Below are 288,358 nucleotides of genomic sequence, written 5' to 3'. Positions count from 1 at the left end.
GCATGGCTAATTTAACGAGATTAGACAAAAAATGGACACAAACACAAATAATAAAATTCAATAAGAAACGAAAAAAACAATAAATATTACATGCAAAAGAAAAATAAAATGAATAAATAAATACTTTCTTGAATATAGAGAGGAATGTTAGAAAAGTGAAAAGAGAGGACCGACGAAAATAGAAAAAATGGAAAGAGAGGACATGTGAAATGAGAGAAAAGATGGAAAAGCAAAAAGACAAAAACATGGAAAAGATGAGATAAGATAGAAAAGTGCCAAAAGCAAAAAAGCAAAAAGTCAAAAAAGAGGAAAAGATGGAAAAGAGGAAAGACGGAAAAGCAGGGACGCGAAAAGGAAAAAAGGCAAAAAAGTGAAAAGTCAGAAATGAGGAAATGTAGAAAAGCAAAAAGACAAAAAAGAGAAAAAGCGAAAAGACAGAAAAGAGGTTCAAATGTGGAAAAGTGTAAAAGCGGAGATGCAAAAAGCCAGAAGTCGAAAAGAGAAAAACAAGAGCAGAGATATGAAAAGAGAAAAAGACAAAGAATGAGAGAAAGAAATAAGAAGAGGAATAAGAGGAGAAAGAAGAGGAATCAGAAGAGAGTAGAAGATGAATAAGAAGAGGAGAGTGAGACAGAAAGAAAGACAGGAGAAAAGTGAAAGAAGAAGGAGAAGAGGAAAAGAGGAGACAAGAAGAAGAGAAGGAGGAGAAAGAAGAATGAAAGGAAGAAAGAAAAAATAAAAAGGAGATGAGAAAGAGAAGAGAAAGGAAAATAAGAGAGGAGTAAAACAAGGAGATTGAGAAAGAAATAAATAAAGAAAGAAAGAGAAAGAAAGAAGGGAGAAAAGGCATGAGAAAGCAGAAATAAGAGTAGATCAATAAGAAGATAAAAAAGAGGGAAAAGAGGAAAAGAGGAGAGAAAAAGAAAAGGGAAAGAAAGAGAGAAAGAGAGGAGAGAAAGAGAGCCAAAAGAGAGGAAAAGAGGAGAGGGAGAGAGCCAAAAGAGATAAAAAGAGGAGAGGAAGATAGCTGAAAGAAGAGGAGCGAAAGAAAGAAGGAGAAGAGAGTGGAAGAAGAAGAGGGAAAGAGAGGAAAAGAGTGGAGAGAGAGAGAGAGAGAGAGAGAGAGAGAGAAGAGAAATAAGAAGAGAGGAATAAGAAGAGAGAAATAAAGCAAGAAAGAATGATAAAAAGAGAGAAATAATGAGAAAAGAAAGATAGAAGAGGAATACAATGAGGAAAAGAGAATAAAGAGAGGAGAAGAGGAATAAGAAGAGAAATAAGAGAAATAAGAAGAGAGGAGAAGATGAATAAGAAGAGGAGAGTGAGAAAGAAGAAAGAAAGGAAAAAGTCAAAGAAGGAGAAGAGGGAAAGAGGAGAAAAGAAGAAGAGGAGCAGAAAGGAGGAAGATGTGTGTAGAGCTTCCGGACCATTTAGACCGACAGACTCTTGCAGCATCATGCCTTGGGGGTTTGTGGTGGTGGTGTGCTATGAAGTGGATGGTTGTGAAGTGGGTCCAGAGATGGTGGTATTTAGGAATTGGTGGGTAGAATTAAAAAAAATTTCATGCTGTGTTGGTGTCTTGTTGGTGTCTACTTCTTGGATATTAGTTGGGATAGCCAAATGCGAATCAAACTAGGTGAAGCTTTACAACCCTATTAAAAAGTACTATCATGCCGATAGGTTGTCCTCCCAAGACTTTCGATTAAGGAATGTGAATTGTAGGGTATGTTCGACAAGTTGTTGGGTTTGAAAAGTTCTAAGATAGGCCTACCAAGTGGGAAAAGAGAGGAATCTTGGAGGATCTGACACCAAGCCATAAAAGTGAAAATAATTGGATGAGTTTTCGGTGTGAGGGTGTCCAAGTCAACCTCCAAAACGACACCATCCAGGAAGTAGGCCATGGCTATAATAGGGTGGGTATAGGTAGAAGTACGGTGCAAGAGGAGTTGGAAGGTGATAGAGGGGAGGTTTTTGGAGAAGTTAATGTGGTGCTATATGATGGAGATGTGGAAGTAGTAGTTGTTGGTGTCTTCAACTCTGCGTGGTGCAAGTGCAAGTGTATTGGCATGTGTTAATGCTAGCTGGAGCTACTGGTGGAGCTCATCGAGGTCTTGTTCTTGAGGGGGTGATACCTCGGTGTCTTGTTTGCCCTAGAGCTAGCCCTAAACTTGAATATGTTGCTCATTCTTTTGATTGAGGAGGACATGAAGTTGGTAGATCTTGTGGGCCTAATGTACCAGTTGATTCTCTACAGCCAGGCTTCAAGCTTGGAGTGCCTCATATTGTCCAGATCCATGGCAGCCTGGCATTGAAGTGCCTCATATTGTGCCACCTCGGCCATGATTATTCTATAAGAAAGGGAAATCTCTATTTATTGAAGCTTTCCTTGATGCTTTTCCTAAAGTGTTTGGGCTCGTTCTAGTGCCTCTAGTCTTGTAGCCTCAACCATTTTGTGTTCCACCGATTCTTTGTCTAGTCTCTCTTGATTGTTGTTCCTTTGAGATGAGCTACATACACATTGAAGGCCTATTGCCTGACATACTCCTACTTCCTGGTGAGGATGGTTTGGGCCGTCTAGGTCATAAAGACCAGGGTGTCCACCACAAACATTTTATGTCTTAGGAGAGACCCACTGATGAGCCACCTAATTTTTCCTCTTCCAACCTTTTAGACAATTTAGGGGCTCTATTGAAGGTTTGATAGTTCGGATGGATCATATTTGTGCCCTTTCTGGTCTTGAGCCATTGCTCAAATTTCTCTTCACAATCCTGTATCAACTACTGTGCCTCAACAGGGCACTATTTTTGGTGATGGGATTTGGATATTCACCCTCACCCTTTGGGGCTAGGTGTTTCATATAACCTGCCACCTCCCTTGTATTGTCCCTTCCTCTAGGCCATTGGTTGGTTGGATTATGAATCAAGGAGATATGTCCCAAAGATATGGATGCAATGGTTGTGTCCTCAGTAGACCTATGCTGAATGATTACAATATCTAATCCTCTTTCTACCTTTACCACACCTATATGGTTTGTGTCCTTGGGTTGGGTTGTATGGCGTTTTATCCCTCTTAGCTTGCTTGTAGAATTCTTTGCTTAAGGCTCTGGACTGGTGGGCTAGAGATATTAGTTTAAAGATATTGAAAAAACTTGGGCCTTTTTAATACTCAGCAAATTTATGTTGGTCTTAGAATCTACGGCAATTCTAGGGATCCTACACATTGGAAAATCTATGTAAAAGATGGTCCACACCACAGCCGGAGCAAAACAATGCCATTGTATTGGTAGTAGTTGCTGCAGGCAAGGGTTGGTCATATTTAGAAGAGCAATTTCTTAAGAAGTCAGTTCCTTGGCAATTATAACAAGCCAATGGATAATTGGCTGGCATCTTATAATGACAATCACTAGCTCAATGGGGGCCTTGACATGTATAGCATTGTATAGGTGATTTTCGAGTTAGGGTGTTCATATCTCTAGACTTTTGATAGGCGAGAATAATTTGGTCAACCGAGATATAATATTCCTACTGCATAATATAATGACTTACATAGCTAGACTGGTGTGCCAAAAGAGCATGTTTGGTCCTCCCACTCACTGGGTGGCTCCTCAATTATCACCTGATTCAAAGGAGTAATCTAGGGTGGTGAGGGTTGAGGTCCCAGGGTTGGTGGAGGCAATGGAAGTTTTTGAGCTCTATACTTTTTTTGATTGGTAGGATTAGCTCCTTGAATGGTTAACTGGATGGATTTAATGGTGTAGGCAAGGTTAGAGGTGGCCTTTATTGGTACATTGGTTGGGGGATAACCTTCAGGTAGCAACACTAAGGGGTCTAATGGTTCCTCTATCAAGTGCAATGGGCACAGTAGAGTGATGCCCTAGCCCTACGACGAGGGCACTCCATTGGTAGGATGGTTACCCATGTAAATGCCACACTACATGTTGTCTCGTCTTGGAAACAAGTGCATATTTCTTAGACCTTTCTGTTAGATATCAATGCTCCACTTGTTGAGAGATATGGTGCCATGAGCACATAGATTAAAGGGCTAAGGTATGGTATAGGAAAGAATTAAAGTAGCCACCCTAGGATGTGGACTACATGATGTGGAGATGTGGATTGAGGATATCCACAAGGAGAGATGTGGATGAGAGGATCCCACATGGTTTGACTATTCTAAAGGCTCTCTCTATATAAGAAGCCTATCATGTATTGTTGAGTACAAGAGAAGAAATGCACATTCACTCAAGATTATGTTTATGAGTCCAAGCTAATCTATCTTGGAACCTAATTGACTTGAGGTACATCATCTCTTCATCATGTTTACACACAGGCTCCATCCACCTTAGAGCGCTCCATAGATCCTGAGGCACACATATTTTATCATGGTATCAGAGCTTAGGGCTAGCTCTCCTTGACTAGTTGTAGGCACACCTTAGTGCTTATGTTTTCTCATGCTTTGTCTTGAGTGACCTTCTTGAAATTTCTATTCACTCATATCTTGAGAGAGTAGAGAGATTTACATTCTTACAAACTTGTGTGAGAAAGCTATTTGTTCTTATATCTATTCATGAGAGTTTTGTGAGAGTTTGGAAAGACAAACATTTGAGTGCTTTCTTTAAGACAAAGGAGATTGGTTTGTCAATGAGCAGCTAGCTACTATGACATAGCCTAACGCTTTCATCTAAATCTCGAATGCTTCTAAGATGTGGCTGTGAGGAGCTAAACCTTGCACAAACAAGAAGCAGCGACTACAGCTGCCTCTAGCAGAAGTGGAAGCACCAGTCAAACAAAGGCAACGACGACATAGCAGCCATAGGTGATTCTCCACCAAGCTCAACCGATTTCTCCATCGGTCCAGCCATAGCTCCAAGCAACTCCAACACTCTGTCTCACCATCAAGCTCCTACCAAGGTCAATGAACCAAAGGACTCCAGTGCCAAACGAATAGACGAGACTCAGACCAACTGACCAAAACAATGCCAACAATAAGCTACATCCAAGCGGTGACTCCACACAACGCTCCCTGCAGTCAGCGCCTCCATAACAAAAGGCTTCTCCATCTCCATAACGAAAGGCTTCGATCGGGTGGCCATCATAGCCACGAACCACCATTTGCAACGGCCTTCACAAACGATGGCAACCCGCCACTCCTGCTCCACTTTGTGTAGCAAGGTCTTTCAAACTAGGGTCAAAACCTGAGGCCACTCTGTGAGGAGCTGGTCTGCATTAAACTGAGCAACGACTTAGCTAATAGCCAGCCTCACGGCTCCTCCGCCAACCACGACCCCCCAGCCAACGTGCACACAGCAATGACAACGGGCTCTCAGATCTAGAGCCATCTCTCCTGCATCGATCGACCTTCATGGAAGCTTCTCCAAGATGAGCCAGCGCTCTCGCTCCAACAACTACCTCCACGAGCAACGACTACCACCGACAAGCTCCCGTTTACCCACGACGATTCGACCACGCACTCCGAATATCATCGTAGTTAAGCGTCAGGGACAGCCTATGGCCGACAGAGGATTTTTCATCGCAATCAACATCCCTGATTTCCTCCTAATTGGGCTCGAAATCTATTAAATCGATATGATATTCTTTGTCGCAAAGAATCCACCTCACACCAACCGCCGCTCCGATGCCATCATGTGGAAGAAGCAGCAGGCTCAACCTTTCTTCTCTAAGGTTCACAAAAGTGACACGTGGCAGATAAGGTTTAACTGTGGTTAAGGTCAACCTTGCTTAAGTTTATGATTAGGTGCAGTTACTTAGACCATGGTTAAGTTTTCTTTAACTTGGGTTAACTCAATCTGGTTAGAAGATTGCCACATGGCATAGTGCCACCCATGCACAGTCCCTTTGTAAGCACAGTTTGAATTCTGCATGTAAATCCTTGTGCCACATCATCAAGGCCCCCTCTTCTTCACATAAACTTCGACAAGCCGTAACTTCCATCCAAGAAGAATTTGTACATGCTCCAAAAAGGAAAAGTGATCATCTTTTCAAGCTCTACACACGTCTGGCAAGTCAGAATCATTGTTAGCAATTAGACACTGCCATTGAAGCAAAATAAAGCTCATGGTAAGACCTTTGCAACAAATGACAAATCAAAGCATGAATGCATACATCATTGTCATAAGCACGGCGAAAGCACAAGTGCATGAGATGACCATAGCACGAAGCATGGCATCCACACATAAAGCATCAAGGCACATGGAAGGACACAACATTGTCATCAAGCCATGAGCCAAAAGGTGACATCAATGGAATGTATTGAGAAGCAAAAACCCTTGCCAACCTTGCCTATATGTTTGTAATCAACCTGACCACCTGAGAGTAGCTATGAAAGCACCCAGGGGAGGTATTGACATGTAAACCACACTTGACCACCTTAAGTAGCAATGCAAGCACTAAGGGGAGGTGATGGAATGTAACTCACATCTGACCACCTTGCAGTAGCCAAAGGATTATGGCACCAAGGGGAGGTGTTGAAAGATATGGTGCCATGAGCACATAGATTAAAGGGCTAAGGTATGGTATAGGAAATAATTAAAGTAGCCACCCTAAGATGTGGACTACATGATGTGGAGATGTGGATTAAGGATATCCACAAGGAGAGATGTGGATGAGAGGATCCCACATGGTTTGACTATTCTAAAGGCTCTCTCTATATAAGAAGCCTATCATGTATTGTTGAGTACAAGAGAAGAAATGCACATTCACACAAGATTCTGTTTATGAGTCCAAGCTAATCTATCTTGGAACCTAATTGACTTGAGGTACATCATCTCTTCATCATGTTTACACATAGGCTCCATCCACCTTAGAGCACTCCATAGATCCTAAGGCACACATATTTTATCACCACTCTCGTGTAACTACATGGGAACTAGCTAACTCTACTTGTAAGCCCCCCATATGAGGAGAAGGCATTTGAGTAGCTCGGTTATCCGGTAGGTCCTGGTTTGGACACCAAATGGGGGCCATGTGTGGCCTGATGGCTGGACGGCTTCAGATAGAGTTGGCACACCGCCAACTAGGCTACATGCAAGTGTGGGAAGGCATCCCTTGATTGACCGCACTGAGGGTAGATGGAGCATTTCTCAGGGCAGCCCACTCTCAGGTTGCGGGGCCCATTTGGAGCCTCAGATGATCCCGGATGGCTCTGGGCCACCGAACGGTGATCGTAGTACAGTTGCTCTGTTTTGCACACCGGTTCTATCATATGGTCGGTGGCCTATTTCGGGACCGACTCCCAGTCGACCGTTTTGGGAGGACTGGGTCGGTCACCCAATTGAGCCTAACTGACTATGACTGGTGGCTATATAAGAGCAAGCCCATGAAGCCCATTTCATGTAAAGCATGGCAAAGAGATGGTCATGGAGCATTGCATCTCCCAACCCTATAATAAAGCATGGTAGAACTTGTGCATTGCTCTGGATTGCACCATGAATTTAGGTGCTGAATCCAAGCAATGTAATCATGAAAATACTCTATCTCCATCTTCTTTTCAACTTTGTATATATTGGTTAATAGGGCTCCATCTGGGACTACTAGGGGAAAACCCCAATATGAATCATTTCCTTAGCGTATCACAATTGATCTTTTCCTCAAGGTTCAGTGTGCTATACCAATATCTTGCCTTGCCATCGAGTCTTAGTACAAATTTGTTGACCGTGTCCAAATCACCTATGTCCCCAAAGCTCTCGCATGTTTTCTCAAACTTTTCCACGTGGGACAGTGGATCTCCTTCTCCCAGGAATTTAGTACTTAGTTTGAAGATGGTGACTAGTTTACTCCTCGAGGAGTTGGTATCCCTTCTAGTGAAGGTTGGTGATATGGCTCCCCTTCCTAGTGCTTGCATTAGGATCCTCATTGCTTTATTAGTAATAAGCATCATTTGCGGTCTAGGAGGATTTACTAGTAGGGAGGGCAGTGTACCATAGGCAGCACTCGAGGTACATATAGAAAGTCATTGGCCATGCAAAGGTGGAATTGGTAGTTCCTAATCCACTAGGACCTAGGACTGGCATTCTAGGTGGTCTTGGCCTTACCAGCTTCACCGGTGATGGCCTAGACATAGGCACACTTATGTTGGGCATGAATCTATAGGGTGCATTTGTGGGCTAGGGAGTGCCTTTCATACCACCTCCCAAAGTTGGATATAGAGGGAGATGAGGAGCCATTAATTGTGGTAATGTCTAAAGACCATTTGTTCACTCATTGCCACAGGACTCAGTGTCTAATAGTAGCTAGTTGGCATCCTTGGCTCAAAAATGCCACTAAAGGATGGTTCTCCCTCATAGAATTGCATATGCGGTTCCGATCCAATGAATAAGGTCTCTTGCACTGGTGAGCTCCTCTACTAAGTGTATATGCAAGTGCACCGAAGTTGTCATAATGCTTGAAGGAAAGTCCTTCTCAAGCAAGCACATAGCTTCAATGGAATCCACCTAACCTTATTGATGCTCAATGAGGAGATATCTTTATGAGAGATCTTATTGCAAAATAGTATCGAGAGAGCTCAAGTTGAAGAACAAGAAGAGATAAGAGAAGAGGATGAGGAAGGAAAGACCACACAATAGAATCAAAGGATAAGCTTTGATTATCAACCATTTTACAAGATGGCTCTCTAGTAGCTTAATAGGAATCCACTTGAGATCTAGGCCTTGGTGGAATTCCCAAATCTCACTCAGTGTTAGGGCCCGATGTAGTGATCTCTCTAGTTCAAATGAGACCAAGAGCCTGAATGATGAAATGCAAGAACCAACTAGCTCGAGGGCCTCCGAAGTCCCCTACACCAGCATAGCTCTACCTCATTCTCTTGCTCCTTCCATAGCCTCTAGATTAAGAGGGACTATATCCAACATGTTTGGATGGTTAGGCTGAATAGATTCACCAGAAATGGAGAACCCTTTTGCCAATATTCCCACGAAAAGGGGAGGCTAGCGATAGCTAGTCCTTGAGCCACAAGCAGGGACTAAGGCTGTTTTTGTGGACTCATCAAGACCCACAGTCTTCACTAGGCACCCTGACCCAGAGTGCATGGAAGATGAAGACCACTGGATGAGGGACTTTGTAAGATGAAAATCTAGCCTTGGGAAATTTTGAGACTTCCATGGGGGAACCCCTTATGAGCCCCCAACTTTCCAGGTGTCCCCAACATTCTTTGTTAGGCCACAAGCCACTAGGTATGTGCCCTTGCAAGCTTGACCCTACAGACCAATGCAAGGAGCATTGATGCAGAGGCCAAGTAACCCGCTTTCTCTCCAAGGGAATTCGATAGTTTAGTCCTATAGTTACGACCTTGATGTTTGGGGGAGTGGGCTTCATAGCCCCAACATCGACATCGGCAAACCAATGGAACCCACTACTAAGGCAAGGCCTGAGGCCACCATTTCTACATCCTATTAGGCCTTGAATAGTGATGCCTCCTCAAGCTTCCCAAATAGTGCTATCGGATGAGGTGATGTGGATCTTGGTGGATGCACTAGGAAGGGGGGCCACTCCACCCCCGATTGTACCTGTATTTCCAATAGGGAACACCAATCCCTCTAGGAGTCGCGACCCATAGCCATCTCCAAGCTAATAAATAAATTTCTTAGGGAGGGAGATCCAGTATCCCAAGTGGATCGATTTGAGTAAATATGTGAATCATTCAGTGCTGCCGAAGATCTAAAAATGGTTAATGCATTCGGCCTCAGCCTGGATGGTGAGGCAGACCAATGGTATAGGTCCCTCAACCCTGAGGAGAAAGTCAACTAGGAGGAACCTCTGCTATGACACGATCATCTTCCTTGATGTTCTAAGCATGTGGCATATCAGGATCCATGGATGCAAGAAACTCTATACTAATGATTCTTTCACAAGCCATCCCTCCACCATGCTTGCCTTGGGTCTAGCTCTTTGCCTTACAAATCCCTTCAAGGTCTTCATAAGCTGTTCAAGGAAAAACATCCAATGACTATGAACGGGTTCCTGCAATGGCAACCTCATCAACTACACCTACAAGCAAGTTTACCTAAGTCGTCATAATGCTTGAGGGAAAGTGCTTCTCAAGTAGGCACACAGCTTCAATGGAGTCCACCTTAGCCTTCTCGATGCTCAATACAGAGATCTCTTTTTGTGAGATCCACCTATGCCACATGCACTCGTTAGATTCAATATTTTATATCCATCATTTAAAATTGTATGAAATATAACAAAGGTGGTATGATAGTAAGCATACCTGACAATGCCACTGATCGTATAGATAGTGGTTCTAACATCTTCTGATAAGCATCCTCTCACTGTAATTGGGAGGATAAACTAACCAAGCAACAAAGGAGGGCTAATAATGTGTCACAATCATATATGTTAATTACACGAAAGCATCAAAATCTTGGTTCTATATACTCTTCTTTCAAGCTAACAATCATGGGACTTGAGGCCACTAAGCTTATTGTCCCTTGTAAACACTCCCCTCAAGCAATGCATGTGTCCCGTGGGTGTCCAAAAAGATGCAATATCCACCTTGACCCTTGCCTTCTCTACCTTGGAAAGGATCCATGGTGCCTTTGGGAGAACAATTTGTGGAGGACGCACTTGGGTTTGTGAACCACCATCTTGAGGTATAGAACCACGCTCTTGAGTTCTATGCACACACTCTTAGGGCCACAATTGGGGCATCCTATGCATCTCGTGCAAGTCTTCTCGGACTCCCCTTGTGTCTTTGTCACCAACCAAGTGTGCCCAATATAAGCCCCCACATTCTTGAAGATATGCATGGGATCCAAGAGATGATTGACTCGTAACTCGCTCCAATGTGGAAGCTTGTGAAAGATAGACAGTCGGTCCATACTTGGAGAAGGCTCCTCACTGTTAGCTCTCCAATCCCGAATCCAGTCACTTGCCTTCCTACAGACCCGGTGGTGGATTAAGTTGACCTTCACGTGCAGGATAATCAAGCAGAAGATATTGAGCATGACCTTCATAAACCATTTTCCTCATATGTTTCGAGTGTCATGCATTCAAGCTAGGGCCACAAATAGGACAAGCATGGTAGCCTTGTGTTTTAAGTCCTACATATATGCATGGACACATAGGTCATTAGACATGCATAGATCACACCACAATAGAAACATAAGGTATCAATAGGCATGCAAAAGCCAATACCTGCGCACTCCCCAAATCTTGGATAGTCATGCATGGTCCACATCAAAATTCCCCTGATGCACATGTCTGCGGCTTCGCCTCTGGGCTCTAGAAATATCAAAGACACGTATGCCCCTCCATAGGGTCTACACCTCCTCGATCAAGGGTGCCATGTACACATCCATATTTTTTGCCTTGTACATCCCTGGCACAAGTAAGGAAAGCATGAGGTGTCCCTTCTTTATTGTTAGCCATGGGGGGATATTGTAGTTCACCAAGACTATGGGCCATGTCAACCAAGATGTGGAGTGTAACCCAAAAGGGTTCACACCATCCATTGTGATCCTGAGATGTAAATTGTGTGGCTCCCTTGTAAATTCCAGCCAAATTCCAGCCACATGTTGTCTATGTGCTTCCAAGCAGCACAATCTATGGGATCCTCAAAGTGTCATCAGTGGACCGATGTGTAGCATGCCACGTCATCAGTTGCACAATGGAGTTGCATCTAAACATGTGCTATATTCTGGGGATGATGGGAAAACTTCTTAGGACCTTCACTGGGATCGTCTCCCCCAACAAGTCCTATTTGTAGCACTGTGCTCCACACTCTCGATAATTAACCAAATCGCCATACTCGTGACGATGAAACAAAATACAATCATTAGGGCAAGTGTGGATGGTGTCATAATCCATTCTAACCATTGTCAACATCTTCTTTACTCTGTCTTTGGAATTGGGCATGGTATTTGGGACAAGCAACATCTTTTGGAGCAACCTATTACAATTTGTATATCCAAGAAATTTGTGAATGAGATACTAACTAATTAAAATAATTAGGAACGAGATACTAAGATCAAGTCTCCAAACCTCATCAAGGCTGAGACACTTGTGTCTGACCATCCATACTTTGCTTGCAAAATCAAGATCGAGAGGCAAGCTCATAGTTTTGACATCCTTACACCATCATACAATAGTGTTGATGCCCAATCTTGCATTATGGTCTCATGCTCAAACATCTCACCCCCATCTCCCATGGTGCCTCCAAAAAAATAATCCATCATGTTTGCCATACCCTCGTCCTCCTCTAGAGGATCATCCTCAAGATCATCTTGATCAAACTCTGGTGGTGGTGCACATGCTCCTTGCTGCTCTCCTCATCCTGTATTATATAATGATGCAAGGTTAGTGTGTGCAACAAGGACAAGCAATATTAATATCCATGAATCATTCAAATATCATTGGTTTACCAATGATTCACTAGCATTCTCAACATACATCCTCTTCCAGTGGCACCTTTCCATACATCTGCAAGTAGTGCAAGACAATAGGACACCGATGACGAACCCCTTGCCTACAATGTGTGCAAGGACAAAGGCAATCTCTCACGAAGCCACTCCAAACTCTCGGGAGGTGGGTCCCTATCCGATGAGGTGTCACTACTCATCCTCTCCACTTGCACACATCCACAACCATCCCTCCAAGTCAAGTCAAACACGCAAACACCCAAATCCCCCAAATTCCCTCAAACCCCCATATTCCCTCTCTTTCACCAAACACCTCGGGGCCTAAATCCCCCCTAAATCCCAACAAACACCCACTCACCCCCCAAAATTGCCCCCCACTCCCCATCCCTCCCAAAAACCCTAAACCCCCAAAAAACCCTTGTTTTGTCAGTATGGGCATCGGTATATACTAATTCCCATATCGACATCTATATCGATGCTCTGCTTTTATATACCCATAGTAATATCGACGCCCATATTGATGTTTTTTGGGAACCAAAAACTGTGTGCTATTCGTCCCGTGATGCCATTCATTTTTTTGTGTGTTCTCCTCCCTCGCTTTTGCTTTTAGCCCATGATTGCCCATAACCCTTGCCTCCTCACTCCCCATCCCACCTCTCCGTCCTCTCCTACATTGTCCCTCTGCACCTACAAGACTTGTTGCAGCTCCCTCTCCCACTCAAGGTAAGAATTTCTCTCTTCCCCTTCTATTTCAAGTTTGTTTGGTTTCTTTGTCTTTCTTTCTACCTCTCCTCTTATTTCCCTTCCTCTACTTTCACTTTCCCTTTCTTTCTCTAAAGTTTCTCTCCTCCTTTCCTTTCCTTTTCTTTCTCTACAGGAAGAAACAATACACTAAAATTAATCATGAAAGAGAAGAGTATGAAAGCTCTACCTATTGTTTTCGTGCTTTCTCCTTGTTTGTAGGCTTCTCTTTGTCTCCTCAATCCAATCCCTATGGAATGTTGCTTCTCCAAACTCCTCCTTTCACTAATTATTTTTCTTAAAATGGTATGTTTCCTCTCTTTTATAGGGCCCTCCTCTTCCGGAGCAGGATTACACGTCATTTCGAAGTAAGAACATGCTTCATCTCTTTTTCTATTTTTCTTTTCGTGATTGCATTGGCCTGTAGCTAGTGCCTTAAGTGCTAGTTGCAGTGATGGGTGTAGGAACTCTTATCCTCTCTTCTCCCCTCGTCTCCTCTCTTCTTTCCACCCTTATTTCCTCTGTTCTCTTTTTTCTCCTTCTCTTCTATTTTCCTTTTCCCCTCTCAATCTTCTCTTCTCTTCTCCTTTTCTCTCTGTCCCTCTCTTCTATTATTTCCTCTCTTCTCTTTTCTTCTATCTCTTCTCTTCTTCCCCTCTCTTCTCTCCTCTCTTTTCCTCTCTTCTCCTCTTCTCTTATTTCCTCTCTTTTCCCCTCTCTTTTCTTCTCTCTTTTCCTCTCTTTCCCCTCTTTTCCTCTCTTTTCCTTCCTCTTCTCTCCCCTCTCTTATTTCATCTCTTTTCTACTATCTCTTCTCTTATTTCCTCTCTTCCCCTCTCTTCTCTTCTCTCTTTTCCTCTCTTTTCCCCTCTCTTTTCTTCTCTTTTCCTCTCTTTTCCTCTCTTTTCCTTCTCTGTTTTCCTCTTTTTCCTTCTCTCTTTTTCTCTCTTTTCCTTCCTCTTCTCTCCCCTCTCCTATTTCCTCTTGTTTCTCCCATCTCTTCTCTTATTTCCTCTCTTCCCCTCGCTTCTCTCTTTTCCTCTTCTCTCTTTTCCTCTCTTTCCTCTCTTTCCCTTCTCTCTTTTCCTCTCTTTCCTTCTCTCTTTTCCTCTCTTTTCCTTCCTCTTCTCTCCCCTCTCTTAATTCCTCTCTTTTCCTCTCTTTTCCTTCTCTCTTTTCCTCTCTTCTCCTCTTATCTCTTTTCCTCTCTTTTGCCCTCTCTTTTCTTCTCTCTTCTCCTCTCTTTCCTTCTCTCTTTTCCTCTCTTTCCCTTCTTTCTTTCCTCCTCTCTTTTCCTTTCTTTTCCTCTCTTTTCCTTCTCTCTTTTCCTTCTATCTTTTCCTCTCTTTTTCCCTCTCTTTTCCTCTCTTCTCCCATGTGAAGCTTTAACAGCCTAACATTAAGCATATGCAGATGTGTCATTGCACCCCTCTTCAAATCATTCTTTGAATTTCTGAGAGTCTCAGTTGTCTCAAATGCATTTTGGACTTTTGTTTTCTGTGTCATGGCAACTAGAGGCTAAGATTCGAGACCCAAGAATTCAAAGAATAATCCGAGTCTTGCTAAATCCTAGGCTGCACTAGTGCGAGGAGCCTATCTTTTTCTCTCTCTTTCCAAACTTTTTCCCCTATCTTTTCTCTCTTTTAAAAAACATACAACATAATGAATAAGAAAGAGAGGGATACAACATAATCTCATCATAGATCATAACAGATATCTAAGAGGGTTTACAACAAATATCCAAGAGAGGGCTCCCTCTCATACACTAGAAATTGTAGCTAACATTCTCTAAATTGGAGTACTTTATAAACTATAAAGACATTCTTCATCGTTTCTTCGATGAAGTGTTTGTCATCTCTCTTCTTCTTATTATCCTTCACCTCTTTTTTCTTTTGCTTCTTAGCCCAAGGATCTTCCTTGGGCATATGGCCTTCCTCCTAGATCAAGCTCTGCATCTCCTCAATAGAATCCTCCAGGATCTCCCGATCGGTCTTGTACATGTCCTTTTCAAAATGATGCTCACCCTTGGCATGTGCATTTAGACACAGATGCGCACTAGGGAGTGATGGTATATCTACCTCCCCATCCTTTATATCGTAATATTTACTGTAAAGCTCCCCCAAGTATGCTACCATAGCTTTTTCACTAGGGGCCATGGGGAGTAGCAGAGAGAGAGAGAGAGCAAAGAGAAAGGAGCGATTATAAGGAAGCAATGAGAGAGTGACTAGAAGTAGCAGAGTGGAAGGAGGGGAACGATGAGACGGGAGTGGTGTGAGATAAAGAAGAGAGGAGGGGAGACTTTAAAGATCGAGGGAGGATGAAGCGGAGAATGGAAAGGCAAAGAATCAAACATTCAAAAGTTGAGGAGGATAAAGCAGATAGGGAGATAGGGGACGTGATTGGCACAGATTGTGGAATAAAGGAGAGTGGATGCAATAAAGTTTTCTAGAATTATCTTTTTGGAATATATTGGCTTGTGCGATATACATAATATGTTGAATAGAAGTGAATGTGAATGTAGCTTGTTTGTACCTTGAATTCTTTAACATATCTTGAATGAGTGCCCGGATATGATTTGTAATGTGTTTTATATGCCCGTATTTGGTTCTTTTTTTTCAAACAAATTAAAAATGGAACGCCCTCCTCCACAACAGTCTTTTTAAAACCCCAACCCGATTGCTTTTATTTGGGACATCCAAACTCTGCTATCACATGCAGCAAAAAATATTGTGCATGATGCGAATCGGGTAAAGTATAACGTCGAAGTGCATGTGCGTGGGTGGGGTCCTGACCAATTGTGCGTGGAGTGGCATGGACTGAGGGAGACACAAAACAACCTACGGGATCTCTGTAAGATTTGGAGAGATTGCTACGACCGACTACTTAGCAAGGATGACACTATAAAAGACATAATGGTTTGTGTAGACATCTTCTTGGACCGCAAATACATAGTCCAAGAAGAGTATAATTATATATTAGAAGAAGTGGAAGATGAGGTCTCGAGTGACCCATCTAGTGGTGAGGAGGAGGAAAGTACCTCGGATAGTAATGAAAAGCAGTAGACCTCCTCCTCTCTTTTGGCATTTTTGTAGAATGTCTCTTTTTTGGAGAAATTTTGTTTAACAATACTATTTTTGCAAGAATTCTTGTACACAAAAACTCTTTTGGATATAAATTTTGTACCTGAACACTCTTTTGGACCCAAATTTGGTATATAAATACTCTTTTGGATACATATGGTAATGTAACTTATAGAGATATATGATAATATATGATGAAGTATTAAGTCAATTTTCTTTTATAGTTTTAGTAAATTGAATTTGAGTTTCAAGTAATAAATTGTCTTTTAAGTAAAGTGTAAGTATTGTCTTTTAAGTAAATTTTCTTTTCGCTTCTTACCCGCTCTTGTGTTTGTGTTTGTGTCTATGTTTGTCCAATCCCCCCAAATTAGACATGTTAGCACATCGCACATTCAGAAATTATGGAGCCTCTCGTAGGAGGAGACGTCATGATCTGTACTCTCTAGAGGACTTTCTTTCCACTGAGCCGACTCGTAAGGGGCCCCTAGGCAAACTCTCCATGGGCCAACTCCTCTCGGGCCTACCCCTCAAGGAACTCCTTTGCTAGCAGCCCATGGCTCCGTTGGGAGTCCCAACGAGTTTGTCACATCCATGAGCAACGCGGAGGCAATGAGATTCTTCTCTCTGATGTCCCAGAGGACCTCAGCTATTCCCTCTCATATACCCCTTGGGGGTAGATCAAAACCATCAACGGCTTTACCTACTTGACAACCGTCCCCTGTAGCCCCTTTGACTAAGGTGTCATCACTTGGGCATACCCATCGTAGGTCTAGAAAGAGTAGTAAGGGTCGAGGATGCTTGCCACGGCCTGTGAGTGGAGAGGGAAAGAGACCACTCCCTCCCTTACTCTTCGCTCCTTAAGCGCTCGCACCACCCCTCATTCTAGCTCTACTACTCCATCCACAGCGAATCCTTCGGACTTTGTTTTGCTTGAGGACCTTTCCTACAGAGTGAACAGCGTTAGGGAGGTTATACAAGATGAGGATGGGAAGGCAGTCACCAGATACATGAGGAGGTTGGTGAGCACCCACTTCCCCAATCATATATTCAGACCTTGGAAGCAATAGGACAATAAAGCCAAGGAAGCCTGCATAGAAGCCCTCAAGAATTAGTGCATTACTTTGGCAGATTTGCCATTTTGTAGCATATTGCCATTACTTTGTAGACTTTCATTGCAAAATAGTAATGTACACCTTTGCATTTGTAACATTTAATCGTGATTTTAATGGAAAAAAATTTATGTGAGTAGGATGGGACTGAAACAAGCCCCATCCTACCCCACATAATTTTTTTTAACTTTTATAAAACGTCGACATATACCGATGCTTGTACCAACACTACAGTGTTGGTATATACCGATGCCTACACTGACACCCATACTGACACTATCGGGCATATTTTATCGACGGTGACACCAATGCCAGCACTGACGGTTTCTTTGCGACGTCCACACCGATGGATTTTCTGACACTTTCCACTTGTTTAAAAAATATTTCTTCATATTTAGCATTGGTATCAGTGTTGAAAAGAGGCTTGTGTCTTGTAGTGAGTGAAGGCCCTCTTTGCAACTTTAATTGTTGTTGGCATATAGCCCTAGAGATAAGGTGCAATTTATACCATCCTCAATAGCATCTTCATCCTTTGCAAGATCAATTGTGGAGTCCTATTCTTGTGTGTAAGCTCAACATGTGGCAACTGAGACCTTCTTAGGGGAGCATATGGATATGTTCAATTATTTTCATTTAAAAATATATTTTTAACATATATGATAACTTATAAGCATTTCTATTCTTTCATGGAAATGTTTAAAAGAAAGGGACCCATATCTTTTGGTGATATACACGTAAACTAATGGAGGTATTAGACACTTTTGTGTGCTCTTTGTTTGAAACCTTTTTTAATATTTCTCTTGAAACTAGCTAATGCTTCTTTTGTTTATTGGCAATTCCTTTTTTTAATATAAAAGAAGAATTGAAAGTCTCTAACTTGTTGCTTTTTAGAATTAAAATATTTTACAACCCGTCTCTTTTACACTATATATTTAGTGCATCAGGTGTGTATGAGCCTCACTACCCTATTGGATTTTGCCATGTGTTGGCAAAATGTGAGGCTCCAAGGCCAAAACTAAATCCTTAGCATGACAATGTGCTAAGAACATTTTAAGTCCTTATAATTGATGACCTTAGGTCACAATTGAATCCATGATTTGAACTTAGACCACTTCATGCATAAAGGAGGCATAAAGCTATGCTCTATCACTAGCGTAGGGATGTTGTTATGTCACAAAATGTGTCCATGATTCAAATCTAGACCACTTTATGTACAAAGCCATGCTCTACTAGTAGCCTACTCTTTAAAGACATCTCGAGGGCAAGTACTTGCATTGTTCTATAGAAGGACATGCATTTATATTGCTATGGAAAAGAGAAGCAAAAGGACATGTCTCTCTCCCTATGTCTACCACCTCACGCTAGCTTGTCTAGATCCCACAACTATACATATAGAACAATCGGAGGGTCACTACATATATCCCCTAAGACATTCTTTGCTTGCATGGTATGTGTAGAGGCAAGGGTCATATATATCCCCATCTAGCCTGATTGACCTCTTGGCAAATATGCTACAATGTAAAATAAGTTAAAGGATGTATATCATTCAAGATGCTTGCCTAACAGAAGCTGAAGAGGTCACTAGCTACAAACAAAGCTCGAGTAAGAAAGGTGAAGAAAGCCTAGCAGCAGCAAGAAGACATTTTTAATGGAAGGTTTACTACTAGTAGCCTGTGTGATGACCCAAACATTTTAAAGAATGGTTTCAGTTGGCTCTTAGAATGGGAACCTCCACATTGGCTTGCTAGAGGCACTTGGTTTAGTTAATAGGACTAATCCAAATTCATTTGATCAATTTAAAACAAATTGCCATGACATTATGCCAATAAATAAAATAGGATGAGGACAAATCAGGAGGAGAAACAATGTACATAGCAAAGAGCTCCATAGAGCCAAACAAAAACCACAAGAACGGACCCACGATGTAGCAAACAAGTAAAGTGGGCATGTAAGAGCAAGGCAAACACAGGGTGTGTGCAAGAGTGAGACAAATGCAAAGTGTGTGGCCACAAGAGGTATTTGTGGACAAATAGCTAGCAAGCAACAAGAGCCTAAAGGTGACGCCATGGAAAGGAAAGGTAGGAAGATTGTAAGGAAGAGGACGGCTTCATGGATGATGGAATAGAAGTGTACAGAGGATGAAGATAGGTATGCTCACTCTCATCAAATTCCATTTCTCTCTCAGCATTTGGGACTCATAGAGTCATTATGAAAGCTCCAAGTTTCCAACTCAACATGAGTAGGTTGAGAGGCAAGCAGGCATGAGTAGGTTGAGAGGCAAATAGGTGTAGTTTGGGCCATTTCTTATTCCTTGTTTGATCCCGAGTGTCCTAGAGTAGGCAACACAACCTCTAGAGCATCTTTGGGTCCTTGAGGGCCAGCTCGAGAACATGGCAAGAGAGAGTTCCATCCTGTTCTTAACATCTTATGTCTCCTAGCCATTCGTCATGCCCAAGAAGAGATGCATAGCCCAAGCCATATAGAAACCACAAGAAGTAGCAAGCAAAACATCCATGAAGAAGATTGGCTATGTATATAGAAGCAAGTTCTTAGGTAGCTATGGGAGCAAGTTGCAAATGGAGGAAAAAGAAAGTCGCATAGTTGAAATGGGGAACTCTTGGAAAAAGAGATCCTAGAATCTGTGCACAGATGTTAGATATGTGAATGGAAGGAGAGAGCTATGAAGAGTTTGCACTGAGCGAGGTTAGTTGGGTAGAATACTCACAAATGATAGCGGTGAAGGAGTGGTGATAGCTCGAGTGGAGTCATCTTATGGCGGGTGTTGAACTACCGACATGGCAACCCACTAATTTAACAAACGATGCATTAGAGCTATGCCAGAAGATCACCAAAATTTCATAACTACCCTATTAATTAGCACACGACACATGGACCAATTGGTTGTGACTCTTGCAAACACAAAATAACTCTCAATAATTATTTTACCTTTTGAAGCTCACGTATTACTTTTTCCAATGCAATAATTGCTTTTTTCCTATGCTTTTCTAGTCAAACCATCCAAGCAAATGTCAAGGACTGCTTTAAATTTTGGATCAATCTTTTGCCTATTAGGAGCTTTTCTCCACCATTTAGGATCCATGACATGGGTAGGAACCTTGTAGAGTAAAGGCATGAAGATTTTGAATTACCTCCTTTGCTTATGTTAAACATGCACTTGAGGGTCTTGAGGTCCCCTGACATATGCCAATCAACTTGGAAATCACCTTTGCCTTTGACATGAAGTTGCCCTCCTCGAACTTGATTTTTGATGACTATTGGTATTTATGTATGGTGGAACACCAAATCAAGAGTTTGGTGGTCCTCTGTCTTAACCTGCCATTTGAAAATGAAACCCTAATTAGTTATATGGTTTAAGAATTAGACATCAAGACGTTATATATATTGAAAACTATTTAAAGTCCAAGTTTGTGCTTACCTCCAAATGTGCTTCTCTGATTGTACACTGAAATGCTTTGAGTTTGCTTTTGTTATTGATGGATCGAGGGCCCTATTCATAAGCATGATGATCACTCTTTCAATATTTTTCTCCTTAACAATCTCACACTCATCCAGCTTAATAAAAAATATAAGACGCCCTTTGTACTCTTCAAACATGATGCCATAGAATTTAACCATTCTGCTTTGTAATTCTTGAAGATCAACAAATATATTGCTCCAAGGATCACACACAGTGCTACCCTTGCTACCTTCATATACCACCTCAATATGCAACCAGTTCCCAATAAAGTCATCAACTTGTTGGTTGAGTAAGCCTCTTAACTTCCATACTTCTATAGCCTTTGGTAGAAGCACACATTTGATCCTCTGATCTTTTAAAGTTGGTGATACTAATTTGAAAATAACCTTTCCTGCTAACTCCACTCTCATTGAGAGCCTCTTGTATTAAGTTTGAATCAACTTTGTTGCTTTCTACAAACTGTTGCACAACATCACACTCGATGGTTTTAAATTTCTTTTTTTTAATAATACCTTTCGCACTAGTAGTTGAAAATAAACCTTTCAAGTGTTTCATTGGAAGAGCATTGGGATTAACATTCTCCTTTTGAGGCTCCAAAATTTTTCTACAAAAAGAATGCATAAATAAGAGTTTTTCTCCATTTCCAATAACATAACAATATTGAACATAGCTGCATTCCAAATAGCAAAAGTCTTAAAAGAACTTATCATGCTTCTTGAACTCATTGCTTGCACTTTTCTCTTTCAATCCTACAAGGTTGTGAAGTTTTTTTTTTAGAATCCTAATTTTGTTCTTGGTTTCCGCAACTTCTCCTTTGTCTTTGTATGTTCTTCAATTTTGTTCTATAGCTACTCTTTCAATCTAGAGTTTTGACTATCTATTGCATTTTTTTTGGTTGCCTCTTTCTCATATAAACACTCAACTCCAGACTAGGCTCTGATATATCCATGCATTCTTTTATTTTCATCACCCTCAAATTTCAGCAATGTTGTCAGATTTGAAAATCTAGTAGTAGAGTTTCTGAGTAGACATTTTCGATAAATTATTCCATCACACCATAAGTCAATATGTTGTAAGTCTTCTCTCCTCATGTTCTCTCTTTAAATGGCATCAACGTACTATTGTTTTTGTGGAGTCGCATATTCTTTGCTAAATCAATATGACGATTGTGTTGTTATCTCTTGTTGGCTTGTTCTACAGTGTTGTACATGTGTGATGCCATTTTGTGCATACTTGTTCCATTGCTTTGCAATCTCATCACCTTTTCATAAAGCAAAGTGTGGATGATGGCGGTAAGCTTTGGAAAGTTTGAAAAACAAGGATATGGCGAGATCAATTATGGTGTCTTGGCAAAGAAGCTAAATGGATCAAGGAGGTGCCTACAAAATCATTGAGAGAAAGTAGATTGTGGAGCATTGAATGTACAAGCTTATGGGATATGAGTATTGAATATAGAACAATATCTTTATTCCTCAATCCTCAGACATGTTTACAATACTTAGGTTTATTTTATTGAGTATTTTATTATTTTTACATATTTCAGACGAAGAAAAGAAGAAGAAATCATGAATTTATCTTTGATCCCCAAAATGGGCTCCCTTTTTTCCTAATGAGGCTCTAACTCGAACTATTGGAACTCACAGCATATGCCATGTGTCCTCCATGGGGACCCAAACTACACCATAGCTATGCCTCCCTCTTCCACCTATGAAGGATCAACCAAGGGGCCGACCAGGGATAATAGGAGGTCTTACAAGGCCCCCTCGAGTGTGCATTATGATTATGGAATTAGTCCCTATCGCATACATGTCATGTACTGCACAAGTGCCCCAAATACCCTTTCATCAATTAAGCCTCACAAGGGGGTAACAAGTGTATTCATCCCATATTCAGTAAAAACCTCTTAATCATCAATTCCCTTTAGTGTAAGAGCTACCCATCTATAATTGATTGTATATTGGACTAAAGTATTCTTACCCATAATACAATTATCCCAAGCTTCCCATGCCCCTTCCAACTCATTTTAAAGGAAAATTTCTCTCGAAAAACTTATTTAAACTTAGCCTAATAGTTTGTAATTTTATCTAAGGCTCAATTTAATTAGTTTCTTTAAGGGTCAATTATCCCAAGCTCCCCATGCCCTCCAACTCATTTTCAAATAAAATTCCTTTCAAAAGCCTTTTTTAAAGTTAGCCTAATACTTTGGAATTTATAAGTTTATTTAAGGATCAATTGCCATTTATATGCTTTATTCCCAAAGGAAAAGGATGGCTTGCATCATTGGGTTTTCATAAGGGGCTCACATGCTGTGACTAGATCTATCAATTCGGTTCCCTTTTTCACTCCCATGGTTCTTCCAAATCAGCAGACAGACATCTTGAGTCAATGGAAATCTTACCATTTTTGCAAGAACATATTTATAGCATCCTTGTTCCTTTCATTTCCTTCCCCTCTATAAATTGGCGGCTTAAGATCCTTTTAAATATTTGAAGTTTCTCTAAGTCAAGAGGTAGATGCCTCAAATTGATTAGTAAAACCAAAAACTTTATTTAAGAAGGATAATGCAAAGTCCACCTCCCTATTATTTTTTCATGTTCTTGGGATGCAACCTTGAATTCAGCTTGCTCTCCTTTAGATGCATGATTTTGATTCTTTGATCTTGCAATGGCAAGTCAATCCATCAACTTTAGATCTTCTCCATTTCAATCTCCCACGAAATGGCTCTCTAATAATGCAACCAATATAAGCAAGCTAGAGGAGAAAGATAAAAATCAATCACAAATATTAGATCTAGGAGGATGACAATAATGGCCACAAAAGGTTGAAATGTCATATGCAAAGTGGTTTAACATCAATAAAATAGAATAGAAATATCAACAATGGTGCAATTGCAAAGGTGAAGGTTGAACCTCCTCATCTTAAATTCAATAAGAGGGTGATTTGTATATGATCACGATATTAATAATAAGGGAAGTGTGGAGGAACAATCTCAACATCATGTTGAATATCTTAATATGTACTACCACTCATAGAGTGGTAAAAAGGAAATAATATTTTCTTATAGTTAGAAACTTGCATGTGTATGCTTTTAGATGAGCGTTGGGAAAAATTCATTTACATGCGTGCGCACACACACACACACACACACACACACACCTATCTTTCCATGAGTGAGATGCACCATATCGAGGAAAGACAGATTCAGAGGATAGAGTATGGTATATTTTCATTGTGACATTGGAGGTGGTTGAATTTTAAGTACATGCACTCAATTTTTTTGGCTTTTTAATGGACCAAAGACAAACACCACTATTTTGTTACGAACTTTATGGATAGCGGAAGTAAGAGAGGGAGAGAGAGAGGAGTGCACACGATATAGCTACTTGTACACTATGTTGTATTGAACATAAACATGAATATATACATGTAAACCCCTTAGGGTTAGGATTAGGGTTAGGGGGTTAGGGTTTTCCCCTAAAGCCCTAGAGGTATGCTACAATTTTCACTATCCTCAACACCCCCTCTTAAATTGCACTGGGTAAGTAGAGGGTCCATGTACAAGACCTTTTTGGATTTCATTTCATACATACGATAGCATCCAAAACTGAAAAAGAGATCAAAGTAGTATGTGCGTATGTGAGCAAAGTGATTACATAGTGGAAGCATGATAGGCCGAAAGGGAGAGGAAGGAAATATGCAAAAAGTAAAGTCCCCCTGGATCAAAAACTAGTCGATCGAAAGATGACTACATGAATGACTACATGTATGGTTGCGTGCTGGACATGTCATAAGTCTCCATGGACTACGCAGCTGCTATAAAGAAGAGGCATCCGAATGTGAACTAGTCGATGTAGCCATGAAGATTCAACATGTCGATGTCAAGGCTCAACATGTCATAAGTCTACATGGACTGTGTAGCTGCTCTGAAGAAGAGGCATCTAGATGTGAAGCTAGTCAATGTAGCCATGAAGATGTGATCCGAGAGGTCTGACGAGAACAAGGGTGTCACCAACCCAAAAGAACTACCAGCAATGGCACAAGTATGTTGTAGTATAACTATAATCTCTGTCAAATGATGTGGGGTCAAAGAAGACCGCATAGTCAGTGTGGACAGAGTGATCCAAGGACTGAAAATCTGTGCCGAAGGTGCAAGTATGATACACTTCTCTACTGAAGAAGAGGCCAGTAAAACTCACAACGTACGGAAGCCTGTCAAACCTATATGTTCAACTTTCATGAGCTAAAGGTCATCTAATGTATGCATGGCTAAACATCCATTGGAATGGTGTGTAGCATCTGCCATAGGCTCATCAAGAGGAGCTAACAGTAAAAGGCCTAGAAGCCTGAAATACAACTAAAATGCATAAGATATCCATGAAGCATATGTGATGCCAAATGCTCGTGCCAGTGAGACTGATCTGAAGTCCTAAATGCAACCACTAATCTGCATCAAGTATGGACTGAATACGACAACCATAAGTGCATGCTGAAATAGTGAGGTTTTCCATGTTGCGCTATGGCTGAACCTGATGATTTCCACTGCACTTGGGCAGGACTACACTGATGCATAAATGTCCTCATGTTGAGGAATGATCTCCTGATCAAAAGAGGTGCCAATGTGTTCAAGGGTGGTGCAATGCAACATGACTCAGCAAATGCTTGAATGTCCTCAAGACTGATCTATTGATATGTACTACTCATAGAAACCATGATATGCTCCGCATCAGAGGTGAAAGCATCAGTGATGGATGCTGGGATGGAATCACCTGAGGAGCTATATTATGCACTGAGCATAAATCTTTGCATGTTGCTAGAGATGTGAGTGCCTCTTATTAAGGACTTACCTATTGAATAATTGGATGTGATCCCTAGTGAACTCCTGTTGTGTATCTTCATCTAGTAGGATAGTATATGGAGTAGGATCCATACATGAATGTGATGGTTGTACATCACTAAAATTAGATTGTGCTAATGTGCATGGGATTGCCTCATGTTGAGGGCTTACCATCAAATATGCCTCATGCTAAGGGCTTACTATCAAATGTGCATGCTCAGAAACTGCGGGCTGATCCGTGCTAATGTGTGGAACATATGTGTGAAATTTCTCAAGACCAATGAGGCTCGAGTCATCGTCGTAAACTAGTACATACCATGTCGCAATGAATGGTCAAAGTAGTTTCTCTTTCCACTCACGGATCTCGTTGGGAGTCATGACTGGTCCTAGAGGCTTACCCATGTACCAGCGAGAGTGTCTACCCATGAGAACACTATGTGTGAGCTAGCACTGGGGGCTTATGCTAAATTGTCAAACTATGAACCAAGTCATGTGATAGAGGAACCAATTCATGTGATGGAGGAACAATTGTGTGCCAAGGACGAAGCTTGTAAGAAAGCGATGACAACTAAGTGTCAGGCATAGCCAAGAGGCTATATAAGGTTGATGGGTATGTGTACAGGAACCAATGCCAGAAAATAATCAACAATGTGTGACTTTACATGGGTGGCATGTGTGTATGCAAATGTGCTACAATCTTGAATCCAAGAAAGATCAATGTCAAGTGTCATTGATGTATTGAACTACCAAATGCCGAGAGTACTAAACTAGTGTCTGATGTGTGAATGTGTAAACCGATGATAGATCTGATGGGACTGATGCTGCTTGAAACTAATCGGGTAATGTGGTAATGGCTTAGTTTGCTTGGTGGAGTTGGATCTCCTTGAGGTAGTCAATAGAGCGAGCGAGAAAAAGCGAGCGGGCCCAATGAAGCGAGCGAGTTTTTTTACAATTCCTCCGATGAGAACAAATTTGAAACCAAACTTACTATAGCAAGATGTTGTCATAATAAGCATACCAATAATCAGACTTACAATCCACCCTATCTTTCACTTGAAGAACATAAACTAATTACCAAACTCATAACATAGATGACTATTGAAATACCACTTCACCCGCAAAATGCACTAGACCAAAACTTTCCAAATGTGTCCATGGTTCACCACAACAATTATCAGTCTATGAACAAAATGGTGTTTTAAACCATGTTCTAATCCCCCTGACATTCATCATCAAGAAAGTAGTTGCGTGCATGTGGTTTATCTAATTGCCACTCATCATATCTCTTGTCGGCTGTCATGAATCTTGCCATTTTTTCTGCATAGCATGGCAACAAACTACAACAAAACATACATTTCAAAGGAAAGTAAGTCAAAGTGGAACAATGAAAATAATTTCCAATAAGAAGAACTTGCCATCCTTATGTGTTATACAAAAGACAATTCGCTACCAACAAAAAGCAAAAAAAATCAATTGCTAGATCAAGGCCTTACAAACACTATCCAAAGCATCAAAATTTGTACTTTCTTGATTCAAAGGCACCCGTAAATGTTCACTATCTACCATATTATAAAGATGCTAAATAACACTTTCAAAGTCCTCAATTTTAGCATTCAAAATATATAACAAAAAAACTCAGGGCCAGTAGCATATCAAAGGGGTTTGTGACAGGTTCCACTCTCTCTTCTTCCCCCTCTCCATCATGCTCTGACCTGATCCGTTTTCCAGAATGATCTGCCACAAGTGGCTCAACAATGCTAGCCACAATACCGTTGTCTGAATCAAATGAAAAACAAGGCCTGCCAATGGCCTGACAAGCACGCATAAGAGGGGCTGTACCACAACCCATCTCTAGAACCAGCCCTCCAGGAACACAGAGAAGAGACATAATGCAACCTACAAAAAAACTACTCCTCTCTAGTCCACCTCGTGCTAGCTGAGAAGACATCGGCACGATTGTCCTTGCAGAGGGAGGTATGTAATGAGTCCAGACATCTTCATGTGGATCAATCAAAAGCTGTTGGAAAAGTGGAAAGCTCTCCTCCCAAAAAAGTGTTGGATTCTTCTTTGCTCTACGTATTAGAGCTAATACTGAAGATTGCATCTGGAAACCACATGGAGAAAAACATGTATAGTATATTGACTTCAACTAGCAAGCATTATAGCATGAAAGATGGCAAACATAGCATGCATAGGACTTATCCTTCCAAACATAGCATGCATAGGACTAACGAGGAGACATTTGTCAAAGACACTTTTATCATGGAATGCAAACATAGAATGCATGGAATGGTAGCTTACCTTAACACTTTTATCATGTTCTCTACAAAATCCATATGGAAACTTGTCATGAATGATCACACGTCTGACAACCTCCAAGCCCTGGACATATGTAAACCATTCCATCCAACCAATACATTGTCCTGCAAGCAATTAATTTTATTTAAAACTAGTAGAGTGGAAATAAAAAATGTGAAATGTCAATTGTGGTATTGTGCCTTACCTTCCAAAGGACATATGCATGCCAACCAACCACTATCAGACAAAGAAGCTGATGCAACTGCAAGCCCATGCCGCACATGGTCCTCGAGCAAGACATTCCAAGTAGGAGTGGATCCTCTCTCATCAAGTGGATAGCCAAATGGAAAATCGAGCAATATAAAATCTAAAGCCCACTTCACCTTCTTACCCATCCTCTTGTAGTCCTGATCTCGACTAGCCACTGTAATAAAAGCCTCATGCAAAATAGCATACTTATCATTTCTTTTAGAGTCAGCAAAGTCTTTGCCCATTGCAATGTAATCTCCAACCGTACAAGCAAACAAAGGTGTGATGCCACGGGCCAAGGAAATGTCAGGTGACTGTGATCGATGGAACACGTATTGCTTCACAAGTCCCGAGATTGATTCTCCACCTATATGCAAAAGCAAATCAATTACAAGTAAAACTAGTGTTAAAGGAACAACTACATATGCAGAACACAACAACACCCTTACCTGCACTCTCTATGTGATCCATTTCATGCCGCATAGGACTAGATGGTCCCTCATTTAGAAAGAGAACAATCATAAACTTATTAATGCAATGTCAAAACAAATTGAAGACAACATCAACAAACAATCATATTGTATCTTCCTTACCTTTTTCTGTAGGATGTTCTTGTTTCTCTTTCTCTTTCTTATCTCTCCTTGAGCTTCCCTCCACTTTGTCCTTACTTGCTTCATTGGCTTTTTGTGAAGCATAAGTATTGTACAAGTCTCTTTCTCACACCAGTACTTGTCCTTTAGGAAAATCTATACCAGGGACAATGTGCTAATTCCCATTGAGAGAGACAGTGCATGCCAGGTGGATACATGCATGCAACATGACCAATCTCCACCCAACTCTTGCACAAATTTGGAATGTCAGAGATCCTTTTCTCTATTGCCAAGTGGGAGAGATATCTATCAACCAAGAAACACAAAAAAATTGGATGTCCCAAACCATCAAAAGGTCAAGAAATCAAGTGGAACAACCATCAATGATTGTGTAATTACATGAATCAACAACACAAACACAGACAAATGAAAAATGAACCTTCGAATGAATTGATAACATACCTATAAACCACCCTATGGGCAGCCATGTCCAACTCAGATAGTCCATCTCCTTTTTTTCCACCCTTGCTCTCCATCTTTGTTTCCTTTGATCTTAGCACCACAAACATATGTTTTCTCCCCTCCAGTTTTATATCCTCCATGTATTGCTGCAATGTGTAATCCTTAGGGGTATCCAAAGGCATGCCCATTGTTGTGATCACCCTCAAATCTTCAAGCACTTTCAATGATTGTCTCTCCACCTTCTCCAAAAATATCTCTCTACTAATCCACCTAAACAGTAAAAGTTGATGCAATTTTATAATAAAAAAATAAGAGTCATGTCATTGGCAAGAAACAAACAAACACCATGAAAGATGATTTGTATTGGTAGAAGAAACACACCCTCTATACTCAAGGTTGCCCACAGGCATGAAGTACATGTCTCGCATAGGTTTAGTGGCTTCTAACAAAAAAAGGAAAATATTTTTTTTTTCTAATCTCAAATCAAACTTTGCAATGAGTTGGAGCTTCTCCAATGTCACGCAAGAGTCCATACCATCAAAGCGTAAGGCAAACAACTTTTCCAACCAAGCCTCTCCAAGACCAGGATCTATGCAATTCAACACCTATCCAAAGATGACATGTCAGTCACTTAACTTCAAAATAAATGCAACAAAGTATAGAAAATTCAATTCACACCTTTCCCATCCTATCAGCAATTCTCTTTTGAATTATGGTACGCTGCTTTCCTTCTGCCTCTCCCCTTTGATCTAAAGGTAGCTTTGTAGATATTTTGTCCATTGCTTTTTTAAGCTCTGTATTGTACTCAACCTACATACATAAGTTCCAATTAGAGAAAGCAAAGGAGTGATAAAGATGTAAGCATCAATACAAATGCAACATTCTACCTGGAAGACAAACCTTGCTAGATAACCTCTTGCCAATGGAAACCATGGCTTCTTCCCTTTACTCTCTTGAGCCCTCCAATTCTCTATTGATTTGATCTCACTCAATGTTTTCATAAACACCATAGAGTCACATTCACAAATGTTGTGTGCATTTATGAGTATGTGCCTTAGACTGGGTTTGATAATGGCATGTTCATTCATGCTAGAAAACAAACAGCAAAGTACACAACCCAATCAATAAATGCAAAGTAGCATAAAACACAAATGTGGAGAAGATTCAAAGAGCCCCTGTACTTACGAATTCATTCGTTGTAGCCCTGCCAAGAGAGCAATCTCACTAATTTTCCTTGGGTCAATTATTGTGCATACCACTCGTACATGTCTTTTCTTGTTTGTAGGAAAGATTTCCTTGATAACACTCATCCATGCAGTGGTCCTATGATTGCCCTCCCAAACAAATAACATCTTTTGCGACATAAAATGAAAGTCAGTGTTAGACATCACATCTTTCTCAAACTCCTCATCCACCTCTCTCCAGGTGGGAGACCAACTCTTCCTCATATCATCTGTCACAACTATCTCCTCTCCATCACTCTTGCAGACAGATACAATGAAAGACCCTTTCTCTGGGAGATAGCCCTCCACTTGAAATGTACTTTTGAGTGAAGATACATCATCACGAAGTCCTCTCACTCTTGCACAAGGTATCAACCTACACAAGGGAATGCGAGGACACTGATTTGAATCAAGCATCTTACATTTGCCAATCACATCACCTCCTCCTTCCACCTGAACTTCACTATCATCCAGCTCATCCTCGTCCACTCTTGGACCTTCATCTCTTTGAGTTGATGATACTTCAACCTCTAGACCCACCACACTTTCTTGCTCTTCCATTCCACCTACTGATGATTCAACATTGTGATCTACTTTTGTTCCTCTTGTCACCTTTGTAGAATGTGCCACTTGAACTTTTCTGCCTTTTTTTCCTGTCATCCTGAAAAGACAAAAAACAAGGCATTTTTCCAATCATAGTTCTCAAAACCTTTTCAATAAAAACCAAAACTAAAAACAAGAAACAACATGTAACAACTGATAGAGTATAACCTATGGCAGGTTCAAAGGTCTTCTCAAATCTATCCATACGCTCAAAAAAACATGAGAGCTTTTTCACATATATATATGATAAAGGTTTTGTTTATGAAAACATATGCAATACATATCACGAGGGCAAAGCCCCAAACAGATAATGAAGTGTGTACACCTCATAAGGAAAAAGCTTCAAACAAATATCTCAAATTGCTGACATATATGAATGCAAAGGTGTGTAAACTCGCACTTATGAATAAATATCATTTTACATATCTAGACAAAAATACATGTATCTACCAATGCAATTGATTTCCAGTTTAGGGAACATTCACCCACTTGTGTCCTAAAAGAAAAAGGTTCATCTCCAATGCACATAGTATATCAACTTGCAGTGGTATCTATACACTTGGATATATGGAATTGCAGTGGTAAATATGCACTTCTATGCCTACCCCTTACCCTCATGAAAAGACACCTTGAGAAGCGAAAAAGGACAGCGTGTTAACGCGTTGTCCTTTTTGGCATCTCAAGCTGTCTTTCATGAAGGCTTTTCAGCAAGGCTTTTCTACTCAATCCTCCATGTATCAATACTTTCTTTCATACTCACAAGAGGTTGCTTCGACCATTTCATCTTTTGTCTACAAGTATGCTTTGGTATACAGGTCCTATGGTCTTTGGAATGCTATTGGACTCTTGGAGGGATAGGTCACATGGTCTTCTGAACGCTATGCAAGGAGGGGACTATTGGATTGCCTGAGGGACCAAAATAGGCAACGCATTAACGCACTGTCCCTTTTGGTCTCTCATGCAATTCTAGAGCGTAAATAGGACTGTCTTCGAAATGCTACCTAGATGCCGATGGTCTACAAGGTTTTCTAAAAATTTTCCTCTTATCTCTACGCTTGAACATTGGACTTGCACTCGCTCATTTGTTTTGTGAACTTCTTTCATCCGTTCAAGAGTTGAATATCACTTGAATGCCTCACATGGGAGAGGGTCTTGGACTGCCTGGGGCAACAAAACGCATTGCCTCTTTTACTGCCCTCCACAGTCCAAGTTCCCCTCCCTTGCATGACTCTGGGTAACTCTAGCAACCACATACATGCCTCGTATATATGGTTTGTAGAATATGGGCACAAATTTTTGACGGCAAGTCCTATGAAATGAAATGATACCTCGGGCTGCTACACAACCAAGAAAACAAAAAACCTGTGAACACCATCGAGTCCTAAGCAACTACCACCGAGCAACGCAAGCAAAATGGAGTGACGAAATAAAATGGAGCAAGCAAAAGTCGTGAAGAGCCCGAGGAGATAAAATCCGATGCCAAAATGCAGACTAATTAGACTATACAGAAAGGCGTACATCCCATAGCCTGGGGCAGCAAAAGAGGCAGCGCGTTAACCCTCTTTTGCTGCCCCAGGCAGTCCAACTACCACCACAGCATTTGAACTGTGGGAACATGAGAGGGCAGGAATGGAATCTCTAACACGATAAGGATTCCAACCTTCAATGAGGTCGACTTGTCAATGAGGATTGGCAGTGAGGAGGTGAGGATTGGAGGCAGTGAGGAGGTGAGGAGCCAAGGCAGTGAGGCGGTGAGGAGGAGGCGGTGAGGAGCCAAGGAACAATCAGCATACAGTCGATCTCTCTATCTCTCCTGCTCTTTTGCAAATGGAAATGGCATCGTGAGGTAAGCCTCAGCTCTATTGGCACGTGCTCCTGCGGACGAGGAAACCATTGCTACAATCGGTGAAACAGAAGCTATGCAGATTGTGTGGCCTTGCCTTGTAAGTTCCCATCCACTCCCATGGTCACACCGCCAACGGAGCTCGCGCCTTGAATGCCATTCAGAGAAGAAACTGTCGTTGAGGCTAGGAAGCAAAACAAGGGGAGGATGAAGCCACCCTACGTGGAGTAAAGCCACAAAAGAATAACCAGTGCACCTTGTTACGAAGGAGGTCCATCAACGTGAAAGAAAAGCTTTGGCACAAGAGCAACGAGAGATACTATGATATCATGGTGAGGAGAAGGGAGCGAAGGAAGAAGAGAAACAAGGTGGCAAAGAGGAAAGGTGGCGAAGCCTCGAAAAGGTCTTCAAGCCGGGATGTTCTGCTCACGTCCTCGAAATTCGATGGTTTTCTGATCATGTTTTTGATGTAATTTCTGACGGGATCCAAGGCAGCCGTGCAATTCGATAGCACATTTACTTGGAATACAAATGCCCGGCAATTGTGCAAGTCGAATTCTATCGAAAGGCATGTGAGAGTCCAAGCCGTTGTGCCACTTAGCCATATACTGAAGGATTTGCATCTAGGTGACTGTAGAGTGTGAACAATCCATAGCAAAATCCTAGAGTCATTGTACCTTGCCTGTAGTCCGTGGAGCTTCTCTTCCATTAACCTCTCAGATGTGGGGATAGCGGATTGTTGGACGTTGGAACTGAGAAGCCAAGGTCAGAAACATGAAGTCCTAAGGAAGAGTTTTTGTCATTATGGCACAGAAAGAGTGAGAGACTTAGAGTAGTCAGAGGAGATCAAGCGAGCGAGAGAGAGTGTTTTGCATAGCATGTGAGAAGTGAGGATCTAGCAAAGAACCATGAGCTTATATATTGTTATAGAACAATTGTATATTGCTTGAAAGTACCTTGTAGTAGCGAGGAACCATGGGCTATGTAAAAGAACAATTGATAATTGCTTGACAGTAACTTGCAGTAGAGATCAAGAATTGATTGCTCGAGAGTTTTTGTCGACTCCCCCTCTTCATCCTAATGTTCGGTGTCTAGGAGTAGTGCAAGAGCACACAGAGAGAGCGACAGAGGAACCAAAGAGCTAAGAACAGAAAGACAGAGGGAAGATGGACATCCTTCTTCATGGGTCTCATTGCCGTCCTCGTTGCAGCCCTTGCAGTTTACATCGCGCTCGATCCCCTTCGCATCAGCCCTCTCGCTGGCCTAATTTCACTACCAAGCCTGTTACCATTCCTCTGCCAGGAAGCCTCACATTTCCTAGAGATGGCGAGAACAAGCTCCAACGAGCCGAAATCAAGTTCTTGCATGATGTGATGGGCCCCGAAAGCCTGGCGTTTATCTGTCAACATTGTGTTTAGGATTGTTCGCTGAAGGAAAATATTGAAGGATTCGCATCGGTTTCCTAACAGCGCAGAAGAATATTGCTTCCGAAAGAATATTAAAGGATTCGCATCGGTTTCCCAATAATTCGCATCGGTTTCCTAACTATCACTTCGCTTCGCTTCAAAATATCGCATCACTTCGCGGTCAGATTAACACGTATGATCTTGTTCGTGATTGATCACGGATGGGCATCTTGAGGTCCAACTTCGCCGAAGAACGTGATGCCCCGAAAATGATCGTTGGATAGAAAGTTTAGCCTCTGTGAAAGAATCGTCGACTCCTTTTCGTGCCGTTCAGACAAGGAATGGCTCTCCTCAAAAAGGAGCAATTGAAAAAGCAATTGAGTGGAGTGGCCTTACGGGTCTGTGTTTCCATTATCAACCAGCTCTACCAACTAGACTCTGGAATCTGGATGTTGGAGCGTGCTTCTTGAGATCTTCCTCTTCTTTTACGAGCCAATGTTTTCCATTAGTTTCATCAGCATTTACTCCTCTCGAATTCCAATGGACCTGTCACCCTGCCCAATGCTCAGTCGATGGCAGGCCTAGCCTTTAGAGAAACGATTTTATCAGATTTTGCAGGCCTGGTCATTATTAGACGGTAGGAGAAGACATGGGTATGGGTAATGCCAGAAACCGCATAACCCTTGTAATAGTGAGGAGAACACCTTGTAATGACTCATGATGGAAATAGTAATATTGCTCGTTCATGCAAATGTGAAGTAAACTAACACATTTTGATAGTTTTCATTTTAGATATGGATTTGAAGATACTACTCATTCTAACTATTACTAGTAAAATATAGTCATTATAAATCTTTAATTTTTTTCTTGATATTTTAGTCTTTCAATTATATAAATTTGAAAGTTACTTCTCTTTTTATTCATTTATATTAAATGTACACCCTTACTGAATGAAATGCATGGAGGCATCATTCAAGTTACTATATGCATGAAGGCATCTTGTTCAAAGATTACCATTATTCTAAACAAATAAACACATCTTGTTCAATAAAGACTTGCAGTTAAACGACCACCTTGGATGCTAATAGTGACATCCATTTGCATTTGACACTTACAGAGACGAACTTGCTTCTTCTCTTCTCTCCCATAATCCCTCTCAGTGGCTCTTTCAACACTTCTCTTTGCTCCATTCTCTTCGGTCTCCAACACATCTATGCCATTTCTTTTTTTGCCTCCCTGCTTCCGGACCCTTTGTGTAGCTAGCTTTTCTCTTGTTCTTTGGTTGGTGTCGTCTGGTGCTACATCTTGGCTCTAGCATTTGAGTCATGCCTTTCTCAGTTTTCATCGCTTTGGAGAACATGAATCGTTGACCATTCGTTTTGACACTCCTTTCCTGGAGGTTTCATTGGTGGAGCTTAAGGAACACTTTCACATTGAGAACGAGGACATTGAGCTGCATCAAGAAATCAGAATAGATGAGCTTGCCATTGTACTTCTAGTGGTAAACTTAGAGGATGGTCAGAAAGGGTTCAAGATTAGTGGTAGCCAACAATCAACCTTAAGAGTTCACATGCCCTATAAAAGAGGTTCTCATGGTGACTTTATGAATCATGAACTAAATAGTGTGGTTTCACTGATAGAGAGGATGCCTTTGAATAGTTCTCTTCATGTTGCGCTCAAATCTGCAGTTTGAGTGGAGAAGGTTACTGAGCTTCCTCTAATTTACGATGGATATATTGTCTTCAAACTTCCACCTATGCCTAAGGGTTCACCAATGTCTGGAATGGAACAGAATGCTGATGGTCATGTTTGGACAAAATATTCCACATGTTCGCAAGACTGCTTCAATGGTGTTGTGAGAATGAGTAGATGTTCAGGTTATTTGAGATGTTGTAATTTGGATTGTCCTTTCCTTGAACGAATGGGAGTTTTAAATGATACACAATGGAAAGGAAAGCTTAGGAGACCTCCTCTACCTGGTCCCATTGATCCAGCCTTGGGGTCACTTGTGTGCAAGCATTGTGATGCAATACCAGAGTGTGTTTACATATGCAGTGCTATTATATATTATTGCTTTCCCCATGAACGAGTGAAGACAACGAGATGCGCAGTGCATGTGGGTTTCCATGACCATCCAGTTGAAAAAGGTAGAAGTCGAGCAAAGGAAATGCAAGTAGAGGATCTCATTTCAATGCGTGCTAGGTTGAATGGAAATTCCTCTTGCAAAAATATCGAGGTGTCTGTGGCACAAGACCTTGTGATGGAGATGATGCTAGCAAAGGATGGGGTTGTTGTGGAGCCGCTAGATGATCAAAAGTTCGAAGAAGTGCTTGAAACCATTACACCAATGACCCAGAGAAGGAGGCTTCAGAGAGTGGTGTAGAGCACAAGAAGTGAGGCTAGAGGAGGGGATGGTGGAATGGATTCAATACTTGATTTAAAGAGGAGATGCAAATATCCATACCTACAAAGTATCCTATTTCCTGAACAATTGCAAGATGAACAACAACCACATATCTTCAAAATGTCGACCATTGGTCCAGGATCAGGAGTTGATCTAGTGAATCGCATGCGGCCTGGTGGAAGCTTGGGATCACAATGGGTTCATTTTGACCATGTGCATCGAGTGAGGGGATGGTCAACAATGGGTGCTCATGTGTATGACCCATTCATAAGGGAACTATTAACTATAGCAATATGTGAATTCAAGGTGGAGGATAACCATGCTCAAGTTCCATTCTGGGAGCTACTGAACAATACAATGGAGAAGAATGGTTTTAAAAAACCTGAATTCCGTGGATTCATGGCAGATGGAGCAGGAGCAAATTGGCTGGCTGTCCGCACTGTTTACAATGGTGGACCTGAAAATGTGATGGATGGTAGAGAAAGAACTTGTGTTTTCCATTGGGAGATGAGCATGGTTGAGCACACCAGACGATGCATTAAGCCACAATTTCAGGAGGAGAATAAACTTCTATGTCGGAAGTGGAGAGAGGCAACAACTTCAACTTCTGCAGACCAATGCAAACAAACATTGAATTTGTATTGGTCCCCAATTCATGTGAAGAAGGGTGAGCTACCAACATTGCATACGTGGCTTGCTTAGTGGGATGTTAGAGTCAACCAGTGGGGGGGAATGTTCTTGCGGCAAGAAGAGCACTCTGGATTTGTTCCTACAGTGAACCTTTCAGAGACAAAACATTCTAGCATGAGAGCAGCACATGGATATGCAAAACACATAACATTGTATGATGCTTGTGCAGCAGATCTTGCAATGAGTGTCCTTCAGAGTGCCCACTACAATGCCTTTATGAATGGAAGACACTTGGGTACAGGACCAAATTTGGATGCTCTCCGACGAAGAATACTTGATGGTAGTGGGTCTGGTAAAGGGGACAGAAATAGGCTTGTGGATTTATCACACATAGTGATTGAACAGGGTGGGATACAATCTCCTGAGATGAATAGGCCAATAACAGAACCGGTGAGCATAAGAAGAAAGAGGGGTTCAAAATGTTCAACATCGGTCCATGCAAATGATAGTCATCGACCAGAATACATGACAGTGACAACAAGGAGAGTGATAGGAAAAAGAAGACAAATTGATTTTAAAAGTCCATCACAGGACGTGGTTTGTAGAGAGATAGATATTCATGAAGCCAATTGGGCGATCAGGAGAACCGAACCACATAGCGTTGTCACATGCTTTGGCTACTTGGCAGAGAGTCGGAGACGATGTGGGGCACTAATCAATGCACTTGGTAGAAGTGCAAGTTATGGTGTGCCAGCCCCTTGTTTTAAGGGAAGAAGGCAACATTCTCATGGAGTGACAGAGTAGTTTGTATGGTTTTGTAATACTTCTGTCACCCATACATGGAATGTGGATAAATCCATTCAAGGTGTTCCTGGGGTCTCTCCAGGTGTATGGAAGGTTGCAAGTGGGACATCAATGACTGTAGATGAGAGGGGTGCCCTTGTAAGGGCAGGGTTCGTATTTAATAGTGATGATTCTATTGGTGTGATGGGACCTCCTTATGCACAGCAGATCCATACACCTAGCCATGTGCGCCCTTCTCATCGTGATGGAAAGCTTGTTTCATGGAGAAGTAAGTTGAATAAAGATTTCAACGAAAGGATACACAAGGCAGTTACAGAAAATGGGGAGGTGGTGAGAGAGAACATCATTATTCCACATGAGGTGCATGTATTCCATGTTCGTACAACAGGATCAATGTCTAAGGGGCTAACATATAGTGTCTTGATTTCAGAGTTTCCACGTTGCACATGCCTTGATTTCACAGAAAGGGAAGCAAGAAAAAGTCCCTACATGCCTTGCAAGCACATATACTTCGTGTTTATTGTTGTCTTGGGCTTAACTGAAATGGTGCATCAGTTTATGCATCATGCTACATTGACAAAAGTTGAATTGTTTCAAGCTCTGGGTGGTAGAAGAAACCCATCAAGTATGTAGTGTATGGCTTGGATGCCCTTTTTTTGCAATTCCTTCAGAATCGGATAATATATGTAGGTGTGCTTCCTTGCATGATGCTGCACTAAGTTGTATTTTTTGAAGGTGGAAGAAACCCATGAAGCATTTAGTAGGCAACCTAGATGTCCCTTTTTTATATTTCCTTTGGAAGCGGATGATATACATAGGTGTGCTTCCATGTTTTGGCAATGCACAAAAAAACATTTTGTACAATCATTCCAAGGGTTGGAAGATATTTTGAAGCATCAAATTTTTCTATCAATTTTTTTTTGTATGACATATGCTTTTTGTGCTATGGAGTTAATAACTTTTAGAAAAAAGGTGACTTCTGACAACATGAAGAGCAGTTAATGTAATATGTTACTGTTCTCATTATTGAAAGCATTCAATGTTTTATTTTATCATTACTTTTTCACAGCAAAGGAAACATGATTTGAACATGTACTTCTGGAAACATGCTAGCCAAGATGCAGGCGAGTGGTTGAGCTTTCTTGGAGCATACATTGTGGTAATTGGCTATCCTGTGGATGAATATGATGTGGTTGTTATTAAACAGATAACACCTTGCATTGCTGTTTGTCCACGCTCGCTTATTTGGCCTCGCTCGCTTTTTGGTAATCCTCGATCTCCTTTATGGCAATGCTAGTCTACCGCTAGATTACACGTTGAATTGCAAAATGCAACAAATCAATTTTATCTGGATTCATTTAAGTGTTGGATATGCTGCAAAGGATCATGAGGTGGTTCCGATGATGAGGATTCAATTATTCTAACCTATGGATAAGTTAGATGGCATATTTTAGGTGCTCAACATGTAGACACAATCTAGCAATCATTTGTGCTTTTTGGATCACCGTGAAATTTCACCTGGATCAAAAGTTATGGCTCCGAGAAGGATGACCAAACTTTGATCCCAAGAGGGTGATTTAAAAAAATGATGTTGCATGGAGGGTGATGTGCAGTGGAGGTCACATGCCAAATGCACTGTGTGCATGTGGAGAGAAAAGAGGGCTTGTTGGGGCTATGCCACGTGGTCTGATGATGTGGCATTACAAATAAGCACAGGGTTGACCTGCTGACATGGCAAGCGACCAACAGAGCTGACATGGCAGATGATCCACATGGCAGCCTATGAACCAAGCCTCAAGATAAGATAGGCCAAAATCTTAATAAATTTTGATAGAATCTAAAAGATTCCATCATAACCAAACATTTCTATTGGCCATCTTCTCTGTCGACACTTGCGTGTTTTTTATCGTGCGGATTTGAGCACTTGGGCGTCGTTGGTGAGCCATTAACAAGTGTCGTTCACTAGCAATGGAGCGGCTTCTTTGGCCATCCATGTGGAGTGTTGCATTGAGGCAGTCGATGGTGCTGAAGGTTTGTCTGTGCAATGTGCATGGAGTGTTGAGGCAGAGGCATGTGAGGCCATTATGAAGCACTTGAGTGTCGTTGCTATCGCGGAGGGGCTACCTTGGAACCGGTTGACTGAGCCAACTACTTGTTACTGCTGTTTGATGGCAAAGCTGCTTAGTTGTGTGTGGAGGGCCTCTTGATGAGGCTTTGTGCATGGGTCACCAAAGATGTTGGACGTGAGCGTTGAACCTTTGGAGTATTTTGGGCTTAAGAGCCGATGATGAAGAAGCTTGTCATTTGGATTGGCTGAAGCACTTGACTGAGAATGTTGGCACTGTAGAGTCACTCGTTTGTGCTGAGTGTCACTCACCACATGTGTTGAAGCAGTGGGTCAAGGGCATGTGGAGGCATCTAGCAGAGTAATGGCTGGAGCTACATGTGTTGTAGTTGTGTAGGAGCTGATATAATGGTCGACAATGTTGGATGAGTCAATGCTACAGTTTGAACGTTGTCTTAGCTAGTTGTGGAAGGGCTAGGGAATCGCTTTTCTACAAGGTTGCTGGAGTATGGCATGGATAGTGAGGCATTGAGCAATTGCTGGTTCGCCTGTTTGCCCGTGTAGGTCTTGCTATCGATGGTTGGTGCTTAGATGTGGTCGTGGAGATGTTAGGCTTGCTCATGGAGCCTTTGTTGCAGTGTTGTCGTCTACTTGGAGTCGATTGTGGAAGTCATTTTTAGAACCAAGTAGGAGCCACGGTCTATGTAGGAGGCTTATAGGGTCGCAATTGTGAGAGTTTGTTGGTTGCTGGAGTTGCCCTTGAAGGTTGGTTGTGGCTATTGATGAAGGAGCCAGTGGGTTGACATAGCATTGTGCTCACCGCCTTAGAGGAGCTTGCCATGGAGCCTCGCTCTGAGCTTGTCTGCATGTAGGTCATCGTAGGAGTTGAGGCTCATTGTAACAATGGAGGTCGTGTTTGCTGCTACAGAGGCTTGAATTATGGAGGCTGTTGCAAACTTCGAAGGCATTAAGATCACTATTTACTTGTCTTAGAGCCACATGGGCCATTATTGGAGAACCTTTGGTGGAGAGCTATCTTCATGCATGGAGAGCCTTTGCTAGAGGGTCATTTAGTTGAAGGAGAAGATCCCATGGCGTGGAGTGCCGGTTGTAAGTTAAGCTTCCAAAGTAGGCTCCGTTCCAAAGCAATTATGCAATCGGGCCTCTCACCAAGTCTCCTAGAAGAGAGAATAGAATCTCTCTCAAAACCTTACAAATAATAAATTCAACAAAACTCAGATGAAGCAAGTGGGAGCACCATCGGCTATGATATGATGATAGCGTAAGTGAGAGAGAGAGAGAGAGAGAGAGAGAGAGAGAGAGAGAGAGAGGAGTGCACACGATATAGCTACCTGTACACTATGTATTGAACATAAACATGAATATATACATGTGAACCCCTTAGGGTTAGGGTAAGGGTTAGGGTTTTTTCCTAATGCCCTAGAGGTATGGTGCAATTTACACCATCCTCAACAGTATCTTCATCCTTCACAAGATCGACTGTGGAGTCCTATTCTTGTGTGTAAGCTCAACATGTGGCCCTTGAGACCTTATTAGGGGAGCATATCAATATGTACAGTTATTTTTATTTAAAAATATATTTTTGACATATGTAATAACTTAAACGCATTTCTAGGTTCTTGCATGGAAATGTTTAGAAGAAAGGGACCCATATCTTTTGGTGAAATACACATAAACTAATGGAGGTAGTAGAACTTTTGTATGCTTTTTGTTTGAAATGCTTTTTTATCTTTTTTCTCTAAACCATGAATACTAGCCAATGCTTCTTTTGTTTATTGCCAATTACTTTCTATTCTTGCATGGAAATATCTAGAAGAAAGGGACCCATATCTTTTGGTCATATACACATAAACTTATAAGCATTTTTATTCTTGCATGAAAATGTTTAGAAGAAAGGGACCCATATCTTTTGGTGATATACACATAAACAAATGGAGGTAGTAGACACTTTTGTGTGTTTTTTATTTGAAACCTTTTTTTATCTCTTTTCTCTAAAGCATGAATACTAGCCAATGCTTCTTTTGTTTGTTGCCAATTGCTTTTTTCAATATAAAAGAACAATTGAAAGTCTCTTACTCATTGCATTTAAAAATTAAAAGATTTTACAACCCATCTCTTTTAAACTATACTATTTAGTGCATCGCATGTGTATGAGCCTTGCTACCCTATTGGACTTTTGAGTTGGCAAAAATGTGAGGCTCCAAGGCCCCAAAAAAACTAAATCCTTAGCAAGACAATGTGTTAAGAACATTTGAAGTCCTTACAATTGATGTCCTTATGTCACAATTGAATCCATGATTTGAACTTAGACCACTTCATGCATAAAGGAGGCATAAAGCTATGCTCTATCATCACTAGCGTAGGGATGTTGTTACATCAAAAAATGTGTCCATGATTCAAATCTAGACCACTTTATGTACAAAGCCATGCTCTACTAGTAGCCTACTCTATAAAGACATCTCGAGGGCAAGTACTTGCATTGTTCTATAGAAGGACATGCATTTATATTGCTATGGAAAAGAGAAGCAAAAGGACATGTCTCTCTCCCTATGTCTGCCACCTCATGCCAGCTTGTCGAGATCCCACAACTATCCATATAGAACAATCATGAGGGTCACTAGATATATCCCCTAAGACATTCTTTGCTTGCCTGGTATGTGTAGAGGCAAGGGTCATATATATCCTCATCTGGCCTAATTGGCCTCTTTGCAAATATGCTACAATGTAAAACAAGTTAAAGGATGTATATCATTCAAGATGCTTGCTCGACAGAAGCTGAAGAGGTCAGTATAGCTACAAACAAAGCTCCAACAAGAAGGTGAAGAAAACCTAGCAGCAAGAAGACATTTTTTTATGGAAGGTTTACTAGCAGCCCATGTGATGACCCAAACATGTCAAAGAATGGTTTGAGTTGGCTCCTAGAACGGGGAACCTCCACATTGGTTTGTTGGAGGCACTTGGTTTAGTTAATAGGAATAATCCAAATTTATTTGATCGATTTAAAGCAAATTGCCATAACATTTTTCCCCTAAATAAAACAAGATGAGGATGAATCGGGAGGAGAAACATTGTACATAATAAAGAGCTCCATAGAGCCGAACAAAAACCACAAGAAAGGACCCACAGTGTAGCAAACAAGTAAAGCGGAATGGCAAGGAAGCGTGTAAGAGCAAGGCAAACACAGGGTGTGTGCAAGAGTGAGACAAACATAGGGTGTATGGCCACAAGAAGTATTTGTGGACAAATAGCTAGCAAGCAATAAGAGCCTAAAGGTGACGCAAAGGAAGAGGAGGGGGTAGTATAATGGCTTCATGGGTGATGAAATAGAAGTGTACTGAGGATGAGGATATGTCTGCTCACACATCAAATTTAATTTCTCTCTCAACATTTGGAACTCAGAGAGTCGTTATGAAAGCTCCAAGTTTCCGAGGTTGGAGAGGCAAGCAAGCATGAGTAGGTTGAGAAAAAAATGGGTGCAGTTTGGTCCATTTCTTGGTCCTTTGTTCCCGATCATCCTAGAGTAGGCAACACAAACTCTAGAGCATCATTTGGGCCTCGAGTGCTAGCTCAAGAATGTGGTAAGAGAGAGTTCCATCCTCTCCTTAGCATCTTCCGTCTCCTAGCCTGCATTTGTCATGCCCAGGAAGAGATGCATAGCCATATAGAAACCACAAGCCGTGAAGAAGACTGGCTATGTATGCAGCAGCAATTCTCAGGTAGTTACAATCAAGTTGTAGATGGAGGAAAAAGAAAGTCGCACAGTTAAAACAGCAAACTCTTGGAAACATAAGGCCTAGAAGCTTTGCGCAGATGTTAGTATGTGAAGGCAAGGAGAGAGCTATGAAGAGTTTGCGCTGAGCAAGGTCAATTGGGCAGAATACTCACAAACAATAGCGGTGAAGGAGTGGAGATAGCTTAGGCGGAGTCAGCTTATGCCGTGTGTTTAACCACCAGCATGGCAACCGACTAATTTAACAACGGGTGCGTTAAACCTATGCAAGAAGATCACCAAAATTGGCTCGAATTGCATAACTAATCTATTAATTAGCCCTCATCAAGAGGACACATCATACAGGTACCAATAACCAATTTTGTGACTCTTGCAAACACAAGTGAGTACAAGTACTAGTGAGCACTATCCTAAGTTCTGCCAGATGCAAACGATTGTCAAGATGAATGGAGGATGCAAGCCGCTTACAAATGCAAAGAGATTGCAAAGTGTGTGTGTGTGTGAGAGAGAGAGAGAAAGAGAGAGGGTGAGAGGGTGAGTGAGTGTGTGTGTGTGTGTGTGTGTGTGTGTGTGTGTGTGTGTGTGAGAGAGAGAGAGAGAGAGTTCTTAAAAAAAGAAAGTGTGTGTATGAGAGAGAGAGAACCAAAATAGAAGGGAGCCACTTGGCAACAAAGTGTGTGGGACACTTTTTAACAAAAGTGTAAGGGACCTTTTTAACGGACCTTTTGAAGCTGAGGGCAAAATAACTCTCAAATTATAATTATTTTACCTTTTATACCCTTCCCAGAGAGGAAGGCCAAAGGCCAAAAACCTCTCATTTCATCTCATCTCAAATGGATCCCGTCTCCTCGCAATTCCTCAAGACGTTCTTCGCTTGGACCTTCAATAAAAGCTTTGCTTTAGAAAGCAGGATGTTCTACTTGTCATGTCTGTTTGTAAGAATAGGTCTCTTTCCATCTGCCTACGAGCCTTACGAGTCTCCTTTCTACGGTTCTCTCAAGGCTTTACCGCCTTCTTACGATCGCACTTGTCTGCCACCTTGACAATTCTTCTTGCAACTTGTTCGTTCCTCGAGATATGTTTGTGTAACTAAACTGTTGTTCCGTATGCAGTTTTCTTGCTAACAAACGAAGGTTCACTGGTTATATATTGAGCTGAGCCTGGGACGCGGCACTTCCCACTTGCTAATTAAACAAGGGAGTAGGTTGAGAGGTTGACGTAATACGTCCTTTAAAAGTTTGAGCAGCAGCAATCAAACGATTGCGGAATTCATGGCGACACATTTGTTAATATGATGCTGATGGGAGCTACTTTTCTTTCAACCGACTTGCGTGTGTGTGGCCGACGTTTTGACTTACGTTGATAACGTACATTTGGCTTCGTCTTTTACTGAACACGAGAAAGAGAGAGAGTGACAGAGACACAGGCGCGCAGAGAGAGAGAGAGAGAGAGAGAGAGCGCGCAAAATTAGTAGGCCTGCTAAAATTGAATTTCTATCGATTATCAAACATAACAAAACTAAGAGTCTTTACAGCGACTATTCAGAATAGACACTAGATTTTTCCAAATTGTATACCTAAGCATGAGCAAGTAAAAGATCGATGTGAGACTAGAAATTAAAATCTACGGTTACATCTTGACGTCCTTATTGCGATTCACAATGATGAGATGCCTACAAAAACAATGTGGAAATATGTTAGCACATGCCTACAGGAGCTAAGTTTGAATGTGATTTCTATCCTTTAAAAGAATGTCTTCCGCTTTAAGAAACAAGATGAATGCTCATAAAGCATTCATAAGGCCTGCCTCATATGCGCAGCTTGGAAGAGAGAGAGAGAGAGAGAGAGGACTTGGATGTGCACAAGGAGAAGAGAAAAGAGAGAGAGGGGGGGGAGGGAGCCTTGCCTTGAAATAGAAAGAGGAACGTGGAAATTAGAGAAGGGCACAACAAAAAGAATAAGAAATGATTTTCGCTTTGCCAAGCTTGAAGGTACAAGAATGGAATGGAAAGACATAATGAAAATGCTAGAGCAAAGCAAAGATAACCAAAGTACTCACATGATGGAAAGCTTGATGTAGATGTTGACTCCTCTTATTTGACACAAGGAAGTACAACACTCTTATAGAGTGCACACACAAACTAAAGTACCTAGTGTATATGGGATAATTCCCAATATGACATGTGGCACTCTCACACAAATACTAGTTCCTAGTACACACTAGAACACTCAACTTGACTTCATGTTCTAACACCCCCCCATGAAGGAAAGGTGAGTGATAGCATGAGTCCATAAAAAAATGCAGTTCCTTGATATTCCCAACAAATCCCCCCTCAAGGAAATGCCTTATATTGCAAGGATAAATCATAGGCTTATGGTCTCTCATGCCAGGGTCTCTGGTCAAGGATAAATCCACGGCTCTAGTCTCTCATGCAAGTTGGACATCCTTGGGTAGGTACATAATATGGGATATACCAGGATAAACACACAAAACATAATAGATACCTCTAAGAGGTCAAATAGATTAAGACAAGATACCTTTGCATACTCATAGCGGTTGCAACAGGTTTACAAAATCCTTTTTGGAAAACATGATCCAGGCAAGGAACCCTAGAAACAAAAATCTTTATCATCTACCATATATGCTTTTTCATCACTTGTGTCCTCCACCATATTAGCTGAATTTTTCTTTGAGAAACAGTTACTATATCAAACCACATGTACTACTTGGAAAATATCCATGCGAGTGACGATTATGCTGAAACGTGGGTGGTATGTCTCGACCATGAAAACCCCATGGCTTGTCTTGCCACCCATGACTCAACGCAAGTAGCATCATGTCCAAGCAAGCGTGGTGGCGATCGTTTTGTACCCAACGAATGAAGTTCATGTCTTGCACTCATCCATGAAGAATGTCTTGCCCTCCTCCATGATCTATGCAACCTTGTGTGTCTTGTTGTATGCAAGGACTAGGTCCAAAAGATCATTTTGATGAGAATCTCCTTGAGATCTCCTTATTCTACTGGTGTAAATATGCCAAAAATGTGATCGAGAACTTTTGACAAGAATGGTGACTTGTCAAAAGGAAGGATGTTCTAAGCAAAAGTGTGGTTTGCAAATAAAATGCATGCAACTGAACTACGAAAATCAGCATGCAACTAAGCTATGGTGGGCAAAATTGTAGTTAGTCAAGAATTGAAGCTAAACAATTGTTACCTAAGCTCGAGTCTCTTGCTCCTTAGGCTTATCACCTTCAGCCTATGCCACTACTTTAGCTTCAACTCGTACAGCCTGCTAGTAGATTTAGTGTAATCTAGACTAGAATCCCCCTTGAACAAGATTTGAACTCCTCAAGTTTGCCGGTTTGTTGTGCAAAAACTAGTCATTGTCTTTTGTAGAGAGCCAAGATGCTTTCTATCTACTTTTTAGCTTTTTGGTTTATATGGAACATGGTTTCTTCTTTGCTTTTTATGTTTAAGCTTTATATAGAATTTTATTCGGCCATTCTCATGATGATAGATGGCTTCTTCTCCTTTCAAATTTCTCAATCTTGCTCTAGGCTGGTCATGAAATAGAAAGGCAAGTGTTCTTTAAGGCAAATTTCAATGAATACTTAAATGTACACTTGTTGAAATCCATAGTTATGAGGGCATTTAAACACATATTATGTATAGGTTGCATAGGTTGTGATGTTTTGGAATTTTAAGAGTATGCATGAAATAATCCTGAAAGAACAGATGCAAAGTAATCCACCAAAATCATGATATTTTTCTAGATTAATAGAGTGTCTTATGAAGCATAGACAACAGCTAAAAAAGAATATAACAACCTCAAATGAGTATGGTATTAAAATTTTCTTTTTGTAATCTTTTAGCATAATCATTTTTTAAAAAGAGAAACAAGAAAAAGTAAAACATATATATAAAAATAACCACTCAAACAAAAGAAGCTGAAACAGATTTCTAGTGAATAAGTTCAAGGGTTGATGAGAGGAAATATTGGTTTCACAATGTGAACTATTTATGGAAAAATATATAATTGCTATTTGTGATTTTTATTTTTTAAATCAAAACCAAAAGAAAAAGAAATATGACTAGTACATGCAATCTATCATAAAGCCAATGCTTGCTTTTGTCCACACATCTAAGAAGTGGCCTAGCATTGTAAAATATACTTCCATGCGTTTGCAAATCTTCAACTTTGGTGATCATAATATGGATTGAATATTATTGTATCTATAATAATATTGTTTGCACAAAAACTATATACCAAAGTATTCTTATATTTATGCACATACCTTCTACCACATCTCAAATACAAAGTATGTAAATTATAATGGCTACAGTTTAAGAGCGTAATCTAGTTTACTCCATACTTTTCTCAAAATGTGAAGCTGTACCTTATCAATCACTAGTAATGATAGATCATCATGGAAGATGCACATCATGAACAAATATGGAGAGGGAGAGGAGAAGAGTGGAGATGAGGAGAGAGGGCATAGATTAGGAATATATAGAAACCCTTAAGGGTTATGGTTAGGGTTTCCAACCCTTGTGCCTTTTAGCACTATTTTGTGTTAGTCCTATGTACAAGTAATCACATGATGTTGAGATAGATCCTCAACACCTTCGCTCAAGATCAACATCATGAAGTAGGCCTTCCCTCAAGATGATGATTATTGGGAATGGAAGAGGGACTGAACATTACATTCCATGATACCTCTTTAATGGGAATGTCCTTCCTCTAAGTCAAACCAAGACCTTGTTAGTGTTTCCCAAAAATCTATTTTCCAAGTGGTTTGGTAAAGATATAAGCAACATTCTCTTTGATGTCACAATATTGCAATGTGATGTCACCAAGTAATACTCTTTCTCTGATGAAGTGCTCTTTGACATCAATGTGCTTTGTCCTATAGTGATATACTAGATTTTTGGCTAATGCTTGAAATGATTGATTATCACAATATATTGTTGTTGGCTTTGACTCATCAAAGTAACCTGTTTCTAGCAATAGTCTTCTGATCCATATAGCTTGACATGCACCTATTGTGAATGCCCTATGTTTTGCTTTTGTTGAAGACAAAGAAATAGTTGGTTGCTTGTTTGATAACCAAGATACAGCACCTTGACCAAGGGAAAATGCATATCCTTATGTGGATCTTTTGGTCTCATGACATAGTCACATTGTCACAGTTATTAGGGAAATTCAGGACTCATTTTGGGGCCTTGTAAGAATTTTACTTAAGAATATTTTGTCAAAAAAGGGGACATGGAAAATTTTTTGCAAATTATCTCAAAGCTTGTTGGACTTGGCATATTTAGAACCTAATCTTTGAGAGGTTTCCAATGATATATACCATGATGGGGTTTGGGCATGGGAATGGAAACATATAGGAAAGATTGCAGCCACTCCCATGGAGCAAAGTTTAAAACTTATAAAAGGACCGAAAAAGCCTACAATCAATGATAAGTACTATCAGCAACTCATCGATCTCTTATATATCTGACTATCATGAGGCTAGATATTTATTATGCAGTAAGTTCACTTGCAGAATTTATGGCAAATCCAAAGCAGTCTCATTGGAATGCAGCCAAGAGAGCCTTAAGATACACCAGAGGTACGATACAATTTGGAATAGAATCTAGAGGAAGTCATTCAAGGTTGCATGGATCATTAGGGAGGGTTGGGGCTTATTTTGGGACCTATAGTAAGGGTATCAATTAATAATATTCACATAACATGAATATTCTCCTATAAGGAAGGAATGTTCCCAATCTTCCATATGAAATTTCTTTAGGAGACTATCCACATATTTTTGTTAGCTCATGAAGGTGTTGTTTGATCTCTCTAGATTTCAATAACAAGATAATAATCCATAAGTCTAAGATCTTTCATGTTGAACTCAGTAGCTAGATAAGTCATGTTTCAGCTTCTTGATGAAGCTATCTTTGCTTCCTGTCACAATCAGATCATCTACATACAAAAGTGCAATAGTGATATCTTCCCCTTGAACTTCGTAATAGAGAGTATGATCTCCACTAGAATTCATTTATCCTAGATTAGCAAAATACTTGTCAATTCTATATACCAACTTTTGGGTGCTTTCTTTAAGTTGTAGAAACTTTTCTTTAGATGGAAAACCTGAAGCTCTTTTCCTAGTTCAACAAACTCTACTGGCTATTGCATGTAGACTTCCTTATCTAGGTAACCATTTTGAAACATATTTTTGACTTCTAGCTGGTACACATTCCATATACTGAGTGTGGCTATTGATATAAAAAATCTTATGGAGTCCATCTTTGCTACTAGAGCATGTGTCTCATCATAATCTTGACCAAATTGCGAGTAGTATGGATTTGTATCTTTCAATGCTTCCATCTAGATTGTACTTTACTTTGTAACCCATTTGTTTGCAATGGCCTTATTTCCTGGTAAAAGGTCACAAACATCCAAAGTGTAGTTTTTGTATAAATCACCCATCTCTTCATTCATATCAGTTTGCCATGCTAGCTTGGCAACTGCATCTTCATAGTACACTGGCTCTTTTGTAGCCATGATGATAGTCATAAGAGCATAATTGGTGGTTTCAATTTAAATTGCTTTGCCTATTTGAGCATATGTCAATTTTTTTGGTGGCCCACTTTCTCTACTAGACCGTTAGAGTTGTTGCTTTGTTGGTGGATTCTCATTAACCTTTTTCCTAAAGGTGATTGAGTAATCGATGTGACCATCTCCTGTGTGTTTAATATTTCGATTCTAATTCTTCATCAAAGATTACATCTTTGGATATTATGACCTTGTGGTTGATGGGATCATACAACTTGTATGCTTTGCTCTCTTCATTATAGCCAACCATGATGGATTTACGTGACTTGACATCCATTTTTTTATGATGATCATCATATGCTATGCAACCAAATATACAGAGATGCTTGATTCATGGCTTATATCCAGTGAATGCCTCATAAAGTGTCATACCTTGAATTGGTTCAGTTGGAAGCCGATTAAGCAAGTAATTTGTAGTGTGTATTGCTTATGCCCAATACTAATTTGGAATATGCTTTTAACTCAGCATAGCTCTAGCATTGTTTGTTGTGCTAGAGCCCATTCTTCCTTTCAGCTATGACATTCTACTAAGGAGTATCTACACATGTGAATTGCCTTTGAATGCCATTACTTTTGCAAAAATTCATTAATGCTAAAAACATGTATTCGACTTTTGCAAAATTCATGAATGCTAAAGACACGTATTCAACTCCTTTATTTGATATGACAACCTTGATCTTTCTTCCTGTCTGGTTCTCTACCATGGCTTTGAATTCTTGAAATATATTAAAGACTTTAGATTTCTCTTTCAAAAAATAGACCCAAAAATGTTTGTTGTAGTGGTCAATGAAAGTAAAGAAGTACATCAACCATTAATGTTGCAGGTTTATGCATAGCCCCATACATCTATATGAATCAAACCAAGAATACCTCTTGCTTAAGAGGTGCTTCTCCCAAAATGGATTTTCTTTGGAATGCCAGGTGCCATATTTTGATTTCTTAATTGCACCAAACTTTTGATATTCACATGACCATATCTCTTGTGCCATATTACGAAAAGTGGCATCTGTTGTTATTGAGCTGACATGGCATGCAAGTTTGGTTCTGAATTTTGCATCTTGAACAAGTATCCTTTCTTGACTACTTTTTTCACTAGCTGATATCCTCTAGACTTATCCTTGATTATGCATTCTCCCCATCAAAAATGACATGATAGTTGTGTTTTATCATTTGTCCACCTAACAAAAGGTTATTGATGAGCTTTAGAACATAGAGTACATCTTTTACCAATCTTTTTGTACCAATAAAATTATTCATAGGGACAATGTCTTTCTCTTGAACTAGATTTGGTATGCTATCTACTATGTGGATAACATTCTTGGGTCCTTGTAATGGTTTTATCTCTATAAAGCCTTCCTAATGCTTTGTCATGTGAGATGATGCACCACTATTGATGTACCAAGGATCTTGATTAGTGTGATCCATTTAATAACTACATTCTCCCTTGGAACTACAATCAATGTCAATGTACACTATGTTAGTCTTTTGCATATCCTCACTTGCAAGATACATTGTGTGAGCCTCATTGGCATAATGATTGTGACTTGGATGTCCACCACTGTAATTTCCTCTTCCACAGAAATTCCCTCTATCACCTACTAGATTAACCTCCTTGGTCATACATCTTCTTGCAGCAATCTCTTTCTTCATAGTTTCCAAACTTATGATAGTAGTTGCTCTAAGTGTTCGACATGTTGGCAGATGCATTCCCTCTTCCTTGATATCTCCCTCTATTGGAATGATTTCCTCTTGGATGCTGCTGATGTTGATTTTAATGCTGATGATGACTACTTTGAGATGCTCTACCTCTGCCTCTATTTTTGTTTCTCTCTCTATCTGAGGCTATGAATGCTTCATCATTGGAATGACCTTTCTATGCTTGAATGGCATGAGTCCTTAGTTCTTTACCAAAAGAAACATTGATTGTAATCTTTCAATGTTGGAATTTAACTTTGAATGAAAATACTCTATACTAAATTTGTGTACCCCTCTCCTAGTCCATTCAGGATGATTTAAACCATCTTTGTGGGATTCATAGTCTCTCTTACCACTACAAGTTGATTGTTATAACCCTTGACCTGAGTACATAAGCATGACTAGTTTCATTGTTGCTATTGCAAAAACTCAGGTTGATTTTGTTTCTTAGTGTGAGAATCCTAGATGTGTTTTTAGACTCATAAAGAGATGTGAACATATCCCATGGTTCTTTGGATGACTTGACTCTATTGAGCTATCCAAGCATGACATCTTGCATGCTCTATTTGATCAAATCATATGCATGCTTATATTTCTTGTCCCAACCTTCCTATGCTTGGGCAATGGTAGGATCTACCATAGGTGTGGACATAGTTGATGAAGGGGTAGACCCTTCTGCTTGTGGCTCGGCAATGGTGGGAGTTGCTACTGGTTCACTATATGGTAGCTGTAGACCCATCTACATACTTAAACTTGTCTTAAAGTACAAGAATGGTCTCCATTGGATACTTCCATGGAGTTTTCTAAGTTAGTAGATGCCTCCAAATTGAGATTGCTAACGGTGGACATGATGCAAAAAAAGTAATCAAAATGCCTAGGAAAAACACTATCTTAATCAACTACAATCTGAACTACAGGTGAAGATAGAACTATAATATATATCAATTTTTTACAAGGATTATGTGGCAAATGATGTCGAGAATAGCTAAGAGGCTTTACAAGGATGAAATAACATTGCCCATAAGGCTTTATAATGAAGGTATGTGAGTGCAAAATGAAAGAATGTACAATCTAGCACGACCGACCAATGCCTCTGAAAACTTTAGAATCTATAAACTGCTCATTGAACTGGCAGAGATTGGGTTTTAGGACATGTGATGATATGAAACCGCATGTGATCATAGGGACTGACTCCAAGAAGGAACTAGTCAGGAATTTGGGCATGGCTTCAATTGGCTGCTTTGTAGTTGTCTCCTTTATGGATAACTAATCTATGCTAGACCAACCCTTGACCAACTATCAAGCAATGAAAAGCAAGAAATAGTTTCTTTTCCTTTTATTCCTTTTAGATGTGGGGTTAGATTCATCAATGTAGAGGCTTGAATGCGTGCAAGAAGTGGATTTGATGGTGAGACTAAAAAGTGTGTGATGTAAGTGTCAAAATCTACACATGATGTGTCAAGCACAGAGTATAAAAAATCGAGTGATTTTCCTTTTTAGAGCAGCCTCAAACTCTTCTTAGACCAAGATATTTAACTTGATCTAGGTGGAGGTGCAAAAAAGGGTCAAAATGATGATGTGGCACTATGATGTGGCAGGTGGGTGCACATGCACTGTGCAAACTATGCCTATGCACATATCTATGTGCCTGGATGGCACTCTATGCCACATAATAGTGTTAATGTGGATCGATGACATGGCTATTGACATGTCCTTGATGTTGTGTCATAAGTGATGTGGCATGCTGATGTGGTAGGTTGACTAGTCAATGATGACATGACACTTAAGCATGTGGATGTTAGCATGGCAGTGTGTTGATATGGCACAATAAGTTGGTGATGTAGACAAATGGGATGGCCACTACTAATGTGGCACGTATGTTATGTGGCAAGATAAGGTGAGGTTATTACATGGAAACATATATACCAAGCCAATCTATGTGGAAACCCAAGTGCGACATGGCAAAATTTAACCAACCTTGATGAGGTGAAAAGATTCTTTGGAATCTCAATATTTTGTCATTGTGTCCCCATCAATGTGTGTTGAAGTGGAACTACCAGTAGATCAATCTATGCAGCACTATTTTTGTTATTGGCACCTTGTTCATTGATTGTGTGGTGACATCTTGCATGTGTGTTGTTTGCATGGAGAGGGATGCTGCTCTTGTGGTGCTTCATTGATTATTTGGGTTGGTTGTTGTGCTATGAAGTCTTGTAGGCTACCTAACTCATTGAGACGCTATTGGTCAAGCATTGTGATAGCTTTAATGCGTGTGTAGACGAGTGTGGGCTGCTTGTGGCTTTCCTAATGCACCTGCTATGAAGGCGGCTATTGGTGCAATAGTTGCACCATTGTTGCTACCTTTCACTATTGTCATATGTTGCTTGCTTGTCATGAGTTCTAGCTGAGAATGTAGCGCTCATACGTTACTTTGCTCATGTCGTTGTGTTGTGGGCTACTACCTTGCATGTGCGCTTATGGAATGCTATGTAGTAGTTGAGTGATGGCATTGTTGTGTGCATGAGTTGTTGGATATTTGGACCTGGTTATAGGGAGATCTCTCAACTAGTATCATACTGTGGGTGTTCTAGCTGAGCCCAGGTGTGAGCGTGGAGCTCAAAGTCTACCTACTATAGCTCTATGGGAGGAAGGAGAAGCTATGTTGGGTGACTTTCTCGATATCTTGGTATGCAAAGACCTTACAAAAATATTTGGAAAGTTCCTTGAGTGGCTTTTTGCAAGCCTACAAGTGGTTTTGGACGAAAAATATGTTTTTTGATGATTCCCCCATTCCTTTTGACAAACTGAGAGTCTGGAATGACCTGTAGAGGCAAGCAATTCCTGATTTTGATGTCCATTGCACTTCGAGAGTTTGAAAACCCCTTCATTCTTAAATTTGGGATCATTTCATTGGATTTTTGACTCACTATCTCTGCTTAAACGTTTTTCTACCAGTGTGTTGGAACTCAAGTTTGAAGCAACCATTAGCAAATCTGTCAATTCCAATAGACTCGCGAGGTCCTAAAACTTATGTTTTACTCATCATTTGCACTCTACAGTGACGCCCATGTTTTGAGGCATTCCAATTTCTATTTTCACTAGCAGTCATTGTCGTGGGGCCATGTATTTTTGGATATACCTTATGCAGATCACTTTGTTTTGCAGTTTGAGCCTTGTGCGCTCATTCTGGTTTGCATTGGGTTGTAGTGGATGACTTACAAGCCTTTTGGATGCATTGCGATCCTTGTTGGATGCACTTATTGGCCCAAATTACCTTGTGGGATGCTTTATTAATGGACATTTAGCAAACAAAAGCTATTTTCTACTGCTCAGGGACAGCTTTGCTCTAGCTTTGACACATTATAGTTGATACATTGATAGTGCTAATGCTCTTTTAGATGAGACATTATTGATGCTTATGCCCATGGAAGGTGTTTATGCTTGAGGCATTTGGCTCTTATTGGCATTAGGTTTGCCATTATTTTGTCATTGCATGTTGGCATTTTCGTTTGGGCCAGATTGCTCATATGGGTGCATAGTATATGCACATGAGTCAAATGCATTTTTATCTTTTGAGCCTTTGAGATTTGGTAATATTACCTTCCATTTTGGCATACACCTTTGGGTCCACCTAGTATTTGGTGTGATTTCTCTCTTGCAAGTACTAGCATTTGGGATTTTACTTTATTTTCATCATGGCGTTTGGGATTTTACTTTATTTGCATCATAGCATTTCTTCCATGTCTGAAAAGAAGTTTTTCAACATTAAAAATTTTGATGGGACAAACTTTTCTTTGTGGAAAGAATAGATAAGGGATGTGCTTATTCAAAAGAAGCAAATTAAACCCTTGGTAGGGATTGAAGCTAAACTTGTAGATATGTCTAAGGATGATTGGAATGAATTGGATGCATTAGCAAATTCTACTATTAGACTTCATCTTGCAGAGTTTATTTATTTCACAATAGTAAATGAGTAGACTACGAAAGACTTGTGGAAGAAATTATGTGCCACTTATGATGAGAAGGAAACTGCCTCTAATAAAGTTTATCTCAAGAAGAGGTTGTTTGAGCTGTAGATGAAGGAAGGGGTCTCCATTGCTTCTCACTTGAATGAATTTAATATTATTTTCAACCAACTTCAGGCTCAAAAGATGAATTTTGATGGGGAGACTAAGGCAATATTCCTCTTGTGTTCATTGTCATACCTTCTGTACAGCTGTCAATAACTCTGCACCTGGCGGAGTACTAAAGTTTGATGATGTTGTGGGTAGCTTGTTGGCCTAGGAGATTAGATAGAAGTCTATGGATGGCAACAAGTAGGATTCAGCCCTAAATGTGCAAAGGGGCAGATCACAGTTTAGGGGGAAGTCCCAAGAAAGAGGAAGTCTCATAGCAAAGCCAAGGCACAGAACATTAAGTGTTACCACTGTGTGGCAAGATGGGCCACATGAAAAAGGATTGCTACAAGCTGAAAAGAGAGCAAATGGATAAGAAAAAGAATGCAAATTGGGGTGCAAATAAGAAGGAAGAGAGTCCCAAGGAGGACAAATGAAAAATGAACATCGAGGAGATCAATGCAGTCACATTGATAATAGTGACAATGACATTCTCTTCATGTCTAGTCTACCTGCGGACTTGCTTACCACTTCAGATGATGCATATTCCAAGGATTGGATTTTGGATTCTAGTGCTTCATTCCATGTTACTCCCCATAGGTAATGATTCTCCACTTATGACAGTGGAAAAGACAAGTTGTGTGCATCTTGGAAATAACTATGCATGTGACATAGTGGGAGTAAGGGACATAAAGTTTTTTTTTGCAAATGGTCTGCATTTGTTTTGAAAAATATGAGACATGTGCCTAAGCTGACCAAGAGTCTTATTTCAACGGGTCAACTAGATGATGCTAGTTTTCAGACCACTTTTGGCTTTCAGAGTTGAAAAATTCAAAAGGGCTCTATGGTTTTGGTGGCAAGGTGTGCCAAGTGTGGGACATTGTATCCCTTACATGTATCAGGGATGTCTGATCATGTTGTTGCAATGACCGAGCAGCTAAGTACTTCTTTGTGGCATTGCAGGTTGGGGCACATGAGCCAGAATGGAATGAAACTCTTATGTTGTTTGGGTTATGTACCGCATTTGAGTTTTTCTGATTTTGAATTTTGTGAGCAGTTGGGAAGCAAACTAAATCAGCCCATAAAAGAAGGGGAAAGAAAGAGCTTGAAAAGCTTGATCTAGTGCATTTAGGTGTATGCGGTCCCATGCCTACATGGTCATTAGGTGGGGCTAAATACTATGTGACATTCATTGATGATGCAACTAGGAAAGTATGGGCTTATGCTATAGACAAGTATTTCAGAAATGGCTGGCTTTTGGTTGAAAATTGATCATGTAGAATGCTTAAATGCCTACGGACTAATAATGGTGGAGAGTATATCTCTCATGACTTTCAACATTTTTGTGATACACATGGGATCAACAAGGAGCTCATGTCTCCTCATACTCTAGAGCAGAATCCAGTTGTGCAGAAAAGATGAATTACACCATTCGGGAAAGGTTGCAATGTATGCTTTCCAATGCAAGTCTTTCTTGTGGTTTTTGGGCTGAGGCAATGACGACTGCAGTGCATGTGATCAAAAGGTCACCTAGTAAGAGTTTGGATGGTGGTATTCCTGAAGAGGCATGAAGTGGCAAGAGGCCCTCTTACTCTCATTTGTGTATATTTGGGTGTGAGGCATATGCACATGTGCCAAAAGAGTTTTGGAAGAAGCTATATCCTAAGTCTAGGAAATGCATCTTTATGGGTGATGATGAAAGTGGAGAGATGGGCTATTGTCTTTGGGATCTAGAAGCAAAGAAGGTCATACGAAACCATGATGTGGTCTTCAATGAGAAGAAGATGCATAAGACACCCATGAGGGATGTGAAAATGAGGAGAATCACTTTCTTGGACGCGAATCCTCCCATATATGTTGATAGGCAGCAAGTTGTCCATGCACTGAATGTGCAAGAAATGGTGCCATCATGTACTCCCATAGGTACACAATCAATTTTAGATTGTGGATCATCTATTAGTGGAAATTATGAGCCAAATGTGGCTGATATGCAGGCAGGACAACAACTTGAAATACCGTTGAGAAGATCAACTAGAGTGTCTAGACTGCTGAAAGATTTGTTCCAGGGATAGACTATGTGATGCTTATTGATTGTGAGAAGCCTTCTTGCTACAGACAAGCTATGATGCACGATGATAAGCACAAGTGGAAGTATGCTATGCAATCAGAGATGAATTCACTCATTAAAAATAAAACTTGGGACTTGGTTTCTCTACCACGTGGAAAGAAAGCATTGCCATGTAAATGGATCTACAAGATGAAGGCCATAGGTGATGATGTGCCTAAGTACAAGGCCCATTTGGTTACTAAAGGGTTCAAGTAAGAGAAGGATGTGGACTTTGATGAGATCTTCTCTTTGGTGTGAAGATGACCATAGTTAGATGCGTACTTGGACTTGTGGCAAACAAAGGATATGGAGCTTATACAGATGGATGTCAAGACAGCTTTCTTAACAGGGATCTGCATGAGCAAATTTACATGGTACAGCCAGAAGGTTTTGAAGAAAAGGGCAAAGAGCATTTGGTTTGCAAGCTAAAAAAGAGTCTCTATGGCCTTAAGCACGTGCCTAGAATGGTATCAGAAGTTTGATGCTTTCATTCGGTCCTAGGGTTTCAGAAGAAGTGAGATTGATCACTACCTCTTCACTAAAAGGGCTAAGGATAATAGCCTAATACTCTTGGCACTTTATGTGGATGATATGTTATTGGATACCAAGAACACTTATGAGCTCGATGCATTGAAGGACAAGTTGCATGAGGCCTTTGACATCAAGGATTTGGGACTTGTAGGTCATATTCTTGGTATGCACATCCCGTGTGACCAAAGGAGGAAACTCTGTGGCTTTCACAAAAGGAGTATGTTACAAAAGTGTTGCAACGTTTCAATATGGAGGGGGGGAAGGCAGTAAGTACTCCATTGCCTCCATATGTGAAACTGAGTCAGGCAGATAGTCCCAAATTAGATGAGGAGAGGACCACAACGGCCAAGATCCCTTATGCATCAGCAGTTGGGAGTCTTATGTATGCTATGATAGTTGTTGCTAGACCAGGGAATGCGTTTACAGGGGGAGTTGTTAGCTGGTATATGGCTAATCCAAGAAAGTGGCATTGGGAGGTAGTTAAGTGCATCATGAGGTACATGAAGGTTACCAAGGAGATGTGCATCTGCTTTGGCAGAGGAGATATGCATATACTTGGGTACATAGATTCAAACTATGTAGGGTATGTGGATAATAGGAGGTCCACTTCTAGTTATGTGTTCACCTTTGCAGGGGTGCAGTCTTGGTGGAGTGTTGTGGATGTCTCGCGCACAGAAGTGCATTACTTTGTCTACCATAGAGGCCGAGTATGTTGTAGGCCACAAAGGGTTACAAGGAGGCTATATGGCTTGATTGGCTAGTGGGAGATTTGGGGATCCATACAATGGTACCGACATTGCATAGTGATTCCATGAGTGCTATTTAGCTAGCACGGAATCTGATCTTTCATGCCAAGACCAAACACATTGAAGTTAGGTGCCAGTTTATCAGGGAGGTACTTGAGGACAAGCACATAGATCTTGTTAAGGTTCATACAGATGATAACCTTGCAGATATGCTGACGAAGAGTCTACCTAGTTAGCATTTTGAGTATTGCCGTGTATTGATGGGCATTGGATAGTATGCTCACGCCTGTTCTCCCTTAAAGGCACATAGGCCTTTAAGTGGGACATCATGGGGGTTAAATGCCACTGTGCCTTAACCCCAGTTATGTACAATACTCAAACACATATATAAATGAATGACAAAGAAGATTAGGGTGTTTTGTGCGCACCAAAACTTATGTGGGTCTCTCTTCTAGCTCTCCCTCTCTCTCACCTTCTTCCATTCCTTTTCCGTTGTTGAGATCTAGGCATGATAGCTCTTCCTAACAGTAGAAGCAAAGTCTCTCTCTTTTGAGCCTAGGCATGATAGCTCTTCCTAATAATAGAAGCAAAGCCTCTCTTTGTGGCTTTCACAATCTCTCAAAACCTATCCGAATGGATTTTCTCTCTCAATGAACTATCTCACACTCAATGACACACCCAATGAACTATCTCACAAATTTCTCTCTTTTGGATCTCTCAAGGAATAGACCTATCTCTCACAAAGTAGCCCTATCTCTCTCATAATAGAAATTATTATGAAGAGCTCTTGATGAACTAAAAGAATGGATGGAAATTATCTCACTAATGGAATGAAAGAGCAAATCCTCTCAATCACAATCTCTCTCACACTCTCAACAAGGATGTTACCTTAGTAGAAGGCACAACCAAGCTCTAATACCATAAACAAATATGGAGAGGAAGAGGAGAAACGTGGAGATGAGGAGAGAGGACACAGCTAGAAAGCACACTAGAAATGACAAACTATACAATAGATTAGTTGAAAGGAATGGATATATACAAACCCCTTTACGATTAGGGTTTCCAACCCTTGTGTCTTTTAGCACTCTTTTGTTTTAGTGCTATGCAAGTATGATCACATGATGTTGAGATAAATCCTCAACATTGCATGCATGCAACACAAGGATCTTGGTATTGGGTGATCGTTGAGTATCGACTGACCTCTTATATTTATAAAATATCATATCATCTTCCCTTACGATTTCAAATTGTGCAACAATAGCATCAGAATGGGCATCACCTTATATGGCATATAATAGCTCTTATGGAAAGGCAAACTTTTGCTAGTGGGGGCCTCAAATGTCTAAAGTACGGCATATATGTAGAGAATCAAGATAACCTAGAGTTTCAAGAACATTATATGATCCTACCACAAGAAATTTGAGTGAGGTTTTTAGCTATACATTGGCATATACACATGTGGTGGAACAGAGGGGGGAGTTCACTCTTCATAAACCCCATATAGCATTTGCAAGAAAACATGTATTAAAATAATCCTATCCTTTCATGTTTTACATTTTTTCATGTAATTGATCAACCCCCACTTGCATGTATACTTTTTTCAATCTAAAATCATCCCTCCATAAGTCTTCACATATAAATTTACACTAAGTTTCTAATTCATAAACCCCCTCATATATGTAAATGGCATGTAAAAGACATTACCCCTTTGTGGATTAACATGCTATGTTACATTTTTATGAGTGATCCCCCCCCCCCCCGAGTGTGATGATGACAAGAATTACATGAATACTTATTAAATATTTGCATACCCATAAGTTGATATTATACAATGGATTGTAGAGATGGCTCGGTCTAAAGAATACACATCCCATGGTGGAGGAAACAACATGGTTGACTATATTTTATAGCCTCCTTTCATCACACAAATGACAACCCTTCAGAGCTCATTTCTTATGTAAGGTATCAACTACCATTTCCCTTGCACTACATGATAGCTGACATAGATCATTCATACCATTATTATAGCTTTTTGTTTGAGCACAAACTAGATACCATATATGGAAGCTACCTTCAACTCTCCTAGAAGATAGATAGTTTAACCTCCCTAGATGTATAAAAGACCAATTCCTCATGCAGTATTTGCATGCATCATGTAGTGGCATGACACTCATTTCCTTAAACCATAATCCCATAAGAAAGAAATACAAAAGATTATCCAAAAGTTTTATTCTTAGAATGGTTTGTACAATGACAAATGTTCAATGTTCTAATAGCACTAGCACTCCAAGTCCTAATATGGTTACTTGAGGGGTACTCAAAAAGTATTTACACCAAGAAACAAAATTTGTGGTATGCCATGTGCAACAATTGCTAAGAATAGTTTATAGTGATAACTTTAAAGAATCTCGATACTCTACCCTCTAATTCTTGCACTCTAAGAGATGCACCCCACCATCCTACACCTGACATCCCTTGTTTTACTTGAATAATCTTCATTGATTCTTAGGTTATACATGTCAATCAAAATGCAAAAAGATGTAAAATCCAAGGATCATGTGCACCCTAAGTAGAACTCCTACCCCACTATTGGAAAAAACTTGCATTAAATCTTGACCAAGAGCTTTAGTGAGGATTTTGGCCAAGTATTTCTTGTATCCTAGGTCATCGACATCATGATTCCAATTAACAAATCAGGAATGTATGTAGGTGGAGCATGGCCACAAGCAGCATTGATCATATATAAGGAAGGGTTTTTATGACATAGGGCATGCATGAGGAGCACCAGGTGAAGGAAGGAATTTGAGACTAAAATGCAAGTTCCTCCCCTAGTGCCCAAAAGTAAAAGACCAAAAGGTATGACCACAAAGTAGATTATGTGACTTTGCACAATCTCTAGCATCGAGCTTGTGTTACAAAATAAAAAGGATGCCATAGTTCCCCTAGTGACATGGATCAACAGCCTTTGGTGGTGACTACCTAGGCCTTAAATATTCTAGCTAACACTCCTTATTGGTGGGAGGAAGATGGTTGCAAAACCTTACCTGACTTGGACGTGAAAACAACACCCTCTTGTATAGAAGGTCTCCTTGAGTAGTGCAGAGGAGGGAAATCCATAGGGGAAAGAACCCCCACACCTGTGGAAGATGGCACCTTGTCAATAGGAAAACCAAGAGCCATGTCACCAAAGGTCAAGGGCACAAACTCTCCCTCTATAGAAGAGAAAGAGTTTGGTAGAACCAAGCGTGGTGCTGAAGTGTGTAAATCCCTACTTTTGCAAAAGAGCTAATAGAGGCGAGATCCACATCCTTCCCTCAATCAATGAAGGGAGACTGAAGAACTTAAGTGGAAGGTGGCTGCTTGAACAAAATAACACGGTTTGGAAGAGGTTCAACATCAGTGGCCTCATCCAAAGCTAGGTATGAGGCATCACTGACCATGACCTGAACATGGTTGTGGTGGGCACCACTAGTTGTTACCAAAATTGGGATATGGTCGTGACTTGAACATGGTCGTGGTGGGCACCACTAGCTGCCACCAAAATTGGGATATCATTAGCCCTGCCAACCAGAGCAAGGTCCGAAGCAAGAGAAGGGCACTCCTAATCTATAAGTGGTGTAGGAGTGGCAACTCTAACTACTACAACCCATGCAAGGCAGGCGCAAGATGTGCAACTGGTGCCGAATGAGTGGGGGGTGCCAAAAAAACACTCTATTGAGGACAAGGAGGGGCCACACTAGAAGATATCTTGGGCCTTTTCTTCTTCTCTAGGAAATCTTTAGCAAAATGCCCAAAGGTCCTACAAATTCGACACTAATCTTGCTTGCTTGTGATCTCAACTCTAATAACAAAAAAGAGAGCCATTAGAACAATGAGCATCATGTGGTCATTAGAAATGTTAGAATCTAATAGAATGGCCCTAACTCTAGGAATTCCATCCGATTTAATCTCCTTGGATGTGGAAGATGGTAGACCAAGGAGGGGGGAATCTATGCAGCCAGCCCACAGGTAGTCGATGGTATAGTTAAGGTAGACCTAGGAATTTGATGAAGAGTGAAGTCATTTGCCTCTCCTTCTCTATAGGATCAAATCCTAAAGAGAAGGTCTTGAAGAAGATCTTCCTAGAACCAAGCGCTATAGGACTGGCCTTGAGCACTTTGCTCACGGCTCGAGAAGAGTCAAAGGCCACTTGAAAGGAATCTCATCCTAATGCATTGGCCATACTCGTCAATGTATCCCCCATGACCGTTGGGTGCGAGAAGCAATGGAATGAGAATGAAGTGCAAAGGGAGCAAACAACAGACTAAAGTAAGAATGAAGTACTGCTCAAAAAGAATAAGAGGAAAATACAAAGGGTGGCCTGTATGGCCCCCAAGTCAACCATACAGTTGACTAAATAAGTCAACTCATAGAGTTGACTTGACCTACAAGGCTCATACCAGGACTAAGTGCTAACAAACCCCCCTCCATGGTATGGCTTAAGTATCCTAAAAATATCTCAGGAATACTTGGAACTACATCATGGTTGCACATATTTATCCCAAAGGGATATAGCAACCTTGTACAGAGTGATCGTTCACATAACAAAAGAGGGATATAGCAACCTTGTACAGAGTGATCCCTCACATAACAAAAGGAGCCAAGTGTAAAGCATGTCGAAATGCCTCAAACTTGGGTTGTGGTAAACTTTTCATGAAAAGGTTTGCCAAGTTGTCCTCGGTGGGAACATAGGACAACTAGATGTCTCGAGCAAACATTCGCTCTTAAACATAGTGATAGTGGACCTCAATATGCTTTGTGCACGCATGAAACACTGGGTTTCTAGCAATTGCCAAAGCACTCTAGCTATCAGTGTAGATCGTAGTAGAGTCGGTCTGAATGATATCAAGATCTACAAGTAACTTGCAAAGCCAAGCGCACTCTACTATAGCTGTGAAAGCTGCTCTATACGCAACCTCACAACTGGATGTGGCAACTATAGCCTGCTTCTTGCTGAACCAAGAGATCCATAAAGCTCCAAGCATAAAATATTGCCTACCCAGTCGTTGTCCATGCAAAATAAGTGGGGCCTCTGAACCATAGAGTAAACCCAAATGTTGTGTGGCCTATGCATGTACCTGGCTGGGAAATGGCATACTGAAGATCAAGCTGGGTATGACAAAGGTATATGAGGCAACCAACAGCCTATTGATAAAGGGATGCATCAAATGGCAGACTTCCATCCTCGGAGAAGAAACGAATGCCAGGCTCCAATGGAGTAGAAACTGGCTTGCAATCCTCGAACTGGAAGTTGTCTAATCTACTTGGACCGACTCATCATTATAGCCCCCTCAACATATGCAAACTGCATGCCCAAATAATAGTGCAACCGGCCCATATCTGTCATGGCAAAAGACTGCTATAAATCAACCTTGAAATCTGCAATTTGTTCCATATATGGCCTAGTGATAAGCATGTCATCCACATATAAAACTAGAATTAAAAATTTTGATGCACTCTTTTGGGAATAAAGAGTGGCCTCGGTTGGGCTATTCTGAAAGCCACAAGTTGTAAAAAAATGCATGTATCTTCACATACCATGCCCAGGGTGCCTACTTCAAGCATAGAGGGCTTTTCTCAGTCGACAAGCCATATTTTCATAACCTAATTGTTCAAAACCAAGTGGCTGAGTGACATAGACCACTTCCTGAAGATCACCATGAAGGAAGGCAATCTTGATGTCCAGTTGATGAACCTCCCAATGCAGATGAGATGCCATTGCAATAACACACCTGATAGTAGTAATGTGGGAGATTGGAGCAAAGGTCTCCTCAAAGTCAATGTCGTGTTGTTGTGCATATTCCTTTGCAACCAAGCAGCTTTGAGGCATTCAATACTGCCATGAGCTTTCCTTTTCACCTTGTAGACCCACTTTGTGCCTATGGCACACTTGCCTGCGAGCAAGTCACACAACTCCCAAGTGTTGTTTGCATGAATGGATTCAAGCTCAACCTTCATGGCATCCATCCATTCCTTGCTGTCAAAGGCATCCTTGTGACATAAAGGTTCCTCATTGCAAGTAGTAGCAACCAAAACTATAGCCAAATAGTCACCATGCATCTGTTTATGTGCACCTCTAGTGTGGCTGGCAAAGGCTCAGTTTGTTTGCTATCCCTGAGTGTGTCCAACATCAACTAAAGGCATATCAAGCTAAGTAAGAGCTATTGGTTAAGGATGTGCACTGCTAGAAGTGTATGGCACAACACTCTACACTGGCTGCTCTAGATTTGTGGGCGACTGAAAGAGAGGCAACAATGTATCAAAGACATATGAGGAACCAACAATAGGCTTTTTTCTTGCATTCCAGCCAAGATAAAGGCACATTTTTAGTGAATAAAACATCCCTACTAACAATGACCTTGCTCGTGCCAGGCTGATACAACCTGTATCCCTTGCTCTCTACGTTATAACCAATGAATATGCATTTTACAGCTTTGTCTTCAAGCTTGTACCTCAGCTAAGATGGCACATGAACATAAGCCAATGACCCGAATACCCGCATATGCCTTGTAAGGTGTGATGCTCTTCAATGCCTTTGTGGGTGCCCGATTGAGCACATAGTTGGAGCATATGATAGCATCCAACCATAACTTATTTGGAAAAGACTTCCCTTTGAGCATGCACCTACCCATTTCCATCTCTCTAACTGATTTTTCCACTCTGCCAGCCCGTTCTGCTATAGAGTATAAGGCATTGTACATTGATGAATAATACCCCAAGTTGCCAAAAAATCGGAGAATTCATGGGACACGTCCCCCCCTATCAGTGCATAGAGTAAGGAGCTTGCGCCTTGATTCATTTTCAGCCATGTCAAGCCAATATTTGAAGCATGGGAGCACATGAGATTTGGCCTTCATGCCATATATCCAAGCAAATCTAGTGTAGTCATCCACAAAGGTAGAAAAATAAAGGTAGCCCCCAAGAGATGTTATCTGCATTGAACCACACACATCAATATGAACAAGGTGAAGCTTCCTGAATGCACCAACTGTCCCATCATTTGGAAATGAGAAACGATGCATTTTACCCAACCAGCATGCCTCACAAACATGTTTAGCTAGTGCATGCATGGGTGGGAGAGCAAGCACCATGTCCTGTGAATGCATTTTAACCAAGCTTCCGTGTTGAGATGACCCAACCGTGCATGCCATAAGTGGGAATCTGAAATTACAAATTCAGCAACCAAATTTGCCTCTACATCTGGCTGTTTGTCATATTCATCAAGATGATATAGCCCAGAAGAAAGTGACCTAGTAAGTACTATACTGTCATCATACCAGTTGTCATAAACGGCACATCGATAACCATAAAAAAGACCTGAAAGCCATTCAAGGATATGGTTGCAATGGAGATGAGGTTCTTCTTGCTCCCTGAGCATGATCATATCACCTGAACTCGACTTGGCCACTCCCTTTCATGGGTATGATGCATTGTTGTTTTGGCACATGTCACTGTGCCACCATGTGAAGCAGTAGCCAATGTATGAAAGAGTGATCTACAAGAAGTGATGCACTTGGAAGCACCACCGTTGAAGCACCAATCTAACTTAGAATCTAATCTAGATAAGGCTGTAGCATGCTTCTCTGGATGATATTGGCATGTCACCGTGAAAGCCCACTCATGGTGAGCAATGCTTACTACCTCATGACCATGATCTGGGGCAACAGCAGAGCAGCAGTGACAGCAAGTCCCTTTGCTACTTTTTCTTTTTAAAAGCGATGCGCTTGTGACATTCAGAGATGTCATGTCCTAGCTTCCTATAATGATTACAATGTTTGTTGTTTTTCTTCTTTGCATCACATGAGACAAAAGTAGATGAGCCTCCAGAAGGCTTGGTTTGTTATAATTGTGCTTATTCTTTCCCTTAAGTTGTGCAAATCGTGCTGTCTCTCAAATTGTGTTCAGTGACAAAATTTGCAATTTGAGAGGCAACACAATTTGTGCGACTCTACTCCTCCTGCAGAAGAAGGGAACAAGCTAGTCGAAAGTATAAGCATTGGGATTGCCCATGGCAACCAACCTTAATGTAGTAGCAAACCCTTAGAAGGACTCCAAAAGTCCATTAATCATCGGGAACACTACCTGAGCATCTGGAATAATTTCATCCACATTGATGAGTTGCTCTTGAAAATACTTCATTTTTGTGATGTATGCATCCATGCTATCCCCCTCTTCCATTTTGACATTCTCCAATTGCCTGCATAAGAAAGCAACATGTGCCTCATTGCTAACTTGGTAAAGGTTAGCCAAGATGTCCCACATAGCCTTTGATGTTTTGCAAGATCGAATGTGAGAAATGATATGTCTCTTGACTGAAAAAGCAATGATAGAATGTGCTTGGGCATCTCTACCATCTCATCTGGCCTGTTTGGGTGTGGGAGGTGTGGCTGGAGTAGTAGTAGATTCAGAGTTGGTTGTAATAGTTGCATTGGTTGTAGCACTAGATACAAAAGTGGCTGTAATAGCTGCACCAACTGTAGCAATAGCAAAAGTGGATGCCACAGAGGAAGGTCAAAGGTCTAATCCTAAGACAATATCCCAAAAAAATTTGGCCACCAGCAAGTGTCTCACCATGTATGACCACATGGGATAGTTGGGACCATCGAGCTCCTCAGCTGAGAACATACCCATCCATTATAAAAATAAATCCCTGATGTAAGTGCATGCTCAAGAGTAGCCTCAAGGCTTTCACTACAAAATGAGTTGGCTACTCAAAAATGATAGCAAATGTCAATAGTAGTGATGACGATTGACTGCTCAAACAATGAGCTAAATGCACATGCTATTCCCAAAAAACAATATGTGTCTGGCCACGAGGACCCCCTGCCAAAGATAGCTGTCTTGCAAAAATATGAGCCCAAAACAAGGGGCAAATGTCTACAAATGTATCCAATGATCAATGGGACATAAATGCCCTAGAGGGAGGCTATGTGCCTCAAATCTGATAGTACAACAAGCCCAAATTAAGGCGCAAATGCAATTTAGCCCCAAATGCATAAATTTGGCAAAATCCCCAAATTCTAAGAGCAAATTGACTCAATGTGTTGCAATTCCAAGCCAATGTCAATGTTCTTGCATTCTGCCAAATGCCCAAAATTGACTATACCAAGTCAATGTCACTGCAAATTTCAACAAAATTGGCAAAAGCCCCAATTTCTAGGAATAAAAGGTCGGAATTGAGGTAAATGACCAAAAGCCATAAATTTTACTACAAATCTGTGAAAAGTGTGACACGATGAAGGTGACATAGGTTGTACAGGAAACTTGTATGGCAGTTTTGCAAATCATACGGATAGCGCAACAAAAGCATACAGCAAAGTGATGCAACCTGCTCTGTATGGTAGACGGCGATTGTACGATGTACGGTAGGTTCCATTAATGGCTTGTACGTATAGATGTAAATTAAATACGAACATTGATGCAAGAATTGTACGGCTGTCATGCAATTGTATGTACAATTGGTTCATGCTACAAATGTAGGTATGGACAATCTATATGAAATCCGTACATTGTACAACTGACGCAAGTACAGACAGTAGGTACGGTTGATGTGGGTGCGTTGTACAAACGATAAGTACGGATGACTCGAAGTTGTACGAACATCTAGTACAACAATAGTCTATACGAACGTACGGCACTTTACGGATGAGCTGACACAAGTGTTGCTCGAGATGTGTTTGCCCTATGTCTGCTGGAGCTGAAGCTAGAGCAAAGAGCAACAGATGTGCATGGGGGAGGGAGGCAGAAGCAAGAGCCTGCTCTGATACCACTGTTGGGTGCGGAAAGCAATGGAATGAGAATGAAGTGTAAAGGGAGCAAACAACAGATTGAAGCAAGAATGAAGTACCGCTCAAAAAGAATAAGAGGAAAATACAAAGGGTGGCCTATGTGGCCCCCAAGTCAACCATATGGTTAACCAAAGAAGTCAACTCATAGAGTTGACCTGACCTACAAGGCTCATACTAGGGCTAAGTGCTAACAATGACATCCCAAAATTGTCTGTAGAACTCGGTCGTGAATCCATCCAGGCCAGGAGCTCTATTGTCTTCTAAGGTCTCAAGAGCTTCTTCCAACTCCTTTCTTGAGAATGATCTGTCCGAACCGACTTGTGGTACTCCAAGACTCTATGCTTAATACCATCCAAAGCACTCTACACACTGGCACACCACATCGCGTCCTAAATCCCCTCCTCGCCGAATATAGCACCCAATTCTTTCAAGAACGTGTCAGCCACATGCCAATAACCTGAAACAATATTTGCATTGGCATCCATAACCCGATCAATCATTTCTCTATCATGTTTCTTTTTCAAAGATTGGAAAAAGAACTGGGACGACGGACAATCTCCCAATTTAAGCCAAGTTTGTCTCGACCTTAGTCTCGCTAGCTCGGTCTATTCCAGCTCGTGAGCTTGCAGAGCCTTATCGATTTCCACCATTAAGATGGAGAGGCACGGATCTAGTGGGGAAATCTCTAGCATCGCCCTTAGAGATCTCTTCATCTGAACTAGCATAGACATCGCCTCCCTTATTTCAATCCTGTAGATATGGTCCAGCTCCTTCACCCTGATGTGTATTCACCTAGTTGTCAAGTCCCGCTTTTGACATAAATCATCTACCTCTGAAGCCTCCGTCTTCCATAATGCCCTGACTTCGGAGTAGAAACTCTTTAATTGCAAGAGCTATTTATTAAACTCAAAAGGGACGTCTACTGGCATATGGATCACGACAGGGACGCATAATTTCCACTGAATGTGATAGTGGTCCGAAATGCTTGTGTTGATAATGCATTCGCCTTTGAGAGGGCGTCTCATCCACCAACCACCATCAGTACATAGATTCGGTCTAACCTACTGGCCCAAAAATGTTCAATGTTCTCACATCCTTGATAATTCTTAGACTTAAGGGGGCCCTACATCAAACATATTAATATTCATCAATGTTCATACATCCTTGAAAATTTTTAAGTGTAAGGGTGCATGCATGAGAGAGAGAGAGAGAGAGAGAGAGAGAGAGAGAGAGAGAGAGGATCTTTATGAAACATGGGTGTTGGTATGAGTGATAAGTGACAAAATTTGTTAGTTGATTATGAAACTTGATTTCCAAAAGGATACACCAAACATGTGCATTAATTATGTGGGGTGCTCTTTACTCTTGTTTGAATTTGATCTTCTCTTGGGAATATCTTCACATCCAAATGACCTAGTTGGTTATGATTGACAATACACTCTACCTCATGGTTTATTAGTAATAAGCTTCATAAGCTTGTTATGCTGGCACAAGGAAAAGGAATGACGTTGAGTCATACTTTGATATGGGACATTGTGTATACAATGATGAGGGTGGGGAGTGAATAGAAGCTAAGAGTTTCATGCTAGTTGCATAGTGCTAAAGGGACATTGGTGGAGTGAGATAGGGGAAGAGTGTGTCATTTTTGACTTCTCTAGATGTGACATTGTATTGAACATTTTAGAGAGAGAGTATGTCCCCCTTGCCAATAAAAGAGAGAGAGAGGTTTGTCTTGAAGTAAAAGACATTCACAAGACATAAAAGGGAACCATAAGATGTATGGGAAACAACACACACACACCAATGCTCATAGAAAACATTTTTCTCAACGAATCACAAAACTTGAGGTTTCTCTTGAGAATTTGAATTTTAAAAGCTAAACTATAACAAAATTGCCTAAAATTTTGCAGGTTTGCAAAATTGAGAAATATATTTTACAGGTGAAAATGTGAATGTTGTAGGTGTATTGTATATAGTTTGCAGTTTTTTGTGAACACACGCACACATGCACACATGCATGTGCACGTGCACGCGTGCACACACGCATACACACCCACGCCCATGCCCACTCTCACGTGCACACACGCAAATGCACTCGCGCAAGTGCATGCATGTGTGCTCATTTTTTTGGGGGTGAAGTGTGCATGTGTGTGTACACACTCACATTTTTTTCCAAGGTGAAGTTTGCACACAGATACAGACAAACGCGACCCATGTGTGTGTACCTAAACGCACATTTGTGTGGTTACACACACATCCCAAACAATGCTTTTATGACTTTGCTACCAGGCTAAAAATTTTGGGCTAGGGAAAGCTTGGCTAAAGGATGAGCAAATAGGGTGACAGGAAGCAGCAAAAGAACTTTGGAAGAATAGAAAGAAGAAGAAGAAGAAGAAGAAGAAGAAGAAGAAGAAGAGGAGGAAGAAAGCATAAGGAGGAGGAGGAGGAAGAAAGCGAGAGAGAGAGAGAGAGGGAGAGAGAGAGGGGGTTAAAATGCGAGATAGAAGGAAGGGCGTCCGTGAAGAAAAAATAAAAGGGGGGGGGGAGGGAGAGAGGAGCGATGACGTGGAGGGAAGGGAGAGGAGACACGTGGAGGAGGCGGGTTGGAAAGGGGTAAGGGTAACGAGGGACGGGGGTAAGGTTAATTCTCTCTCTAGGTTAGGAGGGGGGTCGTCGTCTCTGCCTGTGCGATGCTTGAACATTCTCTCTCTTTCTCTCCGGCTGTATTTTCTGCAAAGCTATGGTATTTTGAGAAGATCCAGCACCGTTTTGCAGCCGCTCGCCATAGCCCACTTCCTCTTCTTCCCTCCCTACCTTCTTCCCCTTCATGCTTCCCCTCTTCTCCCCCCCTACCCCCCTCCCCTCCCCCCCCCTTCCCCCCCAGATCCAACAGTTCCCCCCCCTCCCCCTCATCTCCTCCTCCTCCCCCTTCCCCCCCCCCTCCGTCGGCCCCGGCTCCCCCCCCCCCCCTCTGACCCTTCCCCTCCCCCGAGATCCCGCTCTCTCTCTCCCCTCCTGCACCTTCCCCTCCTTCCCCCTCGTAGACATGACGAAAACAACCTTAGCCGAAATGGGTTCCCCCCCCTCCGTCTCCCTTTGAGGTGATCTTAACCCGTTCTCTCGAAACACCCTTTTTTGCTTCGCTTTCTGCGTCTCCCCTTGAGGCCTGCAGCCGCTTTGTTTTTTTTAAATGTAACTGACTCGTAGGGTGCAACCGTCATTGCTTGCTTGCAGTTTTGTTTTCGTCTGCGGTGGTTCACACTTGGATGGAACAGATAATGGACGGATCAAGTGGGACAAGCGCTTATGTCGACAGTTCAGTAGGGACTCTAGTTTGGGTCAGGAGAAGAAACGGTTCGTGGTGGCCGGGACGGATTCTCGGACCGGAGGAACTACCGGGGTCTCACCTGTTGTCTCCGAGATCAGGAACTCCAGTGAAGCTTTTGGGCAGGGAGGATGCTAGCGTGTGAGTCAGACTACATTATACTTTCTGACTTCGTGAAAATTTTTCCGCTACCATGTATCTCCACTAGCTGGGCACGGATAGCTGTTGCCGTTTTGCCATGTTAAGCAAATTCTACCGCTCCGCAAGTAGCTTTTTTTTTTTGGGGGAAAAGACAAAAATGGGTCCAAAGTCAGACAAGCGTTCCTTAGTCTCTGACAATACCTGTCCCATTTTACAGTTCTGTGATGCATTTCTCTCCGATGGAATTTCATTTGATGAGGGATGCCAATATACTGTTTTAATTCATATACTTGTGCCAATTTCTGTCTGTTTCATGCTCTTCTTCTGTATAAAGAACTTGAGCAGGACACAATGCTACTTAGTAAAAACGGCCTGTATATCATTATTCGATGTTTTGTACGAATGTTGGACTACTGATATTTCGTTTGTGAACTTAGCAGAAGGGAAGATGGAGTTCTTTTTGTTTGGATGACACTTTTGGGTGTTATCAACATGGAGTTTTACTTTCTTATAATACATTTAGTTCAAACCTTGGTATCTTTGTACAGTTTTTGATGCATGCCCCATCAACGTGTCTAGAGGAACATGCAGAAGCAGCTCTTTGTTTTTTACTTTCTGGGGTCAAATGCTATTATTGAGAGAGAGAGAGAGAGAGAGAGAGAGAGAGAGAGAGAGAGAGAGGACTTTTGAAATAATTACCTAACACAACCCCCTGCCCAAGTTTTTAATTCATACGACAACTTTTGAAATAATTACCAATTACAACCCCCACCCCCCCTTCCCCCTCCTCCCTTTCTTTTACTCTCCCCCACTTCCTCTCAATTCTTAGAACATGCTTTTCACTCTTAATGTCATTTATAAGATTCCTCCTCATTTTGGAATTGGGCCTGGTCCTTTGTTTTGCTTCAAATAAGGCCAAATTGTATGCATTACGTGGCTTGGTCCGGTTTCTGTCATGCCTGCAGAGGTCGTCATCTTGTGATGATATTAGTGGGAACGGGAGCCTTGCAATGGCAGCAAGATAACAGTCAAAGAAATGACATGCTGTAAACTGTTCTGACGATTTGAAAATGTTAGGGTTATGACCACTAGGTTTCAACTGGTTGGTGTATGACATGTGGTCTGCTGATGAGCTACTGGCCTTTATGCTGTTGACCTGGTTGCGTCTGACTGCAGCCAGCTGGCATGGTCCCATAACAAAGTATTGGCCTGTGAGCTGTTTGTGCGTAGTTTTCACCTGTCAGCAATGAACAAAGAGACGCGGCACGATGGAAATCAGGCTGACAGCCACACGTGTAAATAAATAAATAAATATATATATATAGAGAGAGAGAGAGAGAGAGAGAGAGAGAACAAAAGGTAGAGGATGGGCAGCATTTTTCGAGAAAAATAAAAGGAAAAAGGAGTATGCTATATGCATAATATTGCTTTATTTGGGCATTGAGGTGTAAAGGAGAAAGAAGAGTACATTTGATGGATTAGTACTTTGCCTCCGCATACTTACCGGGCATCTTTGTGGGTATCTTCTGTAATATGGTGTTTCAAGCATAGTTACCAGGGAATGCCATTCCCCCCTTCCAGAACGGGGGGGAAACGTCGTTCCATGAAGCTAGGGGCAACCGGAATGGCTGGAACGCTCCCCAAGTTTTTTTTTTCCCCTGCAAAATTTTTCTCCTATTGGAAATTGTCTTCTGATGTATTAGGGCAGCATTTAGTTATCTCCACACATTGGAAGCATAGATTATGAAACGTTCCAAATCTGTGTTTTTCAAAGTTCTTTAGCTGAAATGGAAAGTTCAAAGATGGAAAATGCTAGTTTCTTCCATGTTCTAGTATAGTTTTATGTCATGTGATGACCTGTTGTATGATGTGGCATACCCGTTCTGGAAATGCTGCCGTTCCGGCAACCAACCTTCCTGAAAAGTTCTCGTTCCGGCAGCCGACATTCCCATTCCCCGGTAACTATTGTCTCAAAATACAGCATCCGTCTTTGTGGTGGCATGTGGAAGCATGTGTTGTTTGGTATGGTGTTGGAGCCCAATGGTGTTCAACTTTATCTTCAACCTGCAAGAGGTTCCATTTTCGATCTGCTTGGATTTGCCATTTTTATGGGAAAGAAGAATCCATAGGTGGTTTATGAACGAGCACTGCTAAATTGATCATTTTAAATTCTAGACTTCAGTCATGTGATTTTGAATGCATGACTGGTGGATGTGAAGAATAAGGTTGTTTTGATGCTCTGATTTAGATCTCTGAGTGTCACATGCAATGCCTAAATGCGGTGTGCACTGTGGATGCCACCTATACAGCTGTGTTTTTAAATGACATTGTAGACTAGACATACATGGTGGCCTATGTGGTATGCCTCTCATTCATGTGGGATGAACTCGGCAGGTAGCCTAGAGCATGTTAAGACACTGTACATTGAGCATTTCTAGCTCTAGGACAAGTTTCTGTTTGTGGATGGCTGTCCGAATTTTTTTCTTGTGACTAGAGGACTCACCAAACTCCATGTACATTTGCACATCATTATGCCATGTACATGCAGGGCAACAAGATTCAGGAATGACCATGTTCTTCATGTAACAGGTATTAAGCAGCCTTGCCCCCCCTCATTCCTCAGCATCTATGATGAGTGTGGAGACAGCCCCAGCCATCTGGAGTACTCAGTGAGGAGGCTTGGCCTTGCAGCCTTTGAGCCTATTTTGACTTCTTATTGGTGGCTTCATTCAGCTCGTATACTATCAGCTTTGTACTTCAAACAATGTAGATATACTCCTTGGAGGGGTGCTTCTGCAACCCTATACTGTCTCGGTGTGATATCTCTTTTGTCCTTTCCCTCCAGGTTCTTTCAGCATATGCTCCCACTGTTTATGCAGGCTAGCTAGGGGTAAGAAGGAGCTAGAAGCATAGTATCTTGAAGCTTTTTACATTGGTACGAGAGCTAATCTTGTGCAGCAAGGTAATTTTATTGTAATAGTGGACAGCAACATCCTGAAGGAGTGCTAGCAATGGATGGATATCAGCTTCTGCATCAATATCCTACTCTCCCGATTGATTTAAGCCTGGTGGAGTTTTTTCCTCCTATCTCCAGGATGCCAGCAGTTCTCTCTTTCTAGTTTCACCGCCTGAGACCCTGCCATATTTCCCCGCCCAAGACCTTGCACATGTAGCAAGAATTCTCTCTCTTCAGCCAAATTTTGGAGATTTGTTTGGAGCAATCCCGCCTTGGATCATCAAGTCACAGCATATCTGTCAATGATGTGTGTGGCCTGTTTGTCAGCAGTTCTCACATGGGCAAAGTCAGTTTGAGAGTTACTTTCCAGATTGTGTACAAGTAGCACAGCATAAAAAGTTTCTGCTAGCTGCCATACATCTCACCGGAAACGCCACTATTTGATAGGCCAAATGGTGGCTTGCACATGTTATCTGGATTTTGACGTATATGCGTGGAAGAATTTTTGCCAAGGTATGAAGTATTTCTCACATCTTGATATTTTGAGCCATTGAAAGACGAGCGTCTCAATTTTCACTTGGAATGTAAGGCTTAGCACAGCATAAAGTTTCTGCTAGCTGCCATACATCTCACCGTAAACGCCACTATTTGATAGGTCCAATGGTGGCTTGCACATGTTATCTGGATTTTGACGTATATGCGTGGAAGAATTTTTGCCAAGGTATGAAGTATTTCTCACATCTTGATATTTTGAGCCATTGAAAGACGAGCATCTCAATTTTCACTTGGAATGTAAGGCATTGTGCTCATCTGCTCATTTTTGCCAATTTTCACTTGGGCAAGCACGAGACCGTAAGCCAATGTGCTCATCTGCGCATCTGGATTGCCATGTAGTTACAAAGGTCTGAGGAGCAACTTACACATTTCTTATGTTTGTGGAGGCATAATATCAATACTTAGTGCCTACCATGACATGATGATAGGGTACTATATTTGCATAGAAGCTTCAAGTGCCTCATCATCATCAGACGCAGGAGGTGTATGTTCCACCTTTGTAGCTTAAGGTCTTGGAGATATTAGCTTGTGACACACCTTTTTGTTAGACTCAGCGTTTGGTTCTTTGGTAGTGACAGAGGACAATGCTAGAGACGTGCAGGTTTCTCTTTATGCCATAGTTGAGACCATGACATGTCTCATGGCTGAGACCACACCATCTCTTGTAGGACCGATATGGACCAGCAGTGCTGTCTGGGTGCATCATGGCATATTTAGCAGGCATCACAAGCTGATTGGAAAGCACACAACATTACAGTTTGAGATTTCAGGAGAAAATTTGAGGGTCATTGGGAGTTTTCCACTCTTGACATGATCATAAGCCGATCCATGTTCTCTATCCTACAGCTGAGCTTTAGTTAGACATTTTAGTGCAACAGGGCGAGCATCTGTACTTAGTCTCACAGGAGATACTATAGGAGGATGCCATAGCATCTTCTGCCCCATTCCTGGTGCTTCATATGGTTCCCATAGTGTGCAAGCTTTGCATGACAATGTCGTCGTCAACAGTTGTGCTACATGGTTTTAATGGAGGGTGCATATGCCCTGGCAATCATCTTGCTGCTCCATCTTGGGGCGGCTATGGATGTACATTAGTTTCTAAATGAGTTTCTAAATGAGATATAGGTTTTTACAACCCCCCCCCCCAAAAAAAAAAAAAAACTGTGTGTGTGTGTGTGTATGTTTGTGTCTCTTTTCCTTATAGTAGTAGTTGCTCCATCTTGGGGCGGCTATGAATGTACTCGTATGAACTGAACTGCAGTGCAAGAGGGGATTCTTGTGTTTTCTTAGATCTTAGACTTTCTCAATCTACTGTAGGATTAGAGGTTGATATATATGATAAACGTGAACAACCTGAATATAGTGGTTAACACATTATAAAAATTCCTCAAATTGACTCACACATTTCTGATTTGGCAAAATATGGAGTCATTTCTTTCCAATTCCATAGATTTCCTGCCTTTGTACAACTAACTGGTCTTTTATCACATCACTTTACGAACACATGAGGTATAATCCAAGAAAAGTAATGGAAAAAGTATGCACAATCTTAGATATGAAGTCTTTTATCTATGGTGTATCGGCCTTAGGCATGTTTAGAATGATTGAACATAAGCTGAGAACAAAAAATGGGAAGCTGAACAGCCCGTTTTCTTTTAGTTTCAAAAGAGAGTTTGATTGAGTATGCATGTGCTTTCTAAGTTAGGAATGTAATTTTGCATGTTTGTAAGAAGCGGTACATAAGTGTAAGGTTCATTTAGCTTTTATGTTTTAAATAATTCATTCATTCTGTAAATTATTTCTTTCATTCCTAGTACCTACATGAGAGAGAGAGAGAGAGAGAGAGAGAGAGAGAGAGATATTTTAGTCCTGTTTTTTGGTCGATTTTGTCTCTTTTGATTTGTTTGTTTATTTTTGTAAGTCACCTTCTTGTTTTCTTCTTTATTTCTTGTTTTCTTTCTCTTTTGTTTATTTCACGTATTTTAGTAAGCACTAGGTTTGTCCAAGAGACTATGTGAGTCTTTAGAAACCCAGTATAGCTGTTTATGCTTGGGCTTTGATGATGACATAAGTGTGCTTTGCTTGCTAAGTTTGTCTACCTTTTGTTTTTCAAATCTTCTCTTTTGTTCTCTTTTATTTTCTTTATAGAATTTTAATTTTTAGATCAACAAAAATCTAAATTTGTACGGTTGGATATATTCTAGTCTCACAAAGGCGTATATATATGTATATATATATATATATATATGGTCTACATGCATCATTGGGCACTCACGATGCTAGTCCTTGCTATGCGTGATGGAAATAATGGTTTCCAACCTTGTGAGTAATTGTCATGGATCGATACTATGTTCTGTTTTTAGAGGATGAGTTTGGGCATGTTTCTAGATTCACTAGATATATATTCCCGCTGTATAGTAGACATGCAAATTTTATCTTGTGAAGCTTTCGTCCATGTTGCAGTTTTCTGATATCTAAATAAATTCTTTCTATCGTATGTGGTGCGTTGCCTATTAGCTAGATTTTCTAAGCATTTTTTGCTGAGAAAATGTTTGTTTTGGAGAAACCAAAACGAAATGAAATAGTTGTAGCTTGAATGAAGAGAAGACTTTTTGATTAGCCTTCTCCTTTAGTGCTAGCCTTTGGCAGGCTGAATCTGCCCTTCACCTCTGGGGTGCTGATAGAAATTCAGTACGAAGACCTTTGTTTAAATGGATGCTCAACTGGGTGCGTGGATATGTATTTGTGAGAGCATATGTTTATACTATGGTCTACACCTACCGTTGGGTGCCGATGATTTGAGTGGGATGTCATAGTAGCTAGTCCCTGCTATGCGCGATGGGGATTATGGTTCTCAACCTTGTGACTGTCATGATATTGAAACTGCTTTATGTGTTGTTTTCAGAGGGTGAGTTTTTTTTGCTTAGAAATGCTCATTTTGGAGAGACTAAAATGAAACGATATAGTCTTCGCAAGTAGTTGTAGCTTGAATGAAGAGAATCTGGATTACTTTTTGATAAGCCTTCTCTTGGTTCTAGCCTTTGTCACGGCAGAGTCTGCCCTTCACCTCCAGAGTGTGATGGAAACTCAATATGAACTTCTTTCTGTAGAAGGATGCCCAAGTATGTGTGGGCGTGTGGATATGTATTTGTGAGGGCAAGAGATTATGGTTTTCAACCTTGTGACTGTCATCAGATTGAAACTGCACTATGTACTCTGTTTCAGAGATGAGTTTGGGCATGTTTCTGGATTTATTTAGATATATATTTCTGAAAATTGTAATAGATGGATGTAAAGAGCTGCTATCGCTTTGATAGTGGTTCTAGTCCCATGGATCTTGTAGGGTCTCAAGCGGAGTTTATTACAATCATATGATAGCATCTCTCTCTCGCTGTCCTGCATTCCTATTCTTTTTGGAATAGTCCTCACAGTGTGAGACTGGATGTAACGCAGCCCTCACATGTAATTGCATACACTGCCTATAGATAGATTTGCTCTATATTTATTGTTTTACGTGGTGGGCGATGATGATGTCTGTAGGGATGCCTTAGTAACTATGCTTTGGAGTTTATAGTTTACAGCTTTGGGTCTCTATCATGATGCTAAAACTGCATGGTGTTTACAGGATGAGTTTGGCCATGTTCCTGGACTCATTTGGATATTGTAGTTTACATGATTATCCACACACATACAATTCCATGCATACTATGCATTGTAGGGTTTCTGCTCTGACAGTACTTTGCTGATGTAAAGACTGCGTGTTTGCGCTGTATTTGTATTAAGGTTATGAATGAAACATGGCTTTCATTAGTATGGGTAAGGTGTTTAATAAACTCCCTTCTTCCCTTATTTCTCAGTTGCTCTCCTTTGTTCTTTCGCTCATTTTATTAAAAATTTAATTCGTAAGATTGGATACATTATAGTCTTATAAGGTATATATCTATGAGTGGATTTGTCCAGATAGTATGCAGAGTTTCTGTTTGAAGCTTTGTGAGTGGGCTTACTGACTGCATGCGCTTGCGTCTGTGAATGTGTAGTATGCAATGATGATGCAAAATTCATGAACGAAACAGGACTTTCACTAACATATGTAAGGGCTTATAGTGATGGCCAGTAGTTTATTTGTGCCAAATGTTACTTGTTGCTCATAGCTTTCGATTCTCAGTCTAATCCCGAGTCTTAAAACTATCAATTGTCTTGCTGGGACTTCAGAAGAGTACCTTTCTATAATGGGACGTGATTTGAGATTTGAGGCATTCAACTGTAATGGCAAATGGTATCACGTGGTTATTAGTTTTTTGCCTATGGTACCTGCTAGTTCAAAGTTATCATGTAAGTTTTCCTGGAGGCACTGTCCAGACTGTTAGGGCTCCAGTATTTGGCTGGTTAAAGTCAAAATCTTGACTGCATCTGTAGGAATGTCGATCATACGCCTGCTCACAGCATCTACTTTTCATACTTTCTTCAGCTTTTGTTAATCTACATATATTTGAACACTGGCAAACCCTTGTTTTGTGGTCTGATCATCAGTTATCCACAGTCCCTTCCTGTCTCATTTGACATCAATTTGTATGCTGCATTTTGTTTCCAGGGACTGGTACAACATCGAGAAATCCAAGCGTGTAAAGGCTTTCCGTTGTGGGGAGTTTGATGATTGTATTGAGAGAGTGCGAGCGATAGCAAGCCTACTGACAAAAAAAAGGGAAAAGTATGCTCGGAGAGAAGATGCAATCCTGCATGCGTTGGAGTTGGAACGGAAGCAAGCTGAGAGCAGGGGCCTTTCTGTGGAAAAGGATCTTGAGGAACCATTAGATTTTTCCAATGATCCAGTTTTGGAGGATGACATTGAAAGAGTTGGTCATCAGTCACACTTTGGAAGTGACTTCATTGAGCCTGAATCACCTGCAGACTTCACCGAGCCAATTCTGACAATTCCTAAGGCATCTCAAGGTACTCTAAGTGGACTATTTTCTTCACAGAGAAATAAAAAATTTCTGGACTCTGAATGGGAAGATGATATCACAGAAGCCATCCCCCGCATGAGAGGTCTGCAAGACTTCGGTTTAAGGATAGCCTCATCAAAAGGAAGGAGGGCAAACTGGAGTGGTGGTTGTGAGAGTGTCTCAAAGGTACCTTTGATAGAAGATGAAAACAAGATGGCAAGCTGTGTGACCAAGAGTATTGCTACTTGCCCTGCTCCAAACAGCACCAAGGCCTCATGTTCTGCTGCTGCTTTGAAGAGGAAGAGATCTCAGGCTGGTCCTTCTGCAGATGAAACTGCCTACAAAAGGCGGGATCGACGGAGACCCCTGACTCAGGTTCTAGAAAGCAGTGCAAAACTTGCAGATGGTGCTTTTCCTGATTTTGAGCCTGGCTCAAAAGATTCTGTTCCACGCTTCAATCCATCCAGTGAAAATAGTTATATCATGATGCATACCAATCAGGAAAGGAGAGTACTTCTGTCAGAAGAGCCCTTTCAAGGGTCTGCTGATTTAGAATCTCCATCAGGACGGAAAGGCTTTGATTTGCAGCCGACTTCTCAGATTGGTTATAAGCCCAAGCAGGAAATGTTTGATTCTCTATCTGTGATGGATAAAGCATGCTCTAGCTTCTCTAATCATCTTAAAACAAATTGCTGCGACGGGAGGGAACCCCTGTATGTTGGCTCTCAGATGGACGTGACTCCTTTAACAGGTTCAGCATTTGTTGACTCTCTCCTTCGAGGAGGACCTGCATCAACTTGCTCTTTTCTTTCAGGGTCGGCTCACACAGGATCTGCAACTAGTGTGAATGATACTGGTTTTGACAAATCGAGTTCCATCTCAGTTGCTGAAAATCTGCATCCTTCCTCAAGCTTTCAGGTGTGGCCCAACTATGCTGGCAGAGAAACATTGGCTGACAAGTCGGTGAATGACTTTGGACTGCCAGGGCGTACTGTTGACAGGGCAACATGGGTGCCAGAATGCCTGTCAAATCCTCCTGAAAGTGTCATCCCGAGCAACACAATGCCCTTCTACTCTCATAGAACAGACCTGGAAGATCATAGATCAAAAAGGTGTTCAGATGATTTGGAAAGCTCTTTGCTGCTTCCTAGAAGTGATATAAATACAGATTTGGTGAAAGCTTCCAAAAGGTCATCAAGGCAAGGTCTCTCTGCTGTTCTTGCAAGGAGTAGAGGACGTGTGACAGGGGAGGATGAAGCTGAGTCCTTTCAGGCTATTCCAGGTTAGACCATTATGATGTTTGTTCTTCAAGTTCTGATTCTAATGGTACACATGTATGACAATTAGTATCCAATAAGTTTCAAACTTTTTTCAGATAACATTTCTAAAATCTTAAGATGCAGATCATGTTATTACATATTGTAAGGAATTGTCTTACTTGCACAGCTTCCTGCATCTCTAATCCTGATGGTCCTACCAAACAAGACTCTTCTGTTGAGGGTAAGAGCAATGATTCTGAAGTACATGCAAGTGTCAGATTAGAAAATGGTAAGAACCTTTGCTAACTGCTGTCCTTCAAATCACAATAATATAGAGCTATAGTATATACTTTCTTCTTGTGATGCCTGTTGTTCTTGTGTTTGTTGTCGTGAGAACAGCTTTCTCATTGCAAACCATAGTGGAGGGTTTTCATGTGCACTGCTGATGAATTTTTCGTGTTGTGCATTGCATCAGCATTATGGTCTATCTTGCCCTTGTTTGCCCAGTTTGGAACACTTTCTGATAATGCAGCCCCACATGCAGCCAACCAGTATCGCTATATATATATATATATATATAGAGAGAGAGAGAGAGAGAGAGAGAGAGAAATTGCTACTGATCCTTCTACAATGTCTTTGCTACTTTTGCACTCACTATGGCGTGTTTCTTCCTCCCATGTCTGGTGTTTTAGTTCCTCAATTGGGTGGGTGCTCCTATGTGAGAAAGAGTGCTTTTATGTTTGTCTCTGTGTGTGTGTGTGTGAGAGAGAGAGAGAGTGAGAGAGAGAGAGAGAAAGAGAGTTTGAACAAGCTGCAAAGTAATGTTCTGGCTTGGTTGTTATTGTAGGCTTTCCCAGTATTGCTTTTAAAGGCGGACTGCATAAGTTGAAGAGCGGGCATCCACTTACCCATGGCATTGCCAGCATAGAAAGGAGTAGGAATGAAGGACTTGATGAGACTGGTTTTTGCAGCTTTGTTAATAGGGGTGATCCGTCTAATGAAGGGATGAGTGTGGCCGATGGGCGTAGTGTTTCAAAGTGGCAAGCAAAAGGAAGGCGCAATGCTCGCGTGCTTGGTAGGGGTCATCATAGGCGGGGCTTAGCACACATGGGAGATGCTAATAACTGTTTAGGTGATGAATATGAACAGGGTCAAGAAGAGGTAGATCTGATGTTAGATGATGTTAAAACCTATAGTAGGCATGTGAAATTGCCACGGCCTGCTTTTAAACGGGATGTGCATCAGGAGCCAATTGTGGGGCTATTGCTGGGTGGTGAAGCAAATTGGGGTTTGGAGAAGGATTTGCAAGGTACTTTTCGGGAATCTGTGCAACACGTACCTAAGGTTTCTGATTGTGTAAGAGGCAGTTTCAATGTAGGGAATATGCGATCACCCGAACACTCATGGGTGCAGAGGAATTGCAGTCTGCAATCATTCAGATGTCAATCACACAATATGATGGCAGTGCGGGATTCTACTTGGGTGGATGTCCCAATAGAAGTTCGGGCAACTGTTCAAGGTGAGCATGTTCCACTAGTGTCCCTCATGAGCAAGCTGAATGGGAAGGCTATTGTGGGGCATCCAGTGTTAGTAGAAAGACTTGAAAAAAGGTATGGGGATGGTTGGAGTGGTGCGAGGAAGAAGACTACAAGTGGAAGCAAAGGAAAGAAACTTCCATTCCAACCAGTGTGGAGGACTGCTCGGAGAACTGCAATGCAGCGAGTCCCTCGATCATGTAGTAGTGTTATTCCTCACGATTGTGAGGATACATTGGATATTTTAGACAAACAGAGTGTACAGCCAATGTCCAGGCTGGGCTACGCAGGTCTATTCAACCATAAAATGAGAAAGAGCAACCCAGCTATCCGTCATCCATCTTTGGAGAAAAGGCTTTCAAAAAAGTTCTCGAAGAAGCTGGGTTCTTCTTCTCAAAAAACAAGAATGTTGTCTTCTATAGCAGTTGATCATACAGCAAGAGCTGAAACTATGAAACCTGTTACTCGAAGAATTCCAGAGCCCCCTGTAGTGGCTTGCATACCTGTGAATGTTATTTTTAGTCGGATAAGGGAGGTTTTGTATAAGGAACCCACCTGCATTGTTCCTGACTCTGAAAGGATCTCAGTTGATGCGTTTGCATCTGAGAAGAAAGAACCAGCCTGATGTGCTACTTTTGTATCTGTTATGAAGTTGGTCTATCAGAGAAAACAATTTCACTGTTTTTTTTGGTTGGTCAAGTGGCACTTGGTTCCGTGAATGGAAGTTGCTGAAACAATGTGTGTGGAAGATCAGAAAGCAGACTCTCTTTGGCATGTTAATGCAAACTTCCAAGGAGTAATGCGATGACAGACAGTTGCCCTTTCAAATCTGTTTCACAGGTAGCCCAGAGCTGCCTTGCTCTCTCGGTTGTTATTTTGTTGCAGCCACCTACTGTTCCTTGTTACTTGTAAACCTACTCATAGAGGGGTTCAATCTCAGGATTTGGCCAGCCTCTTGACTCTAAATTTTGTCTTTTGTACATATTAAGTGGCTGCCATGATACAAGGGCTGACAAGGTTTAAGCTGGGTCTAAAGGGCTTCCTGTATGGAAGGAGCTCACATTCCAGCTCTGTGCATGCAAATTGCAGGAGGGATTTGCAGTGCCCTCAATGCCGGGTTTGTTGCAACCAAATCATCTTGGGTGCCAAGCTTGGTACAGCAAGTGAAGCTAATGCAGAAACCATATGGAAATGTCTCTCTGATCCTGTGATATTGAATTGTACACCATTTTGTATTGCAACATCAACGTGAGTTGACATCACTGTCGACCTCTTTATGAGATGTGAGACTCATGTGCTTGTTGTAGTACTGTTGTATGGATGCTGATGTGTTGCCCCTCTTGATATCTTGGGATATGAATATGAAGGATGCGCAGTGATGCCAATTCTTGTTGTGTTCTTAGGTTGGAAATTCTAGGTGACAAAAAGCTACGTGTAGTTGCCTGATTGCATCGGATGAAATCGTTCCAGCAATTGTGCAGATGAATTTATGCACGCATATTGATTTGTTTGGCTCTCTATCTGCTCTAACAGTGTAGTACACAGTGACAGTCTCTCTCTGCCTCTCTCTCTCTCTCTCTCTCCACACACGTTTTTTTTTGTAAAAGAAAATTTGCATTAAAAAAGCATTTACATTCATAGCTGTCCCAGAGTGGGGACAGAGAGCTACTAACTCATGACTAGAAACAGTAATAAAAAACTTACAAAGGAATAAGCATCTTGGAGAGACCGAAGCAAAGAATCTTGGAAGTATGGGAAGACACACACACGCGCTCTTTTTTTTGGGTGAAACACACGTGTGCATGCCCACATGCACACATCATTGTCTCTCTCACCGTTATAAGAGAGATAGAGATGTAAAACAACAAAAATCTGAATTTGTATGATTGGATATGTTCTAGTCTCACAAAGTTGTGTGTGTGTACACTATGAACATACATAAATATGTGTGTGTGCACCATGTACATACATATGTGTGTGTGTGTCATAGGGGGCATTTAAAAAATCTATATGCATATTTATACACTACAAAGTTTGATTTGTTTTCTCAGTGTAATAAACCCTACGAATGTAAATTTGCTGTGAAAAGTGACATTTGAAAATCCCCCACTAAATTTATGGTAGGGATACATATCTTTTTGTGACCCCCTTAAGGTTTTTATGATAATAACCATCTCTCAAACATCAATCTTTTCAAATTTCCTTCATTTTACAAGCACATCCTATCTTTATTTCATTTAGGGAGACAATGCTTGTCATTCACACCACATTGTGGATTTGTGCCACAAATGTATTCAATGACGTGTCTCCTTTCTCACATAGGCCTCATGTCGTCAAACTTGCTTGCTAATTGCTTGCTTGATTATGAAGTTTTTATATCATTGTTTTTTGTTAATGAGATATTGAATTGATGGTGTAATTTGACTTGTTATCTTTTATTCCCATGATGATAATTTTTCCATGATATATTGGTTATGTAAATTGACCAAGGATAACAATGATATCAAATCATTTCTTTCCTAGAGTAATTATTTTTTCTACACAAAGACATGTCTATATGAATTTATTTTTATGATGTAACCCTAAGAGGAGAGAGAGATTTAAAACAACAAAAGTCTGAATTTGTATGATTGGATATGTTATAGTCTTACAAAGTTTTGTGTGTGTGTATTCACTATGTACATACATTGTGTGTGTGTGTGTGTGTGTGTACATCATGTACAAACATATGTGTGTGTGTGTGTAGGCCTCAAGTTGTCAAACTTGCTTGCTAATTGCTTGCTTGATTATGAAGTTTTTAATATCATTGTTTTTTGTTAATGAAATCTTGAATGGATGGTGTAATTTGACCTGTGATTGTTTATTCCCATAACAATAATTTTTCCATGATATATTGGTTATGTAAATTGACCAAGGATAACAATGATTTGATTCCTAGGGTAATTATTTTTTCTACACAAGGACATGTCTATATGAATTTATTTTTATGATGTAACCTTGAGGAGAGAGAGAGAGAGAGAGAGAGAGAGAGATTTAAGACAACAAAAATATGAATTTGTATGATTGGATATGTTCTAGTCTTACAAAGTCGTGTGTGTATGTGTGTGTGTGTACACTATGTACATACATACATATGTATGTGTGTGTGTGTACACTATGTACATACATACATGTGTGTGTGTGTGTGTGTAGGCCTCACATTGTCAAACTTGCTTGCTAATTGCTTCCTTATTTTTTGTTAATGAGATCTTGAATTGATGGTGTAATTTGACTTGCGATTTTTTATTCCCATAACGATAATTTTTCCATGATATATTGGTTATGTAAATTGACCAAGGATAACAATGATATCAAATCATTTCTTTCCTAGATTTTTCTATACAAGGACACATCTATATGAATTTATATGATGTAACCCTGAGGTGTGATGATGTAACTTCGAGGTGATGATGTTTTCTAAGCTAAACTTTTTAGAAATCTTTTATATAAACATAGATTGACTACAAATAAGGAAATTAAGAAATGTTTACTTTTGTAAGAGGACAAAACATTTTCAGAACCTTTGAAAGGACATTTTGATGTCTCGTTAGTGTTACGGGAAATGAACTACTAACACACTAGGAACATTAACACTATAATAAAAGCAAAGTATTTGTAGGGATAGTAAGCTAGCTATTCCAACCATTGAGTCGAATTGGGACAATCACGAGGGTGGTGCCTAAAGCACCATGGTGATTGAAGCCAACCTACTGTTTGTCTTGCAAAAGGAGAAGTTTATGTCGATCATAATTGCCTCTCTCTCTCTACATACTATTTGTCAATTCGTTTCGGTTGTTTTCTAGAACGTTCACTTCCACTCTATATTGATTTGGTAAACTAAGAAATGGTGAATTTGCGATACCATATGGGTTACCTCCTCAAATGTATATGGCATACAAAAAGTTAAAAAAACGTAAATTGTGCAACCGGAGGGAGAGATTTCCCTCCCCCCACCCCCTCACATTCCTCCCCCTCCCCCACCTCCCTATTTCTCCACCTCTAACTCATACCTCACCCTTCCCTCTGCTTCTCACCCTCCTTGCTCTTTCTCTCTTAGATAATTAATTAATTATTTATTTGATTGATTGATTAATCAATCAATTTATTTATTAAGTAAATAATTTATTATTTTACAATGCAATCGATAAATTAACTAATTTAAATAGAGTAATTCAGCAGTTATTGAATTCAACATATACGTGGCATAAAGATATACCATTTGTTAGCACCGGCTGTCCAAGAGACGGTGCTTAAGGATGGAGTTGGGTAAAGTTTTGTGATTATTCAAATTTTTGGGGGAGTTTATGAAATTCCTAGACTCTACTTTTGAATGGGTGAATGCCTTTTTAGAAGTTGACACATGGCTTTTTGTTGGACCCTGGACCCTACTTCTTCCTCTTGTTGTTGAACTTCTTCATCTTGGCTCTTGTGGCCCCTCCCCTCTGCCTCTGAATTGACCTTGCTAGCGGTGGATTGTTCCCCAGGTACTACTTTTACACCCCATCCACCTCCACTTTGATTTATGTCTCTGCTCCCCTTCCCCTCCTGCTCTCCCCTGCCTCAACACTTGCCTTCCTTCTCGTCGTCAATAGCCTCCTCCTCCTCCTGTCCTCCATCCCTTTCCCCCTCTATTTGCACCTCCCCTACATCTGCTGGCATTATCTCCACTCCTTCCATGGCTTCCTCCACCTCCCCCATCAATATCCGCACTTCATCTTGTGATCATCATCCCCCCCCCCCCCCCCCCAGATAATTCTTTGCCAGCACCTTGAACGCCTCGAACGTGCAATACGGTCTTCAAAAGCAATTCTCTAAGGAAGGCATTGGACTTCACCTCTGTCAACTCTAGATCATACCCATCATACTCCAAGAAGTTCGTCATGGCAGCGATCATGCTTGTACAATAGATACGCACCATACTTCCAAGCACCATACCAGTTCCGCCCGTACAATAGATACGCACCATGCTTCCAAGCACGGTCTGTGTTTTGTAGAATTCTTCTCCCTGTGGAAAGTAAGGAAAGAAGAGACTGAGTAAAGCAAAGAAGCACAGCGACAATGACCTTGAAATGGATGAGGAAAGTTTGGAAAAAAGTGCTGAGAGGACAGTAGTACTGAGGATTCTGATGGTGGTAAAAGAGCCGCGAATCCCCAAAAGGAGGGAGAGGGAGCTCATTGTCACCTGGGGACATTGTATCCACAAAAGCACTAAAAGAACTTTGGTGTGCAAATTGCCGCAATTTGCCATTATAATGGAAGAGGCCAAAGGGCCTTAGGCCAACCGAAATGCCCTACCCCATCTGAGAAGGATCCATGAGCATCATTTGCTCATCCGCAAGGAGTAATGAGATGAAGCAATCACCCTCGTTCGGAGGCAGCTTTGGAGGTGGCCGAGATGGAGTTCGTGGTGCCCGCGGACATGGAGGTGGAAATAATAGATGATGAATCGACTGAAAACTTGTGTGTTGTTTTGTCTCACAGAAGTCACTGGATAAGTGAATGACCCAAAGCCCAGTAAAATATGAGAGACAGAAAGCGGATCGCCAAAAGATAGCAGGAAGAATGCCCAGCATGTCGATGGTGCAAATTGAAGAAGATGGCAACAATACTATTCATGAGATAACCATAGTCACCAGAGAAAGCACGAAGTTGCGGAGTGTGCCAGCAAAGCGGAAGGCCCTGAGCCAATGGTCGGTGCAGGAGGAGGTACTGAATGGATCAAAGAAGTTGTTCTGCAAACGCCTCTGGTGGTGATGAAGGCAAAGCCCACGATTAATCGCAAAGTTCAAATTTGCAGAGGAAGCCGTAGCACTGGAACCAGATGTGGTCTTGGAAAAGAAATCAACCATACATTGCGTAGCAGACACAAGTTATCCATGGTAAGCAAGGCACCAGTAGAGGAGCCACCTTAGAAAAGGATAACAAACCCATGATGGAAGTGGAAAGCACCAATTCAAATTTCATTGGGTAAGTTACTAAATCTTGTACCACAATTTCACAAGCAGCTTCTACAATCATAGTTAGAGTTGGATAGGATGGAGTCGGATGAGTCATACTTGCTACACTATGGGAGGCTTCATCTCTATATTGAAGGAAAAGACTGGTAGCATCACCATCTTCAATAGGGCAACATCTACAACGTAGAGGGATGTGCTAGGTATGATGCATTCAAAAATGGGGATAGGTCGAGAAGCAAGGGCTTGTGAATTGTGGGAGGAGGAGAGGTCGCAAGCAAGGCGGAAGAGGATAGATCCTAAGCGAGTGCTTGTGAAGAGATCCTAGGTTAGGCGAGGAAGAGGTCCTATGAGTAGTAAGATCAATCAAATGTGACCTCAAGATGTATTGCAGCCATAGCAACATCACATCATCATGGGGCAAAAGATTTCCAAGAGGAATGTCTACCGATTGTACACAATTCCTAGCAATTAGAGCATCCTTTAGTGATTTTTGTTGCCTCAACTCCCTCTACAACCACTTTTGTCCAATGAACCACCTTCATGTAGACTATTGTTGCTCCCCTTAGGTCGATGGTTATCACTCTCCATTGGCAATCACCTTTCAACTCCTTAGTTAGAGCATTACATTACTTCTTAGACTAGTCAACCGTCTTCTTCTTCCATCCAGCCCCAAACCCATAAATTCATACTCTTGCATTGTTGAATTTAGGAGACTTGCTTCTCATGTGAATGAATTAGTGGTCATCCTAATTTCTCTGGCTCAACTTCATAAGCAATGCATTGCAAAAGAGCTCTCTTGATGATGAAAAAGATAACAAAGAGACATCTTCACACAACCACTCAAGCACCAAGAGTGTGATGGAGAACAAGAGTAGACTCTCCTCTCCACTCTATACCTCCAAGATACCATCAAAACATTGCCATCATCTTTCTCACAAGCTAAGGCACTAAGTTTGAATTTCTCAATAGCTGAGCATAGAATAGCTATTTGTGGCATGCTTGCGATCACCTTCACAAAGGTGATGGTGCAATTCTCAAATAAATTTAGCAATCCTTGGCAATAGGCATATTGACCAAGCATAGTAGGGCCTCCTAGCATGATCGTAAATGCCAAAGGGCCACAAATTTCAGAAGTGCAGACACTTAAGCTAGACCAGTCGTTGGTGGTCATTTTGACCGTGTGCGCATTCACCCCTTTGGGTTTTTCTTGCATGATTTCGTTTAGAGCACGGAATACTCAGATGGTACAGACCCATTTATTAAGCTAGTCGAAGACTATCCAGACCAAAATTATTCAGTCTCACGGAACATGAAGGACTCGGTGTTACCAAAACACTAGTTGTAATGTATCATAAACTGGATGATGTTGCAGGAAACGAGGTCTATTCTTTTGTTTTGAATTAAAACTCCATATTGCTCTTTACCTCTGTGAATTACATTCCATAGTTGACAGACTTAGGTGTTATTGAAGTCTATAGTTGACGGACTTAGGTGCCTGGACATCAGCAGTCTTCTGCTAATTAGTACTGGATCCGCACTGTAATCTCCATGCACCTCCTTTCAACCTTCACACCGACATCCTCACTATGTCATTGTCAGTGGAGGTCTCATCAAAACTGGATCCATCCCTAAGCTAGGTCCTACACCATCCTCACTCGTTCCTTCTCCCAAGCGTCTTCTCGCTCTGCACACTAGTCCATTCACCGCCATCTGTGAGTTTGAGATACCCATGGATTACGCTGCCTCTACTACAAATTCTCCTTCTCTATTTCAGAAAGGCCCTACTATGGATGCGGCCTTGTGTGATCCACAGGTTTGGGTTGAGGCAATGGAGGGGGATGAATTCGTTGTGTGATTGTCTGATTTGGTCCCATCTGGAATTCCTTTGCTTCGTCCTCAATTGGGCCTTGTTCAATAAACCTTGTCATGTGATCTAGAGTTGCAGGCAGTCGAGGGAGAGGAACATAGTACAAATATCTACACTTCAGGCACCTATCAGCTGCATCCCACCATGGAGGTTTTGGTAGCATGTGTAGAGAGAAGGAGAATGCATAGTGCGTCAAATAAAAACACAGTGAATGAACATCCTCCTTCATTCTCTGATACTTCTTGAATAAAATTCCCCTGCGCGCTTGTGTGGGACTTTGATACTCTCCCATGAAATTACTTGATCTCAAGCTCTCATGTCGGGGAGTGCTTCCCACCATGATGGCTTTGCCCTTATCTACTGTTGAAGCTCCTCTTCCCGTTGGTGCTGAACCTTGTTTGCTGGTTGCTGTGGAGCCTGCTGCGGACCTGTCATCATCGTTGTTGTTTCGGATGTGGCGGTACCTCCTCCCTCATCCGGGTCTGGTTCTCTCTATCATAGTGTGACGATTGCGCAACAAGTCTCCCAAACTACTCTCCGCCATTGTGCCAGATGCGTCTGCTGCCACCAAACCTTCTAACTGCTCTATATTGATCTTTATGTCACCTGGAATTATTTGAAGATAATTCGCGACTGCATCATTCACACGCCGTTGCAGTAGTTCAGTTCTGTTTCTATCCTGCGGAGGTGCTCCTGACCACATTCCATTCGCAATGCTCTCCACCGCTTGTGCCCTTTGCTCCACTTCTACCATCCTGCCTTCCATTTGTACAATCCGCGCACTTTGTGTGGCATTTTTTGCCCACAACATTCGAATTTGGCTTTCAAAATTCTCTACTTGTTCCTGCATCCAAACTTGTTGCGGCAATTCTTTAGCCAATGTAGCAAAAAATCTACATACCGCTTGTAGATGTGTGGACGTAAGGCATGTTTGGATTGTTTGTTGTCCTTGATGTTATTATTGCTTCTATTGTTGTTGTAGGAGGTATTGGGTAGATCGGTTGCTGCTGTATTGTTGGCATTGCCATAGTCACCTCCGGTGTTGATGCGGTTGATGCTCTTGTGGACGGCAGCAAATTCATCCATTGCTAAAATAGGGCTCCTAGCATAGCAATGCTATCGTGGTGGTGATAGCCCTCCGTGGCATTCTTGTGGTACGTGGTGTTACCACCGTCGTTGTAGTAGCTCCCGTGATAGCTGTTGTTGTAGGGGTGAGGATGGGATGAGGGGTAATAATGTGGAAAAAGGAATTCGAAGAGGTGATCAAGAGAGAGGAGTGGAGAGTGGTGATGGAGGAGAAAAGATGGGGATTGGTAGGGATGTGGAGGGAAATGTCAAAAGGGAAACTAAATGTAGGCAAAGAGATGGATGTTGATGTTGCTGGAGAGGATACAACTGCAATGGGGGAGGATACCGTGGATTAGGCTATCAGGGTGGAGACCCCAGGAGGATCCACACCTTCAAGTGTTCCCATTGTCATGGGAAGAGAGCTGCTTGGTGTATCTACATCCACTTTGTGCTTCTTTTGTGGTCGTCTTGATGAGCTTTAGAGGGCTCTCCTTCCAAACTTAGCATGGTGATTCTTGGAGCAACGTCCTTGAGCTGAGAAGGGAACAATAATTCCAACCATGTTGTAGGGCCTTGTAGAAAATTGCTGACAAAAAATTGCTAGAAAAGGTATTTTCATGGACATGGAGGGTGCAGATGATCCCGTTGTGATTTTTCCATGCACAAATATTTTCTCCATCATGAAATATGAATATACACTCTATTGGAATGATTGAACCCATTATCTAATTTCAAACTTATCATTTCTGGAATATAATTTTCCATGGTGTGAAAACTATCAAAAGACGCATTTTGTCATTCCCTTAGGGACTCACTTGTACTATGGGCATCCTTGTCATGTGCATGCTTCAACGTCCATGAACCCCCTTAATGGAGCACCCATTCAAGAAATACACCATTGCTGTACGCATACGAATGTGCTTGAACATCCTTAGTATCCCCTTTGTATATGGTACACCCCACGTTAGAAAAACCTTGTATATGGTACACCCCAAGCTTAGGAAAACCTCTCCTTACATGCACAAAATTATACCAAATTACAAGTGGATAACTTGGGCATCCTTCAAATAAACTAGAGGGGGTGAATGCACATTGGGTCCATTACATTACCTCCGATCAGCCTGAGCCTAAGGATCCCCTTGCCTGGTAAGAATTTCTAAGCTGTTAATTGTATCCTGCAACAACTTGTCAATTCTTCTAACTCTGATTTTAGCCCTATCTTTTCTAGCCTTTTTTAGTAGATCTTGAGTCTGCTCAACTGTTGTAAGCCAAGCATCAAAGCAGTTTTAGCAGTAGTAAAGCACTCTGCTAGACACTCTTGACACTCTCCTGAACACTTTTCAACTCAAACAGCTTGGGATCAGCTTTGAACCAAGAAGAGGACTTCTGATCTAGTCCAAAAGTCAGAAGTAAGAAGTATAGGTTTGTGTGGTCAGAGAGGCAGAGAGAAGAGAAAGTATAACTTTTACTAAAACTAACTTGACTAAGAAGATCCTGAGAGACATAAATTCTCTCTGGTTTAGCCTCTCTTCTGCTCACATTTGTTTTGTTAGATATCAATGCTTCACTCTCATGTAACTACGCGGGAACCAGCTAACTCTACTTGTAAGCCCCTCATATGAGGAGAAGGCATTTGAGTAGCTCGGTTATCTGATAGGTCCTGGTTTGGACACCAGATGGGGGCCATGTGTGGCTTGATGGCTGGACGGAGTTGGCACACTGCCAACTAGGCTACATGCAAGTGCGGGAAGGCATCCCATGACTGACCGCATTGAGGGTAGATGGAGCATATCCCGGGGCAGCCCACTCTCGGGTTGCGGGACCTGTTTGGAGTCCCAGATGATCCCGGATGGCTGTGGGCCGAACGACAACCGTAGGTTAGTTGCTTTATTTTGTGCACCGGTTCTATCGTGTGGTTGGTGGCCTATTTCGGGACCGACCCCTAGTCGATCATTTTGGGTGGACTGGGTCGGTCACCCAATTGAGCCCAACCGACTACGATTGGTGGCTATATAAGAGCAAGCTCGTGAAGCCCATTTCATCGCTAGCTACAGCAACCCTGATTCCTTAGCATCCAGCCTCCGTCCTCTACTGTTTCCAGCTCGCCATCGAAGCTTCTTTCACAGGAGCGTACGGTTGGGAGGCAGCGCCATCTATTGTATCAGTTCTACAGTAATCAAAATTTTGATTCTCCATACTATCTGTTTTCTCTCTTGCGTACGAGATCCTGTTATCTGTTGAGCACATACGTTGTATTGTTTTCTTACATGGTATTAGAGCCTGGACTCTACCAAGAAGATTCGGTAGTGTGTTTCTATTTGTGAGCAGATTGTGAGAGATGGCCCAGCCCGCAAGACTGCGAATCCCACCGTTCGACGAAAGCGGAAAGTTGAACGGCTCTAACTATCCACTTTGGAAGTTCAAGATGAAGACCATCCTAAGCGCATATGAGCTTTGGGACACTGCTACTGGGGTGGACGTGAGGTCGGTTGCGAGATCGGATTCAGCCAATGCAGGACGACAGATAGTACCAACTGCAGATGAGATTCTCGCGTGGACAAGAAGAAATGCAGATGCGTTGTGTTCTATTGTTTGCAGTGTAAGTGATTCCGTCATGGCGTTAATTCAACATGTCACCACAGCGGAGGAGACATGGATGGTGTTGAAAAATCAGTACGAGACCACGAATCAGACGCGGATTCAGAATCTGAAGACTCAACTCACGAACGAGAAATTGTCTGAGTCTGAAGCAGCAGAGAAGTTCATCACCAGGGTGAAGAATCAGCGCGATCAGATGACTGCGATTGGTATCACCATCACCAGCAAGAATCTAGCACGAAGGTGTATACGGATGCTCCCACCAAAGTACGACGGTCTTGTTACGGCGCTGAATACGCTGAACAGAAATCCGTCCCTCAACTTTGAGGATTTCAGCGCGATGCTTCTGAAGGAGGAGATGCGTCAAAAGACGAGGACTAGAGAAGATTCGGCTTTCTACGCTGGATCAAAGAAAGGTAAGGGTAAGGACTCTGGTAACCCATCTTCTTCTGATGATAAAAAGAGAAAGAAGAAGATCAAGTGCTTCTATTGCAACAAGGCAGGGCACAAGCAGAATGATTATCGAAAGAAGATTGCAGATGAGAAGAACGGAGTAAAGAAAGAGTCCAGCAACAGCGCACAGGCAGCATCAGTAGAGCTGTTCGTAGCAATTGAGGAGATTTGCACAGAGGCAGTTCATGTACCTGCGGATGAACCTTGGATCATTGACAGTGGTGCATCGCGCCACATGACCAGTCGGAAGGATTGGTATACCTCTCTATAGTCGATAGGAAATGACATCCTGGTAGCAGTCGACAATGATGCAAAATGTCCAGCAAAAGGAAAAGGTACGATTGCTCTCAAGTGAGATGGAGTTGTAAAATAATTATCCGATGTTCTTTATGTGCCAGATATCAAGAGGAACTTCTTGTCCGTTTCTGCGATCACGGATCGGGACCTCAAAGTTCAATTCGATAAGAATGATGCACAGATCCTAGATCTTTAAGGAAAGGTCGTTGGTAAAGGTACACGGCGCAACAACATCTACAAACTCTCAGCTTTCAGTATTCAGCAACTGAGCAATCCCCAATTTACGGGGCAATCAAATAGCTCACAGGCCAGCCAAAAGGCCAGCTCTCTCAGCCAAACAAATGGCCAAAAAGTCCAGCTGGTCTGGCCGACCAGATCTGGCCGACCAGTTGACCGACCAGCTGGCAGGCCCACCGACCAGCTGGCCGGCCCAACCGACCAGCTGGCCGACCAGCTGGCAGGCCCACCGACCAGCTGGCCGACCAGCTAGGTCTAGCCTATAAAAGGCCTCTGCCCTCACACTTCCAGTAACAGGACAGGACCTGCAGCTGCTCCTCATCTCCTCCATCTTTTGCTGCAGGCCCGCTTGCTCCATCTACCTCTCCTCTGCTGCCTCCTCTGCTGCCTCTCCTTCCTGCCTCCTGGCTGCTCCATCCTCTCCTCCAGATCTGTCCCAACTTCTGCTCCTCTGCTCAGATCTGCTCCTCTTCTCCAGATCAGCTCCTTCTGCTCCAGATCTGTCCCATCCTACTCCAGATCTGTCCCCTTCTGCTCCTCTTCTCCAGATCAGCTCCTTCTGCTCCAGATCTGTCCCATCCTTCTCCAGATCTGTCCCCTTCAGCTCCTCTTCTCCAGATCAGCTCCTTCTGCTCCAGATCTGTCCCATCCTACTCCAGATCTGTCCCCTTCTGCTCCTCTGCTACAGATCAGCTCCTTCTGCCCTAGATCAGCTCCTTTTCTTCATCATATTGCTATCCCAGATAGCCTGAAGGTTCCTTCCTCAGAGCATGCTGGTTTCAGCCATTTCCTAGGGCAGCTCCAGCTCCCATCATCCTCGTCATCATTGAGCTACACGGAGGACTGCGTGACGCTCCCTCTGCTGCTATCTTTTCTACTGTCTCTCTACAGATTCACCTCAGCCACGGTCCTTCAGACACGACGGCTTGAGGTTCTTGTATTCAGTTTTTCATATTACCGACAGGCACTATGTTTTCTGAGTTCCGTTCTTCAGTTGTATCTGAGTATTGTCTATTTTCTGATCGCTTCACTGCAAACCCTATGGTTTCTCTATTGTTTCTCTATATGGTATCAGAGCCATGGTGATCTAAAGACCCCAGATCTCAGGTGATCTAAAGATCCTGCTTCTTCATGGAGGCCATCGGTACAAGGAGCATCACTCCTATGAACATATCAGTTTCCTCTTCATTCCGCTGCGCACTAAGGGAGAGAACTCCATCTTCTACTCCCATCCCTCCCTCCCTTTCTTACCTCCATCTTCTACTACCATCCCTCCCTCCTTTTCTAGGTTTCTGGCTTGACATGCCCCATTCCTTCGAAAGAGGGGGTCATGATACTTCACCTCTACCTCCATCGGCATCGACTTCTAGGATCTACAAGTTCTCCCTAGGCGGGACCCTTTCTGTTCACATGTGTCTAGATGTCTGTTGTTTCGAATCTTCTACCTGCATGGAGGCGGGGATAGACTCCTCTCTCCCGAGGTCCAAGATCGGACACACACTGGCTCACTGTTCAGCTCCGACCTCTCTGGATTATCAGTACTACTACGCCAAATTTTTTCTTTCCCTTTGCACTTACCTTTCGGCGGTGAGAGGGGGTGGCTTATTCTCTCAAGCTTCACGGTGTTCTTATTTCTATCTGGTATCATACGTGTAACTACGACACTTGAGGAAGTGAACAATTCCCTTGCAAGGGCACTCCTCTTGTGATCTTCTATTGGGCATTTCACAGGGATAGCCAGCACCACCATCGACATCCCTACACGAAGCTCCAAGCACACAATGTTTGCCCCTCAAAATTGGCAATTGAGAGGGGGTATTCAGCAACTGAGCAATCCCCAATTTACGGGGCAATCAAATAGCTCACAGGCCAGCCAAAAGGCCAGCTCTCTCAACCAAACAAATGGCCAGAAAGTCCAGCTGGTCTGGCCGACCAGTTGGCCGACCAGCTAGCAGGCCCACCGACCAGCTGGCAGGCCCAACCGACCAGCTGGCCGACCAGCTGGCAGGCCCACCGACCAGCTGGCCAACCAGCTAGGTCTAGCCTATAAAAGGCCTCTGCCCTCACACTTCCAGTAACAGGACAGGACCTGCAGCTGCACCTCATCTCCTCCATCTTTTGCTGCAGGCCCGCCTGCTCCATCTATCTCTCCTCTGCTGCCTCCTCTGCTGCCTCCTCTGCTGCCTCTCCTTCCTGCCTCCTGGCTGCTCCATCCTCTCCTCCAGATCTGTCCCAACTTCTGCTCCTTTGCTCAGATCTGCTCCTCTTCTCCAGATCAGCTCCTTCTGCTCCAGATCTGTCCCATCCTACTCCAGATTTGTCCCCTTCTGCTCCTCTTCTCCAGATCAGCTCCTTCTGCTCCAGATCTGTCCCATCCTTCTCCAGATCTGTCCCCTTCAGCTCCTCTTCTCCAGATCAGCTCCTTCTGCTCCAGATCTGTCCCATCCTACTCCAGATCTGTCCCCTTCTGCTCCTCTGCTACAGATCAGCTCCTTCTGCCCTAGATCAGCTCCTTTTCTTCATCATATTGCTATTCCAGATAGCCTGAAGGTTTCTTCCTCAGAGCATGCTGGTTTCAGCCATTTCCTAGGGCAGCTCTAGCTCCCATCATCCTCGTCATCATTGAGCTACACGGAGGACTGCGTGACGCTCCCTCTGCTGCTATCTTTTCTACTGTCTCTCTACAGATTCACCTCAGCCACGGTCCTTCAAACACGACGGCTTGAGGTTCTTGTATTCAGTTTTTCATATTACCGACAGGCACTATGTTTTCTGAGTTCCGTTCTTCAGTTGTATCTGAGTATTGTCTATTTTCTGATCGCTCCACTGCAAACCCTATGGTTTCTCTATCGTTTCTCTATATTCAGTGCTCGAGCCGATGTGAAGAACACTAAGCTGTGGCATGAGAGGTTTGGTCATCTAAACCTTAGTTCTTTGAAGGAGATGCATAAAAGTGGAATGATTGCAGACCTACCAGAAATTTCAGATTTGCCCGATGTATGTGAAGCTTGCATGATGGGCAAGCAGGATCGGCAGCCCTTTCCTAAAGAGGCCAGCAGAGCAAAGGCTCTTCTAGAGCTCGTTCACACGGACCTCTGCGGAAAGATGGAGACGGAAGCTTTGGGTGGTTCCTACTACTTCATGAAGTTGATCGACGACTACAGTAGAAGGATATGGATATACTTCCTGAAGACTAAAGACGAGGCTTTTAGTAAGTTCAAGGAATGGCATGTAATGGTCGAGAAAGAAACGGGGAAGAAGGTGAAGAAATTGAGATCAGACAGAGGTGGAGAGTTCACATCAACTAAATTCGAGAGTTACTGCAAAAGTCACGGGATCAAGAGGCAGAAACCCCCGCCACATACATCACAGCAAAATGGAGTAGTAAAACGCAAGATGTGCGTCATCTGTGAAATGGGCAGAAGTATGATGAAAGGGAAAGATTTGCCAAAGAATTTCTGGGCTGAAGCATGTAACATTGCAGTTTACATTCTGAATCGTAGCTACACGAAAGCTATGAACGCGATGACTCCACTGTAGGCCTTTTCTGGTAAGAAACCTTCAGCTGCACATTTCAAAGTTTTTGGATGTGACTGTTTTGTGTATGTCCCTGATGCTAACAGGACCAAATGGGAACCGAAGAGCCGAAAGTGTATTTTCTTAGGCTACAGTGAAGAGGCGAAGGGTTACCGTCTCTATAACCCTGTTACCAAGAAGGTAATAGTAAGTCGCGATGTGGTCTTCTCAGAACAGCCGCATCAATTGGAGGAGGATGCTTCCTTTCCAGACAACCAGGACTAGGATATCCATCCAGTACCACCACCAACAGGAGACCGAACTCCCCCAACGGTGCTTGGGAGGATTCAAGATAAAGAAGATGAAGAAGAGCTTGCAGAACCACAACGGCAAAAGCCATTCCCGAAGTAGGTAAAGCAGCTTTTGGACGGTAGAGAACCTCCAGCCATTGAGGAGGAGCCATCCGAACACCGCCGGTCCAAGAGATTAGAGGAGCAAAGAAGAGCGCAGGAACACTTGGTCAACTATGCTTTGATGACAGAAGTGATCCGTGCTGATGAACCCAAGTGTCTTGAAGAGGCATAGGGTGATGATAGGTGGATGGAGGCTATGTAGTCGGAGTATGGCTCCATAATGAAGAACAACATTTGGGACCTTATGGATCGTCTACCAAAACGCAAGGTAATCGGCACCAAGTGGGTGTACAAGACCAAGTACAAGTTCGATGGCACGTTGGATAAGTACAAGGCTCGGCTCGTGGCAAAAGGATTTGAACAGGTACATGGTTTTGATTATCAGGATACTTTTGCTCCCAGAGCTCGACTAACCACAATTCGCAGCGTTTTGGTTTTAGCTGCCCAGGGAAGTTGACCCGTGTTTCAGATGGATGTAAAATTCGCCTTTCTGAATGGGGATCTCAAGGAGGAGATATACGTGGAACAACCACCAGGTTTTGTGATCCCTGATTCAGAAGGTAAAGTCTGTAAACTAAAGAAGGCACTTTACGAGCTGAAGTAGGTCCCACGAGCATGGTACCAGCAAATTGATGCCTACTTTCTACAAAACGGGTTCAGGAGGAGCCCATCAGATGCAAATTTGTATATCTTTAGAGGAGGCAGGTGTATGATGGTGGTCCTTTATGTGGACGACCTTGTCATAACAGGGAACCATGAAGAGAAGATCTCGCAGACAAAGCATTTGCTAGAAGAGAGTTTGAAATGACAGACCTCGGACTGATGCATTTCTGTTTGGGGATTGAAGTTTGGCAAGAGCCGAAACAGATCTTCATTTCACAACTGAAGTATGCTGGAGAGATATTGAAGGCATTTGGCATGGCTGAGTGCAAGACAGTTGGTATTCCTATGGAGGTTGACGTGAAGCTCTTAAACGAGGATTCATCACCACGGTGGACGAAGAGAAGTACAGAAGGCTTGTAGGCAATTTGATTTACTTGTGTAACGCACGGCCGGATATCAGCTTTGCGACTGGTGTACTAAGCAGGTTTTTCAATAAGCCCCAGGAGAACCATTGGAGGGCAGGGATGTGGGTGCTGAAATACATCAAAGGCACACTTGATTATGGCATCACCTATACCAAGGGCAACATCTTGATCGGATTCTGTGACTCGGATTAGTGGGCAGGAGACGTGGACAGCAGGAGATCAGTGACAGGTTACTGTTTCTCACTTGGATCTGGAGCTGTGTCATGGGTCAGCAAGAAGCAACCCACAGTTGCTCTTTCTTCTACCGAGGCTGAGTACAAATCAGCATGCTTTGCTTCTTGCGAGGCAGTGTGGTTGAGGAGAATTCTGGGGGACATGGGTGCAGTGCAGAACAAGCCTACGCAGTTATCATGTGACAATCAGAGTTGCATGGCAATTGCAAAGAATCCTGTGTTCCACGCTCGCACAAAACACATTGAGATTCAATATCACTTTGTACGCGAGCTCATCATGGATGGAGACGTCGACTTGGTATACTGTCCGACTACTACAGAGAATGCTACGGACATCTTCACAAAGGCTCTTGGAAGAGAATTGCTGGAGAGGCATCTTCATCGACTTGGCATTGGACCGAAAAAGTAAGTTCACTTGCGGGTGGACATTGAGGGGGGGTGTTAGATATCAATGCTCCACTCTCATGTAACTACGCAGGAACCAGCTAACTCTACTTGTAAGTCCCGTATATGAGGAGAAGGCATTTGAGTAGCTCGGTTATCCTGTAGGTCTTGGTTTGGACACCAGATAGGGGCCATGTGTGGCCTGATGGCTGGACGGAGTTGGCACACTGCCAACTAGGCTACATGCAAGTGCAAGAAGGCATCCCATGATTGACCGCATTGAGGGTAGACGGAGCATTTCCCGGGGCAGTCCACTCTCGGGTTGCGGGGCCCGTTTGGAGTCCTAGATGATCCCGGATGGCTGTGGGCCGAACGGAGACCGTAGGATAGTTGCTCTATTTTGCGCACCGGTTCTATCATGTGGTCAGTGGCCTATTTCGGGACCGACCCCCAGTCGACCGTTTTGGGCGGACTGGGTCGGTCACCCAATTGAGCCCAACCGACTACGACTGGTGGCTATATAAGAGCAAGCCCGTGAAGCCTATTTCATCACTGGCTACAGCAACCCTGATTCCTTAGCATCCAGCCTCTGTCCTCTATTGTTTCCAGCTCGCCATCAAAGCTTCTTTCACAGGAGCGCACGGTTGGGAGGTAGCGCCATCTATTGTATCAGTTCTACAGTAATCAAATTTTTTATTCTCCATACTATCTATTTTCTCTCTTGCGTACGAGATCCTGTTATCTGTTGAGCACAATCGTTGTATTGTTTTCTTACATGTTTGACTATTGCACCAAGTAGAAGTGCCTTTGACACCAGAATTCACAAGGCATAGAGACTCTTTGAACTCTTCCCAGGCTGAGACCTCACCTCCTCTGATGAAAGTACCTTTCCCAAGCCATCTATCTTAGCACTGTCTTGTACCATGTCGAAGCCTCCCAGAGTAAAAGCATTGCCATCTATGTCTAGTAGAGACTCCCAAGTAGCCTTTCTATCTTGAATACTGTTTGGAGCATAAATAGAAATTAAATTGAAGACTTGATCTTTAATTGAACATTTGAGTAAGAGCCATTTATTATTAGCATCCTAAACAACACTGGTGGTACCATTGCTATATAATGAGAGAGAACTCCTACAACAGTTCCACCCTTACCTTCCTCATGCTGTTTGAAAAACCAAACCCTTCTTTTATCCACAGTTTTCAGTCTACTTTCTAGAGTTAGTCTAATAACTTTGACCTCTTGCAAAGCAATAAAAGTAGGGAAAGATAATTAGCTCTGAGCCAGTGAGCCAACTCATAACCTCTACAGGGTCTGTTATACCTCTAACATTTAGAGACAAAAACAAAATTTGTTTATTTACCATTATTTCTTTTGCCCTTTTTTGGCCCTGCGGTTTGGGCTGCTCACCTAAGGTGAGGAAACCCTGGCATGTGACATTCTTCTCTTGTTTTGGACAAGAGTGAAAGCTTTCCCTTGACTCGACACATCTTTTTCTCTTGTATTAGTGACATCTTGCTCATCTTCAGACGACTCCTCACTTAACTTTCTGTTAGTCATGGCATCATCTCTGTTAATGTCATCTTCAAAGTACTTAGACCAACCCTTCAACCTAAATGCCCATGTCATCATTCTAGTGTTCCTTTATCCAATCTTCAATTTCTCTGTCAAGCAGAGCCTCAAAGACATTTTTTGAGAGGATAGAAGGGGGCATCTTTTCCTTGGCAGTTTTTATCAGCATGACTAGCCAACCCATAGAGGAAACAAGAATTTGGGAGATTCTCGTAAAGGAGTTGTTGCTCTGTGAACACACTACCATTCCTATTAAGAATTACAAGAGTGCTTGGTAACTTTTTTGCAATATCTATCTTAATGCAGATTTGAGGATTACCTGTTGGGTAAACAAAATTTTCCTTCCCAATATCTACAACCTCACCCAGTCCACTGTAAAGGGAAGAATAACTTATTGCATAGGAAGAAAGGTAGATCAAGAAGTTCTACCCAGAGAGGGGTCACAATAGACCTAGGATGATATAGTCCAAAGACCATACTACAGGGCACTAGCAGAGCCATACCAGGTTTCTCAAAGAGGAAGACAAAGAATCCTTTCTAAGGAATCTTACATTGAGAGCCACACCAGGTTTCTCAAAGAGGAAACAGAGAATCCCTTTCTAAGGAATCTTACATTGGTAACCATGAGCCCCTTCCTCACATAGTTTGTCCTTATCCAATTCTCGATAACAAACTAAAGGAGGTCTGGCTCCAAGCAGGTGAGGATTAAGTCTGATAGAAGGCTATCATCTATGAGCACAGTTACGAGTTTACCACAGCAAAAGAGCTGTTGTCTCTCCTGGAACACCTGGTGTTCCTCTTGGATTCTCTCCTACTCTCAACATCATTCCATGAGTGATGGACTATGGATTCACATTTTTGGCTGGAGCTTCAACATCTCCTTTGTCGCTTCCTTCTTTAACTCCTCTATCTCTTCTAGGTGAAACCGTAGGTCGTCTTCCTTGCTGAGTGCAGTCAACTAGCTCGGTTCTTGCTTTGGTTCCTTCAGCTGCGTGGGAGCTAGTCTGGTACCTGTTCCACCTCCTTCTTGACTTCCATAGGTACCACCTCCTTCTTGACTTCTATTGCATGCAACTCCTCTACCTCCTTCTTTACCTCTTTCATCGCTTCTTGGGCCTGCTCCTACGCTAGCTCCTGGGACTAAAGTTTTTGCACTTGCACAGGGAACTCCAAGATTTTGGGAGAAGGAAAAGCAAGCATGAGTCTTCGATCGCATGGGAAGGGAGAAAAACCTGCCTCTAGCCTTCTGCGCAACCATCGCGTAAGATGGACAAGCGCTTCTGCCTCTTCTCTTGTGGGTTCCTGAGGTGGTGAGTCCATTTCTATGGATAATCGGAGAGGTCTTGAAGATGCTATGCAGCAAGCACTTTGTCATTGTCCGTCAGCTTTTGTCCGAAAAAAGGAGGTAAAGTAAGTTTTTGTCCATCAAGGGCAGTGAAGTTCTCGTCATTTTTCAGGCCTCTGAAGTGCCAGTTGAAAGGTGTCTCAGGGAGATCCAATGCTCCATACTGAGGACGTAGAGGTAATAGCTGAAAAGGCCTTGACAGAGAGCCACCGTCTCCGTCATCAGTCTCCATTCTTGCTTCCTTAATTCTTTTTGGCATAGCCTGATATGAGAGGGTATTATAGAATGTTTCTGACAAAGGCCTCTTACCCTGAGGTTTATCCTCGAGGATTTTCTTTTTCTGATAGGCATTAGGCATCTCAGCCTCTTCACACCTTCCTCCCCACAACTGCAAACTCTTTTCCACAAGGATTTTCTTTTTCTGATAGGCATCAGGCATCTCAACCTCTTCACACCTTCCTCCCCACAACTGCAAACTCTTTTCCACCATACTAGAAACATCCATAATAAGGCACAACTGTTGGAATTCATCATGAGCAGGTAGGTACCTTCACCGCAAAAAGTAGTCTATAGATTTATTGGCCGTCTTTCCTCATGGTGCCGATCCAGTTGATGGAGGTCCCTACTGAGAAGCTGAGGGAAATCCATCCGGGAAGAGCTCAACAAGGCCTCCGATACTTTTCCACGATCCCGCTTGATTAGAAGGCTACATGAGATGCAAATTCTAGAGATTATGATTTGGGGAGTGATGAGCCTATACGACTCCGTTAGAGGGAGAGTTTGCGACTCCAAGAGGTCTACAGGATTGGGGTGAAGTAGGGATGGCCGTCTCACTGACTCTCATCAGGCTCTATATTGATGGGATCACATCCTTTATAGTCTGTCTTAGAGGTGGGGGATCACTATGGCTGATCAGATGATACAAATACTACTATATGCGGACAACATAGTCTTCATATCATCTTCAACAGAGGGATTGTAGAGACGTATGGAGGCCCTAGAGGTGTTCTATAGAGAGAGAGACTTGACAGTCAGCCTTGGGAAACCAAGGTTATGATCTTCAACACCTCACGTGCAATGCTTCACCCACATAGCTTCACTTACCGAGGTGAGCCACTGGAGATAGTGCAATCCTACACACACTTGGGGACAACAGGGCCAGTTTTCACAATGACCCATGCAGCCACACGAAACTAGGGTGTCTTGGCCTGACTAGAGAGTGCTTCTAGGTGCATTTCCAGGATCCATCGATGAAGGGTTGGCTTTTCTTCGACACCCTAGTAAGGCCGACTACCATATATGCATCACTTTTTGGGGAAGTAATCTTCCTGTGGCAGAGTGGAGGAGATTTGGGTGGCTACAGGTGATATGGCATGACCACCTCTCCAGTTGATGCCATTTTTCAGATAGTGACATTCCTTCACAAAATTTATGTAATACCCCACTGTAGATTGCTGAGACTGGCACTAGAGTCATTCAGGTGACTGGCAAAGAGTGGGGTTGACACAGTATGATATGCATGCATATCCACATGGTTTGCCACTTGCAATATCCAAATGGACCGGCTTCCCCCCTTTGAGTATAGCGTGGATGCACCACTTGAGTCGATTCCACAAGATGAGATTAACAGTATCATACGGTTAGATCTCCTCCAGCTCCATAAGTCTCGCACTTGAGGGGGGGACAAGGAGTTCCTCACATTACAATCCAATTCTATGGTGATCGCTTTTTGAGAGTATCGGAGGATGGACTCATCATTAGACCCCAGTACCTCGAGGATAGGAGAGTCTCACATGAACTGAGGATCACCGTTGGGCAGATGCGGGTCTCATCCACCAGTTGAGGATTGAGGAAAGGATACCCAAAGAGCAACCTGCAGACTATGCATGTTGGTGAAGGTTGAGATAGAGGAGCATTTTCTATGCACCTACTTGGCCTACTATGAGATTCAAGGATGATACCACCACCTTTTCTAGGAGGGGCACGGCTTTGGCCCACTCTCACGACTGATCCACTTCCATGGGTTCTATGTGATTGAGATGCGATGACACAGAGAGACGCTATTGTGACAAATCAAAGAACAGCAGGAGGTGACATCGCCACATGCTACTAAGGCAGATTGAGCACAGAGGCATGTCACAACTTTCTATGCATTTGAGTTAGTTTCAGGACACAGTTGGATGGAGGAGCAGTTAGTTGATCAATAGAGAGAGCCAACACAATACTATTGAGTAAGGGACGTAGAGACCACATGACACGGAGAGTAGCCAGAGCACACACGATTGAGGTCAAGCCTATCTTATCTCTCTTCAGAGGTGACAAGCCTGTGAGACAAGGCATCACTCTTGATATAGCCCATCGGATCCAGAGATTAAGGAGACTAGAGAGAGGATACTAAGGTAAGAATTGAGATTGGAATTGCTAAAACAGCCTTGGCAATGGGGGGCAATGCCCCAATTTGCTATTATCCAAAGTCGCACCTTTATTGCATGGAATGCTACCCCCAACTAATGGAAAAAATGGCCGAAGCTGGTATGAGGAGGCTGCAAGCTGAATTGATGGATGAAGCAAGCTGAAAGGCTGGAGCAAAATGGGGCCAAAAGTGAGGGTGGTAAAAGAGGCGGTTAAGTGTCCCTTATATAGGGTATGGTTTGGCCTACTTGGTCAACCATACTATCCGACGAGGTGGTCAGTCGAGGCCAAACTGGCCTTCCAGGCTGGTCAGTTGACCAACCTAGTTGGTCGGGTGTTTTGGCCCGACTTGGTCGGACCCTAGGCGAGACCGAGTTGGTCTATAAAAGGCTACGTTGTTGGCCCCAAATGGCATCCCTAAGGCTGGGCACGTGAACTAATTCAACCTGATACCTAACTAATTTAGTCTAGGACTTGACTAATCTACACAATTCTCAACGGGTACAAGTGGATTGTAAGCGATCTTAAGGTTTAAAGATTGACCTACATTGTCGTGCCTGACTCATCCTTGGAGTAGGGTGCACAATGGGGTCATGTTATACAACAAAATCACCTATAATACGAATCTATTGCTTATATTATGCAATTGATGATGAGCCATTGTGTCACAATGCACCCTAGGGTAGGGGTATATGTGACATTCTCTCCTCAACTTGGCGGTAAATGCATTGCCTCTAAGTAGTCCTCCAATATCTCGGGAACCTCTTGGAATAAACCTTTGTCAAGCCAAACTGCTTCACAGTTACCTCAATTATGGAACTTCGTATAGAATTCCCAGATTCATTGTCCTAACTCATGCTTCAATTTGTGGAGGAGAATCTGTTCTAGCTCAATAATTTTAGCTTTGTCAATCACCTATGGCCATTGCTCATTTGGACATCACTAAGTGCTGGTGCAATATAAGTCTTCAATCATGAGACGTGATGGTCCAATTGTCTAGTAAAATGGAGACATTATTGAACTTTTGGATGATAGAATGGGCCAAAATTGTGGAATGGGAGCTTGAGGCATCCCTTGTCCAATTGCTTCAACCTTTGCTTAATAATGTGTAAATAAATCCAATCTCCTTCTTTGAAAGTGACATCTCCTGCAAGACTTATTCGCGTAGCGTGGGTACGCTTCTTGTGCTTTGGCTAGCTAGTTCTTATCCGACTCAGTGATCTTAGCCAGTCTCTGTGGTCTTGTTGGCTTCAAGAGATAGAAAACCATCCGAGTTATGAGAACCTCTGGTCGAAAGCGGCTTCATAAGATGTATGACCAATACTTGATGAATGTGTTTCATTGAGAATGGCATGCACCCAATGGAAGTTATTGTTACATTTTGATTTTGTATCATGATATCTTGCTTTAAGGACATAAAATGCCAGGTGATTATAGGTTTTTTTCTGCCCATCTTTCTATGGGTGAAATGCACTAGAGAGTTGTTGTCACATGCACCTCTACACTTAGGGAGCACTGTGACACACAGTCTAACCTGAGATATTTTGTCGTATGTCTTGAGCCCTAGTCCAGGGATGAGTCAAGCATGAGCTACATGGATCCATTCTTATTTTCCAAAGTCGTAGTCCACAACAGAGCCGCCAGGGCAGAGTGTTACGAGGTATCTACCTAGCAACAAGTTCAGAAGAGAAGAATGTCATGTGCACCTATGCCAAGCACATGTGGTAGTGACAACTGCCTGCACACTCACCACCTCCCAGAACCCAACGTAGCATACATGTGAGGTTTTAAGGCCCCAAAGGCCACTGCCACCACTGGCTGCACACTCACCATCTCCCAGCACCCCAATGCGACATATTTGTCAGGTTTTAAGGCCCCAACTTGATGGCCTAAGGAAGAGGGAAGGAGCAACCATGGTAGGAGCTCCAGAGGGTCCCCCAAAGGTAGCTCCAAGCAAGGTCTTATGGGTTGGGGAAGGTGCCTTTTATAGGTTGCCTTTGCCCCTCCCCAAGTCAGCTACTCAATTGAGCCCTACTAGCCACCCAACCAATCGACTGACAGGTGGGCTGGTTGGGTTAGTCCTACAGCTCCCTATATAAGGGGGCCTTGCCCCTCATTACAGCATTTAGTCAACCAACCTCCAACAACCTTGCTCTAGCCCCTAGCCCTCCTGCAGCTCCAATATGGGCCCCAATACAGCAACAGCGCATCTGCCTTCGTCAACATTGAGATTGGTGGTGAAGAATTCCAAAATAATGTTCAAGCTTTTGCAAATGGGAGAAGGATATTGATTCATAAGCTACTCACCTCAATAGGATGCAAGTAATCATAAAGCATTTAAATGTAATGGTGATGCAAAGGCAATTTGCTCACAAGCCTTTCACCAAAGTATTCTACCACACTTGGGCTGAATTCTAATGCACTTTATTTTCATGATGTTGTATCCATGCTTCTGAGTGAAGAAAGGAGGGTAGAGATTAACACGGTAGGTACAAGTGAACTTGATTTTACAATTAAGGGTAAGGGAAAAGGAAAGAAGAAAGACTTGGTTGTGACAGAGAAGGACACATAGAGAAGTATTGCTATGAAGTGCATTTGATGTGAATAAAAAGGAATCCAATAACAAGGCCTATATTGTGGAAGAGGAAGGACAAGGAGATAACATTGCAACCGATGCACTGACGGAAGTAATTGACTTCGTGAAGGAGGATGCTTATACTTTTTACGAGTGACACACACATTCACCTTGTAGTACTAGGAGTTGGTTATGGCATTGGAATTTCCTCATTGTCTTTTGTTTGCACTAGTGGTGGCAATTTTGGTTTGTAGCCCCTTCTCGGTTTATTGGGGTTTGTTAGCTTTAGTTAGCACTTGTGTGGTAAACCTCCAACAGGTGGTGAAAGGCACTAAGGTTGATGGAAGGGTGGAAAAGAGTAGTGCCATGTGGCACTATCACTACGTGGTGATCTCCATCCTAGTTGAGGGACCTTGCAGCAATGGTTCTCAGCTCGACTCTCCCATGAGAGTCAGAGCCTTTGGCACCCACGAGTAAGCAACAACATCATCACATCACATATTATTGGTCCTACTTGCTAGCATATCTTCACGGCTCCTCCTGACTTTAAATGGATCTTGCGTGACCTCTTTATATGCTTAGACTGCCTCTCTTTAGCGTTATGCATGTGGATTTTCCCCATTTGTTTGGAGCTTAGAGTCATTTGTTTGTACTAAGCCTTTGTGGCCAAAGAAATAGGTGATCTTGTCCCGGAGGGATGAGCATCTACTTGTGTGAGGAATGAAAGCTTGATGTGTGTAAGCTTTTCTTATTGAAACATTGTGACTCATGTGGTCAAATATTCCAAATTTCCTTTCTCTATTAGGTTAGTGAATTAGTTAGTACATGTATTTGTGTTCCAATTTTGCCAATATTTGCATCGTGAAAAATGTACATTTTCTCTTTTTTACCATGGATAGTGCTTAAGTGCCAAAAAACTATGCATCGGTATGCTTATAGCATAGGTATATGTGTTCGATGGTCATGATACTTTGCACAAACTTTTGGATGGGACATGAATTTTTTTTCATTTTGGACCATGGATGGTGCATTACTAGTAGTAAAAAAAATTGCATTGGTATGCTTATACCATTCTTGTATGTGTTTGATGGCACAAAACTTTGCAAGTACCTTTAAATGCATGTATGGCATGGTCATGATACTTTGCAAAATACTTTCAATGAGTAAGGCCCTTATACTTGAAAACTTTCATAAAGGATATCACATCACCTTTATGGTGGTACACGCACAATTTCTCTTCTTTTTTCCATTTTGTTACTTTGTGATTTGGCATGCTTATGCCATACATGTATGTATAGAGTGGTCATAAGACTTTGAAAATAACTTTAAAGGAGTAAGAAACTTATGCTTTCAGAGTTTCATAAGGTTAGAAATCATTTGTATGATGATACATGCACTTTAAGCGTGCACGGTGCATAAGTGCCAAAAAGTTATGGCGATCGAGATATAGGTGTATGTGTCTAATGGTCATGAAATTTTATAGATACCTTTTAATGAGTAAAAATTTTATAATTTCAATTTTTGATAAGTTTACAAGATAATTTTTATGGTGGTACATGCACATCTATTCATTTTTTACTATGGATGGTACATAGATGTCAAAAACTTGTGTACCATAGTTATATGTGTTTGAGGTCATGACACTTTGAAAATACCTTTAAATAAGTCCCATATACTTGAAAAGTTTCATAAGGATTGGGAATCATTTTGTATGGTGTGACGCACACATTTTCTCATTCTTCAAGCATGCACGATGCATAAGTGCCAAAAGATTGTGTATAGGGATGCCTATAGCGGAGGTGTATGTATTTGATGGCATAAAACTTTATATGGACATTTTTATGATTATTTTTTGTATATTTTTAAAATTTTATAAGGTTTGTACCTCATTTATATCATGGGCCATACATATTTTCTTATTTTCGGCCATGGATGGTGCATAAGTGGTGAAAATTTACGTATTGGTAACGCTTGTACCATAGATATATATGTCATATGGTCATGAGACTTTGCAAATAATTTTTTTTTGAGTAGGTTCAAGCATCATTTGTATGGTGGAACATGCACTTTTTCTCATTTTTAACCATGGATGTTCCATTACTACTAAAAGAAATATGCATCGGTATGCCTATACCGTACTTGTATGTGTCCTATGGTCATGAAACTTTAAAAAAATTTACATTGATAAGTAGATTATACTCACAACTTTTCATAATATGTTACATCATTTGTATCGTGGGACATCCACTTTTTCCATTTTCAACAACACATTGCACAATTGTCAAGAAATTGTGAATTGGCATGCTTATACCATGCATGCTAAGAAAATACCTTTAAAGGAGTAAGACCTTCATACTTGAAACGTTTTAGAAGGATTGAACATCATATTTTTGTGTACATGCACTTTTTCCCATTTTTGAGCATGCATGGTGCTTAAGTGCTGAAAAATGATGCATCACGATGGTAATATATTAGGTGTATATGTTTGATGATCATGAAACCTTGCATAGACATTTTAAGGAGTAATTAATTTATAATTTAAATTTTTTATAAGGTTTGAAAATCATTGTATGGTGGGACATGCACATTTTCTCATTTTCGACCACCATGGTGGTGCATAAATGGCAAAAAATTGTGCATTGGTATTTTTATACCGTGCCTCTATGTGTTTGATGGTAATTAAACTTTCAAAAGACCTTTAAATTGGTAATTCCCTTATTTTCAAATATTTATATTGATAATACAAATTTGTGTGGTGGGACATGCACATTTTACCATTTTCAACCATGCATTTTACCATACATGTATGTATGATATGGTCATCAATGACCTTTCAATGAGAAATTCCCTTATATTTGCAAATTTTTAGAAGGATATGACATCATTTCCATGGTGATATATTTTCTTATTTTTGAGGATGCACGGTTCTTAAGTGCTAAAAATTTGTGCATTAAGATGTTTGTCTTATAGGAGTATGCATCTAATGGACACTAAATTTTGTATGGACCTTGGTCTTAGTAAATTATGTATAATCATAAATTTTCTTATGGATGTGAGGTAATCTCTATGGTAGGTCATGCATGCTTGATCATTTTGGACCATGCAAGATGCTTAAGTGCCTAGAATTTGTGCATCGATATGCTTATACCATAGGTGTATGTGTTCGATGCTTATGAAAATTTGCAAAGACCTTTGGTTTATCCGCTTGATGGTCATCAAAATTAGCAAAGACATTTGAATAAGTAAATTCTATATACTTTAAAATTTCCATGACCGTTGATATACAATACCATAGGGTACGTTTTCGATGGTCATGATCTTACCTCCTTGCCAATTCGCTCACAAATCGATCAATAGTTGTTGGGATTCCTCGTCAAGAGAATCCGTCAAACTACCTTGCTAAATGTGAGGATCTTCAAATCACCAAGGCCATCTTTCAAGGGACCATTTTTAATAGGTAGGTGGGGGCAGCATCAGGGGCATGAACAAATTGTAGAGGGTGGAGTTGAGGCAATGGGGCTATTTTTTGGCCCCACCACTACACAAAGTCAAAAGTTCTTTGTACCATGGAAATTGTGGTAACTAGGCTATGGCCATTACGATGTCAGATGCCCAAGCATGCTTGATCACCTAGAGCTGGTTATCCGATTGGCACTTGTTTAACCACAAAATCCATGAATTGGAGATTTAACAAAGGACAAAGATGTGGGTGTGGATCAAGGGATGCAAGGTTAGAACAAAGCCTCCAATGAAGAGGCAAGCAGAACTCCTTAGTAAAGAGCATAAGGAGCCAACAACAAAAGGACTCTTTTCTACATAACTAGAGGGGGGAGCATATGTGCGTTGAGTGGTGGAAATGTGATGTAGCAAGGCACAAGACTGGTGCAAATACTCATAGAAGAGGGGGGAGGGGCAAATCGGTGATCCTTTTTGGTAGTATGAGTTACATGCATTGAAGAAGCCAATAGAGAGTAAGTGGAGCAACTTAGGTCAATAAATGGAGTCATTGAGCAAAAGAGAAAGTATCCAAGGAGAGGCATGTGCAACAAGGGAAGAGACTAATCATGGAAGAGTGACCTCTTGACAAGATGAAGATTCCAAACCACTGGTTGAGAAAATGCAAGATGGAAGGAGTTGAAACTAGAGGTAAAGGGGAAGATGCAACAAGAGAGAAGACCACCAAGATGAAAGACGCAATGTGAATGAAGACAAAAATGATAGAAGTGATGATTCGGCCTAGACAAGAGTGAGGACCAATTTTCAACCCAACCAAATAGCCCATACCAGGAGCCAAGGGAGCACATGGACCAAAGATTAGGATGAAGTTTCAAAACTTCAAAGGACCCAAGGGAGCAGACGAACCAAGTAGCCCACATCAAGGAGCCAAGGGAGCACATGAATGAAAGATTACGATGAAGTTTCAATACTTCAAAGGGACGAGGGAGAGAATCCCCCTTCTCATGTTCAAAATTTCTTGAGAATAGCTACAATCCTGCAAGTCACCCAAGAGGAGTCCTTATTGTATTTCCCAATTCACGTTCAATAGCAAGGCCATCAAATCATATGACTAGTACCCTAATGGACACTTTGCCACATGGGAGGAGTTGAAGGCTGCATTGTTGAAGAGGTTCTAGCATGTGTGTAGCAAAGAAGGCGTATGCCATTCAACAACCTCAACCAAGAGAAGGGCAAAAACAATGTACGACTTTGTAGCCAAGATGAGGGTACTAACAAACCGGCTCAACACTATGTAAGATGGGATGATTTTCCTTGCCTTGGGAATGAAGCTACACAAAGTGGAGTTCACATACCCAATGAGGATGTATGAAAAATTTCTCCAACGAGTGATTCTGTTAGAAAAAGGAAACATGGAGTCTTGAAACAAAAAGAAGCCACTCATCTAAGAAGCAAAGAGCAAAGAAGAAGAAGAAGAAGAAGAATGATGAGAGGAGGTGCCAAGAAAGAACACCAAGAAGGACGAATGCAAAAGCTCTTGAAAGAAATGGGTAATGGGCATCCAAGGGAACCTTGAGGAGGGTGATTCTTGGTCCCATAAATGCAAAACCTAGGGTCATAAATCATAGGATTGTTGATCGGGTTGATGGTATGCAATCTGCACCAATCGGCTGGTCCGCCACACCAAGGACTACTGATACAACAAACAAAAGATAATGGCAAACATCCACAAAATGAAAAAGGAGCCCAAAAGTGCCTACAAAGGCAAGAAACTAAAGGCCTAAGTAGGGTATGTTTCTTCTACGAAAAGGAGGGGCACTAAAAGAGCTAGTGTCAGTTGTGGAAGAAGCAGCTTTTGCTACAAAAAGCATGTGACCAAGACAGCACACCCCAACGAAACATGGTAATGACCAAAGTGGGAGTGCTAGCCATCACTCGCGGTCCCAAGGATTGGCCAAGGCAAAACCCAAGAGACCCCTAAGGGGCCACTAAGAAATATCTAAGATATCACATGCAACCAATAGAAGGGGGTTATATTTTTATAGAGTTACATAAGATATATGTAACAGGTTATTAAATTCAAAAATTGAAAATTTCCATACAGTAAGGATACTTTTATCGACTCAGAATTTATAGAAGTTGTGAAAAGAGATTATTAAAATTTGTAGGTATGGGTTTTTTAAAAATACCCCTTGATCACATGTGTTGGATCAGGTTTTTACATAGTGATGCCCAGGGAAGAAACAGAAGGAGCAGTAGTTTCAGTGGAAGGAGAAGAAAAAGATAGTGACAAAGATCAACCATGCGCTCAAGAAGAAGGAACTAGTCGTTGTAATAGGTGAAAGGTTGGATCAAAGACTAGAGAGTTGCCCAACAAGGGAGCACAAAACCTCAACCAAAGAGGATTCCAAAATGCTAGTAGAGCAAACAGAAGTCAACCAACTTGGGAGAAGTTTCATGAGTTGAATGCAATGATTTCAATTGGCCAACTAATGGAATTCACTACCCACTATACAAAATTCTTCCAAAGTCTGGTGATGGAGAAATGACCGATAGACTCACCCCTAGCTTTGAGTATCTAAGTCACTAAAATGGGGTTTGGGATGAAGAGGTATCGACAATAGATGTCAAGGTTTGAAACCACACAATGAAGGGTGTGATAGTAGATGGGGGCTTGGCTAAACTGAAGTTTAGAAGAGGCTCAAGCTAAGGATTTTGAAGCCCTTACCATTAAATTTTTAAATGGAAAATCAGAGTTATTCACACTCATGAGCATGCTAAAAGAGGTTTTCATAGAGATCAATGGAGCCCAATTCACCATGACATTCATTGTGTGGTGAAGCTAGAAAATCATGGATGGTACCCCATGTTGATGTGATGATGACCATGGCTCAAGGGTGCCAAGGCACAATGACTGTAGGACTAGGGGCAGAGACCCTAACTATAATCAATGAAGGAAATGAAGTGCAGAAACCCAATTGTAAGGCATCACTAAAAAGGAAAGCAGACCTGAATGTCTAGAGGTCAAATATGATATTACCTTCGACATTGAAGATATACTCTTGGCACTGAACAACGTGCTAGTAGAAATCATCAATGCACTAAGGGTGGTGGTCACAAGGGAAGTAAAAGAGCCATAAGTGGCTTTCCCAAAAAACTTCGTCGAAGATAAGGAAACCAAAGAATTGATGAAAAACCAATGCATCGACTGAGCCAAATCAATGGCAACAGTGGCTGAATCATTGAAGGACAAAGACATTAATATGCAAACACATGAAGAGACAGTTGATTGAGGTCAGTGATGAAGAACTCCTAAATAACTTCTTAGGGGAAAAAGAATTAATCTTCAAGGAATATAGGAAAGTGTTCGCTTGAGAATACATGGATTTGAAGGGGTTTCCACCAAACCTAATCCAACACTAAATCCCCCTCATCCCTTATGGGAAACCCATTTGGTGACAAAGGAACCGGATTAGCCCCAATTATGCCAAATTGGTGAAGGAATAGCTTAGCTATAGCAGGATTCGTTTACCAAGTTGACCCAGCATTTGGTCGTTTCTCATTGTCATAGTACCCAACAAGAAAAGAAAAAGGCAAGTTGTGTGTCTATCGAGCAAACAATCAAAGACCAATTTCCACTACCATTCATTGATGTGATCCTAGACAAGGTAGGAAACCACAAAATGAACTCCTTCATGGAAGGATATAGTGGGTACAACCAGATCACCTTGGTAAAAGAAGACCAATTAAAGACAACCTTTAAAACTAAACGGGGGCCGTACTAGAGCAAAGTGATGCCGTTCAAAGTGAAAAATGTGCAAGCAATGGTTCAATTTTTCATGATGTGGAGACGTTCCAAGAGTACATCAATGAGTTTCCTGCTTCTTCCTAGATGACTTCTAAGTCTATAGTAGAAAATGAACACAATTGGCATGCCTACAAGAGGTATTCCAAAAATGTCGGGAGACACCGATCTCCCTTTTACCATACACATGTTCTTTTTTTGTGTTCTTATGGATATTGCTAGGCCACACGGCATCATGATCGAGTAGTCAAAAATTAATACCATAAAAAAGATGACCAAACCAAAGAATGTCAAGCAGGTGCATTCTTTTGTGGGATATTTGAGTTTCTACCAATGGTTTATCAAGAAGTTCATCGGAGTTGTTGAACCACTCGATCAACTATAACGAGAGACAAAATGAATTTCGAATGGAACCAAGGACGAAGCCAACCATCAAGGTCCTACAAGACATGGCAAGTTGAGCGTTGATCCTTAGTACACCTAACTAGAATGTGATTTTTATGTACATGCAAACACATCGGGGATGGCCATTGGATATGAGACATTTAATATAATGAAACTTAAAAAAGAGTATCAATATTTAATAAAAGTTAAAAAGAGATCAATATGACACATTTAATCTAATGAACTTGCATTTAATATAATAAAACTTCATACAATAATAAAAGCCCCTCATGAGATATTTAATATAAATCATATATAGTGAGACATTTAATACAATTTTAAAAAAACACATGGTGTAAACATCATGAGAGCATGTCTTCATGCATTTAGAAATTTAATATAATTAAAAAATAACACCATGACAGATTTCTTATAATTGAAGAAGAGCACACGAAATAACCATTATGAGAACGTCAAATGTACCTGTATGTACATTGAATGTGTGTTTTTTTAACAAGAAATTTTTGCTACTTTGGATTAAGGTGAATTTGCTATGGAGAATGTCGAGTAGACTCTTATGGTGCTTCCTTTGGAGGCTGTGATGCTTTGGTTGTATACTAAATCGCTGCTTCCTTTGGAGGCTGTGATGCGTTTGAATCTCCTCTTCTTGAACTATAGGGTGCTCCCCAATAGTAGCAATTAGGTTTGGAATTTTCTTAGCCATAAATACATGTAAATCCGCATTTAGTGTACACTTACTCTATCATGGTGCCATGATTGCCTACAATTGAAATGACAACAAAACATCACAGCTTGAAAGTCCAAAATCAGCAAACTCCAATGTGATTTGCATGACCAATTAAGAACAATTATTATTAATCTAGTATTGGATCTCCTAATGCTTTCATATGGATTGTATTTCACCCTATATATATGTGAAGATAGTGGGAGAGAGGGAAGGAGTCTCACTTGCGGCTTTCTCACATGCACAATGGGGGAATACACACAAAGGTGGAGGCTGAAAACAGTTTTCCTCTTCTTAGTTGTGTAAGCCAAAAGAACTCTAGTACAAAGAAATAGAAGAACCCTATATGTGGGTCTCAAACCAAACTCAACTAACTAAGGTGGCATACTAACTGAGCCACAAACTAGAGTAGATAAGGATAGATGTCATCCAGCTATTATTCGTGGGCGGTGTACCAACCGCATCTGCAGCTAACAAGTCGGTGACATAAATGCACAACGGTCACCCTGGCATATCGCGAGTGAGCTCGATATCTCAACACTCCCCCTTGAGCTCAATCCCAATCCTTGCACACCAAGCAGGTCTCTGAACTTGCACAGCTTCTCTGCGCCCAATGCCTTCGTGAATATGTCAGCTACCTGATCTTCTGTGCTGACATAAACTAGATCAATAAGACCTAGTAAAACCTTCTCCCGCACATAGTGATAATGCACCTCAATGTGCTTTGTTCTAGCATGATAGACTGGGTTATTTGCCAAGTGTATACTGCTCATGTTGTCACAATAAATGACAACTGGCCCATCTATAGACTGATGCATATCATAAAGTAGCTTATGCAACCAAGCTACCTCACATGCAGCCATTGCTGCACCCCTGTACTCAGCCTCTGTGCTCGACAAGGCAACTGTAGGCTGTTTCTTGCTGCTCCAGGTGACTGCAGCACTCCAAAAAGAGAACATATATCCACTGGTAGATCGTCTATCAGAAATACTACCAACCCAATTAGCATCAGTGTATCCATGCAATTGTATCTGAACCCCAGCCTCATAAAATAGTCCATACTGCAATGTGGACTTCACGTATCTGAGTATGCGTCTAGCCGCATCCAAATGCGGTTTCCTTGGAGCCTGCATAAACTAACTTACCAATCCAACAACATAGCTTAAATCTGGCCTGGTAATAGTCATATAAATCAAACTTCCTACTATGCATCTGTACATAGTAGGGTCTTCCAGAAGCTCACCTGCATCTGTGCTCAGCTTCACATTCTGCTCTAAAGGAACTGAAATAGGCTTACAGCCTGTCATCCCATATTTGGACAGCATGTCCAATCCATACTGCCTCTGCAAGAGCTGTATCCCACTTGGTGAACTAATCATCTCAATGCCCAAGAAATAACGTAGCTCTCCCAAATCCTTCATCTCAAACTTCTGCTTTAATAGCATTTTCACATGAAGGATATCTTCATCACTATCACCTGTGATGATCAAATCATCAACATAAATGACAAGCAGCATAATACCTTTCTCTGTTTTTCTCACATAGAGTGAGAAATCTGCCTTGGAAATCTGAAAGCCAATAGTGACAAGATACTGTCCTATCTTGTCAGACCATGCTCTAGGTGCTTGCTTCAAGCCATACAAGGCTTTCTTCAACCTGCAAACAAACTCAGGATGAATAGCATGAACATAACCTGGTGGCTGCTCCATAAAGACCTCTTCTTGCAAATCACCATGCAAGAAGGCATTCTTTACATCCATCTGATGTAAAGACCATCCCTTTGATGCAGCCATAGCAATGACTGCTCTTACAGTTGCCATCCTTGCAACCGGACTGAATGTTTCTTCATAATCAATGCCGTATGTGTATGCATACCCCTTGACAACTAATCTTGCCTTGTATCTGTTCACAGAACCATCTGCATTGTGCTTGATCTTATAAACCCACTTACAGCCAATTGCATTCTTGTCTTTAGGCAAAGGCACCAATTTCCATGTAGCATTTGCTTCCAAGGCATCCATTTCTTCATCCATGGCTTTCTCCCATTTTTCATTTCCCATGGCTTGCTCAAAAGAAGTGGGTTCTGGTTCCTGTATCACTTTGACCATATAGGCATAGTGAATGGCTGTAAATCCATCATATTTCAGCGTATCCACAGGATACCTAGCTCTAGTAGACCTGCGCAAAATAGGCTCACTTCTAGGTGTTCTCAAAACATCCCTGGTCTTTCTTACTCCAGGTGTAACAACAGAAGGAATACCCAACTCATCATCAATGCTCTGTTCTAAGCCACTGGATTCACCATCCACATAAGAGTGACCTGCATTCACATCAAACATGGGCTGATCTACTTCTCTTTTCCTTTTCATGATACCTGTGTACCACTATCTGCATTGCTTTGAGGAGATTCTCCTGATCTCAATCTGCCTGTCCATGGCGAAGTATGTGAACCACTACTAGAGGGCACTGTAGGTCCACTGATATTTTGTGACTGTTGCATTGAATTCTGTGTAGCATTACCATTTTGTGCATCTATATCAATCATCACATTTACTGGTTTATACCAGCTGCTCATCTCATCAAAAACATCTCTACTCACTGTAAACTTACGAATAGAAGGGTTATAGCATCTATACCCTTTCTGCTGCAGAGAATAACCAATAAAGACACACTTCTCAGCTTTTGGATCCAACTTGGACCTCAACTCATCTGGCACATGAACATAGGCAATGCAACCAAAAATTTTCAAATGAGAAATGTCTGGTTTCCTACCAGTATACATCTCCTCTGGCGTCATGCCATGTATTGCTACAGTGGGAGTCCTGCTCATTATGTAAACTGCTGTAGCAACTGCTTCAGCCCAATAATAATCTGGTAGATCTTTCTCATTTAGCATGGCCCGAGATACCTCTCCAATATGCCTATTTTTCCTTTCTGCAAGTCCATTTTGCTGTGGGGTATGACTGCATGAATATTGCTGCTTTATGCCATGCTCCTGCAGGAACCTTGCAAACTCATTTGAGAGGTACTCTCCCCCTCCATCTGACCTTAGGCATTTTATTTGCAGGCCTGTTTCTTTTTCAACCATAGCTTTAAAAGCTTTGAAGTGCCCAAACACTTCACTTTTCTTTTTCATAAAATACACCCAAACTTTTCTGCTGAAGTCATCAATAAAAGTGACAAAATAGTGACAGCCTCCAATAGATGCAGCTTTAGTAGTCCACACATCAGAGTGGATTAATTCCAATGGCTTTTTACTCTCTTGAACATGCCTAGGAAATGGTTTCTTTCCCTATTTTCCAAATTGACAGGCTTCACAAACCTTATGCATTTCTGCAACCTTGAATTTAGGCAATCCTGCAACAATATTTTGGGCTTGCATTGATTTAAGTCACTGTATATTAACATGACCAATGCGTTTATGCCAGATATCAATATCTGCAACTACACCGGTCCCATGTGCAAACATTGCTGCACTCAATTCAGGCATGTCCGCATCCAACGTAAACATCTTGCCCTTCTTCTTTCCTTTTGCTATCAAGCGACCGTTATTTTTCATATCCTCCACAAAGCATCCATGAGGATTAAATCTGACCTGCAAGCTCTGCTCAACCATTTGACCAACAGAAACCAGGTTCTTGGTGATGTTTGGGACATGAAATACATCAGACAGGTATTTCTTTTTCCCATCCTGCATAGACAAAGGAATTTTACCAATCTGCATTATAGGATGTGCAGTATCATCACCAGTCTCCACAAATCCTGGTTTTTCCATTTTCCTTGCATCCTGCATCCATTCTGCATGACCTGTCATGTGGTTTGACGCACCTGAGTCAACATACCACACATCATTTCGTTCTTCTGCACTTGTCACAGAATTGGTCATATGCTGCACCATAAATAGATGCGCATTTCTGTCATCACCCTGTCTACTGGAAGATGCATAATTGCCTTGCTGCAATTTTCCATTCATAATGTCATTCTGCTTTTTGTAGCAGTCCTTAGCCATATGACCCATTTTACCACAGTAGTAGCATTCAACATTGCTGTTTGCATTTTGGCCTCTCTGCCATCCACCATGGCCTCTTTGGCTCCCCCTGCCTCTAGAGTTACCACGTCCTCCTCCATAGGATTGGTTTTCTTGAGTTTGCTGCATATTCTGATTTCTACCATGGCCTGCAGATCGGCCTCCTCTACCTCTGCCTCTACCTCTTCCAGCATTTGAGTAGAAGACAGTTTCTTTTGAAGTTCCTCCTGAAGAAGATGCACCCCCATTTCTCTACTCTTCAGAAATTAGAAGAGCAAACAACTCTTTAAAATCAGGAAATTTTTCACGGACGGCAATAGATGTCCGGAACTGTGCATAATCCTTTCCTAGACCATTCAAGGTCACAGAAACTAGATCATCATCTTCCACTGGCGACCCAATGGAAGCAAGTGCATCTGCAATTTTCTTCACCTTCATGTGGTAGTCATTGATGCTCAAATTTTCTCTCTGCACATTGTGCAACTCCTGTTTGAGCTGCATTTTCCTGGCTTGCGTATTTTTGCTGTACATTTTTGCCAAAGTATCCCATGCCTCCTTTGGCATACTTGCATCCTGAATATGCACAATCATAGAATCCGAAATACTGATAGACAGCCAATACATAACTTTTCTGGCTCTCTCATGCCATCCTTTAAATGCCTGCATTTCCTGTTGATTGGGAACATTAGGAAGAACTAGTTCTTCTTCATTTCCTGTAATGAACTCCCAATAGCCTTTTCCCATAAGGAAATTCGTCATTCTAAACTTCCATGCCTGGAAGTTGTTCTTGTCAAGATTTTCTGTGACAATCTGTGAAAGAGAATTAGACACCATTACAGAACACTACAAAATATTCTGTCACTGCGAAAAACACAACTTTTGCCTCACACGGGCAGATCTGCAAAACTAACGAAAGTGGTATTTGACCACACAGTCACTTCCTAGTGACGATTTTGCATCAACAGGCAACAAGCATGATTCTGCAACTCCCAATATCTCTGCACACAGGCATACGATGCAATTTCTGCGGCAACTTTTCACCGACCAACCGAGCAGTGGTCGCACAGTAAAAACAGGGCCTTTTTCTTAGTGCCTGCGAAGAACTTCCGCCTTCAAAACGGGCCCCGAAATGGCCTCGAATCAGAAAAATAAAGTCACCAAGGGCTTTGCCATATCCCGCAGCATATAATGCCCTCTCGCCACACCGCGAAGGGCGTCTCAATCTGAGACAGTGCACTCTTGCACTTCTGGCTGTGCTACCTGCAGAGATTTGCTCCCAAACTCGAAATAGGAATGCAACACTGGTCCTCTTACCAAGACATCACGAACTTGGTTTGCTTTCTTGAGCTCCTTACCACGAACAAGGCTCTGATACCATGTGAAGATAGTGGGAGAGAGGGAAGGAGTCTCACTTGTGGCTTTCTCACATGCATAATGGGGGAATACACACAAAGGTGGAGGCTGAAAACAGTTTTCCTCTTCTTAGTTGTGTAAGGCAAAAGAACTCTAGTACAAAGAAATAGAAGAACCCTATATATGGGTCTCAAACCAAACTCAACTAATTAAGGTGGCATACTAACTGATCCACGAACTAGAGTAGATAAGGATAGCTGTCATCCAGCTATTATTCGTGGGCGGTGTACCAACCGCATCTGCAGCTAACAAGTTGGTGACATAAATGCACAACGGTCACCCTGGCATATCGCGAGTGGTGGAGCTCGATATCTCAACAATATAGACTTATTTAATTGCCATATCCTTTGTCTTCTCTAAAAAAGCACACAATTTCCATGTTGTTTGTGTATAATGCCATCCTATATAGCATCTTCAAAATATGGTTGTTTTGTCTACATTATTGTTACCATTGAAGAAAAATTGGATGACTTGAATTTTTTTAACCTTTTTGTGCATACGTCAATCTGAGGCTGTTCCATCTCTTTGGTTGACCTCCTTAATATTTGAGCTTATACACTATAATGTTCATGTTCTTGTCTATAAAATTGACTTACCTTAGTGCCCTTTGAGTTTGTTGCAACAATGAATCCTATATTGGCTAAATGGAAAGCATCTCAATGAACTTTATGGTTGGATCATGCCAAACTAAGAGAGTTCCTAAGGCAATGAGATCGTATTTGATAGACTCATAAAAATGAGGTTCAATATTAAGAGCTATGCACTTACTCAAAGTCTTTGTGAAAGTATTTATGCTTTACAGATTGGATGACAATATTGCTTACATGGATAAATAATTCATGGCAAGAATCCAATAATCTATGTTCTAGAAGTTTGAAACAAAACTCAAAAAGAGTCTACTTGATCATCCTAAATTGTAAATTAAGTGATCTAATCAACCTATGACAGATGATCTATAGGCGTTTGTTTCCAAAGACAGTCAAATTAAAATATAACTTTGAATTAAAGAACTTTCTTAAACTAGTCATATGCATTCCAGTCAAAAGATTCAACCCATTCGCACGTTTGCATGAGCATTGACAAAAGCTAGAATGTTGCCTTACAAATTTCAAGGTGAATATGGTTGTTGATTTCTTGCAAGGATGCTGCAACAGGCTACCAATAGTATCATGACTACTCATAATAGAGCCATATATTATATAATAGTTACAGATTACCTCAAAAGCATTTTATCCAAGGATCCCCAAAGATTCCAAGTATTGTGGTCCATAAAGGATCATTAAGAGGATAGACGATGCCACTTCCAACCAGAGCTTCCAAAGGCAATCCAATGTTCCACATAAGTTAATGCAAAGAAAGGCACAATGAAGTTAACAATTTGTTCTTTAAGAAGAAGCTAGTTTCATTGCAAAATCTAATTACCTAAGCCAAAAATGAGTTGCAATACTACAATGAGTAAAATTGTAAAGATTTCTTATCTTCCCACATTATGTATCATAAACTCCCACCACAGGGGGGGGGAAGAATGGGATGTTTCAAGCTAATCTTGCCTTGTACTTGGGCAAGGCATGGCTTAGCGGCGGGGAATGGCATTAGTCACAATTTCAAAGTTTAAGGGCGAAGGATGTGTGAAGCATGTCGAAGTAGAGGTACTAAGTATCAATCATTGTGGAGCTTGGATCTTGAATTTAGCCCTTTAGCTAAAGAATGAGGACACCTACAAGGTGTGTCAAGGTGGCAACCTCGTGGCTTACTCTTATTTGTATGGGCTCGTGTGGGAACCCCAAGCCACTTAAAGCACAAAGGCTACAATGGGAGGTGAATTTGATGCTATCTTTGCATGGACTCAATTGCATGTTCTATCTAAGGTGGTTAATCAATTGAAAACCTAACAATTGTTTTTTTTTTGGGCGAAATTTCACCAATTAGGCGAGTTTTTTGCACCCCCAAGGTAGCATCAGACTCACCTCCCATTATAAAATGGCTCAAAAAGTTATTTTATCATTTTAACTTTTGGGCCAAAACTTCGATAAAAATGAGTTTTTTGAGCCATTTTATTGCCCAAAATTGCACTAGATTGCACTATGCTACTCATCAACGTATGGAAAATAGTCATTAGAATCATATGGAAAATAGTGTTAAACATCATGAAGCCTTTTACAAATATATAAAGTGCACTAGATTGCACTATACTAGGCATAAGCACATGGAAATAATGTTACACATCATGACACTTTTCCATATATATATATGGATAGTCTCCAAATGTTTGACACTTTTCAAAGGGGAGGCCTTGAAAAAAAGAACACTGGACCTGGACACGATGTTTTATGCATGTGAAAACATTTCTTGATCATTTGCTATTTCCTAGTATTTTCTCTCTTGTGCTACTGATTTCCACATACTAAGTACCTACATGTGTTCCCTTCTAATCTTGAAAAGTGACAATGAATTGGAATAAACTATCACACCGTTGCTACTATCAATAGAATCACCATTCACAAAAGTTTGCCCATGGGTACCTATCTCTACATTTGTAAGATGTGCCAACTTCCTTTTTCCGAAGAAAACGAGAATAGTATACCTACGTGCAGCACCCTACAATATCTTATACATCTTGGTTATTCTTAAAAAAATTGGATGACATACTAAACTTGCCTCGTACCCTAGGGAGCCAACTGGAGTTGTTCTTATAATGTTAAAATTTTGTAATGTGCAAGCTAAAAATACTCTTTTTAAAACAATAACTAAATTGGATTCTCATGCTAATCTAGAGCTTAATAGCCATAAATTGATCTATAGCATGTGGAATTTGGAGATCACTACAAGATGCAATTTTCATTCCTAAATATTTTCCCCCCCAAAAGTAACCTCGGTGTTACCAAAGACAAAGTTGGACCCTTGGTTTTTTCTTGAGCCAACGACTAGGAGATTAAGCAATGTTAGAATTTGGAATTCAACCAGTAGAAACATATTTATAGAAGCATCATGTATATTTCTATGTTCAATATGCTCAATTATTCGGATAGCATTGTGGCATCTCATATCTTTTCACACTACTCAAAATAGACTCACATAAGATTTTTACAAACATAGACATTTTGTCATCAACATGTATATTATTTTATAGATGTTCTTAACATGTTTTCAAAAAACAATGTAATATTTACTATATTGTGACTTTTTTTTTCATAAAAAATAATGCAACAAAAACTAATCAAAGATGTGTAAGGATTTGAAGAAAGTAAATTACCAAAAAGTGTAGAGATTTTAATGCCACTTATTTTGGTATCTTACATGGTCCCATATGGGCTTTGTGGTTGAAAAAGTATCTAGTTTCATATTTTTGCAATGCCTGAGTATAGGGGCATGTCGACATGTAGGACTCTGCAAAATCATATCTTTTCATTCATGCCAAATGGTGACACCTAACATATCAAATAAAATGGCATATCCATTTGTGGTATTATCTTTCTTGTTACATTTTTGGATCTTTATTATGTAGCTAGTGCAACATGTCAATAGGTACATGCCACACATTAGAAGACAGCCAAAAATGTAAACGCTTGTAAGAAAATTAGTTGCAAAATGCCAAAGTTCTTAATTGATCAATGGGAGCAAGTCATTGAACATCAAATTTTCTTCAAATTCCTTATATTGATTATGCAAAGTGGCTTTGTTGTACACAAGTTGTTAGGTGATATTGATCTTGATAGTTATACCAAGTGGAACTTCCTAAAATAGGGGTAGGCTGTTAAGCAATGGTGCAATGTGTGAGAGCAACCGAGCATACATGAATAGAACTGTGTGCCCTAGCACTGTGTGCCCCAATGCTAAGTTGCTCCAAGAATTTACACTTCTTTATAATAAAACTACTTGTTCAAGGACTTTTCATTCCATATAGTTGCAATAGAGCAGCCTATTTAGAGGGGCACATCAAGATGCCCTAATATATAACAAGTTGCTCCAAGGATTTTTTAAATTTATCTAATTTCAGTTGAGCCAACATCTGCACAATGAGATTTAAAAAGTTCATCGATTTATTCTCATTGGATTTGAGCGCTGTAAACAGGATGGAACTATTTCTTACTTAATTGTGAAAGTGTAACAAGCCATGTAGCCCATTTTGCCAGCTATCTTAAAATGAAAAAACTCACAAAATGTCAAAGCCCCTAGCTAGATATAATCAATCTACAAATGTGACTGTCATCTCTCCTATTAGTGAAGATAGTCTCCTTAAGAGACTGACATCTTCTGTTCTCATTGGTATAGAGAGGCCTCCCCTTTCCATCATGTATAAAGTATGGCTAGCTTAAACATGATATCTCCTTCATATAATTTTTTATTCTGCATAGTTTGCTTTCATAATTGGAAGAATGGCAGCAAGCCCAGGTGTAGCTCTCACTTGGTAAGCAAGTTACATGTCTTATTTACAAATCAGAAAATGGCTCTGTATTATTAAACAATGGCGAAGAGCAGAAGTAAAAGGGATCTGGCAGCGGCAAAGGGGTTCATAAGATATGTAGTTAAGGGCTATCACGTATAATCACTTGAGAGATTTAGGCAAATTTCTGAAATTCCAATAAAAATACAGGAGACACTAAAGTGCAATTAAAGAATGTGAATTATTTTATTGCATTCAATTTGAATACCAAATGTAAATGGAGGGCTAATTTTGCATAATACAACTTCACTCCGTAGCCTCCTAAATACAAAATTTGTACATTCCTCAATTTCCAAACAGGATGTGTACTCACCAATCAACACATCGCACATGCAATCATGAAGGTATTGCAAGCACCTGAGGCAAAGTCCAGCGTCTCGAGCTGCGGCAATCTCGAGTTGTGCCCTTGGACTTTTTCTAAAGCCTCTTCAAATGTGGAGAATGCCACATGAGAAGTGAACTGGTTTATCTGAATTTCTGGGCTCTCGTGAGGTACAGTGAGTTAACTTGGCACTTCCAGAGCAGAATTCTGATAATTAAGGGCCCACTGCATTGCCCATATTGCAAGTGGCCGCATGTAGGCTAAAGACCTGTAATGTCCAATTACTGTCCATCCTTCCGGTGTCTGAAAAGCATATCTGGGTTGAAAACAATTTACAAAGACAATTAATACACTTCTATATTCAACTATCATCAAATTCTTCATAATTAGCAGAAACTGAGCTTCGAAATGAGCAAAATGAAAGGGATCTAGATAGCTTACTACATTAGAATTCACTGCATGCACAAAACAGATTACTTCAATATCTACACTGAATGTAATTCTCTTGCCATTGGACAAAACTCCTTCCTGTCTTTAAACTCAGCTGCAGATAAAACTTCCCAAGGCTGATCACAGTACAAATACAGTTTTTAAAAGAAGGCTGCTCCCATAGAAGTTTCCTTTCTCATAGTGCATACAGAACAGTAATCTCCCATTTTTTAAGGATAGGAAACTGTGTTGAGTTGGATTCTTCACTTGACTCATGTATTTTAGTCATACTCTTGCAAAAAAAGACAAGGAAAGAGAAAAATAGGAAATTTTCCAGCCTATAGATACGACTCAAAGCAAGGGTGTCCAAAAACGTGCAGGGAAAAGCTAGGTGGCCAGAAGTCCATAACATTTCACAAAGACAAAGGGCATTCTGATGCCATTCAGAGAATGAGTGTCATTGTGGGTCATCTAAGAAAGCACAAACTTTGTGTAAAAGGAATACACACCTTCCAATCCAAGGGGAGGAAAGCACCCCCAAAGCAAGGGGTGTGGTTCCAAGTCCAGATAAGGGTAGCACCCGAATAGCTTCTCAGAACTCAGCAGGAAAGGATCAAAGACCTGAGACACCTACCAGCAGGCAGTGTTTCCTGTCTTTTACCAATGTAAAGAAAGCCCTGAAGGCATCCCCCCACAGCAAGCCAGTAAAATCTCAATCTAATCCTGATTGCCTGCGCCGTCTATGGAAATCTTGACTAAGACCTGATTCTAAGGTGCATCCAGGGTAACATGGTTGATTCGGTGCATGTACCCTAACAGTAGAATTTTGAATCAATCCGTATTAAGTGTTCTGGAACGCTTCGACTCGTTAGGTGTGTCTGTGAACTGTTTTTTTTTCTTTTAAATTATTATAAATACTGCAAAAGCCCCAAAATGTGACCAAAAGGAGCAAATGTCAATGCAAAATCTGCAAATGTGACACAAAAGCCCCAAATTTCTACAGCAAAATCACCTCAATGTCACTGCAATGTGTGCAAACGTGACATAAAAGAGGGTGAAAAGCTTCAAATCCAATTGTACCAGGAAGATCTGAGTCAAGAGGGAGAGAATCCCAGCCAAATAGTGCTACAGCAGATTGGAGCACCTGGAGGAAGGCCCGAATGACTGAAAAGAGTCCAGATTTGAGCAAACGTGACATAAAAGAGGGTGAAAAGCTTCAAATCCAATTGTACTAGGAAGATCTGAGTCAAGAGGGAGAGAATCCCAGCCAAATAGTGCTACAGCAGATTGGAGCACCTCGAATGACTGAAAAGAGTCCAGATTTCAGCAAAAAACCTCCAAAAACAGCCCAAAAATGCTCAAAATCAACTTTAGACATGTCGTACGGATTCTTGGCAGCATTATGCATCTGTCCGTATAGGTCCGTTTTTGTTCAGCCGGAATGGTGTGGGACAAGGTCGTTTGTATGTGGGCAGGTCCAAAATATCAAAAAACGTCGAAGTCAGACCTCAAAAAGTCAAAACATCTGTTGGACTGTTTTTCTGCTCAAAAAACAAGTTTCTGTCGATGAAATGAGGCACCGGACTGAGCTAGAGTAAAATGGCAGGTAGGAGCAATGGGAGAGCTTGAGGGAAGGCAGGTAGGAGCAAGAGAACCTGCTCTTATACCACTGATGGGTGCATGAAGCAATGGAACAAGAGTGGAGTGCGGGAAGCAAACAACAAGCTGGAGCAAAACGTACTACTGCTCAAATGGATGAGGAAAATACAAAGGGTGGCCCATATGGCCCGCAAGTCAACCATATGGTTGAGCAGAGAAGTCAACTCACAGAATTGACTTGACCTACAAGGCTCATACCAGGGCTAAGTGCTAACAACAAGCCCTCTCTCAGCCCTCACACAATGCCTCAACCACCTAGCCCCAAGTGGGATCTATATACCAAGTAAATTGGGTACTTCCACTACTGGCTCCAGTGCTAGGAAATGGAAGTGCACTATTGTGGCAAAGAGAAGAATAGCTATAATCCAAGCCTACCCGCCGTGCGTAACGATATAGGTCCTTGTGATATATCCCCACAAGATTTAGCCGATCGATTATTGTGAGAGCACGCCAATCTGAGCACCATCGCAGCACCACTAGCTCTTGGCGCTCCATTGGAGCTAGAGAAGGATATGCTATCAGATGTCGGAACATCAACAACCTGCATCTGTTAGGATGTCTCCCGTGGTGGTGGAGGGCGTGGTCTCCTCGATCTCTAGATCCGATGGGCTAGTCAAGGGTGATGCCTCGCCTTAGTTGGTCTCCCCTAAGGAGAGCTGAAATAGGTCGAACCTCGATCGTGTGTGCTCTGGTCGCCTGTCGCGCCGTGTGCAATATTTGTGTCCCCCGCCTCGCAGTGCTGTGTCGGCTTTCTCCACTGATCCATATATCTCTCATGTCAACTAGCTCCTCCTCCTCTATCCTAGAGTGCCCTGGGACTGAGTCAAATGCATAGAAATCTGTGACCTGTCTATGCGCTCGGTCTACCTCGGTACCCTATGGTGCAGTGGTCCCATCCTCCTCCTCTCTGATATGTCGTAGTAGTGTCTCTCTGTGTCGTCGCATCTCCATCAGGTAGAGCCCAATACAGACCTGGTCTTGGAAGTGGATCAGTCGTGAGAGTGGGCCAAAGCCGTACCCCTCCTGAAAAAGGCGGTGGTATTGTCGCCCTCGGATCTCATAGTAGGCTAGGCAGACATAGAGAAAGTGCTCCTCTGTCTCGACCGCCTCAATCGTGCACAACCTGCAAGTCCGCTGCTCTCTGGGTATGCGTGCAGCTCTCCCTGTCTCGATCCTCAGCTCATGGGATGAGACCCGCATCTATCCAATGGCAATCCTCAATGCGTGTGAGACTCCTCTGTCCTCGAGATACTGAGGTCTGATGATGAGCCCATCTTCCAATACTCTCATAAAGTGATTATAGTAGATCTGGGTCTTGGTGGGGAACTCCTAGTCCCCCCCCCCAAGTGCGAGATGTATGGAGCTGGAGGAGACCTAACCGTATGATGCGGTTAATCTCATCCAGTGGGATCGACTCGGGCAGTGCATCCATGCTATACTGAAACGAGGGAAGTCGATCCATCTAAATGCCGTGAATGGCAAACCATAGGGTGACGCGTGCAAACCATGTTGTACCTACCCCACTCTCTACTAGTCGTATGGAGGACTCTAGTCCCAAACTCTGTGGAGGAAAGTCATTGTTTGAAAAATGGCATCAACCTGGAGAGGGGTCGTGGCAAACTCTGCCTATACTGTCTAATGGGGGACCGAGGGTTGACTCCGAATCATCCTAGAGCCCATAATCACATGTAGCAGCTCGAATCTCTTCCATTCTGCTGCTGAAATATCACCCCCCAAAAAGGTGCCGCATACATGGCGGTCGGCCTCACTAGAGTGTCGAAAAGCCAACACTTCGTCGATGGATCCTGGAAATGCGCTTGGAAGCACTGTCGCTCTAGTCGGGCCAAGGCATCATGCCCTCGTGTTAGTCATGCTCAGGCTGTGTGGGTCATCGTGAAAACTAGCCCTGTGAAAACTGCACCCAAGTATGTGTAGGACTGCACAATCTCCATTGGCTGACTCTAGTATGTAAAGCTATGTCGGTGAAGCACTGTGTAAGAGGTGTTGAAGATCATGACCTTGGTCTTCCCAAGGTTAACCATCAGGTCTCTCTCTCTCTGCAAAACACCTTTAGGGCATCTAGATGTCTCTGTAGTCCCTCTACCGAAGATGACAGGAAGACTATGTCATCCGCGTATAGTAGAATCTGTATCATCAAGTCTGCTAGTGGTGCTCCCTCGCCTCCTAGGTGGTCTATGAAAGATGTAATCTCATCAATGTAGAGCCCGAAGAGAGACGATGAGAGTGGGCATCCTTGCTTTACTCCGATCGTGCTCTCAACCTAGTCTGATAGGCCTCCTGGGACACGAACTCTCCCTCTGACAGACTCGTATAGGCTCACCACTCCCCAGATCAGAACCTCTGGAATCTGCATATCTTGTAGTCTCCTGATCATGCGGGATCACTGGACAGTGTCGAAGGCCTTCCGAAAGTCTACAAAACAAGCATAGACTTTTTGGTGTCTCAACCTCGCCTCCTCAATGATATAGCCCTCAAGGTGAAGACGTGGTCTAGAGTGGAGTGCTATCTCCGGAAACCTACCTACCCTAGAGCACGCTGCCCATGTGCCTCTGTATGACTGCTGATCTCCCTCTCCAGTATCGATCCATAGATCTTGGCCAGCGTGGCCAATCATGAGAGTGCGATAGTTCCCAGTATCCATGGGGTCGCTTGCCATGTGTATCGGCACTATGGTGGTGGTACTCCATGAGGGTGGGAAGTAGTGACATATGGCGTGGTTGAACATCTATGCTAGTACCGGAGCCAAAACCTCATGTCCATGATTGAAATGCTCATTCCATAGCCCCTCATGGTCCTATGCTCTCTAGTTATGAAGCCGGTTGAGTGCAGTCCGCACATTCTGTGCAGTGAACAAGTGGCAAGGAGTGGACCGGGGCATAGTGTAATATCAGGTGGTGCCTGCATCGGGACATCATAAAGAGAGCATGCATAAGTGTGCCAAACACCTGGGTCTATGATGGGTATAGATGGCTTCCCCTTTGACAGAAACCCCTAGCCAATGGTGGGATCCCCCCCTCAAAATGAACTGATCACTTCATCCATTCTATGGGTGAGGAAGGCCCGCTGCTTTGTCAATCGCCGTGAAATCCATTGTGCCTCAGGTGATGTCAAGTGGCCAAGGGCTCGCTTGCATGTGAGGTGAGCTCTCATCTCCCTGCACTCATCATCATACCAAGGATTCTATGGCATCTTCCCTAGTGAGGCACGTGCAGATCGAGTCGTGGGGAGACCTGATGGCTGCGTCCATGACTACTATGGAAAGGGTGTTTGAGGGGTGGGCGAGGTCTGCAACATCTCCAAGTAGTAGGACTAGAAGTCCCTTCACCAAGTGGCTCACATAGATGGGGTCCAAGGCACGATCAAAGTGAACCTGTACACGAGTGGGCATGGGGGAGACGCTCCCTGTGGCTAACATAGTGGTAGAGATACAAAAGGCTAAGTACGAGTGATCAGCACCGAGTGGGGGAGCCATAGGAGTATCTCCTACTCTGAGGCCTCAGACTAAGACATTTAGGGCTTTATTGTTTCTCCTTTTATCCTCCTCTAGAGCATCCGAAATGAACTCTTTCTTGGGGACAGCACTACCTTTCTTGACCACATCGCTCCATTCCAAGATTGCATCCTCTCCTTTCTTGATTTTCTAGATGAATTCAGCAAGTTTACCCTTCATAGTGTCTTGCAAGAATGCCAAGTCTTTTCTGAGTTTTTCATTCTTAGATTTCAGTTCACTTATGATCTTGCATCCTTCTTCTGAATGCCACTTTGAGCTGCTTCATTTATTCCCTGATGATGTTCAGCTCCTCGTGTAGGGATGGATGAAGCTCCCCTTCATCCCCGTGTGTGTTTGCTTTCAATTTTGCATTCTCGTCTTGAAGATTAATCACCTGATCTTCCAAGCTCTCTATCTTGGATGTAAGCGTCCATATCCCACATCATATCCATCTGCATTTTCCCAATTTGTTTTGCCCATTTTGCATGCATTTCTTCTTGCCATCCCTTCATGTCTCATTCATTTGAGCACGTATGTTTGAAAGCTCATCCTTCTTGTATTCTTCCAGTTTCTTTTGTAAGCACTCAATTTCAGCATCTTGTAGCTTACATACCTCTTTGATAGAAGATAGGCATGCTTTGACATTCCCATCCTCTACTTTCTGCCCTTTGGTCCAAATTCGCTGTATTTTCTGTCCTTGTCCCCTCCAGTTTTCTGATCGGGTGAGCTTTCCATGGCCTCTCTTTTTTCTCTGATTTTTACTGATTTTTCTGCTCTTTGGACTACCCACCACCTAAGGGCTGCCCATAGCAAGTCTTTCTTGATTTGATTCTTGATTTTTGCAGGTAAGGAGCTGGTTGGAGCAGAGGTGTAGGGCTAGAGTCGAGGCTTGAGGGCTGTGAGGGCTGTGAACCCTATCTTGATTAGAGACCTCGTCCTAGCTGGACAGGGATTGGTGGCAGCCCCTTGATGTTGGCGGGCCTGGAGCAGCCTTGAGCTAGAACACTAGGTACGGGGGGGGGGCCTAGTAGCCCGTGCGGCCTGCGCAGGTCCTTGTGGCCTGCATTGCTGTAGCTGACAGATGGCGGGGGTGGCACGATAGAGAGGCGTAGCAGATGGCAGGGATGGCACAATAGGTGGCGGGGGGTGGCGCAGCAGCTTTATGGCCTGTAACCAGCCGCGCAGCAGCAGGGAGCCCACGCGGGGGGCTAGGAGGCAGCCCACGGGGGCCGAGATTGATCACGCAGGGTGGGAGGCAGCCCGTGGGGGCCTAGAGGGGCTGAGGGAAGGAGAGGGCTGAGGGAGGGAGGGGGCTAAGGGCACGCACAATCGAGATCTGCGGTCCATCTCAGCTCTCCTCGGAGGAGACTGTAAGAGGCAAGGCATCACTCTAGACATAGCCCATCGGATACAGAGGTCGAGGACATCCTCCACCACAGTGAGAGACATCCTGACAGACGCAGATACACGATATCTTTGCAGCCCACCGGAAAGCCACCATGGCACAGAGTTTCAGATTCTCAGTTTTCAGCTTTCAGTTTTCAAGTTAGCTTTGCATAGCACTCAGCAAGGGCCCTAGCGCACCCTTTGGTTCAACCCACAGAGGCTTGTATGAGTTTCTTCTTGATGTACTTTATCCCAGCCTCTATATGAGTTTCTTCTTTTGATGTACTTTATCCCATAGGCCCATGAGATCTTTTGAGGACATCAATCTCTCTCTCTCTCTCTCTCTCTCTCTCTCTCTCTCTCTCTCTGGAGAAAGTCAAAAGCCGCAAGATTTTGGCATCTGGATGGGCACTAGATCTGAGAAATTGGTTCACGAAGTGGGAGGTAGAGGAGTACTTGAACTACTCACCAGAGGAGGTAGATGAAGATGCTTTTCATCGTGACCTGCTGAATGCACTACACAGGAAATGGCAAACAGCTAAAAATAGAGATAAGTTCGAGTACTACTGCACATTTATCAACCCCCAATATTGGCCCACTTATACGGCAAAGGAGTCAGCCACGCAGAAGTACATTTGCACACCTATGGCAATGCATAAGCGGAGGGCTTTGGCTTCACTTCACACCCAATCACACCAGCTGCAAATTGAAATAGGAGGATGGAAAGACATGCCAAGAGAGCACAGAATATGCCAATTATGTGACCAGGGTATGCCAGAAACAGAAGAACACATGGTAATGATATGCCCTTACTATGCACACATTAGGAAAAAGTTCAGCTCTCTTCTTGAGGGACATAACCGACTGGCTGATTTGCTACATAAGGCGTCACCCTCAGCTTTAGGAACACTTGTATCTAAGCTTTTCAAGCACAGAAACTCACCTAGACATAAAGGTAGTTTCTCTTATTACCCTCCCCTTTGAGGGAGGAGTCTTTATGTATGTAAGGTTTTGTATTGTTTTAGGTCCCATAGGCCGATTTTTGGTCTTCAGAGGACGATAATGTATTCTTCTTCTTCTTCTTCTTCTTCTCTCTCTCTCTCTCTGCTTATGCTCCTCCACCCCCTGCTTGCCGTCCCTACTTACCTACCTAGGCTCCTCACCCCCCTCCTGCTGCTCCGCCCACCTCTATTCCGCGCCGCTGCCTGCTGCAGCTCATTTACCACGATAACGCTTTGAAAATCAGAATTGGGCGGCTTCCAGATGAATGGTATAAAGAAGAGGAATCATTCAATGATACCTTTGCGCATGTCAAAGCAGCCATGCCTACTATTGATTGGACAGCTAATGCAGATGACAATCCTGATGACGATGGTGAAGCTCGAGCAGTCCACATATGTAGGCGTAAGGGTCATGCTATCATTACATTCAACTCACGAGACCTACGTACAAAAGTTCTATGACAATCTCATAAGATGAAAGGGACTAAGGTATGGATAACCGAAGAACTCACAAGAGCTGAACTGAAGGATAAGGCAAAGGAATTAGCAAAAATTTGGGTTGCAAGGAAGGACCGTAAATGGGCAGTCTATTGTGAAGGAGTAGCACTCGTTAAAGAGTTTAAATCAAAACCAAAAGACTCTCAGTCTTAAACTGATGTATGGCCAGCTATATCTATGTATGTTTTATTTAGGTTATCACCTCGTTATCACATAGGTACTTTAAATAAAATGGAGCTGGCCTAAGCTGATGTACACTAGTTGGTTTTCACGTTGTCCCATAGACCTCTTGGTCTCCCGTGGACGTTAATAGAGACTCTCTCTCTCTCTCACCCCTTCTCTGAGACACATGACTTGAAGGTCAACCTTGGTAAAACCAAGGTCATGATCTTTAGTACATCCCTGGCAGCCATGCACAGAGAGCACTTTATCTTGGATGGGTTGCTAGTGGAGATAGTTGCATACTACACATTTCTAGGGGTCCTGTTCTCCAGCTGGATCTTTATGATGCAACCAACATTACAGGCTCAACTGTGCAGGGGATACGCAGCGCTAGCCAAACTCGAATGACAGTGCTTTCATTCTCACTTTCATGACCCTTAGACCAAGAGTCTTCTCACTCTTTGGTCCAACCAGCAGGTATGTATGGCAAACGTATCGAGGGCAAATCTATCAGAGACAGAGTGGGCTCGAGTTGAGAGGCTTCATGTTCTCATGCTTTCACGGATGATTCGCAGTAAGCCTTCAGTACCGCATTAGATAGTTTTGGCTGAGTTCGGGGCACCCTCAAAATAACTCGATGCAGCATTTCAAGTCATCACATATCTCTACCGCATTAGACAGTACAGATCTTGCACCACTGGACAACGTAGGCTTCCTTGATTGGCTTTATTCTCCTCTATGGCACTAGCAGCAGAGGGTGACCAGAGGTGTTGGTATGCACGTACATGCAGATGGCTTGAGAGTAAGGGGCTCCACATAGACAAGGTACCTCCCTCCAGTACAACATTGAGGCCCCCTCTATCGCACTCACATACCATGACACGAACCAAGATCTCCTTCAGTTACACACATCAGGACTTGGGTGAGCTTCTTGTGAAGCTGAAATTCTACAGAGACCACTACCAACGGATTTTAGCAGAGAGCTTCAACGACCCACCAGGATACACACTGATCCACCTCCCCCACTACATGAGAATTTCAATTGGCTAGTTACGGGTCTCATCACACCATCTCCATATTGAGAGTGGTCGCATACCCAGAGAGGGTCACATCTGCAACTTGTGTGATTCTCGACAGATGGAGTCAAAGGAGCATTTCGCATATGCTCTATGTACTATGAGATCATAGGTCCGCGTCACTGTATTTTCAGATATGGTTTCGGATCCCTACCCAATTTCTTGTCATAACCAGACCAGAGATGCTTGGCAGCCTTCATCCATGGGGTCATGTGACACAAGACGTGGTTGCTCAAGGCACGTAGGGAAGATTGGGACACATAGCCAGACTCCAGTCAACCTGAGCTTTTCTAGCCAGACACTACCAACCAGTAGGCTGCTTTAAGGGTCGTGATGCCTCCTAGAGGGCATATAGGAAGTCGTGGGACCTCTCTGCAACCCCCCACCCCACATTGTTGTGTGCCTTGCATAAGGCCCAAGAGAGGGCCTAAGGGTTGCTGCAGCCCCCATACACTGCCAACGCTGCTCAATCAGCTCTAAGTTGCCCCAACCCCCTTTGTGCCTTATTTTAGCAGATGAACCTGCAAGCAAACAACAGGTCTCCGCAAAAGGAACCTACAATCAAAAGCCATCTTCGAGACAGACACTTATCTTCACAGGGTTTGGACCTTACCCAAAGGGAGATTACTGAGATTGGCACTAGAGTTGTCTATACGACTACCTGAGAGTGGGGTTAGCATGGCTTGGTATGCACACATAGCCAAAATGGTTTCACAATCAAGGCATTCAAATGGACCGTCTCCCCCCCTTTCAAGACAACTTAGATTCCCCCCATCATCTGCTCCCATGGGATGAGATCAGTCGTTTTACATGGTTGGAACGTCATGAACTTTTTTTTTTTTGGGGGGGGGGGGGGGGGGCTAGGACTTTCCCACCAATCTACTGTGATCACTTTCTCAGGGTATTAGAAGGCCAAGTGATTATCAAACCCCCATACACTGCCAACACTGCTCAATCAACTCTAAGTTGCCCCAACCCCCTTTGCGCCTTATTTCAGTAGACGAACCTGCAAGCAAACAAGAAGTCTCCACAAAAGGAAACTGCAACAATCAAAAGCCATCTTCCAGATGGACACTTATCTTCACAGGTTTATTGAAACTTTTTTTTTTTTTTTTTGGGGGGGGGGGGGGGGGGGCCCATGGGATGAGATTAGTCGTATTACATGGTTGGAACATCATGAACTTTTTTTTTTTGGGGGGCTTCCTCAGAGTATCAGAAGGCTGAGTGATTATCAAACCCCAATATCTGAAGGACAGACGAGTCTCACACGCCTTGACGATCTCCATTAAACAGATGTGGGTCTCATCCCATCAGCTAAGGATTAATACATACATCTCTCTCTCTCTCTCTCTCTCTCTACTCCGCCTCTCAGCCACACCCTCAACCCCCCTCACCCACCCTCAGCCCCGTTCTCAGCTCCCACCCTACCCACGACCCACCTACTCAACAACATGATGCGCCCTGCGCCTTGCCCCCCTCACCATGATGCTACTACTGCCGCAAGCTATGTGCCAAGCTGCGCTACAGCTCTGGGCAGCCTAAGGCCCCCATAGCTTGGCCTAGGTAGAGGTAGGCTGCTGGTTGCAGCCCCAGGCCCCGAGCAGCGCCAAGGCCACATTGGCCCCTCAACACACCGTATGAGACAGCTTGGAGGGTAGGCAAGGCAGAGATACCAACAAGACCTCTAGTGATGAAACTCCGGACTGCCATGGATAGGTCTACCCTCATGAGCATGAGGGTAACTATGAAAGGGACCAAGATATACTTGGATAACGATCTCACTCTCTTACAGCAGGAGCACAAAAGGGAGGGGATGGTACGAGTAATGGGAGCAAGAGAGGCAAGAAAATGGGCTGCCTATAGAGATGGCAAAGTGATTATCCGGGAAAGAGTAGACAGGGGGGGAAAGGAAGATGGGGAATTATGACCGTGTTGGACCCATGGGATGAATGCACAAAGTGGACAAAAAATGACAATGTAGAATTGCAATGGTACCCTTTGGTCCGATCCCGAGGGTTTCTTGGAAACTTACACCAACAGAGACATGATCTTCTACACCGAGACACATGAGAGCTCAGAGAGAGAGCTGCCCACGGTGACGGGATATACATGGGAGTCAGCCTATAAGAAGAAGATGAGGAGAGAGAGTGGGATACGGGGTTCTAGATGAGTAGCTGTCCTTTTTAGATCACCCCTGAGACCTTTCATATCTGTGGTACAGAGAGACACGTGGATACGAGTCCAGCTATTGGAGGCACAGCTGATCTTCATTGCAGTGTGCTACTTCAGCAGGGAGATATCCTCCTCCTCGGTGACTTCAATGCACGCACAGGAGACATGAGGTGGACTTGCTAAATTTTAACTATAACTTCCTCATAGTATCGGAACTAGATCCAACAAAGCTTGGGATTGTAAGACACTCAGCAGATGCACCACGCGTGATGGCCTACAAGCAACATCTATTTGAGCTGGGAGCGGTCCATGACTTGATTATACATAATGCCTCCAGAGATAGCCGTCATCTGGCTGGTTCACTTGCTTCCCACATGGTGAAGGGACCAATACAGTGCACTATGTGATGGGTCCCTTGGCCTTTGTACCACGGATACACGACTTTATTGTGCCCCCCCCCCCCCCCCCCTGCGCTCAGTGCTGACCACTCATACCTGACTTTTAGCATCACGGGTACCATGCCAGCCACACGGAGAGCTTAAAACTCAAAAATATTTGTCTTATGAAAGGTAGGGAGTCGAAGAGTTAGAATGAGAAGATGGAGAATATGGACTCGATTGATCTTGGAGAAGTTGGTACATTTACTTGGTTGGAAACGGGACGAGAGGAAAGTTGATTCAAGCTTACCTAGATATAACTCATTCAGCCAATTACGTAGATATAACTCATTCAGCCAATCAATTAAGGGTGGACAAGGAGTGTTAAGTGAGGATCACAGGGTCTTGCACGATATCTAACTATTTTTCAATTTTGCTATCCTTTCTCCCTTTGGAGCTCTAGACACATTTGTTCATGCCTTTCTCGAGCTGCTGATCCATTTCAGGGCCCTAGACCAGCCTCTTCATTTGCTGGTTATCCATTTCAGCTTGCTGGCTTTGCTACCTCAGAATCCTTTGTAGTGACCTCATGCACATATGCTGATGTGTCTGGGGGGAAATAACATACTGCAATAAAGAGTGGCCGTGTATCATGTGGCTAAAATCGCACTCCCATATGCCGTGTATACTCCTCCTGCATCACAAAGATAAGCAATCCCAAGTGGGATCTTTAAAAAACTGCTACCCCTCCAAACCCTTGTACCCCACTATCCCTCCTCGTCTCTAGTCTATAGACTGACTCCCATGACTATGAGTAGTCCTCTCTTTGGTATCTCGATGTAGAATATCATCTCCCTGTCGGTTAAGACTCCAAGAAGCCCCCTGGATCAAGCCATAGAGCCATTGCAGTTCCATACCGCTATCTTCAATCTGTGCTGTCCCCCTGACCCATGGCCTCAATACCATCATGTGATGTCCCCATCTCTCTCTCCTCCTCTTTCTGTCCTCTCTCAAATAATGACTTATCCCATCTATGGAGACAGCCCATTTTCCGTCTTCTCTTGCCACCATTACACATACTATTCCTTCTCTTTGATGCTCCTACTGCAAAAGCGAAAGATCATCATCCAAATATGTCCCGGTTCACTTCAGCACGGTCCTCATTCCATGGCAGTCCTGAATTTAATTATCATACGCCTTGTGGGACCCAAAGGTGAGGTTGACACCCATCTTGGTCATGAGTGCCTCGTGTCTACCATTGGGGTGTCACCCATTGCTAGGCCTCTTACTAATACGTTTAAGGCTTTACTTCTCCGTCTTTTCTCCTCCTCTAAGGCATCAGATATGAATGCCTTCTTTGGGGCTGATGCGCCTTTCTTTACCACTTCTTTCCACTCTAGAATCTTCTCCTTTCCCTCTGTTATTTGCTGTGTGAACTCTACATGTTTACCCTGCATATTGGAGAGTTGGAGAGAGAGAGAGAGAGAGAGAGAGAGAGAGAGAGAACGAAAGAAAGAAAGAAAGAAAGTTTATTAAAGTCTACGAAAGACAAATAGTCTATGAGACTGATAGAAACCTGATACAATGAGCAAAAAGGGTGGAGCTACTAAATGAGCATCGTCACCCGTGCTGAAAGCTAAGTCCTAGGTAGTACATAGTCATAGTCATAGCAAAGGACAAAGAGGGGGATCCCTACCATTGGCCACCTGATCAACGGTCTATCTGAGTGATGGGGCCTGTGTATGCTATCTATGGGACCAAATCCACTGGTTCTAGAGAGGTCTGGCAAGAATGGAAACCAATAATAGAACGTTGTTGGCGCTTAGCACGACTAGTCTATCCGAGTCCCTCCCTCTGTAACTTTGGGAGGAATCTTGTCATCTAACATGTGCTAACATCACTCCAGTGGCCTATCTCCCCATGTCAAATAGTAGAGAGGAGATTCTTGTGCTCCTCATGTAAGAGTCCACCTGAGGTCAAGTCTAATCATGTGTCTCACAGAAAGTCTCGAGTGCATCCAAGTGCCATTGGAGACCCTCAGCTAATGAGAAGAGTAGAACCACACCATCTGCATATAGTAGAATCAGGGTCACGGAACCAACAAAGGGTGAACGCACTCCTCCCAATGTCATGATAAAGGACTCGAGCTCATCAATGTATAGAGCCAAACAAGGTTGGTGATTATAGACAACCTTGTTTGAACCCAATCATGCTCATAATCTCCTCTATCTCCCTAATAACCGCTCATAAAGTGTCTGCACAACCCAAATAATGTCCTAACTATACCTTAGATCGAGGAGTCGCTTGAATAGTCAGCCTTGTAGTAATGTGTCAAAGGCTTTGTAAAAATCCACAAAGCAATAATAAACCATCGTCTCAAAGGCAACTCTCAGTATGGAGATATGATCCAACATGGTATGATCTGCCAGGAAACCTACCTGTCCCATGACTTTGAATCCCTCAAACTCCGCAAAGAAACTAACCTCATGTCAAGTGTTGAAGTATAAACCCGATGTCCGTTCATGATGATCCTGTTGTTTTCCTAGCTCATGGTATCCCTTGCTTTTGGGATCAGTCCAATGGTGTTAAGTGGGAGAAACCTGTGCAAACCACTTCATTGAATAGCTTTCCCAACATTGGGGCTAGGGTACTAAGCCCATGCGCAATGTACACAGCGCATAGATCTTTGGCTCGGCCTTTCTATAGCTTGGGATTTGTGTGTTTGATATCACCGGTGGTGAAGAAAGAGTAGGAGGTAGGGCTCGAGGTAACTATGGAAGGTCTAGTGTAGAATGGTTGGGGATGTCATAGAGGGTGTGTGCGTAAGTGTGCCAAATGGTCGGCTGTGTCAAGGGCAAACACGCATGCACCCACAGGCACACAAGGATGGATGAAATTCACTGCCAAAGCTGAAGGGAATTTCCACACCAATACTCTTGTCAAAGAGATTCCCAAATAACTAGACTTAGAACCTAACTGCCGTGCATGAGAAATTGAGCCTTCAAGAGCCCTCATGATCACTAGCTCTTCCTGTTTTCAATCCATCGCTCTGTTAGTGAAAAACAATGGTCTTAAGTCCTACATAAAGACATAAAAGCTATCCTATTTATAAGGAGAATGCATATGATCTTTCCACATCCATGGATCAAATGTGGCAATGGCTTCCTTGCCACAAGTCACCACAAAAATCAATTAAGCTACTCCTCTAAAGCAAAGAGATCTTCTCATTTCAGTTTCCATCAAGAGCCGCCTCATGTGCCTCCTTACTACCTACCTGTCGATCTAGCTGTCATCTCAGGCCAACTTGGGATCAAGTGACTAGGCATGTATCATTTGGCATCTATTGTGTGGGTGTGTACACCAGCACTTGTATGTAATGTGTGATTGAGAGAGAGAGAGAGAGATTACTGTTGTTACCACAGCAGAAACAAAACACAATAAAAAGGAAATAAAAGAGTAAACATTCACATCAAAACAGTACACAGCCTGGATTTCAAGCTACTTGTTGGCACCTCATTGAAAGAAATCTGAATACTAACCTTATTAATGTAGTCTCAGTATGGCGTGCTCCTGTGAGCTTCCCCTCCCTACCGCAGCTCGCTCTACCTCCCCCTTGCTCCTCCCCCCCCCCGCCGCGACCACCTCCACTCCCTTCCCTCCCCCTCCGCCCTCGCCCCCCGCCCCCCTCCCCCTCACCCGCCGGTCACCCCACCCCGCTGCGCCCTCCCCTCGCCTCGCCTCGCTCTCGCCCCCCCCCCTCGCTGCTCTCTCTCGCCCTCCGCTCCGCTCCATCCCGCCCCCCTCACTGCTCTCCCGCCCCGCCCCGCCGCTCCATCTCCCCTCACCCCCGCCGCCTCCACTCCCCCTTCCCCCTCGCTCCTTCTCACCTCACCCTCGCCGCTTCCTCCTCACGCCTCCACTCCCCCTTCCCCTCGTCGCAGCCGCTCTCTCACCCCCCCTCCGCTCTCATCCACTCCGCCCCCTCTGCCCCACCTCGCTTCACCCCACCCCCCCCCTCGCTTCGCCTCACCCCCTCCCTCCCCCGCTCTCACCCACCCGCCGACCCCTCTCACTTCACCCGCCCCCCCCGCCTCCATTCCGCTCTCCCCGCCCCCCGCCTCCATTCCGCTCTCCGCCCCCGCCACCCCCCCCCGCCCTCCCGCGCCCCCCCGTTTTTTCCCCGCACCCCGCTCCCTTCACCCCGCCCTCCGTTCCGACCCCCCCGCCCCCTCACCTCGCCTCACCCGCCTCACCCCCAGGCTCCACCCCCCGCTTCGTCCCCCCTTTTTTGGGGTGGCAGCCTGTTCATACTCCTCATCGGAAGCTTGCAGTTAGTCTTGGCGGTATGGCGGCCCCTCGCCCGGATCCGGAGGCCCAGTCGGACTCTCCCTCTCCAGATGCCTACCGCGTTATCCTGACAGAGCGACAATCATCTCGTGTTCAGGAGGTTGCCATTGACTTTGCGCGTACCTCTGTTTACGGTAGAGTCATTGGTCACTCCCCCTCCAGGGTAGCCATCAGGGACTGGCTCCAGTCCACTCTCCTGCTAGAGGATGGGCATATTGAGGAGGTGGCCCTTATGGGAAGGGGCATCTTCTGGCTCAAACTCTCCACTGAGAAAGCTGCGAGCAACCTGATTGCCAGTTCCCCCACCTCGGTGGATGGGAAGATTATCATGATAGTCCCGTGGTACCGTGGATTCAGCGCAGCGGAGTTCGATGCTCGGTTCCGCATACCTCGACACCCAGTGACACTTGTTTTTCCAGGGCTTGCTGCAGAGTTGCGCCCGATTGTCAGGGACTTGGGCTCCCATTTTGGCTGGGTTATGCACGACACCTTTGCCGACGCGGTGACCACGGCAGGAGCCCCCCGAGTCCGAGTGGCTGTGGCGGATCCTGCGACTCTCCCTGCGGTGATCGAGATTGTGACAGGTGCCGGCAGCATCACCCAGAGCATGATAGTCACCGGACAGCCAGGTCAGTGCTGCCTGCGGTGCCACGGCTTTGGGCACTTGGCGGCTGCTTGTCCACGTTTCGCCAGCTCGTCTCGACCCCCCCCGCCCCCGCCCCCGACCCCTCCGCCTCCACCCCCACCCCCTGGACAGCCACGCCAGGAGGAGCCGGGACAGCAGGAGTCTGGCCCAGAGGTAGTGGGCGGTTGGACTGAGGTTAAAAGGAAAAGGGGAAAGAACAAGAAGACTTCGGATAAAGGCAAGGAGGCAGAGGTTACCCTTCCTGCAGCAGCACCCCAGAGACCTGTCAGGCAGCCGCCCCAGGGGTCTGGGAGAGCTTCTTCCTCGACGGCAGCCCGCCCTCCACAGCCTCAGTTCCCCCTCTCTCCCGTTCCCCCGCCCCTTTCCTCCCCGCCCCAGCCCCCTCCCCAGTCTCCCCCCCCCCCCCCGTCGCCCGACCCGCAGCTTCAGTCCCCGCCTCCTCTTCCTCAGTCTTCTCTTCCTCCCTCTCAGCCCCAGTTCCTGGAGACCTTGGAGGACCAGCAGGGCAGAGGTCCGGAGTTCACAGGTATGGCCCAGGCAGAGCAGTCAGCTTGGGACTCTTTCATCTTCGAGACGGGAGGGAGGGACAGTTGGAGAGACCCGTCCTTCCGGCGTTGGCACGGGAGTCTGGACTTCTCTTGGGGCTTCCGCAGGGAAGGAGGCAGACTCCTGGAGAGGCTTGATAGATTTTATGTCAGTGATTGGGCCATCAGTAGAGGCGGCCAGGCGGGTATAGTTCCAGGGACGACACTCTCCGATCATGCGCCTGTGCTCCTCTCCTTAGATTCGGCAGCCCAGACCCTCCCCTCCCGATCATGCAGGATTCCCGACTCCATCTTCTCGAGAGTGGACGTGCGCAGCAGCATATGCAGTCTTTGGGACAGAGATTGGGGGGAGGGCGTGGATTTGGTAGACTCAGTCGCACAGGCTCTGCAGGAGTCTAGCCAGATCTGCCAGCTCGCAGCTTTACAGGTTCGACAGGATTGGTGGGGCAGAGAGAGAGCTCTTCGGAGGGACCTCGCCTCCATTCAGCGACTCCAGCAGGCTTCCCCGGGTTCGGAGGAGCTACGGATCCAGGCCCTTCGAGCCAGAGCCCTCCTGGAGGAGATATTCCAGCGTCGTTCCGAGTTTTCCTTTCACGCCTCTCGCTCCTTTTGGGCCCGAAAGGGTGACCGGATGTGCAGGGAGTTCTTCAGGACGCATGGCCAGAGAGCTGCAGGTGATCAGCTTCGGAGTCTCAGGACAGCGGATGGTCACATCGTTACGGATCCGGGGGAGGTCCTGGGGTTGGCCACTGACTTTTACAGGACCCTCTTCCAGCAGGAGCCGCTTGCCCCTCGTGCCAGTCGTGCCCGTGAGGAGGTGTGGAGGCACATTCCATCCCTGGTCCAGCCTAGCATGCAGGCGACGTTGATGGCGCCGTTCACCTCGGATGAGATGTTGGAGGCCTTGATGGCTATTGACGGACAGAAGTGCCCAGGTGAGGATGGGCTATCCCGAGCTTTCTTTACCTCCTTCTGGGACCAGATCCATCAGCCCCTCCTTGCAGCTCTGCAGGGGATTTTCAGCAGCGGTCGGATGCCAGAGAGCCTCTCCTCGGGACTGATTTGCCTCATCCCGAAGGGAGGAGATAGACAGGAGATTCGCCAGTGGCGACCGATCACTCTCCTTACCTCTGCCTACAAAATCCTCGCCAAGATGATCAGTGCCAGAGTTCGGCCTCTACTCCCAGACCTCGTCCATGACACTCAGACAGGCTTTGTCCAGGATCGCAGTATCCTGGATAACGTCTTCACCTTTTCAGAGGCGGCGGAGTGGGCTCAGCACAGCGGATCACACCTTGCCATTCTACTTCTCGACTTCGAGAAGGCCTATGATCGCGTGGATTGGTCCTTTTTGGAGGGGACTCTGGAGCGGCTAGGTTTCCCGGCAGGTTGGATTCAGGGTATCTCAGCTTTGTACAGGTCAGCGTCTAGCAGAGTTATCATTGGAGGCAGGTTGGGCGAGCGCTTTAGCTTGGAGAGATCAGTACGTCAGGGCTGCCCCCTGGCTCCTTACTTGTTTCTCTTCTTCGCTGAGGCCATGACTTACTACCTTCGGGCGAGGTCCACAGGGCTCAGGGGTATTCGCCTTCCACTCCGGGAGGACACGGAGCTCTTGGACTCGGAGTACGCAGATGATACAGCCCTTTATGTCCAGGACGACGAGCGGATGCTAGAGAGGGTGCGGATGGCCCTGGAGGTGTTCTGTTCGGCCGCTGGGGCGAAAATCAATTGGAACAAATCCGTTGGTTTTCTCACAGACCCTGGGGCGTGCTCTCAGTGGGGGCGATTTCTGGGCTTCAGATGGATTCCACGTGGACAGACAGCTAGATACCTTGGCTTCCAGGTTGGCCTAGACATCACACCAGCTCAGCAGTTTCTCCCGGTGCTAGATTCCATCCGACGGAAGCTGGCTTTCTGGAGCACTGCTAAGCTCTCTCTTGCAGGTCGTGCCTTGGTAGTCAACCAGGTCCTCCTAGCCACGGCTTGGTATGTGGCTTCCTGCTGGTGCTTCTCGAGATCCAGCGCGGCACAGCTCAGGAGGTTGGTTCGGAACTTCCTTTGGTCTGGGGAGGATGGTCATAGAGATATCAGAGCCAGGGTTGCGTGGCAGACAGTCATTCTTCCACAGGCTGAGGGTGGCCTGGGGGTCATTGATCCAGAGCTTCAGAGTCAGGCCTTGTTAGGCAAGCTTGTCATTCGCGGTTTGACCCCAGGGGGGCAGACGTGGAAGACGCTACTTCAGCAGGGAGTCGGCTCCTGTGTCCCGCGCCGAGGCGGAGATTGGCTACCGTCCTTCAGGTGGATCTTCACCTCCGCCCCGCTCACTCAGCCCCGCTCCCCTCTCGTTCGTAGCCTCCTCATGGTTTGGAGGCGGCTCCGTCTCAGTCTCATTCAGTCCCCTCCCAGCTGTCAGGAGGAGATCGATCGCCAGCCGCTTATCTGGAACAGTCAGGTCAGAGATGCCGAGGGCCTTCAGTTGGGGGAGAGATCACATATCAGGTGGGACGGTTGGATGAGGGGGCCGGCCCGATCCCTCCGTGTTTGGAGGGATACGTACAGACATCTAGAGATGGCAGATCTTGCAGACGCAGCTGGAGGTGCACGTGGAGCCCAGGCGAGACGCACGGAGATCGACGGAGCGATCCCAGCGGCTTGGTTGGCCCCACCTGAGTCCCAGATCATCATGCCTGGTGACACCCGATGGCTGGGACAGTTCACCCCCCGTGGCATTCCACTGGTGATCGCAGGACGTTTGGATGACTCTTCTATTTCCTTCTTCGCGGTTTCTGGGGAGGGACGACTCAGGACAGAGGGTGCGCTCATCGACCCCCTACTCCCGTGGCAGAGGGTTCGGATCGTAGGCCTCTTGGGGAAGGTCTGGCGTACCGACCCTAGCATCGAGCAGGACCAGGTGCAGCTCTGGCGTCTTTGGCTTTGGGAGGGGCGGGCATTGGCAGAGCTTGATTGGGACCCAGGAGAGTGGTGGTGGCCAGAGATTGTGACAGGTCAGGGGCCGACCTCTTTCTTCGCCTACAGTACGACTTTGGGCAGGCGAGTTCTCGGGAGGATGTAGAGCCGCCCCCCCACCCAGCGACCCAGCTGGTACGCACAGGGTCTCTCCAGGTTCTTTTTACAGGCATTCTGGAAGGCCTTGTGGGAGAGTTGGCGGCCACGGAAGATCTCATACTTCCTGTGGCTTCTCGCCCACAAAGGTCTTCCAGTGGGGAGCTGGTTGAGGCAGATAGGCCAGGACGGATGCTGCCAGATTTGCCATGCGGATGAGGAGACACCAAAGCACTGCCTGTGGAGCTGCACTCGCGCCCAGGAAGTGTGGAGGTGGACTTTTGGGATTCTTACTCGCGCAGCACCAGAGCTAGGATTGATCACTTGGGGCGCGTTCTGTTGGTGCAGCACTGCACCTGGTCTTCATCACCTTTTTGAGGCATGTCAGCAGGACCCCTCTTTCCTTATCACACAGGGGACGTGGGGACCGCTCGAGGGTATCCCACAGCACCTAGCAGAGGCTGATACAGGAGTTCGGGAGAGGCAGCCAGTCTGGGAGATTATTAGCAGCATTACAGGGTGGCACATCTGGACCTCGCGCTGCGCGCAGATCCTCGGTGGCACCTCCTTATCGACTGCCCAGATCATGGCGGAGATTTGGAGTGAGACTATTCATACCCTCAGAGGCCAGTGGGACCAGATTCAGGGAGACTCCCGGGCCGGTCAGGAGAAGCGGAGACGCTTCCTCCGGACTTGGGACACACAGGGCCTCTTCTTCGAGCAGACTACGCAGGGCCTTCGGTGGCACTACTCACCACCCCGATGGCTGTTCGCTCATACTCGTTTTCTCCCTCCGTGAGAGGATGGTTTTCTATTTTGCTACTTGTTAGGGCTGTGTCCGATTTGTGAACGCAGCCCGTCAGCTATAAGCTGACCCCTTGTATCTTGTTCTCAAAGTAATATAATTAGCACTGTTTTTTCGGGAAAAAAAAAAAAATTAATGTAGTCTCAATCAGGCACCTACGAAAAAAATTATAAACATATACCTCCACAGACTTAAGACCCAAAAAATAGATTTAAGGCAGCCTTTTATGATGTATTATTCAGGAAGCTCGAAGAAAGATAGGCATTTAACGCTTAGAAAAGGGAAACTTCAACAATGTGAATTCATTATCACAAAAATCCACCAAACAGAATAAATGTACAATTGCATGAAACTTTACCACAAGCTCATTCATTTGTGACAAAACACAACAGAGTTAGCATGCACGAGCAAAATTTATAAAATATGATCTTACCCAAATCCCTCATCCGACCAGCCCGTCTGAAATATTCCTTCAGCTGTTTTGAAAGCTTGATCTATCATACCAGCATGAATCATAGTGGCAGCTACAGCATAAGTCACCCCAGTCCAGATTTCCCGAGATTGCATGCAAGTTTCATCAACCTTCCCATTTGGATGCATGCCATTGACAGCACCAAATTTCCCACCTTTTACTTTCATGACATTGAAATCAAAAATTTTCAACAGCGTACTCCTTACTTTAACCTCATCAAAAAGGGTTGATAACCCTGATGCAAATGTATACCATTGCCCAGCCATCTGATCTGCCTGAATAGAGTTACTATTACTACTCTGTCCACTATCATAATTGAAATAGGAGCCATTCCAGAGCTTCCTCTCGTAGGAATCCTTTGCTTGGAGAAACTTCGCCCTAAAAGTTCTCGCAGCATCCTTCTCATTAACCTGTTCAGCCATGGCAGCAGCAGCCTGGAGAGCTGCAAGCCATAATCCACCACAGTAAGCACTTACCCCATGCACTGTCCAAGTATCATAAGTCTGATCTGGGAAGCCGTCATTTTCAATAAGGCCATCCCTGTCTTTATCAAACTGGTCCATGTAGGCCATCGCCGTGAAAACTGCTGGCCATACCTTTTTAGCGAAGGTCATGTCACCAGTTGCTACAAAATCCCGATAAACCTGAAGCACAAACTTTGAGTTAAGGTCCTTCCATCTGCTTGTGTCATGAATGTTGTAGGCATTGACCTCTATCCACGGATCATGCATCCCAAGATCATGAGGGACTGCACCCACAACCTTTCTAACACCCCATTCTGCTTCTGTAAGAAATTTGGTTTTTTCCGAATTTCGTTTCACAGTCGCAGTTGCAAACTCCTCCTGAATGCTGAGTTCCAATTTTGGAAACAATGCAATCAGTGCAAATGAGGCATAAAAGTGGACATCATATGTACACCACATGACATACTCCAATCCCTCTAAGTAAAGGAAACGACCTACATTTTCATCCTCATGATTCAATAAGGATTCCTGCAATCGATTATCCCTTGAAGCACAACCATTCTCTGGCTTCTGCAGAGAGGAAACCACTGTCCCTGCCACCTTTTCCGAAAATGGTTCTCCCCTATCTGAACTCAAGTGATTAGCTTCAACTGTATTAGTCCAGCTTACGATAGCAGGGCCCTCGGAGCATTCCACCAAGTCCACCTGATGACAATCCAAGTTCTCTGAAGTAAATGTAGATTCCATTCCACTGGGCAGACCTCCCTCCCTAAGCACCTTATCTTCAGAGCTAGCATCTGTAAAAGGGAAACTAACAGCATCAAAAATGTTCACTTCAATGGGCTGACTTTTTTTCACAGAAGCAAGAGCTGCAGCTTTTTTATCATCAACAGAGCCATCTGCAGATTCAATCTTTGCCTGACTTCTTCCATCCTGCAACAAGGTTGCAGCATCTTTATCATCAAAAGAAGCATTTCCAGCTTCAATCTTTGCAAGACTTTCTCCATCCTGCATTGAAGTTTCACTTTCTGCATGCAAAGTCAATTATTAGACAAAAGATAGAAAATGCCTTCATAAAAGAGTGCCGGCAGTGGATTTCCATTGCAAAGGCAATTTTAAAAATGTCTAAAATTGTGGTTATTTCTTTTTCCATCATCAAGAAGAACTTACCTGTCCACACAGTTCCTCCTGCAACCAGATAATATAATTCATTGAAGAGAGTGAAACGATACCTGAAATATATCAAGAACACAACTTTTACAGTACCATTCTACAGAGCTATCATCAAATGCTCTATATATAAAGATCTGATTATTTTGTTATGTCATTAAACGTTCAAGTGCTGCCTTGCCATCATGCTATTAATGAAAAATTTTGTTAGCATGTCTGGAGAAGCCCCTCTCATGCGTTCTGGTACAGACCATACAGTGATTCAGGTCTAGACTTTATACAAAAATACAGAAGGTTGTTTGTTTTAAAGACGTCACACACAGCATATGTGCATAAGGCCTTACCATTCAGGAAGCTTTTCATCCTTCAAAATTGGATCTTGCCATTTTGCGATGGCTGTCTCCCATTTCCAGAAATCTGCATGGACATTTGCGGATTTATCAGCACCAATGTTGATTAGTCTGCACAATTCAAAGTGGGATATTTTTAAAACATAAGCTGAGTGAATATAAATGGTAAATACACCACCATCATATGCACAGGAAACATCACAAGCGCTCTTATTGTGAAATTAAAATCGCCACAGAGTGGAAGTGAGCTCACCAACCATCCCTAAAAGACAAAGACAATATCTCGGGCCCAAATAATCCCAATCCTATCATCTCTCCACCATCCTGTTTTACTGGTGCCTTGATTGTCTTGGAAATACACACTTTCCTGATTCGAGCTTTGTGGGATACTTATAATTCTCCAGTCTTGCTCCATCCACCTAAATGAACCGCTTCAGGAAATCGTCGCTTTTTCCCCAGCTATTACAACTCTCATCATAGGGCTGTGACTCTTTCTTTTAAAATGAGAAGTATCACAACATTCCACTCTGAAAATTCCAATCCTTGCTTCTACAGGAAGGGTTAGTATACGCTTAATCTGGCTTAAGGAAGCCCTGGGTGGGTCAATTTCAGTTGGGAGATGACCTGTGTCGAGCTTTAGCCAAGGGCTGAGGCTATTAAAGTTAGGCGTGGAACTCAGTTCAGGCCAGAGGCTGGACAAGTCTTTGTATCCGCAGCGATTGTGGATGCAAGTACACCTAAGGGGTGTATCTCGGTGGCATGGGACCTCAAGACTCATGAGTTCAAAGTCGCCTTTCCAAAACATGGGCTAGATTCTAGGTGCATGTAACTAAACGTGGAAAACTTTTCACTTTTCTAGGCCTAGAAGCAACCAGTCTCAAATTGGAGGCCAACTTTCAGCCCAGGCCAGTCTCAAATTGGAGGCCAACTTTCAGCCCAGGCTCCAGCCCTTCTATAAATAGAGGATCTAAGCTACCCGTAACCAGCCATCCCAGGGAGAAATTGAGACTGAAGCGAGAGTATGACAGACTTCCTCTATCCTTCCTTCTCCCAATTCAACCTTGCTCCATCTGTTCTCTTGCTCTGCAATCATGTCAGGCTCTGAAGGTGTTCCCCACCTACACACAACAACCAACAGCCCCCAATTGTTGCCAAAGATCCATTTACAGCCCATTATGCCATTTACAACCGGTTATACACAGCACCTCTATAAGAATTTGGTGGACTTGCAAGACCGTTTGCAAGTGCAAGATAACTTGGTTCATTGTATACGAATGACGACGAATATCTCCACGAATGGACCGATATAGAAGAGGTCAGTCAGGCACAAATCTATCTTCACAAGAAGGCATTCACTTGGTGGCAAGATCTGTCACTCAATCCAACCATTTGGAAGCACAAATTATGTTACTTAATATATGAAAATTTTTAAATATTAATGTTCTTTAATGAACTTACAATATTGTAACAGTCAAAAAGCACATTTTATCATTGCAATAAATTTTTAAGGTTTGAAATAGGTGTCCTATACCACTAAAAGCAGTAAATCTCTCAGACAGTGGTTTTTGTGTCACCTTCCCATGCTAAGACCCCGTACCGACGACCAAACATGCTACCACCCACATAGAATATTCCATTACTCACAATCCTGAAGTCTTTGTCTCCTTTTCGCTATGTTGGGAATATTCATCTTTGTCTCCTCACTTGCCCTGTTGTCTAGAATCCCAATCCTCATGGCACATGAATAGAAACCCCCAATCTAGCCACAATGGCAAATTTCTTATGTTATGTACTAGCCTTTGATGAAATTATAGATCTTTCCTAGTTTAGTTCAGCAACCACGGGAACAAGATCAAGAGAAAGAGAGGATTACAAAGAATATTACTATCTCCTACGTGTATAGGAGATCTATAATCTCATGGAAGCTTGAGTTGTGTGCTAGCCTTTGATAAAATTATAGATATTTGCAAGTACACTTCGGCACTGCCAAAGCAGTAACAAGCACATGCAAAGCACGGCCAAGGCATATGTAAAGGACTTGGGAAAAAAGCTTTTGATATGATGATTGTTTTCAAGGACTTCAAAAGTAAGTCCCTAGCATCATACTTGAGGTCCTGCCTAGCATTAACTAGCATATGATAGTCCACATCTTCAGCACATGAAAAGAAAACCATTATACAGCCTTCAAGGAAGCTTTCATCCATGTGAGTTAAGTTGATTTCTCCTGCAACGTCCATGACCTGAGGATGGGTACCACGACTTTGGATATCATCATATTATCAAGAAATCTTGAGGAGTTATATCTCAAGTACTGATGATGCAATCAAGTATACAAGAATCCATGATGAGACTCTTGCAGTAAAGAGAGAATTGATGATGTGCAGCTCCAGAACTGATTATCACTACCATGAGAACCTATGTCATTTCGGAAATGAGATGGCTTTTGGAAAAGAATGAGACATTGCATGTTGACTGCAAGTCTCATTTTTTACTTTTGTACATGATGATTAGCCCATCGTTTTTGTGTGATGAAAAGGGACGTTCACCAGAAAGCCATGTAACTGGTGATTTCTTTTTCTTTTTTTCGAATCTTTTACGAATAAATCATGTCCCAAGGATCACGTTGATGGGATAAATTTTGTATCTTGTTTTTTAGCACACCATGTAGATATGGGTAGGCACTTAGGTGTGCACAACTACTAGTTAGGGGGCTTTTGGATTTAGAGGGAGCTCTTTTGCAAGTTACCATGAACTGATGTAAATATTTCAAGTGTATGTGAATATGTTTTGCAGGGACACCAGTGGGAAATGATGAGTTGAAGTGTGAGTGCACTAGTTCACTCCAGAGCTTTGTGGTATCCATGTCACTTGTGTTGGTTGCAGAATGACATGCGTCCCTCATTGTCATCCGTTGTCATGTGATGATGTTGTCCCACATGGGTTGTTTTATGTGGACATTCTTGCATTAAATGCCTTGTATGAAGCTTGTCTGAAAAGGTGGTGTCTAAGGTCTAGAATTTGGGGATTAATTGTCTAGGCCTAGGGATTGGGAGAGGTAAAATTCAAGTGCTGATGTGGCTGGCAAAAAAGGAAAGTAGAGCATGTGGAACAAGGTGGCTACATGATTGAATTCTTAAGCTTCTTGTCGACGAGCTGGCATGGTACGTGGGATGGCGGCCACTCGAGAGTTCTTGGAGAAGCTTGGTAATCACGCAAGGGCACAATTAGAAGGGAGAAGAGAGAGCTGCTCATTTTCTGTACGGGCGCAGACCTGTTAGTGACCGCGCGAGGTAGAGGCAGATGGTCTGATGATTGACATACAAGCAATTGAGTACAGACTGTCCGAGGTCTATGTACGAATCATACACGTTCTTGTGTACGGGTGTTTACGATTTTGGTACGGACTGCACGTATGGGAATTGTGTGGAGACGCTTGTCACTTGCACACAAGTGATGTACGGTCTGCTTATAGGGCTGCTCTACACGCTGGCGTAAGTTTGTACGGAAAGATTGGTGATGGTATACAGGACAACCTGAGTACAGCTTTTGTGTACGATCTGCTCACAGAGATTGCGCGAGTGTTTTGATTCAATCAAGCACAGGCATTTGTACAGACGTCTATGTGGCAGTGCCGAGGTTTTGGATCTATGCTTGTGTACATAAGCTCGAGTATGAGCTGAGATAAATGCATCTGTTTTGGGTGGTTGATCTGAAATCATCATGGTCTTGGGAAATTCTGAATTGTGGGGATTTCTGTGTTCTTGTGTGCTTTGTTCCAGTCAGTTGTTGTAGGAGCTTGTCTTGAGTTTGTGACATGGATACCTGCTCTGGGTGTTGTGCATTTTGCTCCGCCCTCATTGAGCTCCACACTTTGGGCTGATCCCATTGGTGTCCAGGCTACATCTCTAAATCTGAAGCTATTTGTTAGATTCAGCGACTCATGCTTACGTGAAAAGATGGTGATGGTGACTTTGTTTGTTTTGAAGGCTTGTCTTTTTGCTGGTTGAGAGAGGTGTTGGTAAGAAGAAAATCATATTAATCCACTTGAGGGTTTTCCACTGCTCCCCTACTGTTTTTTCTGTTATCAACGATAACAATTCAGAAAATGCACTCTCTTTTGAAAATTCAGAATTATATGAGTAAGAGTTAACAGTCGAATCTCATGAAGCACAAGTCAGAAAAACAGAATTCAGCAACATATTTCCTTCAAGTTACCGCATGGTCTTCCTCCTAAGAGGAACGTAGACCATGCCATGGAGATACGTCCTGGCAGTCAACCAGTCTCCTGGAAGCCTTACAAGTTCAGCCACAGGGAGAAGGATGAAAGTGCTTGGCATGTTACGAGTATCTTAAGATGGAGCATATTCCACCCTGGGGGACTTCTGTTGTTCTTGCTAAAAATAAGGATGGGGCAATACACTTCTGTGTTGATTAGAAGGGTTTGAATAAACTGACGGTCAAGAATTGATATTCTTTGCCTAGGATAAATGATTTAATGGATCACGTCAAGGAGCTTAATACCTCACAAAGATCGAATTCAGATCAGGTTACCAGTGGATTAAGACAGACAATATTCCAAAACAGGTTTTCATACCAAACATGGTCATTATGAATTCTTAATTCTACCATTTGGACTCACAAACTCCCCTGCCGCTTTCCAATAGATTTGAACAATTTATTTCATCCATATCTAAAAAGTTTATCGTTGTCTTCCTCGATGATATACTACTCTATAGTAAACCATGGAAGAGCATAAGCAACAACTCAAGATTGTCATGGATATACTAAGACATGGGAAGTTGTATGCAAATATGAACTTTAAAGAAAGGACTCTTTTACCTTGGTCACATCATTTCAGCAGTTGGTCTAGGACAAGTAAAATAATTTCTTAGTCTTACGGGTTTTTACGGAAATCCATTTAGGACTATGCTAAAATTGCAGCTCCCTTAAGTCAATTCAAAAAGGGAATGATAAGCAGAAGAGGAAGCCTAGCGGACAAGGGAGCTAGATCACTGCTTTCAGGCACTATAAAATTTCACTTTGCAATTGGGGAAGCCTTACTAAGAATAGTCCATTATGAAGAAAAAGTAAGGTTTGTGTCCCCAAACCATGGATGTAGGTACACTTGAAAGATGTCTTCCTTGTATGCGATGCCAAGGCTTTTGTAGCCACTCTTCCCTAGATCTCCTAACTCAAGGTGAGCTTGGATTGGCTCTACGGTTGGGAGGTGAGTCTAATGTGGACACCATACCTGAGACTGCCTGCACATCCCTCCATTCTCACTATCTCCTTCAACCCCTCCCTTCTCACAGTTTATTTAATCTCTCGACACTCCCCCACAGGCCACAACTCCCTCCAACTGCTATTCCTCCTACTATAAGGAGGAGCGGCGGCACAAAGAAGCACGTCGGCCTTTTTTTTTTTTTTGGTTTGGGAAGGGGGGGGGGGGATGAATCTCCACAACCTAGACATCCACCTAGATGTAGATGCTCAACATGTAAGCTCCCCATATGAGGAGAAGCCAAAGATCATTAGGATAGGTGCTGAATTCAGCCAGTATGAGCTGAAATATGGATGTGGCACATGGTCATACAATGCATGGATTTCCAAGCAATGCTGAGATCTGGATCTGTGAGTTAAGTCCTGAGTTTTGATTGCTTCCACTGTGCATAGTGAATTCTCTCGTAGGACAGGGGGGAAGGGGGTGTGTGTGGGGGGGGGGGAAGGGTAGGCAGGGGACAGTGCCCACTGGAGACCCAACACGACCTATGGAGCATAAGAATTAAAACTCGATTACAAGTTTCCACCTTGTTCATGCTTAACACCTAGCAAGTGTTTGTGCTCTATCCAATATTGGTATTTGGTAGTTCAAGACGTCCTTGATGTAACTCTGTATGCCTGGCTGCTGCTTTAAAACTAATCTAACTCTTTACGTGCCAGAATCTCAATGCTGTATTGTATCCATAATATGGTGGTATGCATGACAGTTGAGCAGTGCATGATGTTCCCCTCTATGCCCCCCCGTGGCACATCTTGCAAACTCTCTCTCTCTCTTGAGAGGTCATTCCATCTGCTTATTTCTGCATAAAGTTAATGTTAGCTGGTCCTCATCTTAATGTTAGGGGTCTTTCTTTCTCATGTGTAGAAAGCGAGCCAGAAACAGAGCCAAGGAGTGCCCTACACAGGTAGAGGTTTGGTATGTCCAGGGAGTTTACCTTGATTTCCTCAAGGAAGCAATAAAGCAACAATTAGCAGTTCCCTTCTAGGAACCCTAAAGTTCACATCTACAAACAGAGCAGTACAAGACAAAAGCCTTCATACATGATCACTCATAGAAGTAGATGGAGATTGATTTCAATTCTTTGTGTCGAATTTTCATCTGTCTTGCCTGTAAGGCTCCTCCCAGACAAACTTCAATAGAGGGGCCTGTAGATCACAGCATAATCAATGTCTTTGGTTTAGTAGAAGAGAAAATCAATCAATCAATGGCTCCATCAGAGGAAGATTTCTATTGCCTCTGCTTTTCCATCACTTAACAAACTTTCTGAGCTGATCAAAGGTGATCTTCAAAAGAATCTGCTGCATATCAGCCCAGATAAGTGTTATTTGGCACATCAAGCGCACACAGAATTTCTGGATGCATTCCACCTGGCACACATTCTGAAAGGAAAAATGAGTGCTCGAGATTTGTTCCAGATTTGGTAGCTTTCCTTTGATGATTAGCTCTGGCCAGGTCACAGTTAACGCAAATTGGACTCAAGAAACAAGGAATGGGGCACATTTCAAAGCTTTTTGTGTGCAGCTGGTGATGACATAATTCTCTCCCATCCAGCCAATTGGTCATTGCTTTTATGGGAAAATGTGGTCAAGAATGGTCGTCTTAAATTCTATTCTCTAAATTTTATGGGCACCCAAGTGCCTCCACTAAATCAATCCCGGAATGTAGAGTCTACACCTGAAAATATTCCATGCAACAACAGAAGTCTGTGGAATCACTATTGTTTATGGCCATTCCCACAGTAACGGCTGATTGGAAGAGGAAGCATAGCCTTCTATGTTGCATGAAGAAAAAAGAAGCAGAAATTTGTGGTATTGCCTGATTGAAGCTGCATGATGCATCAACAAAAGTGTGCCAATCGCCATGACTGAGACAGCGATTGCAACCCCCATACTGTGGAAGTCAGTTGGGCCAGCCTCCTCAATCAACAAAATGCTGGTCGCTAGCTGAAAAAGGCTAAGGTTCTAAAATCCTACCATTTTAAACCAACTCTAGTGATGTTCAGGTTGCAGGCAGGGTTCATTTAGTTGCATAAGCAAAGTTCCTGCTTACACACACAGCCAACACAGATTATTTTCAGAGACCTGGGAGACCTTCAGTTGTCCATACTGCACTTCCTGATTAAAAGATTACATTTAGGCATCTTTCAACCCCAATGTGTCTCTGTATCACACACCAGGCATCTTACAGTATCTGAACCGTTAACTGGAGAAAAGATATGTAAGTTCCAAAAGCCAACATTACAAGGTATAAGACACAAAATTTTAGAAGCAAACAACCCCAAAAGGGTCTTCCTGCACAGGCATGAAGCCTTACCAAGAAGAGCATCATGAGCCAACCTTGTAGCAGCCTTTCCAGAAAAACCATAAAATTTGGTGTATCTCCTGTGTTCAAGCAGCCCAACAAAATGCATTACATGGCGAATGGGTCATAATGACAATTTTGATTATTAAGGAAGACCAAGGTACTAATCAATGTTGTGTTCGTAGTCCTTTACCTGTAGTATGACCGTCCCTTAACAAATTTGACCACCGGTGAGTCCCAAACCAAAGAAAATGTAACCGTTTTTTTCTCATGGGGTTGAATCAACACGGAGGCTGCAATTGCAGCTCCAATGGATTCACCTGGTGGTGACACCGCAGTAGGAACCGAATCCCAATGCTTCTTATTGAATGTGAGATTCTGCAAGTAAAGATAAAGAAGAATATAGACTGATGCAAAAACAACAATGCAGTTGTGCAGCATCAAAAAAGATAACTAATGAATTCCAGAGATCCACCAGACCAGGCCCATACAAAGGTTCTTTTAACAATTGGACCATCAAATTTTAGAGCAAGATCCTAACAGAATACATGTGCATTCTTCAGAATCCCTTTGAGATTTGATATATAAACAAGAGTCTTTTTTGAGCTGCTTCAAATCAGTGGATGATGTAGCACACCTCTTTCATTTCTGTCCACATGTCTTTAGCTGAGCAATCACCTGCTTTACCCACAATCGAGAAACAAGGACAGATGGACACTGTCACATCATTAGTCTGCTGAGCAGCAATGGCAAATGTTATTGGTGGGAGACCCTTTTCTGTCCTGCAAGCCCAGAATATATTGAATCATCAAAAACTAGTATATACCTAGATGAATCCAGGAACATTCCCAAACTCATCCTCTAAAAACACAACATAGTGCAGTTTCAATCTCACGAGAGTCACTCATCAAATACTAGGACCAACCATACACATAAACAGCCTTACAAATCCACAAACAGTCTACTGATTGAGCTTTACAACTAAAATTCCAGCTTAACTTTATTTGATCTCTAAACAACAAGAGCTTTCTACAGTTACTTATGGTGGTTGACAGCAATGCAGCAACAGATTGAGATACTGATATTAGTTCTGACAACCAAGGCGAATTTGTTTGGTGGCAAATCAAACAAGAAATTGGGGGCGGGGGGGTTCTCCCTACCCTACCAACATAAGCCAGTCCAATGGACATCTCTTTTACAATCTTGTCATTCTCAGTTACAAAAGAGAGTTAGCCTTAGCTCCCTAACAAACTCCTTTTATTTTTTTGGTGCTTAAGATTACAAGGGAAAGGGACCCTCAGCAGCCAAGCACTTAATTTTGCTAATCAGCAATCTAAAAGGCTGCAGATTCAACAAACCATTACAAGTCCCAAAGGTGCTCACAACGTGCACAAGACACCTAAAAGAAAACTTAGAGAAGCAGAGGGAACCTCACTTTGCAATACAGGTTATATTTTCATGCCTGCATAAACCCTAGCCACTTGCTTTTATCCTTTTCCCTCTTCTTTTGTTTGCTAGCAAGCGGCGGTTTTGTTGGGCAAACGGGTAGGAATTCAGAAGATGATTGTTTGATCTGGCCAAGAGGGGCTCACATGGAAGCACCCTCAAACATCCAGATCTCCCTCTCCCCAGAGGACACATAAAGCTATTCTCTCCCTTCAAGATCAAGAAGTTGTGGGACACCCTGCTAGACTTACCCCCGCGCGACGATAGGTTCGAGATGGATCCAAGCGAGCTTAGGGTGAGCACATTCAGAGTGTCACCATCGATAGGAAGGGGGGGTTTCTACTCTAACTTAGCTCCTTGGCTACCATTGAAGCTCTAGCGGAACAACGCCCAATCTACCTTGGACCTCATTTGATTTTCTTCATCCCTTATCTCTCTCTCTCTCTCTCTCTCTCTCTCTCCATATATATATATATATATATATATATAGCACCATGGTTTCACAGATAACTAGGTATCCCATTACAATGCACTTCCCAAGCCTCCCCAAGGAGTACATATCCGTTTTGTCTTCTCATAGGGCCTATTTTGGCGCTATACTCCTGACACCAACCAGTCGAGGAGGTCTCAAGTTGTGTTGACAGGGGGGGGGGAAGTGGAGGCTAGGGCTATGCCGAGGGTGATGGCTAGGAGGGTAGGACGGAGGAGCAAGGGATCTTTGGAGTTAGCCTTGAGCTTGAACTAATGTCAACACAACTTGTCTTGTGTCCCAAGAGGCACCAACTTTGGTGGAAGATAAAATACTCGTCCCTCTCTGGCGAAATGAACTGCTTAGGATGAGGCACCTTTGCTGCCTTCTTTGTAGAGAGGTCTCTAGCTAATGTCCGGCACCTGCAGGCCCATCTCCTTTGGCTTTTTGCTACGCCCTTGCAGATTTTCTTGCCCTCCACTTCGTCCAAACCCCCTCCGAAGGGGGGACCCAAGGGGTTGGCGTTTGAGACAATTGTGGCCCTTGGTTTGGGGGGGGTGGGGGTCATGCTTGCCCTGCCCTCTTGCAGATGGTCGACGGCACCGTGGGGGCTAGAGGAGAGACAACTCGCGAAGTGTGGGTGGGTCCTACAATCAACCGCACCTTTTGGACTCCATCATTTGAGGGTATCTATGTCATCTACAATCAACCTTTGAGGGTATCTAGGTCATCCACCTCCTTTGAGGGTATCTAGGTCATCTACAATCAACCGCACCTTTTGGACTCCGTCATTTGAGGGTATTGAGGTTGCTGAGAACTTCTCCCTCCCCCCACTTCCCTCCAATTGACTACTACGTGCTCCACCACCAAACCGACTTGCCTCTCCATCCTCTCACCCCTCTCCATCGCTATTAGCTCCTCCTCTACCAACTGTGATAACCCTTGTCACTCGTCCTCCTCCCGGCCTTGCTAGTCCCCTGCCCCCACCTCATAATCCCACCCCGCAAGCTCAAATTCCTTTGTGTCCCCCTACCAGCCCCCCCTCCCCCTCATTGTGTGCCACAGTTGATATCAGGGAAAACCTATATACTTGTCTATTGCAACTCTGCTTCTTCGTGCTGGGTCCTAGACTGGTGTTCTCCCAAGATTGAACCTCGGTCTTTCAACTTCAACGGCACAAGCCTTGCCTAGGATAGCCACACCCACAGTTATGGCACCTCCGGCCCTAGAACTACACAGAGATACTAGAGGTACCTTCTCGTCTTAGAGATCTCAATACTGATATTGCAGCCCATGAAAGGGGGCACTATTGGAGCAATGGGTAGCTAGAACTAGGGTTAGGACAAATAGTCCTAAAGTCCTAGTGTCCTATTAATCATGCATTGACTAAGTGGACTTAACATCCCAAAAATAACCACCAATACTAGCCTAAATCACTAGCACTAGCTCCAAGGGACTAAATCTAACAAACCACCCTTCATGGTATGGGTGCACTACTCTGAAAACGGCTCAGAGATCCCTGAAATTAATGCCATGGTTGCACATGTTCGTCCAAACGGATACATCAACCTATGGAAGTACAAGGATAGCAACATCATGTTACTAAATGAATCAAGTGTAAAGCTTGCCGAAAAGCTTCAAACTAGGATCATGAAAGCGCTTTGGTGAATATATCTGCCAAATTGTCTTGCATCGTAACATAAGACGAGTGAATATTCCATGCTGACTGTCTCTCTCTGGCATAATGATAGTGTACCTTAATGTGCTTAGTGCACACATGAAATACTAGATTGCACACAATGGCTAAAACAATCTAACTCCAAATGTAGATATTGGTGGGAGACGTCTGACCAACATCAAGATCTTCAAGTAGTTTCCGTAGCCAAATACATTCCACCGTAGCTGTAAAAGCTGCCCTGTACTCAACTTCACTTGTAGAGGTAGCAATTGAGGGCTGCTTTTTGCTGAACCAAGAAATTATCGCATGTCCGGTCATTGTCTGTAAATGCATGCAGAGTAGGTGAAGAGTTGTGGCCCAAGCCTTGGGTCCCTTTCAAGTATTGGAAGACATGTTTCATTGCATGCCACTGTTATGTATTGGGGCTGTGCATGAATCCACTCAGTTGGGAAAGAGCATACTGAAGATCAGGCCGTGTGTAACACAATATATCAAGCATCCAATAGCCTGCCATTAAAAAAGTGGCATCGAAAGACTCAGAATCATCATCCAAGGAGAAACAGAAACCAAGAGTCCACGAGTGTAGAAACTGGTTTAAACCCTTGAATTGAAATCTATGTGGAAGCTGTCCAATGTACTTGGATTGACTCATCATCATAGCCCGCACAACATGACCAAACTGAATGCCAAGATAGTAGTGAAGCTGGCTTAAATCTATCTTCGCAAATGACTGCTGCAAATGAGCCTTAAAGGCTACAAATGCTGAGTAGAAGGTCTAGTTGTAAGCATATCATCAACAAAAAAGAATTAAAATCAGCAAGTCTGCATCACACTTGCAGACATAAAGAGTGCTCTCGGTGTTATGCTCTAGCCGAGATAGCATGACCTCGGATAGATCGGTGGGCATTTTCTCTTAGATGGCCAACTTTTGTAATAATTAATGTGCGTAATTAAATGGTCGAGAGAAGTAACTGCCAAGGTCCAAGGTGAGGGCGTAATGGCATTGACTAGATAGTTCTAATAGGGCTTGGGTCTAGGTGCATCTAATATGTGAATTGTCAAGGGGCAATTGTTTTGAAAGGGAACTCCAAGAGAGGGGTGAAAAAGGATGCATCTAAGTAAGGGCCTAGAATGAAGACATGTGGCCAGGAACTATCTAGGGAATTGGGGTCTCAAGGATAAGGATGTGGGATAATCTAGTTGAATTACAAAAAATAAGTCGAATCCTTCCTTGAGAGCTGGCTGGGAGGAAAAAACCAGAAGCCATCGCCCGTGACAAATATCAGCGATATTAGAGACTTATGGTATGAGCAGAAGAGATAATGGGAAGGTCGATAACACTTGGTATCAGAGCGCAAGGAATAGGAAGCGTTCGTGAGTTTTGAAGAGGGAAGCTACGGACGAACAGTAGAAGTTTAGTGGGAAGGTACGTCATCGAATATAGCAGTTGGAACTTCTCATACGGTGGCTGGATCTAGAGGGTCGCCGTGACGTTGAGAAGAGCCGTCGCTGACGAGTCGCCTATCGACGTGGTCTACGAAAGACTTTATACTTAGGCCAGCGCAATTACTTCGACGAGGAGCGAAGAAAAATTAATTGAATGGAACGTGAAGCGACGGCTTATACAGCGCAATATTTTGGTCGTGATAAAAAAGGAAGCAAGTGCGGCAGGTTATGACGTATTTCCCCTTTCAAGAGCCGACGGGCTGACCTGACGGAATACGAAACTAAGATCAGTTCCTTTATGCAACTTGGAACATGAACGGTGTGCAGGAGCAGCAGTAGCTCGTGAACGGTGTGCAAGCAGTGGGATTCGAAAAGCCCAGGGAGCAATTTTTTCCGTTCGCTGCAGTTTGTCGTTTTTCGCAGAAAAAAAAAGAAAACCAGAAAAGGAAGCAGTATATATTTTCCTTTATATTTATATTTTAAAAAAAAAAAAAAAAAAAAACCCCCCTCTAACGAAATGGAACCAGAAGGGCAGAGTTCAAGGGTGAATCCTAGTGAGTCTAGAGCTCAATCTACACAACAGATGTCACATCACGCAACACCTACATTGATTGGTAGGATCTCAATATTAGAGGATGCTTTACAGCAGATTATGAACCAGCAGCTTCAGGTGAATGCTGGTCAAAATGAGATTAGGGAGATGGTGCAAGCCTTGTCGGCTAGACCGTCTAGGATTGACAAGGGCAAAGCTCCAGCAGAGCCAGAGCCCAGTGTACATTCCTTAGAGCGCGCTAGGGTCAAAGTGCCCAATATTGCTAATTATAGACCGGAGAAGTACGCTGGTCGAATGACCGAGCGCAGCTCTGATGTGATCGAGGTTTGGTTGCACAAGTGGGAAGAAGCCTTCGCCATTTGTGAGATTAAATCCGATCTAAAGAAAATCCGCGAGGCCACACACTTGTTTATTGAGGCAGCGGATAGATGGTGGATAAAGCAATAGAAGGATCAAGTTGCTCCAACCACCTGGGAAGGGTTCAAAGCTGAATTCAAGAAACACTTTCTCCCACCTGATGAAGAATCCCGAGCTTGGGATGCTTATAGGAATCTTCGTCAGCGGAGCTTGTCAGTGGCAGAGTACACTGACAAATTTAGGGAATGTGTTATGAAAATAACAGACCCTCTCCCTATGTCGGTTCAGTTAAAAGACTATATCTATGGACTGAACGACAAAATAAAAATGGAAGTTCGGGCTAAATATGTGACTACACTAGATGAATCTATAGCAGTAGCCCTGAACTATGAGGATGCCAGAGGCAGGTCTGGTGGATTTGTGCAGGCAGGGACTCAGTATGAGCACCCGAGGAAAGGGGGATTTCAGAGGAAATGGGTTTCAAAGACAAGTGTCTCGCAGCCAAGTGGCCAAACCAAGCAGGTGAAGCCGGTTGAGGGACCAACAAAAACAAGTACCACCGTTGGGGTGAAAAGGAAAATAACTCCAATGGCAGCCCGGGCTTGGTCAAAGTCCTCATTGACCCCTGAACAAAAAGAGAAAGCTAGGAAAGAAGGATTGTGCTTCGGCTGCCTTCAGCGACATCAGTGGAAGGATTGTCCACTGAACAAAGATCGTCGCACGGCTAGTATGATAATATCTGAATGCGACGTGGAAATGCAGGAGAGTCCCAGTGCGGAACATATGCAGATGCAACTGGCGGGACCTTCTCAGAGGTTAGTACCTTGTTTATTATGTGTATCTGTTGCTAAGTTAGTGACGAGTGCACCTGATAACATCCTATCTAAGCCCGCAGCAACGGGGTATACAGTCTTCAATGATACGGAGTTAATTAAAATGAAAGGGCAAGTGGCCAGTCATGATGTCATTGTGTTGTTTGACTCAGCGTCAACTCACAATGTGATTAACTCCAAGCTCGTGAAGAGACTGAAATTAAAGACAAGTCCATCTGACTATGCGTACACAGTCAGGATGGCAGACGGAAGTTCAACTGAAGTATGGGATCAAAGGGTTACCCAGTTGGAGCTTCGGATTCAGGACTATACTGAGAAGCTTGATTTTGAAATGACCAAGCTTGCTCATGCGGATATAGCCCTGGGAATGGCGTGGCATTCTAGTAAGAATCCAGCCATTGATTGGAAAAAGCACGTATATCAATTCAAGATGAATGATGTACTTTATGTCTTGCGAGGTGAAAAAGATATACCTCAGGGACCGTTGGTTTCCGTGATGGAAATCAGGAAGGCTCAAGTAGAGTTTTTGTACCTTTGCACCGCATCGGTAGAGCCGGTGGATGAGTCTTCGGCTAGCACTGATGTTACGCAAAGTGGTGAGATGGCCAAGCTGGCTAATCTTATAACAGAGGAGTTCTCTGAATGTTTTAGGGATGAACTACCTTATGGGTTACCTCCAGAGCGGAAAGTTCAGCATAAGATTGAACTGATCCCGGGGGCAGAACCTGTAAACAGACCTCCCTATAGAATGAGTTTTACTGAAGAAGCGGAGGTGCGTAGACAACTGGAAGAATACCTCAAGCTGGGGCAGATTCAACCAAGTTTCTTACCTTTTGCTTCACCAGTGATATTAAAGAGGAAAAAGGATGATACGTTTCGCCTCTGTATAGATTACAGAGCATTGAATAATATCACTGTTAAGCACAGGTATCCGATGGCTCGGATTGATGATTTGCTAGATGCATTACATGGAGCCGTGATTTTCAGCAAGATAGATCTTAAGTGCGGCTATCATCAGATCCGGATTAGAGCCGAGGATGTGCATAAAACCGCTTTTAGAAGCAGGTTTGGTCATTATGAGTTTTTGGTAATGCCCTTCGGACTTACCAATGCTCCAGCGACCTTCGTCATGCTTATGAACGATTTACTACGTCCGTATATCGGAAAGTTCGTAGTACATTTTATTGACGATATCTTGATATTCAGTAAAAGTATTACTGAGCATCGTGAACACTTAAGGATAGTGTTCAGTACTTTGAGGAAAGCCAGTCTTTACGTGAATAAAAAGAAAACTATACTGTGTATGGTTAGGCTTGAGTACTTAGGGTTCATAATTACTCCACAGGGGGTAGAAATGGATCCGAAGAAAGTGGCTGCGATACTAACTTGGCCAATCCCTCAGAGTCTGACCGCGTTGCGATCATTCTTGGGATTTGTCCAGTTTTATAGAAGGCATATCAAAGGATATTCCGAAATAGTATCGCCATTGACTGATCTGACCTCAGATAAAGTACCTTTTATTTGGGGACAGAATCAACAAGAAAGTTTTAACACCATAAAACAAGCTGTGGTCTCAGGACCGGTGTTAAAAATAGTTGATCCCCAGAAACCGTTGTTCCTAGAAACCGATGCAAGTGGCATTGCGGTAGGAGCAATCCTCCTTCAAGAGGGAAGGCCAATAGCCTTTGAAAGCAAGAAGCTTTCTCCCTCTCAAAGGAATTGGCCAACTCATGAATTGGAGTTGTATGCAGTTATCCATGCTTTGAAAACATGGAGGCATTATCTGTATGGTTCAGAGTTTTATGTGGATGTAGATCATGATACTCTGAAACATTTTTGTAAACAACCTGACTTGAGGGGCCGCCAAGCTAGGTGGGCAGAGCTCATGCAGGAGTTTAATCTAACGATTCGGTACCGAAGAGGAAAAGACAATAAGATAGCTGATGCGTTATCTCGCATTATGCACAACCTGAGTTTCACGGTATTAGAGAGTGCTCTAATGACCGAGATAAAAGAAACTCAGAAGGTGGACGAGTTTGTCCAGAGCTTATGGCCTAAGGCTCATGTGTTAAAACCCGGGGAAAATGAAAAGGATGACCTGGCATCCAGAAAGGGCCAAACTTATGCAAGATATACCATAAGGGATGGTATGCTAGTTAGAAATGGCAAGGTTGTAGTACCTGGTCAGAATGATCTCAGGCAGAGAGTCATTCGACAATGCCATGATAGCCCGTGTGCGGGACATCCAGGGGTCGAGAAGACATATGATCTCGTGAAGCGAGATTTCTTTTGGCCAACGATGAAAAAGCATATTCATGAATATGTGACACGGTGTTTCTCGTGTCAGGTAAGTAAGGCCGAGCGGGTGAAGCCACCCGGACTTTTACAGCCCTTGGAAATACCACTAAGCAAGTGGGAGAGCATTTCCATGGATTTTATTGTAGGATTACCTGCAACACAAGGAGGGTATAATTCTATCCTTGTGGTGGTTGATCGTCTAACCAAGATGGCTCACTTCATTCCGACTAGAGAGTCTGTTAGTGCCCCGCAAGTAGCGGAGTTGTTTATTAGACATATATTTCGTCTGCATGGATTGCCTAGATCCATAGTGTCAGACAGAGATGTCAGGTTTACCGGTCACTTTTGGACAGCGGTATTCGAGACACTAAGGACTGAGTTGGGAATGAGTAGTGGGGATCATCCTGAGACGGATGGTCAGACGGAGAGAGTCAACCAGACTTTAGAGGATATGCTGAGAGCATATGTGTCATTGAGGCAACATACATGGGACAAGTGGTTGCCATTGTTGGAGTTTGCCTACAATGATCGAAAACATTCATCTACTGGGTTCAGTCCGTTTGAGCTGAACTATGGTTATAGGCCAGCCAATCCGACTATAGTTGGAGTACCTCAGAAAGTGCCTAGTGCCGCGAACTTTGTAGTTCAGATGCGGGAGATGCTAGCACTTGCGAGAGCTAACATCCGCCAGGCTATGGATAGAGCCAAGGTGTATGCGGATGAAAATCGGTCTATAAGAGTATTTGAAGAAGGAGAAAAAGTTTTTCTCAGAATTCCTTCGCACTCGAAGTCGTTGACTTCAGGAGAGTGTGCTAAGTTATCACCTCGATACTGTGGGCCGTGGTTAATTCTGAAGAGAATAGGCAGTGTAGCCTATAAATTAGAATTGCCACAGGGGTGTAAGGTGCACCCGGTTTTTCATGTTTCGCGTTTAAAGAAATTTTTACATACAGGTGACTCACTAATCGAAGGTGTGGTTTTGTTTCAGGAGATAGAGGATATTGCAAGGCGCAAACCAACAAGAATCCTGGATCGAGGAACAATGCAAATACGAAATCGAAAGATACCCACGGTGTTGGTTGCATGGCATGGTCAGCCTCTATCGGAAGCTACTTGGGAATCCGTGTACCAGTTACGGAGAGCATTCCCAGATTTCATCATCGAGGACGCTGATGCTTGAAGAGGGAAGGAATGTTATGCTCTAGCCGAGATAGCATGACCTCGGATAGATCGGTGGGCATTTTCTCTTAGATGGCCAACTTTTGTAATAATTAATGTGCGTAATTAAATGGTCGAGAGAAGTAACTGCCAAGGTCCAAGGTGAGGGCGTAATGGCATTGACTAGATAGTTCTAATAGGGCTTGGGTCTAGGTGCATCTAATATGTGAATTGTCAAGGGGCAATTGTTTTGAAAGGGAACTCCAAGAGAGGGGTGAAAAAGGATGCATCTAAGTAAGGGCCTAGAATGAAGACATGTGGCCAGGAACTATCTAGGGAATTGGGGTCTCAAGGATAAGGATGTGGGATAATCTAGTTGAATTACAAAAAATAAGTCGAATCCTTCCTTGAGAGCTGGCTGGGAGGAAAAAACCAGAAGCCATCGCCCGTGACAAATATCAGCGATATTAGAGACTTATGGTATGAGCAGAAGAGATAACGGGAAGGTCGATAACACTCGGTAAGACTGTTTTTAAATGGCATACCAAGCCAGGGGTGCCTGCTTCAAACCATGAAGTGCTTTGTGCTAGCGGCATACCTTATTTTCAGATCCTTTGATCTCAAACCAGTCTCCTCTTACAAGTCTCCTTGAAGGAAATCAGTTTTGATTTCCAGCTGATGCACGTGCCAATGATGATGGGCTGCAATAGCAACGATACACCTGATGGTAGTAATGCATAAATTGGGTGCAAATGTATGAGCATAACCTTTTGCAACAAGACGGGCTTCGTAGCAATCAACATTGCCATCAGCCTTCCTCTTGAGTTTAAATATTTTATGCCTGAATTCCCTCACATTGATTAGGCTACCACGAAACAAGCAGTGACTGAAGAGAGGGCTATTATTAGGCAACAAAAAATAGTCCCAAGATGGTGCTAGATATGTTAGAAGACAGCAAACAACCTGATCCTTTGTCTGTCCGCACAAGAGCAGCTTTTCGTCACATGCAAGGACACTTAGTGGAGGTTATATTGATTGCTACAGCTTGCAATGAAGAACCACTGTGTCACAAGCATGCCTTTGATAGCAGAGATTGGATGAAAGCTATGAAACCTGATCCTTTGTCTGTCCGCACAAGAGCAGCTTTTCGTCACATGCAAGGACACTTAGTGGAGGTTATATTGATTGCTACAGCTTGCAATGAAGAGCCACTGTGTCACAAGCATGCCTTTGATAGCAGAGATTGGATGGAAGCTATGAAATCTGACAATGACACTTAGGAGTTGTCTGATTTGCCTAAAGGCAAGCATGCTAAAGAATATTTTTTGTGAATGTTAATCACATGCTATGGACTTACCAAAGTCTGAAGCAGACTTGAACAAGGGCAGCAATGTATCAAACACATCAGAAGCAGCAATGGTTGGCTGTTTTTGACAATCCAACAATGGGATAATAGAAGTTTCAGCAAAGACAACATCTCTACTGACAATAATTTCCCAGTACTTGGCTGGTATGACTGATAGCCTTTTTCTTTCTGAATTGTAACCAATGAAGATGCATTTAAGTGCATTGTCCTCCAGCTTGTGCCGTAATTGAGATTGAACATGTGCACACGCAATGTAGCCAAACACTCTCATGTATGAAATGACCATCCTACAAACTGTCCAAGTCTTAATAGTCTTCAATGCCCTGGTGGGTACCTGTTCAAGACATAACGTATACACATACTGGCATCCAACCAGAATTTGTTGGGCAAAGACTTACCCTTGATCATGCACCATGCCATCTCCATCAAGGTTCTATTCTTGCATTCCGCAACACCACTTCGTTGTGGTGTGTATGGCACAGTACATAGACAAATTATACCACGTTATGCTAAAAAATCAGCATACTCTTGGGACATATACTCACCCCCCTTGCCAATAGAAATCCAGATAAGAAAAGAAAAGATGCAACAATTGCTGGAATCCAAGACATGATATTTCTGAATGTAGGAAGCGCATCAAATCAGAAATGATGAAGAAGCAGTCTGGCCTTGCAGCTACTGATGCTTCATCTTCCCGTGAGAACGATGAATGAATCGGCTCTTCTGTAATGCACCAAACTCAAAACCTAACACCTTGAAATGTGTACCAATATCTCCGAAAACAGCTTCAGTAGGCGGTTGCTCCACACAAGTGCACTGACAGGGCTGAAATGAGGTAGGGGAGCTCTGAAATGCAGCAGGGACCAGCTGCCAAACCACTTCCAAATGAGGCGACCAGTAGAGCCTTCCAAGCAGCTAGATCTTGACAACAGCAACAGTTTCACACCAAATCCTCCAGCAAAGCAGAAGGGGATCTCCTGGAATGCTATAGAAGAGGCACCTAGGTGTAGGAAGCTTGCAGAGGGTGGCAGCTGCTAGAGGACAGGTCAACTAAGCCTGAAGTGCAGGCTTCCTCGCAACAAAAGTCTGTTAGAAATGAATGACCCAACAGAGGGTACGCACAGTGGAAGACTGATAGTAATGCCCAAGAGCTCACACAGTGTGTGTGGGGGGTGTGGAATCACAAACTTCTTAACTTATGTGCATAGATGTGCAAGCCAGTAAATTGACAATGCTCAGAGACAAATATAGAAGCAACACTTTATATTTCCGTACTCTAGAAACTAGGACAGGATACAATACCAAAAGGTCCTTCTACTACAAGCCTGACACTTCTAGATCTCTGAGCCCGCATGCTCCACCACGAGCATATGTAGACTCTCTGTCTAGATCCCTTCCACCTTCCTGTCCGGAAGCCAGCCTAGGTGGGCAGCCACTCTAGCTCAGTCTGCAGCTTCTCCTAGGTCACCTTGTCCTCCTGAATGTAGGCCTAAGGCTCCCCCTTTGCTGCTCATGTCTGTTGTCCTAAGGGCTGCTCCAAGTGATATTCAATGAGGGCTGGAGGCCCTCCTTTTATAGGCCCCAAGGGGGCTGGCAAAAACTGACCAGCCTGCACCAAACTAGCCGACCAGTCTGTGGCTGGTCCAGCCCTATTAGGGCTCACAACCCGCCGTAAGTTGTTATTTTTCCACTTAAAAAGGAGAAATTCTTTTAACTGTCTGCTCTCTTTTAACAAGACACCTTTGGCATAAAACTAAGGTCGGCTTCCAAGGGTGTACTACATTAGGCTGACTAAACAAAATCCAAATAAGTATAGGGGAGTGCTAATGTGCTCCCAAAAGTAGCGATAGAGCGTTGGGGACAAACCATCGTAGGTGACTCCTGGAAAGGGCAATAGCTACAAGCGACCTTGTTAAAGACTATAGACAACATGTTTTACCTACTCGTGCAATTCGTAACAGTAGTATTTTAACCCTACCTGATTGTTTTCCAGTTATCACCCGTCTTTATTGCATCATGATTTACGGCTCCCTTAGGTTGCTATGCCCCACCTTCTTTGCAAATGTCTTCACCATTGCCCCGTAAATTGTTTTTTCCACATAAAAAGGAGAAACTTTTTTAGCTGTCCGCTTTTGTTACGCTCAAGTTGAGGTGACATGACCTCGGAAGGGTCAGTAGACCTTTTCTTTTCAAGGATCAATGTTTGTATTATATTTGTTTCGGCTTTACGTAAAGGATCAGAAAGGAATCAAAGTCAAGGTCCTTGGTGAGGGTGATATGGCACTAGACTAGGTGGATCTAAGGCTAAGGGGTATAAATGCATTAAATGTGCCAAGGGGCAAATGATTTCAATGATATCCCAAGAGAAGGGTAAATGCTGCATTTAGGAGGTACCCTAAAATGTAAACGTGTGGCATACTAGATCCATCTAGGGAATTGGGGCTCGTTAGAATTTGACAAGTAGGAACTTTCACGTAAGAAATTTTGTGAGCTTGCTACCATCGAGGTTGGCTGGGAGGAAAATATGTGCCTACGCCCGTCATTGGGAAAAGAGAGTTAGGCCTTTGAATGTTTATATGTGATATTTGGTATCAGAGCAACAGGCGATTGGGAAAAGGGGGATCGAGAGAGGTCTTGGGCTTTGGTATTCAGTAGGCAGAGCGTGGCGAAACGTCGAGCTGTTGATCCGATTCTTCGTTAAGCCTTAGCGTGCTACCACCGGGAAGCCAATAGAGGAGCGGGGATCTTGTCTTACGGGATCAGAGAAAAAGACTAAGAGTGGCGCACGCGCTGGTTTACGGGTGGTTACCTTCAAGACTAGCTGACTATGATATTTTGGTATCTTTCGTTGTTGATTGAAGGCGTGGAAGACGCGATTGCAGGAGCCTGTGAGTACGGGCCAGTTTTATAATTATTGTGATTACGTTTGTCAGTCTGCAGCTAGCCTAGGGCAAGGGAAACTGATCTAGATATCCACGATAAACCACTTAAAAGAAGTCTGTGTTTTGATATCTGCGCTACGTGGAGATCCTTTAACATTATCGATGTTGGTACTTCAAAGATGAGTGTCTTGTCGGGTAGTGCCGCAAGCAAGAGCTGGGTGTGAAAAAAAGCGTAGTATTGTGGATTTTGCAAGTAGTGGATTCGGTAGCCAGTAGAGCTACGTACGTTGCTGTGGACCACTATTAGACGAAGCACATAGTCTATTAGATGGCGTCGTGACTGGTTGGTCGAGCGTTGGTTAACACCAATGGAGCGTAACAGAGGTTGTGGGTCAATTACTCTGCACGGTTCGGGCGTTATGACAATGTAAATGGCTTGTTAGTCGTGGACTCGACTATTGGGCCTGATAGCCCGCAGAGCTAGACCTTCATTGGTTGCACTTAGTCGCTGAACACGAGTTAAGACTGTGCTTGGTCGTGAGCTCATGGAAAGAGGTAGACAATACAGCATGTTCGTGGTCACAAGGCATGTCATAAATGCTTCGAACAACCTTACAGGGACAAGTTAATCTCTTCATGCAGCAAAAATATGACCAGGGAGCTTTCTATGCCTTCTAAGTTTTATTGGAGTATATGCTCGTTTATTTGCCTTGGTGTTTGAGTTATTTCTGATTGCAGATATTTCCCTAGTATGGGGAAAAGATATTCGGTACTTTTAGTTGATGGTTACGCCTAGTTCGACACCTTTTGGGGTTAGGAGATTGAAAAGCCGTTTGCAAATACAGTTTTAGGTGGTGTTTTATTTTTTTTTATTTTTTATTTTAACACCTATCGACCTAAATGGAAGTAGAAGAAGTAGAAGCTTCTAGGGTGTCGCACCCAGCAGGCCATACACTATCTGGTAGAATTGCATTATTGGAGGATGCCTTGCAACAGATTTTAGCGCAACAATTACAAGCAAATGTAGGGCAATCCGAGCTCAGGATAATGGTTCATAGTATGTCTGCTAGACCATCTTGTGAGGACAAAGGTAAATCTCCAATGGAGCCTGAAACCAGTGTTCATACGGTCGAGCCTACAAGGGCTAAGGTGCCTAATATTGCCAATTATAGGCCAAAAAAGTATTCTGGTCGCATGTCTGACCGTAGTTCCAATATCATAGAGACCTGGTTACACAAATGGGACGAAGCCTTCGCCATTTGTGAAATCAGGAATGATATGAAGAAAATCCGCAAGGCCACCCATATGTTTAATGAGGCAGCAGATAGGTGGTGGATAAAACAGTAGAAAGATGGTATGGCATCCACTACTTGGAAGGGGTTTAAAAAAGAATTTAGAAAACACTTCTTACCTCCTGACGAAGCATCCCGAGCTTGGGATCAGTATCGAAACCTTCGTCAGAGAAATTTATCAGTGGCGGAATACACTGATAAGTTCAGAGAAAGTGTAATGAGAGTTTATGAACCTCTACCTCAGTCAATCCAGGTAAAGGATTTTATCTTTGGATTGAATGATCGGATCAAGATGGAAGTTTGGGCTAAGTATGCGAACACGCTAGATGAAGCAATTGCCATAGCCCTAAACTATGAAGATGCCAAAGGGAATAGACCAAGTGGATTTATGCAGGTTGGGACTCGATATGAGTACCTGAAGAAAACTGGGTTTAAGAAGAAGTGGATTAGCAAAGGGAGTGCCTCACAACCCAGTGGTCAAGCCAAGCAGGTGAAGCCAGTGGAGACTCCTAAACAAAGTACCACCATTGGAACGAAAAGAAAAGTAACACCAATGGCAACCCTGGCTTGGTCGAAGTCTTCTTTGAACCCAGAGCAAAGAGAAAAAGCGAGGAGAGAAGGCTTGTGTTTTGGATGCCTTCAGCCTCATCAGTGGAAAGGCTGTCCACGAAACAAGGATCGTCGGATGACTGAGATGGTGCTCTCAAAATGCGACGTGGAAATGGAGGGAAGTCCCAAAGCAGAACAGATGCAGATTTAGCTAGCGGGATCTTCTCAAAGGTCAGTACCTGTTTTGTTATGTGTGTCTCTTCCTAAGCTAGTAACTAGTGCACCTGATAACGTCCTGTCAAAGTCCGCAGCAACGGGTATACAGCCTTTAACGATACGGAGTTAATTAAGATGAAAGGACAAGTAGCCAATCATGATGTCATTGTGTTGTTTGATTCAGCGTCAACGCACAATGTAATTAACTCCAAGCTTGTAAAGAGGCTAAAATTAAAGACTAGCCCATCTGACTATGCATATACAGTCAGAATGGCAGACGGAAGTTCAACTGAAGTATGGGACCAAAGGGTTACCCAGTTGGAATTTCGAATTCAGGACTATGCTGAGAAGCTTGATTTTGAAATGACAAAGCTTGCTCATGCAAACGTAGCCTTGGGTCCCTGGGTAAGGCTTAGCATTCTAGGAAGAATCCAACCATAGATTGGAAAAAGCACATTTATCAATTCAAGATGAATGATGTGCTGTATGTCTTACGAGGTGAAAAAGATATACCTCAAGGACCGTTGGTTTCTGTAATGGAAGTTTAAAAAGCTCAAGAAGAGTTTTTGTTTCTTTGTACAGCATCGATAGAGCCGATTGATGGTCCTTCGGCTAGCACTGATGTTGCCCAAAATGGAGAGATGGCCAAGCTGGCTGATCAAATAGCAGAGGAGTTCTCTTATTGTTTTAGGGATGAATTACCTTGTGGGTTACCTCCAGAGCTGAATGTTCAGCATAAGATTGAACTAATCCCGACGGCAGAACCTGTAAATAGGCCTCCCTATAGATTAAGTTTTACCGAAGAAGCATAGGTACGAAGACAACTGGAAGAATACCTTAAGTTGGGGCAGATTCAACCCAGTTTCTTACTTTTTGCTTCGCCAGTGATATTAAAAAAGAAGAAAGATGATACTTTTCGCCTCTGTATAGATTACAGAGCATTGGATAATATCACTATTAAGCACAGGTATCCGATGGCTTGGATTGAAGAAACTCAAAAGGTGGACGAGTTCATTCAGAGCCTTTGGCCTAAGGCTCATGTATTCAAACCCGGGAAAAAGGGTGACCTAATCCCAGCAAAGGCCAAACTTATGCAAGATATACCATAAGAGATGGTATGCTGAAAAGAAATGGCAAGGTAGTAGTACCTAATCAGAATGATCTCAGGCAGAGAGTCATTCAACAATGCCATGATAGCCCATGTGCCGGACATCCAGGAGTCGAGAAAACCTATGATCTCGTAAAGCAAGATTTCTTTTGGCCAATAATGAAAAAACATATTCATGAATATGTGCCGTTTTTTTTCATGTCAGGTAAGTAAGGCAGAGCAGGTGAAGCCACCCGAACTTTTACAGCCTTTGGAAATACCACTAGGTAAGTGGGAGAACATTTCCATGGACTTTATTGTAGGTCTACCTACGACACAAGGTGGATATGATTCTATCCGTGTGGTAGTTGATCGTCTTACCAAGATGGCTCACTTCATTCCAACTAGAGAGTCTATTAGTGTCCCGCAAGTAGTGGACTTGTTTATTAAACATATATTTCGTTTGCATGGATTACCCAAATCCATAGTGTCAGACAGGGATGTCAAATTTACCAGTCATTTTTAAACTGCGGTGTTTGAGATACTAAGGACTGAGTTGGGAATGAGTAGTACGGATCATCCAGAAACGGATGGTCAGACGGAAAGAATCAACCAAATTTTAGAGGATATGCTTAGAGCATATGTGTCATTGAGGCAACATACATGGAACAAGTGGTTGCCATTGTTAGAATTTGCCTACAATGATAGAAAACATTCATCTACAAGGTTTAGTCCGTTTGAGCTGAACTATGGTTATAGACCAACAAATCCAACTACAGTTGGAGCACCTCAAAAAGTGCCTAGTGCCGCGAACTTTGTAGTTCAGATGCGGGAGATGCTAGCACTTGCGAGAGCTAACATCCGCCAAGCTATGGATAGAGCTAAGGTGCATGCGGATGAAAACAGATCTGTTAGAGAATTTAAGGAATGAGAAAGTTTTTCTCACTGTTCCTTCGCACTCTCTTTGACTGCAGGAGAGTGTGCTAAGTTATCACCTCGATATTGTGGGCCGTGGTTAATTCTAAAAGAATAGGCAAGGTAGCCTATAAATTAGAATTATCACAGGATTGTAAGGTGCACCCAGTGTTTCATGTTTCTCATTTAAAGAAATTTTTGCATACAGGTGACTCACTAATCGAGGGTGTTGTTTTGTTTCAGGAGATAGAGAATAATGCAAGACACAAACCAACAAGAATCCTGGACCGAGGAGCAATAGAAGTAAGCAATCGGAAGATACCCACGGTGTTGGTTGCATGGCATGGTTTACCTCTACCAGAAGCAACCTGGGAATCCGTATCCCAGTTATGGAGAGTGTTCCCAGACTTTATCATCGAGGACGCTAATGCCTGAAGAGGGAAGGAATGTTACGCTCAAGTTGAGGTGACATGACCTCGAAAGGGTCAGTAGACCTTTTCTTTTGAAGGATCTAGGGAATTGCGGCTCGTTGGAATTTGACAAGCAGGTACTTTCATGTAAGAGATTCTGTGAGCTTGCTACCATCGAGGATGGCTGGGAGGAAAATATGTGCCTATGCCCGTGATTGGGAAAAGAGAGTTAGGCCTTTGAATGTTTATACGTGATAGCTTTATTTTAGCAAGACACCTGTGGCATAAAACTCCAGTCGGCTTCCAAGGGTTTATACATTAAGCTGACTAAACAACGTCCAAATAAGCAGGTATAATCTCATCAAGGCTCATTAGCCATCCTTGCATAATCTACGATTTCAACAGAACCATCCTATAATGAGGAACAGTCTGAAGAAACTGTAAGCTATATATATCTAGATGAATACAGGAACATGCCCAATTCATCCTTAAAAACACAACACAGTGTGCAATTTCAATCTCATGACAGTCAATCATAAGGTTAATAGCGTCTGTGTATGTTTGCAGAATCCATTAAAGAAACTTTGGCATGTATTAGTGGACAAGAAATTTCAAACAAAAACATTAGGGGCAATCTGCAAACCAACCCTCAGAACAAAGAGCAAAGGAGCAGCAACTTGCTTGTGATGAAGAAGAACGCCGCTTACGCCATCTTCCTCTCTGGATTGGCAAACCAAGAAGAGAAAAGAATTAATCAGAAGAACTGATTGAAAACAGAACCTTGATTGTGTCATCTGTCTGAAAACAATTCCGAAACTTACAATTCTGAGTTTTGTGAAGTAACCAAATCAAAGAATATCCAAATCAAAGGATACTTGCAGAAGAAAATGAAACCACAAAATACCACACACAATAGGCTGTTTGAACTTTAAAGCATTAATTGCATCTAGGTAATCTTTCATAATTCGAATTAATGTATCCCTTTCTTTCATACAACCACAATTGAAACCACTTCACTCACACATAAAGACAGGAAGATATATTATCAAAACAAATACAGAACAGTTGAGGAAGAGCAATAAGGGACCAAGCTTATTAAGCTGGAGGACAAGGGGAGGGAAAAACTCTAGACATAACAATGGCCCAAAAAGAGGGGATACATGAAAGCCAGAATCTGAAGCAGAGCAATTTACAACCCCGTAGCAATGTAAGAAAAAAAAAAAGGAAAAACATCATGCATCATCAAGAGCTACAACATAACAAATGGCATGCTGATAGGCTAAAAGATCAAATAAGCAAACTGTATAAATGTCCAAGACAAAAAATTAGGAAGCATACATAAAGCATTCATTGAAATGCCCACCAGACAAGTGTGATGATCCACCTATTGAATTCTGCAAAACATATCAAATTCCGTGAGCAGTGCATTGTATCACAAAGTGGGGAGAACCTGAACTTTGTGCAGTTGAATATGGTGTGAAGGCCACCGCAGAGGTTATCTGCAATCGTCATCAATGCTCAGAAATCTTACCGCCCATGTGAAAAGCAAGCTCACAGTTGCACTGTCATTCCCGGTGTTTAACAACTGTACAAATAAGTGGCAAATTGGAATGAAAACCAGAAAGAAATTAAGCCAATTCAGTCGATAATCTTGATATGAGAGCTTTAAAGGCGCAAAACTAGAGACAAGCTTACTGTATATGAAAAAACAGTTGAAGGCAAGCAGCTTTCTCTATAATTACTGGGAATGAAAGGTGAAACTTGACGGCACGAAATTTTCAATTCTGGATCCGGTTCCCCTGTATATCAAAAGGTTCTCATCAAACCCATAGCAAAAAACATGCAATCTTATATCTGGCTTTTAAGAGTTTGAGCTTTAGTCGGAAACAGTGAAGTTACACAAGCAGCACTATAACAAAACCTTCATAAATTGTCCAAGCCCTTGGAAAAACTGCATGATAGGTTGAGAATTGGCCATCAAGACTCCAATCCCATGAAGAAATACCAGAATCCTCTGCTTCCCTGAAGGCCAAAAGTAAACATTTGTGCAGAACTCAGGATTCTCTAGTTCCCTGAAGGAAAGCAGAACTAAAACACTGTTGGAGTTGAAGCAGATAAAAATTGATCAGAACCTGTATCAAAATTGAAAATTCTATAGAGCGGAAAGGGCCTACCTAAGTTCTGGAGGATGACCAGGATACAGTACGGAAGAGTATTTTTTATTTCCTCCATCACGAGAAATAAAGACCTATATGAATGAGAGAGAGAATATCAACAGGGGAATAAGACCAATATGCTTGAGGATTGCAATCTTGGCATAATTGAAGTACCGAGAACTGATTTGCCAACACTGGTGCTTCTTCAGAAACACCAGGAATTAATTGCCAGCGCCTGAATTCGCCCCTGAAGCCTCTACCAATACTTCCAGAACTGCACAAAAGGTCATGCATCAATTTGAAACGAGAGAGCCAGATCCAAATAACATTGGCACCCATAAATTGCAAACACATGTCTGTCAATTCTCCCATGATACGTATGACAGGCAAAACAATACACCTAAGATTACAAGATTTGAATTTCGCATGCATTATGGATGAACAGAAAAGGATGAATAGCTTTTTGAACCCACCCCATTCCACCAAGTGGTACACCGTGGCAAGCCGTTGGCTTGATTTGCCTTGTAAAAGGGTCTATGGGTGCTGTCTGCCATACAGATTCAGTGTTACTGCACAGGTTCAGTACCATACAGAGCCCATTCAAGTAATTAAAAGCAAGCATATTATACCGTTAAATACCCTTAGGAAAGACTCAACAATAGAGCAACAGTCAATAGAAGTAAAGCCAATCCTTCGACTTGCAGTAAATAGAAAATTGTGTGTGTGTGTGTGTGTGTGCGTGTGTGTGTGAGGGGGGGGGGGGGGGGGGGGGGGGTGGGGGGGAGGGAAGACTGAAACAGATTTGGCACTCCAAGGTCGCGCTTAGACAACAGGTCTTTTTATGGCGTGTTCTGTTGGGGGTTTTTCCATCCCAACAGCTTTTATCATGCAGACGTATTGCTCCAGCTCTTTGTTGTCGGTGTTTGGCTCCGAGGGAGTCTGTGTCTCATATGTTTTGGCAGTACCCCAAGACATGGGACTTCTTGGGCATCCTTCGGCAGAGACTGCGACTGAGATTTCCTCGGACTTCTTTTGGGAAGCTTTTCTAGCTTTCTGGGATATATCCTCAACGACTAAATTTTGAGTTGTTCTTTACCTGGGTTCGCTACTAGACACTCTAGACTCTCTGGAAAGATAGAAACCACGGAGTCTTTGGTGGTCCTATTTTTTTTTTCTTTCGTCGTTCTTTGCAGCAATCGCTCTTGATTGTCTACAAACTCACTACATAGACTATGATGTATAGTTGTCCTACACAGAGATTTTCTCTTGGTGTACTTTTTCAGCTTCCCCGCTTTGGGATAACTACCTTGTAATATAAAGCATTCAAAGTTTTCACCAAAAAAACAAAAAAAATGTGTGTGCGCGCGCGCGCGAGGTTAGAGGTGTGTGTGTGTAGGTACGTGAGAGAGCACGATGGAGATCTCCTCCTCCGCACAGCCAGCCTCATCCATACAGTCTTCTGCCCTGATTCCGTCCGTACAGTCCCTGTCTGTACAGTCCCCTGCCACGCCTCTGTTGTCTGCTCTGTCTTCCGTACAGCTGCTATCAGTTGTACGGATTTCCGTACCACCTTCGCTCACCCTACCTCTGCCACCCGTACAGCCTTCGTTCGCTGTGCACCCTTCCGTACTGTCCTTCGTCCCTGACGTACGGCCTTCCATACACGCTGTACGGTCGATCGTACAGCCTGTACGGAAGACCGCACAGTCCCCTGCACAGCCTCCTCCCTCTTTTATTTTCTCCACCTCGGCACCTCCCCCTGCCTCTACTCCTACTCGTGTGTTTCTTCGCCGAAAACATGGTGGTCTGCCTGCCTCTCCTCTCGTCAAATCGGCAAAGCTGGATGGTTCTGATGGCCCTTCTTCTTCACTCCAGCTGGATCTTCTTCGCCAATTGTGCTCTGCCTCTGTCACAGAAGTTCCTTCATCGAGTTTCCCGCTTGTTTGCTCCTTGGATTCTGCCCTTTTGGTCTCTGGTCTTCGACAAGCTCAACAATTTGGAGTCTGCCTCTACTTTATGGGCAGGGTTTTATCCTCAGCTCAGCTCCATCATTGGGCTGATGTTGCAGTGGCTCTGGACAGTATTTCTTCCTTTGTCTTTCTAGGCAAAGGATTTTACTATGCCCAGTGCTCTTCGACTGAGGTGGTAGAGCGCCTTGTCAATGATGCTGGTGTTCCTGGAGCGGGTTTCTTTGCTTATGTTATGCCCTGGGATCCACTTTTTGATCCTTCTGCGACACTTCTAACTCACTGTCCGGTTTGGATTACTCTCAAAGCGTTGCCTGTGCCTCTTCTTCAGCATCTCACAACTCTTGCAGCTTTTTTGGGAAGGCCTCTCCATATTCCGAGACAGGAGTTTTTGTAAGCCTCCCGTGATGTTCGTCTTTGCATTCTGTGGGATATGACGCAGCCCGTGCCATCTACTCTGGATCTTGATTTGGGATTTGCTCATCCGATGCGCATCAGGCTCCATTTTGCACCTTTTCCCACTACATGTTATCGGTGCCGATAGGTTGGCCATTTTGCACGTGCTTGCCCTTCCATATCCAAGCCCATACCACCTGCTCCTTCTTCAGCTATCAAGGTTACTCTCCCTTCTCCTCCGGTTTCTGCTATGGCTTCTTTGATGAAGTCCTCTACTGCTCCGAAGCAAGCACTACTGGAGGAAGGTTGATAAATCACAGGCAAATCTTCCCCTTGCTGAAAAAGCTCAGGATTGCACTCTTGTTGAGCACCATCAGTTTCCTTCTATTCAGGATATGCAGAAGGTAAATTACATGATGATATGCATGCTCTCTCTCAGGATACTACCCCTACTCTTATTCAGATTAATCCTCCGAATGAAGCTCAAATGCAGAACCCTATTTCATCAGATGTAGCTTCTTTATCGGAAGACACGGACGTTGAGCTAGCTCCTATGCCTTTGATGCCTGTGCCAGAGCTTTCTTCTGTCAGGGATGCAAAAGTACCTTTTTTATTGGAATCTTTCCATCCCATGTTACAACAGGTTTTTGACCCTTTGATTCAAAAATTTCGGGTACCAGCCTACATCAAGAAGAATCATAAGGGCAAAAAACAGCTTGTGTTTATTGATCGTGTGGTTTTATCACTGCATCAGTTTTTACAGAGCAACAATTTGAAGCTGGAGGATGCTGTGTTTGATTCTCCTCCAGCTTGATATGTAATATTTTACTTGGCTACCTCATGACTTTTGCTCTGAGGTTTTACTTGTTAAAACTTTTCCCTTGTACTTATTGGTGGGTTTTTACCTCTTTGGAAGTTTCCCACAGAGAAATATAAAGATTTCACTAAAAAATAAAAATAAATAAAAAAAGTGTGCGGGTGGGGTTCTCCACTTGTCCCCTCTTTCCATGTTGTAATTACTTGTTCCCCTCTTTCCATGTTGTAATTACTTGTCCCCTCTTTTATGGGGGACAGTTTCACAATTTCTTGTAATATAATACAAATGGTTTTGCACCAAAAAAAGTGTGGTCTACACTTTGGGGACCGCTTCTTGTAATATAAATATACATGGATTTCACCCCCCCTCACAAAAGTGTGTGTGTGTGTGTGTTTTCTTCTCTGTGTGTGTGTATGTGGTGAGAGAGAGCAGGTCGCGAGACAGAGGAGGTCCCGTACAGCTCCTCCATCTATCCGTACACCTGTACGGTCGCCGTACAGGTGCCTTACGGCCGTACGAACAAGCCCGCTCCTTCCTGCGTAATCCCGTGCAATCCCATTCCAGTTGCGTGTGTGTGCATCGCCATCGATGTTCCCTTCTGAAGCCCCCTCCGTGCGTCCATACAACCCCGCCTTTCTCCATACAGTTTAGCCCCCCTGCCCTCCGTCAACATCTCTGTCCAACTCGTTTTCTTCCGTACAGCCTCTGTGTGCCCTGTCAGCCGTCCGTACAGTCCGTACGGTCCTGTCTATCCGTACTGTCCGTACAGTTTCTTCTTGTCCGTACAGTTTCTTCTTGTCCGTACTATTTTTCCTATTTCTCCCATGCTGTTTGCTCTGTACAAACCTTGCTGTACAGCTCTGGTTCTTTCTACCTCTTCATCGATCTTGCCCTGCTTAACTCCATGGAGGACCATCTCAAAAGCTATTCCCGGAAGGACCTGTCCCGGGACTCCAAAAGACAACAAGTTGATTTTTATACTTCGACATGCTCAAGGATGAATTTCATCACAGCCGGAAGGAGTGGGCCAAACCTCCCCCGGCCCTTAAATATAAGCTGAAGCTGCCCTCATTGGTCGCTCCTCTCTGAAAGTTTTCTCAGCAAGCAGTCATCATTTTCTTTCCAGGGAAGCTACCTTCAGCAAATGATGTAGCTCAATGGGTTCACGCTTTGTTGGGAGGTTGCTTTGTTGAAGGAGTATATTTTGCTTCTCGAGGTTTTTATGAAGTGCACTTTTTGGATGCCTCATATCGTCAGCAGATATTGGAGATGTCCCCTCTATTCTATGGCAGACAAATGGTCCATGTCATGCCATGGTCGCCAAATAAGGATTATCACGGTCTCATTCGACATCACTGCCCTGTATGGGTTGAGGTCGTGGATTTTCCGGACTATATGAGGGCTGAGTTACCAAGTCTGGCAGCTACTTTGGGGCAAGTTGTATGCCCACCCCGTCCTTCGGGTAATCGAAATCGGTTTTGTGTTCTTTGGGATACAGATCACCCAACCCCTCCTTCTATTGCGGTAGAGGTGGAGGATGTCCCCTTGGGCGAAAAATATTTTGACTTGAAATGGGGAGTATTTGCAGGTGCTTGTTTCACATGTCATAAGTTTGGCCACCTAGCTTCACAGTGTCCTGCAGTCCTGCATCAGCTCCCATCTACAGCTATTGCTCCAGAAAATATTTCCCCTCCAACTTATGGTCCGGGGCCTAAGGCTATGCCTAGCAAGTCGGGGGGGGATATGGCATCTAAATCTGCCCCACCCAACGAAAATGTGGTTCAGGTTCCAGCCAAGCAAAAGCATAAGGGAAAGGGCAAAATTTCAGAATCTCATGCCTCTCCCCAGGGTGCCTGGCAGCAACCCAAAAAGGCATCTGCGCTCAAGCCACGACCGTTACAATCTCGCCATTGGGATGCCTCTACTTCCACCCCCGGTCAAGCCTCTACCCCTGCTGATAGCCTCACTTCTCAACTGTGGGTTGATGTGCTCAAGAGGGGCATCCCTGTATGTGACAATGATGAGGATTATAGAGCTACTGATCCAGGAGGCCAGGTGGATGTCGATGTCATGGCTGAGGCCTGACAACTTACACCTTCACTATGCTTTTTGGTTTGGCTGTACATATCTTCTATGTCTACTTCAATTACTTGCATTACATACAATGTTCAAGGTCCTTGCAATGTCAATAAGTGGAGACTTTTTTGGCACTATGTACATAGAATGCACCCCGATGTAATTTCTTTACAGGAACACAACCAACACTTCTTGGCTGGCCAGCAAGGCCATTTTGCTGGTTATGACATCTTTTATGCTGGTACAATGCACTTTTCGGGGGTATGCATGCTGGTGAAACATGATATGCAGCCCACGGTTGCTTACAATGACCCCCAGGGTCGATGGGTGGTGATCAGATGCATCTGTCATGCTGATCTTTATGAAATAGCATCTGTTTATGCCTCTCAAACTTCGGCGACGAGCTCGAATGTGGGCCTCCCTCAAACAATATCCATGGCTGTCTAATGCCTTTTTGTGTGGAGACTTTAATAACTCGCCTGCCATCCAAGACAACACTACTCATCGTTCTCACATGATCCCCACTGAGCTTCGACATTGGGAAGATATGTTTTCTTTCTTGCATGCAGAAGATTTATGGCTCTCAACAAGGGATAGAGATATGGGTTACACATACCATCACAATGCCTTTACTCATTACTGGGCTCGACTTGACAGATGGTATTTGTTGCATGCTCAGCAATATGCTAGTTTCACATGTGCACTATGGGTTAATCATTCCCTCTTGCTATCTAATCACTTTCCAGTATGCTTGACATTATCTATAGCACGTTTGACAGATGATATGCCTTTTTTTGGTCGTCGCCTACTCCATGTTAATAGTGCTTATTTGTTGCATCAACAATTTCAAAACATGGTGAGAGTGGCTGTCTGCCCCGTCCTCTCACATGCTCAGGAGGACATGGATTTCGCCTGGATCAGTCTTGCCCATCGTTTGCAGGCTGTCATTCAAGATTATGTAAGGAGTTACATGGGAAACCTCAGGCTTAAGCTGAAATGGGCTCAATCTCATAAGCAACAAATGGATTTAATCAGCTCTCATAGGCAGCTCACCTCCTCTGAACAGGATTCTTGTGCTTATGCGGTTCACATCATCCATCAAAATGATCTTCGCAAATTAAAGAAGTGGCAAATCCGAGCTCGCATGAAACCCCTTTTGGATAAGGGCTGCTCCTCCAAAGCCTTCTTTAAAAGCCTGCATGCGGATAGGCGAAAGGAGGATATTTGCAGAATCAAGCAAGATGATGGCACTTGGACCACCTCCAAATCAGAATTGGAATCGCAATGCTCTAGTCATTTCCAGCATCTCTTTTCTCCTCAGTCTGATCATTCAATGCAAGTGAATGCAGCTAGGTCTCAATTTCTTATGCATGTTCAGCCCATATTGTCCCCGGAATGGGCTCATGCACTGGAGCAGCCCTTTATGCTTAATGAACTGGATGATGCTCTGAGTCATTTACGTAAAGGCAGCTCTCCTGGTTGGGATGGATTGACTATAGAATTTTTCCGTGCATTTTGGGGTAATCTCAAGAATACTCTGCTTCTTATGATCAATCATGCTTGGGCAGAATAATCTCTTCCTCCTTCTTGGAAACATGGCCTTGTCAAATTGATCCCCAAAAAAAGGTTGTGTGAGACAATGGCTGATTGGCGGCCCATATCTCTTATGCCAGTCATTTACAAACTCATTGCCAAAATGATTGTCCTCAGGGTTCGATTTATCTTGCAAGCAGGACTTCATCCTAGGCAGTATGGGTTTGTTCCCAGAAGACAGATTACTGACAATATCTCCAATGCTTTGCTTGCAATTGAGTATGCCAAATATTCTAAACAAGATGTTCTCATTCTGCAAGTGGACATTGCCAAAGCATTTGATACTGTCCATTGGGATTTTATTTCTCAGACTATGCATAAATTGGGATTTGGCCCTCGGCTGGTTCATATTATTTATTGGCTCTATTCTCATGCCACTGCGCAGTGTTTGCTTGGCGGTGGGTTGTCAAGAGCATGGACTATGACCCGCTCAGTGAGACAGGGTTGCCCTCTTAGTTCGCTACTATATGCCATTGCTACTCATCCGTTATTGTTGCATATGGACCATCTTGCAGATACAGGGCAGCTTCATGGCTTGCAAATTCCAGGGGCACAGCCGTTTCTTGCACAGGCATATGCTGATGATTCATATTTCATGCCCAAGAATTCTCAAAGTGATCTCTCTCACTTGATGCATACTCTCAATGATTTTGGCATAGCTGCTGGACTGCATATTAACTTTCAGAAATCGAATCTTCTAGCATTGAAAGAAGCTGATTGGCATGCACTTCTCTGGCCAGGCCACATCCTCCCTTCCCATACTCTTGTGAGGCATCTAGGGTATCCCATTGGCTGGAATATAACCCCTCAACAACAGCTCAAATGGGTGCTTCAAAAGATCAACAAGAAGCTGGAATGCTGGCATTTGTCCACTTGGCCTCTACATGTTCGACTTCGGATAGTACAGTCTATCATTATGGCATACGTGCAAATTTTATTTGCCTCTTCTTCCCTGGTCTTTTAAGCATTTGGCTTCCTATATGTCCCAGGCTATGGAGATATTTTGGAAAAGCAAATCTCACAAAAAGGCATTGCGATTTCTTCCCATGCAGTCTGTTTGTTCTCCTAAGACTCATGGGGGACTGAATATTCTCAATCTTCAGTTTCATATGCTGGCAGGAAAGAGCACTATGATTGCTGATTTTTTTCAGCAAAAACAGCCATGGGCTATTATGTTAGCAGCTATGTGTGGAAACATGACGTCCCATGCATATGGGCATTGGATTACAGATCACTGGGAAGCAGTCATGACCACATTTCAGGGGAAAATTCCTGGTTGTCCTGTTTCTACTGCTTTTATTCATGATTGGAAGAGAATTCTCTCTTATGATAAATGGACAGGTGCTTCTTCCCATCATGGTAATTCTTTTCGCTTGGAAAGCATCCATTGGAGCAAGGTGTTTGAATCGCCTCTCGCATTACAGGCACCTATTAAAGCATATAATCTTATGAAACTGGGCATAAGATTTGTCGGAGATGTTGTGGATCAACATGGTTATGTGCTTTCATTCCCACAAGCTTGCAGGACATTCCCCTTGGGTCTGCATCATCGGCCCATTTGGAGAATACTTACAACTATGTTGCAGCCATTTGTTCCTGTTCCTCCACTATTTGTACAGGACAGATTGCTAGACTGGAATCTGACTTCCTTATCCCCTGCTACCTGTTCGCTTTCAATGCATAATCTGGCCTCCTCGATGGTCTACAGATTTCTTCTTCCACCGCCATGGATTGATAAGCATGCCAACACTCTTTGGAATTTGGATAGGCCTTTATCTTGGTGGCAATCACGACTCAAGAAAATTTGGAAAGCCAAATTGCCATTGAAACAGAGGCTTTTCTTTTGGAGATGTATAGTGGGAGCTTTTTCCATTGGGGTGAAATTGGCAGCACGTCGCATTGCTTCCCCTTCCTGCCCCCGTTGCCCTCAGCACCGTGAGACAGTTCCCCATTTGTTATGGTCTTGCCCGCACTCTCGGTTATTGATCACTCATGTTTCTCATTTGTTGCGGCTTCGGTTTCCCTCTGTCAGATTTGGGAAACTCTTCTGGATGTTTGGATGCTTCTCATCTCAAATGTCTCCATTCCTCCTTTTCTTTCACTGGACTCGTTTTTGGGTACTATGGACTATTTGGACACAGAGATTGCATTCTAGGATGGGACAACAGTTTCCTCAGGCATATGCTTTCTTCAGAATGTCCCTCAAGCAATCTTTATATGATAGTTATGCTGCGAGGGACTTGGATGCTACTAGCCTTGAAGTGTTTTCTGACTGTTTTTGAGTTCTTCCATTAGGCTCTCTTTTGGAGTCTAATGTCATGTACATTGATCTCATGTTAATAATATAGTTATTGGTTTCACCAAAAAAAAAAAAGTGTGTGTTTTCTTCTAAAGCCTTTTTCAAAAGTATTCATGCCTCCCGCCGCATGCATTCTTTGCACCATGTCATGCGCAGGGATGGAACTTGGACAATGAATAAACAATAGCTTGATGATGAGGTTCGAAGTTATTTTTCTGTTATGTTTGCTGCACTGCCTCCTCCCCTACCTATGGAGGTTGATGAAAAGACATATTTTTTACAGAATGTTCAACCCATTCTCTCTTAGGTGGATGCCCATAAGTTGGAATTGCCTTTTAAAGATTTGGAACTGAAAGCAGCACTATCCAAATTGGGGCGCTCTAAATCTCCAGGATCGGATGGATTGACACTGGAAATATTTTGTGGAATTTTGGGATCAGTTGAGCCCTGTTCTTCTGTTTATGATTAATAGGGGCCTGGACTTCTGGTCATATGCCTTCATCGTGCTTGCTGCGATTGTTCAAAGAGGCCCCTTTGTCAATCATTGTCTGATTCGCATCCAATCACCTTGATGCCTAGGTGTATCCCACTTTCTAAAAGTTGGTTTTGCGTATCCCACTTTTTATACATGGGCTTGCATCCTGCACAATATAGGTTTGTGCCTCGCAAGCAGATCATGGACAAGATGTTCTTATCATGCAAGTGGACATTGAAAAAGCATTTGACACCATCCGATGGGATTTCATTGCTGCAATTATGAGACAATTGGGGTTTGGGCCAAAAATGCAAAACGTGGTTTATTGGCTTCATGATGAGGGCACAGAAACTTGCCTTTTATCCGATGCCCTCTCCTCCTCTTGGTCTTTAAGCCGATCGGTTCAATAGGGATGTCCTCTTAGTGCTCTCCTTTTTGCAATTTCTACTCATCCTCTGCTGATGCACATTGATGCCTTGGTTTCTCGGCAGGATTTGCATGGCATTGAGTTTCCAAGAATCCTTTGTTAGTCAAGCTTATGCTGATGATTCTTTTTTCTTCCTACGAAACTCCGAGGATAATATCAGACATAATATGCATGCATCAAATATGTTTGGGTTTGCTGTTGGTTTGAAACTTGCCTTTTATCCGATGCCCTCTCCTCCTCTTGGTCTTTAAGCCGATCGGTTCAATAGGGATGTCCTCTTAGTGCTCTCCTTTTTGCAATTTCTACTCATCCTCTGCTGATGCACATTGATGCCTTGGTTTCTCGGCAGGATTTGCATGGCATTGAGTTTCCAAGAATCCTTTGTTAGTCAAGCTTATGCTGATGATTCTTTTTTCTTCCTACGAAACTCCGAGGATAATATCAGACATAATATGCATGCATCAAATATGTTTGGGTTTGCTGTTGGTTTGAAAGTTAATTTCAGCAAATTCAAACTTGTGCCCCTCCGTGAGTGTGATTGGCATAGCATCTCGTGGCCTTGAGTAGTACTCTCATCCGATCTTTTGGTGCGTCATTCGGCCTATCCGGATGGTGGTATATTTCTCTATCACAAGAGAAACTCTGGTTGTTGCAAAAGCTTTTTCGCATTCAGTTTTCAGTTTCTCATGTGAGCAGGTATATGCACAGCCCAAAGATTATGCATTGGCAGGCTGTAAAACGCATCTTCCGTTACTTGCAAGGTACAAAGTCTTTTGGCTTGATGCTTCCCAAGGGGGGTGACTTGCAGATGCATGGTTACAGTGACTCAGATTGGGCTGGAGACTATGATACTAGGCAGTCCACCGGTGGGAATTGTTTCTTTCTAGGACATGCTTGCATTTCTTGGTTGAGCAAGAAACAATCTACAGTGGCTACCTCCTCATGTGAAGCTGAGTACAGGGCAGCTTTCACAGCGACAGTTGAATGTGTTTGGCTGCGTCGTTTATTTGCTGATCTTCATCTTTCATTGGAGGGTCCTTCTCCGATTCTCACTGATAGTCAGAGTGCTATAGCAGTGGCAAAGAATCCTGTGTTTCATGCTCGCACGAAGCACATTGAGGTTCACAGTCATTATGTCAGAGAGAAGTTGCATGCATGAGAGATCAATATGATCTATGTGTCAACACATGACAATGTTGTAGACATCTTCACCAAAGCACTTCCACGTGAAAAGTTTGAGGCATTTCGCAGTGCCCTGAACTTATTTCCTTTTGGTGATTGATCATTTCCTTGTACATGATATTGGCACTGCAGGGGGGTGTTAGAATTATTATTATAATTCAGCACCAATGTAATGTAATAAGTAGGTTAGGGACACTTTTCCCTCATTTAGAGGTTTTTTCTCCTAATCACAGTTAGTCCACTAACTACGGCTAGTGAAGGATAAGGTTTTGTCACTTAGACAAAACCCATCCCACTCCTTGTATTAATCACTTCTTCTATTGTAAACACTACGTTCAGCTCTCTTGCTTCCCAGCTCTCTCACTCTCTCATTTCTAACAATCCACACCCTGAGGTTGTACCAATTCAGCTGGGGGCTGAATCTGTACTTGTGGAGCTGGCGGAGGTTACTGTAAATTCTGAGTTTCAGCAGGGGAACCAAATGCTTTAGGAAACCCTCAAACACATCATTTGAAGAGGCCGGAATCTGAAATTCAGCATGTGTATGTGCAGAATTTTCAGAGAATATAACATCTCTACTAACAAAAATCTTGCGCGTAGCAGGATTGTAGAGACGATAGCCTTTGCTTTGTGAACTATATCCCACAAAAATGCATTTTAGTGCCTTATCTGACAACTTGTGTCTGAACTCCACAGGCACGTGGGCATATGCAACACAACCAAAAACTCTGAAATGGTCCACTGAAAGCTTTCTCCCATGCCGTGCCTCATAGGGAGTGATTGTCTTCAAAGCCTTTGTAGGAGCCCGATTTAAAATATAGTTGGCACACATGAGGCCTTCTAGCCAAAACCTGTGAGGCAACTTCTTACTTGTAAGCATGCATCTATCCATTTCCATGGCGGTGCGATTCTTCCATTCAGCTTTGCCATTCTGTTGAGGTGTAAGCCTCACTGTAATCTGATGCATAATGCCTTTTTTTTTTAGAAATGTCTCAAATTCATGAGACATATACTCCCCCCCTCGATCTATGCGAGGTGTCTGCACCTTGAGTTCTGTCTCATTCTCAACCATAGCCACAAAGTGTTTGAAATGCATAAACACTTCTGATTTTGCCTTGAGACCATAGACCCAAGTATAGTTGGTAAAGTCATCTATGAATAGAACAAAATAGAGATAACCCCCAAAAGCAGGTGTCCTCATGGGACCGCAGACATCACTATGAATAAGCTGTAATTTCCTTGCAGCTTTTACTGCACCATCCTTTTTTAAGGGAAGCCTATGCATTTTGCCAAGAATGTAACCTTCACATGCATGAGGAGGAGGCGACTCCAAAGGAGGTAAGGCATCAACCATATCATGCCTCTGAAGTGTCATTAAGCTGCCATAGCTCATGTGCCCATACCTGGCATGCCATAACTCCGCATTCTGCATCGCAGCAGTGGGAGTGCTAACTGATAATGCAAGATGGGATCTTTTTTCATATAAATCAAGCTGAAAAAGACCCCGATACAAAGTGCCAGACAACCTCAAAGCATAGTCATTTTCTTTCTCTGACTGCACACTTGTCATCATAAAAAACAACCTGAAATCCCCCTCTATTGAGGGAGGACACTGAAAGCAAATCCTTCTTAATGCCTGGCACAAAGAGTACATCTGAAATTCTGAAATATGTGCCATCAATGGATGTGACAATAATGTCTCCCACTCCACACACTGAATAAGAAGAATTATTTGCACAAGTTACCTTCTTCTTGGTGGGTGAAGAATGCAGAGTGATAAACAGACTTTTCTTGGATGTGATGTGCTTTGAAGCACCACTATCAAAATACCAAGTATGTAGTGTCTCATCAACACTAAAAGAGCATTCATCCTTTGAAGGATCGTAACTGCAAGTTAAGAAAGCATCTAGATCATCATCATTAGTGGCTGTAGTATCTAAACTACCCACTGCAAAATCAGAAGTGCAAGACACAAAGGCATAGTGCTCTTCAACCAAGTTGGTTGCAACATCTCCTCCATCATGAGAATGTGGAACTGATGCATCTGACACAGCCATACCAGAATCCCTTTTCTTCTCTTTGGCTATGCATTTCTTGCACTCTCCAATATAATGACCTAGCTTCTTGCAATAATGACAGATGCCCTTCTTTTTCTACTTATTTGTATCACCCTGTGCCTTATAAGAAGGTTGTCCAGAATCAGCTTTATGCTGATGTGTGGGCTGATTGGCATGTGGCTTATGCTGCCCTTTACCCTTGGGTTTGAACTTGGAGAGCATGGCATGCTCGCCAGCCCAGGTTGCCATATTTTTGCGTGTTTGTTCCTAGTACAACAGAAGTCCTACCAGCTCGTGAAAGGAGAGAGGATTGGTGCCCCCCCTCAATGACAAATCGAGATAGGACTCAGGAACAGAGTTCAGAGTGGTGGTGATCATCTCTGAATCCGGAATGACTTCATCAATATTCAGCAATTGTTCCCTGAGGTCCTGAAGCTTTGTGAGGTGAGAATTCATGGAATCTCCCTCTTCCATATTTGTATGAGAAAGTTCTCGCTTCAGAAAGGAAACCCTGGCATCATTTCTTGCTGCAAACATACTTTCAAGTATCTCCCAAGCTGCCATAGATGTCTTGCATGACCGAATATGAGGTATAATGAACCTCTTGACAGAAAGAGAAATTACTGAAAGAGCTTGTGCATCTCTAGAGTCCCATCTTTTCTGCTCTGCTGTGGGAGCTCCTGGAGCGGCTGCTCCAATCACCTGTGCTGTGTTTGTACCTCTTCCCCTGCCTCCAGCAATAGGAGTGACAGGTATAGGCATTGTATCTGGTCTTTCTTCATCTCCATTGACATAATCCCAAAGATGTCAGCCAACCAAGATATTGCAAACCATGAAACTCCACAAGGAGTAGTTGGTACCATCCAACATATCCTCCTGTGTGAGAACCCCAAACATCATTTGAGTTGTTATGAGCCATTTGCACCAGATAATCTCAAAAAATACAGCAAACTGACCAAGTGAAATCCCTTCCTTGGATATGAAATGCACAAGCAAAATCTGCAAAGAAAAATATGCCCAAAGTGACAAATACTGTCACAACCTATCAAAGGCTCAAAATGCACCACAAAGCTCTGCTCAATGCCCAAAAATCTGCAAATAGAATCTGCAAAAAGTGGCAAAAGTCTGCAATTTTACTCGTACTGAGTCCAAAACTGTTTGCAAACTTCCACAATGCTCTTTTACCTGCAAAATTGCAACCCCAATTTCTTGTGGGAGATTGCATACAAAAGAGGGCAAATGGTCTAAAAGCCCCAAATGTTGCACAAATTTCACTCTGCCTGCAAAAGCCCCAAATTTCACTACAAAATTGCAATGTAATTGCAAAAGCCCCAATTTCTTGGACATGCAATGTCTGTCCACAAATACGGAATGCCCCAAATTTTTGCAAGATCTAATCCAAAAAATGGCTATCTGCAAACAATGCCTGCCAAAAAACAAAATTGCTAGAGTACCTGCAAGGATAGAGCTTGCACAGAAGGTTCTGCAACAGAAGTGTACGGAAGGTACACGCTCTGCACTGTATAGATCCCACGTAACTTGTACGGACGTACGGACGAGGCTGTACGAAAGTACGAACGAGAGGTGTACGGATGTACGACCAGTGTGTACGGAGTATACGGAATTTGTACGTCTCTCGATGTACAACAGTACGGACAGCAAATGTATGGACGAGTATACGGCAGATGTACGGAACAGTTCGTACGACTTGTACAGACAACAGCGCAGGAGCAACGTACTGACGACTACGAACGAAGTGACGCCTGTAGTACGTACGTTGTACGGATGGAGAACTGTACGGATGACGAGCAGGAAGAGTAGGGAGCTTGCGGGCAAGGAAGCTAGGAGCAAGGTGCAGGTCCGAGAAGCAATGTCTGCTCTGATACCAAATGTTAGAAAAAGAGAGAGAGCTAGAGAGCTGAACGTTGTGCTTTGCAATAGATGAAGTGAGTAGTACAAGAAGTGGGATAGGTTTTGTCTAAGTGACAAAAACTTATCCTTCACTAACCATAGTTAGTGAAATAACTATGGTTAGGGGGAAAAACCTCTAAAAATGAGGGAAAAGTGCCCCTAACCTACTTATTACATTACATTGGTCACTGTTAGAATATAATAATAATTCTAACAATTAGTCATATTATATGCTACCCTTTGCATATCACATAGGAAAGACTTGCATTCAATCCATGATTCCCCTTGACTTTCAAATGTGATGCTCAAATTAGATGTTAAATAAATTGATCGTGAATGCGATGCTCAAATAGATGTTAAATAAATTGTTCATGTTTCAACAAGTTGAGTTTATCCGCCTATGACATTTTGCATCTACTTCCACGTGGGAGGTGCATGCTAGTCTCTAGCTTAGAGTTTTTACTGCAGCTCAATATAAAAGGATTAGACCCACATTTTGGAAACTTTTGGGATTCAATTGAGCATTCTTCTATCACATTTGTGTTCTAGGTTTCATGTTCTAAGATCCTAACATGAAATCGTAACCCTTTCAAGCATATACAACTTCTATTATCAGCATATTAGTAGTAGCATGAAAATTTCTTATCAAAGAAGCCTCACCCATGTGGCTTCACAGACTCCCATGCTGGTACACCACGACGCCTCTTACCCGTAAGAGGGGGTGGAGGGGGGTTTTAATTTTTTGTGGTGGGTGGGGGTAGGGATTGGTTGGTGGGATCAAGGGGAAGTAGGGCATTGGTAAGTTGTATTTACCAGTTGTAGGAACTTAGGTCAAAGCATTTCATACCTTCAATAGTCAAGACTTCGAATCTTTCTAAACATGCACACTGCCGTACATTGATGTGCTTATGCCCTTATTCTCTCTAGCTCTCCATGGAGTCTCCACCACTGCAAAGCCTCTGCATTGCTCAAGGTTGTGATCTCATGCTTGATCCTCATCCATGTTCAGCCTCTCATGTTAATCCACGATCAAGTTCTCATTTATGTGATGAGTTATGAGTTATATCAAATGTAATATATCAGCTACCAATTGTATTTAGCTTGTAATATGTACTGACTCTCAGACTTTTGTAGCTTCTGTTCTCATGGCTCAAGGCATTTAAACTTTAATAATGCAGGCTGACCAACTATGGTTATTTTTCCTATGAGTACATATACAAATCTAGGGAATCTCTGATAATTTTTTAGTCTACTCCAGTCTCCCCCTCCTGGGAAAAATGCACTATTAAAACATAACTGACGCCTCTAAAATTTAAGAGTCTTTCAAGTCTCATATCTTACGCGGCTCTTACGGCATGCCTCTTATCACCTCGAACTGTTGTATGCTCAGCTTCATGAGATGATAATGCCTGAGCACAAGTAGGAAAGTAGATGTTGGGGACGGTTATCCTCCACCACAGGGTGACCATTTGGGATCACCTTTTCAACCATCTATGGGTTACATTGGGCCCACATTCAGGTAAATGCCAGTTGATCAAACCAACCAGCCAGTTGGTAAAATATTGGTTGGACCAATTGACCTACATTTTAGTATATCTTGGGCAATTAGGCCAACTAGCTGATGAAGATATGCAATTGGCGCCGTGTCACTTGAGCTCATCCTTGACACTGGACTGCATGCATTGTTGATCTGCTCTCGTGGCATCTTGTACACACTTTTACATTAGAGCATAGATCTCTCCGTGATCTTCAACAGATAAATTATTGATATTTGCAATACTACAGAACAAACCCACCATCATGTCCCACACAAATTGATGATATCCGTATCCTTATGGAGTAACAAAAGAGCCACTGATTAATGTGCAAAGGAACATGGCAACCAAGGAGTAAGAAGAATAGGTTGAAATCATTAGTAGAAGCTGATGCAGAGACTATAGATACATCAAAGAGTATGCAAAAGTAAAGACGTACCCGTCCTTGTGAGCGCTCTGCTTGAATGTAAGTCCACAATCGAAACCCCAGTTTGATCTGCATGAAGTAGAAAGTATGATCACTGAAAAGATGCACTTGATACCAAAACTTATCACTTTGCACATTTAATTCTCCTGCCCATTCTACATTATCAGTATCTATAAAGAAAACAGACATATTTCCTTCCTCTTACCTTGCAAACCATCGCACCTCAATCCCAAGGGCACAAACTCCCTGCTCTGCCCTCACTCTCCTCCACTCTTTGGATCCTGCCAAGTGACCCTCCCGTGTCTCCTTTCTCCTCCTCCTTGAGCTATATTGTTCTGGTTTCATTAATTATCATTTTCTATTGTTAAATTAGTTGGCTGGGTTTCTGCTTTTGTCCTGACAGCATATCCATAGCTCCTTCCCTTGGGCTTTCATGCATTAGTGCTCACTCCTTTCTAGCATCTAAGGTGGGCAGAGCCCCGGTAAAGGGTGGATTAAAGGCCTGGTGCAAGCCTTGGAATGGGGCTGGACGCCATATGTGGGCCTATTTATAGGCACAAAGTGCAGCCACAGGTCAGCCAGTCTATGGGCTGCTGGAAGCTGATCAGCAGTCTGTAAGATGGGCCTGCACTCAGAGAATATTCCATCACCTCGGTGTGTCAAAGACTGCTGTGGAAAAATTGGAGAATTCTAGAAGCCTTGTTCGGGGTCAAGATGAAGCATTCAAAGGCCTTACTAAAGAAGGATCTGTTCACTTGCAGATGGGTGAATCTGAGGGGCTCAGGGTTTTCCTGAATCATATGCAAGCACAGCTCAACGAATTAGGGTCCAAGGTTGAAGAGAAGGATCAAACAGCAATTCTTCTGAAGAGATTGCCCCCCAGGTATGCTGAGACAGTTCAGATGTTACATCTTGATGACATGACAGAGAAGATGACAACAAAGGTTGAAGATACTCGTACATGCAACTATTGTGGTAAACCAGGTCATTTTGAGCGGCAATGTTTCAAGAAGCAGAAGGATGAGAATGCAAAAAGAACAAGAGAGAGAGTGTGTGTCGTTGATGAGACTCTATCAATAAACGATAGTTGTTGGACTTCTAACAAACGAAGTTCTAGATGAAGATTGGGCCTTCTGAGATCAAGGACACATTCTAGAATTGCCTATAGTGGCAATTGTTTGAGATGGTCGGATTCTGTTGTTGAGTTGACATGTTTTAGGTGTTTGGGATAAGTGTGCTCAAGTCCTCTTTTGGTGTTCCTGATATTCTGCAGACTCCCCATTCGGTCGTGGGGGGTTACGTTGGGTTTATTACCCTAAACACTCGCTCAAGGGGAGGCATATGTGTATCTGAGGGTTGGTGAGTGCTTTGTGACAGTGGCACATGATTAGGACCTTGATTGGTCCATGCAAGCAGAGTTGTGGTGATTGGCTACTCGCATGACTATCTGGTGCATGGCTTACACTTGGCAGGTCCTTCTGCATGGTTCCAGCATGGAGGCAGCTTTCCTTGCTGCTACATTGACGGTACGGTGATGGTGTCCTTCACCCTTTTACCTAGGCCCGCCGAGCCTACACTCTCTCTAGGTCCATGCTTATGACAGTCGGCATAGTTCTCTAGCTTTGGTGTTAGAAATCAACCAAAAACTGATAGAATAGCCCAAGATCTCACACTATGTGTGTGTGTGGGGTGTGTGTGTGTGTGTGTGTTCGTGTGTTTGTATGGTGTGGAGAGCGTGAGAGAGCGAGAGAGAGGAGGTCGACACAGAGACAAGTCCCTGTACAGCTCCCCTTTCCGTCCGTACATCTGTACGGACGCCGTACGCTCACCGTACGGTGGTACGAACAGGTTTGGCCATCCCTGCGCAGCCTCGACTGATCCCGCTGCTTTTTACCTCGCCATCGTTTTTCCCCTTCTGAAGTTTCCTCCGTACGTCCGTACTTCCCTGCTCTTCCGTACAACTCAGCCCCTTCGTGTCCTGTCAGCATCTCTTTTCCGTACAGTCCTGTCAGATTCTCTGTGTAAAAGTTCCGTACAGCTTTGTCAGATAATCCGTACGTCCATACAGTGCATCAGTCCAACGTCCCATCCGTACGTCCGTACATCCTTGGCTCTTCCGTACAGCTTAGCCCCTTCGTGTCCCGTCAACATCTCTGTTCCGTACTTTTCTGTCAGATTCTCCGTGTGAAAGTTCCGTATAGTTCTGTCAGCTTTTCCGTACGTCCGTCCAGTGCCTCAGTCCAGTGTCCCTTCCGTACAGTTCTGTCAGCTTCTCCTTTCTTTCGTACAGTGCTTCAGCCCTATCTCATTCTCATCGCTTGATATCTGTTGAATCCCTTAGCCTCCATGGCAGAAGGAAACAAGTATTATGTCAAGAGAGCACTCTCTCCTGAACCCAAAAGACAATCAACAGAAACCTCTCCCCCCATATCTCCTTCATCTGAAGATGCTTCCTATGTGTTTGATATGTTGAATGATGATTTTCAACAAAGTAGAAGGGAATGGACTCAACCTGCTCCGGAACTCACTTACAAAATGAAGTTGCCTTCTCTTGTACATCCTTTGAAGAAGCTTTCTCAAACTGCAGTTATCATCTTTTTTCTAGGCAAAATTCCCTCTGCTAATGATGTGGGACAATGGGTGAATTCTCTCCTAGGTGGATGCTATGTAGAAGGAGTCTATTTTGCCTCCCGAGGATTTTATGAAGTTCATCTTTTGGATGCCCTGACAAAACAAAAGATGCTGGAAATGTCCCCTTTATTTTTTGGTCGACAAATGGTGCATATCATGCCCTGGTCCCCTAATAAGGACTACCAGAACCTCATCAAGCATCATTGCCCTCTATGGGTTGAAGTGGTTGATTTTCCAAATTACATGAGAACAGAGCTTCCAGGTTTAGCTATGACATTGGGACAAGTGATCTGTCCCCCTCGTCCCACAAGTAATAAAAATCGTTTTTGCATCTTATGGGATACTGATAGACTGACCCCCTCCTCTATTGCAGTTGAGATTGAGGGTGTTAATTTGGGAAGATCCTTCATCCACCTCCTCCAGCAGCTCTCCCTCTGCCTTCTAATAAAGGAGGTCAGAAGACATATGTGGAAAAGATTGAGGCTAAAGGAGCAAAGCCTTCACTTCATACAGGGAGCCAAGCCAATTCAGCTCAAAATAAGGATAAAGGAAAAAGCAAGTTAGGGGAAAATAACACATCTTCTCATGAGGGATGGCAGACTGCAAAGAAGACGGTGCCTCTCAAACAAAGACCTCTCCAATCTCGTAATTGGGATGCCTCTGCTCCTTCTCCAGGACAATCTTCTACCTCTCCAAGCAACCCCATCTCAAAGGCATGGGTTAATGCAGACAAGAAAGGTCTTCCCCTTTGTGAAGAAGATGATATTATCAGGGAATTGGATGCTGAGGGTCAGCAAGACCCTGTGGCAATGGCAGAGGCTTGAGGCCTCCCGTTCTTTTGGAGGACTGATCATCTCTTGTATATATTTTCATGCGTGCTTCTCTTAAATGTTTTTCCTATAATATACAGGGCCTCTGCAACCAGAATAAATGGAGGCTTCTATGGCATTATATAAATACAACTCATCCGGATGTTGTGTGTCTGCAAGAGCATAATCAGCATTTTTTTGCTGGCCAGCATGGGTTTTTTTCTGGATATGATATATTTTATTCAGAATCTGAACAATTTTCTAGGCTGTGCATTCTAGCCAGACATGATCTGCAACCCTGGATAGCATATAATGATCTTGGTGGACGATGGATGATCATCCAATGTATGATTAATGGAGAGATTTTTGAAATAGGATCTTTGTATGCCTCTCAAAATTCAGCTTCCAGAGCTCAAATGTGGAACTCCATCAAGCAATATCCTTGGTCTTCAAATGCTCTACTTTGTGGTGATTTCAACAATTCTCCTCACTGGAAGGACAATACCACACATAAATCCCATATGCTGCCCTCTGAAATCCAGCAATGGGAACATATGACATCATCTCTTCAATTTGCAGATTTATGGACAGCAACTCACCCATCAGTTATGGGATTCACATATCATCATAATGCTTTTACAGAATATTGGGCCAGGCTTGATAGATATTATCTCATTCATGCTCAGCAATATGATGAATATACATGTGAAATGTGGACTGATTATTCACAACAATTATCTGATCATACTCCACTTTGGCTCGCCCTTTCTTTTGGTATGCCTCTGGATGATTTGCAGCTCTCTTCAGTCAGGTATTTACAGGTCAATCAATTATATCTCTCACATGAAAAATTCCAGCATATGATCAGACTGGCTTGCAGGCCATTGCTATCTCATGCTCAGGAGGATCTGAACTTTGCTTGGACCTCTTTCATACATCATATTCAAAATGTCATAAAGGAATATGGAAGATGGTACATGGCAGAAACTAGACAGCATATCCAGTGGGCAAAATCATACAAGCAGTATTTGGTACAGCTTAGTCATCAAAGATCTCAATCTGCTTCTGAACAGCATTTATTGTCCTGTGCTTCCTCCATTATTGATGCCAATGATAAACGCAAGCTGTCCAAATGGCAGATCAGGGCCAGAGCTAAACCTATGCTAGATAAGGGCTGTTCCTCGAAATCTTTTTTTCGGAACTTACATGCAAATAGACAAAGCCAATCTATCATGAGGGTCAGGAAACCAGATGGCCTTTGGACCCAGACTCTATCTCAGCTGGAAAAACAATGTTTGGATCATTTTCAGCTTCTTTTTTCTCAGCCATCTTTTTCTACACCTCAGGTTGTTTCAGCTCGAAACAGATTTACTGCGCTTGTTTCTCCTATTGTCTCTTTGCAAAAAGCCTCAATGTTGGAAATGTCTTTTACAAATGTTGAATTGGATGAAGCTCTTCGGCATTTGGGTAAACATAAATCCCCTGGCTGGGATGGTCTGACGGTTGAATTTTTTGAAGCCTTTTGGCCTGAATTGAAGGGTCCAATTCTGCAGTTTATAAATGTCGCCTGGCAGCAGCAACATCTTCCCTCAGCTTGGAAGCATGATCTGGTTAAGCTTGTGCCCAAAAAACCTCTATGTGAGACTATGGATGATTGGAGGCCCATCACTTTGATGCCGGTTATATACAAATTGATTGCCAAAATGTTGGTTCATCGGATAAAGGATATCCTTCATGATGGACTTCATCCCACGCAATATGGTTTTGTTCCAAGACGGCACATACATGACAATATCTCTAACACTCTCATCGCAATGGAATATGCAAAATATTCAGATCAAGATGTGCTGGTTATGTAGGTGGATAAGGCGAAGGCATTTGATACAGTACAGTGGGATTATGTCTCTCAAATCATGTTAAAACTTGGTTTTGGGCCAAAGCTAGTTAATTTCATATATTGGCTTTACTCAGATTCCACTGCACAATGCTTTATAGGGAATCATTTGTCTGAGTCTTGGACTCTCGAACGTTCAGTTCGACAGGGATGCCCTCTCAGTGCTTTGCTATATGCCATCGCTTCACATCCTTTGCTTCTTTATATGGATCACATGGTTGATACTGGACAGCTAGAGGGGCTTCAGATTTCTGGTTCACGACCCTTCATTGCACAGGCCTATGCAGATGATTCATTCTTCATGCCAAAGAATAGTCCTTTGGAGATTCGCCTCTTGATGGATACCCTTTCAGATTTTGGGTTAGCAGCTGGTCTTAAAATCAATTTTCAGAAATCAAAACTCTTGCCTCTTAAGCATTGTGACTGGCATGCTACCCTGTGGCCAGGCCAAATTATTTATCCGCCGGAAAACATAGTAAGACATTTGGGCTATCCCATTGGCTGGAAAATCAGCAATAAGCAACAAATGTCATGGGTGTCAAACAAAATTCAGGACAAATTAGAATATTGGAAGATCTCCACTTGGCCTCTGCATGTACGGCTTCGAATTGTCCAGTCTATTGTTCTAGCTTATGTCCAGTTCTACCTTCCTCTATTACATTGGTCATCTCAAGATCTCACTTCCTTTATGTCTCAAGCCATGGAGATTTTTTGGAAAACTAAGCTTCATAAAAAAGCTTTACGGCTGCTCAAAATGGATATGCTTTGTTCACCAAGAATGCATGGTGGTTTGAATATAATCAACATCCAATTTCATGTGTTGGCAAGAAAGATCACTATGCTCAAGACATTTTTTCAACAAGAGCAGCCTTGGTCTATTATGTTGGCAATTTTGTGTGGACAGATGACCACAAATGCTTATGGACATTGGCTAGTTGATCCATCGGAAGTAGTATTGGGCAAATTTCAAGGTAAAATACTTGGCTGTTCATTTTCTAATTCCTTGATTCAGGACTGGAAGCAAGTACTCTCGCACATCAAATGGTCTCCCCATCCTACTTCTATAGCTTCCTCACTCAGAATGGAAAGTATTCATTGGAGTGCTGTGTTCTCCTCTCCCCTTGCTGTTCAACAACCCATCAGAGCTTACAATATTATGAAAATGGGTATCCGGTTCATTGATGATGTGGTAGATATGCAAGGAAATATTCTCACTTTTCCAGTAGCATGTCGACAATACAATCTGGGGATGCATCATAGACCTATTTGGAAAGCTATTGCTGATCTCTTACTCCCTCTGGTTCCGATTCCGACATTGAATGTCAGAGACAGGCTTCAAGATTGGCACCTTCAGTCTTCAAATACAAGCATCTCCTCTAGGCCTTTGAATTTATTGACTTCTATACAGGCTTATCAATTGATATTACCACCTCCTTGGATTGCCCATCATGCTAATTCTCTATGGCATTTGAACAAGTCATTAGCCTGGTGGAAAGGAAAATTGCAATTGATATGGAAGTTGAAAATGCCATTGAAGCAACGACTATTTTTATGGAGATGTATTGTTGGTATTCTTCCAGTAGGGGTGAAATTGGCTCAAAGACGGATAGCTTCACCTCTTTGTCCAAGATGTCACCTTACATCTGAGAGTATTCCACATCTACTGTGGTTTTGTTCATATTCCAGAAACCTTCTAGACAGAATCTCCTATTTCTTATCTCTTAGATTTCCAGCGCAGAGGTTCTACAGGTTTTTCTGGATGTATGGCAAACTATCAGCATCTTTGTCACAGTATTCTCTTTTCTTCCAGTGGATCGGATACTGGGCCTTATGGACCCTCTGGTTGCAGCGCAATCAAGCATGTCTGAATTCTCCTTTTCAGCATCCATATGAGTTCTTCCGAGCCTCATTGCGGCAGTCATTATATGATGCCTTACATGAGGAAGATTTGGATGTTTCTTGTATTCAACTTTTCTTTGACTGCTTCTGATGCATAGGGCTTTGGCTCTCTTTTGAGCACTGCCCAGATGTAAATGAATGTTTCATAATATAAGTATCTTGGTTTCACCAAAAAAAAAAATGTGTGTGTGTGTGGTGGTAGTGTGTGTGTGTGTGTGTATGGACCCTCTGGCTGCAGCGCATCCAAGCATATCTGAATTCTCCTCTTCAGCATCCTTATGAGTTTTTCAGAGCCTCATTAAGGCAGTCTTTATATGATGCCTTACATGAGGAAGATTTGGATGTTTCTTGTATTCAACTTTTCTTTTACTGTTTCTGATGGATAGGACTGTAGCTCTATTTTGAGCACGGCCTGGATGTGAATGAATGTTTTATAATATAAGTATCTTGGTTTTACAAAAAAAAAAAAGTGTGTGTGAGAGAGAGAGCTGAGAGGAGCCAGCCCTTGCAGATCAGCCCGAAAGCATCCCGTAACCAGCCCGTGAGCTTCAGCACCCTGTTGCGCTGCATCAACGCCCTGAACCTGATCTTTTCGAGCAGACATAAGCTGCCGTACAGCACGTCAGACCTCCGTACAGCTTCTGTACAGCTGTACGGCCATTTTCGCCTGCTGCAGCCTGCTGTTCCTGCATCAGCTCTGGTCCCCGGTCTGTTTTCTGCGCAGGGTTTTGCATCCAGACTACAGCCACGCCCTGATCTTGAAGGCCTTCGCTCCCATCTCTCTCCTCTTCAGTCTCTGGGTCTGCTGCACCTTTCCCATCGCCAAAATCTGCTATTTCCCTCTGAAATATATTTCATTTGGGGTTTTTCTGCTGGTTTTTTTCTCTTTTCCCTCTACAGAACTGATTTCTATCCTATCTTGGCCTCTACATCCTTTTTTCCCTTCTTTCTCCTTACAAATATACTCTTTTGCTCTTCTCTGTGGGCTTCCTCTGGGCTTTTCTTGGGACTGGTTTTTTTCCTCCACTACCACTTTACAAGTATCTCCTTTCTGAGCTCCACCTTTTACAAAGCTATGGCTGAATATTCCTATGAAAAGACATTTCAAAAGGAATGTTTGGTTCACTGCAAGAAACAAAAGTAGGCTGAGGGTCAGCATGACCCGGTACATGATACTCTTGAGGCCCAACTGGTCTACGATGTCATGCATGAAGGATTTGCAGACACCAGGAAAGAGTGGAAAGACTCAGTTCCATCAGTTGGCCTCATGGTGGAAGTAGATGAAATTGTGGATCGTGTCACAGAATATGCTAAAAATGCAGTAATTTTATTTTTTCCTGGCCGGATGCCACCTGCTGCAGAGATAGGCAACTGGTTGACTCGCACACTAGCTGGCTCGTTTGTTCGCAAAGTGCACTATGCAGCCAAGGGTTTTTTTGAGGTTATTATGGTGGATGAGCTACATAGACAAATGCTTTTGGAACATTCGCCTCTTTTTTTTGGGCAACAAATGGTGCATGTATTGCCATGGTCTCCCACAAGGGATTATCAGGCTTTAATCCGACATAGATGCCTGGTCTGGGTTGAAGTTGTAGACTTCCCACAATGCATGGCCTCACTCTTGCCTAAAATTGCAGCTTCTTTAGGCAAAGTGGTCTGCCCACCACGGCCTAATGGCTATTCAAATCAATTTTGCATTCTTTGGGATACTGATAATCCCACACCGGACTCTTATTCAGTCACGGTGAATAATGTGGACATGGAAAGTGTCTTTTACAAACTGAAATGGGGATTATTTGCAAGGGCTTGTTTTGACTGCAAAAAATTTGGACACATGGCTTCACAGTGTCCAATGAATCAGCATAAAATGCCTCCTGCTCTTTTACCGGTTCAAATGCCTACCAAGGATGCTCCTACTTCTATTGCACATAAAAACAAAGGTAGTAGACAGCTTTCTGGAATTCAAGATAAAGGCAAAGCTCCAGTGGTTTCAATGTTTCTTCACATTCACCTCCTGCTATTCAACCCTCGACAAAAGGACAGAAACCTCCAATTGATGGATGGCAAAGTCCAAGAAAAGTTATTTCTGCTAGAAGACTTCCACCCCCTCGTACTTGGAATGGTGCGTCTTCCAGTGGAAACACCCCAGAGGTCAATACAGGAATTGGGATCACATGGGCTGCAGTGACAGCCAGCAGAACACTCTTCCCTGAAGAAGAGGTTGCTGCTCTGCTGTCTACTCCTCAAGTGGATATTTCTTCTCAGGGGAGAAACATTAACCCTGAGATAGAAATGCAGGATTGACATCCTGAAATTTGATGTTGTACATAGTTGTTATATTACTATAAATATCTGTAAATATGACTGCTCATATCAAATGTTTTACACTCAATGTCCAGGGGATGTGTGACAGTAGGAAATGGAAAACAATGTGGCTGTACATCAATAGATTTCAGCCTGACATAGTGGCATTACAAGAACATAACCAACATGTCTATGCAGGAAAGACAGGACACTACTGTGGCTATGACATTTTCTATGCTGAAGAGCACTCTTTCTCAAGGGTGGTCATTTTGATCAAACATGAGCTCCAACCGATTATTGCTTTAAATGACCACAAAGGTAGATGGCTTGTTCTTCAATGCGTTATCCGAGGAGAGGTGTTTGAATTTGCCTCTGTTTATGCACCTCAATCCTCTAGAGAAAGAACTGAAATTTCAACAATATCCATGGAGATATCATGCCTTTATATGTGGGGATTTTAATAATGCTCCTCAACAGGGAGACAATACCTCCAAACATACTCATATGTTAACCCCCGAAAGGCATGCATGGTCACAATTACTGATGCATCTGGATCTGGTGGACCTTTGGAAGGAATTGCAGCCTTTGTTGGATACACATTCCAACATAATGCTCTTTCTTCTTATCACGCACGTCTGGATCGATGGTATAGTGTAGCTCCGCAACCAAATGGGGATTTTACATGCAAAATGTGGATTGACTATGCCTTTGTGCATTCAGATCATGCACCTCTATGGTTGCGGTTATCCTTTCATGATATGCCAGATGATAGATTGCCACAAAGGCGCCTTTTGATCGTGAACAATAGCTACTTGCAACATGCTGTGTTCAAGGCCATGGTTACTGAAGCATCTCACTCTCTGTCTTCTTGCAGCCATGTTCATATTGATGATGCCTGGGATTCTTTTGTTTCCAAAATGCAAGTTGTGATAAGAAGTTACGGCAAGTCTTACATGAAGACTCTGAGGGAAACTATTGCTCAGGCCAAACTTACTTGTCAGGACCTCATTGAACTCAGCCATCTTCGTTCGTTGTCCCTGCATGAGCAAACAACACTACGCCAGACCAGACATTGTCTTCAACTCAATGATCATAGAAAACTCGTCAAATGGGAGACTAGAGCCAGATAAAGAGCCTTTACAGATAAAGCCTGCTCTTCCAAAGAATTTTTCAAAAGCTTGCATCAGAGAAGATTAAAAACAGAAATTTGCAGGGTACTTATGCCTGATGGATCATGGACCACCTCGAGGTCACAGCTTGCTTCTGTTTGTGTGCAACATTTTTCTCAACAATTTGGTTCTGCAGTTCCTCCCTCACAACAAGCTTTGGTTGCACGAAATTTGCTATTACAACATGTTTCTCCTATTATTTCGACTACTCAAGCTTTGGAATTGGAGGAACCTTTTACTGAGAGGGAACTGTCAGATGCAATCAAATCCTGCGGAAGATGGAAATCTCCAGGATGGGATGGTCTTACGGTTGAGTTTTTTTCTAGAATATTGGCCTCTTTTGAAGCATACATTGCTGCATATGGTGAATTCTGCATGGCAAAATCAGAAAATGCCAGACGCATGGAAGAGAGGTATTGTTAAACTCCTTCCAAAAAAACAAATCTGTGAATCTTTGGCAGACTGGAGACCCATCACCCTTATGCCAATCATTTACAAAGTCACTACAAAAATGATTGTTGATCGGCTAAAGGGGTTTCTACATGATGGGTTGCATTCTGCCCAATATGGCTTTGTCCCGCGTAGGCATATCACAGATAACATTGCTAATGCCTATGTTGGAATTGAATATGCCAAATACACGCAGCAAGATGTTTTATTATTGCAAGTTGATATTGCCAAAGCCTTTGACACGGTTAAATGGGATTTTATTTCATCGACTATGCACGCATTGGGATTTGGCACAAAAATGCAGCAAGTTATCACTTGGCTATATCAAGATAGTAAAGTTGACTGCATACTTTCAAGGGATATTTCTACATCCTGGACTCTTGGCTGTTCTGTTAGGCAAGGATGTCCCCTAAGTGCTTTACTTTTTGCAATAGCCACTCATCCAATGCTTCAATATCTGGACCACCTTTTGGACACTGACCAATTGCATGGTTTGGAGATTACTGGCAGTCGCAGCATGATCGCTCAAGCATATGCTGATGATTCATTCTTTACTCCAAAAATACTCGGAGTGATCTGTCCATGATTATGCACGCTCTTTCTACATATCTTCTGTGGCTTGGGGAAATTGTCCCCGCCTCTCAATTTATTCGACATCTCGGCTATCCTCTAGATTGGGAACTCACCCGTTCCCAACAAACTGATTGGGTGTTGACAAACTTGAGGCAAAACTTGAATATTGGAAGCTTGCAACTTGGCCACTACATGTTCGTTTGCGAATCGCACAATCCATTTTGATAGCATACATACAGTTTTATCTGCCTCTCATTATGTTCACTAAGGCAAAGCTGAACTCCTTTATGTTAGCTATCATGGAAATTTTCTGGTGTGCTAAAAATGGCAAGAAAAGTCTCAGATTACTCTCTATGCTTCGTCTCTGTTCTCCAAAGATGCACGGGGGTCTGAACATTCTCAATATTCACATGCATTTACTTGCTCACAGAGGAAAAATGATGTTGCAGTTTATGCAAGGAGATCAGCCGTGGGCTTTAATGATCCGCTCTCTCTTATTACATATTCATACTTCTGCGTTTGGGCATTGGCAGCCCACTCCGTGGGATTTCATATTTGGCTCTATCCAAGGCAAGATCAGAGGCTGCCCTTTTGTTTCTCGCCTGCTTCTTAATTGGAAACATATCTTATCCCACTTGGAATGGCATGGCCGAGACTCTTTGTCGGGAAACTCCTTGAGGGCTGAGAATATTTATTGGTCTAAAGTATTCCACCCTTCTTTGGCCATTCAAGAACCAAGACGTTCTTACTTTCTCTCCTTCAAGGGCATCACTTCTATGGCAGATGTACTTCAAGATGATGGCACACTTTTATCCTTTTCCATGGCTGCCAGCAAATACGGTTTGGGAGCTCATTATCGTCCTCTCTGGCATCGGATTTCAGCAATGCTTCAACCGTTTTTGCCAGTACCTCGCATGGAACTTCAGAACAGGCTTGAGGATTGGATTTTACACTCTTCTTACTCTTCAGCCCGTCCCTTGAAATTCTCACATATTACAGTGCCATCTATTACTTCCGCCTTGGATTTCTAACAGAGCAAATACTGTTTGGCATATGGATCGCCCATTAAAGTGGTGGAGCAAAAGGCTGCGTCTCCTTTGGCATTACAACGTCCCTCTTCGACAACAGCTTTTTCTTTGGCGAGTCCTGCTTTGCATTTTTCCATCTGGCCAGCTACTTGCACACATACATATTGCTCCGGCTGTTTGTTACAGATGCTTACACCCCACTGAATCTGTGCTACACATTTTTGGTTCTGTCCACATACTTGCACCTTCATCACTCTCATCCGACAGAGGCTTCGAGCGAGATTTCCTACTGCTACTTTTGGCAGGCTTTTCTAGTTATTTGGTTTTCATCCACTGAGACAGGGTTTTGATTTATTTTTTATATGGGTACGCTACTGGGCACTATGGACTTTATGGATGGACAGAAATCATAGAGTCTTTGGTGATCCCCTTTTTTCATCCTTGATCTTTTTCAAACGATCTCTGCAGCAATCATTCTATGATTGTGTTCAGACTCCTTTGATTGATCAGGATGTGTATACAGCTTATACTGAGATCTTTAGTTGAGTAATAGTTACTTCAGTTTCGAAGTAACTATGAATGTAATTTTTACAGCAATAAAAGATTTCTTCACAAAAAAAAATGTGTGTGTGTGTGTGTGTGTGTGTGTGTGTGAGTTCTTCCGAGCCTCATTGCGGCAGTCTTTATATGATGCCTTACATGAGGACGATTTGGATGTTTATTGTATTCAACTTTTCTTTTACTGCTTCTGATGGATAGGGCATTGGCTCTTTTCTCGAGCACTGCCCTCATGTAAATGAATGTTACATAATATAATTTTCTTGGTTTCACCAAAAAAAAAAAAAACGTGTGTGTGTGAAATGGGATAGCATGCTTCTTTCTGTGCAGGCTGAAGATTTATGGCTGCTTCTCCAAGGGTCAGTGCCTGGATATACTTTTCATCATAATGCATTTACTACGTACTGGGCAAGGCTTGACAGATGGTATTTGTTTTACCCACAACAATATGCAGATTTTAGCCCTCATCTCCTCATAGATTTCTCATTGGGCTTGTCAGATCATGCCCCATTATGGATGAATCTGCAACTTGGTATGCCACTGGATGATTTGCCACCTCTTTCCAGTAGATTACTGCATGTTAATCAGGCTTATCTCCAACATCAATATTTCCAGCAAATGATCAGACTTGCAATTCATCCCTTGCCTTTGCATGCCCAGGAGGACATGGATTATGCTTGGGACAGTTTCGTCTCTCGTATACAGAATGTCATTAGGGAGTATGGAAACTGGCATATGACTAAATGGAGGAATGAGGTTAAATGGGCACAAAGGACAGCACAACAATTGACTGAATTTTCACATTTCAGGCCTCTCTCTCAATAAGAAAATGATTCCATTTCACATGCTCGGATCAAACTGAATGATAATGATCAGAGGAAATTGCACAAATGGCAGATTAGAGCAAGAATGAAGCCTCTCATGGATAAGGGCTGCTCATCAAAAGCCTTCTTCCAGGGCCTGCATGCTACTTGAAAGAAAAACTCATGTCTAAGGGTGAGGAAGCTAGATGGCTCTTGGACGCACTCTTTCTCTGATCTCCAAGATGGATGCCAAAATTATTTCCAGAAATTGTTCTCTGCTCCTGGTTCCCCATCAAATCAAGTGACTGATGCGAGGATTGAATTTCTTCAATATGTTTCTAAGATAGTGGAAATGGATGATGCACTTACATTGGAGAGACCTTTTACTGACACAGAACTTGATAATGCATTGTCCCACCTCAGCGAATACAAGTCCCCTGGTTGGGATGGCCTTACGGTGGAATTTTATAATTCTTTTTGGGATGATTTGAAAGATGTCCTTTTGCAAATGATCAATGTTGCCTGGCAAGAAAATCACTTGCCGCCCCTTTGGAAGCATGGCATAATCAAACTTGTGCCCAAAAAACATCTGTGTGACCACATGTCAGATTGGAGGCCTATTACTTTGATGCCTGTAGTTTACAAACTCATTACCAAAATGATTGTGTATAGGCTTCACAGGATATTGAATGCGGGCCTTCATCCTCATCAGTATGGGTTTGTGCCGCGAAGACAAATCCATGACAATATCTCCAATGCATTGACTGCAATTGAATATGCTAAGTACTCGCATCAAGATGTGCTCATACTGCAGGTAGATATTGCTAAGGCATTTGACACTGTTCAATGGGATTTTATCTCTCAAATCATGACAAAGTTGGGCTTTGGTCCCAAGATAGCAAATGCAGTTTATTGGCTTTATTCTGGTTCTACTTCTCAGTGCATTCTTGGGGGTCATCTATCTCGGTCATGGACATTGGGTAGATCAGTCAGACAGGGCTGCCCTCTTAGTGCTCTCTTCTATGCTATTGCGACCCATCCCCTCTTGATGTATCTTGATCATCTTACAAACACAGGACAGATGACTGGTCTTAAAATCCCTGGGGCTGCATCTTTTTTGGCACAAGCATATGCTGATGATTCCTTCTTTATGCCACAGAATTCTCCCCGGGAAGTTCACATGCTTATGACCACACTATCATTGTATGGATTAGCAGCGGGATTGCATGTCAATTTTGACAAATCTAAATTGCTTCCCCTGAAACAACGTGACTGGCATTCTATTCTCTAGCCAGGTCAGGTGGTGCATTCCAAAGATGTAGTCAGGCATTTGGGATATCCTATAGGATGGCATATCACCAAGAAGCAGCAGTTAAAATGGATCTTCCAAAGACTTCAACATAAACTGGAATATTGGAAAATTTCTACTTGGCCACTTCATGTCAGGCTCAGAATAGTACAGTCCATTGTAATGTCCTATGTTCAATTCTTTTTGCCTTTGCTACATTGGTCCCCCAGAGAAATTTCAGCCTTTATGTCTCAAGCTATGGAGCTGTTATGGAGGACAAAAACTGATGTGAAAGCATTGAGACTGATGAAGATGGAAATGGTGTGCTCTCCTAGGATGCATGGTGGACTTAATGTTCTCAATATAAGATATCATGTACTTGCAAGGAAGGTGACTATGCTCCATACTTTTTTCCGTCAACAACAGCCATGGACTTGTATGATAGCATCCATGTGTGTCAACATGAGGACATCTGCATATGGCCATTGGACTACTGATCATTGGGAGGTTGTCATTGGGAGATTTGTAGGGAAGATACCTAGCTGTCCTTTCTCTACTGCTCTCATACTTGACTGGAAACAAGTACTTTCTAAGGTCAAATGGGCTCCCGATAACTGCTCGGGGACAAACTCAATGAGGAAAGAAAGTATTCATTGGAGTGCCATCTTTGACATTCCACTTGCTTTACAGAAACCTGTTCGGGGATATAATCTCATGAAATTGGGAATTAGATACATAAATGATGTAGTAGATGATCACGGCTATGTCTTATCTTTTCCTCAAGCCACTGCTTCCTATGCATTGGGAATGCATCATAGGTCGATATGGAAGAAAATTGCTGATTTGTTACATCCTCTTCTACATGTTCCTCCTGTGGCTGGCACACACAGGCTTATGGATTGGCAATTGCAACCCTATGCTACATGCTCTCATCATGTTCCTCTGGCTGCCTTAACCTCCATCAAAGCCTACATGCTTCTTCAGCCTGCTCCATGGATTCAGCAATATGCTCGCATATTATGGAAGTGTAAAATGCCTTTGAAACAAAGACTTTTTCTTTGGAGATGCATGACCGGCACATTGTCAGTGGGAATCACACTTGCCAGTCACATTGCACCATCCACATGTTTACGATGTCAGGCTCCTTCAGAGATTGTCCCTCATTTTCTTTGGCACTGCCCGTGTTCTAGGAATCTCCTTGGGAGAATTTTAGATCATCTTCGGCTACGTTTCCCGAGTCACAGATTTGGGAAACATTTTTTGTTATTTGGCAGATTTATGAGGTCTTTGTCTCACTATTCACTATTTCTCTCATGGGTGAGATATTGGGCCCTTCGGACAATCTCGAGTGAGCATAATTTAGCATACTTGGGTCGAACAAATTCACAAGTCATGAATCTTTCCGAGCCTCATTGCGGCAATCCTTATATGATGCCTGCCATGAGGGTGATATACATGCTTCTTGTATAGAGCTTCTCTTTTTATGTTTCTGATCTTTGGGATACTCTCCATTTTCGAGACTTCCCATCTTGTAAATTTATGAGAATATAAATATACTCCACTGGATTTTACTAAAAAAAAAAGTGTGTGTGGGTGTGTGTGTGAGAGAGAGAGATTCCGTGCTAGCCCTCGTGCTCCCACACTGCAGCTGCTTGTTTCTCCCTCAGTTTGACACCCTCGAGGTTCCTTTTGACGTCCGTTTTCTGTCCCGTACGCTCTGTCAAAAAATCCGAAAAAAAAAAATCATATTGTCAAAAATTCGTACAATTTCGCCCGTACAGTCCGTACAGTTTTGTCTGTACAGTCACAGAAGTCCGTACAGTTTGCTTGCCAGGAAAAAAAATTCGAAAATCCGTACAGTCAAAAAATCCGTACGATTTTGTCCGTACAGTCAAAAAATTCCGTACCGTCGGGGAAGTCCATACAGTTTGCCTGTCAGGGGGAAAAAAAAAATTCGTACTGTCCAAAATCCGTACAATTTCGTCCGTACAGCCAAGAAAACACCGTACAGTTTGGTACCTGCTGTGCTTTCCTCCTTGTAAAGCGTTGCTGCTTCCGGGTTTTTTTCTTAACTCGAATGGCGGATTATTCCTATGAGAAAACCTTTCACAAAGACAAGTCGGTTTCCAACAAGAAACAAAAACAGGTGATGGATTCAGATGATTCCCTTCATGACTGTGCTGAGGCTCAGCTTGTTTATGAGGTTATGCATGAAGGGTTTGAAGACACCCATAAAGGTTGGAAAGATCCACTTCCCACCATTGGCATTATAGTGGAAGTGGATGATATATTTGATCCAGTTAAGGAGTATGCAAAGCATGCCATTGTAACTTTCTTCCCAGGACAGATGCCTGTTGCTCCAGATGTTGGGAATTGATTGATTCGAACCCTGGGTGGTTCTTATGTCAAAAAAGTTCATTATGCAGCAAGGGGCTTTTTTGAGATCATCATGGCTGATGAGCAGCACCGTCAGGTTTTGCTGGAGCACTCTCCTCTTTTCTATGGCCAGCAGATGGTCCATGTTCTGCCTTGATCTCCCACCCGGGATTACCAAGCATTGATTCGGCATCGCTGCCCTATTTAGGTAGAAGTTGTGGATTTTCCTCAATGCTCGTCTTCTCTTCTACCTAAAATTGCAGCTTCGCTCGGTAAGGTGGTATGTCCACCACGACCCAATGGAAATTCGAATCGCTTCTACATTTTCTGGAATACAGATCATCCCACTCCAGCTTCATATTCGGTCACTGTGAATAATGTTTCCATGCGGAGTCCCGAGCTCCACGGATGCCACTGCAAGCTAAAATGGTTCAGCCTTTGAATAAGAATGCAAATGCCTCTTCTGTGGTCAAAAACAAAGGGGTCAAACAGTTTTTCTCTGTTCAAGACAAAGGCAAAGCCCCAGCTGTCTCACATGGTAATGCTTCTTTTCCTGTGCCTTTGTCCTCTCCACCTCACGGGAAGGGGGGAAAATTTTTGACTGATGGATGGTAAACTCCTCGCAAAGTGATCTCCCCCAGGCGACCTTTGCCTTCTCGGACTTGGAGTGGTGCATCCTCTCATGGGAAAACACCTGCTGAAAACTCTGGTGTTGGCTTGACCTGGGCTGCTGTGACTGCAAATCGGACCTTGTTTCCTGAAGAAGAAGTTGCTGCACTTTTGTCCTCTCCTCAGGCTGATGCTTCATCCCAGGGCAGAGGCCCGGACATTGAGGTGGAAATGCAGACGTAGACAGCCCGTTAGTTGCTGTACATACCTGTCCCATAAGTGTAAATATGCTTGATCATCTAAAGTGTGTTACTCTCAATGTACAGGGAATGTGTGATGGTCGCAAATGGAAACTGGTCTGAATGTATATCAAGCAATTGCAGCCTGATATAATTGCTTTGGAAGAGCATAATCAGCATATGTATGCTGGTCAAATAGGCCATTTTGCTGGTTATGATATCTTCTATGCTAGAGAGCACTCCTTTTCTGGTGTGGCTTTTTTGGTAAAGCACGACCTTCAACCTGTTGTGGCTCTCAATGATCGCCATGGTAGATGGATTATTGTTCAATGCCTCGTTCAAGGGGAAATTTTTGAATTTGCATCGGTTTATGCCCCCCAGTCTTCTCATGATAGAGCTTTGATCTAGGCTGCCATGCATACTTATCCATGGCGACAACATGCCTTCATTTGTGGTGACTTTAATAATGCCCCTCAATCGGGTGACAACACCTCAAGCCACACTGATATGTTGGCTTCTGAAACACAGGCATGGTCTGATTTTTTGCTTCAGTTGCGCCTGGTTGATCTCTGGAAGGAATTACAGCCTATGCTTTCGGGTTATACCTTTCAGCATAATGCTCAATCTTCTTATCGGTCACGCTTGGACAGATGGTATCAGATTGATCCACAGCATTGTGATGCCTTCACTTGTCAAATTTGGGTTGTGATCATGCTTTCACACATTCGGATCATGCTCCTCTTTGGTTGAGGCTTTCCTTACATGAATTTCCCACTGCCAAATCGCCTTGCCAAAGGCTTTTGCTGATTAATAATAGTTATCTGGAGCATGCTGACTTTAAATCCTTGGTCTCTGATGCTATTCAGCCTCTCTCTCGTCAGATACGCATTGGTTTGGATTATGCCAAGCAGGCTTTTGTTGCTCGGACGCAAGCAGTTATTCGAGATTATGGCAAATCCTATATGCAAGCCACAAGGGAGACTGTAGCACATGCCAAATTTACATGTCAGAGTTTGACTGAGCTTGCTCATCTTCGCCCTTTGCCTTCAGAGGAAAGCATGCTCTTATGTCAGGCTCAATTCTCTCTTCAATCTAATGATCGCAGAAAGCTTGCTAAATGGGAAACTCGATCCAGACAACGGGCATTTTTGGATAAAGGCTGCTCTTCCAAGCAAATTTTTAAGAGTTTACACTACAAAAGACAAGCTGCCAATATCTGTCGGATCCGGATGCCTGATGGTTCTTGGTCAACATCTCGTTCAGAGCTTGCTTATTTATGTGTGCAGCACTTCTCCACTCATTTTGGGCATTTGGATACTCTTTCTCCTCGGGTCGTGTCTGCACGTCAACTTCTTTTGCAGCATGTTCATCCAATTATGTCTGATGCTCAGGCTTTGGAACTTGAACATCCCTTCACTGAAAGGGAATTGTCTGATGCACTGAGATCCTGGGGCAGATGGAAATCTCCAGGATGGGATGGTCTCACTGTTGAATTTTTTCTTACATTCTGCGATCTTCTTAAATTCACCTTGCTGCAAATGGTAAATACAGCATGGCAAAATCAGCAGATGCCTTTGTCATGGAAAAAGGGTCTTCTCAAGCTGATTCCAAAAAAGCAGCTATGTGATTCACTGGGTGATTAAAGGGCAATCACACTCATGCCAGTCATTTACAAGATCATTGCCAAGATGGTGGTTGATCGGATTAAAGGTTATTTGCATGATGGGTTGCATCCCTCCCAATATGGCTTTGTTCCACGTCGCCATATCACAGATAACATTGCCAATGCTTATATTGGGATTGAATATGCCAAATACACGCAACAGGATGTTCTACTCTTGCAGGTAGATATTGCAAAAGCCTTTGACACAGTTCAATAGGATTTCATCTCGCAAACTATGACTCTTCGTTGTTCGGTCCGCCAGGGATGCCCTCTCAGTGCTTTACTGTATGCCATTGCTACTCATCCTATGCTGTAATATATTGATCATATTGTGGCTATAGGATCACTTCATGACTTGGAATTGGATGCTAATCGCAGCATGGTTGCTCAAGCTTATGCTGATGATTCTTTCTTTACCCCAAAGAATACGCCCCATGATCTCAGTGCCTTGATGCAGGCCCTCTCTATTTATGGTTTGGCAGATGGTCTTCATGTTAATTTTCAGAAGTCTAAGCTGCTCCCTTTGCATTCCAAAGACTGGCATAGTGTATTATGGCCCGGGGATATCATTCCACCCACTCAGTTTGTTCGTCATCTTGGTTACCCTTTGGGGTAAGAACTCACTCGCCGACAACAAACTGATTGGGTTTTGGCTAAGTTTCGGAAAAAGCTTGAGTATTGGAAACTGGCAACCTGGCCTTTGCACGTTCGTCTTCGAATAGTGCACTCCATCCTTGTGGCATGTATTCAATTGTACTTGCCATTGATCATGTTTACTAAGCCAGATCTTACATCTTTCATGTCTGTCTTTATGGAACTCTTTTGGCGATCCAAACATGGCAGAAAAAGTCTCACGCTGCTTTCGATGCATCACATTTGTTCTCCCAAGATGCGTGGTGGATTGAACATCACGGATATTCATGTGCATATTCTTGCCCACAGGGGGAAAATGTTGATGCAATTTCTGCAAGGTGATCAACCTTGGGCTCTTATGATTAGGACTCTGGTCACTCATATCAGTATTTCTGCGTTTGGTCATTGGCAACTCGATCACTGGGATTTCTTTTTTGGCTGCACTGATGGCACTTTGCCTGGATGCCCTTTTGTCTCCCGCTTGCTTCTTGACTGGAAGCATGTTCTTTCTCATCTGAAATGGAATGGACGGCAATCTTTGCTTGGGAATTCTTTGAGAGCTGAAAGCATTCACTCGTCGAAAGTCTTTCAGCCTCCCTTCGCTTTATAGGAACCTCGACGTTCCTACTTTGTCTCGTTTAAAGGCATCACCTCGGTTGCTGATGTTATAGATGATGCTAGCACTGTGCTCCCCTTTTCTCTAGCAGCTACTACATATGGATTGGGCTCTCATTATCATCCTTTGTGGCGACAAATTACTTCTATGCTTTCGCCCTTTGTTTTGATTCCTCCTTTGGTATAAAATCATTTTGCCTCAACCTTGGGTTTCACAGAGAGGTGATTCTATTCGGCGAATGCATTGCCCAGCCAAGTGGTGGAGGAAAAGATTACAGCAACTTTGGGCCTATAAAGTACCGCTTCGGCAACACGTTTTCTTTTGGCGAGTTCTTTTGGGAGTGTTTCCATCTGAACAGCTATTAGCTCATCGACATATTGCTCCTGCACTTTGCCATAGGTGTTCTGCTTCTTCGGAGACTGTGCCTCACTTGTTTTCGCATTGTCCGTGCTCTCATGAGTTTTTTGATCTGCTTCGACAACACCCGCGAGTGAGATTCCCATCTGTTCCATTTGGGAAGTTCTTCTGGCTATTTGGGTTTCATCCATCCGGACCGGAGTTTCATCTTTTCTTCGTTTGGGTTCGCTACTGGGCACTATGGACTTTATGGACATATAGGAATTGTCAAGTCTTTGGTGATCCTACTTTCTCTCTATTTGGCTTTTTTAGGCGTTCTCTACAGCAATCTTTCTTTAATTGCTTGCAGACCCGCTGCATAGATCATGAGGTCTTTTTGGCATATACTGAAATTTTCAGTTGATGTAATTGTAGAACCTTTCTTTGAGGTTACTACTCATATAATATAATCAATCAATGATTTCACCCCCAAAAAAAAAAAATTGTGTGTGTGTGTGTGTGTGTGTGTAGAAGTGGTGTGTGAGAGAGAGGAAGAGAGAGCTCTAGCCTTCCCCAACAGCTCTAGACCCTCCCCCAACCAGCCCATGAGCCTCAGCTTCCTGTTGAGCTGTATCAGAGCTCAACATACGGTGATTTGGAGCAGCTACTATCTGCTGTACAGCCCGCCACAACCCCATACAGATTCCGTACAGGTGTACGGCCTGTACGGACTGTTTCGCCTGATACCAATTGCCGCTGCCAATTCATCTCCGGATCCTGGATCGATTTTATACAGGGTTTTGCTCGCGGACCACATCTATACACTGATTTTGAAGGCTCTTTGCTCCTGTTTCTCTCCTCTTGGTCTCTGGGTCCACTGCCCCTTTTCCATCACCAAAATCTTCCCTCTTTCTCTGAAATATAGTTCATATGGGAATTTTTACTGGTTTTTTCTCTCCTTTTCCTCTATAAAACTGTTTTTTAATCTTCTCTCGACCTCTACATCTCTCTTTCCCCTTTTTCTCCTTACAAATACACTCTTTTTCTCTTCTCTGTGGGCTTTTTTTTTTTGGACTGTTTTTTTCTCTACTATCACTTTACAAGTACATCCTTTCTGGGTTCCACCTTCTTCCAAAGATATGGCTGAATATTCCTATGAAAAAACTTTTCAAAAGGATCGCTCGGTTCAATGCAAGAAGCTGAGGGTCAGCATGACCCGGTACATGATTCTGTTGAGGCAGAACTAGTCTATGATGTCATGAAGGATTTGCACACACAAGGAAAGAGTGGAAAGACTCGGTTCCATCGGTTGGCCTCATGGTTGAAGTAAGTTTTTGGTGATCCTACTTTCTCTCTGTTTGGCTTTTTTAGGCGTTCTCTGCAGCAATCTTTCTTTGATTGCTTGCAGACCTACTACATAGATCATGAGGTCTTCTTGGCATATACTGAAATTTTCAGTTGATGTAATTGTAGCACCTTTTTTTTACGTTGCTACTCATATAATATAATCAATCAAAGATTTCACCCAAAAAAAAGATGTGTGTGGTGGTGAGTTCTAGTCTCAGGGTGTGAGAGAGAGATCATGTGCTGCACTCGTGCTCCCACGCTGCAACTGCTTGTTTCTCCCTTAGTTTGACACCCTCGAAGTTCCATTTGATGCCCATTTTGTGTCCGTACGCTCTATCAAAAAATTCCCCAAAAAAAATCGTACTGTCAAAAATCCATACGATTTTGTCCGTACAGCCAGGTTTTGTCCGTACAGTTTTGCTGTCAGAAAAAAAATTTCTGTATTGTCAAAATCCATACGATTTTGTCCGTACAGCCAGAATAAATCCGTATAATTTTGTACCTGCTGTGCTTTCCTCCTTGTAAAGCGTTGCTGCTTCCAAGCCTTTTCCTTAACTCGAATGGTGGATTATTCCTATGAGAAAACCTTTCACAAAGACAAGTCGATTTCCAACAAGAAACAAAAACAAGTGATGGATTCAGATGATTCCCTTCATGACTCTGTTGAGGCTCAGCTTGTTTATGGGGTTATGCATGAAGGGTTTGAAGACACCCGCAAAGGTTGGAAAGATCCACTTCCCACCACTGGCATTATGGTGGAAGTGGATGATATATTTGATCAAGTTAAGGAGTATGCAAAGCATGCCATTATAATTTTCTTCCCAGGACGGATGCCTGCTGCAACAGATGTTGGGAATTGGTTGACTCGAACCCTCGGTGATTCTTATGTCAAAAAAAAGGGCTTTTTTGAGATCATCATGGCTGATGAGGAGCACCGTCAAGTTTTGCTAGAGCACTCTCCTCTCTTCTATGGCCAACAGATGGTCCATGTCCTACCCTCGTCTCCCACCCGGGATTATCAGGCATTGATTCGGCATCGTTGCCCTGTTTGGGTAGAAGTTGTGGATTTTCCTCAATGCTTGTCTTCTCTTCTACCTAAAATTGCAGCTTCCCTCGGTAAGGTGGTATGTCCACCAAGACCCAGTGGAAATTCGAATCGCTTCTGCATTTTGTGGGATACGGATCATCTCACTCCAGCTTCATATTCGGTTACTGTAAATAACGTTTCCATGGGGAGTGCCTTTTACAAGCTCAAGCGGGGGCTATTTGCAGGTGCTTGCTTTGAATGCAAGCAATTTGGGCACATGGCTTCACAATGCCCTTCCCGAGCTCCACAGATGCCAGTGCAAGCTGAAATGGTTCAGCCTTTGAATAAGAATGCAAATGCCTCTTCTGTGGTCAAACACAAAGGGGTCAAACAGTTTTTCTATGTTCAAGACAAAGGCAAAGCCCCGGCTGTCTCAAATGGGAATGCTTCTTTTCCTGTGCCTTTGTCCTCTCCACCTCAGGGGAAGGGGGAAATTTTTTTGACTGATGGATGGCAAACTCCTCGCAAAGTGATCTCCCCCAGGCGACCTTTGAATTCTCAGACTTGGAGTGGTGCATCCTCTCATGGGAAAACACCTGCTGAAAACTCCGGTGTTGGCTTGACCTGGGCTGCTATGACTGCAAATCAGACCTTGTTTCCTGAAGAAGAAGTTGCTACTTTTGTCCTCTCCTCAGGCTGATGCTTCATCCCAGGGCAGAGGCCCGGACATTGAGATGGAAATGCTGACATAGACAGCCCGTTAGTTGCTGTACATACCTGTCCCATAACTGTAAATATGCTTGATCATCTAAAGTGTGTTACTCTCAATGTACAGGGAATGTGTGATGGTCGCAAATGGAAACTGGTCTGGATGTATATCAGGCAATTGCAGCCTGATATAGTTGCTTTGCAAGAGCATAATCAGCATATGTATGCTGGTCAGATAGGCCATTTTGCTGGTTATGATATCTTCTATGCTGGAGAGCAGTCCTTTTTTGGTGTGGCTTTTTTGGTAAAGCACGACCTTCAACCTGTTGTGGCTCTCAATGATCGCCATGGTAGATGGATTATTGTTCAATGCCTTGCTCAAGGGAAAATTTTTCAATTTGCATCGGTTTATGCCCCCCAATCTTCTCGTGATAGAGCTTGATCTGGGCTGCCATGCATACTTATCCATGGTGACAACATGCCTTCATTTGTGGTGACTTTAATAATGCCTCTCAATCGGGTGACAACACCTCAGGCCACACTCATATGTTGGCTTCTAAAACACAGGAATGGTCTGATTTTTTGCTTCAGTTGCACCAGGTTGATCTCTTGAAGGAATTACAACCCATGCTTCTCACTATACCTTTCACCATAATGCTCAATCTTCTTATCGGACACGATCCACAGCATTGTGATGCCTTTACTTGTCAAATTTGGGTTGATCATGGTTTCACACATTCGGATTATGCTCCTCTTTGGTTGAGGCTTTCCTTACATGAATTTCCCACTGACAGATTGCCTTGCCGAAGGCTTTTGCTGATTAATGATAGTTATCTGGAGCATGCTGACTTTAAAGCCTTGGTCTTTGATGCTATTCAGCCTCTCTCTCGTCAGATACACATTGGTTTGGATTATGCCTAGCAAGCTTTTGTTGCTCGGATGCAAGCAGTTATTCGAGATTATGGCAAATCCTATATGCAAGCCACAAGGGAGACTGTAACACATGCAGAATTTACTTGTTAGAGTTTGACTGAGCTTGCTCATCTTCGCCCTTTGTCTTTAGAGGAAAGCATGCTCTTATGTCAGGCTCAACTCTCTCTTCAATCCAATGATCGCAGAAAGCTTGCTAAATGGGAAACTCAATCCAGACAACGGGCATTTTTGGATAAAGGCTGCTCTTCTAAGCAATTTTTTAAGAGTTTACACTTGGTCAACATCTCGTTTAGAGCTTGCTGATTTATGTGTGCAGCACTACTCCACTCATTTTGGACATGTGGATACTCTTTCTCCTCAGGTCGTGTCTGCATGTCAGCTTCCTTTGCAGCATATTCATCCAATTCTTTCTGATGCTCAGGCTTTGGAACTTGAACATCCCTTCACTGAAAGGGAATTGTCTAATGCACTGAGATCCTGTAGCAGATGGAAATCTCCAAGATGGGATGGTCTCACTATTGAATTTTTTCTTGCTTGAACATCACGGATATTCATGTGCATATTCTTACCCACAGGGGAAAAATGTTGCTGCAATGTCTGCAAGGTGATCAACCTTGGGCTCTTATGATTAGGAATCTGGTCACTCATATCAGTATTTCTGCGTTTGATCATTGGCAACTCGATCACTAGGATTTCTTTTTTGGCTGCACTGATGGCACTTTGCTCGGCTGCCCTTTTCTCTCCCGCTTGCTTCTTGACTGGAAGCATGTTCTTTCTCATATGGAATGGAATGGACGGCAATCTTTGCTTGGGAATTCTTTGAGAGCTGAAAGCATTCACTGGTCGAAAGTCTTTCGGCCTCCCTTGGCTTTACAGGAACCTCGACGTTCCTACTTTGTCTCGTTTAAAGGCATCACCTCAATTGCTGATGTTATAAATAATGCTGGTATTGTGCTCCCCTTTTCTCTAGCAGCCACTACATATGGATTGGGCTCTCATTATCGTCCTTTGTAGCGACAAATTACTTCTATGCTTTCGCCTTTTGTTCCAATTCCTCCTTTGGAACTCTAGGACCGGCTGGAAGATTGGACTTTGACTTCTCCAGGGTCATGTTCTCGTCCTTTGAGGCTATCTCAAATTATTGTACCTGCATTGTATAAAATCCTTTTGCCTCAACCTTGGGTTTCACAGAGAGGTGATTCTATTTGGCGAATGCATCGCCCAACCAAGTGGTGGAGGAAAAGATTACAGCAACTTTGGGCCTATAAAGTACCGCTTCGGCAACAGGTTTTCTTTTGGGGAGTTCTTTTGGGAGTGTTTCCATTTGGACAGCTATTAGCTCATCAACACATTGCTCCTGCACTTTGCCACAGATGTTCTGCTTCTTCGGAGATTGTGCCTCACTTGTTTTCACATTGTCCGTGCTCTCGTGAGTTTTTTTATCTGCGTTTTAAGGTCACTACTCTTGTAATATAATCAATCAAAAGTTTTCACTAAAAAAATGTGTGTGTGTGTGTGTGTGTGTGTGTGTGTGTGTGTGTGTGGCGAGGTGGTGGAGATGGAGAGCCCCTCTGCTCCCCCATCCTTCCCTGTTCCAGTCCCCCGTCCTTGTCCGTACCTCTCCCACTGCTCTTCGTACCACTCCCGCAGCTGTCTGTACCACTCCCGCCACCCTCCGTCCAACTTCCACTACTGTCCATACCTAATTCGCAGCACTCTGCCCATGTTCAATTGCAGTCTGCTATAGATGCCTCTCCTTCCCCACTTCCTACTACTCCGACAACTTCTATCTCTACCTTGTCTCCATCTGTTTCCATCCCGGCTGCCTTTGTTCATACTTCATCTGCCCTTCTTCTAGAACTAACACCTCAGCTCCTGCTCCTCTCCTCTTTTCTTCCCATGTCTCTTCTTTCCCGAGAGATCTGCTTTTCCTGCTCTTCACTATGTTCGTAAAAAGAAAAGGGGCTCTCTTTCTTCGTCCATTTCCAAAGGGGTGAAGGCAACCAAGTTTGATTCTTATGGCTTCCCCTCTACCTCGCTTCAAAAAGATCTGCTTTGTCAATTGTGTGATGATTCAATGCTTTTGCCTTCCACTGCTGGACTTTCTTTACGCCGACCTCTCTCCCCTGAACCTTTGCTTCAAAGTATTCACCAGGGACAACAGCTTGGTGTTTGTTTATATTTTATGGGGAGAGTCATGATAGTGTCTAAATTACAAGCCTGGTCTTCGGCTACAGTGGCTGCTGGCAAGATTACATCTTATGTTTTTTTGGGAAAAGGATTTTATTTTGCACGTTGTGCTTCTGCAGACACTGTTTTCCACTTACTTTGGGTGGAGTATATGGGGCAGGCCATTTTGCAGTTGCTATGCCTTGGGATCCTTTATTTGATCCAGCCTCGTCGCTTCTCAGCTTTTGTCCTGTTTGGATTACTTTGAAAGATTTGCCGGTTCCTCTTTTCCAACGTGTGCCTTCTCTGGCAGCTCTGCTAGGCCGTGTTCTTTTCATTCCCAAGCAAGATTTTCTGGTCACCAGCACAGATATAAGGGTGTGTGTTCTTTGGGATATGGAACAGCTCATTCCTTCATGCTTGGAAGTGGATTTTGGACTGCCTCACCCTCTCCGGATTCCACTTCGTTTTTCCTCCTTTCCAAATGCCTGTTATAAAGGTCGACAATTGGGCCATTTTGCTAGAGTATGCCCTTCTCCATGCTCTTCAGCTAATGCTCAGAAGCCTTCTGCTCCTCCTGTTCCGGTTCATCCTCTTCCTATCTCTTCTTCCAACATACAGGAAGTCATGCATTTTGTTAAACCCTCTAAGGTTTGGAGAAGAGTTTAGGAAGACAAGGTGTTTAAAGATTCCAATCCTTTTGCGGTTTTGGCACTTCCGGATCCTATTACTACAGTGCCAGATTCTCATGTTCCTTGTGATCCTGCTTCTGTTTCTATTTCTATTTCAAAGAGTGAAGTTGCAATGTTGGATGCTTCCTCACTGCTGGACAATTCTGCTCTTATGCAAGATGTCATGGATTCTTCTTCTATTCAGCAATTTCCTGCGGTAGAGGAAAATTTAGAGTGCCTTTCAGCCCCAGATACAAATGTTCAGGATGCAGCAGTTCCCTTCTCCTTGGAGTTTCAACCTCCTTTAATTGAGAACACTGCTACAGTGCATCCATCTTTACAGGGCCTTTCATCTCCAGCTTCAGATGTTTCCTTTTCACTGGAGTCTTTTCATCCTTGGTTGAGACAGGTTTTTGATCCTATGGTTCAAAAGTTCCAGTTGCAAGCCTATATTAAGAAGAACCAGAAGGGAAAAAAACAGCTTTGTTTTATTGATGGTGATGTCACTCCGTTACATGGTTTTCTGCAAGCTAATAATCTTACTTTGGAGGATATCTTACTTGATCCTCCTCCAAGTGACTTGTAATCAGTTTTATATTTTCTGTCAGACTTCTGAGGTTTCTCTCAGAAGCATACTTGTAATCTTTTCAACTTTTGTACTTCATGGTGGGTTTTTTTCCTCTTTTTGAGGTTTCCAACAAAGAAATATATGATTTCACCCACACAAAAAAAGTGTGTGTGTGTGTGTGTGTGTGTCACTTCTTCGACAACAGCTTTTCCTATGGCGAGTTCTCCTTGGCATTTTTCCATCTGGACAGTTACTCGTACACAGACATATTGCTTCAGCTGTTTGTCACAGATGCTCGCACTCTACTGAATCAGTGCTCCACATCTTTTGGTCCTGTCCAAATACTTCTGATTTCATTGCTCTCATCAGACAGAGGCTTCGACAGCGATTTCCTACTGTTACTTTTGGCAGATTTTTCTGGTTGTTTGGATTTCATCCCCAGAGACAGGGTTTTGATTTGTTTTTTATATGGGTGCGATATTGGACCCTATGGACTTTATGGATGGATAGAAATCATAGAGTCTTTGGTGATCCACTATTTTCATCCTTTCTTTTTTTCAAACGATCTCTGCAACAATCATTCTACGATTGTTTTCAGACTCGTTTGATTGATCAGGATGTGTATACAGCCTATACTGAGATCTTTTCTTGAGTAGTAGCTACTTCGTTTTTTGAAGCAACTATGAATGTAATTATTATATAGAAATAAAAGCTTTCTTCTCACCAAAAAAAAAAAAAGTGTGTGTGTGTCACATCTTCTGGCATTGTCCTCATTCCAGTGATTTCTTAAACTTCCTAGGGAAGCGTTTGCGAGCACGTTTTCCTCGCGCTACTTTTGGGAAGTTCTTCTGGCTTTTTGGGATACACCCGCCTCGACAAGAGTTTGATTTGTTTTTTCTTTGGGTTTGCTACTGGGCACTATGGACTCTACGGAAGGATCGTAATCATACAGTCTTTGTTGATCCAACTTTCTCCAAGTTTTCTTTTTTCCGGCACTCTTTGCAGCAATCCTTGTTTGATTGCTTGCAATCGCACTATATTGACTATGAGGTGTACTTATCATATAGTGAGATTATCTCATGATGTAATTGTACTGCCCTTTTTCGGGTTAGCATCTCTGTAATATAATCACTCATAGTTTTCACCCCAAAAGAAAAAATGTGTGTGTGTGTGTGTGTGTGTGTGTGTGTGTGGAATCACGAACTTCTTAACTTAATGTGCTTCACATAGATGTACTGTGCAGACTAGCAAATACACAATGAACCATGCCAGATATAGAATCCACCAAAATAATATATTTCTGTCCAAAACTATGGACACAATACAAAAGATAGATCTAGAGTCCCACCAAGATGTGGTCCTCTGATCTTACCAAAAGGTTCTTGTACTATCTGAGTACCTCTAGATCTCTGATCCCGCTTGCTCCACCTCAAGCATATGTAGACTCTCCGTCCAAAGATCTCAGCTCCTTGCTGCCCTGATAGACAGCCTAGGGTTCAGCCCTAAGTGAACTCAGTCTGCAGCACCTCTGGGACTCCTTTGCCTCCTGGATGTAGGCTTAAGGATGAGGCTACTGCTGCTCCCGATGCTCCCTTGCTTGCTGACTTGCTGGATGATGTTATGCCCCCCCAAGGAGCTTCTTTTATAGGCCCAAACTGACCGACCAGCAGGGCCCATTATGGCCGACTGCTGGTTTAACATGTGGATACTTGTGAGGAAAATAGATGAATATAAAAGGCAAACTCAAGCATGAGGGACACAAGAGATTCACCTAACTATAGTACACTGCTTTATTTATACATGGTTGCCAAATCGGCATACAAAACTGTGCTGAGACCAATCCCCTAACTACGACATGCGGGAGATGGAACTATGCTGCGGAAATAGGACACCCAAACCTCGCGCATATGCTGGCTGGAAGCGCTGCTGGAGGCTGGGAGCTGACTCCTAAACTGAGGAAAGCTGAGTGAGTGAAAAGGGGGGCTGAAGGCCCCTTATATAGGGCTGGGAACCAGCCAACCTTGGGCCAGCACAACCGATTGGCTGGTCAGTTTTGGACGACCAGGCTGCTGGCCCTTGCCTATAAAACCAGGCTCTTTGGGCCATTTCAGGCAGGCTAGGCAGCCAGTTGTCACTGCCACCTGGGCTTGACCCTGGTACATGTGAGATTTGTGAGAAGTGCAGCGGAAATGAACAAAAGAGAAAGAGAGATAGCACGACTCACACACACACACACACACACACACCGTGAGGGGAGTGAAAGGAGAGAAAGGCACATGAGAACTGCAAGTGATCTCTAGAGAAAACCCCACTACAACTGGGGGAAAACCTCAGAAACAGCGGGCGACTCGAGAGTTCAGACAAACAGCTCAACAACCAGAAGAACGGGAGCATGAGGGAGTGGACGAACTACTCCACTACCCAGCTCCTCAAGTGATGCTGTGGGCTGGCTCTACACCTCTACCAGGCTCCACTAGATGGTGGACTGAACTGCTCTACTGGATGCTCTGCTGGAAGAACTGCTCCAGCTCCAGCTGATGGTAACAAAGAGGAGGGGGACCTCTATATAGGCACTCTCCCCCGGTAGGTAGTACAAGCCTGAACAAGGGGCCAACCAGCAGCTGTAGGGGGGGCCGACTAGGTCGTCGGTGCACTCCCCCTCTGGCCCATCTGTCCTAGCCTGAAACCCGACCCAAGAGATGGCCAGATGGGCCCCTCAGCTTGGCCCAATGTAGGCGCAGCCAAAGGGCTTCCAGCACGGCATAGCCAAGCCCCAAACGCGCCCTAAACAGGGCCATACTGATCCACACCCCTCCTGGGAACTCCTCCAACCTGCATGACAGCAAGCAGGCCCTAGAGGGCGCCATACAGATCCGCCTAACGGGGCCAAACCCACCACAAGAGCATGGCCCAGGTGTGTATCTATCCCCCCTCCTACTACGTGCTCACAAGGGGTGGGCACACCCACAACAAGGCCCTCTCTCATCTGTCCTATTACCATACTAGGCGGGCACACCACAAACAATGCCCTCTCTCTCTACAGTGACATCAGGAGATGTTGACCTCCAAGAACATTCCCCTCTTATGAACTTGTTGCTACGTGGATACCTCGCAATGCTTTGCCCTGGGGACCCGAACTGCTCCGCCGTGGTTTGTGACTTTGGGAACTGGGAACGGACCCCCGTAGCTCGTGCTTGACTCGTCCCTGGACTAGGACTCACAACGACGTGGCGTATGACAAATGGGTTAGACTGTGTGTCACCATGCTCCCTAGTGTAGGGGTGCATGTAGCATTCCCTCCTGCTTAAATTCTGGATGATGATAGATGTTGAGGGACAGAGTGCATCTGCGAAGCAAATGTGATCGTGCTAACCACCAACTACTGCTAGAAACTTGACTGTCCTCCCAAAGAACTAAGGAATAACAGTCTGGAAATGGGACTAATCTAGTACAAATGTTCTATTATGATAACACAGCGGCTCAATAAAAACTCCTGGGAACCAATATTGCTGTGAAGACTGAACACCGAACTATTGAGGCCAGTCATCCCACCATGCTACTGCTGTGAACATGATCCTTGGGTGGTATGGCACTCTAATAGGCTCCTGGACATAGGAACTGCCTCTTGTCCTCGTGACCTGCTGAGGACTGACTGGGCTGCTGATGTGGAGGCACTGCACCCTGGAAGTCGAGTGGCATGAAACTGACTACCAATTGTTGGCATGCATTCTCCCCACTGCAGAAGATACACCGACATAGAAATGATAGTGCTACTCCAGGAACTGCAGGGATGATGAGAAAGCCATTGAATCTAGGCAACCAAAACTGAAAACCTGGGAGCTCCATAGTACTCACATGCACTCTTGGAAAGTGTGGAGCTGCTGTCTGCATGACTGCAGTGAGGGAGCTAGAATGAACCTGCCTCCTCTAGGCTCTGCTGTAGCGTGATAACTGCTGAGGGTAAAAACTTTGCCACCCTCCTAGAATCTGGAACTGTGGATGGAAATGTCTCCCGAAGAACTTGCGTGATGCCGGGAGCTGTGAAAACTGTAGCTGTCTCTCTGAGACACTCTGAGAGAGATGGAACTGTGGTTGTCTCTCCAAGGAGCTGAGTGGCAATTGGCACTGCAGAGCACCCCTCCAAGGAGGAGATTGTACTGGCTGCTCTCCGAAGGAATGGAGGAGCTCCTGGGCACCCTTCTAATGATTCAACTGAATGGGTTGCTACCTGAAAGAACTGTGAGATGTCCAAAACTGTTGTGAACACCTCGTCTACCATGAATGACTCGTATGCCTCTCGAAGGAACTGAGAGATGACTCATAGAGCTTCTTCCTAATGGGATACTGGGACTAAGCATGTCCCCCTGAGGTGCTGAGGAAGTACTAAGGCTGCTGAGCACACCCTCGATGAATCAACTGAATTGTTGTATTACCAAGGGAACTGCCGGTGTAGACACTGGCCACTGCTACTGCTGGTGGCTCGCGATCTGATGGAGAGGACACTGTATGACGAACCTCCCGGAGTGCATGACATAATAATGGGAAGGCCTCGTTCAACCTCTCTATTGACTAGTACTGCAACTATTGCTTCCGTAAAGTGTTGAGAAAGGGGACTTGCAGAGGAAACTGCATGACTATCCTAACGCATTGTCGAGGCATTATCAACCTCCATACTGGTGATAGCTATACATGCGACTCCAGTTATGAGGGTGCTCCCTTCAACGAGGCCTGACACTGGTCTAGCAAACTCCGGAGACGCCCTCTCCTGCTGAGCATCATGGCTAGTGGGACTAGAAACTGAGCCCCCTAGTCCTGAACACTCCTGATGAGAGGAGTCCTATCGGCTAAAACTGATGCGGCCAACTGAGCTCCAAGGACGGAAGACCAATAGGAACTAACCGAAGATGATGAAGAGGCCTGATGGGTCGAAGACCCATCACACCTATCTACTACATCTGGGTATCCCCTTGGGTGGAATCCCCAAGAGAACTAACTGTGGGGGATAGACAGCTCCTTCGAGCGATGGGCACAAGAGGCTCATCTATGGCAAATGTTGATGGGTCTAAGATATCTCCAAATGTGGAAGACCCATCCCTCATAGCTGTGTTTGCAGCAAGAAATGATGCCGTAGTTTCCTTCCTGAAGAGAGAGCTATCTCATACATATGGAAGAGGGAGATTCTATGAATGCTCACCTCACAAAACTTCAGGATTTGAGGGAGCAGTTGCTGAATATAGATGAGATTATTACGGATTCAGAGATGATTACCACCACTCTGAATTCTCTTCCTGAGTCTTATCTTGGTTTTCATACCTCGCTGAATTTGTCATTGAGGGGGGGTAGCAATCCTCTCTTTTTTCACGAGTTAGTAGGACTCTTGTTGTAGGAAGAGCAGACAAGAAAGAGCAAGGCAACACGGGCTGGCGAGCATGCCATGCTTTCAAAGTTCGGGCCCAAAGGAAAAGGGCAGCAAAAGCAACATGGAAATCAGCCCACACATCAACATAAAGCTGATTCACGACAGCCCTCTCATAAGGCTAAAGGTAATGCAGAGAAGCCTAAGAGTAGGGGCATTTGTCACTACTGTAAGAAGCCAGGTCATTACATTGGTGAATGCAAGAAGCGAATAGCTAAGGAGAAGAAAAGGGATTCAGGTTTGACTATCTCAGATGCATCAGCTCCTAATGGACATGATGGAGGGGATGTTACAGCCAACTTTGTGGAAGAGCATTATGCCCTTTTCTTGCATTTCAGATTTTCCAGTGGCTAGTCCAAATACTACAGCCACTCTTGAGGATGACCCGTACGCTTTCTTGGCTTGCAACTATGACTCTTCAAAGGATGCATGCTCTTTCAGTGTCAATGAGACACTAAACACTTGGTATTTTGATAGTGGTGCTTCCAAGCACATCACTGCAAGGAAGAGTCTTTTTGCATCTCTGAATGCACCGCCCGCTAAAAAGACGGTAACATGTGCAAACAATTCTTCTTATTCAGTGTGTGGAGTGGGTGACATCATACTCACCTCCACGGATGGCACAAATTTCAGAATTACTGATGTTCTTTATATGCCAGGTATAAAGAAGAATTTACTTTCAGTGTCCTCTCTCAATTGAGGAGGATTTCAGGTCATATTTGATGATGCTAAGTGTGCAGTCCAAGAAAAAGAGAATGGCTATGCTTTGATGTTGTCTGTCATTTTGTATCGGGGCCTTTTTGAACTTGACATTTATGAGAAAAGATCCGATCTTGCACTTTCAGTGAGCACTCCCACTACTGCAATGCAAAATGCGGAGTTATGGCATGCCATATATGGGCAAATGAGCTATGGCAGCTTAATGACACTTCAGAAGCATGCTACGGTTGATGCATTGCCTCCTTTGGAATCACATCCTCCTCATGCATGTGAGGGATGCATCCTTGGTAAGATGCATAGATTTCCTTTAGGATGGTGCAGTAAGAGCTACTCGCAAATTACAGCTCATCCACAGTGATGTCTGCGGTCCCATGAGGGCACCTGCTTTTGGTGGTTATCTCTATTATGTTACATTCATAGATGACTACACCAATTATACTTGGGTTTAAGGCCTGAAGAAAAAATCAGATGTGTTTATGCATTTCAAACACTTTGTGGCCATGGTTGAAAATGAGACAGGACTCAAGGTGCAAACACTTCGCATTGACAGAGGAGGGGAGTATATGTCTCGTGAATTTGAGGCATTTTTGAAGGAGAAAGGCATCACACATCAGCTTACAGTGAGGCTTACACCTCAACAAAATGGCAAACCTAAGCGAAAAAATCGCACTCTCATGGAGATGGATAGATGCATGCTTACTAGTACGAAGTTGCCTCACAGATTTTGGCCCGAAGGCCTCATGTGTGCCAATTATGTTTTGAATCGCACTCCCACAAAGGCTTTGAAGACAATCACTCCCTATGAGGCTTGTCATGGGAGAAAGCCTTGAGTGGATCACTTTCGAGTTTTTGGTTGTGTTGCATATGCCTACGTGCTTGTGAAGTTTCGACATAAGTTGTCAAATAAGGCACATAAGTGTATCTTTGTTGGGTATAGTGCACAAAGCAAAGGCTATCGTCTCTACAATCCTACCACTCGTAAGATTTTTGTGAGTAGAGATGTTATTTTTTCAGAGAATTCAGCACATACACATGTTTAATTTACTATTCCAGCTTCTTCAGATGATATTTTTGAGGGGTTTCTTCCTACAGCTTTTGGTTCCCAACTGAGGCTCATGCTGAAAATCAGAATTATTTACAGCAACCTCCTCCTAATCCACATGCCCCGATTCAGCGACATGCTGTTTTTGTTCCTCCACAGAGTGTGGATGAAGTTGTTAGGCAAGAGATTCAAGAGATACATGCAGCCAAAACAGTTCCGAATTGGTTGCTACAGACTCTCAGGGAGAGTAGACTTAAGGCACCTTTGCTTGGCAGAACTCGTAGTGCAGTAAGGCACCCAAGAGGGGCTCTTTCTGTTGAGACAACTTATGCAGGTACTCTTCTCGATGAAAAAGAACCTGACTCTTTTAAGAATCCAAGGATAATGTGCATTGGATGGATGCCATGCACAATGAATTGCAGTCCATTGAGAAAAATCAGACTTGGGATGTTGTGGATTTGCCAACAGGGAAACATGCCATTGGTATCAAATGGGTTTTCAAAGTGAAAAGGAAGCCAAATGGGTCCATTGAAAGGTACAAGGCAGGGCTCGTTGCCAAAGGCTATGCTCAAAAAAAGGGCATAGATTATGAGGAGACTTTTGCTCCTACATCCCCGATGACCACCATAAGGTCAGTTATTGCCATGGCTGCAAATTTTGTTTGGAATGTCCATCAATTGGACATAAAAACAGCTTTGCTTAATGGGGACTTGCAGAAAGAGGTTTATGTCAAACAACCTCCTGGATTTGAACTTTCGGGCAATGCACTTCAAGTTTGCAAGCTGAAAAGCTTTATATGGGCTGAAACAATCCCCACGTGCATGGTATGCCAAGATTAATGCCTTCCTGGCAAGTAAGGGGTTACACAATAGTCCCACGAAAAGCACCCTCTACATCAAGAAGGATGGGGGGGATATTTTGGTCATCATTCTTTATGTACATGACATGCTGTTCACAGGGTCAAATGAGGAAATAATTGCAGATTTCAAGGCAATAGAAAGCTGAATTTGACATGACAAATTTGGGCATGTTAGATTTCTATTTGGCGATCCAGTTCATACAAGACAAGCGTGGCATTATTATGTCTCAATCCAAGTATGTGCAAAAGCTCTTGGATAGGTTCAACATGCGAGATTGTAAGCCTATAGCCACTCCCATGGAGCCGGGGCTGAAGCCTACTATGTATGATACAGGTGAATCAATGGATGCCACACTTTACAGCCAAGCTATTGGATGCCTCAAGCTTAGTCAGACTCTCGCAAGTGAGTTTAGCATGCACAATAGTCTCCCGTGTGGCTCGCATAAATGATTTACCATAATCCCGAATCACAGCTTGCATTTGAGCAACAAAAGCAGCAGATATATGCACAGCCCAAAGACAACACATTGGCAGGCTCTAAAACGCACCTTCCGTTATTTGCAAAGCACAAAGTGTGGCTTGATATTTCTCAAGGGGTGACTTGCAGAAGCATGCTTATAGTGACTCAGATTGGGCTGGAGACTATGACACCAGACAGTCCACTAGTGGTAATTGTTTCTTTTTAGGCAAAGCTTGCATTTCTTCGCTGAGCAAGAAACAATCTACTGTGGCTACTTCCTCATGTGAAGCTGAGTACAGGGTAGCTTTCACAACGACAGTTGAATGTGTTTGGCTGCGTCTTTTGTTTGCTGATCTTCATCTCTTATTGGAGGGTCCTTCGGTTCATTATCATTATGTCAGAGAGATGTAAGGGAGATCAGTATGATCTATGTGTCAACACATGACAATGTTGTAGACATCTTCACCAAAGCACTTCCACGTGAGAAGTTTGGAGCATTTTGCAGTGCCTTGAACTTATCTCCTTTTGGTGATTGATCACTTTCTTGTACATCACATTGGCACTGCAAGGGCATGTTAGAATTATTGGCATATTCTAGGCAGTGGCCAATGTAATCCATAATTGAGTGAGGGAAACTTTTCCCTCACTAGGAGGTTTTTCCCCCTAACCACAGTTCGTGGGTTAGTATAGTTTTGTCACTTGGACAAAACTATCATCTCACTCGTACTCATGTTATCTTTCTATTGCATTCTCAATGTTTTTTCACTCTTGCTTCCTGCTCCCTCCATTTCTCACACCTTTGTCTTCTTGTCCTGTTCGGGCTGCTCAAAAAAGAGTATATTTTACTCAAGGAGATGATCCTGCTCCCTGAATGCTTGCTGAGAGCTGCTCTATTCGACGGGCCCATAATGGAAAGCTGGTAGACCCATCAACTGCTGTAATAATGACTGCCAGAGGGGGGGAAAATTCCCCCCTAACCTTGTCCCGCAAGGTGTAAACGCATACGGGTGTAGACGAAAGCCAGCGCGATGCACGATGACGGTTGGGAGGGAGAGACTAATGGAGTATGGTACTACCACTAGTCCGGGGTAGGCACAAAATACAAAACTAGATAATATCCAAGGCATGCTCCGTCCTCTACTAACTAAGTCCCCATAACTAAGCTTTGCTGCCATGACTCCCTCCAACCTAACTCAAATCAGAAGAAACCATACTGCTCTGATACCAATGTAACATGTGGATACTTGTGCGAAAAATAGATAAATACAAACTCAAGCATGAGAGACACAAGAGATTTGGGAACGAGCATTTTCCGAGCGAAATCTTCTGAGCGTCCAAGCGAAGGAAAAAGAAAGCTTCCAACTATATAAAAATATGGCAAAAATAGATCAGAACAAAACATAGTTTCACTTAAAAATATGCAAAGTATTATAACAATGCCTATTTTATAGGCAAAGCTTTACATGAATTTTTAGGAATGGTGAGTAACATAATGGGATGGCTTTTGAAGAAACCCACATGTAGAGCCGACTTCTCTATAAAAATTCCCTTATGGTCCTTCTTACAGCTTTTATTTAATAGGGAGTAACAATGAAAACCCTCTCTCAACCTAGCCTCATGAAAGGATTTCTCCAAAGAAACCTCATTGAAGCAAGCCATCAAGGTAGTTTCGCCAGCAAAACCCCTTTGAAGTAGGTCTTGCAAGGTAGTTTCACTGGCGAAACTACCATGGACAGCACTTTTAAAAGTGGCATAACTTTCACATCCAATGTCCAAATATAGTCATTCAGCCACTCAACTTGATCGGAAAACCCCATTTGTGGAGTTATAAAATCTTGCATATATAGTATTAAATATTAGATGTATTTTATGAGAGTGATATATAAGCCCAAGTTAATACTTATTTATAGTAATTTAAACTTCTTTAGAAACATATCCATAAATATCTTGTTATTTATGCTATTAAAACACTAGAAATCTCTTGTCATATTGATATAAATGTGTTTAATAAGTAATTATATATGTAAAATATTATTACATTGAGAGTGATTATGAGGGATGTTTCTTAAAGGAATTATTTTTCAACACTTTTTTTAGGTCATAACAAGGGTACAAAGGACGTCTATGAAGAAGAGAATTTATGTTATGTAAAATTGAATAAGTGATAATTCTGTATATTTTTATGATAAAGGGATATAGTTCTAGTGAAAATAAAAGTGTAAAAACCATGTTTCCTAAAGAAATACAATTTTTTAAATCTTTTGAAAAACACGCTCAAATAAACCTACTCATAGGTAAATTGACGCATCCAAGAGATTTACCTAACTATACACCTTTATTTATACATGGTTGCCAAATTGGCATACAAAACTGAGCGAGACCACTCCCCTAACTACGACATGCAGGAGATGGAACTATGCTACGGAAATAGGACACCCAAATCTCGCACATATGCTGGCTGGAAGCGTTGCTGGAGGCTGGGAGCTGAGCCCTGAACTGAGGAAAGCTGAGTGAGTGAAAAAGGGAGCTGAGGCCCTATTAGGGCTGGGAACCAGCCAACCTTGGCCCAGCACAACTGACTGGCTGGTCAGTTTTGGACAACCAAGCTGCTGGCCCTTGCCCATAAAACCAGGCTCTTTTGGGCCATTTCAGGCAGGCTAGGTAGCTAGTTGTCACTGCCACCTGAGCTTGACCCTGGTGCATGTGACAGCGGCCCTTCAGCCGACCCCATTTGCTCCCCCTTTATGCGGCCGTGTGCTGTTGGCCAGCCAATCAGCCAGCCCCTGCCTATTTAAGGACAGGGCACTGCCCCATCTGTAACTCTCTTGCCATGCAGGGACCCAGCCCATGGTCTGCCCGTAATCTGCCCTGGTTGCCTGGCTGTTCAGTTGCTGGTACCTTCAGGGCTTCCCCCGCCATGTCAGTGCCATCTTCAGCTCCTTTCGGCCACGTGTGTGTCACGATCTGTGACTATTCCTTTCTCTACTTATGGATGGTTTGATGAATGGACACTTGTGAAAGGGTATGCCCTTTCAACGGGACGCTTCCTATGAGGCACACCCCTTCACAAGAGAGACATCCTATTGAAGAGAGACCACCATCGTATGTATCCTCTCATCAAGAGTCACACCCTTCACAGGGGGTACACGCCTCTTCATGCACATACACATTGGAGTACACACCTTTTCATGTGTGACTCTTCACTCTTTATATAAGAGAGGACCAACTCTATGGATGAAACACTACAGACACTCAAGCAATACAAATATTCCTTGTTCTCTACTATTTCAGTCTCCTTTTTGTTCCTTAGAACATTTCTAAATATAGTAAATCTAGGATTTCTTACAGTGTGCATCTCCGTACTAGGCCGTACAAAGCCGCCACCTGTCCCAGGTCTGGTCCAGGCTGTTGTCCTCCATAGTGGCCCCTCACTGCCAAGTATGAGGTGCTGCCCATGTGGCAGCCCCCTCCCTCTTTCTTTTGTAGACATATGCCCTAGGTCTCCCTCCCCCACGCTCTCGTCATTTGGGGCCTTACAAATGGGGAGGTGACCTATCCAACATTTGGTTGTAGAGCAGCTGCTCACAAGGCCGTAGGGTCGAGTACTCGTCTAGTCTTTTTGTATTGCCTACGAACTCGGTAGAGGTGCGGCATGTCAAGTCGGCTCATTTCAATAAATACAAAGTCTTTTAGTTTCTCTAGCAGTCGGGATTTCTCAGCATTTGATTATCCTTGTTATTTCATGTGAGAGTGAGAATACATCTTTGTTGTGTACATGAATAGAGTTGTGCGGATTATTTCGCGAGTGTGCATGTGATTAAGCCCTATATCCAACAATAGAAATCCTTTTTCAGCCGGCATACTTGAGTTTCGGAACTTGCAACCTCAAATCCTAGAGGCAGAGTGACATAGATCTCTACCAATAAATCACCATAAAGGAAATTGGTCTTAACGTCCAATTGATGGACCTCCCAATGCCGGTGAGATGCAAGAGCCATAACACAATGAATTGTCGTAATGGGAGAAAGAGTGAATGTCTCCTCAAAGTCAATGCCATGTTGTTGCGCATAGCCTTTCGCAACAAGGCAGGCTTGTAGCAGTCAACACTACTATCAGCTTTCCGCTTCAATTTGAAAGGGGTTGGGCTCTGATACGAAATGTTGGGAATGGGGATGAGAGGAGAACAACAAAGCCTTGAGATGTATTGAGAATGCAAGAGTTGTGTTAGAAAGAATGACCAAAAATAAGGAATACATCCTCTACAAAGAAAGCTAATCCTAAATCCTCCTAACTGGAGGGAAAAGTGCCCCAGGATGTGTTTACACCACACTACTCCTTATCTAATAAAGGTCATTACAGCCTAGGAACTAAACCTAGGAAATCCGAACCATGGGCTAAACCTAGGGCTAAGAGTTAGCAAAGGACTCGTGAAGGGATAGCTTAAGGAAAGGACACCTACGGAGCAAGTACCATTAGTATGAGGTTACACAAACCCAAAATTAGAGAATTAGCCCATGGGTCATGTTGGCTCTCAAGAGGTTAAGATGATTTTCCTTTCACTCATCATTAAAACATGAAACTTCTTATTGCATTTGTTTTTTTTGTCTTTTACGACTCTTTCTCTCTCTCTCTCAAAATTCCTTCCACAATGTTTCATAGTTCCTTCATTCTTTGAGAATGCCTATGCTCGAGTTATCCTTGTTTTGCCTAGTCTTATCAAACCTTATTTTTTTTCCTTTTGAACTTTACAAATGACTTCATAATACACAATCCAAATTCTTGATTAGACAACATTGAATTAACACAAGAAAATAAAGCTTTTGTTCTTTCAAAAGCATGACATTTTTGCAAAATTTCAAATATCCTGCATATAATACCATAGACAGAACACGATTACCATCTTCATGGCCTCCCTGAAGGTGATATTGAATTCTCTGAGAAGATTTGCATGGCTGTTTAATCTGCGTCTCCATGCTAGCTGTGGCGGGGCTCCCAGATCAGACTTTAACTGTAAACAGACATATAAGCTATCAGTTTCAAAACACAACAGTAAAGCCTGCTCCTATAATGACGCTAAATAACTGACCATTAAAGAAACCTCGAAACTCAAGTTCCTCATTGTCACGTGCACCAGTGCCGGGCATAGGTGGCAGTGACACCTGGCTGCACAGTCACCATCTCACAGCATCCCAACGCAGCATATTCACAGGATTTGCCATTCCAGCAGCCCATTTGCAGGCCAACTGGGTCGACCAGGGTCAGTCCCCAAGGCTGACCAAGTCGGGTCAAATGACCTGACCAAGCAGGTCAATCAACTGACCAGCCGGTCGGTTAACTCAGCCTGGTCAGGAAGTCAAAACCACCTGCCAGGTCACCCAATTCCAGCCTATATAAGGGGCTTTTCAGTCCCTCATTCCCCATTCAGTTCTGACATTTGGCACCTGCAGTTCCCGCCTCTAGTCACACAGTTCAGCCCCTCCAGCCTGCTGCAATCAGCTCCCTACACCCTGCAACCATGGCAAATTATCCATGCAGCAAGGGTGCGCTCTGGACAGCAGCAGCAGTTCGAGGTGTTTCCAGTAGTGTTTCAGTAGCAGCATAGCTTGTTCTCCCACAGTCGCAGATAGTCTTGTAGGCCAATTGGCATGTACAGTCAGTACTTAGAGCGTTTATATATCATAAACAAAGCAGTGTACAGGAGTTAGGAAGGTCTCTGGTGTCCTTCATGCTCATGTACACACGTTCAGTTAGCTCCCACACAGTAAGTCCCTACATGTTACACATGCAAAAATAGCCATGCAAACCTGTGTTTGTTGATTCATCTTGGTTAAAAAAGATCGCCCAAAGCATTTACCTCTAGCTGCTATTCAGGATGTGTATGCTTCTAACAAATGAATCATCTAATTTCTTGCATTACAGCTATTATGATTGTAGGAATTAGATGGGCTCCTTTATAAGCTTAGCTTGGCTAAATGCTAGCTGTTGTGGCAGCTGGGTCTACCAAATAAATGTACAACTGAAAATCTTGCTTAAAATGGAAGCCTGAGCAAAAAGCTGCAACACATGAACTTAAACGAAGATGAACCACTTGTGTACATTGGGAGGACAGTCAATGCAACTCCTTTGCAGAAGAGATGGCCCTCGTGAAAGAAGCAATGACAATATCGACCCATGAATGCTAAACATAGAGAGCTTCACTACTAAACAACAGACAGCAGCCACTACCAGAGGAGGTATGGGGTGGATAGCATAGGAGGCTTGACTCCTGGCAGCCACAACCGAGACACTACATCTAGCAGGAGGCATGGTGACTGATTTTGATTGCAATGTCCGACCGTCCTCAGATTTTAAAGCCTTTCTTAGTGTCCTGAAGAGGGCCGACAACAGCACTGCTAGAGAGTAAAACTTGCCTCATGATGCCTCTCAGCTGCCAGCTCATGGCAAGCTGCACATGGAAGAGAATCAACCCTCCCGGACCACTCTGACACATCCCAGCACTCCTGAAATCTCTGATCTGCAAAATAAACACACACCACGTGAGAACTGAGCAGGCTGCTCACCACCCAACCATGACATCTACGGGATGTGATCCCGAATTAGGAGATGTCCCCTCCGAGCCACGAGCTGAGCCACTGGCACGAACTCCCAATCAGATCCAAACCAGCCTGGTGTCCCATACCACCAGGTGGTGCTGTGAAGCCCTGGATTTGCCACTGGGCCTTGGGCTACGCTAAGATGCAGGCGCGCGTCCGCGACTCAATCCAGGAACAGACCTGGCACCTGGGAACGAAACTTGCTCCCAACTGCACACTGAGAACTGAACCCCCTGGGCCCCTTTTATAGACTCGGGCCCCGAGCGCCAAAAATAGCGAAGACCTATAAATAGTTCGTACCCTTGCCACTCAACCCGAGAATCAAGCCTGCCTAGCTCTAAGCCTCCCCAGGCTACCTGAGCTAGTCCTGTGTACCTAGTACACGTCAAATACCAATCCGTGCACATGACATACTCCCCCTCCTCTAAGAACTCACTCCTGAGTTCGCTAAAAAACCCGGGAATGTTCTTTGGAGGTTTTGTAATGTCTCCCATGTTGCATCCTCCTCAACACGATCCTTCCACTTGATCTTGTATTCTGTGATAGATCGATTGCGAATCTGTCTATCACGAAATTCAAGAATACACTCAGGTTCGTGGGGAATAAAAGTCAAATCTGTAACTTCTATTATCTCGTGAGGAGAAACAAGTTGATCATCTGCACCCAATACTTCTTTCAGTCTACTGACATGAAAGACTGGATGTACTTTAACATCAGGAGGCAATTCTAGTCGATATGCAACAGGTCCAATTCTTTTAATGACCTTGAATGGGCCACAGTATCTGGGGGATAATTTCGGAACCAAACCAGTACTTAGGCTCTTGGATTCCTTCGGAATTCGCAAATATACCATCGTTCCTTCAGAGAACTCTCTAGGTAAACGATGTCTATTAGCATAAAATCTGTCCCGATCTTGGGCACTTCTAATAGACTCCTTGGCAAACTGCAACATTTCCTGCATATCTAGCAAGAAGTTCTTAGCAGCGTCATTTTGAATTCCTTTTAATCCAACCATAACTGGTGACTTAGGTTGAAACCCGTACATAAGCATAAAAGGACTGTAACCAGTACTAGAATGCTTTGCACTGTTGTAAGCAAATTCTATCATAGGTAGATAATCTTTCCATGAAGACTGTCTCTTAGATACATATGCCCGAAGCATGTCTTCAACCAACTGGTTGACCTTCTCTGTACTGCCATCGGATTGTGCATGATCCGAGGAACTCATACTTAGAGTAGTTTCTAACTTCTCAAATACAAGTGTCCAAAAGTTACTTGTAAACTTTGAGTCCCTGTCACTGACTACGTCAGATGGCGAACCATACAGCTTAAACAAGTGGTCCACAAACTCGTGAGCCAGCTGAACAGCTGAAATAGTTGTTCTAGTAGGTAAGAATCTAGCCATTTTTGTCAAACGGTCGACTATGACCCAAATGGAGTCATGACCCTTGCGCGTTCGAGGCAAACCAGTAATAAAATCCATGGAAATACTTTCCCATTTATTACCTGGAATCTGTAATGGCTGTAATAAACCCGCGCTTCTAAGGCGTTCTGCCTTAGTAACCTGACAAACTCGGCAACCTACTACATAGTTCTCAATAAATGCACGCATCCTAGGCCAATAAAAGGTATGCTTCACAAGAGACAGAGTCCTATGTATACCCGGATGTCCAGCACTAGGAGCATCATGACACTCCCAGAGAATCTTAGATTTAAGGTCCGGAACATCTGGCACACAAATCTTTTCATTCCGGAACAGCAAGCCGTTCCTAATCATCCACTGACCTCCCGCTGCCTGTACCATAGGTGGCACAATCCCTGAGTCCTGGTCAATCATGGAGCTCCCATCCTGGACTCTCTGCCAATAAGAACTGAAATGACTATCAGTTGCGTATAGCCCTCTCAAGGATTGAAATAGGTCTGAGGATATTTCCGTAAATGACAGAGCATTTACAAACTTAACTCGACTTAAGGCATCCGCCACACTATTCAACGAACCCTTACGATAACATATTTCAAAATCAAAATCTTGCATTAATTCTGCCCATCTAGCTTTCCTTCCCCTCATTTCTGATCAATCACACACATACTTAATTGACTGATGATCGACTTCAATACAAGGAACTTTGAACCATACAAGTAGTGTCTCCAAACCTTAAGAGCATACACTACAGCATAAAGTTCCTTCTCAAGTGTGGGCCAACGATATTGAGTGGCATTTGGATGCAGCTAGATGCATACTCAGGTATGTGAAGTCCACACTATGGACTATTTTATGAGACTGGGGTTCAGATAAAGCTTCTTACTCTCGAAAGCTACAGGTCTGCCCTCTTGGAATAGAGCGGCCCCAATCACATAATCACTCGCATCGGCCTCTAAAACATAAGGCTGGGTAGGATCGGGTAATGCAAGAACGGGTGCTTCCTTGATAGAAAACTTCAAGGTTTCAAAAGCCTTGTTCATTGCATCATTCCAAGAGATCAGCTGGGTAGACCTGCGTCCACGACCTTTCAATATGTTTGTCAATGGTGCCGTGATATGTGAATAATCACGCACAGACTTCCGAAGAAATACCGTAAATCCTAGCAAAGAACGAAGTTGTTTCACAGTCTGAGGGATAGGCCATTCTAAAACCTTCTGGATACGATCCAGATCAATGCTAATACCTTCAGAAGAAATCTTGTGTCCTAAGTAAATGATCTCCTTCATAAAGAAGTCACATTTACTCATCTTGGCATAGAGCTTATGCTGTCTTAGAATAACTAAGACAATCCGGAGGTGTCCTATGTGATCCTCAAGCGTTCGACTATATACCAAGATGTCATCTAAGAACACTACAATAAATTTGCCCAGAAAATCCCTGAACAAATCGTTCATCATCTGCTGAAAAGTAGCAGGAGCATTGGTCAAACCAAAAGGTAATACAAGAAACTCGTAATGACCATACCTAGTTCGAAATGCGGTTCTATCTATGTGTTTAGCATAGATACGGATTTCGTGATAACTCGTACGCAAATCAATCTTAGTGAAATACTTCGCTCCGGCCAAACGGTCTATCAAATCATCGGAACGAGGTAGAGGGTATCGATTCTTAATTGTCACTTTATTTAATCGTTTATAATCTATACACATTCTCCAGGTAGAATCTTTCTTCTTTCTTAAGAGGACAGGTGCATCCCAAGGTGATTTACTTGGGCGTATATAGCCCATATTCTGGTAATCCTGAAGCTGTAAAGCTAACTCATCCTCCTCTACCTGGCTCATCCTATAAGGTGGTACACTAATAGGTTGAGCCCCTGGGACTAAGTCTATGCGATGATCTACTGCCCGTTCTGGAGGTAAACCTTCCGGCAGTTGAGCAGGGAATACATCCTTAAAACTATCTAACAACATTCTCAATTCACGGTGTTCAAACACACTTAAATCATTCTTGTTAATTACAGAAACAACAAATGAAGAAAGCGGAATCAAAACACACTGATAAACATCATAATGAGAAGTGTTTAATATATTCCGAAGCTGCATCGCAGATACAATAGGTCCCTGAGAAGAGGGAATTTTATCACACTGAATACAAAATCGGGTGTCCTTATGTACAAAAGAAAGTGTATGCTCCGTCCATCCCATCTGAATATTGTGGGTTTTAAACCACTCTATTCCGATCAACAAGTCTACATGCTCCAGGTGCATAACATAACACGTAAGAACCCCTGTGTAGGCTTGAATCCGGATAGGAAGCGCTTCAACCTTGCGATCCCAAAACTGCTTCCCGGCTGGAAGCTGCACCTCATAGGTGTGGTCGCTAGGTACTGTGGACAGCCCCATCTTTTGCACAAATTTGTAATTAACAAAATTGTGAGAGCTGCCCGGATCAAAGAGAATGTGAACCTATTGGTCCCTAACTTCTCCATAAACTCGGAAAAGATCATAAGAACCAAACAACGAAGTATTGAAAGTGCAATTACAAGAGAGTGGGCAGGTAATGACATTTACAGAAATACCTGTCATCGAGACTTGGTTCGCTCCCTTGGCTGTGGTACGTGGACCCGCCTGAAGCTTCAGTCCAAGCACTAACTTTTGATTCTTGCGCTTTGGACACTCATTCTTGGTGTGGCCCCGCTCCTCGCAATAGAAGCAACGTCCTTCTTTCTTGAGCCTCAAAGTACGAAGGAAACGGGCTTTACCATTCTTTGCCAACGATATCATAATCGTCCTCCTTCTTCAGGAACTCCTTCCTGAAGATCCCTTCGAAATCTGTCCATGTATCTGGCTTAGGCTGGAGTTCCTTCCACCATAGCAACGCTTTACCTGACATGAACCCGGCTGCAAGCTGGATTTTCTTATCATCTGGGTATGGGTGGAACTGAAAGTGTACCTGCCACTTGTGTAACCAAGTGTCAACTACCTCCTTCGTTCGAGACTTTTGATCTCCCGGAAAAGGGTCTGGAGTTATATTCGGGCCTAGCACTGAAGCCATGGCATCCACATGCGTGAGTGCCTGCACAATGCTAGCCAGAAGAGTGAGAGTCGCTTGAATCCCTTGGAGTTGCTGTGTCAACCCCGTTTGATTCGCATTAACCTGCTCGAATTTTCCATCCAGAGTAGTGGTGAATTCACTGAAGGCCTTTTTCGTAATCAGGTCATCATAAAGACCCTGATCCTCCTCTCCCACAGGAGTGTAATCCAAATCTTGCTCTCCCATGGTGAACTCAGGATTTGCAGAATCAGACATAACTGAAATCTGATTTGAATATAAACTGAGAGAAATAACTGACTGAATCGAAGCGCAAAGGAGAATGGAGCAGAGGAAAACCGTCCCAAGAGATGCTGACGGAAGGAGATGCTGAAAACTCGCGAACCGGAGGCACAAAAATCCCGGAATCCGGCTGAACTCGATGCCGGCTGCAGCGTATGGAATCTTGCAGCAATCCGTACTGTACGGTACCCTCCTGCTGACCGTACGGGTGACGCAGTTGTACGAACGGCTGACGTGGCTGTACGGCTGCTGATGCGATCCGTACGGCTGCTGACGCGATTCGTACGGCGGCTGACGCAGGCTACGGTGGCTGATGACGCAGCTGTACGGCTGCCTGGCACAGGCTGTCCCGCAACTCGATGGCGCAGCGAGGGCTGTTTGCAAGGCTATGGCTGGGGCTGGAACCCTGCCCATCTATATAGGGAACAGGGCAGCCTAATTAGGAAGCCCTGCTTCCAAAAAAGGCTCACCCTCCCAGCTTTGGAGGGTGATGCTTTTTCGAAAAAAGCAACCCTCTTGCAGGGTGGCCGCACCCTGTTCCTGCACATCGCGCCTCTCCCTGCCCTGGCCGAAAATCCGTACCAGCCATGGCGCACCATCTCAACCTCCACCCCAGCCCCGTCAGTCACCTCGCCTCTCTTTCCTTCTTCTCTGCTCTCTCTCTGCTACCTGCATCCTTCTCTCTCAGCACCCTTCAGGAATTTCGAAACTCTCTCCTTCTTTCTCCTACCTTTTCCCTACATCCAGCCCACCCCTGCTACCCCAGGAACCCAGTAGAATTTGCAGCAACAAATTTCGAATTTTAGGGCATACCTGGAGAAAGATTTCGTCAAAAATTCTCGCATCAGAAATTCCTACCTCGGGAGCTGGCTCTGATACCAACTGACACATCCCAGCACTCCTAAAACCTCTGATATGCAAAACAAACACACACCACGTGAGAACTGAGCAGGCTGCTCACCACTCAACCATGACATCTACGGGATGTGATCCCGAATCAGGAGATGTCCCCTCCGAGCCACGAGCTGAGCTACTGGCACGAACTCCCAATCAGATCCAAACCAGCCTGGTGTCCCATACCACCAGGTGGTGCTGTGAAGCCCTGGATCTGCCACTGGGCCTTGGGCTACGCTAAGATGCAGGCGCGTGTCCGCGACTCAATCCAGGAACAGACCTGGCACCTGGGAACGAAACTTGCTCCCAACTGCACACTGAGAACTGAACCCCCTGGGCCCCTTTTATAGACTCGGGCCCCGAGCGCCAAAAATAGCGAAGACCTATAAATAGTTCGTACCCTTGCCACTCAACCCGAGAATCAAGCCTGCCTAGCTCTAAGCCTCCCCAGGCTACCTGAGCTAGTCCTGTGTACCTAGTACACGTCAGATACCAATCCGTGCACATGACACACTCTCACCTTGCAGCACCTGCTGGAAACAAGGGACGAAAAAGCTCCTAAATAGAAGCAGTCCAACCGGAAGCCAGGGCTATTTCTCCATTAAAGCAAAAGAATACGATAGGAGAACACAATCCTTTGCAGATGTTACCAGAGCTTAGTTCAAGCCAGCTCACCTCTAGAAAGAAATAAATGACGCCCCATAATTATCTCAGGCTGGGCTGAACCCCACCATTGAGTCAACAGCTCAAGGAGAGAGGGAACTCTACCCGTGAGTCAACAGCCTTTTTGGTATTGCCACAACATCAATCCCCAAAGTCAAGAGGAGCTAACATCTTCGGGAGGCCTCACAAACCTATGAGACACAGTACAATCAAAAAAGTAACTACAAGCCTCTATGGGCTGAGGCAAGGGCACACTAGGACCCTTGCTGAGTGCCATAATAAGAAACTCAGGGAAGTCAGAGACCCTGAGAGAGAGTAGGAGCTGTGATCGACTATCAACTATGATCCTGGTGCCATGGCAGTCCTCCTATAGGATTTGAAGATATCTTGTATCTCTGTTGCATCATCTCTTGCTGTGGTGGGGGGCGTGGCCTTTGTGATCTCTATATCCAGTGGGCCATATCAAGAGTGACACCTCGGCTGTAACAGTTCCCAATGAGTAGAGCCGGGATAGGCTGGACCTCTATAGAGTGTGACATAGTGGCAAGTATTTTACGCTTGGAGCTTCATGCATTTCTTGGTTCAACAAAAAGCAATCTACAGTTGGTACTTCTAGCTGTGAAGCTGAGCCATGGAAACTACTAGTAGATCTTGATATTGGTCAAAGATATCTACTATGACAGTCATCGTGCTGAAGCCATTATTGTTTAATGCGTGTACTAATAAGAACTACAACTTTTGAAAAAAAGAGGCATACAGTTATGAAGAAGACACTTCTATTTGTAACGTTGTAAATGTACCCTCTCATAAAGGGTTGCACCCTTCTCAAGAGGTAGCACACCTCTTCATGCAAGCACCCTTTGGAGCACACCCAATTGATTGGAATTTGTGGAATATATGACCAAGAAAGTGAGCATAACTTACAAAATATTGCTCTAGGAGTTTGATACTGCTATCAGGTCATTACAAAACACACTGCCAATATATGCCACTTGGAGGCATAAACGGAACTGATCCTATTAAGAACATTTTCACTTCCACCTTTTGCATTTCCCACCATCAATGAGCGTCTGCTTGCAAGTGTGGTATGGCAAAAGGGAGCTTGCCGGCTTCAGCAATGTTGGCGTAAGTTGTGGCTCTCCATTTTCCACAACTGGAATAACATCAACGAAGAAGAGATTACATAAGGCAAATCAATGGCACTCCAGTGTCAAATCGCCCTACTTGTACCAAGGCATTGCTAAATAACCTTTTGCACTTAAGTTATCAAAGGCAATGACAGCACCCCTCACGCAGATATGCAGATCTGTCTCAGCAATTACCCTCTAAGCAAGATGTGGATCATGCCATGGTCTTGCAGCCAAGAAGAATTTTTTCTCCTAATACATCAGAGTTCTCTTTTGTAATGGTTCTTGACAAAAATAAACATGGTTTCTGCAGAGCACCATACAATCCAAAATTCCCAAGTATTAACCATATAGTAGACGAAATGAGCTGGGTACTTCACAATCAGGTCGGTAGCATAGAAGGTATCAGCAGAAGACAAGTTGTAGGAGTTTGAAGTAAAATGCCTTGTGTCACATTTCAGTCATTGATTACTAGCATTCTACAGGCTCGTCTATTCATTTTGGGCTGCTTGATTAATGGCATCCTCAAGCTGGCAAAAGTATCACGAATGATGTCCTTGACATGTTGAGGTTGCATTACCATTATGCCAAAACCAGCCGGATTGTGATTTTATGACAGAAGCTCATACATGGGCAAAATCTGTGGCTTTTATGGCACCGAGGTGAACCCCACAAAAGTCAGATGTGCGAACATACACATGACAACAACTAGCTTGACGGGCGTGCCTCTTTCTAAAAAATGTCGTCCCCACGAGGACGCCACAGTTCATCGGGGAACGGTGAACGATGAAAAAGGGTCTCGACTATAGCTTCCGTGCTTTTCCATATGCATCAAAGTTGTTTTTCATATGTAGAAGAAAGACTAAAGTAGCGAACGAAATACATCAAGCATGCACGAAAATTAAGAGACAGAAAACATAGACCACTCTAACCAATGCAATCCACTCCTTCGCCGATCAGAGCCTTAGCACGAGAACTACGGGTCCTGAAATTTTATTACTGTGAAACTAACTGCGCCCAAGTGTGATTGAGCAAGGTAGTAACCAATTCTATGCTGAGGCTGAAAATTGGGTAAGGCGAATACCAGCTCGAGCGTGGACTCAGAGACATAGTCACTGGCAGGCCAAGATTTCCGCCTGGACTTGGAATGGTAAAGCGTGCCATTTGACATTGTAAAACGCGAGCGGGTACTGCGAGAGCGGCGGCGGCGGGGGCGAGAGGAGGGGTGGAAGCAAAGGAAGCGGGGAGCCAGGACGGAAAAGGGGGGGAAGGAAGGAGGGAGAGAGAAGCATAAGAGGTGAGAAACAATGGAAGATGAAAGATAGGAGATGAGAAGAGGAGGGTTGGGGACGATGATACCGAAGAAGTAGCAGAAGAATGAGGGTCTTGGGCGCCATATATATATAAGGGGCTCCTAGGACTCTCCTTTGCTCACACGTGTCACCCCCCCCTCATTTTTCATTGGTTCTCTCTTCGTCACCCCTTGCACGGCCCTCGGTTGGTCGTCGTTTTATAGGCGCGTGTGGGATCATCCCTCCTTGTTTGGAACCTAGATTTGGCCTGCCGCTAAGAAGTTATTCATCGGCCAGCTGATCATACACGTTCGAATGTGCCACATGGCTTCGCAAGAAGAAGCTAATAATATGCAATTGATCTAACGGCTTAGAATGTGCCACATAGCTTCTTAGGATTTTAGAGTTTCATAAAACGCTCTAGCGCTGGCCAAGTAACAAGCTGAATGATAGCAACTCATGAGCACTGCCCTTAGAGGCATGAGTTGATTTGGGAAGAGAGATGGAGAGAGAGAGAGAGAGAGAGAGACGAGTTCATTTGGGAAGAGAGAGAGAGATGTCACTCATATTAGAAAGTGTAAAACTTGGCCTCAAATAACTGGAGGGACACTTTTTTAAAAAAGTGTAAGGAGAGGGCAACACCCAATCTGCAAAAATTGGTTGTGACTCTTGAAACCCTCACTGCAGAGGCAGTAGACTTTCTAGCCCACTTTCAAAACTGGTTGTAGGAGGTTTGCATCTAATATAGGTGTGGGGGGTGCCTGAGGCATTGTCTTCAGAAGACAGTGCAGGGCAACTTGAAGCCATGCTATGGGGACTACCCCATTAAATGCAAACCCCCCTGCGAAGCTACTCTAGGGGGATATAGGGACTACCTCTTACACACCTAAACCCTCTCGCCCAAATTTGCCATATTTATGGCAGGTGGGCCATGGCTTTGCGGTCATGTTTTGTGTTGTGTGGTAGGTCCTATGTTCCCCCAAGCTTGGGCGGACTGTAAAAATCGTGCGCCCAATCAAGGCACTCCACTTGGCTCACTGCATGTGATTTTCTATGCAGGCAGGCGGGCTCAAAGCCAGTGCATAACCACCCTTATCAGCACTTCCAATGGCAATTAGACCAACGACTTTGAGCTCTCTCTTCCATTAGCCTTCACTATAGACCCCTCTCAAGCCCCCCCCTCCCCCCCCCTCTCTTGTACAATAAGCAACTGAGGCAATGCTTCCCAGCACATTTGCTCTCTTATTCTATATGCATGTGAATATAATGCATCATTATTCCAACAGACCTATGTGGAATTATGTGGGATTATTATTTTCAATATTCATCCACACTCAATTGATTTGGGAGTGATATATTATAAACGTAAATTCGGTCATGATATTTTGAAGACTTATAGACTCTTCTTTTTTTTGTTGGCAGATATTTCAGAGAGTTGTGGACCATGATGTTTGTTGTAGGATATTAATGTTGAGATCTCGCACTAGCACTATGCTAGAATGTTGAGATCTCGCATTAACACTATGCTAGAATGTTTATTCGAGTTTTTTAAAATGTTGTTCATGAAGGCAATAAACGTTTTGAGATTTGTTGTTGGAGGTTGGTATGTGTTGATAAGTGTGATGGGATGTCATTAGTTGAGATCTAAACAATAGTCTCAAATCATCTTCTGGTGTATTCCAAATGCATTAATCCCCTTTACAAATGCATGGTCTTTCGGTGAATTGTTGCTAGGATTCATAACATTTGGGTGTGGATAGCTAGTAGGGATTGGCCATGCTTTCCAATCTATCCTCATATTTGTTTAAAATCCACTTGGCTTTGATATCTTTGTAAAGTATTTATGAGTAAGTGGTTCTATGAGTTATAAGACTACTGTGATGGATGCGCATCATGTTGTATGTCTAAGTCATTCATCTTATTATGGACGTCCTTGTCTACTACATATAAGTGGTTCTAGGAGGAGGTATAAGTGTTCGTGTCTATTTGCGTACTTTGTTTGTATTTCAATGCTTTTTACTATGTATGATGTTTTGATTATTCTATGAGACCGTGCTCCAGGAACCAAGACATCTAATCGGCTAATATTTTTGCATCATATTTCCATCAACATTCCTTCTTTCATTCTAATTATTGTGTGCAAGCCATCAATAAGTCTTCAATTGTTTAGTATTTTTTATAAAGGGTATGAATTTCCTGTAAAGTGATCTAGTGCTTTTATGATATTATTTTCCCTTGACTAATAGGCATGCACTTTACATAAGAAAAGACGTGCTTTTATGATATTATGTTCCTTTGACTAATAGGCATGCACTTTACATTTGTTTGTTCAGTCATTTATGAAGAAAAGACGTGTGAAAGCTTGATCGATTGGCACTTTTTTGGAGCAGCTTGTATTCATGTAATCTATTCATTGTGTGTGTACGTATACTAAATGCATTAAGTGCCTCTACAAATGGGTGGTCTTTTTAGTGAGCTTTAGTTGGGATTCGTAAACATTTGGGTGTGGATAGCTAGTAGGTATTGGCTATGCTTTTTAATGTACCTCATTTGTGCTAACAGTCTACATGGCTTTGACAAGCTTTGGTTGGAAGAAGTCGCCACATGAGCTAATATTAATTTTTGCGAAAACATATTGTGATTATGTTTAATTATACACTCTCTCTTATATGCAAAGTCCATTGTGGATGCATCGACTAGAATGATTTCATCAAACACTATTAATTATAGCTATGAGTATAGTGTTGTAATGTGTTTAGGCAATGTGCATTGGCAAGTGTATGATGCATCCATTTATGTTGTATTTTGTCTTCTTCATGGTACATGCTAATAGAAGTGCTTTAAGGAGTTTTTTGACAGTCCTTCCATATAATGTTACATCCCTAGCTAATCATGAATTTCCCCAATAGCTTGCCCTAGGGCTAGAGGATGAGGCTGTTAGCCTATGGTGGGAGGACCTAGGGCTAGGGTTAAGAAATAATAGCCAGATTAGACGTCTAAGGGGCAAAAGGAACTCAGGATATATTTAGCCATTGCCTAGGCTATATATTGGCATGAGGGCTTGGGCCATGGGCATTCGTTGATTAGTACTTGGATTGTGGGATCATGGCCATATGCATTGCAAGCTAATGAGCTAATCTAATGCCTCTCTTGTAGAGAGGATGTTTGTGGTATGGGATGCACACATATCTACTAGGCTAGGGTCAGCAAGCCATAGACCTTAGTCATGACCTCTATGTGCTTGGAGTTGAGTCGTGACCTCTATGTGCTTGGAGTTGAGTTGGAAGCGCTCTACAGTTGTGACATCTTTGGCAACCTATCTTGTTTAGCCAATTCTGCTTGAAACCACGAAGGCTTGTATGCTCTCGACATAAGTGGATCCTCAATCCACCAACCTTGGGTTTTGCCAAAGATATCTCACTTGTTTGTTGAGATATAGCATGTTCATAGCCAATAGCTAGATCTAGAAAATGGTGGGCTATCAATGAGTTGTAGAAATTAAAATAGATTGGGAATTAGGACGATTGTAGGCACCATAGCCAAACCTTTGATCAGAGCGGAGAACAAGCTAAGCAATGACCTTCACATGAAATTGATTAGCAATATGCACTAACATATGTAGAGAAGTAGGTACATTATCAAACCTTGCTCTGATACCATGTAATAAAACATGATGGGGGAGAGAGAGAGAGAGAGAGAGAGAGAGAGAGAGAGAGAGACTCATGGAGGATAAAGGTGGAGCATCATGTTGTGGGAGAGGATAGTTAATGTAGTCAACACAATGAGAGATATGTTTCCATTAGATAGTGACTCAATATATAGGGAAGAGTATATGAACACATGTGGCTTTCTCATACTATCCATCTTACTTATCCAAACATCACCTTTCTAATCAACACTCATCCAATCAACTAAATCTCTTCATAACCCTCTTCTCTTGAGTGCATACAATATGTCTAGCATCATCTCTTTTGGCATGAAGTATGACTATCAAATCTAGCTTTAGGAGTTGGTGTTTGCTTTTCTTTGGGTTTCCCACCAAAATAGTTATATTCAACTACAAAAGTTACAAGACATACATTCAATCATTTGTCTCGTTAAGTACTTATCAATAATACTTTGACAAGTTACCAATGTTATGTGCATACACTCTTCTGTTCCCACTAGAGCAGTCCATGCACATTGTCTTGTGAAATGTTTAAAAAAGTATAAGATGTTTCAATGTCCTCTCTTGCTAGATGCACACTCGTCTTGCAATTGGAGGATTCCAACTTGGTTGCCATGTGACGTGCTTACATCCATGCCTACCTTTGAGGGCTCATCAAAATGATTGGCAAGTCAATCATCCAAGGGAAGCAAAAGATTAGTGTGAGCATGCTCCTCCTCTTTTACACTTTTTCTCTTAGTTATTCTCCTAAAGATACATGACAATAACCTCTTCTTCATCAAGAGATTTTGAACACATGTTTGCCATGCTTGAAAACACTTGAAAATGAAAAGTGCTTGAGCCATTAAAGCCCAAGGAATGAAGGAAAATATTAACAACATAAATGGCAAAAACCTTCAGCTCCCTTTTAAGGGACCAACAAGGGAAAGGACCTATAGATAAACTTAACCAACCACAGGGTTGACTAGTCCAATAGAACTTTGGAAAGAGGCATTAAAAAAATTGTTGCCCTTAGATCAACCTTAGATCAATTTTCCATTTCCCTCCACTTTGTTGTGCTGCCCTTCATGACTTTACCATCTATGACTAGTCCAATAGAGCTTTGAAAAGAGGCATTAAAAAAATTGTTGCCCTTAGTTCAACCTTAGATCAATTTTCCATTTCCCTCCTTCACTTTGTTGTGTTGCCCTTCATGACTCCACCATCTATGACTCTCCTCCTCCAAGCTTTGTTGCGCGGCTCTATGCTCTTTTGTTCACCATTTATCTGTTCAAGGCTTCCTTCAAGCAATCTACTGCACTTCAAAACCTTTTATAGATCTACCTCTTCAAATAGTTGTAGCCTCTTCAGCTAGTCATGTAACCGTTCAAGCTCCTCTTAGCTTGGCATTTTAACATCTGAGTCTACAGTAGCTCGACTGTTGCTCAAGCTCTTAGCATGATTGTCCGAGGCTCTTCCTTTTGTAGAAGTTGTTGTCTCTCGAGATTCTATTCGTGGCTCTATTCATGTGTCATCCCTATCAAAATGTATTGACTTTCTCTAGTTCTACTTCTAGTTCTCATACTAGCTCAGTTATTATACACGGAGATACATAAAAGCTTGCAAAGGCACTGTATAGAATAATGAACTATAGCAACACTAGAAAAGCTTGAGAATAATCTCTCAAGCATTGGAGGCAAAAGGACAACAAGCACAAGACCCACAAACAAAGAAGAGAGCTTGTAGAATAGCTATGTGAAAGAGCTTGTATAAAAGCTAGGAAACTTCAATGAAAGCTACTAAGAAGAGACTTGAATAGCTAAAGAGCAGCTCAAACAAAGCTACAAAAAGTCCACAATCGGTGGGTGACGTAGACCAAGAGAATTGTAATGAACTACATCAACAAAGATCTAAAAGGCTATATGGGTGGAGGACCATGGAGTTGTAATAGAAGAAAACTTCATCAAAAGACCTGCAACGTGGAGCTTGAAGAAGAAACTGCCAGAAAGAATAGTTGTGTGACTGCAGTGGAGGAAACATGAATCAGGAGGAGCTAACGGGGTGTAGCAAAGATGCCATGAAAAAAAAGCAGCTTTGTGGAAGAAATTAGCCACTCAAAACTTTTGAGGAAATGAGCTATCCTAGGCTCTAATACTGTATGTCAATAAACTAGGATTGAAAATAACACTCAAAGGTGGAAGACTCTCAAGAGGTAAGTTCTCAAAACGTGGGAGAGACAAGAGATCAAGGTCTATCCAAGTCCAAAGTTTAGACTTCATTCCACACCACATACTTCAACCATGTGTTTTTATCCAAATATTTGGATTGGGGTCCTTATCCCTTGATCTACTCACCCACACATCCTTGGCTCATCCTCACATGCTTAGCCGAACCCATACACCCACTCATGTCTTGCTCTATTACATGGGAGATTCCAACCGGTTGTATGTTCTTTCCAAGTACTTCATGGAGACCGCATACATTCGGTGTAGGAAGAGATGAAGAATTTTGTAAGGCCAAGTTGTCACATCTTTGCAAATGTATATTTTCTTAATCTTTTCTTGTGGTAAAGAGATGTCCATAGATTTTTGAAGTTTCCTATATCCTATATGAGATTGTAATAACCTCTCAATGCTTTATTTCAATAGTATCCCTTGCATATAAATTGCATGAGTTGGTGAATAAGGAATTTGATGCATTTAAAGATTAGGATTTACATATTGTGTGCAAAGATTAAAGACGTGTGGAGCACTGCACATTTGATTATGCCTTGAAATGACAATTTCTTATTTTGGACACATCTTTTTGATTCGTGGAATATTGTTGGGAAGTTTAGCTCTTCACTATGGATAGTCTTGAAATAAGCCAAGAGTAGATTTAATTTCACTAGGTGTAATGTATTTTATTTTGTGTTTCATGATCAATAATTTGTTTAAATTGTGTCTATGTTTTACCTCTTCTTCCATCAAGTCCTCATAATTCTTTATCAATCATATATGACTCTGCTTTCTTGTGGAAGAGCACTTAGAGCTTTTAGCCATTCCCCATCGGTACCTATGCTATTTTTCTTATACAAAGGTATGCTTTGTAGTTCATACAATGCTTTCATGGCAATGTTTAGATGGGCATGGCCTAGAAGGTATGTGCTCTTGTATTCAGATTTCTCTTTGCACTCATGGAAGTGTGGGCTTGCATTGGTGTATTTAGTAGGACTTTAATATAATGCAACACATGTGCAAAGCAATGGCCAAAAAACTATGTGTATTGGTGTATCTAGTAGTATTTTAGTATAATGACACATGCCCGACACATGTGGAGAGCAATTTCCAAACAATTGTGTGTATTGGTCTTAAGCTACATCTTTCTTTATGGAGAGCATTCTTTTCCTTTTATTTGTGTCTTTTATTGCACCTTTATTATTTGTAGTAGTTACCACCATTAATTTCTATGTTCGCATCTCCAAAGTGTGTTTGCATTTCCATTTTTTTGAGAGGGACCTCTTAATTTTGATATATCTTTAATGTTGTTTCCATTTCCTATGTTGACATTATCTTGTTAGCTTGGAATTCCCTTGCACTACATATACATATGCCTTCGGTGCTTTATTGATATATTTATTTGATTGATACCATTCTCATTAAATTTTGTATCATAGTTTTACATGCTCACTTTTACTCATTGGTGAAACAAAGTGATTGGCAAGAACACAAAATGTCTTCTTTCTTTTAGGAAGATGAATTCTCTGCAACAACAAATATGTGTTAATGTAGCAAAGAGCAATAGCATGTTCATGCTCTATTTAAAATCACAGCTTCCAAATTCCAATAAGTTGAAACATGTGATGATCAAATAGTACTCTGCACTTGCAATTATTTAAGACACTAGAATCAATAATATGAATCCAATTCACAAAAGAATGGAAGCTCTTTTGGAGTTTTAGCACTTCCTCTCATGAAACAATTTATTAGCAAACTAGATAAATTGAAATTCCACCTTTGCAGCCACATCCACAATCAATTCGATTAGAAAAGTCTATAGAACGGTTGTCAAAGTCTACTATTACGATGGTAGATATAACAAATTTATAGTTAAATGACTTTTGATAAAAATTAGGGCATAAAAGCAAGGTATAAATCTATTTGTCAAATAGTGAGTCACTTGAATATGAAGAGAATCACAATAAGAAACCAAAATTATGGTTCAAAAACTAAAACATAGTTCTAGTATATGAGACTATGTGCAAAAATGAATCTTCTGATAGAAGAAAATGCTCAAAACTAGTATTACAGTGTAAATAGATGCATGTTGGAGATGACAACCTCAATGTTATATTATTTGAAGAGTGTGCACACACTAGAAAGTCAGTACTAAAAACTAACCCATTTCTCTTGATTTTTCAATAGAGATGTACATTATAACCTTTTGTGGTATAGGCTCTCCTCTCCACTTTCACACATGTCAGAGCCTAACAACCAAGACCTTGTACTTGTTTTAAGGTTGAAGATATATAGTTTGTGCTTATGTGCTTTTCAATGGGGCATAGTGCTTCATTCTCATGTGGTTTTCCTTCCAATAGGGTATCCATGATGCATTCCATTGTATTTTCTATCTTCTAATGAGGAATTGTCATCTTTTATTCCACATCTTGTGAATTCATATAGCTGAGGGTGATGTCCCCTTCATTTGGTTTAACAAGCTCTCCATTTTGAGGCTATGATGTAAAAGTTATGATTTTCAAAGTACATAGGCTTATTTCTCCTACTTTCTATAAGGATTTATAAAGAAAGGAGGTATGAATGAACCTCGAGAGAGGAGAAGAGTGCTAGGTATTGTGAGAAAACAAAAGGAGAGTTAAGGTTCCATGGTCTAGGGAAAGAATTATAATCACTATGTACCTCAAAAGTTGAGGAAGTAGATTATAGAACTTGAGGAGAAAATAGCAAAGTCTCCAATCTTGTAGCACTGTGCTAATATGCCCTAGCATGTTGTTGCTCTTGTTGAAAGTTTTGGATTGTTTGCTTAGAGCAAGCAATAGATACTTCCTCTTCCAAATGATGATTGAACTAGTCAAATCGCTCCAACATCCATGATGGATTCGACCATTTGGTCATGAAGGCTAGCAGACACTCACCATTGTATTGAATTAGAGTGCTCTTGTCTCTCAAGGTAGGTCCAAACAAGATGATGGCCAACCACTACTCTATCATGCACCCAATGTGATGTTTATTGTGTATAATAATCTTGTAGCTTTGTAATGCCAAAGGAAATGTAGTTTTCTTTATATATGCATCCCATCTTCTAGTGTGTAGTAGCCATAAAATAGTGTTGCTGTCAAGCTCAACTTCACACACATTGCACAACACAACACAACACATAAGAACAATCGAGTAGCCGGCATGCACATGCAAATAACACATTCAATGACACACACATAGCTCAAGCTCACTACAATAGCATACCTAATCTCACAAACATGCAATAAGTGCAATGCAACACACAATGAATAGGCAAGGAGACAACACGCATAAGCAAACAAGTAAATCAAAGGAACACTGGTGCATCAAACACCATATGCCACATAGGCATTCACATAGCTATGAAAATATGAACAAGTAATACAAACCAACATGGACACATGCATGGCAAGAAAATGAACAGATGCTATAAGCACATATGCAACCTATCCATATATATTACATTGTAATACATTAAAAATAAAGCATATACTTTACATTGCAATACATTAAACAAGCAAGCATTGCCAACAAATGCTTAATCACCAATGTATGGGCATTCCATCCCATACATATCCAAACCAACCCCTGAGATTCATCTTCAACCTTACTTTAAACCAATCAAATCTTTGCCTTAGTGATATCCCTAGCCCCAAAGGAGAGCCCATATAATGCAACACTAGACCCCGCTTCATCGCTTCATTGTTGGTATATCCTTGGCCCAATCCAATAACTTGTCTTCATTAACCCTCAAAGCAAAAAAAATTTGTGCCAGATACAAACTAACCTAGAGGCATCATAAAATGACCCCACCAAATCACAAAGTGACTTCACACTCTCTATGTCCTCCATTGAAAAAGGCACCATATCACAACTAAGATTGTGGAGAATGTAAGCAATGTCCAGAACACATAAGATTCCATTGATTAATAAACTTAGACAAACTAGGCATCATGCACACAAATAAATTAATCCATGCACAAATAATACATGCACTTGCTTGACATAAACAAACATAGAAACAAAACAAAAGATGATAGAAAGACAAGATGATGGTGAGATGCCAAGCTTGACAAAAGGTGACATATAGAGAAGAGGAAGAAGAAATGGACAACTGGCAATTTAAGATTGTACACTCCTATCCATCCAATAAGAAAGTCTTGGCTATCGTAGTCACTTCCTTGTTGCCATGACACATGGCACATAAGGCCATGTCATTTATGACATCATGCTTGTATGCCATATTGACATGCTATTCATTAGACTTTGGTATAGGGGCAAAAGATCAAATTATATGGTAGATGGCTCCCTATTGGTCTATTGAACCCGATCCAAAATGGGAGCTTCAAGTGGCCCATTTGTGGTAGGCGGAATTGGTGATGTATCATGAATCAAAACTCGAGGTTACAATGCCAAATTGTGTGCTAACCTAGATCCTACAAAGTGTGTTTGTTGATTAATATAGTAGGTTTATGGTCATGGAAGTCAAAATCCTTCAAGGAGTGTGCAACTATTGTCACTGTTTCTCTCATTTCCAAGTTCCGAGGGTGCTAGTCACCTCTAGTGGTGTCATTGCTCATTGTAGCATAGGTGTTCATAAGTGTAGCATAGGTCCTTGGGTCCTATTCCAGTGAGGTGTGCACGCTAAAGCATCTAAAGTAGCTCTAGTGTGCACTTAGGTGAAAAAGAAGACATGATCACAAGGATTGGTGGAGGTTCTCACCTCCATGGGAGTTGAAGGGTTTAGAAGGGGATTTTAGGGTCTAAAAGGGGGTTGTAGGGTTTGGGTTGAGTTCAACATTGAGGAGTGGAGAACTAGTTCTCCTTCACGATTTCACAGGGTAAAGGATTGAGAATAAGGAACAAGGTTGAGGGGAGGAAGGAGAGAGAAGGAAGAAGGTGGAGGGAGGAGGAGGAGGAGGAGGAGTAGAAGAATGGATGTGGGAGGAGTAGAAGCATGGATGAGGAGGATGTGGGAGAGAGGAGAGATGAAAGGGTGAGAGTATGCTAGAGCACAATAGTGTAAGGAAGGGTGAGCGCATGCTAGAGCATGATAGTATAAGGAAACATGGATGCTAGGAGTGCAAGGGCGAGAGCATGCTAGAGCACGATAGTGTAAGGAAGCATAAACACTAGGAGATCAAGCACATGAACGCAAAAGTGCATTAAACCTGAGCCCCAAAGAGGGGGAGCTTTTTTCCATTGAGAGATATTTACACATGTTGGTCTCTACACACTTTGTAGGAGACCTCTTAGGGTCTCTACATAGTTTGTAGGGGACTTCTTGGTGGGACTTTTTTCTAGGATACCTCAAGGGTAGGAGTCTTTATACTTTTGTAGGGAACCTCAATAGTGGAACCTCTTTTGTAGGAGGCTTCAATTAGAGTTTAGGGCATCTCATGGTTTAGTATAGAGAGAGAGAGAGATATTCCATGTGGGTTTTCCCACCCCCTTTCAGGCTAGATCAGGGAGAGAAGAGAGCTAGGGAATAGAGCTGGAGGCAGGGCAATGTATGCTAGATGGAGAGGCTTGTGGGCCAACCATTAGGCTGCCCATCTATGCCCTCACCCTTTTATAGAGGGATGAGGTTTAGGCAACTCAGTTGACTGGACAGATGTGGTGACGATGGATGTTAACCCTCTACTTAGCTTTGTTAGCCTTTCCCTTTGCCCTATTTATAGGGCTCCTCCACTCTCCTTCATAGCACCACTTGGAGCAGTTCTTCTTCCCTCTTTGCAGTGTTCCCCCTTGCTATATACATAGTTCCCATTGCCTTTATCATTGTCTATTCTCTCTTCTCTATGTGGCATGCTTTCACTCATTTGCATATTCTGACATGGTATCAGATTTTAGGCCGCCATGGGACAAAGAGAGGGTACTATAGACATGATCTATTTAGAGGCTTTGTGCTGTGTCTTTTGAGGGGGAATTCCACTCATCTATGCTACGATTTGATATGTCCTTCCTTCAGCTATTTTAAGGAGCTCTAGCCCATGCAACCAATAGGAGCAGGTCCAGAGCATTGATTGGAAAGGAGGTTCACATCGATTGGGAAATTTCACACATGGTATGGTCAACAAAAGGAACAAGTAGTGGGGTATCATTTTGTCCCATATCCCACCTACCCTTATTGCATTTTTCATGGATAAAACCATCACCTATGTCTAGATCAAGGTCATATAGATCCGGTAGGGGCTGTTTCTTTTGTCAGAATTGGTAGCAAAGGTGTCGAGAAAGTAATAGTTCCAGGTAGATCAAGGTTTTATGGCTCCTTCATGCACGAATGATAAGGACAAGTTGAACGGAGCACATGATGCTCACTAGAAACTACAACTCAAGATTTGGTTCATTCATAAGGGTTTATGGGAGATTTTTCAGGAGTTTGAAAATAAACCTCAGCATCCTTCCAATCCTAAGAAGTGGAACCAGAATCAGGAGAATGATTTTCAATAAGAGTTTACTGGATGGGAAGACAAAAACTCAAAGGCACATCCATCCTTGTGTGCACTATCATGGAGGAGGTTTCTCCTGCAGTATGCTGAATTGGAGGACCTTTATGTGAGTGACTTATCTATGAGGACTATTACGCTAATGGGGTAGCTTTATAGTCTTGATTTCTCCAATGGTAGTGCTATGAAGCTCGTGATGAAGGATAATGTCATCCATGACCAACTTTTGTCAGTGGGAGTTGTATTGACCTCTCGCTAGTTGGCGGCACTTATTTTCATCAAGCTACCTCCAGCTTATGACATTGTCTCTCAGGCCTTATGGTGTTAGATCTTGCTAGTCAGTTAGACTTTGATGATTTGTCCTCTCTATTGCTCGACAAGGAGTCAGTGCTTTTGTCCTAGGGCAATCTGCAGGTCACTCTAGGTGTGGTAGCATGGCCCTTTCATCTCAGGAGAAGAGCAAGAAGAATAGGACTAGTGTTACAAATGTGGTAAAAGAGGACATTTGGTGAAGGACTACAAGTCCAAGGGTAAGTCTCGGGATCAAGACTCATCACTTCAAACTGTGACCATTCAGGAGGTCCAAAGGAAGCAATAGCAAAGATTTTCAAGGACTACAAGATAATACTAGCTTTTTGATAGTAAGAAGTCTCCGCCCATGAGTCACAGCTAGAGAGGGCGGCACATGGGGTGAGGATGGGCTGCTCCTGACCCTATTCAGTTTTGACACTCTAAAAGGCATAGGAGACAATGTGGAGCTATGGACCAGATGTGTTCGGGGCTCATTGTTTTAGGTTGTAGCGACTATGAACTGAGGAGCTCTAGTTAATTGTATGGGATTTTTGTATATGATGAGTTCACTTATAGATTATTGGATGTGGTGTGCTCCACATTTCATATTCCTCCATTGGGAACCCATAGCATTGGCTTGGGATTCTATAGAACACATGACTTCTTTAGAGCATTAGGTGACATTTCTTTGAGGTACCTAGCCCATTGGAGCTATCTTCCAAAGACATTTCATATCGAAGAGTCCATAGTGGCATCTTCATCGGCTGGCTCCCTCAGGTCATTGTGCACCATGAGCTCTAGAGAGGGTGTTAGAGTTTAGGGCATCTCATGCTTTATTCTAGAGAGAGAGGGCTTCTATGTGGGTGTGTTTTCCCTTTTTTAGGCTAGATTAGGGAGAGGAGAGAGCTAGGGTATAAGCTGGAGGTACGGCAATGTATGCCATATGGAGAACTTGTGGGCCAACCATTAGACTACCGATCTGTGGCCTCTAGCCCCTTTTATATGTCAGCCCTCCAATCAACTATGTAAGCCTCCCTCTTTGCGATATTTATAGGGCTCCTCCACTCCCCTTCATAGCATCACTTGGAGCAATTCTTCTTCCCTCTTTTGGGTGTTCCTCCTTGCTATTTGCATAGTTTCCTTTGCCTCTATTAGTGTCTATTCTCTTTCTCTCTCTCTCTCTCTCTCTCTCTCTCTCTCTCTCTCTCTCTTTGCTGCATTCTTCCACTCATTTGCATGCTCTCACAACCTCAAGGGTAGGAGTCTCTACACTATTTGTAGGGAATATCAGGGGTGGGACATCTTTTGTAGGGGACCTCTTGGGATAGACCTCAAAAAGTATAGACTTTTAGTCTTTATTTCTCTACTTTACTATTTATCTCTCTAGATCATGATTTTGCAAGCATGCTCATATCTTTTCTAGAGAGTATTTTGGCTATTTGTATCCTATTGGATTCACGACACCTACTTCCAAGCTCAAGATATTATGAGTGAAACAACATTCACTGCACTAACCATTGTTGCCACAACATTAACAACTCCCCTAGACCGATTTGATTACCCATCCTCGGGTATCCAATGCTTTGAGTGGGAATTTTTTGCACCGTATTCTTCCCATGGTGTTTTGTGGTTGTTAAGGTTGATTGTTCTAGAGTTGACAAAAATTTCCTTTGATTTGATTGAAAATGTTGAAGTAGTCCTTGCTTCCAGAGTTTCTCTTTTCTTATGGATTGCACAAAAGCTAGTTGAAGGTAGGCGATATGGCAAAATGTTGGTACTTGATGTTGATGGTATTTAATATTTTGTACCCATTTGTTCATGTTGATGAGATGATGGGCATTTCTCTTCTTTGTCTTGTACCTAGCCTATAGATTAGCAGGTTGGTAGGACTTTTTTTAAATCATCTTGTTTGTATAAGATGTATGTCTTCTTGGATCTTGGCACTTGTTTCATTGTTTGTTAAGAGAACAAATTGTAAGAGTGACACTTAGGAATTTGTGTTATTGATGATGTCAATAGCTTTGAGTTATTTGTACGTTCTTCTAGTATTGATTTGTATGTTGAACGCTTAACAACTTCCTATTTTCACCTAGAGATTGTGAAGATGCATACTTGGAGCTTGTCGGGTGCCATGTGCTGCCTAAAGAAGATATTCAATATGATCATCTATTCAACTAAGGAAGCTCGAGGACTTTGCCTTGATTTGGAGATTGAGTGCTTGACTTATGGTGCTCTTCCCTATGCACTGGTTTTTCTTCATGCATCTATAGTGTCTAATTGAGGAAAACTTGTGCATGTGTTTGTTACCTAGCCTATGTGCCTAGGTGGGCAGACTTACAAGGTTGCAAGATTGAGAATCTTATCTACAATTTTTATTCACCAGTGCCATGGTTGTGAAACCATTTTGTTATTTGTGGCCCAGTCCCCAAATGGAGTTTTACCAAATGCCACTTCTTTATTATTCTTTATCCTTATTTCTTATAAATACCAAGATCATCATTGGGTTTCATGGAGAAACTTATTTCTTGTCAGTCTTTGGATTTTAAAAACTATTTTCTAGTCTTATACTTAAGTCAATAAGAGTATTGGTACGCTGGACTAGTATAGAAAGTTGACACTTGAGCTCATATGTGGATATGCATGTTGCAAAAGTGCCATACTTTTGTACTATGGATGGTTGGATTGTGTTCCAGCCATCAATTATGCATGCATTTGCTAATTTTCTATCTTTACTGATCTCTATAGCTTTGTATCTTTTATAATTTGGATCCCTTGGGCTTTATTCTTTTGTGTTCTAAGTATTCCATTTGTGATTTGAATGAGATGTAGCTCTTTTTGTTGGGGAGCATTTGTGTTTGATGACTTCTACCTGGTGTGTGTCCCATTTTTGTGGACACAGAGTCACTCTTTGCATGTTTTGCATAGTGTGTTGTGGGGATTTTCATATTTCCTTTAGCTCATTGCATGGTCTTTCAAGATTTGGGGCAGGGGGAAGGATCCATGCCCGGATCCATGCCCACCACAATCTTCTATCAAAGTGTTGATGTCTATAGGGTACAAACCACTGCACATATTTCTTTGTATCCAGATGGATTTTGTCCTTGGTTGTTCTAATTGCATACAATTGTATGGACTAGAATACGTGTTGCTGTTGAATGTCCATTTCCTTTCTTGTTGATGGGTCCATGTTGAATTTTTGTTATTTTCCATTTGATTGAGGAGTCCTTTTTGCTCTTTATTGTTGAGTAGTTTTTGTTTTGACATTGTTGGCTCTCCCTTTTGAATTTAGACAAGGGGTGTAGATACTTTGATAGGGGCCAGTGTCCATTACTAGCATTTGTGTGAATCTAATGAGCTCATCTTTTAAGTCTTGTATCTCATTGTTTTGCTCTGCATGGCATGAAATAAGTTTATCCTTTTAATTATGCTCCTCTTGTAGTTGCTCCTTGAGCTATGTCAATTGTTGTTGCCAAGCATTATAGAATTCTCTTGGAAAATGCTCTTGTTGTTGTGCTCTTGGAAAACCTTCTTGAGTTGTTGTACATATTGTGGTGGGTCTATTCCTTCTTGTTCTTCTTCCTTGAACGCGTCAAAGTTGGCATTTGATGATTTCGATAAGCGACTGTGTTTGATTGTTGCATCTTTGTATTTGCCCTTAAGAAATCCTCTGGTGCATGGCAAAGATGTAATTTATCTTCCATGTCTAGCATCCATATTTGAGATTGATTAGAGAGGATACCTTTTAAATCATTTTATGCAAAAGTGTTGTATTCAAAGAGCCCTGTTGACATAGATCTTCTTGCATGCCACATCTTGGTTTTGCATTGTTGGATAGATGTGTGCAAGAGACTTCAAATGCTATCCTTTGGATTGCATCCTCCATTGTGCAATCTAATTTTGTTGGAACTGGTTGAAGGTTGTCACTTGACTGTACATTCATTGTACCCTTTTTAGCTCCTTTCTTCTTTTTTTTCTTTTTGATTTTCTTGGTCGAAGTTTCCATCGAGCACATGTTAGTGATAGGCGATTCTTTTGAACACATTGGCAGATTACCCTTATTACTATTTAATGCATTTGATGATTCTATAGGATTTACCCTATGTGTATCATGGCTTCACCTGTGTCACCACCCGACTTGGAAACTTGCCTTTCTAATTTTTCTTCAATCATTCCTCACGTCCTTCTCAATTGATTCTTCAATCATCATTGTGGCATCATATGCCCTTGTTATAGTTTTGCAACCTTAGTGATGCATTTTCTCTTTAATTTCTTCATGCAATCCTTTGATGAAACTTTTGAGTAACTGGTGCTTTGTTAGTGAGAGGTTTCTCTCTGTGATGTATTTTTCAGCTTATTGAAATAATGTCACCATATCCCGATTCTTTTGAACTTACCTTGGAAATGTTAGTTTTTGAATCTCATTGTCTGATCTTTCATGACATTAAAATTTGCGGATGATGCATTTTGATTGAGATCCATCATTGCTCCGTTAGTGACTACAAGTTGTAGTATAAAAATTGTTGTAGCAAAGGCCATGAGCTTTGTATTTCCACATCCACGTTGAGGTACGAATTAAATGGTTCTCCTATGAGAGCTTGTGGGAATAGGTTTAAATAATCTTTCTCTTGCCAAAAGGTGTCTCTTAACCATTTTTTCTCAAACAAAGTCATGAATTCTTTGGAATTACCTCTAGTTGATGACATTGGCATGTATGCAAGTGGATCATGTTGCATGTCAAGTTCCTGTGGGATGGATTCCAACTGTTCCATTGTATTGTTGGCATACATGTTTATGTATTGGCGGTCGTCTTTTGGAATCAGATCCCATATCGGTTCCATTGTGAGCTTTTACAAAGTTTGGGGATTTTTGTCTTTGAGAGAGGGTTATGAAATACAAGGAATGTACTTCAATACTGGTTGACCTTTGTCACCTTAATCCAGTTGTGACACATAAGGTTACTCATAGTGTATCTTCAACATACTTGAAGTGCCATTTGAATGGTTAATTGACTTGCATGAGTTCCTTGAACTATTTTTTGCTGCTACCAAACTAGTTGAATTGAACTTGACATGACCTTATGGTATGTATTGATGAAGATTCCTCTGTGGTGATCTCGAAAGTCTCCGATTACTGTTGCCCTTGTTGAACAATGCCAATTTGTCGATGACCTATTGCACTTTTAGTAGTACTTTGATGAAAATTGCCCAAAAATATTCAAAATTGCTATAGAAATGTTGCCTTTGAATGGTCAAACCAATTCGTGAAGATTGTAAACAATTCTAATATATTTTGTCAAAGTTATGATGATTTTTCCTTTAAAAGGTGCTTGCAATTGGTACAGGGATTAGCCTTGGAAGTGATGTCCAAAATTAGGGCAAATGTATTATAGTTTTTTTATGAAACATGATCTTTCAGTGTGTGAAAGCGGCCTTTGACACAGGGTTAAATATGACCTTCAATTGGATAAGTTATGGCTAATTAAAGTTAGGGTGAAACTTAGTCATTAGAGGGGTCTTTAGCCTTTCAATTTAGATGCTATAAGCCTAGGTGTGAATAGAATTTAGGCTTAAGAAAAATAAAAACTAACTAATTGAGGCTATTACAACTTTAGACCATACACATATGATACAAGCATACCAATGCACAACTTTTAGACACTTATGCAGCATCCAAGGTTGAAAATGAGTAAGAATGCATGTCCCGCCATAAAAAGGACGTAAGAACCATATGAAAATTTGTGAGGATATGGTCCTTACCCAAAATAGGGCTACACCCTAAATCTTAAACCTAAACCTCAACTTTAGATTGTAATCCCTAAACCCTAGCTCTTCAAACCTAAGCCCTGAACCCTAGACCCTAATACTTAAATCCTAAGCCCTAAACCCTAAAACTTAAAATTCTTAAATCCCTAACCCCAAACACTAAATCCTAACCCTAAACCTAAACCCCAAAACCCTAAATCCTAAACCCCAAGACCCCAAAGCCCAAACAGTTTACTCAAACAAAAGAGTATTGCAAAATTAGGCACGTACCCATATGGTATAAGCGTACTTATGTGCATTTTTAAACACTCATGCAGCACGAATGGTAAAAGATGCACAAATGTTCATCTGTACCACAACAATAGTATACACCTTGGGGAAAAGTTTTAATCATATAGAAATTTCTTAAACAATGGGTCATGCAAAGTTTCATGACCATAGGACACCATACACCTATGTATAAGCACATAGATGTAAAATTTCTTAACATGTGCATCATACATGGGCGAGCACCATACAAATGATCTCCAAACCTTATGAAACTTTATGAGTATGTGGAACTTACTCAAATACAGGTCTATGTAAATTCTAGTAATACTTATGCACAAATTTTAGACACTTATGTACCATGCATAGCCAACAATGAGCAAATTCTTATGCCCCACCATACCAATGAAGTCAAAACCATGTAAAAATTGGGAGCTATATGACACTCGACTAAGAGGGGTCCCATGCAAAGTTTCATGACCATCACACACACACACACACACGCGCGCGCGCACACACGTGTGCATGCATTCACACGTGTGTGCATGTGCATGCACACATTTTACACATGCACGCACACACACACACACCGGACACATGGTATAAGCATACCAATGTGTATTTTTAGACACTCATGTGCCAGGTTGGTTGAAAATGGGAAATGTTGATGTCTCACCATATAAGACTCTATGGGTGTGTATGTTGACATTCTATGATGACAATCTTTACCTTTGTTGTGGGCATCCCCAACCATGATTCTTGTAGCCTATGATGTTGTTCATCCACCATGTTATCTAAGATGACTGAAATGTGCAAGTATTTATGATGAATTTGCAGCAACTTTTAATGCCTGATGGAAGATCATAGCCTAAAATAAGCATAGGAAAGGTTTGCTACAATGAAGTCATATTATTCAAAAAAATGGAGATTTTAAAAATCCCTCATGATCAACTCATTTTTAATACTTTCTTCAGCAAGTTCAATAACATGCATTGTTGTATGAGTGATTGTGGTAAATTAATGCAAAAAAATGATAAGATATTTAGACACGTTTGTGGTTGAGCACCAATGAGCCCCAAAAAATGTGGATTAAAGTAGGCAATTAAAGTATGCACACTTGGAATGGTACTTCCTGAGCTGGAACATACAAGAAAGAGTGGTAGGTATTCCCTAATTCTAATGAAAATATGGGATAAGCATGTGGCAACAATGACATATTATTCCTTGAGTGCTACTTCAACCACTTCGCTCAACATAACCACTTGCTTGATTTGCTTATTCTTGTACTATGTAAGAGAAGACTTAGTAAACCATTCAAGCAACTTGGAAATTCATAATAGATTCACTCCATTAGAATGAGGACACAATTCTTCCCCATGTGCTTCACATCTATTGCACACATGGTTTGATGCTTGTATCTCTATTCTCTATTTAAGCTTTTCGCATGTTCTTGCCAAAAGTGTCACTAGCACTATTCAACACAAGTTTTATGACATTTTGTAGTTGTGTGATACTTTGTTTTGAAATTAGAACAACCATACATATTACCATTATCTAAATTTGTGGATTACTCTACAATGATTGATAATAAAAACCTATAATAAAGTAGACAAAAGATTCCCTTTAGGGAAGGTGAAAGGTTTCATTATATTGGCAACACAAAAGAGCAATTTGGAAAGCTCCCTTATGTGGTATGTTGACTAGCCCCTATGAGCTCTTTTATTTTTTAAAATAAATAAATAAACATGCCCATTTTATTAAAATTGGTGGTCAGCCCTAACAAAACTTGACCTTGTACAAAATTTGGCCATAATTGGCTGAAGACCACGACCTATGCTGCACGCAGCAGCAAAGGAAACCAAACCTACTCCCACTGCAGAAACACATCAATGGACTAGATAGCATGGTTGATTACCGGCTCAAACATCCCCAAAATATGGCTGAAGTCACGAAGCATTACCTTGGTTGCTGTCACGATGGCCGAGGCTCTGAACCCTAGCTCGATTTTATGCTAGAGGGGTTTTTATTCCTCACCTTCCATATGGCAAGAAGTATTGCTGCCCTCACGTAAGGCCAACACGCTACCAACATAAAGTATAAGCCGAAGGTATCTCTCAAGAGCGGTATGCACCATTGATGACCCAGAGAAAACTTAGCCATTAGACCGGACAAGCGGACCACCAGTTCTACTTTATGCCACACCTCCCTGGCTACATGGCATTTCCACAAGAGGTGCCTCAAATCTTCGATTGCTTTTCCACATAGAACACATCCCAGGTTCACTGCCACTCTCTTCCCAATTTTAGCTTTCATTGGCAGCCAATGGTTCAAAATTTCCCCCTTGGGAATATGGCTTTGCCCACCTTGCACTCCTTCCAAATTCCTTTTATCCTCGTACTCCACCAGGTTGACCCCCTTCTCAGCCCCCAGATCTTATTAAGCCGGGCGCGGGAGCCCTGCTTCCCAAGGAGATGCCTCTATATACCTTTCGCTACTGAGATTTTACTGAGAGCCATCTTCTTCAGCCTCCACTGTAAATTCAGCCCATCCTTAGCTGCCACAAGGTTTGATAGCCACCCTTTTGGTATCCTTTCAAGGACATCTCTCATCAAGTCAGCCTCGCCCTCCGTCATACGATACTTGACCCGGAGCTCCTCCATTGATCTCCAATCGGCCTTCGCCGCATCCCATAGATTATCTTCACGCCTTTTTTGAATAAATTATTGGCCCGCTTCATGTCATGCAGGCAAAGGCATCACCTTTCCTTTGAAGCGCCTTACTCCACCATATAGACTCTAGCAGAGATTCGATCCCGGGATTGATAACGGGAAAGAGGAAAACAATTTATCATACCACTCTAGGCTGCCCCAAGAGTCCACACCTTTACCTTTTGCTATCGCCAACCTTTTATTTACAATCTCTACCCAAGGCACCGGCTTCTTGAAGAGTCCCGGTAAAAGCTTTCCCAATAGAGCCGTATTTTTTATCTTGATATTCGGCAGTCTGATTCATCCCTGCAATTTAGGAACCTTCAACGATCCCACGAGATATAGTGCATCTTCTTCTTGCTTGGTTCTTTTGACCACAGGAAGCCACGGAAGAGGGCCTCAATTTGCAGCCAGCGGGACTTTTGGAAGTGCCATAACGAGGCCAAGTAGGTGACCGATGCGGCCATAATATGCTGCACCACAAGTCACCTAGCATTCCAAACCTACATATTCCATTCCATACTGTAAGTTTGGATTTGATTTTCCTTAAACCACTGAAATTGTTGTTTGAGAGAGATGTCGAGCCCCAGGGGAACCCCTAGATATCTTACAATTTGACCTCTAAGTGAGGTGTGGCATCTGCATTTGAGCGGAGCACGAAGGTTTTAGACAACTTGCATTTGGATCCTGAGGCCCTGCAGAAAACATTGACAACCTCCATGACAATCTCTCTATCCTCCTGTATGATGTCCAGAGTGTCATCTGCGAAAAGCTGATGAGTAAAATGTTTTCCTAAAGGAAGGCGGAGGCCTTTGATCTCCCCAATCCCCACTTTCCTCTTGATCATAGACATTAGTGAAACCATGCATATGGCGTAGAGAAGCGGGGTGAGTGGGCACCCTTGGCGTATTGACCTCTTGAGTTTGAATTGTCGACTACCCCTCCGCTGATGCATTCCCAAACAAGCACTAAAATTTCTTCATGAAGCCTGCCCCAAAGCCCAACTGAGACATCACAGCCAGGATGTAATCCCAACAGACTCTGTCATAGGCCTTATCCATGTCGAGGTCAAACATCATAACCTTCTATCCAGAAGTAGAGGCATAATCTAGAGCGAGAGCCACATACAATACATTTTCGTATATGTCCCACCTCTGATAAACTTGTTCTGCTCCTCATCCACCACCTCATTGCAAATGTTGTGAATCCTAATTGCCAACGCCTTTGCTATAATCTTGTAAGACTAGCCCCTATGAGCTCTTTTGTAATGTTATATTTGACATGCATGCCATGCATAAGTAACACGCATACCCTTGGCCCCTACTTGTTTTCAAACAACCTTTTATTGCTTTCTTTCGAGGGGGGGGGGGTAGGGAGGAGGTGTGAAGAAAATTTTGTAGAAGCACACCTTAGAGCATTGAAAAGGCACAAACTACATAGGAGAGTAATGTCACCCAAAAGAAATATAGAACTATAATTATAAACTACCTTTTCATGAAATATTAGCAATACTTTCATGTGGCTAGGGGGACACTCTTTTGTTACTTCTTGGTAAAAGATGCACTTGTTGTTGGTAGAAGAAAGCATGACTTTCCCTTGTGATGTAAAATTTGAACAACTTCGCCTTATTCTCTTTTATATAGTGTCTACTTAGTAGGGTCCTTTTTCTAAGCTTAGTATTAGAAATCCCTTACTTTCTTAATAGAGAATAAATAATTTACACATAAAATGTGTTATTCTTCAATAGTGACAAGCAAAAAATTTTGCTGCTTCATTTCAAATGTTAAAATATAATGTTAATGAAGTCATGAAGAGGCTTAGAAAGCAATTTATAAACAACATCCTACATGTCATGATGACACATACATGTTGCCTATCCTAGTAAACATCTCAAACTTGATAAATATGTATATTTACAAGCTATCCAACTTATACAATCTCCAAATCGAATATAAATTGTTATTTTAAAGCCTTACCTTTGCATGTCTTTACCCTATTCTTGTGACATCCATTTTGAGTCCATGTCATATACATGTAGTGCAACCCTAGCATGTAGGGATTGCCCAATTGTCTACATATAAACAAGGACTTTCACTTTCAAACCCACTTACTATAGTCAATCTTTGGAATTAACTAATATCTAATATTTTAATCGTCCACATCAGATGTCCAGTGGGAACTATGAGATTCATTCTTCATCTTGTAGTAATAATAGGAAGATCATCTCTACTAAGTGGCACTTTCAATGCTCACAATACAATATGCATGAAGTTATTTGATGCTTGTTGACTTTAAGCCAAATGTCTTTAATAAACACACTTGTAACATTGGTTAGCGTGGGCCGACATCTCTAAACCCAAACCCTTGATATGCTATGTGCCATCACAAAATGAGACCGTTAGGTTCCTCTCTTGTGCCAGGAGATCCTATTCACGCTGCCAGTCTCCACCACTATAAAGATTTACTCTTCAAATAAGAATTGCATTTGTTAATGCTTCCCTTATTGACCACAACAAACATTTGAAAATTCATGGGTGTCTTAAATTGGCTTATGTATGCCTGCTACACACATGCATGTGTGCAATGAAGCTTTTTTGCCACATGATTATCATGTAAAGATAAAAAGCAACATTTTGTTTCATAAAATTCAGGCTTGGAGGCAAAAGAACTATTGGTTTTATTGTTTGGAGGATGATTCAACCAACCTTTAATACATTGCATCACTCCTTGCACTAGGTGATGTAGGCATTGGAAAGCAAAATGATGCAATAACTATGGTCTCGTCTGATTATGTACAAGTCCCTAAGTGTTTCTATATCCATATGAAGTAAGCAAAGAAAAGACTCGTGAAAACAATGTATTCCATTGCAAAAGAGACAAGAGATGCTCATGGCTGTGATCCATATGTAGGGAAGAGGCAATCAAAGTTTCCATCACATAAATATTTTTATGCTCACCTACCACTTTAGACCTTCCCCACTCCTAGAGTATGAGCTCATCATAATGCAATCAAATTGGTTGAGAGGTCGACTGACAACTATGAAAAGGTTTTTAAAGTGAGATATTGCTTCCACCTATTGAAATGGCTATTTGTTACTTGAGAGGCCCACCACAATGAAACTAAGATGAGGAAAGGTTCTTACATAAGGCATGGCTTCTACCTACCCTTCAAATTAGAAATATTTGAAAGAAATGAAGCATATGAAACATAAAAAAGATCAATATTGAATGGGAACCACCCTTGCATCCACCCACTAAAATGATGAAGACAAACGCATTTGTCTCTCCCATGGAAAGCCTTAGCATCCCTTTTATGGATTATAAATACCAAGAGATGCAAATGCCTTTACCATCTTAACTAGCAATTTTATAATTTTTGTTATATCTAGCAACAAACGTGCCCACATCACATGAAATAAAGAACTCTTTGGAATGCAAGATGCATATGCTCTACCAAACAAGATATCATCTACTGGTTTGAGCTCCCTTCTCACGACCTTGATTTAAAGTGTGGAACCTTGACTTGAATTACTATGTCTTAAAGAAAACAAGGATAGTCCACAATACTCCATTGCCAATCGAACCTAATCTTAGTGATTTTGAGAGATAGTGATGCTGTTGCACTTTGTGATGTTTCATTAAATTGATTGCAAAGTGATGATTAATCAAAATGTCTGTAAGGAGACTATGTACATAATGGAGCTAAGGGTCTTCTTATGACCTTGATTTAATGTGTGGAACTTTGACTTAAATTTGATACACAACTATGCCTTTCAAAAAACAGGAATCATCACCCAATCCAACCTAATCTTAACAACTTTGTGCTGGTTGATTAAAATGTTTGTAGGAGATGGTGTAGATAATGGAGCTAAGGATCTAATGAGAGTAGGGGAAAGCAAGAGGAAAAGGATAGGAGAATGCATTTTTGTAAGGAGTTCCAAGCTTTGGAGACTAGAATGCTAAAAAGTACATTTGCTTTCGAAACGTCCATCCAATGGTTGGGAAAAGGCCATGCAAAAATGTGATTTGCGCTTTTCAATATTGTTCCTCTCTAAACTATCATTGCTAACCACTCCTTACAAAAGCTAATTTTCAAAGTGTTCTCATTATTAAATGGCTTATTTTTCTTAGCCTTTATTTTAGAGACTAATTTATGTAACTTAGTCTAATAAGAATGACATCTTTGTCACTTGAATTTTTTTCTCAGGTTTTAAAAAGAAAGTTTTCCCCCCTAACCACTCTCGACTAGCCAAGTGGGCCTTACGGTATGGACCTTTGGTTGAATGTTGCTTTGCTTTTGGCATTTGCATCACTTAGGATTTGTCATGTAATCGATGGCCTCTATTTCGTGGTTATCATCACCATCTATTTTGGCATTACATTAACTTACGATGTTTCCTGTAATTAATGGCCTCCATTTTTGCTGTTATCATCACAATCTATGGGTAAGTATGCAACGATGGGACCCATAAGTACAAATCTCTTTAGGGTTGACAAGCCCCCTTATTCTTGAGTTCTTCAATTCTGAGCCCAAAAGATGTGAGAGACTCGAATGTATTGTAGCACCACTACAAATCCAACAAAAATTTTCATGGGCAAGGTCCTCCATCATGTAGTGCTAAGCTAAGGGTTGATCCCACATGCGCTAGTGTAGGATGGGTTTGTACTTCTCGTTGTGACTCATTTCTTTTTTTTCCAAAGAAGCTCTAAACCCATTCTAAAAAAGCTCGCCTTGAGTAGGCATCGGGGAACCAGGGACCTCTGGTGACGTTATCTAGAGAATACTAGCCCCGGGAAAAAGTGCGATGTTGGTAAAAACACAAGTGCATAAGAGCTCAGGTGCCTCTAATTGGTTTAGAATGAAGCTACATTGTTTCTAATCCTAAACGGGGGCAACTGAGTATCCTATGTGAGCACATGTTCTCTAGGTTTAGGATGGGCTTAGAGTATCCAATCTTATTCCCATCCTACGCACATGTTCTCTAGGTTTAGGATGGAGTTTTCTTTTTTTGGTGGTTGTTCACCACAATCCATGTAGTGCAAAAATGTTACAGCCATAGGCCAATTCTGAATAGGCCAACACTAATGGCAAGTAATAAGCACGCATCGTCTGAAACTTGTGTACAAATTTGTGCGCAGAAACTTCCTTAGAGGTAGTGCCATAGTGGAGGATTGAAACTCTTTTGTGAATTTCCACGTGTAATTTTTTAAAAATTGACTCAGTACTATGTTTGAAATTGCCATTTATCCAATTAAAATGGCCATTTAATTCGAATAGAAATCGTTTGCTTTCTCCTAGCATCCAAAAGTGCTTATAGTCAGTTTTGTGCATTGAAACGCCCTCTTGTGACGTCCATGATAGAGGGGAACCGGTTTGTGCATTGAAACGCCCTCAAGAGGCTCCATGTCACCAAAATGCAGGAAAAAAGCAAAGGTACTGGCATTTTTGGGGAATGTGACAAAAGTGATAAGGTGTTAATAAAGTGAGATGAACGGCGTGTTGGCGAAAGGTGTTAATAAAAGCGAGAAGAACGGCGGGGTGAGGATTTAAAGTGAAAGGAGCCACTATTAACGAGAAGGCATGTGGCAGATGAGTGGAGGGGGAGGCGATGTTTTAGTGTTTGTAATGTTGCTGTCGAGTTGGATTCTGCCAAAATTTGAGGGGCAAGGCAAGGGTACAGGGGGCAGCTCGGGGAGCAAAGCTCTGCCAGCTCCATCGCCACTCCCAATTTTGGGTCGTTCGTCGGAACGGACAAACTTTTTGACAATTCCGCCTCTGCCCACTTCGCTCATCGCCCTCCCCTCCATTGGGTCGCGCCCAAAATCACACTTCTTGCATTATTTCCTTCCTTTATTTGGTAGCGCCCTTCTGAAGCCTGCGGCCGCCATAGCCACCAGCTGCAAGCTTCGAACCGACCATTTGGGTTCCTCGGAAGTGACAACCTTTGGACAATCCCGCCTCTGCCCACTTCTCTGATCGCCCTCCCCTGAATTGGATTGCCTCAAAAATCACATTTTTGATTATATCTGCGATTCTGTTGAGCTTGGTTCAAACTTCAGCCACAGGCCACAAGCTCACAGAGGGCTTCTCCTGCTGCACTGACAATTTGTGAATTGGGTTGCCTCAAAAATCACATTTTGGATTATATCGGCGATTCTGTTAGAGACCATAGCCAGAACCGCAGAAGGCTTCTCCTGCTGCAGTGGCAATTTGAGTTGATCATCGGAAGGGTCAAGCCCTCCCCTGAATTGGGTTGCTTCAAAAATCACATTTTGGATTATATTGGCGATTCTGTTGAGCTTGGGTCAGCCATAGCCACAAACACACAAGGCTTCTCCTGCTGCAGTAACAATTTGAGTAGTACCCACCTCTCTGATCGCCTTCCCCTTCATTGGTTCGCTTCCAAAATCACATTTTGCATCATATCCTTTCTTTAATTGGGAGGGAGATTCTGAACTTGGGGGCCGCCATAGCCACAAGCACCGAGGGCTTCTTCTCGTGCAAGCTTCGCTGGAATTGAGTCGGCGTCAAAATGGCGTTTTGGGCAGTTATGATAGAGGCTTCTGTGAGATTGTGAGCTTGGGGCCGCCATAGCCAGACACAGATAAAGGCTCTCTCCTTTGCTGGTGGGTGGTTCATCAGAACAAATGCTTGGCCATCCTCTTCTCTCTCATGACCTTCCCCTGCTGCATTCAGTGCGCCTCAAAATCACATTTCTTTCACACTCCATAATTCTGAGCTTGCCTTCCGCCATAGCCAAGCTTGAACAGAGGGCGATGCTTTTAGCAGAAGCGTTCACCGCAATCTGGCCACTATTCTCTACTCACCTTGCCCTGAAGTGCACGCTTTTGGAGCGTGTACCTGGATTTGCCCGACCATGGGCGACTGTAGAACTGTGGGAATCAGAGCTTGGCGAGTGACTGGATCATTCTTTTCGAGATTCCATATGTGATGTCGGACTTTTTTTACAGTTTGAACCTCGGATTCATCTCTTTACGGTTCGAATTTGTGTACTCTGATCCTCCAGCTTCCTGCAGGCGCACCGATTGGAAGAGCTTTTAGCTTCCTGTTTGCTTGCAACACTATCCAAAAAGCTTAACATTTGGTGTTTGAAGAAGCTTCTCTGTAGATTGCAATCTTCTGGGGTCTCGAATCATCCGTTGCAATCTTCTGGGGTCCCTGATTCATTCTCACAGCGTCTGAATTTCTCTTTTTGTTCCTCAATAATTTCTCTCTCTCGGATTCGCGCCTTGTTTCGGAGTTTGCTATGTTCTCCAATTGGAGCAGATCGTGACCTGAATGCTCTTCTTTCCTGGGTCCCTACAGCATGATTCTCAGCTTTTGCTAAGTGAGTCACACCGCACCGCATCTTGCACGAAAAGTCTTGGAGGTGACTGGCGTTCGGGAAAACGCAGCGCCAGCCAATGCCTTACCACTTCCGAGGTCCTGCGCTCTTAAGGTCTCTCCTCAACCTCGCTTTTGTGCCCCGTTACATCTCGCTTTGTTTAAGTATCTGGATGGGGCTATGGAGCTGCCATTTTAAAGTCTCAGAAACGCCTTTGCTGCAATACGCCTAGGAGAGTCGTTCACTGTCTACGTTGAGAGAGAGGAGAAGACGAACTTTTTCATTCTGCATCGGACTAGAAAAAAAGCGCAGAAGCAATACTTTACTTCGGCGCACTCTTGGAACTTTTTGTGCTCTGCGTGCTTGTGCGGTCTCTCGCGGCGGATTAAGCCTCGTCTGACAGCCTTGCAATTCACTTGACATGGCTACACTCTGTATACCCGTAAATTGAGTTGTCCCCGCTTCGGGCATTTTTGTTCATCAAGGAAACTGCACAGCGCACGGGGATAAGTGCAGGTCGCCAGATTTGTAGTTGTAGTGTCTTTATCGACTGTCTTAGAAGTCTGTGAGGCTTATCACCGTGATGGGGTCCTAACATACGTTTGTTGTTGGAACAATCTGTAGTCTCGTGAAAAGAAAATTCCGGGCAGGTGTTGAGGAGGGTTGAACATGAAGCTTACGTCGGCTCAAATGATGTATCGTGGTGGAATACCTCGGGCCCAGGTAACTCTATTCTCACGTTTAAAGTTGGAGTGCTCAAGTGACTGACAGCAGTAGTATCGGACGTTTATGCTTGCCTTGTCCTTGACGGAAAACCGCAGGTTGAGAGTGCAGCTTGCTATTGTGGAGGAGACGTTGGCCTAACTCTTGCAGAAGCCAAGAAATGTGTGCCGGGAACTAGGCACTGCATTCAACCCGGGATAAAACCTACCATTCATACTCCAAGGAGCAAATCTCAAAGAAGAGAACGAAACAAAGCGCCAACATCGTACATTCCTGGGCTGCCTGATGATCTTGCTATAGCATGTTTGATCCGAGTTCCCAGAATATTTCATTGCGTTCTTCGTCTTGTATGCAAGAAGTGGTACCGATTACTGGCAAACAACTATTTTTACTCGTTAAGATACAAGCTAGGGATGGCTGAGGAGTGGATCTATGTGATAAAGCGTGATCGGGATAACAGGATTGGCTGGCATGCGTTTGATCCTGTCTATCAGTTATGGCAACCACTTCCACCTATTCCTCCTGAATTTTCTGAAGCCCTTGGGTTTGGATGTGCCGTCCTCAGTGGATGTCTCCTTTTTCTATTTGGGGGCAAGGATGCCATGACTGGTTCTATGAAGCGAGTAGTCTTTTACAGTGCCAGAACCAATAAGTGGCACAAAGCATCAGACATGCTTCGCAGACGCCAATTTTTTGGATGCTGTGTTATCAATAATTGTCTGTATGTAGCAGGGGGGGAGTGTGAGGGCAGCCAGCACCCACTGAAATCGGCAGAAGTGTATGATCCAAACAAAAACAGGTGGACTTTCATAACTGACATGACTGCTGCCATGGTGCCCTTAGTTGGAGTTGTTTATGGTGGCAAATGGTTTCTCAAGGGTAGTATAGGCTCCCACCGGCAAGTGATGTGTGAGGTGTATGTGCCTGCGACTGACCACTGGTCTCCAATTGTTGATGGGCCTATATCAGGTTGGCATAATCCCAGTGCTTCTCTCAATGGGCAGCTTTATGCACTTGATTGCCGTGATGGTTGCAAGTTACGGGTTTATGACAATGTAAGTGACTCGTGGAATAGATCTGTGGACAGCAACCTTCATCTGGGAAATTCCAGAGGCTTAGAGGCAGCAGCATTACTTCCTCTTGGTGGCAAGTTGTGCATCATTCGCAACAACATGAGCATCTCTCTTGCAGATGTTGCGAATGCAGAGGGCCCTGGAAAGAAAGAGCAACTGTGGGAGACCATAGCTGGCAGAGGGCAGTTGAAGTCTTTTGTTTCTGACCTGTGGACAAAGTTTGCCCGAATGGGGAAGAAAAGTCACATTGTTCACTGTCAGGTCCTTCAAGCCTAGCGGGGACTAGGGCCTAAAAGTGTGCTCTAAACTGGCTTCTCATGCTTCAAGCTTTGAAACGTTGTTGGTGCTATTTTGGGTAAGTTATAGTCTGCTTATAACGATTGTCATTTGAGTGTGTGCATTTTAAAAGCTTATCTTCTATGGGTTTAGACTTCTGTTTTGTAAAATAAGCTTTGCTAATTTTTCCCTAGTTGTCCTTGTTAGTTCTATTTAACATGCCTCACAGAGGGATGTTGATCTTTATGGGACTGGTCAAGGTCTGGTGCTGTGCTGCTCAGACAATTAGCACTACTATTAACTTTTTCTGTATGTTTGAGCATTTTTTAGGATAATAAGATTGTCGAACTCACTCTAGATTTGAAACTTAACAGTATTCTAATTTTAGTAACTTGTGTGCCTTGATCAGTGTGCTGGTGTGTGCATCAACCAAGTCAAACCGGTTTGACTCCAAGCATCACTGATGCAGATGAAGCCTTAAATTGTTGAAGCGCTCACCCTAGCTGCGGCTGCTGCCAAGATCGTTGTTGCCTAATGTGAGCTGAGGCATTGGACTTGAACTGTATTTGTATCTCCCCTCCAACTCCTGTGTTTCTTCCTCTTTCTCCCGTCTCTCCCTTCCCCTTATTTGTGGGTCATGGCATCGGGAAAGAGTCATGTGGGACCCTGCTTTGTGGTGCCTTCCTGTATCTCTGTGTTTCTTGCAGCTGTGCCTTCTGCTGCCAGTGCGGCTGCCTGGGCCTCAACTCCGTATTTTGCTACCACGGTCACTGCAGTGAGCGTTCTAGATTGTCAAAGATGATGCTGAGGAATGAGGGCAACGCTTGATGGTCAGAAATCTTGCACGAGGGTGAGAACTAAGGAAGGAGCGGTAAGGTGCAGCTATGAGACTGGAACTTCTGGAGATTTTCATGTAGACTCACATGGAAAACGGCTGTCAAGCAAGCACAGTGCTGGCCATAACAAATTGGCTCCTGTTCTTTGAAGTAAGGATTGTGTCACTTGTTTTGCCAGACTGCTGGAGGTTTTCATGTATCGGTGCTTCTATGGCATGCCTTGTCAACAAGCAAAAAGAATGCTGGTGGCTGTAGCAAAATTTTCATTTGTTTGGAGAGTGAAGCTGGTGGCCAGTTTGTTACACTGTAGGTTGACCCAATTGAGCTCCTCTGAACCCACCCGACTTCTTGAGAGCATGCAAGTGCCCCATACAGGCCCCCTTTCAGTTTCAGCTGTTGCCCGCTCTCTTCTTTTGCATCTGAAGTGAGTGCTGACTTTGTTTGGAGACCTACAGCACAAGCTGTAACTTCAACCTGCAGCTCTTCTTTCAGTTGCTGACCACCCAGCCTTCCAAGGACCTGATTTCTTTGTAAATACCTTGCTGTCTACGGAGCAATGCTACAGAAGCAGTTTCTTGGCAGTCGCTCTGGAGGTCACTGAATCACGCACCAAGGGTTTGTGACATTAATTTAGTCATGCCCTGCAGCGATAAAGAGTTTGTGCAGAGGTCAGGATGTTTTTATTGGATGAGCTTTCGCCACAAGAAATCTGTCTTTTTAGCGGGAGTACATTGCATAGCTGGTAATATCTGTGCAGGCAGGTAGCTTCCTCTGCATTTTAATCTGCAGAGGTCAGAAGGTTCTTATTGGATGAGCTTTCGCCACAAGAAGTCTGTCTTTTGTGTAATATCTGTGTAGGCAGGTAGCTTCCTCTGCATATTAATGTACATACCTCTGTTTTTGAGACTGTATTTTGTTTTACCGGCAGGGTTTGTTACTGTCCTTTAGAATGGCTGTCAGCTTTTTCATTTTACATTTTCAATCGATCCCTTTTTTGCAAATGAGTGGGGATGGAATGGGACACATGATATACTGCAGTTAAGTCTGGGTCAATGGTATTGAAATGTTAATCCAGGTCTTATTGTATGTGTTGGAAAACATACCTACAATTGTATGGTATATAGCAAAGCTAAGCACGACATGTAGATATTACAATGTCCTTGCAATCAGCAAGAGAACAAGACATCTAAAGCTGATTAATTTTCTAGAGTACATAAGGAGATAGATAAAGAACATATTCAGAACTGGAGAGAGAGAGAATATGCAGATGTACCGACAATAGTAGGTCTCATAAAGATGTAGAAAACCGTAAACAGCAATCTCCAACAGTGTATCTACCTGTGCAGCGAACTCTGCTGAGGGTAAGACACCACCACAAGTTTCGTATGCTCCACTCTCTGCTGCAGATCTCCAAACTGCTGCGTGCCTCTCTGACAGGCTTCAGTAGCTGCTTCTGGTTGAGCTCTGCTAGCTGCTCTCTTGAGTCTTGTGCTCTCCTTATAGCACCTGGTGTGCACCAAAGACGTTTCCTAGTATGGGCTGAGGGTTGCTCCACATGAACTAAATGCTTGTTAGGTGTGGGGAGCAACGGAGTTCAAAGAACTGAAAGTACTTGCAAAATGGATAATGAAGAAAGTACAAGATTGGCCAATATATGGCCCTAAAGTCAATTGGTTGATCAAGTCAACGTATTGATAAAGGACTAGACCTAACTAGCCTACATACCAGCGCTAAGTGCTAGCAAACTCTCTCCATGGTATGCCTGAAGTATCTTGGATACATCTCAGGTGTACCTGGAAACTAGGTCATGGTTGCACATGTTCGTCCAAGATGGATATAGCAGCCTATGATGATACAGGGAGATCATTATGTAATAAATGGTACAAAGTGTAATGCATGTCTAAAAGCTTCATACTTGGGTTGTGGTAGAGCCTTGGTGAAGAAATTTGCTAAGTCATTCTCTGTGGGAATGTAGGACAGCTGGATATCTTCAGTTGCCAATCGCTCTTGAACATAATCATAGTTGTTCCTGGCTTTGTATAAGCATGTCCTGGCTTTGTATAAGCATGAAACACGGGATTATGCATAATGGCCAAAGCACTTCGGTTGTCAGTGTAGATGGTAGTTGTGAAGGCTGCCTTGTATTCAGCTACACAACTGAAAGTAGCAACTGAAGGTTCTGATTGAACTAGGAAACAGTTGCCACTGAAGGTAGCACGAAACAGTTGCCACTGCGCCACACATGGCTGTCATAACAACTTGCCCAATCATTGTCCGTGAATTCATGTAAAACTAGTGAAGACTGATCACCATAGAAGAGTCCTAAATGTTGTGTGGCCTTTTAAGTAATGGAAGAGCCTTGTGTGTTGGGCTTGTGCATGTACTTGCTTAACTGGGAAATGACATGAGGCCTGGTATGACATAAGTATATAAGGTAGCCCATGCTTGCTGGTAAAGACTGGCATCAAATGGGACACTCATTTCCTCGGAGAGCCAAGGTTCCAATGGAGTAGAAATTGGCTTACAATCCTTGAATTGGAAGTGTTGCAAGAGCTGTCCAATATATTTGGATTGACTCATGATTATGCTCTCCTCAACAAATAGTAGTGCAACTTGCCCATACCTGACATTGTAAAGGATTACTGTAAATCTGTAATTTTTTGCTTGGGGGGCCTAGTGATAAAAATGTCAATTACGTAATGAATTAAAATCAGAAATTTTGATTTCACGCTTCCGGATATAAATAGTGGCCTTTGTAAGGTCGTTCTGCATAGCGAAAAAGAATGTATCTTGGCATAACATGCATGTGGTGCTAGCAAAGGGCCTTTTTCAGTCGATATACTCGATTTTCAAAACCTTCAACCCCAAATCTTGGAGGTTGGGTGAGATAGACATCTTCCTATAAATCCCCATGAAGGAAATTGGTCTTAATGTCGAACTGGTGTATCTTCAAATGCTTGTGGGATGGAAGAGCAATGACGCACCGAAATGGTCGTATTGCGTGAATTGGGAATGAATGTGTCCTCAAAGTCAATGCCATGTTGTTGGGCATAGCCTTTTACAACAAGACCAGCTTTGTAACGGTTAACATTGCCATCAGCTTTGCATATCAATTTGTACACCTACTTATTCCCTATGGCATGCTTGCCGGCAAGCAAGTCCCAAGTGCCATTATCATGAATGGAATCAAGTTTAGCTCTCACCTTGCAAATGCATAAAGTACATTATGTAGTATTATAAGTAATACTAAAGAGTAAAATATCTCAAATTGACTATGCAAATCTTAGTAGATACGCTACTACACAAGAGTAATTACATTTGCTTGTGCATTAGGATGTTAAATAGGTGGAAAAAATACATAAACTTCTATGTTCATGGGTGGAAACATTATCATTTGACATTACTAAGTTTGTTAGATCCATTCGTATGTATGCTAGCAAAACCTGCTAGTTTATAAGTTCATTTTTTTTCTTGGTTTAATACACCCAAATTTTGAGATTACGAAGTTTGTTAGATCCATTCGTATGCATGTTAGTTTGTTACATGTGTGAATGCAACTTGTCTAAGTTTATTTCTTTCTTGGATTTCCTTGGATATGTTTGTACCAGGTCCAAGTTCATTTCTTCCGATGCATATCTATACCAAGTCCATTTCTTTTGGTGCATGTCGTTTTGGGTTATTGGTCTAATACACCCTTGATTTACTTATTATTGTAGATACATCATTGCCAAATTTGGATGTGAAGTACTATAACAAAGCATATCTAATCGCCATGCAAATAGGAAGCCAATTTTTTTGGAGAAAACTTAATCAATTGAGCTTTTTTGTTCTTGCCAATCCTTCCTCTTATTTCATCTACTCAAAACCCCTTCTCTAACTGCACAATCCATCGTATTGCTACTCAAGCATCATTAGGAGTTTACTAAAGACATGCTTAGGTCACTCTTGTTCTATGCACAAAAGATTGGTTCCCCATTGATTGCCCATCTAATCTAGTCAAGCTAGTCCACTCAACTCTAGTTTGATCACAAGCAACCTATAAAAATAATGTCTTTTTTGCCACACCCTCCCCATTCTAAGCAATCCTCTCTTCTTAAAACTTATAAAAAGTCAAAGCAATCTAATAAGAGATTCTCGCGAAAGAGGGGATCTTTTCCAATGTACAAAAGGACTAAATAGCCATGGGAACTTACAATTCTCTTAAAAAACTAGTAGAGGTAGAAAAGATGAGGAAAAAGGGTAGACTTGTTCTCTGTTGTCTCTGTGCCAACATGGACTTAGGTAGAACAGAATGTGTGTGTAGAGTAGCGGCAAAGCTCTGCTTATACTTGCATAAGGCTAGAAATAATCCCTTTTGGAAATCCAACTTGCATGTTCTACATGCAAGTTCTAAATACGATTCCTACACGCAACTCCTACATGCGAGTTCTACATGCAATTCCTACATGCAACTCTTACATGCAACTCCTACATGCGAGTTCTACATGCAAGTTCTACATGTAACTCCTACATGCGAGTTCTACATGCAACTTCTACATGCGAGTTCTACATGAAACTTCTACATGCAACTCCTACATGCTAATTCTACATGCAACTTCTACATGCGAGTTCTACATGCGAGTTCTACATGCAACTCCTACATGCAACTTCCATATACAAGTTCTACATGTAGAGAGAGAATGTCTTACAATTCCTACATGCACAGAGAGAAGCTTTCTAACTTGTATAAATACCCCATAATGGAATGAAGCCCACAGTCTTTGGGGCAT

The 288,358-nt window shown here is 42.9% G+C and overlaps 3 protein-coding genes across 8 annotated transcripts; 2 read left to right on the top strand and 1 right to left on the bottom strand.

The window, feature by feature from the left end:
* Nucleotides 1–72,543: 72,543 nt before the first annotated feature.
* Nucleotides 72,544–85,650, top strand: LOC147881845 (uncharacterized). Of its 3 annotated transcripts, XM_087401164.1 has the most exons (5): nucleotides 72,544–72,667; nucleotides 72,801–73,032; nucleotides 81,135–82,768; nucleotides 82,933–83,034; nucleotides 83,593–85,650. In XM_087401164.1, the coding sequence occupies exons 2-5, from the start codon at nucleotides 72,833–72,835 to the stop codon at nucleotides 84,903–84,905; spliced, it is 3,249 nt and encodes a 1,082-aa protein (XP_087257290.1). In that variant the 5' UTR covers nucleotides 72,544–72,667; nucleotides 72,801–72,832; the 3' UTR covers nucleotides 84,906–85,650. The 3 variants fall into 3 exon arrangements, with proteins under 3 accessions (XP_087257290.1, XP_087257291.1, XP_087257293.1); XM_087401165.1 differs by lacking the exon at nucleotides 82,933–83,034; XM_087401167.1 differs by lacking the exons at nucleotides 72,544–72,667; nucleotides 72,801–73,032 and adding an exon at nucleotides 80,585–80,633.
* A 43,123-nt stretch (nucleotides 85,651–128,773) lies between these two features.
* On the bottom strand, nucleotides 128,774–252,009 carry LOC147881844 (uncharacterized). The gene is made up of 18 exons (XM_087401258.1): nucleotides 251,771–252,009; nucleotides 241,551–241,661; nucleotides 198,868–198,924; nucleotides 182,167–182,240; nucleotides 181,868–181,967; nucleotides 181,712–181,785; nucleotides 181,459–181,559; nucleotides 181,233–181,336; nucleotides 181,069–181,122; nucleotides 180,876–180,931; nucleotides 180,219–180,257; nucleotides 161,220–161,364; nucleotides 160,776–160,960; nucleotides 160,595–160,662; nucleotides 152,995–153,067; nucleotides 152,651–152,712; nucleotides 150,978–152,508; nucleotides 128,774–129,183 (listed from the first exon to the last, which is right to left on the bottom strand). Exons 1-18 carry the CDS (start codon nucleotides 251,855–251,857, stop codon nucleotides 129,048–129,050), a joined length of 3,057 nt encoding a protein of 1,018 aa, XP_087257384.1. The 5' UTR covers nucleotides 251,858–252,009; the 3' UTR covers nucleotides 128,774–129,047.
* Nucleotides 252,010–279,536: 27,527 nt separating this feature from the next.
* Nucleotides 279,537–284,506, top strand: LOC147881843 (F-box/kelch-repeat protein At1g55270-like). Of its 4 annotated transcripts, none has more exons than XM_087401407.1 (4): nucleotides 279,537–280,795; nucleotides 281,306–281,404; nucleotides 281,503–282,832; nucleotides 283,163–284,506. In XM_087401407.1, the coding sequence occupies exons 2-3, from the start codon at nucleotides 281,351–281,353 to the stop codon at nucleotides 282,751–282,753; spliced, it is 1,305 nt and encodes a 434-aa protein (XP_087257533.1). In that variant the 5' UTR covers nucleotides 279,537–280,795; nucleotides 281,306–281,350; the 3' UTR covers nucleotides 282,754–282,832; nucleotides 283,163–284,506. The 4 variants fall into 4 exon arrangements, with proteins under 4 accessions (XP_087257533.1, XP_087257532.1, XP_087257534.1 ...); XM_087401406.1 differs by lacking the exon at nucleotides 279,537–280,795 and adding an exon at nucleotides 280,866–281,197; XM_087401408.1 differs by lacking the exon at nucleotides 279,537–280,795 and having other exon boundaries at nucleotides 280,866–281,404; nucleotides 283,163–283,739; nucleotides 283,900–284,506.
* Nucleotides 284,507–288,358: the final 3,852 nt, after the last annotated feature.

Source organism: Dipteris shenzhenensis, chromosome 30 (genome assembly GCF_047967505.1).
Source record: "Dipteris shenzhenensis isolate YYH24624 ecotype China chromosome 30, Dip_SZ_1.0, whole genome shotgun sequence".
Taxonomy (NCBI): Eukaryota; Viridiplantae; Streptophyta; class Polypodiopsida; order Gleicheniales; family Dipteridaceae; genus Dipteris; species Dipteris shenzhenensis.
The sequence above is the reverse complement of the archived record's forward strand: the minus strand, read 5'-3'. Positions and strand labels throughout refer to the sequence as shown.

Coding starts and splice junctions, on each gene's coding strand:
- LOC147881845 (XM_087401164.1), top strand. CDS start 72,833: ATGGAACAGATAATGGACGGATCAAGTGGGACAAGCGCTTATGTCGAC. Junction 82,769..82,932: donor GTCCTTTCAGGCTATTCCAG/GTTAGACCATTA, acceptor TTACTTGCACAG/CTTCCTGCATCTCTAATCCT. Junction 83,035..83,592: donor AAGTGTCAGATTAGAAAATG/GTAAGAACCTTT, acceptor TTGTTATTGTAG/GCTTTCCCAGTATTGCTTTT.
- LOC147881844 (XM_087401258.1), bottom strand. CDS start 251,857: ATGTCAAATGGCACGCTTTACCATTCCAAGTCCAGGCGGAAATCTTGG. Junction 181,123..181,232: donor CAACTGTTTTTTCATATACA/GTAAGCTTGTCT, acceptor TTATTTGTACAG/TTGTTAAACACCGGGAATGA. Junction 180,932..181,068: donor GCTTGCTTTTCACATGGGCG/GTAAGATTTCTG, acceptor TATGTTTTGCAG/AATTCAATAGGTGGATCATC.
- LOC147881843 (XM_087401407.1), top strand. CDS start 281,351: ATGAAGCTTACGTCGGCTCAAATGATGTATCGTGGTGGAATACCTCGG. Junction 281,405..281,502: donor GTGGAATACCTCGGGCCCAG/GTAACTCTATTC, acceptor GGAAAACCGCAG/GTTGAGAGTGCAGCTTGCTA.